This window comes from Diabrotica undecimpunctata, chromosome 3 (assembly GCF_040954645.1).
Source record: "Diabrotica undecimpunctata isolate CICGRU chromosome 3, icDiaUnde3, whole genome shotgun sequence".
Lineage (NCBI taxonomy): Eukaryota > Metazoa > Arthropoda > Insecta > Coleoptera > Chrysomelidae > Diabrotica > Diabrotica undecimpunctata.
In genome coordinates, this window is record NC_092805.1 from 19,700,275 (window position 1) to 19,934,221 (window position 233,947).

The 233,947-nt window shown below is 33.0% G+C and overlaps 7 protein-coding genes and 1 pseudogene across 9 annotated transcripts; 1 reads left to right on the plus strand and 7 right to left on the minus strand.

The window, feature by feature from the left end:
• Positions 1-839: 839 nt before the first annotated feature.
• Positions 840-76,625, minus strand: LOC140435695 (uncharacterized). Its single transcript, XM_072524416.1, has 20 exons — positions 76,178-76,625; positions 66,444-66,618; positions 62,588-62,821; positions 61,906-62,080; positions 60,830-61,084; positions 57,402-57,678; positions 54,020-54,140; positions 53,061-53,243; positions 50,582-50,829; positions 46,547-46,902; positions 31,629-31,666; positions 27,732-27,896; positions 27,223-27,473; positions 26,001-26,166; positions 18,625-18,858; positions 17,158-17,332; positions 8,208-8,471; positions 6,735-7,011; positions 1,525-1,645; positions 840-1,209 (listed from the first exon to the last, which is right to left on the minus strand). Exons 1-20 carry the CDS (start codon positions 76,240-76,242, stop codon positions 1,006-1,008), a joined length of 3,984 nt encoding a protein of 1,327 aa, XP_072380517.1. The 5' UTR covers positions 76,243-76,625; the 3' UTR covers positions 840-1,005.
• An 8,440-nt stretch (positions 76,626-85,065) lies between these two features.
• Positions 85,066-134,038, minus strand: LOC140435501 (sialin-like). Of its 2 annotated transcripts, none has more exons than XM_072524237.1 (9): positions 133,757-134,038; positions 126,096-126,261; positions 113,001-113,175; positions 110,008-110,241; positions 103,962-104,136; positions 100,597-100,851; positions 97,092-97,368; positions 96,918-97,038; positions 85,066-85,452 (listed from the first exon to the last, which is right to left on the minus strand). In XM_072524237.1, the coding sequence occupies exons 2-9, from the start codon at positions 126,158-126,160 to the stop codon at positions 85,258-85,260; spliced, it is 1,497 nt and encodes a 498-aa protein (XP_072380338.1). In that variant the 5' UTR covers positions 126,161-126,261; positions 133,757-134,038; the 3' UTR covers positions 85,066-85,257. The 2 variants fall into 2 exon arrangements, with proteins under 2 accessions (XP_072380338.1, XP_072380339.1); XM_072524238.1 differs by lacking the exon at positions 133,757-134,038 and adding an exon at positions 133,633-133,684.
• Positions 134,039-147,015: 12,977 nt separating this feature from the next.
• Positions 147,016-207,050, minus strand: LOC140436522 (sialin-like). Of its 2 annotated transcripts, none has more exons than XM_072525408.1 (8): positions 206,861-207,050; positions 188,418-188,595; positions 177,811-178,044; positions 166,614-166,788; positions 154,400-154,651; positions 153,651-153,927; positions 153,257-153,377; positions 147,016-147,357 (listed from the first exon to the last, which is right to left on the minus strand). In XM_072525408.1, exons 1-8 carry the CDS (start codon positions 206,923-206,925, stop codon positions 147,139-147,141), a joined length of 1,521 nt encoding a protein of 506 aa, XP_072381509.1. In that variant the 5' UTR covers positions 206,926-207,050; the 3' UTR covers positions 147,016-147,138. The 2 variants fall into 2 exon arrangements, with proteins under 2 accessions (XP_072381509.1, XP_072381510.1); XM_072525409.1 differs by lacking the exon at positions 206,861-207,050 and adding an exon at positions 197,176-197,333.
• Positions 207,051-214,315: 7,265 nt separating this feature from the next.
• On the plus strand, positions 214,316-216,411 carry LOC140436524 (protein arginine N-methyltransferase 5 pseudogene; annotated as a pseudogene).
• Positions 216,412-223,834: 7,423 nt separating this feature from the next.
• Positions 223,835-224,512, minus strand: LOC140435502 (uncharacterized). Its single transcript, XM_072524239.1, has 2 exons — positions 224,315-224,512; positions 223,835-224,206 (listed from the first exon to the last, which is right to left on the minus strand). Exons 1-2 carry the CDS (start codon positions 224,395-224,397, stop codon positions 223,864-223,866), a joined length of 426 nt encoding a protein of 141 aa, XP_072380340.1. The 5' UTR covers positions 224,398-224,512; the 3' UTR covers positions 223,835-223,863.
• A 1,281-nt stretch (positions 224,513-225,793) lies between these two features.
• On the minus strand, positions 225,794-226,710 carry LOC140435503 (uncharacterized). The gene is made up of 2 exons (XM_072524240.1): positions 226,513-226,710; positions 225,794-226,404 (listed from the first exon to the last, which is right to left on the minus strand). Exons 1-2 carry the CDS (start codon positions 226,593-226,595, stop codon positions 226,062-226,064), a joined length of 426 nt encoding a protein of 141 aa, XP_072380341.1. The 5' UTR covers positions 226,596-226,710; the 3' UTR covers positions 225,794-226,061.
• A 951-nt stretch (positions 226,711-227,661) lies between these two features.
• Positions 227,662-228,580, minus strand: LOC140435504 (uncharacterized). Its single transcript, XM_072524241.1, has 2 exons — positions 228,383-228,580; positions 227,662-228,273 (listed from the first exon to the last, which is right to left on the minus strand). Exons 1-2 carry the CDS (start codon positions 228,463-228,465, stop codon positions 227,931-227,933), a joined length of 426 nt encoding a protein of 141 aa, XP_072380342.1. The 5' UTR covers positions 228,466-228,580; the 3' UTR covers positions 227,662-227,930.
• Positions 228,581-232,056: 3,476 nt separating this feature from the next.
• Positions 232,057-233,504, minus strand: LOC140435506 (uncharacterized). Its single transcript, XM_072524242.1, has 2 exons — positions 232,712-233,504; positions 232,057-232,603 (listed from the first exon to the last, which is right to left on the minus strand). Exons 1-2 carry the CDS (start codon positions 232,792-232,794, stop codon positions 232,261-232,263), a joined length of 426 nt encoding a protein of 141 aa, XP_072380343.1. The 5' UTR covers positions 232,795-233,504; the 3' UTR covers positions 232,057-232,260.
• Between the last annotated feature and the right edge of the window lie 443 nt (positions 233,505-233,947).

Here is a 233,947-nt window from a genome sequence, read left to right on the forward strand (position 1 = left end):
AGGTTAATGGCAGTGCGATTTATTTTAATACCATCAAGTAAAAATTTTTTTGTTGGAATAATGTTGATTGTAGTTGATGTTGATTACAAATTAAAATATAGGAAACAAATACAATTTAAATTAAAAATAAAACAGACACAACGTTTAGTTCGGTAAATGTCATTAAGGTTAAGTACTAGAACTATCAAATATCGAATGTTATTAATTGACTTTTGTGAAGATGATTAGTTCCATTCAGCTGTTATTTTAGAGGATATATATATATATATACTACGTTTCATAATTTTAAATGATTCGCCATCTGTTTCTTATCCATCTTATTTCTATTTATAGTTCCCAGTGTTTCGTCAAACCTTTCTTTCAAAGATGTCCATGCAATTTATAGATCAATACATAGGTCAATATCCAAATTAAATTCGTAGTTCACTATCGGTTAGATTATGGTCTTACAGATTCCTATCTTAGTCGTTTAATGTACGTTTCGTGATTTAAATATCTGCTTCATAGCTAAGAATACCGTATTGATATGACCAAAGTATTCGTCCATGTGATTAGAAGACCTAAATACTGACTACTGCCACTTATTTTTTAGGAAAAATTCGAAGGAAAATGATAAATAATTTAAGAAATTTTTATGTTGGCAACGCAAAATAAAAGAATGGACTAGCTTTCAGATCGAAGATCTGTCTTGAGTGGTTGTTGACAGAGAAAATTTTCATGAAAATAGAAGTCAGAAAATAGGCACCACTAAGACTATAAAACTAATACTACCTTTAATAGCTAATTATTCTTTAAAAAAAATGCAATATTGTTAAGAATTTTATATTTTAATTTTAGAAAAATGATTTTTTTGTACTTTCACGAGATTTGTATCACAAACATAACAATAAAAATTGATTCATTCCGCACCTGCTAAACATTTACAATAGTGTATATGACACTCCACTCTTTTTACAAGGTAATTTAAGAAATTAGCAAACAAATATTAGTTTTATGATGATTATTTTATGTTTGAGAAATTTTATTATGAGATATTTGCTTTGTTGTGATTTTGTCGGGATATTTTTCGTCGTCAACTTGATTAACACTGAGATTTATCTGAACCCATGGCTGTAGCTGTCCAGATGCATATATACCATAGAATATCGCTCCAAAAAGATAAATTGTCGATGATATATAAAATATTGTTCGCCATTCGTTGATATCGTCCTGAAAGTATAAAATCATGCTATAATAAAATTGTCTACTTATTATAGGTTACAAAGACAAGAAAAAAAAAAGATAATAAATAACATCTTTGTTTCTAAAAATAACTTATTTTTGAGTTTCCTCTAGGTTTTTCATTTAAAAATTTAATTTTTTAAATTAAGTTTATTGTTGCTATTTTGTAAAATGTCCTAAATGTATTTTTGTTACGATGTGTTTCTATTTATTATTTTTTTTATGTTTTTAACTGTAATAGATGTAACGATAATGGATTTTTAAATTTTAAGAAATATTAATTAAAACATATTCATCTTTTACCTCATGTGTTACTAAATATCCAGTTAGTATAGGACTGATAATTCCTGGGACGGTTCCAAAAGAGTTACTAAATCCTACGAGAATACTGGCATATTTGGGAGCTATATCTAATCCATTAACTCTAAAAAGGATCAGAGATATTAATAAAATATAAAGCAATATATAAAACACATAATACAAAGTTTGGCAAATCAAGTTCCGAGGCTATTAATATAACATGTTTGTTTAGCATTTTTCATTTTTTTTTTCCTTTAATATACTCTCCTTTCGCATCCCTACATTGCTCCATATACGAAACAGTCCTACTATAGGTCATCTTGTGACTGTCTGTTGAGTGGCTGCACCGATTTTTGTTTTACGTCCTCCAATGACGCGTGACAGGTTCCTTTTAAGCAAGATTTGATTTTTAGAAACGGCCAGGCCCGACCAGAGGGGGGGGGGGCAAATCCCCGGGGCCCGGGGCCCAAAGGGTCCCGGGCTAGGGCCGTTAGCAAATTTAAAAAAATTCCTTTTATTAAAATATTTTACAACAGATTGAATTTGCTTGCGGTTTTAATTATGAAATTATTATAAGGAATATTATGCATTTGGAAAAGGCAATATGCAAGAAATTATTTCTTTGCATAAGTAACAATTTAATAAAAATATATTGGGAATACATTGCGCGTGGGAGCCCCTGATCGGAAGCTCGCTCTATCGGCCACTGCCACACGATTCGCAGAAGCGCTGACCTTGGCGCGACGTCTGTTTGTTTACGAGTTTACGTCCTGACTCACTACCATTCCCATATACCCCCTTCGTCACAGGTTTCAATTGCAATTTTCGGCTAAATTTATCCCCGGAAGAACGCTTCAAAACAGAAGTTTTTTACACAATAATTGATGTTTTGGTGGCCAACCTGAAAACGAGGTTCACAGCACTGAGAGAAATCGAAATGAAATTTTCATTTTTATGGAAGTATAACGAAATGGAGGAGAATACAATCTCAGAAAGTTGTGTAAGATTCGTCGAAGAGTACAATTCAGATGTAAACAGGGATCTAGTTGATGAAATGATTTATTTGAAAACTGTTAGTAAATCAAACATCTCAGATACGTCGCTGAAAGCAGCAAAACTTTTGAACAAGCTCGTGTCCCTTAATGTGACAAATATTTTCCCCAATGTGTGCATTGCTCTTCGCATATTCTGTTGCCTACCAGTATCCGTTGCTCAGGCCGAGAGATCATTTAGTGTTTTGAGCCGAATTAAGAATTGTTTAAGATCTACTATGGGTCAACAACGATTATCTGATTTGGGACTGTTAAGCATATAGTCGAAACTTGCAAAAACTCTTGATTTCCATCACGTGATCCAAAACTTTGCGGATATGAAAGCAAGAAAAGTTATGTTGTAACTAACAGTTCTATTGTAAATAATTAAAAACAAAGTTTAATTGTTAAAACTGTTTTAATTTTCTTCCGTCCTGTGTCAATAGCATGAGTGTTCACTATTACATATCCCAGTTTATGAGTTATCAGATTTTTGGGAATTGTTTCGTTTAACTGGGTTTCTATAATATTAATAACATCTTTATCAACGTCTGTTTTGCCTTGCAATCCTTAGAAGGCACAGAGTAAAGCGAAATTCTGAATTTGGTTTCAAAAATTAGTTTACGGATTTTATTATCAGATGTCGCTATTTGCGTCTATACGAAGCTATGTTAGAGTTGCTCCCTAAGATAAAAAAGATTTATTTTCACGTTCAGAGCGACTGCGAAAGCCGTTCTGATGAGGCCTATTGAGCCGAAATACGTATAAGCGGATGCGCAATCGCCCTGTACGTGAAATAAAATCCTAACTGTCTTTTCCTTTTTAAACTAATAATATTCTGAAGGAGTTAAAATTTATTTGGACTTGAACGTTTATACTAACATCGGTATTCATAATAAGAGGTAAGTAATCATCTTTGAATGTGCTTATAGTTTAAAGTAGACTTACGTACTATAATCTCAAAATAATGCCATAAACTTCCTTGGCTAATCGCATAAGAATTCATCACCTCTCCTTTGAAAACGGAATGGAGAGTTAACTCTGAAGGGGAAAGATAATGAACCCAGTTGATACTAATTATTACAATATAACACTGATGTTTTCTGTGCAGATTATAATGCCGACATTTTATAATAGAAAGCGAACATCTACGCGTGAGGAGTGCTGAAGAATCATTAAGAAATGCTGTAAGTTCAATTCAAAATAACATCATGAGTTAAAATACGGCATCAATATTCGTTGGAGTCGCTTGGAGTACACTAAAAAGAAGAATTGTTAATAATTGTATAGAAAAAAATCTCTTGGTCCATCGTCACTGCTTCTTCTTAAGGTGCCTTCTCCATTACTGAAGGTTGGCTAAAACTACAGCAAATTGCTCTCTATCTGGAGCTGTTCTTAGTATCGAATGTGTATCCATGCCTGTCCAGTCTCTTAAATTCTTAAACCAGGAGCATTTTCTTCTTCCTGGACCTCTTCTTCCTTCCACTTTCCCTTCCATTATAAGTCGTTTATAAATCGTAGGAAGTTATATTTTTCTCCTTTGTAAATATGTCCTAGACAACTCGTTTTTCTGTTTTTTACAATATTTAGAAGTTCTCTCTCAGTACTCATTCTTCTTAGCACCTCGTTGTTGGTCATTAACTTCGTGCTCTGTACAAGAGATCTTCAGCATCCTTCGAAAAACCCACATCTCAAAGGCTACTATACGCCTCATACTTGTAATTCCGAGAGTCAATATGCGTATAGCAATATGGAATAAATAAACGTTTTTACAAATTAGTATCGGATATCCAACGATAACGTAGAGTTTATTGAGAATTTTTTCATTCGTTGAAATGCGGACCTAGCATATTCTATACGAGCACGTATTTCAACCTCGTGGTCAAGATCGTTTGTTATCCAGCAACCAAGATACTGGAATCTTTGTACTGGTTCTATATGTTTGTTATAGATACAAATATTAATGTCATTCAAAAGTCGTTGTAAACCCTCAGCACTGTCCGCAATAATGACGGTGTCGTCTGCGTATCTTAAGTTGTTTACGTATTCTCCGTTGATTTTTATTCCTTCTTCAATATTTTCGAGGGCATTTTGAAAGATTTTTTCGGAATATATATTGAATAACAGTGAAGAAAGTACACAACACTGACGAACTCCTCTTTTTACTCAAAGCTAGGTATCGTACGTCACTGCTAGGTATCGCAAATAAAAAGAAAATTGTCCAACATATCAAAAAACTGCAAAAATACGGTTTTACGCTACAAGACGTATTGTGAGGTCAAAGGCTTATAAATTGGCTAAACGGGTAAAAATCAAACATAATTTCAATGAAACAAGATAACTAGCATTCATTGATTGGTTGCATTTACGTATTTTTAAATCTCAATTCATAAGTTTCAACGAGAAAATCCAAGGGTAGGTACTTCTCAAGCTCGTGCTCGAAATATGAAAAAGGAAAATTACAAAGTACTTTGATTTGCTTAAAGATATTTTAGTAAAAAGTAACTAGCTTAATGAGCCTAGTAATGTTTATAACATTGACGAGACTGAACTTCAGTTAAAAGTGTTTCTAATGAGCTTATGTGACGAGTGAAATTTTCTTTTTTTTTTGTCTAAGAAATCATTTTTTCTCACAAAACCACCAAGGACAGTATTACTTATATTAGATAGTCACAGTTCCCATTGTAATTCAGTTGAGATGTTGCTCACAAAACCACCAAGGACAGTATTACTCATATTAGATGGTCACAGTTCCCATTGTAATTCAGTTGAGATGTTAGAATTTGCAGAACAGAATATTATTTTACTATGCCTACCTAGTCACACAACACATTATTTGTAACCATTTTTTTAGACAGAGCTTTCTAAAGTCATTTAAAGCATCTTATTACACTTCATATAGCATATTTATGAAAACTAATCCTACAAAGAAAATAAATCTCTACCAAAAAGGTTGCAAATAATTCACAACAAGCCTTGTCTCATCAGGTACCTACTAAAAACGTTTCTCCTCAACCTGGACCATCAAATTTTCCTTCATTTGACTCAGTACAATCGGATAGACCCGAGACTTGCAGTGATCTGCTAGTATCAATTAACCCAAATGATGACATTCATCATCATTATTCTGGCTGTACAACCCTGCGTGGGTCCTAGGTTAGGTTTTTTGTACCCTTAAAACATACTTTAACCAAGCAATATCCTAGTGGTTGAAAGCACATCCTGGGCGCGTTCCTACACAATTACAGATATCCGGCTTGTTCAAGGAAGCATACGGCAAGGCAGCTACAGTGTAAAATAGTTGTAACGGATTCAAAAGTACTGGTATTAAGCCTTTAAATCCGGGCGTATTTCCCGATTATATGTATAAACCCGCGGAAACTACAAATAGACCACTGGAACATATCCCCAATGGGCAACTTGAGCAGCCAACGATTTCAGGTGATATTTCAAATGCTGGGCTATCTAAACAATCACACGATATTTCCACTGCTGGTCCACCTAAACAGCCACAAGATGATACATTTTTGCTTCCTGCAACAAATATTCTACAAGTTACTCCGTCTACACAATCTCACTGCAAGATGCATACATCCATGCAACAAGCCGATGATTCATATCAAATTCCAGTATCTAATATTTTACAAAACGCTATTACAAAACGTATTTTACAGGATAATTGTCTATTCGCCGACAAAAAAGAACGTGCCTCGACTTCCACTCTGTCTGTTTCTATATAGGAAGTTTCTCTGGCTCCAAAAGGTAAATTTATTAGTGGACAGGGAAAAAAGGAAACCAAAGACTGATCAAACATCATTAAATAACATCATAAGCCCAATGATTCTCCAGCAAAGAGAAAACGGCACGTCAGTAAAAGGTTAGTTAAAGACGACAGTTAAGAAGAAAATTTGTTTAACAACACTGAAGATGATAATCTAGAAGAATCTCCATGCATATATTATTATTAAAACGAGCTTTATTTCCACTTCAGAGCTGAAGAAGATTAAGTGCGGTGCAATAATTGTTCTCATTGGGCTCACACTGCTTGTGCTGACGTTCCGAAAAAGTCTTTGGTTTTATTTGGGAGCTATGTAAATTTTTTTTTATTAAAAATAATAAAATTTATGTGTAATTATTTCGTTGATGTTCCCCTAAATGTTTTTAACTCACTTGTATACTCACCCAAATCCAGCCAGAGCAAATCCTCCAAATCCAACACCCATAACCAAGCAAAACGTTATGCCTGCTTGAGACAACCAGAAGCCGGCTCCAAGAATAAACGCCATTTGTAAAAGAAAACCCGCACATGTGAATAATTTTCTCACTTGAGTGGTTGATAAAATTTGCTTCACCATCAGACGGTCTGCAATTTGACCACCGAGTTGCATCATAATCGCCATGGTTAGATAAGGCAATGCTGATATGAAACCAGCTGATTTTATGTCAAACTTCAGAACATCTAAACACAGAAAAAAAATTAATTTTTGGGGAAATCATGAGTAAAATCTTTTCTTCTTCATGTACCATGTCCTTTCAGAGGTTACCATCATAGCTATCTTAATTTTATTCACTACCACCCTAAATAGCATGCTTGTATCAACACCATACCTATCTCGTGAGTTCTTCAACCTTTATGAACTACCATTACACTCTAGTGAGTACTCATTAATTAGATTTTTGTCGAATATAGCATGTGTACATCAGCTTCCAGTACGAAAAGTCTATTGTTTGTCTGCTACCCTTATCCTCCGATTTATTACTTATCCTTAAATTTTAATTGTAAGTTTTAGGGTAGTATTTAACAAGGTGAAACATCTGCAATTTTCTGGGTCTTTTTTATCTCCTTTGTTGAATACTAGAATTAGTTCCCTAGTTCTCCATTCTTCTGATATTTTATTTTGTTTTATAAATTGGTCATACAGAATGCCCAATATCATCCAATTCAGACCACAACAAGTTGATAGAGCTTGCCGTTGATGACGATGGCCTGCTCAACGTCATTCTAAACACAGAAAAAACAGACAAACAGTGACTTTTGGGGATAAATTGGAGGCTCTTGGATCTTATTTGGATTGTTATCGTCCCAAATTCCCCAATTCTTTTTGGTGACATACCCATTCATTCAAAAAGATATCTCCTTGCTAAAGATGATTTTTCTGACGTTTGTACAGGATACAAACTTCGTTGTCTATAGTTGTCTACTTTCAGTTCTTTCGTTACAAAGTCTTGCAAAGTTACGACGCAAAATTTGCTAAGTTATGGTTTGTGAAAGACCGAGTTCTTGTGAGAACTGTGAAAGTGACTGTCTCAGATTCTTCTGCATACTTTTACGGACAGTGGCGATTATTTTAGTAGATCTTGCGTTTCCTCAACTTACGAGTCTTAATAAATTATTAACTCAACCAGTTGGCTCAAATAAATAGGCGAAGTTTTCAGAACATTGCCCAAGCAGAACAACTATTTTGTTTACTATTTGAAGTCCCTATTGGGCGACTTTATATAAAGTTAAATATACAGTCAGAATGTCTAAGGTTGGTGTAAGATATTTGGTAATATTTTACACCTATCTGGTTTTGATCGATGAGAGAGTGTACCGAATGAAATAAGAGGCCTCTGGCCATCACAAAAAATAGACCATCTAAATTATTGACTTACTTTTCATAATTTTAGGTAAGTAGGTGAGCATGGTATAAAACCCCCAAGTCTCGCAGAAAAACCCAACGGCAATAGCCCACACTGGTAAAGAAGTGAACATGGAAAGCCATGGTACCGGCGTATTTTCTTCGTTCTTTTGACTATTTTCACTTTCGATCGATTTTTGTATGTATTCTAGTTCCTTCGCACTAATTGACGAGTCTCCAGCTGGCGTATCAGATACAATAAATATCCAAAATACACACCAAAGTAGGCCAACTGCACCTAAAACAGTATATTGTTAATCAAACCGCAAGTGGTTGGTTGGGTTTATGTTTGTTGATTTGAGTGAGAATGTGATTTATACCTAGCCCGATAATTCCACTAAGTATGTTCCACTTAATTAAAACATTTTTTTCATGCAGTAATGTAGGAATTTTTAAAATTGTTTTATTTTTATAAATTCAAAATATTAAAACAATTATTTTAAATAAGAATTACTCCAATTTTTTTTATTATATTGAAATAATTTCATTGATTTTAATTATAGTAAAACTTTTGTGTTCAATTTATCTAATAACGTTATTAAAATTATCTTCAATATGCTTTTAACAAAATGTTTAAACAACTGTCAGTTCTGCTATGAATTCCTATTTTAAGATGGATGTAGATTTTCATGTGTTTTATTTACTTTGTCAACAGGTTTCATTTTTCAACATATTTTCATTTTCATAATTTAGGATATTTTCATGGTTTACAAATTAGGGGTTGGAGGAATGTGCCTCTCCTCATTTTAATTTACCGTAGAACGGAGTGACTTTGTTAATTTTTTCCGTATTTCTAGCGTAACTTTTGAATGGGTCATCCCAAAAATGTGGAAAAGTCACCATTGGGATGAATTTTATGTTTATTTAATTTAAATTGATAGCATATATGTTTTCAAATTGAGGATTTTTTCAAAAAAAATAAGAAACTGTATATCAAAGCTGTAGTAATATCAATGTCAACCCATTTTTCAAGCCAATTTTTAGATATTTCAATTTTAATTTGGGGGGTGACTTTGATAGCTGCTACAGACACAATAATTAGTATATAATAAATGATTCTAGAAGTAGCTAATACTTTATTGAGGTAAAAAACATTTTAGCAAATTGGTAAAACAATATAAAATATTAAAAAAAGTCAAAAGAATATATCATGAAAGCTAAACAAAATAAGTTATTTTTCTTTAACATCAACTGCCAGGATATATGCATTTCGTTGCTGTTTCATTTGTTTCAACCGATGGGGTCTTCAGAATTGCTAAGATATCAGCGAAAGAAGCATTAAAAACGTCAGTCTACACAACTTTATGTTTATGGGTTTCATCCAGTGATTCAAGTCCAATGAGTTCGTATTCGTCAAAAGGTAATTTCTCTTGTATCCTTCCGGCATATACGTAATTTACACATTTTCGTTTACCTAACATAATTTTTACAAGCACATAAGTTCCAACATTCAATTCAGCAAGGGATGGTTTTGTATTCATCTCATCTTCATATGATTGCTTCTCCACAGAATCTTCATTTTCAATTTCATTTTCGCTTTCACTGGTATAGCTGTTTACTTCCTTAAGCTGAGTAGTGTGCCATCAGCAGCACCGCACATCATTATTGATGTGGCGGCTTTACTATGATTACTGATTTGCTCTGGGTATTTGGTCTCTCTTCTATATAGCAATCGTCTTTTCCCCGGATCATCACTAACGTTGGTTTCATCGTAATTGAAAACGTGCGATGAAGGGGAATTTGAGAGAGTTGTTCTTAAATTATTGAAATATAATTCTATCGTTTCTTTTTGTGACAGAGATTTGCTGACTATGCCTCTCTAAAAAATGGGTTACCCAGTCGTTACCAGGACTTACCCCATTTTTAAATTTAGAAATAATTCTTCCAGTTCTTTCTATAACTCTTAGTGAAAAGTTGTAAATCTAACGTCGATAATGGAAATCTGAAATCGGCACATTTGACAATGCAGGACACGACTTCACTGATCACTAACCAATGCATTACTGCTATTCGGAACAGTGAATGGTTCATTTATACCGTGTGGTTTGGGTGGAGGTTGGCGTGGGCGTTGGCGTGGGAATAGGCTTCTGACGGCAAAATTTTGATTATAGGATGAAGCGGACGATATTTTCTTTATGAGACGTCTCCATGTCGAAGGTAACCGGATGTCGTCATCTCTTTTATTGAGACCTTTGGCCATTTTTTTTAATTTCTATGGCGTCTCGTATAATTCTTGGTTTATAGAAATGGAATATCGCAATTATATTGTTATCAAAACCCTTATCACAAAATCCGAAAAACTGACAGACGAGGACCATAAGAACGAGAAAGTTAAAAAAGCATTAAGGAACAACCCACGGCTTCTCCACGTCTACAATTGCAATGGGACAGAAATTCCGAAACAAATCACCAGACCCAGAAGAAGAAGAAAAACTAATTGACAAAACTATGGTTACGTCCCTCGACACATATTTTTCTTTTAATCAATTTCTTGCTAAATTACCTCAAAAACATTATGACTTTACTAACCAGAATAAATGTTGTATAAACTGCTTGTTTATGTTGATATAATGAAACTGATCTATTAATTAAAAAGAGAATAAAAGAAGCTAAGGAGAGAATGTGAAAAATATGACTTTTTTAACATGCATAAAAGAATTAAAGAATTAACAGGAATGAGAAAAACACTTCAAACTAGGCAACTAAGAGATGAAAGTGGTGCACTTATAACAGATATAAACCAAAAAATGCAGAGATGGGCACAACATATAGCACAACTTTTTGAAGACAAAGAGAGAACAGAAGCACCAAAACAATTTAAGGATGATACCGGGCCTGACATTATATGAGAAGAAATTGAATATGCAATGAAACAAGCTAAAGGTGGTAAATCTCCCGGGCCTGATGAAGTTTCTATCGAATTACTCAAAATTGTGAATGCTGAATCTATTGATCTTCTTTTGGATCTATTCAATACCATATATAGAACAGGTATAATACCTAAAGAATGGCTCCAATCAACATTCATACCGCTACCCAAAAAAGCCAATGCAAAGGAGTGCAATGAACATCGCACCATAGCCTTAATGAGTCATGTCTTGAAATTGTTTTTAAAAGTAATTCACAATAGAATACACAAGAAATTAGATGAAGGCATAAGTAATACACAAATGGGATTTAGGAAAGGACTGGGAACACGAGATGCACTGTTTGCAGTAAGTGTTCTTTAACAGAGATGCTTAGATATAAATCAGGAAGTATATGCCTGTTTCATTGATTTTGAGAAGGCATTTGACAGAGTGCAGCATAATCGGCTTAAAGAAACTTTATTAAATAAAAACATAGACAGTAGAGACATTAGAATCATATGTAACCTCTATTAGAACCAAACAGCAAAAGTGAAAGTTGAAAATGAACTGACCGAGGATATCCAGATTTGCCGTGGGGTCCGCCAAGGGTGTATTTTATCACCCTTGTTATTCAATTTATACAGTGAAGCCATCTCAGAATTAGCGCTTGCCGAGGTCAGTGAGGGCCTTATATTAAACGGTGAGCCACTTTGTAACATAAGATATGCTGACGACACCGTCCTTCTGGCAGGAACACTAGAAGAACTGCAACACCTTGCTGAACAACTATATATATATTGCAACGATTATGGACTAAAAATAAATTTAAAGAAAACCAAGTTCATGGTATTTACAAAAGCACAAAACATCAAAGTTAAGCTAGTACTAGATAATACAGAAATTGAACAAATATCTTTGTACAAATACCTTGGAGCATGGATCACAGAGGTTACTGATCAGACAAAAGAAATAAGATGCCGCATTGAAATTGCACGGTCAACTTTTAATAGAATGATTAAACTTTTTTGTAATCGCGATATCAATATATCGCTCCGAATAAGAAGCATTCGAAATGTGGTGTTACCGACGTATTTTGAAAATATCATGGATGAATCGCAAAACAAACGAACAAGTTCTCGAACAACTAGGAAAAGAATGCGAAGTTTTAAATTTCATAAAAATCAGGAAATTGGAATACGTTAGGCACATCATGAGAGGTGAAAGATACGAACTACTAAGGAATATAATTCAGGGAAAAATCAAAGGCAGAAGAAGCGTAGGAAGACGTAAAATCTCGTGGCCACGCAATCTCCGTGAATGGTTTGGATGCAGCTACGATAGGATTCCAATATTACCCACGGAGGAAACTAAAGCCAACTGAATAAATAAATGGATCACCCATAATTCCATAAATTTTTATCGGCTCTCCTCTTTTTCTACCTAACAGTTCGCTCTGGTATCAGGTTAACTTTTATTTGTTATATCTTTTATTTTTTTACATTTATACTAGTAAACAACTGAAGAGATTAAAAACTCCGAAAATATTTTTAAAATGAAGCATTTAACATAATCTAGTTTGTTTTTGGTGGAATAGTTTCAACGGACTCTCTTATACTCTATTAATATTTACTTCCGCTATAATTATATTCAAAGAATATTTATATAGAAAGTAAAAAATCTTAGATCCGTTAGAATTTTTTATTTTTTTAAATACGAGACGATTTTATTGGAGTGACCTACATATACACATCTCTAACCATTATCATATTAATTATTCAATTTTTTATATATTTTTTAGAGAGATGAACGTTCATTTTTTCATTTGTAAAAACGTTCTTTTAATCATAAATTATTTACACGCATACTAAGCAGATAAAACAGTCTTAAATTAAATTAAATTTAGATGTTGATATGGTTTTAAAAAGTCTCCACCGGCGGAAAAAAATCCTAAAATATTTTCTGATAGTTGATGGGGAAGTCGAGTAGATTCAAAATTATCAGTTCCAATCCTTCTTCTTCTTAGAGTGCCTGTTTGTTCCGAACGTTGGCGATCATTCTGGTTATAATGACTTTGTTGGTTGCTATACAAAATAGCTGTGTTGAGGTCTTTCTATACTGCTAACCTGAGAAGCCAGGATATTCTTCTTCGTCCTGGGGCCCTTTTTTCGTCAATTTTACCTTGCAAAATGCATTGGAATAGCTCATCTCTGCCTTGATTTCTCATTATATGTACCAAGTACTGCAGCTTACAGCCCTTCACGATGTTGACCAAATCCGCAATTGTGTTCATCTTCCGTAGTACTTCTTCATTGGTGACTTTGTCTGTCCATGGTATTTTTAGGATCCTTCTGTATAACCATAACTAAAAAGCCTTGGTAGAGTTTCCGCCTTCAATATCCACGTTTCTACTCCGTACAGAAGCACTGAGTACACGTAACATTTAAAGAGCCCTATTTTTGTTTCTAGGGTGAGGTCATGGCTCTTGAACACAGAGCTCATAGTCAAGAATGTATTTTTTGCCTTTCCGATATGACATTTAATCTCTTCGGTATTGTCCCACGACTCATTGATTATAGTTCCCAAGTAGTTGTACTGTGAGACACGTTCAATTCTCATTTGGTTCACATACAGATTTGCTACAGTTATGTTTTCCTTGCTGGTGATCATTAGCTTGGTTTTGCTGGTGTTTATATCCAGTCCATATGTTCTACTCGTTTCCTTTATTTTGTTCATTAAGTTTTGCAGACATTCTATGGTATTGGAGAACACTAGTTTATTAAGCTTTACTCCATTTATTTAAATGACTTAATTAATATCTTTTAGAACCTTTTCAAAAATGTGCTCTGAGTACAGACTGAATATCAGTGGTGAAATTATGCACCTCTGTCTTACTCCCCTTAAGATTTTGACCTGATCTGTATATTCTCCATGTATTCGGAGCACCGCTGATTAGCTCCAATACAGGTTAGCTATTAATTGAAGGTCTCTTCCGTTAATTCCTGTCTTTTCAGCACTTCCATCATTTGTCCATGCCTGACTCTATTTAAAGCCTTCTCATAGTCAATTAAGCATGCAAAAACATTACAGCTGTTATCTCTACATTTCTGAAACAATATCTGCACGCTAAATAAAGCTTCCCTCGTACCAACGGGGTTCATAAATCCAAACTGATTGGGAGCAATTTCTTCCTTGCATTTCCGGTAAATTCTTTTGTGGATGACTTTTAAAAACAGCTTCAGCAGATAGCTCATTAGGCTTATGGTCTTATAATCTTCACAAACTTTTGCTACTGGTTTTTTGGTCAATGGTATGAACTTCGATTTGAGCCAATCTACTGCTATTTCTACTGCCTTGTATAAATTTCATTAAATATTTCAGTTACATATTATTTTTGCCAATCTTAAGCCCAATAAAGAAGAAGTGTTATGAGGATTACATTTTCACATCATTTCATATTCAAGTAGATAGATCTAAGACGAAGTAAGGTGTTGGTTGTGGTGTATTTATCCAATATACAAACCAATCATTGATATATGAATTACCACCTGTTTGTAGCATTTATACTGCCGAGCTTTTTTCAATTATCAGAGTGTTACCACGTTAACATCCAATAACATTCATGAAGAAGTAATATTAACAGATATTAAATCTGCATTAGAGTTTACAAAAAACACAAAATTTGAAGGAATGAAGTGTCCTATGTTATGTTGTTTAAAAAACAACATTTATTTTGGGTGAGAGGCCATTTAAGTTACACCAGGAAATGAAAAAGCTGATACTCTAGCTATGAAACCAGTACAAAATGAAGTCTTCTGCAATATTTATACAGTAAGGATATATTTAACTCAATAAAAAATAAATTAAGGCTAAAATGGGAGATTATTGTTGAAAACTTGCAAAATACGAATTTCCAGATACATCCCACTTTACCACTCCCACTTTAGTTACAGCTTTAAAGATCAAAAGTTATCTAATTTATTATACATCTTGAGATGCATCCTACGTGCAAAACTATTCCAAGATGCTTTCGTTTCTTATCACCTCTGCGTAAAAGGCGTGGTTCATTCCCTACGAAGGGTAGGAAAATAGGAAGAACCAATCAAGCATTCGTACCTCGAACACCCAGCGTTGATTGTGTCGAAAATATATTTACTGCCCGGCAGACGTGGACTTTCCTTTTACTGCGTTTGAGACTTTGACCACTTTGACGTGGCTCTTCATCTTTCTGATATCTGCAGCGTTTAAAAGTTAAGTGAGTTTTTTTTCTAAATTGATAATGATTTGTAAGTTATGCTCATCGATTTTTTTGTTATCCACAATCATATATTTTATTTCATTGTTTACTACCTTAATTAATTGAACAACTATATCTGACATTTCCTACAAAATCATAATGTGTATATACATAAACACGGACTTACCGATAAAAAACAAGAAGTGGTAACTTAAATTATAGACGAAATCCAAGCAAAAAGATCAGAATCAATAGACTGGCCAATAAAAGGCAAAATCTACTATCACATAACTATGCCATAACAATGCTTCCCCATATAAAAAGGGTTATTATCGATATTGAAACTACAGACCGATAAGCTATTCTAACTACATAAAGCTACAAATAATTAGAAAAGAAACTACAAATCCCAATCTCTCGATATTGCGACTCTCGAAAGCTCACTGGAGAGCTAAAGGTCATATTAAAATAACTGCTGGCAATGCAGTCTACGTTTTAGGCCCAGATAATGCAAGAATGAAAGAAGCCGCAATAATTGTATCCAAACTAAACGACTGCGCCATTTGATATGATACTCTTGACAGAATTATTTCCATTAAAATGCGAATATCCATCAATAATCTACACCTTATACAGATATACGCTCCTATAACAGCTGAACAAGAAAAAGACATTGACAGGTTCTTTGGTCGTCTAGAAAAAACATATTTGTACTATTCCCAATTGTAAATTGGGAATTGTAAAATCCTAGGAGATTTTAACGCCAAAGTAGGACCATCTAACGAAAATATTGAAGGGTATTGGGTAGCATTGGACTGGGGCAGATAAATATGAGGAGTAGCCGTCTCATGGAGATCTATGTAGAGCATCAAAAGCAGAAAAAAATAGATTATCAGAAGCCATTCGATTATACAAACTCGATAAATATTTGATCCATTTTAATAGAGATGAGCGCTGATACACGTAAAAGACGTGGTTAAACGTAGAAATTTATACCAGTCCAATATGGCAACGGTAGAGTAAATCAGAAGTCATCATCATCATTATCATCATCATCATTCTGACTTTATAACCCTATTTTTTTCTATGAGACTCATATTCACTACTGCATGAGTCTGAAGATCCATCTTCCGATAGTCCTTTACGGAACACTATCTTCTTTTTTAGTTCCACTTTTTAACAAAAAACTGAAGAGAAAATACTCTTAGCTTCGTTAGAGGTTCGAACTGATACTGACTGAAGTATGTTAGAAATTATAACCTAACCTGATTGTGAACACGTGGTTTACCAACTTCTGATTTTGTTTACCACAGATCGTTTACACAAATTTATACATAAGAAAGCACGGCAAATGCGATCCTCGACGAGCCACAGCTTTAGGAACACGACACTTCGCTGTGGCCTGATAAGTACACACGGTCCCAGATAAAAATAGAGTGAGTGCCAATATGGTACACATGGGGCATAACGTGTTAAAATTATCTCAGCTACATTTTATATTTGAAATATTTTTTTCTACAGCGTACAGATTCTTGTTAAATCGATGTTTCATCCCTAGACGACGGGGTTTTAGGGGAAAGTCCGGGGTATGAGTGAAAAACTTTCTTGCATTCTTTTTTGGATCTCAAAATTGACATCCTTAGCAAAATTCAGCTTGTTTGTGTGATTGTTAGAAGGTCAGTACCATAATATTTTTATAACTGTAATATACTATTTCTCAGTACGAATTATATAATATTTAACCACTGTTATTAAGCAAATAATTAATTTTTTTAGCAATAATTTTTATAGGTAAAATAATATATAGTCTTTATATTTCAACCTATAGATTTATATCTTACCAAACGTATAAAATATACTTTCCCAGCCCATGGATGCCGCAAGGAGAGAACACACAGGCATCGCTACAACAGTTCCTACAAAGCTTCCGGAATACGATATCGTTATCAAACGACTTCTTTCCAATGGAGGAGACCATTGAGCCCAAACGGCGTTTATCGCGGGAACAGTAACACCCTATAAGAAAAATAGCTTTAAATCTATAGAAGATTTATGACTATACTGCCCTATTAAGAAAGAACCCCGTATCTCCAAAATTTGAAAAATTGGGATATTTGCACCATATGAATCATTATGATTTATATAACATATCCACATAGAGAATAACCCGTATTTTACATTTCTAAATATTTTATGAAAGAAAATAGTTTCCCCGTAAACGCCAAAAATGACTATTATGCTTAGTATAAACCTGGCATTTAACGCTTCGTAGTAAGAACCTGGTATATGCTCAGCAGATACGGGTTTTTAACGTAGGATAAAACGATATGCGAGGTTTTTTCTAAGGAATAGAGCACATCGCTAATAGTTTCCACCACCAAGTGGAACTATCGTTAAATAAAAAGAAGAAAGTTTATGATTATCATGATTTCGTCGAGGCCGTTAAAACGTGTAATTTGAATCGTGTGGTGGTGAAAAAAATGGGGGTTTCCGATTTTCTTATTTGGAAAAACTTATCATCATTGTCAAAATTAAAGAAAACAGAGTCATGTATTTACCTTATCATAAATTGTTAAAGTAATTGTGAAGAGAGAGAGCAAAATTTTACACGTTAAGATTGACGATAGAGAGGAGTTGATAGAGATAGACTTTTTGCAGGCCAGAGTGTTAAAATCTGGGATAAAGGACCTTACACCTGTGACGAAACCTTCTGGGATTGCTAAGAAGAGAAAATAACAAATAATAAAAAACTTAGGTCAAATTATACCGGCGAACCACCATCAATTTTAGGAAGAATTGCCAACTTCCGATTAATAATAATTTTCATTTTGTATTTTTAAATAAACGTTTTTCGTAATTATTTATGTTTTATTTAACAAATGTTTATAAAAAATATTATTAAAATATTTAAATGTTTTGCCTTTCGAGGCAGTTATATAAATTTTATAATAATTACTGGATAATACGTGGTTTTAGCTAAGTAAACTTGACATAATTCTTTGCTTTGTTAGCCCGTATGTCGCATAACTAATGTCCATATGGTAATTTTGTAATTTTTTTTTTGAAAAAGGTTATTTACGATGCTACACACTCTACCCCAAATGATTTTGTGTTATTATTGTACCAAAAACACTAGGGATTAAACAAAAATCTTTAATCGCGGTTTTCTCAAAACTCGCTATAGTGGAGATACGGGGTTCTTTTTTAATAGGGCAGTATAAGAAACAACGAGTTCTAACTCGACGTTTAAAATGTCCTAAAAAATTGAGAAAAAAATATTGTACCATTTAAATTTTCTTAACACTTACTTCAAATATTCCTTCAGCAATTCTTATAGCTATTAAAAAGTAGGCACTGCTTTTGGCCGCAATTGGCGTAAGCAACGTGAGTAAAGCTGTAACACCTACACCGATCAGAAATATATTTTTTCCTCCAAACTTAGTCGCTAAGTATCCTCCAATTACTTGGGTGGTAAGATATCCATAGAAAAAAGAACTTAAAATGTATCCTTGAAGCTGAGAGTTCCAGTCGAATTCACTTTTCTAAAAACGGGGAGGCACTTAAAAAATAGTTTGATATAAGGTTGAATGCTCGAATAAATGCACTTTGATAAAATAAAGGAAGATATCGAGCACAGTTTTATTAATTAAATCTTGCACAAGTACTTTCGCTCACTAGAGCATCCTCAGGGGCATTTCGTCAATTATGGTCGATCCAACAATCCCAGAATGTCATAAACATAAAATTAAACATAAAGTTAAACATAACACTACACTAAACAAGGACAAACAGTTTAAAATTATTTAAAAGGTCGAAGCTACATTCTGGCACAGTATATTGCTTATAAAGAATCAGTAGGTTCACTCTGCCGCCAGTCCTTTGTTCTTCATGTTCCATTTTTTTCACGCGCATTACTTCCACGCGCAGATAAATTCCAGTTTTTGATACACTGCTCAATATAATTTTTAATACACTGCTCGAAAATAAATAGGAAAAAAGTGACTTGTGGCGAAATAAAATTTAATTAGATTTTCGGAATAATGAATACTTTCCTAAATTTAGCGTTTTCGACAATTATCAATAGTTTCCCAAAAAAAATTATTACTGTTTGTCCTTCAAAATGTATTATGTTGAATCCATTAGTTTTGATTAATCGAATATTAATTTTTTGTATTCATTAGAAAATCACACTGTATTCACTGTTACTGGTGAGAAATCTCATAAAACGAAGAGCTAATGAGGAAACTAATTTCTGTAGATGAAAAAATAGTAATACATTCGAATTATAAATTATATTTTGAAAATTTGAATTTTACAATACCAGTTATAATAAAAATAGGATTATAAAAACACAAGTAGCGAACTATGAATACAAGTTAGAATAGAATATATATATTTTCACAATCACAACTTATTAATAACAAAATAATGAAATGAAAAAAGTCATATAGCCTAAAGATCCCTCTGTAGGATCACTACGTTCATAACGTAGTTAGTCAAACTCATATTTTTACGTACATTTAAAATTGAAAGAATCTATCTATATAAAAGGCTAGGATGAAAAGTCACACTGTTTATTCAGTAAGGTAACTACGCCACCTAGAAAAGAAATCTGAACTACCAACATCTACCAAAATTAAATGTAATTAATTAAAAGCTGTAAAAACGCTGTTGAGGCAGAAAAAATACACTTTCGACATTGGAGCGTGTGATACGTTAAATGAAAGGGCACTACACAGTATCTTCAATATTAATGAACGTATAGCGACATACGAGATATGATAGGGTACTATGAATAAAAATAGATTTACCATAAGACAAATTTTGATTTTTTGACTTAAAGAAGGCCTCAGGTTCAGTACAAAATAAACAACTGATTGAATCCTAACATGGGACATGGCAAATGAAAGGGGAGGATATAACGAATATATTCAGATAGAAAAAATAAACAAGGCGACTATTAAAAGGGCACTACGCAGTATCTTCAATATTAATGAACGTATAACGACATACGAGATATGATAGGGTACTATGAATAAAAATAGATTTACCATATGACAAATTTTTATTTTTTGACTTAAAGAAGGCCTCAGGTTAAGTACAAAATAAACAACTGATTGAATCCTAACATGCGACATGGCAAATGAAAGGGGAGGATATAACGAATATATATAATAATAGTCTCCCGTTTTTATACCGCTGTCGCGGCTTTGGGAGTATAGCAGGGTAGTCTGCTATATCTAGGGCCTACGGTATACAAGGAAGGTAACATGGCCAGTGCTACGCTTCAACCGTCTATTATTACCCCTGGTTTTACCCAAGGTACTCATTTTTATTGAGGCTGAGTCGACCTGGGGCCTATAGACATTTTTAAAATGTCTAGATGTTCTTGCCGGCGGTGAGATTCGAACCCCGGACCACCGGCGTGCGAGTCAAGCATCCTACCACTTGCGCTACGCAGGCATGTCCCGTGAAATTCTATTGAACTATAACCGTCTATAGCGAGGCAAATTTGGTTATAACGACAGAAAATAAGATCCAAAAACGTGTTTTTTACGTTTTTGGTCGGGTCGTGGCTATAAATAAATACCTTTTCAAACAGCCCCTCAATAAACTTAACTCCAGCCCGAAATAAACTTCTTTACAATGAATAAATACAACTGTTTCACATCTTTAAAAAATATGATAGAATGATACTGGACAATTTAAAGCAGTTAAAAATGACAGAGTTCTTAAAATTGCAGAAGCAATAGTTTATGTTATCCTTGAAAATACATTATGTAGTTGGAAAAAATATAAGTACATATTTTTTGTTTTAACGTATATCATTGATAATAAAAGTAAACAACTCTTTTATGTTTTAATATATTTCATTGACAATAAAACTAAATAACTTTTTTTCAAAAACGCCATTCAAACAATATTTATTAGCATCTTATATTGCTCCGAATGGCTTCACTGTAGGAAGTTAATGGTTTAGAAAATTACATATTCATATGTATGCGCAGTATTATTGTTGTCTGATATAACGAGATCGGCTTATAACGAGGTAATTAGTCTGTCATTTCAGTTCTCGTTATAGAGGGAGTCTACTGTATATTTTCCTCAAGGCATCGCGCACGGTGTTACAATTTTTTTTTTGTAAAATATGTATATGAATGTTTAAAGTTACTTTTACGAAATAATAATTTGTTTTATGAGAAGCTACAAATTTTGAATAAAAGTATAAACTTGCCATAGTAAGTAAAATGTGAACTTGTAAATCATAAATTGTAAATTTCCGAAGAAGTTTTTATTGTATATGCTTTTAATTATTATCTTTAATTTAATTAAAATATATGAATTTTTATATAATTTCAATGCATTTCTATAATTTTATGTGAGAGTATTAAAAAAAATGAAGATATGAAAACTGTGACACCATTTAAGCTTACATTAAATGCCAAATACAAGTTTGGTTATGATGGGTGCCCTAAACTAATCATTGCCCCAACTTTGTGTTTTGTGACTCGTTTTAATTTGGAGGTTCATTTCAGAATGTGTTTGTTCTTTCTTTTTTCTAACTAGCACTGTTGCGTACTTTTTGTCTCTCTCCTCTCTTTCTTATGGTTGAATATTTCTTCCTTTTCTATTGTCCACTCATTCTGAAATAATTTCATTTTTTCTTTGATTAGATTCATTTCTTCAGCGTTCATTTTTATGTTCAATTTCAGTTCTCTTGTACCTGCTTAATGTTTTGGTGTTCAAGAATGAGTTAAAATTTTCAGTTTTAAATTACTTTTATTGGTCTTAGTTGAAGATCTGATGTCTTGGTTTAAAAATTTAATAGTATAATAAATTCTTACTCTCACAAACAGTGCTATTAGATAATCTACCGGAAATTCCTGACAAGGTTTTGGAGGTTCTATATTGGAAAGCATATTTTTAAATTTTTTCCAATGTCTTGACTTGTAGCCATTTCTGGAAAATATTCACAAAACACATTCTCTAGGGCATGGATGTATGTTATAAAATTCATATTGGGCATTTGTAAATTACCAAATGTATCATTTTCTGCATTTGGGTATGCCTTAAAAAAACTATATATTGTTGATTCACTCAAATCAGTTTGTTCTTTACCATATTGTAAACATGAAGGACATTTGTGTTTCTCTAAAATTTTTTTCATGAAATAGCCTCCTACATATACAAAACCATTCTTTTCGCTTATGTTTAAATTGGTGTAGTCTCTAGATTCTATTTTCAAAGATTTGAAAATATTTGGCTCAGGTATGAGTATTTGACATCTTTCAATTACTTCTGGTGTTATATTGGCCAAAATTTTATCAAATTCATCAAGACAATTTGTATTGCAAATAATAAAACCACTTAGAAAACTGGAGAAATATCACAGTAATATGTATTAAAAACGAAATAAACTTATAAAACCAACTAAATAACAACAAATAAATGAAATTTATATATAAATATAAATTACTGAAATAACTGTAATTTCTAGTTTCACAGCATAAACACAAACGTGTTTGGGTAAAATCAATGTTGCCAAATGTAATCAATCAATGGATAGATACTTATGATTAATTATTTGAGAATAGATTAAGTCAATTAGACAATATGATTTTTCAAACTTTAGAAGTGTGTATAGTGGCTATGTAAAGAATTTTACCATTTATGAAATTTATTTTCCTCTTTTTGAAGAACTTCTATAATAATTATTTTATTATAAATTTGAAATATTCTTTGAAACTGATGGAATATTTTAAATCTTGCAACAGCGGCATTTTTCGCCAAATCTATTGCGCATATCTTCCAGGAGTGGATTCGAAATTGGAACCGTGAAAATGCGAGAGTGAACCTACTGATTCTTTATAAGCAATATACTGTGATTCTGGTCGGCAACAGGAGAGGGAAACTCTCTCATTCTCTCTCCTGTTGCCGACCAGAATGTAGCTTTGACCTTTTAAGGTCGCTTATATTCTTTTTGTATGCAGTCTAAAAAACAGAATAACAAATATTGGTGAAAAAGAAACCACCATATTTACTAAAACTGAAAAAATCTTAAAAATCCACAATTGCTTCACAAGATAAATCGTGCATAAGTATTTTTAAGAAACGGATAAAAGGATAAAAGCGCCGTGTTGCCGTTTTTATCGAAATATTAAAATAACAGTTAAATTTAAAGTTTAAAGGGAATTCCAACTTTTTGACCTAAACGTTCACTTTATAATATAAAAAAACAACCTGTGATGTTTTAAAATCCTTAGAACAGTAGTTTTGGGTATGTTTAATTCTATAGAGATTTGCCGACTACTTATATGTGGATTCTGTTGAATTAAAGCAAGAACATTGACTGAATTATCTTCGGTCATACCTCTACTACGTCGTTTAAAACAAGGACGATGAAAATTACTAGTTTCTCTTAATCTTCTTGCCTTTCTTTCAAATACTTCTTTGCCATAATGTCTCCTGTTAGGATATCTTACAGAATATATACGTGAGGCAATAGCGGCATTTTGGTGACATTCGAAATAAACTCCAATCATATCACACAATTCTGCATTAGATATACTCATCACGAATTATTAGTACTGAAAATTAATTGCTAATATTACCAATATTAATATCTATTAAAAGGAGTGCTAATATTTGTTGTTCTGTTTTTTGGACTACATCCTTATCGTGTAGTTCTCCACCAAGCTTTACATGGGAGAGATTTTGATGCAAGGCTGGATTACTGCAATTGAATGTTAGGTCTGCTAGAAGAACAACTGCGTATCATGTCAAAGGTTTTGTGGACAGACGAGGCTACGTTTAATAGTGCGGGTGGTGTTAATCTGCATAATATGCATTATTGGGCTGAAGAAAATCCGCACTGAATACATGAGGTGCAGGTTCAAGGTAGATGGAGTCTTAATGTTTGGTGTGGTATAGTTGATGGAAAGATCGTAGGTCCATATTTCTTTGATAGAACTTTAAATGGCGAAACATATTTGAATTTTCTGGAAAATCAGTTGCCTGCTTTATTGGAAGATATTTCCTTACAAACAAGAAGAGATATGATATTACAACATGACGGGTGTCCTCCGCACTTTTCCAGACCAGTTCGAGATTACTTGTATACAAGTTATCCAAATAAATGGATTAGAAGGGGAAGTATATTTTCACGCCCAGCTAGATCTCCAGACTTAACATGTCTGGACTTTTATCTGTGGGGAAGACTGATGGAATTACTGTACCAAACTCGACCAACCACGCGAGACGACATGAAACAGCGCATTATAAACGCAATTAATAGTATATCAACAGCTGAGATTGAAGCAGCTGTTATGTCTACGCGCGAAAGATTACATCTTTGTGTGGACAACGATGGAAAACAATTTGAACATTTAATTGGACATTACGTTTTATTGATCGAGATATTTGTATGATCTTTTACATATTTAATTTTAAGTTATAATAAAGGGTGAGTCAATACTATACTTACTTATGCTTATGCGTTTTTATTCATATCTCGAGTTCGACAAAAGCTATCAACATGCGGTTTGCGCCATTTTGTTACGTATTTAATCTAGTTCCATTATAATTTACAATCAATAGGTGTTTCTATTAAATATTTTAAAGAAAAACAAACTTTAATTTTTTCTATTCGAAAGTACCCTCTACCTATGACAATTAAAGCTAAATGCAATGTTTTATAGTAGATGTAAATTATATCATCCACACTCTTTCTAATGACACTAATTTCGATAAAATCGGTTGATCACAATCAAAGTTATGGGTATTTATCCACAAATACGGAATTTAGGCCTCTTTACAGTTTACTTATTTAACACTTAGTATATTTGGGCATATTTCACAAAAAACTGGTTTTCAAAGTTTTCTTCACAGGTTACGCCCCCTAGCGGTTACCCGAGAAACTTGAAAGTTATTTGCAGCGATTTTTCTTGGCCACGTTTACTAAGGAATTTTTTCTCCTAAACTTATAACATGAATAGTTTCTGATATATAGCTGACAGATCGGCTTATTGGACCACCCGGTATATCCTACATTGCCTTATATGCCCAGTTCTTTTCATTTTAGTGTTAAAAATGATTTATTACATAATATAGTCTTTCATCATCTTAAATGTATTAAATAGGGTTACGCCCTTATGATTAATATAATTGTGACTAAACATAATACTAATGTTGAGAAATACACGAATAAAAATTTAATTTTAATATGTATGTTAGAGCTTTTTCTTGTTTTTAAATAACAGTACTTTAGAAATAAAAGTACATTAACCCAATGCTAATTTCCGATCATCTCTATTATTGTGTAAATAAGCAACAATCAGTAAACAAACTGTACAACCAAATGCAAATATTTTGGTTAAATTTATCCCTAGTACTTAAAGCAATAAAGGTAATAATGATGTCGTTATCAATAAACATATCAAACCAGTTTTCACGAAAAATATCAGATATTTAACCCGTAACATCAAACGTTTGGTGAATAACACAAAAAGTATTATTAAAACCCAGCAGCAAAGTTGTTTTTAATAGAAAAATATCAAGTCAGGTAATAATGTTAATTGATTTCACTAATATGGCTTGCATAATTAAAAAAGTAAATAACATAACTATGTTGTGCTTAAATAATTTATCCACCAAGGTTGTCTTAATATAAGAAATAATGACTTGCCACAACTGTGTCACCGGTCTCCAGCGTTATATTTTTCTTCTGCGTCATGTCCACAATGGCCACACTTAAGTTCACTCTCAAGGTGTAAAGATTGAAGAATCCAAGAAAGGCTAATAAAGCTACCATGTACCTTCTGGTCTTCCAAAATTTCCAAGATACATCTGATCTAAAACATAAAATTAATAGAAAATATATGTAATTTAAAAATAAACAACCGCCAACAGTATAAAGCACCAACTTATATCCAATAAATAAAAAAAGGCTTTTACAATTAGTCATAAAAGCGCTGTGCCGTATGAGGATTGATTGATTACTTCAGGCGGACGAGCCCCAGAATGGTGCCATTAAGGCGCAGTTACACGGCGCGCGGTTCGGCGAACCACGAAAGTGGTGCGTGGTTCGCATTGGCTTGCAATTGTGCAAACCAGTTGTGTCAAAATGATATGTGGTCCGTACAGATATGTGACGCATTTAGTTCGTCTTTCCAATGCGGAACCAAAATCAGTGCTGCAACAACGGCCATGGAGGCTAGACAACAAGTTATTGCGTCTGCTAGCTTGTTCATTATTTATGCGGGAATTATATTACAAAATAAAATAAAAAAAAACGCAAAAAGAAGAGGTGGTGAGTGGCATCGTATATGAGAGGTCGGCAGAGGTAAGTAAAAAAATAAGACTTTCAAATTGTGTACCTAACCTAAATTACATCTATTGTGAATTTATTTTTTAGGCTATGCCAATAATATTTGTGTATTTTATAAAAAAATATTATACTTATTTGAGTTTTTATGATATTGCAGATACAGTGGGTCCCACATATCATCAGAGTTTTTAAAAGAGCCTTCCGGATATTTTGAAAATTTCTACAGAATGGCTGCATCCGACTTCGAATTTTTATTGACAAAAGTTGTACCTTACATTCAAAAACAGGATACGAATATGAGGATGAGTGTGCCAATCGATCAAAGACTGGCGATTACGTTACGATTTTTAGCTACCGGTGATAGTTATAGAAGTTTGGGATTCCTCTTCAAATGTTCCAGACAAACTGTTGCAAATTGTGTTTAAGAAGTATGTAAAGCTTTAAATCAAGAACTAAGGGATGAAATAAAGGTATGTATATAATTCTAGTTATAACATCTATTTTTTATTACAACGTAAGCGAAAATAAACATTTAGAGGTAAACTATAAAAGAAAAATATTAATATTTAGTTCTAGTAACCCAGTTTTAACAGGCATTGTATGAATCGTATGTTTGATTGTTTTAAGTTGATTGGGCTGATCCATCATAGCCTGAATAATGTGCTTGAAGTTGCCATTGTGTAGAACCACCAAAGTTTTGAGCATAGCTAGGTGGTTCAGACATTGGAGAGGGTAGAGAATGTTGAGAATATGGCGACATCTGCTGAGAGTATGAAGAAGGTTGAGATTGATGTGAATGTGATTGTGATGTATGAGCTGATGTTTGTTGTCCTATATTATTCTACAGAATTGACCTATGAAGGTTTGAATTTCTTAACCGAAACATCATGTTATCTATCTCATGCATGGCTTATTCTTGAGTGTTACCATCCATTGCCCTCAATTTGGTGAGAAGCAGTTCAAAGAATAATTATAAATTATCCTTTACCGGCTTGCAATCAACATTTGTCTTTAAAATTTTAAGGGCCTCATCCATTTGATGTTGTACTTGCTCTGTTGGAGTTACTTTTCTTTTTTTTTCCTCTATACTATAGCCGTTTTTATGACAACTGGTGTGGGCGGTGTTTTATCTCCACCTTCTATATCATCCTGATTTTGAATAGCACTAGAAGCAGAAGGTGAATGTGAGAGTGCATCTTCGTTCTCAATAGGTTCTAAAACAGTCTCGTCTTCAGAGCCTTGATTTGTAATCTCCTGAAAAGATACAATAAATAATATGTAACAATTTATCAGTAGTTTGTTTATTTTTACGATGGTTTATTATTTCTTTTTAGATTCCCGAAACTGAACGACAATGGATAGAAGAAGCTGCAGATTTTGAACAAAGGTGGAATTTCCCGCATTGCGTAGGTGCAATGGATGGGAAACATGTATTAATACAAGCACCAAAAAACAGTGAAACAGAGTATTATAATTACAAAGGAACATTCAGTATTGTCCTATTTGCACTTGCAAATGCCAATTATTTATTAACATTTGCGGACATAGGATGTCAGGGACGAATTAGTGATGGTGGAGTTTTTCGCAATACAGTCCTATTTAAGAAATTGAACACAAACCAACTGTATTTACCTCCTGCAAAACCCCTAATGCCTTTAGGCAAATATATGCAATATGTTATAGTGGCCGATAATGCATTCGCTCTTAGTCCTAATATTATGAAGCCATACCCAGGTGTTCAAGTAAGGGGCAGTGCTAAGAGAATATTCAACTACAGGTTATCAAGAGCCAGACCCATAGTGGAAAATGTCTTTGGCATTATATCGTCGGTATTTAAAGTTTTCCGGAAACCTATTCTGCTTGAACCAGAAAAGGTCTCATTAATTACTATGAACTACGTCCTACTTCATAATTATCTGAGAAAAAGTATCCAGGTCAACATATTCGCCACCAGGTTCTTTCGATTCTGAAGAAAATGGAGGCCTTATTCCAGGATTATGGCGTGAGGGCCAAGGTGAAATAAACTCCTTTTTACCCCTACAAAAGCAACCTCGAAAAGCGACTCTTAACGCAAAAACAATTAGGGATAAATTTCCAGTCCAACGATGGAAAAGTACCGTGTCAAAAAGATCAATAAAAAGCCTTGAATTTTATACATAATAAACTTACTATATTTTTCGAATTACGCTGAATTTATTGTCCCCACTGGAACATAAACTGAATGTAAAAATCTGTCAATCGGTTCATAGAAAGTCCAAGCCGGCGTGTGAATGTCATCTGATCCACTCTTACTTTTTTTTGCATTGTGCCACTTTTTTTGCATATTTTCTATATGTAGCGAATAATCCATCCTTTTTCTTTTTTAGTTCTTTCATTGGTGTTGCAAATGTATTTTGTAATCTTGTCCATGCCCCGTACACAATGTTTCTGTCCTTATAGCCCTCGTGTTTTGGATTCCATATTACTTCTTCCAATTGCAACGCTTCAATAAATTCTAGTGATTTTTCTGCGTCCCATGCCATTTTAGTGTAATTTTATTAAAAAAACTCTGTAACGTACCTACCGTTTCAAATACACAACTGATGAATAAATTCGCCCTGTTAGCAAGAGGTTCGTATTAGAACAAACCTACACGAACCTTGTACGAACTGGCGAACCAAATGTTTTTGATCTGTGCATATTTACCGACTGCTGACGGAACCTACGAACCACGCACCGCGAACCGCGAGCCAATAGCAAATTGCCTATGTCCTATGTCAGACGGCACGTGGATTGTGGTTTGTTAGGCCAGTCTCGCCGAACCACGCGCCGTGTAACTGCGCCTTTATAGGTGCACAAACTCTTAGAAACTTAGCCTAATAACATGCGATATATTTTTAAAATAAATTGTATTTTTGTAGTGATAACATGCTTTAACTAGAAATAAAAAAAAGTTAACAAAACGTTCGAAGTTTTCAGAAAAATATCTAAAAGATAGCACACTTAACAGGCTTCACAAAAAACACAATAAATGTTGTTCATGATACGGGTGCAAGCACCCAACCATCTGGATGAAGTTGAGGCGACAAACAAACGAAGTACAAAAAATAAATCAGATTGTATTTATGCAAGGCAAATCAACAACAGATGCAATTGTTCTTATAGAACAATGGTGGAACGCTATAGGAATAAGAAATAAAATCTTTATAGAATAGAATACGAAAGAAATCACGGTGAATATAAGAAGTTTATTGAAGCTATTTATAAGGTTTAAAATTTAGTAAGAAGAAATCGATTTGAAGATGGTAAAAAATAAGATGATAACTGTAAATAATGAATGATGGCGAAAAATATTGCATATTTGATAAAGAGGGCAGTAGTTTGTTGTGTGTAGAAAAGTTGCAAAAAACAAAAGGGCAAATTTTATAGGATATACCGAATGCATATTCTAAAAATGAGAATGATTGTTTGGAGTAGTGACGTGACAAAAAGGTATAAAATAACAACAAACTTATTTGGATGAATTACGTGTGAAACTTATCAACATGGCATTGTTACATCATCAGTATATCAAAAATGATTTAACTAGATATTCGTCGTAAATGTTAAAACTTGGTTCCTCCCAGAAAAGAGATATTAAATGTGGAATAAATTTAATAAAATATTAAAATTATCAATAACTGAGGTAACAATTAACAATTTTAAAATATTGTGACAAGCGGTCTATAAGTTCTAATATTATATTTTCAAGTTTCGTATTTCATAGCCAACATCTACATCAATTAATGTACATGTGGTTTATAATTTACTGTTGGCTATTGGTTCGGTGCATTTAAACGTCCAGTAATAGCACAATAATTATTAGATGTCATAAATTAAATTAGTTATAAACACATGTTGAAAATATTAAACTAAAATTACAAAACATTGTTCGTCAACCTGTATTTATTTTAAAGCTTTACTCTTAATGAACACAAGTGGTGTAACATCTTCTTCAGCTGCAGTCGAGAAATGATTACTGTTTAAAATTTAAGTATATTTATATTGGAGAAAAAATATTTTTCTCCTATCGATGTCTCTCTCCTTAACCCTTACTCTACAGTTCTGTCCCAAATTTTCGCATTGTGTGCGACATTATCTTTATCCCCATATAGCTCTTACAGTCCTGAATGTCCCCTTTATCTTTATATTACGATACCATACACTCTTTCTCCTTGCATTGGGCATCCTTTCTCATATATCCTATTTATCATTTGCTACAAAGTATCAACCACTTCTTCTCCTAGAGCCTCTCAAACCTCCACCGGTATTCCTTCGGGTTCTACTGCCTTAACATTCTTAATCCTATTTAACGCCTCGACAACTTCACCTCTTGCTATCCCCGGTATTCCATTCTTATTTGGGATCACGCATCTTCTATCTCTCCTCTAGTGTTCTTAATTTTTCTTAACTTTCTAAAATACTTATACCATCTTGGCTTTATTTCAATATCAGTTCTTAACACTCTTCCATCCGCAGTCTTAATTTGCCGCACGTAGATCAAGTCCTTTGATGACTTGTCCCTTGCTTCAGCAATACTGTATAAACATTTCATCCCCTCGGGTAGTTCCAACTCTTCAAACAGCTGTGCAGACAATATTTCCTTTGCAGTAGCTACATCGCGCTTTGCTTTTCTTTGCTACTTTGTACATATCCTTATTTTCCTCTCCTTTAGATCTTTCATATCTCTTTCTGGTCTTCTTCTCTCTAATCTTCTGTTGTACTTCATCGTTTCACCCTCAAGTTTCTTTGTCTCTATAACACCTTTACGAGATGTTTTTCCTAAGACTTCCTTTCCCACTCGTACCACAACTTTACTGTTGGCTTTCCATCTCCATCAGTCATTAAGCTTATCTTTTTCTTCAAGCTCTTCCAGCACTCTACTCTTAAGGACTCTTGTCAAATCCTTATCCTTTAATTTTCATCACTTTACTTTCTGGTGATCTACTTGCTTTTTTTATGCCTCACCTGTATATCCGTATCCACTATTACTGTTCGGTGTTTAGCTACACATATATATATATATATATATATATATATATATATATATATATATATATATATATATATATATGTATGTATATATATATATATATATATATATATATATATGTGTATATATATATATATATATATCCGGTATTTTTAGGCGCCTCGCCCTTCCGGTAGGGATCTATGGAGGAGTATCACTGAGACGCAAGCCCTTATCTCTTGCCGTACTGCTCTACCATAGGCTGATCAGACACCAGCATATTCTATCTTGCTATTAGCTTTTAGCTGTTTAGCTACATACTAACCCTTTATCATATTACAGTTAGTAACTTCTTTTAGCTGACTTCTTTTGCACTGCACAAAATGTCTGGCTTTCCCTTCCTCGCTCCTATAGGTAACCTACTGGTCTTCTAATGATAGCCAAATCCCATGCCACTGTAAACTCAATCACACTAATTCATTTATCATTTCTTATTCCCATCCCAAACCTCCATGAACTCTTTCTACACACTCAATGAATACTCAATGAACTGATCTGGTAGAAAAATAATAAAAGGAAGACCGGATAATAAGCTGGTAAACAATTACGACAAGAGAATACGAACGAATCTAATGAAGTTGTAAGAATCAAGAGAAGATCGAGAAATAAAAAGGACTAGAGGGGATTTTTAGGAAAAGTTTCAATGGAATGGTGGAATGACAATAAAAGGATGCACTGATATAACCAATCAACTACCTTCCATTATTGGCAAAGAGACCACAAGGAACGCCAGGGAGAGAGAGTTAGAGAGAAGGAGACAGAGGAAGAGAAAGGAATCTATGTAATTCCCAGTAACCCTAATTCTAACTAATATCATAAAAAGATACATACTGATGTAAAAAGAAGTACTATTGTAAGAATAATAAAAATGTAAACGGCCAGTTATATAATTATTTTAATAGCACACTTTTGACGTAATCACTTGGATAGCGTGCATAAATTCTTAACTGAGTATTAGCCATCATTTGTTGTATTAGAAACCTATTTCAAAACAGAAAACAACAATAAAAATATTTTATGTTCCATTGTACATGGAAATGTTTTATCTATTTTATAAACTAACGATATTATTAATGAATAATGTGTTTTTCTCTAGTTGAGTAAAGGTGAATAATAAAAATATGCGATTGTGTTTGATTAGTACTTTGTATTCACATTGATAAATATGTATGGTAAAAAAAATTTAAGTCACGTAAAGTCAAGATTTAAGATTTAAAGATAAACAATAAAGTCACGGCGAAATCAGATCTAGGATAGAGCAGGCTAGAACAGCTTTTAGAAGGATGTCCAAGGTGTTATGTAACAGAGACCTAAAATTGTCATTGAGGATCCGCCTACTTCGATGCTACGTGTTCTCGGTCTTACTTTATGGTGTCGAGTGTTGGACTATGAATAAAATCGATCTAAATCGCCTTGAGGCTTTCGAAATGTGGTGCTATAGAGGAATTTTAAAAGTTTCCTGGGTGGAGAAGATTGGGAAACTCCACAATACTGGAACGTCTCAGCAAGACTACTGAGATCATAAAAAGCATCAAGCAGAGAAAGCTGGAGTATTTCGGACATGTAACACTATAAGCAAAGAAGCGATAAATCAAATAAATAAGACGATCACAAAGGCAATAAGAAAAGACATAAGAAACTACAATGTAGAAAAAACAAAACAGGCAATAGAGAAAAATAAGAACATGAAAGTTTTGAAGAGGAGCGTACAAAAGGGGAAAATAGAAATTAACAAACTGAGAAACAGCACTGGAGAAGAAACAACGAACAGAGATGAAATATTAAGAATAGTCGAAGAGTTCTACACAGAGTTATATAGATCAAGAAAAAAAGATAACAATACGGAACCTCCAATTACACTAAAAACTGGGGTATTAAACCAAGGGTCAGATTTAATGCCCGATATAACAAAATCAGAAATCAAAGAAGCCCTGAAGAAAATGAAAAATAATCGAACCCCGGGTTAAGATGGAATAGTATCAGAAGCACTAAAAATTGGAGGGGATGTATTACTTGAAAAAATTAAACAACTTTTCAATATCTGCCTTCACAGCGCCAATATTCCAACAGACTGGAACAACGCTACTATGATTCTATTACACAAAGCAGGAGACAAAGCAAATTTAGAGAATTACAGACCGATTAGCCTCCTCAGCCATATATATAAGTTGTTTACGCGAATACTAGTTAAGAGAATGGAAAGAAAACTAGAGACTTATCAACCAAGGGAACAGGCAGGATTCCGAAAAAGTTACGGAACAAATGACCATCTACAAAGTATAAAAACCCTAATAGAGAAAGCAGTGGAATACAATAAACCTCTAGTTCTAATATTTATCGATTTTCACAAAGCCTTTGACACAGTTGAGCTAAGCAAAATATTACAGGCGCTTAAAGAATGCAGGCTAGATTATAGATATACTAAATTATTATACAAAATATACCTGCAGGCAACAACCACTGTCAGATTACATACTAACAGTAATCGCATAAAAATAGAACGGGGGCTTAGACAAGGAGACCCAATGTCACCTAAACTTTTTAATACGGTGCTAGAACATGCTTTTAAGAATTTGGATTGGATGACAAAGGGAATAAAAATAGATGGAGAATATCTAAACAACTTACGTTTCGCCGATGATATACTTATAATAGCTGAAGATCTAGGTATGGTAAGAGAGATGGTACAGGAACTCGTTGTGGCTACAGAAAGTGTAGGTTTAAATATAAATATCTCGAAAACAAAAATCATGACCAATTTGGTACCCAACCAGAACATCAGTATTGGTGGAAAAGAAATAGAACTCGTAGATAGATATAAATACCTGGGACATGAAATTATGATTGGCAGGGATAACCAGACTCATGAACTGAAGAGAAGAATCGGCCTTGGGTGGGCAGCATTTGGAAAACTGAGAGAAACTTTTAAAAGTGAGCTGCCCACATGCCTAAAGAGAAAGGTATTTGATCAGTGCGTCCTCCCAGTCTTGACGTACGGAGCAGAAACACTTACCTTAACAAAAGCAGCAGCTACCAAACTGAGAGTCACGCAGAGAAGAATGGAGCGGTCCATGTTAGGAATAACTCTGCGAGACAGAATAACCAACGAAGACATCAGGAGAAGAACCGGAGTGACTGACATCATCGAGAAGATAGCCAGACTAAAATGGAGATGGGCAGGACACATAGCCAGAATGACAGATGGGCGATGGACAAAGAGGTTATTGGAGTGGAGTCCAAGGGAAGACAAGAGAAGCGTCGGTCGACCACCTACAAGATGGACTGACGATTTAAGAAGACTCAATAAAAACTGGATGAGAGCGGCGCAAGATAGACGGGGTTGGAAACATGAGGAAGAGGCCTATGTTCAGCAGTGGACTCTTGAGGCTGGATGATGATGATGATTTTTATAATTTCAGTTTAAAAAACTTTTAATATTCGAAATAATGTTTATTCAAAAAAATAAAAACCATAATAACGCAACTAACATTATTGAAGACAAAAAACAGAGAGCATATATGCTAGATATATAACAAAAATTGCTCGAAATACCAACTAGAGGAAATTTGTCTCAAATATAAATAGTTCAACACCTTGATCTACAGTCTAGCGCAATATTCGGAAAATATTAAGAAAAAAACAAATTTTATCAAATCCCTTTTAATACTCATAATACTAATGTAAAAACAAAACCTAATGAAATAGCTAATGCTTTTGATACATATTTTTTACATATTGATTAACTCCAGCAATAGCAACTATTCCCAAGAGTTTATACTACAAAAATCAACACAGAAAAACAACAGCTTGATTGTGAAGATAAAGATAGTAGTTCCATTAATATCCCTTTAACTTGAGATGAACGTAACTTTACCCTTAACAGGTTAAGCGCCAAGGATTTTTCACCAAAATGTTCCCCTGGACCAACGCAATACTAAACAAAATTTTAACATTTAATCTGCATTTAAATCGATTCCCCACCATTTGAACCATTTTTTGTTAACAGTTTATAAAAAAATAGAGCGGTGATCGGTGTCCGCTTTGGCCTGGTGCGAACTACGTATGGACACCGGTGTCCGCCATGCGTTTCCGCGTTTACTGGGCTACATGGAAATATTGCGAATGAACTCCATTGGGGATTATTTGTCAACAAAGTGGATGTTCAAAAATACTGTTGCTGCTAATATTATGAGCCGCAACCGATTTGAGTTACTTCTGAAAATGTAGCACTTCTCAGATAACTCTAGCCTAGAACGAGACCGACTGTGTAAAGTGCAATCACTTATAGACCAAAGCATAAGCAACTATTAAAAAATATTTACACCGGGAAAAACATTTTTCATCGATGAAACCATGGTACCGTTTGAGGGACATTTACTTTTCAATCAGTATAATTCACGAAAGTGCCGTAAATATGGCATTAAAATATTTTAATTATTTACTTAGAATGGTTATACGTGGAACCTAATTGTATATGCAGACAAAGAGAAGCAAGGTGAATTAGCAGCATCTACCAGTGCAGTGCTAAAATTATCGAGAGCTCTTTTAGGGTCTGGTAGAATTTGTGTAACTGCTAACTCGTAAACAAGCCTTCAATTAGCCCACATACTTTTAGATAACAACACCCATTGTCTCGGAACTTTGCGAAATAATCGCAAGGGTAATCCTTCTTTTTCATGTGCCGAGCTCGATTATCGAGCGTTGGCTATCAAATTGGCTATAATAATTTTGTTGACGGCAGCTCGGAAAAGAGATGCAGAGGATCTGTTAAACCAATCTCTCAGGTTTCTAAGCCATGACGTTCTTCTTCAACATGGCCCTCTCCTTCCGTATCGACCTTGCCTTGTATTATTAAATGGAGTATATGGTGTATATATGAGTATATGAGTATATAGCCAAAATATTCAAATTTGCGATTTTTAACTGTTTTGACGACTTCCGTAACTTTTCCCATCCGACGCAAAACCACTTTGTTACGAACTCTGTCCACCCAACTTAATTCGTAGGATTCTCCGATACACCCAGATTTCAAAGGCTTAAAGGTTTCTTGAGAAGTGTATCCATCAAAGTCCAACCTTCGACACCATACAAAAGAGTAGAGAACACATAACAACAAGGGTAATCCAGCCGAAGTAATAAAAAAAGACTTAAATAAGGTGAAGTAATTGCCAGAAAAAATAAAAGAGTAATATGTGTCCTCAAGTGGCATGGCAAAAAAGATGTTTTGGTTTTATCCACCTGTCACAACACTGAAATTGTTCACCTTCAACGTCGGGGAAATGATATTCAAAAACCGAAAGCGGTAATTGATTACAATTCAGGTAAAAGCTCCATTGATTTATCCGATCAGATGCCGAGTTACAGTACAGCGCTGCGACGAACTGTCCAACAAAAAAATAGCTATAGAAATTTAATTGGGTACTTCAATAGTTAATGCCCATTTCATCTACAAGGGAACCGAACAGACCAACATATCCATAAATGATTTACGATGTGCAGTTATTGAAGAATTGTTAAAATTTGAAGGCGGCCAGTTTTATGAACGTACACGTCGTGCAAAAGTAAACCTCAATGCTCACGCATTAAAAAAATTACACTGTAAGGCACGGAAAAAAAGACGGTACTGCAAGGGATGTTACAAGATAAAACAGGATGGACTGATAGATAAAAATAAAGTGAAGAAAGTAATAACGTACTGTGCCCAGTGCGAAAATAGTCCTAGGTTTTGTCTGGAATGTTTCAATTTATTTCACAAAACTCATTATTTTTTTTTTAAATAAATGTACGAGGCGTGTTTTTTAAGTAACTACCGTTTTGGAATTAAAAAAAGACGTGCAAAGATATGGCAATAATTTTATTTTTACATGAAAGCCTGTACCTTAATCTACTTTCCTACATAATTTCCGTGAATACTGAGGCACTTGTCATAACGTGGCACCAGTTTTTGAATACCCTCCTGATAAAATTCTGCCGCCTGACTTGTTAACCACTGCATCTCAAATGTTTTGACTTCGTTATCGTCTTGAAGACGCTGACCGCCCAGGTGTTTCTTCAAGTGCTGGAACAAATGGTAGTCGCTGGGCGCCAGATCAGGGCTGTATGGAGGATGATCTAGAGTTTCCCATTTAAATGATTTGATGAGATCTTTGGTCTGATTAGCCACATGTGGACGGGCATTGTCATGCAGCAAAACGATACCCTTACTCAATTTACCACGTCTTTTATTCTGGATTGCACGACGCAGATTTTTCAATGTCTCACAATAAGACGCTGCATTGATTGTCTCATTACGAGGCAGAAACTCCACTAGCAATACTCCTTTTCTGTCCCAAAAAACTGTGCACATGATTTTCCGGGCAGAAATTGTTTGCTTAAACTTCACTCTTTTGGGTGATGATGAATGTCGCCATTCCATGGATTATTGTTTCGAATCTGGTGTGACGTAGGCCACCCACGTTTCGTCACCAGTAACAATTTGGTCTAAAAAATCTTCACCTTCACTGTGGTACCGCTTAAGGAAAGTCAATGCACTGCCTAAACGTTGGGTTTTGTGCAAATCTGTCAACATTTTTGGAACCCAACGTGAACACAATTTCCGGTAATTCAAGTTCTCGGTAACAATGCGATACAAAACACTAAGAGAATACTGAGGAAAGCAGTCGGACAATGATGAAATTGTAAAGCGTCTGTTTTCTCTCACATTTTCGTCCACTTTTTGCACCAAATTTTCATTAACGACCAAAGGACACTCATTCCGTTCTTCATCATGCACATTTGTGCGGCCATCTTTAAATGCTCTCACTCATTTCCTTATCATTCCATCACTCATAATGTTTTGTCCGTAAACTTCAACGATCTCACGATGAATATCGATCGGTTTTACGCCTTTAGCACTAAGAAATCGTATAACAGCCCGTACTTCACAATCAGCGTGACTTACGATTGTTGGAGGCATCTTAAACACTGGAATAAACAAGTATACAATGAAGAATCAGACGTCAGAATCAAAGTAATGGCGTCAGTGCGTAGACAAGAGATGTAGGTAACCAGCGCTCATGCGCGGAACGCCGACCGTAGCGCTGCGGCGGCGGAATCGCAAAACGGTACTTAGTTAAAAAACATGCCTCGTATGTATATACCTATTATAGATATGTATTTCTATAGCTTATTTGTTTAATACATTTTTTCATCAATTGTAGGTATTCCTATTTCTATACTTAATGAAAGACCTCAAGTTAGTTTTTACACCAGATTTTTCTAATCGGACTTGCTACACAGAACCTGGTTCAACATTCTATATTGCACGGCTATAGCGGACATATTCCTATCTTAAAGCCGCATAAAGTCGTGTCCTCGCGGCCGAGTAAGGATGATTTGAAAAATTTAAAGTCAAGAGGACACCGGTGTCCGCATGGCACAGGCGGCGAATTTTAAATCGGACACTCGTGTCCTCTGTGGCGCTTAACCTGTTAATACTACTAAATACTCTACTCCTGGACCTGATAATATACCTTTAATTTTCCTGGAAAAAATTCCAGACAACGCTAAATGTGTTCTTTTAAAATTTTTCAATAGAATATGGTTAAAAATATTGTTTTTCCAACTTCCTGGAACAAATCAATAATTATACCTATTCACAAACCTAACAATGCACAAACTAAAAATTTCCTCATACAAACCCATCTCCCTTACCAATGTAATGTTCAAAGTCATGAAAAAAATAGTTAACAAAAGTCAAGAACATTATATTGATAAAATACTTGAACGATTTGAAATGACTAATTGTAGCATTATAAATACTCCTTTAGAACCGAATGTTAAGCTGTCTAATGAAGGAACTTTGTATGAATGTCCTTATCAAGAATTGATTGGTTCGATGATGTATTTAGCGGTTTGTTCAAGGCCTGACATAGCTTTCTCTGTCACTTATCTTAGCCAGGTTAATAAGATGCATACGAAAGAATATTGGTTAGTAGCCAAACGTTATTTTGAGATACCTAAAAGGTACAAGAACTGTAGGAATTAATTACTATTTAACTGGGAATAAGCCACAATTAAAGGTTAAAATACGTTTATTGACGTTTCAATTTCCACTTCGGAAATTGTTCTCAAAATACAAACATTAGTAAATTAAATAAATTTTGTTTTTGTTACTTAGTGAAAAATTCTTCTAATAATTTAATTTTATCTGACTCATCTATATTGACAATTCAGACATACATTATACATTTTAAAGTAGACGACTTTAAAATGATATTGCCAATATTGTTGAGTTGCGTTCCTGGGACGACTTTACTTATAAGATAGTTCATTCGATTACATGAAATCAACTTTAACTTGAGAATATCCGTCAGAAAAGATCATAACATGTAATTCGTCTTTAAAAATACAAATACATGCCATGATGACAGTAAAACTCTCCTGTTAGTGATTCCATAGTAAATTATGAGGGAAAAACCAGGAAAAAAACCTCATAATACTATCCCGACATGGTAAGTATTTGATCTTGCATTTAGTTTACCTTCAATAAATACCAAATTCCGATTTTATATGTTTGTTATTTAAAAAATATAAATGATGTATTCTCTATATGTTACTGACTTACCAATACTGGTATTTTCTTTTTAATAACTTCCTCTTTCAATATGGGTAACCAGATCCTACTACATTCTGCCGAGGAATTCGCGACACAATTAGTCTCATTTAGCATAATTAGAGCCGCTTCTTTGATTTTTCTCTTTTTACCATCCGTTTCTTTTAGGACTATATTTGAATCATTCCATTGAACCCTATGTTCATTATCCCATGCATGTTTACATATTTGAGATCTATCAAATTCTCTATTTTTAATATAGGATTGATGTTCACTTATTCTAACATTTAATGGCCTTGATGTTTCACCTAAATAAAACTTGAAAGAGGAAGTTATTAAAAAGAAAATACCAGTATTGGTAAGTCAGTAACATATAGAGAATACATCATTTATATTTTTTAAATAACAAACATATAAAATCGGAATTTGGTATTTATTGAAGGTAAACTAAATGCAAGATCAAATACTTACCATGTCGGGATAGTATTATGAGGTTTTTTTCCTGGTTTTTCCCTCATAATTTACTATGGAATCACTAACAGGAGAATTTTACTGTCATCATGGCATGTATTTGTCTTTTTAAAGACGAATTACATGTTATGATCTTCTCTGACGGATATTCTCAAGTTAAAGTTGATTTCATGTAATCGAATGAACTATCTTATAAGTAAAGTCGTCCCAGGAACGCAACTCAACAATATTGGCAATATCATTTTAAAGTCGTCTACTTTAAAATGTATAATGTATGTCTGAATTGTCAATATAGATGAGTCAGATAAAATTAAATTATTAGAAGAATTTTTCACTAAGTAACAAAAACAAAATTTGTTTAATTTACTAATGTTTGTATTTTGAGAACGATTTCCGAAGTGGAAATTGAAACGTCAATAAACGTATTTTAACCTTTAATTGTGGCTTATTCCCAGTTAAATAGTAATTAATTTAAAATGCCACAAGAAAATAGCTTCAGAACAATACTGTAGGAATTAATTACAGAAAGTCAAATGTTAGTTTAAGTGGCTTTGTCGACTCAGATTGGGCCAATAACACTTCAGATAGAAAGTCATTTTATGGATTTATTTTTTCGTTGGCTGGTGGTCCTATCTCATGGGAATGTCAAAAGCAAAGAACTTTGGCTTTAAGTTTAACTAAATATTGGCATAACTGAGGCAGCAAAAGAATCGTTATACTTAACATATTTATGTAAAGAAATATTTGAAAACAATGTGAATTGTAAGTTTTTGTTTGAAGGTGGTCCGATGGTTATATTTAATGATAATCAAAGTGCCATAAAGTTATCGGAAAATCAAGTATACCATAAGAGAACGAAACATATTTATGTCATGTTCATTTTATTCGTGAAAAACTTGCTAACAATGATATTCAATTAAAATATATGTCGACGAATGAAATGGTGGCTGGTATGTTGACCACGTTGTTAAATTCAAAGAAATTGCAGTTAATCTGTCAGAATTTGAATTTAAAATAATGTTTATTTTGTTAAGGTCTATTATTTAGCCTATCTACTTTTCATGTTGAGGGAGAGTGTTGGAATATCCAACATAAAAAGTGGATGTTGTCCTATAGTTGTTCTATATGAAGTGACAGTCAATGAGTTATATCAAAAATAGGTCATAAAGCACTGTCAGTCAAGTTTTGTATTGTTCTGTATTTAAGAAGGAATAAAGTAAAATTGTTGATGGCCAGACGTTTATTGTTGCATATTTCCTAAAGTACATATTTCCTTGTCTCTTGATGTCTTCAAACTAGAAGGAGGACTTCACCTAACTTAAATTATAACATTAACTATTGCTATTTTTTAATGTTAGTATATGTGTTTGTAAAGTTTTATTTATATTTCAAATATTTACATGTATTAGAAATTTATCTCAAAGGATTTTTGTCACTGTGTCCAGTGTTAATTACGTGATAAGCTTATTGTTTATTGTTTTTTTTTAGTTGTAAAAACATATACAATAAATAAAGGTGTAAAAAAATTAAAATTAGAATTTATATTTAATTTTCTAATATATATTTCACAAAATGGTGAAGTGATGAGAGCAGATAATATTTTTACAACCTTAGAAATGCAAGGGAGGAAGAAGAAGATGAGATGAGATGAGAGCAATTACATAAAAATGAATATTTGTACAATTTTAACATTACAACTTACCCATCAGTTTTCTCCGATCCCGATCCGACATTATGATGACTTTGGCTTAGCTTAATCTCTTTAAACACCATCTTTATTACAAAAAATTTAGTTCTAATGGCTCTAATGTGACGACAACCGGACTACAGTAAATACTGTGAGGGTCTACTAATAAGCGCGTTTAACATTTTTTTATTTTCAACACACTTAAGGTTGTAACAATAGACGATCTTGTTATCAAATTATTAGGAATTATTTGCGGTAATTGTCAACACTAATATTTGCAACAATTTCCTTTTCCAGTAAACATAAAATACTGTTGTGCTTACAGCTACACAGATAAAAATGTGTCATTTGATTTGATCTCTATATTCTTTTATATCGATATTGCAAGTTGAAGGTTATTTTTCATTTGGTATTGTTATACGTGACTGTGAAGTTAATATACAGGATGGTCACTTAATTCTGAAAAGTTAACCCGAGTCATACATTTCATGACTGTGTAAGGCACAATACATAATAGAACTGAATCTACGACAAAAGGACGCGGAAAACAGGACGCGAGACCAAAGGACGCGGAAAAAAGGACGCGCGAAAAAAGGACGCGCGAAAAGGGACGCGTGGAAAAAAGGACGCATATTATTAATTAATTACTATAAATAGTTTATTTTAATTGACATTAGCCATTACCCCCTTTTTATCCCCATATGTTATTACAGAAAATGATTCTACCTAACCTAAAATCGGTTACGGTAAGAGTAAAAAGTGAAAAATAATTATATGAAAAAAACTTGCCCTTACATTTTATCGAGGCTTAGGACTAAAATATCTTAAGTAAAATAATAAATACTAATATAATGTTGATTCAAGATTTCTGGTATTGAAACAGGTTAGATTTCGGGCAATGTACCTCCACGCAAAAGAAAATATCAAGATACAGCAAACAGGATAAGGGCTATTGTTGCCGATTATGCTGACAGGCCAACTTTAGAATATTTGAGAGGCATTGCTCACAATTTTCAGTTGCAAACATAAAAAAAATACAAAAAAAATTAATATCAAAAATAAAACAAAAAAAAATAAAATGACAAAAAAATTCCAAAAAAAGCAAAAAATTAAAAAAAAATAAAAAAAAAACTTAAGCGTAAACACGCCAGCTTCTGCTGCCAGTCCTAAGCCTGGATAAAGTGTGAAGGCAAGTTTTTTTCATATAAATATTTTTCTCTTTTTACTTTTACCGTAACCGATTTTAGGTTAGGTAGAATCATTTTCTGTAATTATATATAGGGGATAAACGGGGGTAATTGCTATTGTCGATTAAAATAAACTGCGTCCTTTTTTCGCGCGTCCTTTTTTCCGCGTCCTTTTTTATGCGTCCTTTTTTCCGCGTCCTTTTGTCGGTATACCAATAGAACTAGTCTGGGCCAATAAATTCAATAAATAGGCATAGTTGTAGATATATAGAAATACTTTTACTTTAATTTTTATGCAATTTGAGATTATCAGGAGAAAATACTATCAGTTTACACATGTTAAAAAAGGCGGTTTTTAAAAAAGTTACTATTTTTAAATAGCTGTGTCTGCTAAATTGATTTTAATTTACCAATTCTCGTTTCCAAAATTCTTTAATTTAGTGGTTTCCACAATTTTTTTCTTTGTTTGGTTAAATTTTGACAACTATATAAATATCATAAAATTTTATAGGATTTTTTTAACACTTTCGCTGCTGACTTATATGATAGATGAGTTGCCGGGTGCGGCATTTTTTTTCTAAAAATTTTAATATTTTGGGCTTTATAATTGCTTTAGTACTAAACTGAAGCCCATATATGGAGAGTTTAGTTGTTTTTTATCAATGTCACGCATGAGTGTCGGGCGCACCTAGGTATGAATTTTTTGCCATGTGCTGACTGACACGCATGCGTGTCAATATATTTTTTACTACTTTAAAAGTTTATTGAAGACAATTTTAAGAAAACTAAGTAAAAACAATTAAAAACAAAACAAAAAGTAATAAAAACTTAAACACTAGATAAACAATAAAAAAAATTTCAAATTCATAACATACATAACTACGTAATTTGTTTATATGTATAACACAAAATGTTGCACTATTGATGGTAATCGTTAACACATTCGACGCATAATCCGGGCTCTTTTGTACATTGTTGGCAGTGGTAAAGCGTCATTTTACAGATTTTCTTGCCAGAGCATACTCTACATCGCTTTCTTACTGTTTCTCCTTGGCCAAAATTTTGGTAATAATTTGGACTGTTTTAATTGTCGGCCTCAGCTTGTTATTCATCCCATTATTTATTAGTTTTTCCAAAACTGACAGTCGGTAGTCATAAAGGCTCATCGGACGTAAAACAAATTGTTTATGTAGCAAGTACGAATTCATTAGCATCAAGTGTATGTAATGTATGCCCAACTTCTTGTACCACCTTAATGATTTTCTTTCACAGGGTAGTAAGAGTTTAGTTGGTATTTTTGATCGACACCCACCATGTTTTCCAGGATAATAAACAGCAGACATTTTATTATTGAAGAACTTTATTATAGGTCGTACTTTGTACAATCGATCTTGAACTTCCTCTCCACTGGATGGGTTTCTAGCAAAATGTAAGCACCTCATTATGATAAGGAAACGATTCCTACTCATATGCTCCGAAAAACATTTTAAATTAAATAATGGATGAGATTTCCAGTAATCATTAAGTCTATTTAATTTGATGGTTCCAGTGTGAATCAATAGTGCAACAAATTTTAACATTTCTTCTCGTGAAACTGGCTTTCACTTTGTAATTCTTGATTTTTCTCGTATATGTTTAGAAAGGAATATCTCTTCTTTCCTCCTCGTCCTCCTCATCCGTAGATTCGTATAACAAAGCTAACATCTCACTTTCACTTAGTTTATTAGGATTTTTCACCAGTACTTTACATTTTGAAGGTCCCGGTATAGGGTCCGCCATTTTAATAAGACAAAACGGTCTATACGCTAACGTAACAAAATAAATAAGCCGACAACCAACCTTCCATTGCAACAATACAATCACACTGCTCGAATTCTTTGAACGCGTGTCTGACTTGACCGCGCTAATTTGTATCCCCTACTCTAGCATGTCCAAATGCCGAATGCCACGAATGCCGTCTCATTGGGAAATTCTGAAAACGGCAAACATATTTTAAATACTTTGTTCCTTAGTAACACGCTAACAAGATGTGAACTATCTGCAGCATACGCTGTATTTATATTTATAATGCTCTGTTAAATTTAACTGGTCAGATGTCACGCAAGTATGTCGTCAGCACCTGGCAAAATAACTTAAAGTCACGCATGCGTGACATCGGCAGTCAAAGTGTTAAGTTCTTGACTTCTTCTTTTCTACTTAAAAAAAAATTACTTTTGTTTTTCTGTAGATTATTTCATCAAACAGTTGGCATAACAAAAGAGATGAGGCATTGTGAATTAAAATCACTAAATTAGGCTTAAAGATATAGCTCTTCAAATATAAGGTAAAAGGGTAAAAAGCTCAATTTTTAGACAGTCAAAAAAAAATAGTTAAAGGCCCGGACCAAAAAATTTGATAAGTAGACATTGTTGTATATACAGTAATGTCTTGTTTTATGCGGTGGATACGTTCCACAGAAGAGCGCGTATAAAAAAATCGCATAAAAAAAAGGCATAACTTGCCTTGAAAAAGTAGTGATATGTTCCGTAGCCTTCTAAAATTATATAAAACCAAGACAAAAACAAAAATTTTGCAGAAACTAAAACAAATAGGCTGCGTGATAAATTACTTCGAATATCCGAAAGAAATTCATACAAAAGCTTAAAAAAATTTGTATTCAATACTTAATTAGTTTTAATTTATGGGAAAGTAATAGGTACAAATAGTTTTACATGTAAATTTTTAACCATTATCGCTATCTAATAATGGTTTGCACCGTTTGCAAAGTGGCTCAAAATCATCTGTCTCTGCAATAGATATTTGCGGTAACAGCGATGGATTTTCACAAACGTCATTCTTGTTCTGTGTAGCTCTTCATTTTTTGACAATATAATCAGTAATTAAACTTTGCGATTATGATGCTATAATGTAGCTTACGATATTCTGACATGCAGTTCTGCAGCTCACGTTGTAATTTAAAGGCTAGTTTAAAATTGGGATCATTAATAAGAAAATGACTTTCTAATTCACTGCAAAGTTGAACACCATCTCGAATTAATTTGGCAGTGAGGGGGGTTGGTTTTTCTTCCTCATCATTATTGTCTTCTAGACTCACGATGGCATCTAAAGTTAGATCTAAAGTTTGATCAATTATAGCATGGTCACTTAATGCATCATTCACAAGTAATTCATCTATATCATTATGGCTGAAGGTATTAAAACCATCTCCGCCAATTTTATGTGCCAAATTAATTATTTCATCTGATAGTGTTGATGTTTGAATGGTTGCATAGCTTGTTACAAAAACCATTCTCCAACAGGCATTTAAAATTCTTGGTCTTATTTTAGCGGAAGCAGATGCAAACATGGATCAAACAATCGAAAATAATTGCTTTCACACGTCTTTTAATGTTAAGGGTTTATTTTCTAGTTTACTTACAATAGATATGTAAGTTGCCTTTATGTAATATTTTTTAAACGATGCAATTATGCCTTGATCTAATAGCTGAATAAGGCTTGTTGTATTGGGTGAAAGAAATCCTATTTGAACGTTTGGATGTTCTAAGTGTGGATGACCTGCTGCATTGTTAATAGTTATTAAAACTTAAAAATCCAGAGATTTTTCCTTCATATGGGCTTCTACTTCTGGCACGAAGCAATTATTGAACCATTCTGTAAAATTAGCTGTTGTTACCCAGGCTTTCTTGTTAGTCATCCAATGCCCTGGCAGTTGTTTTAAATCTTTGTTACTTATTTATTAAGAGCGCGGTTTCAACATCCGATCTCCTAAAGGTGAGTACACATATGCGAGCAGAACTGTTCACGAACCGTTTGTAAACGCTATATTCGTATATCTGTACGACGGTACGAACCGCTTGCGAGCTGTTCGTTCGTTGCTCGTCAGGAACCACGGCCTGTCGGTTTTTGGGACGAACACAAAGAATGTTCGCAGTTAAATTTGGACGGTGTTCGCAGCGATATTGTCTGTTCGTGCCGTCGTCGAATCAAGATTGTATGACTTGTTCCTAATTTGAATTTAGTGGATATTTTTTGGCATGAACCCAAATTTTCCATGATTGCACAGTGGTCCGAGAATTATATCAGAATAAGAATCCGCTTATTCTGGGATCTGAAAGACCGTGATCATTTTCGAAAAAACTTAAAAGATAATGCATGGCGCGAAATAGGTGAGAATGGACATCCCACCAGAAGATTGTATGCCGAAAATGATAACCCAATCAGCATCGCTTATAGTTTATTTTTATGAACGAGAGAGTAATTAGCATAATTTTAACTGGTAGCTCCGACCACTCCATGGGCGTGCTCAAGATTAATTGAAAAATTACTTTGAATAATTGTAAAAAATAAATGAATTATTTCAGTGTTATAAAGTGTTATGTGTATGTAAACAAAAGTGACCTCTTTTATCACACACTATATTAGAACTGACTGGCCTACATTAAAAAGGGTTAAAAAATTACAAAAGAGAAAAAGAGTTTTTAAAACCGTCTAAGGTATGTTAAATAGATGAATAAAAATATTAATATAAAACTTACAGCTACTTGTTACAAATCCAAATCAGATGCAGAAGATGAACTTTCAGAACCAAGATTTATAATAACTGGCTCGATCATTTTATCAGTAATATTGTCCAGCTTCCACATTTTTTCCTCTTCTTTAATAGTGTGATTTACTGCCTTTTCCCAGTTTTCAGGTTTTACATTATTTACGGCCTTCAAAAACAACTGTTTAACATCATGAATTTTAAAAGTGGTATTTTTTCTTGAAACTTCACTCTTTATCTGTGCCCATACCAGTTCAATGGGGTTTAATTCACAATGATATGGTGGGGATCTAAGTACTGTCATTCCACGATTTTTGGCAATTTCATCAATTTCGTATTTTTAAAATTTTTCTTTATGAAGGGCACACAACGAATAAAGTTCCTTTCTTATAGATCCGGGATGGTACGTAATATTTTTTGAACTCAGCCAATTCTGCAAGTCTTTTTTTAACCACTTGGTTGTGGGCAGTCCTTCTATAAGTCTGGAGTGATAACTTGCATTATCCATTACAATTACACAGTTCTTATGAAGAAGATCTATCATTTGTTCGAACCATTCTTAAAAGACATCAGCGTTCATGTCTTCATGGTAGTCACCGGTACGAGTTGATTCAAAAGTTAATAAACCACCTTCAACAAAACCGTCTGAACTGCCAATGTGTACTATTATCAGCCTGCGTCCCTTTCCTGATGGTGGGTTTAAACCAGTAGATAAGTTATTTACAAAAGCGTGCCTTTGACTTGTAACAGTTTCATCCTGCCAAAATTTATTTGGTGTATGACCCTCGTTGATCCATGTTTCATCAAGATAAAATATTTTTCTTTTTTGGTTTCTCATTTCCTTTATGGTTCTTAGAAAATGTCTTCTCCATATGACAATATCGCTTCTTTCTAATAAAATAGACTTTCTGGGATTCTTTTCCCAGCGGAAGCCTATTTCTTTTAAAAGTTTCCATAACGTACTTCGACTCATTTCTGGGTAATCCTTATCATCTCGAACTGAGACAAGAACTTTATCCAATGTTGGAAATTCTTGTCTAAAGAAGAATTCATGCACTTTCCGTCGAAGTCCTTCTTTAAAATGATATTCTATTTGAAATTTTGGTTTCCCTGGAGCATTACGTGGCATTTGAAAACTACCACATTTCTCTTCTTTAATAACTCTGTAAATCGTAGATTTCCCAACACCAAGTGTACTGCTAACTAACTCAACGGTCTCATCAACACTTTCACATAAACGTTTGTCTGTAAATGATTTAAAACAATTAAATATTAATGTTTTTTCATTAACTGTTAGAGGACCAATTTTTCGGCGTTTACACGGCACTTCCAAATTTTCCATAACACAAGTATACACAATAAACTGCACCTTGCAACTGAAGTACCTACTTTTAGTGAACTGTTAAGAATTTTGAATACGCCACTTGGACCTTCCTATATACAAAATGGAAAAACCCACTATCACATTTTCTGTGGAATAAGGTAGAAGGTAATTATCTAGTCAATTACTGTCGTAGATTCCTGGAATTAAAGAATTAAATGTTTGATTGTTGAAACCCTTACTTCGTGGAATGCACTCATTTCAGATAAAATAAAACGTTTTATTTTATCTAAAGAAATAAACTTTATTTTGCAAATAGGCAAAGAATTAAACTTTATTTTGCAAATAGATAAAATAAAACGTTTTATTTTATCTAAAGAATTAAACTTTATTTTGCAAATAGGTAGGTACTTATTAAACTTTTATTGGTTATATATAACCAATAAAATAAACATCTTACATTTCTTGCAAATTCATTAGTACCTGTTAACCTCCATCACTCCGACACTGGCAACCTTATTTAGGGATTAGTAACCCTTACAACTATTGTATTCTATTCTGCTCCAACCTTTATACCTGGTGGTCATACTCAATTTAAAATTGTTTTCCTATATACTTCTGTAAACTTGTTGACAAATATCTTTTTTTCATTGAGTCACCCGTATCAACAGTTTAGGGATTTGCATACATAATTTATTGTTTTATTACTCTCTCATACATAAAAATACACTATAGGCGCGAAAAGAAAAAGGTCTCCACAGGGACCGGTGAAATACGAAAGGGTGAGTTGACTAAAACAGAAATTCTAAAAGCATAAATTATATTTTACCAAATTGTGTTCAATAAAAATGAATAAAATAATTATATTCATTTCTACACAAACAAATCTGTTACTTCACACAAGTTGGTTCGTCGCTTTCCATGGATCGCGATGAGTTCGCTGTAAACATATTTTCAACGAACTGTTCGTGAACAGCTCGCGAGCATTTTAATGAATTGCTACAAAGTAATAATGTTACTCGATCTTAACTTGCTTTACGCCAAATTGAAGTTTTTTCATCCTTTGCGATGTAAGTACGTTTAGTACAGTCCCGTTTCATTAGCGTTAACTACTTGATCGGCACGATAGTCCCCATCTTCAATAACTTTCGCTAATTTTTCATTTAAATATTCTTGCAGCTGCTTCATCTGCTGTAGCACTCTCTCCTGTAATCTTGATATTATAAAGTGCACTTTTTTTATAAACCCGGTTAGCCATTTTTTGCTAGCTGAAAATTCTTTACCAGCTTGGGAAGTGGAATTTGGTGGCTCTGACTGTTTCAATAACTCATAAACCTGAACAACGTTTTCCTGGATTAAATAACCACTTACAGGAACTCTTCTTTGAATTAGTTAGTCAATCCAAATTGCGATGGCTCTTTCTGTCCTTTCTAGTAGTACATTTCTTTAGTTAGATGAAAATTTGGCGCTTAATTTTGTACCAGTAATTATACATTTTCTTATAGCAACTTCATTCTTCTTAATTGCTCTTACAGTTGGTTCGCATAATTTATAATATTTTCCAATTGTCGTAGGTAGATCCTTCTTCTTTTCCTAAGCGATCTAAAATTGCAATTTTCGTTTCCAACGAAATTGATTGTCTTTGCTGTTTTTTTTCTCCATTGTACCAAACAAAATCTTAAAAAAAGAAATAAAAAAAATTAGACTTAGAATTAGAAGATTTGTTAGGTGTTGAATAAGGATCTTGCTTCCTTAACTGACACCTATGCCAAAGATTCTGATGTATCGTACTCATCTTCATCGTTACTTTTTTCATTCATATCTGTCGCAGATAAAATTTCATTATCGGTTAGTGAACCTAAGACAGCAACATCTTCATCCACTTGAACAAAGTCAGAAAAACTCACACCGCTGATGTCAACTAATGGTTCTATTGCTGGTTCTTCATCATCCATAAGTATTGGATCTATTGATCTTTTAAGAATCCGGATTTTTTGAAGCAGTTAAGAATTGTTAGGGGTGTTACACCTCTTAATGCCTTGTCAATCAGGAAAATAGCTGCCAGAATCGGGATATTAGCAGTTAGCTGCGTGTCGGGAGATTCTAAAACGAGCTTAACAATTTCTTTGTGATAGAACGTCTTAAAATTATGGAATCCCTTGGTCCAATGGTTGCAATTTGGAAGTTGTATTTGGCGGATAGAAGTAGAGTTCCACGTTGGACAATGTAAGAGGACTGTTGTGGATAGTGCAAATGTCTAAAAATAAGAAAATTTTCCGCTTTTGCCGTTTCATGTCCCCGTTAACTATTAAAAGTAAATTGTTAAAAAGTCCTGCCGTCATCCAAGCTTTTTTGTTAGCACGATAATCCGTAGGAAACGATTTCACACCTTTGAAACATCGCAGTTTCATTGCTTTTCCTATCACTAAGTGTTTAGATTTTTCCGATCCGTCCATATTTACTGCAAGTAAAACTGTCAACCTCTATTTACTATGTTTTCCTTCATAACATTTTTCATCTTTAAAAGAAAGCGTCTTGTCCGGTAAACATTTGAAAAATAGGCCAGTTTCATCAGTATTAAAAATGTCTCGGGCATCACAGTTTTTAATTAAGGTCTTCAATTTACCGTGCCAATCTAAGCAAACTGCATCACTAACACATCCACTTTCCCCATAAACTTTTTAAACACAACTCCATTTCTCTTTTTGAAATTTGTAAGACACCCTTCACTTGTGGCAAAGTTTTTGATGCTTAGAGTAGACATGAAATCTTTTGATTTTTTCTTCAAAAAGTTTTCGTTAATAGACACTTTTCTTTCTATACACTGTCTTAGCCAAATGAGCAGACTTTCTTCCAGACGAGGAAATTCACCTTTAGTAGTTCTTTTCCGTACTTCAGCAGTTTGAGCAGCATTAATTTTCTCCTTGTGCTTTATTATGGTTGAGAGAGTACTCAGAGGAGTCTTAAATTCTTTTGCAACATCACATTTTTTCTCACCTTTCTCTACTTTTTGGATTTACTACAATTCGTGGGAAGTGTGTAGTTAAATTAATCATAACAACAACAAAGGCGCGTTGATACAAGCTTGAACTGTACTTACTACATACAATCTTTCCGCCTCTTTCTCTCTGCAACTTTGAATTGTCGAGTGTTGGACGCCGATGAGTTGGACGCGTCATTTTGTTATATAGCAATGATTTTTTTCGTTAGAATTACCAAGTGGATAAAAATGTATTGATTTAGTTAGAAATATAAAGAGATTTATATTGTAGGCAACTCGTAATAATCTATTTAATTATTTAGTTTTTTAGTGGCACCTTTTGCTCGAACCACTGAAAGTGGGAAGATTTTGGAGACATTAGTTGTACTTTTCGGTTTGAATCGGAAACAGCTCGAACGGCTGACGAAGTAGAGATACTGTTATATTGTTATTGATTCCGATTCAGTCGTAAAAAGTTTGTAATAAGCAGCCGTTTCCACATTGCGAATATATTGTAATAACGACAAAATTAACTTAATTAAAAATTTATTTAATAAATACACAAATAAAACAACTAAGACGCTACTTCGGACTCAAAGTCTTTGTTTTCGTAACTTTGTACTTCATTCGTCTCTTTATCAACAGGTAAAATGTTGGAATTGTTCCAAGATTGTTGCTCACCGGATCCAAAAACTCCAAAGGTTATAGCTCCAAGTAAATATATACAACTGGCTATGTAGAACACAAGGCGCCATTGTTCTACATTAGTCTGAAAAATAAGAAACCATGTTGTTATTATCAATTTATGATATTTTTATTATGATAATATTTAAAACGGTTCAAAAAAATCTCGTTAGTATTTTAAATTTTATAGTTAACTCATTTTAATCGAATGTTCCTCTTTCCTTTCTTGTGACAACTTGTTAGTTGAGGAGCAGCTAGGATAGTGTGAGGGATAAGGTTCTTTGCTGATTTTACCTTATCTCTGACTCAAAACTTAACTCAGAACTATGTTCAATTTAATATTTACCGTTTCTATAAACGTCTTTGCCTTATGATGTGATCGTCAACTTTAATACGCATGTGTAAGCAAGGCTACACTTGAATTGTTTGCAATTAGGCAAACGAAGGTATTTGTTTAAACATTTCCAGTTACACAATAACGCAATGTAAAATATGATTCAGATTATTTACTAATTTTAATATACTAGCAACAATATCACAAGGTCACTAGGTAGAATTTCCGCTTATTGCAAATATTTTTTAACCTCCTTTCCTATAGTGAATAAGATGATAATTTTGGAATTGAAAGGTTAATATAAAATGTCTTTGCACTTTGAGGATTCTTACATTCCAAGTAACGATAAAACGTCATTCTCCGGTTTCTCATATTGGTAACAATGTCTTAAAAATCTTAATATAACTTATGATTGTGTCTTCCACAAAATTCTTCATTTTTCTTTAATCGGCCCTAAGATTTTTTTAAAAATTTTGCCATCTTTTATATCTTTCCTATAATTTTTTTTTCTTGTTTGTTAGACTTACTTCTTCGGTAACGATATATCCTGTTAAAGTTGGAGCTAGAATACCAGAAATAGTTCCAAATGTATGTGCTATACCTCCTATAATACTTCCATATCTTTGACTAAGATCTAGAGGATTAACCCTAAAAAAATAATTAGTTTCTTAAAAAATACGATATTTAGTAAATTGCTTAGATTAAAAATACTTGAGGTGCAAAATATTAGCTATTTACAAGCTCAAGTAGCTATTTAAGAGTAATAAACTAGTAATGTAAAGAAATAGAACAATATTTAAAAGAAAAAATATAAAAACTAATTTTTACTAAAATTTGACAGTACTTATATACAAGAAATAGTACCTCTCGAACAATATTTTTAAAAGATATACCACACTGGACAACTTAAAAGAAACCTATCTCGACAGTAAAAGAAAAAACGTGAGTCTTAATATAAAACTTTTACCAATTCTTTCCCTCCTTCTATCTTAAGTCTTGACCACCTGAAGGGAGTGTAGTGGTATTTATATCGTATATGGTTCGCCTGCATAGTCTCTGGCAACTTCTATTATATCGTGCGTAGGTCTTTTACGACTTTAGTAATTTGTTTAATTTATTTTGTTGAAGATCTTTCTCGTGCTCTTCTGCTTTCTACATACTTGAATGATGATTTTCTCCATATTGTATATATGACCTAAAGACGTCCAAGTGATCTTTAGTTCTCTTAGAATATAATTATTTATTCTATTGTTGGTCCATGGAATTCACAACTTTATACAAATTATTTTACTAACTATTAGAAGAAGCCCATTTCAGTGACGTCATTCTCCTTTTTGATTGCCTTATTGTCCATGATTCGCATCCATATGTCTACTGAAAATATTAAGGAGTTAGCCAACCTTATTTTTAGAGTTTTTGAAATATTGGGGTCCACATAGCGATCTTGGCTACATCACATCTACGTTTGATCTACTGCTGGACTCTCAGAACTTAAAAAGTCTATAGGTTACTAAAAATACAGAATTCGATCCTTTGTTTAAGGTGTATGATATTATTTATTGATTCTATGTGCAGATAGGTCCAATTTATCATATATACTGTGACAAAAGCTAACGATTCTGACAGTCTCTTCTTTGTTCACAACTCTTTACTTTTGGAGACTTTAGTAAGAAAGAAGAAATCTTATATCAATACAAGTTTATCAGCCCAAATGTTATACAATAGACACAGCCATATTTTGTGCAGCTGAACTCTTCACAAAGATTAGTCTACACATACAATCTTAATTACCAGTAGGCAAGAAGAAAGCTTAACATAACTTGTATGTGGTAAAAGCCTTTGGAACATTGTTTTTAACCAACATACTTGAAAGTGAAATTAAATAGAACATTTTATTTTAAAAGACACTGTAACGACACATCGGTCCCGAAGGTGGATGAACCAATATCTTGGTTAATGGAATAAGGATGCAGAAGGCAGGGGGAAACCACTACATTAATAATTCCCATGGATATCCCTAGTACACTCATTATAGTTTTATAAACTAATAACGGCGTTACTGATCATGGCCCTCGGAAGCCAAGATCTGGCATTGGAAAAGAAAACAATGACTTTTAGGTCGTCAATCAGCGAATTCCTTGTCAAAAGAACGTACACAGAAATGCACAATGTTATTCAAGAAATGAACAGGTTGAATATCGATGTACTGTGTATCAGTGAAGCCAGGTGACCCAACTCAGGTTGTTTTTCAACAGACAAAGCCACAATATATTATTCCGGTAGCAAGAATAACCAACACCTACGGCGAAGGCCGACAAAGAAAAAGTGGAATTATTTTACCGGAATATCGAAGAGGCACTGGCAATAAAGAAAACAAGAGAAATCACGATAGTCCTAGGTGATCTCAATGCAAAGATTGGAGAGGGACAAAGCGGAAGGGGTATAGGAAACTATGGTCTGGGAAATCAAAAAGAAGAATAGACACAAGAAAACTTAAAGAACCTAACGAAAAGAATGCCTCCAACATAAACTGCATGTGAACTGCAGCAAAATTTAACAAAAACACCAATGATATTGAAGAGTACTGGGATCGACTAAAACATTGTCTACTGGAACCCTGTAAAGAAATACTTACATTCAGGAGATCAAAATAATCAGAATAGAAAAGGCTAGAGCAAATTTCAACAAAATGAGTTTTAAAACTGGAACTAAATTTAGGTTAGCGAGGTGCTATGTTTTTTCGACTTTGTTTTATAAAATGGAATCTTGGACCTTGAATGCGACATCAATGAAAAAACTGGAATCATTCGAGCTGTGGGTGTATAGAAGAATTCTGAAAATATCGTGGACAGAACACGTCACAAACAAAGAGGTTCTGAGAAGGATGAATAAAAGAATAGAAATTTTAAATACAATTAAATCAAGAAAATTGGAATATCTCGGACATATTACACGTGGAGAGAAATATACCCTGCTCCAACTGATTACGCAGGGAAAGATCCAAGTAAAGAGAAGCATAGAGAGCCGTAGAATGTCATTGCTGTGCAACACGAGAGAGTGGTACAAATGTACATCAAATGAACTTTTCAGAGCAGCCGTCTCAAAAGTCCGAATAGCTATGATGATTGCCGACCTCCGCCGCGGAGATGGCACTTGAAGAAGAAGTTTAAGTAACGACACAAAATCAAAAATACCTTTGAGAAATAATATAATTTGCAACCTAATTAGCGCAAATTGAAGAGATCAATGATTTCTCCTATAAACCTCAGTAATGACGCATTATTTATGTGTGGCAACATACTCAGCTTCAGTATGATTCCTATGTGCACATATATATCTGAAAAGTCTATAAATAACTCGGTTAGACTAATATTGGGATGACTAGAATCCATTTGTAAATAAAATTTACAGCTTCAGCATATTTGGAAAAAATCTTATCGAAGGTGTAAAGAAAGAAGCAGACAAGAGACTCAAAATACTTACTGTTCGGTCTGTTAAGACAACTCTTAAGTTAGATGTTTAAGATAATTAATTAAAACACTGACTAGAATAATCGCAAAATTTGAAAGGAGTGCTCACCAGTTGATGCCTAGAGAAAAGTTGTCAGCAAAATATGAATTACAGTATCCTACCTGGAGAACTCTAAACAGATTAAAAATAGGAACAACGTAATGTGAAGTTATACAGACAATAACAGATTGTTACCGGGGAGGTACAAGAACACCATCATCGCTTTAATTGCCTGAATCTGGAAAAAGTTTGCGCGTTATTAGGTCTCCCCCTGGCCAAGAAAAGAGCCATCCGTATGGCGAAGTGTTAAAAAAAGTAATTTGGTAGCTTCGGTTTGAAAATAAAATTATAAGTTGGTCATATTATGTAACTAGTAATAATTATATTTAATAAACTTACGTAAAAACAGCCATCGGCAAACCGCCCAAACCTACAGCCATAATAAGGCAGAAATTGCTGCCAAAGATGGATAACCAATGGACGACGAGCACCATAAAAATGCACTGGACCAGCAGTCCTCCAACGACTAGAATCTTTCTCACATTGGTAGTAGTAATAACTTGCTTTCCTTCGATATAATCCGAGAACCGTCCAGTGAGCTGAATTATCACAGACATAGCCAAATATGGCATAGCTGATACAAATCCTGCGTCTTTGAGATCATAATTTAGACAATCTAAAAAATAAATTATAAGAATATTTTAAAATACTATATTTTAGTGTAGTGTGTTTTAAAATGATTAAAATTAGCTTCGTACCAAGAAATTTAATATCAAATCTATGGAAAAAATCCATTAAACACTTGATTTTCACCTTCTGTAAGATAACGTTGCATCTGTTATATAAGTTGTAAGTTATTTTGATACTTTTGAAAATAGCAAAATCTCTTTAGTTGACTAGATTTATTATTTTTAAGCCCTTTTTTTTGCGGTGTTACTTTTTTTTATGTCATCGATTCGGGTATCCATTTGAGATAGATCGATGACAAACCCTGAAGGTGTAGGTGTATGAACCTAAAGGTGGCAATTATCAAGAAGAAAGAAGTTAAAAAAGAAAATTGTAATATTGTATCCAGTCGTCAAGAAAAACCATTTTTAAGGCTAATGCATCTATAATCTCAGAACGTAAATTGTGGCTTTGTAAGAAGTAACGAACTATTAAGTGCTTTAAAGATGTATAAAGTAACTTCATTACCGCCTGTACTAATTATTCGAGAATTTATGTTAAGATCTCCAAATGTCAATATTACTTGACAGAGAGGAAACCTAGAAGCTACTCCGTGCAACCAGCTATAACACTAACGAGGCTCTGACGACCGAGTATGGGAGTAAAAACTCTATTACAGTAAAATATCTGTCAAACGAGGAATTAGGAAAATGTAATTCTCAATACCCTATTGACCCGCACTGAACAGCATGGTAGGTGTATGGCTATAAAAAAAAACATAAAAAATACATTAATAGAAAGAATAAAAAATGGCCCTCAATCTCGGACAGCTCAGAAATTTCTGACTTTAATCGCGGCCAAACCAGACCACGACAGGAAGGTGCGATCAATCTCCTGAGAAGACTGCGCTAGAAATAAAGATGACCATTTCAAATAGGTTTTTCGTACGAACTTTGTTATCCAATCAGAAGCTCCTAAAACTTGATAAAGGAATAAAAAAATTAAATTGGACGACAAAGGTCTAAGACAAGTCAGAAGAAGAGGAAAAAACTAACAGATCCTAAAATCAGATTACATGTTACATTACAGAGAACATGAAACCATTTCAGAAGATGTTATAGGCTTTTTGGTTTACAAAAGATATTCAAAAAATATACAAGACATAAAAATTATAAGCCCAAAGAGCCTTATAGAGAAAAGTATGAAGTACATATAAACCTCTTGCCCTAATATTTGTATATTATGAGAAACCGTTTGATACACTCCACCAACATAAGATGCTTAAAAGTGTAGCAGCCTGTAGAATAGACCACCGATATACTACAATTATCAAACATATCAATGAAAAAGCTATAGCAAGTATTAGACTTCATGAAGATACTAAAAAATATTGAATTGAAAGAGGAGTACATCAAGAAGAGACTAACTTCTCCAAATTATTAATCGCAGAAAATGAAAATATATGCAAACAAATAAATTGGAAAGACAGAAATACCAATGGTGAAATGCTATTGAATTTGAGATTCGCCGATGAAATAGTCCTAATAGAACGCCCTATCGATGGGAGCGGAATCGGATTTGAATCTGGCCCGGCTCTTGGCTTTCATGCATAAGTCTTTCTTGCTACCATCTCTATCTGCTTTTACGGTCAAGCAGCGCTAAGGGCTTTAGAAGCCCTAGTCAGCTCTTAGCTGGTTTTTGAGCGCAAGAAAGCACTTCTGATATTGCCCTGACCAACAGGATTAATTTAGTATGAGTACTGGGACACACAGACGTGGAAGGGAACGAACGGGCTGACGCCCTGGCAAGATAGGACCTATCCACTCTGTCTGTAGGACCCGAACCTGTGATTGAAGTGCCCTTCAGTACTGGTCGGGGTAGTCCCGAAGAGCTTCTTCTGCGGAGGTTCCAGGACTTCTGCGCCGGTTGTGAAGGTATAAGACAGGCCAGGCTCCACATAGTGAGGCCATTCAAACGGCTTACAGCACCACTTCTCCTTCTAGACTGTGGAAGATGTCTAGTGGTCAGTATGCTTACCGGTTACTGTAGACTCAGGCGGTACCTTCATTGGCTTGGATTGGCGGATGGTCCACGGTGACGTCTTTGTGATGGGGAGGAGGAAACCTCTTCACATGTCCTCTGAAAGTGCATGCGTCTGGTCTATTAAAGGTGGCAGATCCTAGGTTGGGCCTTTATGCAACCAAGCCACATGCGAGAGTTACCCTTAAAGAGGTTTGGATTTGTAGATTTCTATGAGGCCACAAGGTTACTAAAGGATTAGATGCTCGGAACAACAGGAAGAGCTGAGATTTGGAGTCCCTGCTGATTATAGCAGATATGGGAGCCCAGAACAGCCTGGGCAGCAGAAATGCCGAAGAGCACGTCCTTGTGGGCCTAGTCCGTATGATAGGGTGATATAGTGGACCCGTTTGAGGAGGTATAAGTGTCCGAAGGGTTCACAAATGGGCCCTGCATCGATCTACCATAACGATAACCGTAACTCCATATCGATAATCTAATGAAAATACTGAAGAAATTACATGAAGTTTTGCGACAAGCATCATCATCAATGGCGTTACAACTCTTCGTGAATCTTTACGGCGTTTACTATTGCGTTTAATAATTTTCGGTCCTGTGCCACTATTTCTCATTGTTTCACTATAATTTTTTTTTAGATCATCTCTGACTGCACCTTTCCACCTTTTTTTATGCCGTAGTACAATAATTTTTTAGGTGTTCGCAATACGAAAGCTTAAAAATAATCGCTCAAAAACATAATTAATGACAAACTTGCTTCACAGCGAAAGTATTGACATTAATCTTAAACGAAAGATTTTCAATCAATGTAACCTCCCTGTGCTCATATAGGGTGCAGAAACTCTAACCCAGACAAAGACTTTCTTAGGTAAAGATTGTTAGATTGCCTTACATACATATAACATAGAAAAAATTTCTCTGGAAGAGATTTATTTTCAATATTTCCATTTCGAGTTTTTGTTCTCGAATTTTACCGCCATCGTAGATAACACGTGGGTAAGCTGCCACATAAGTGGAACAATATACATATTGGTCTTGACAGTCATTGTGTTTAATTAGATTGAATTAGATATTGACCAATATATTCAATGTAAAAAAAATTAAGGAAATTAAAATAAACTTACATTTAACGAACTGTGGCAAATGACTTAACAGAGCAAAGAAACCCCACGCCTTACACGCCACTGATATGGTCAATGCCCATACTGGTACGGACGTTAAGATGCACCACCAAGGAATTACAAATTTTTCTTTTGTCGAATTTTCTTCTCCATTTTGTGTGATATAAAGTAACTCCGACTGTGAGATACGCGAGTCTTGAGCTGGTGAGTTTGATGTAAGCGTAAGCCAAAGAATCGTCCATAAACATCCAAAAAGTCCTAAAAAATAGTAATAAAATTAAGTGTATAGAGTTTTAGTCTGTTTATTTCAAAATTATAGATCAAGAAATGAATTTATGTAGCTGTTTTGCGCAGTTACTACGCAACACTAAGAAATATTTGAATTTATATGAGTTTGTCATATGAAACAGAAATGGGTTCTCACAAAGTTTAAATTGCGGTGTTAGAAATATACTAATTTGCTTTCTGGATTACCGCATAAATAATTGAGAGAGATTTTTTGTATTGTACTGTGAACGGACAACACGATAAAATGCAATTTGGGCAAAATCGAAGTTATGGCACTGTGTGATCATAGAATTGTGTTTCTTAGCGATGTCAGAAAGCGAGAAGCGAACAAGAGTTGTTGTTACGTGACATTTAAGGCTTGGGGGGCTGCTGAATAGGTAATAAGTGCTATAGGATATTCAGACGGAGTTGATTTATAATTGAGAACATTTTAATAATTTCTCTAGTTAGGTGAATGACATACCTGTTGTTGGGACTTCTTACAATAGTATCAAAAAAGTGATTATTATCTGTCTCGCCGCGCAGCTTTGTGTCACTATTTTTATAGCACGTTTCTAGCAAGTTTATAATGTAGATTTTTTGGTAATTTTAGTTAAAACATAAGATAACTGAAATTTAGATAAGTAACAGACATATAAACATATATATTTCAGTCAAAAAACGTATTTAATTTGGAATTAAATAAGTCGGCGTTTTTATCCTTCGTTAGGTAACACTTCTGGTCTGATTGAACAATTAAAAAAATAGTTTTAACTTGATGTATTGTACGTATTTTTAAAAATGAAAATTACCAAATGCATAAAAAACACTTTCCCATCCTAAGTAAGCTGCCAACATTGATGATATTGGTAAACAAGCCAGGGTTCCAGCATAACATCCAGAAAACCCGATAGTTACCAATCGGCCCTTTTCTAAAGACGGAGCCCATTTTGCAAAAACCTCGTTGGCGCAAGGAAAAAGCATTCCCTAAAAGAAAAAATAACATGTCATCGAAAAAAAAAGGAGCAGATTTAATTCTTAAATGCTGATGGTTGGCATTTTAGCGATTTTGTAAATCATACATGTTATCGTGACCTAAATGACCAATGGGAAGAAAGCTCACGTGGTCGATAAGCCCGGCCCATTAGAAAGAGATGCAGGTACTAATTGGGAGAACGGCTCTGTATTGCAACAGTCAGTCTATGATTAAAACAATTCGAATAATAAGCTAGGTTATGTAAATGTCAGTTTATGCCATTCGCATATAATGCAAATAAATTAACCTCTGAAATACAGACCCGTTCCCCCAGAGAAAACTAACGAAAAGCAGTCCCTGTATATTTTTCTAATAGTCCGTGTTCCTTCCCATTCCACATGACCTTCCCATTGGCTATTTAGGTCATGTACCTCATATTTTATTTGAATTATTTAATATTTATTACTGTAGAAACAAGTAATAAAATGGAACATAAATATTTAGCAAAAGGTGTTTACCTCAAAAATGCCTTGTAGGACCCTGACTGCTAATAAGGCATACACATTCACCCTTGACAGCAAAGGAGTAAGCAGATTTAAGATTGAAACACCACCAATTCCTACTGCAAAAACAGGTTTGCCTCCAAATTGAGTGGATAAATAACCGCCTATCACCTGGGTAAGGAGGTATCCATAGTAAAATGAACTGAGAATGTGGCCTTGGATTGCTGTATCCCAATCAAAGTCTCTTTGCTACAAAAATAGGAAATAATAATATTTGTTAGGATCTAGGCGAAAATAATTCCGTTAATTGTGTTATTATTTATATAAAGAGTTATAGAAATCGTAAAATGGGAGCACATAAGTCATCCATCTGTTCCATCGCATATTACAGTAGATTCAACCAACTTATTCTCTAAACTCGACTCTAAACTCAACCTCTAAATGATTAATAGGATATGCAGACAACCTTTCGTTGTCGTAAAAGGCACAGTAAACTGCACTGGTGTTCTCCATAATCTTTTTAATTACTTACTATGTTTAGAATATTTTTGCCTGTATTATCAGTATAATAATACATAACAATATCATAATAATGAATGTATAAATAGCATGTTAACCTGCTGTACAATTATTTTGTAAATAACATTATAATAGTGTACTTACTGATTATTTAAATTTATAAATCATCATCATCGTCACTAAATTCACTACCGCTATCATTATGTAAATTTGTAATCACTACATTTTCCCGGATCCACCACTCTTCTATTAATTTCTCTCATTTATTTACAGTGTTTGCCCAGATTTCTGGAGTTGCAGTTTTAAGAGCTTCTTGCCACATTTCCCTAACTGCATCGTCACTGCATCCACTGCATCCAACGTGATTATCATAATACGTTTTACATATAGCCCAGATGTGTTCGATGGGATTACACTGGCAATAATACGGCGGAACCGTAGTACTTGATGTCCATAACTTGATACAATTTGATCAACTATAAACTGTTGGTTTTTCATTACGTTTCGAGATTTCCAGTAACTCAGATTTGAAGGCGTATTCCGGAAAGAATATTTTTAACTAAAAAACATTAGTGCGAAGTATTATGACATATGGGGCCGAAAATTGGATCATAAACAAGAAAAACAGCAGTAAGATAATAGCAACAGAGATGGAATGCCTGCGAAGATGCTGCAGAGTAACAAGAATGGATAGGAGAAGTAATGACGAAATAAAGCAAAGAACATCAATAGAAACAGACATACTAACATATATAGAACAAAAAAGACTAAAGTGGTATGGACATGTAAGAAGAGCTAGCGACAGCAGATGGATAAAAAGAATAACCGAATGGAGCCCCATAGGAAGGAGGAAAAGAGGACGACCCCGAAAATCCTGGAGGAACGAAGTAGACGACGCCATGAGCAAGAGAGGACTAAACGATGGAGAATGGAACAACAGAGAGAGATGGAAACGGTTGAGCGAGGGAAGGCAGTGAATACTGTAGAATCCCTAAATATATATATAATATTTTTAACTAACCAATTTTTTATGCTCGGAACGTTCCACGACTGTTTTGGTTGTTTCTCCAAAATCTTCGAATGGTAAGGTACACTATCTAACGCTATAACTGATGGTTCACTTAGACTACGTAACAGTTTCTCCTCAAGCCATTTAACAAACATATCTTCTCTCTAACATTCATATTTTTATGGTAATCAGCAGATTATGAAAAGAAAATCAAATCTGCGTTTTCTATAAAGCCTTCTTTACCTTATGCATGAAGAATTGTATGTCTTTTGCCTTTGCTATCTGTGTGTTTTATTGATTTCATGCTGTCGTCTTGCCAAATTCTTTTATTTCCACCCTTTGCAAATATTCATGTCTCCAGTGGCGCACCCGGGGGGTGTGTTTGGGTGGTTAAACCCCCCCCCCCCCAGGGCACTATTCCGACACTGTTACACAATTTTTTTAAGGACTCAAAATGGAGGTAGCATAAAAAAATTTCGGTGTCCAACCAAACCCTCCCCCCCACAGGAAAATTCTGGGTGCGCTACTGCATGTCTCATCTAAGTATACAAATGTTGCATTTTCAGATTCAAGTCTAGTATATTTTGTCAAAAGTTCTACTCCTTTCGCATTCTTCTTCTTTGAGTGCCTCTCCTATCGGAGGTTGTATATTATTAGGGCGATTCTAATTTTATTTACTGCTGTTTTGAATAATTCGTTAGTGGTACAGCCAAACCACTCTCTTAAATTTCTCATCCAGGACATTCTTCTACGGCCTGGATTTCTGCGTCCTATTATCCATTATTTTGTAGGAATGTGTACTTTTGTCCTCTCATCACGTTGCCTATATATTCAAGTCTTCTCTTTTTTATATCCAGTATAACTTCTGGAACGTTATTTATTCTACGTATTACCTCTTCAAATGTAATTTTATCTACCCAACTTATTTTTAGTATACGGCGGTAGCACCACATCTCAAAAACCTTAAAAGCATAAAAGTAATCTATTATTTCCTTTTTTGAATTTAAATTCTAAAGCTCTTAACACTTTCCAAAGGCTAGTCCTCTTAATTTCAGGAATTTGTCGTTCTCTTACTTTGGCCAGTACAGTATCTAAACTGTCATCTTGATTGTTTTTACGAATTCGATACAAAATATTGCGAATTTTAAATTTTTCTCCATCAGGTAAGTCAATGATTCTAGAGTTGTTTTCTTGTCTTCGTGATACTCAGTCACAGTAAGATCTTCTTGAGAATCTCTGATAGCCTTCATTACAGTTTGTAGCTTACTTTCACTTATCCCGAGTGCGTCACAAAAGTTTAGAAATGGCTGGAAACCGTACATAAACAAATTAAAATGTTGCCCACAATTATTTTATTTTTAGTACAAATACGACGAGAACCAGCTTTTTTTTAGAGTTCCCTGTTCATTTCTGAATGTCGGCAACAATTGTAACAAATTTTCCTTTATCCTATGTAGCTCTCAATAAGGATTGAGTATCGAGCCCCCTTCTCTCCACGATGTTTTTTAACCATGAACATTTTCTCCTACCTGGATCTCCGCTTTCTTTAATTATTCTCTACATCAACAACCTCAAGAGCTCATAATATCTTCCTCCGTACACATATCCTAGATAACTGGTTTTGAGATTCTTGATAATATTAAGATAGATATAAGAAGTTCTCTGTTTTGACCCATTTTATGCAATACTGCCTCGTTAGTGACATCAGTCCTTGGTATTTTCAGGAATCTTCTTAACACCAACATCTCGAAGGCATTCAACGTTCTCCTAGCATGTAGGTTCACTTTCCAAGCAACTGTCCCATATAAGGGAATAGAATATATATATATATATATATATATATATATATATATATATATATATATATATATATATATGTTTTTTTGAATTTATACTTAGTATTTAGTCAAAGGATTATATAATATACGCATTTCGACCTTATTAGGTCCCTCAGCTGGATGTAGTCAGTATTTTGGTCGTATTTAACAGTCCAAACCTCATGTACATGCCATTGTCAACTGTATACAAGATACCTGGTGAGGTATCACCAAAAACAAAGTACTCTAAAAAGAGTTGCAGTTGTCATTTGCATTCATTCAAATATTCCTTTATTCATTTGTTTACATTTACTCTTTTATACATTTATACTATCTGGTTGACATAAAAATGAGCAAAGATACAAAAGAACAGGGAAAGGGGGATTCGGTGACTGCCGTGCAGCCAATCTTTCAATGAAAAGGGACTTATTTAAAGCCCAACTTACTAGATACAAAACTTAGTAACTAGTTTTGAGCTACTGTTATATTTAGTCTAATTTAAGAATTTCAATTTTAGTTTCCTTACCAGAACGGTGGTTCCATTTTCTAGAGTAACATTTTCATATTGGGTCATAGCTACGACTGCTACACTCATATTTACTCTCAGAGCATAATCGCAAAAGAGTCCAAAAAATACCAATAGAGTAACAATATATCTTCTTGCTTTCCAAAACAGCCATACTGGAGGATGGTGAGATTCACTTAAACAAAAAATAGAATAATAAAATTTAACAATTTAGAATTTGATAACTAACTATTAGATAGATTATTTGAACATGAAATGGAGTCCTAATAAATTTTAGGGAAATATGGCTAGAAACGTTAAAAATGGATTAATAATGTCCAATAAAGAGTGTTAAAAAAATAGGTCTGATTCTTCTTCATTAAGGGCCGTCTCCCGATAGGAGGTTGGATATCATCATCACTATCTTTACTCTATCTACTGCTGCTCTGAAGAGTTCTATAAAACTGCATTTACACCAGCCCCATAAATTCTCCAACCATGACACATTCCTTCTTTCTATACTCCGTCCTCCTCTTATCTTTCCCTGTATTGTCAGCCTTAGTAGTTCATATCGCTGTCCCCTCATTACGTGTCCCAGTATTGTAACTTTCTTATTTTTATTGTGTTTATTATTTCGCATTCTTTGCCCATTTCTCGAAATACTTCCGTGTTAGTTTTCTTCTGTGTCTATGCTATTCTCCTGTAATACCACATTTTAAAGCAACTTATTTATGTGTTCTTGCTTTAATGGTCAGCTTTCAAGTCCATATTTCAGTTCGAATCTAAGGTCTTTGTTTGAGAGAATTGTTTTCATTTTTACAAACACATTTCTTGCTATTTCTATCCTGGCTCTTATTTCGGTTGTTTGATCATTGTTGTTTAGAATCCAGGTCCCTAGGTATTTGTGTTTATCAACCCTTTCTATCGGTACATTTACCAAATACATGTTTGTTGGTATATTTGTTTTCTTTGTTATTATCATGTATTTGATCGTTTTTATATTCATTTTTAATCCATATTTTTTACAGAAACTGTTTGTTTTGTTTAGCAGTAATTGGACTTGTTCAGCAGAGTTTGCCATAATCATGGTGTCATCTGCATATCTTATGTTGTTAATAGATCTTCCGTTAATTATTATTCCTTCAATTTGAGATAGTAATGCTTCTTCAAAAATGGCTTCACTACATACATTAAATAGTAATGGGGACATAATACATCCCTGCCTAACTCCTCTCCTGATTTCAATTTCTAGACTGGGTTCGTTATCTATTACGATTTGTGCTCTTTGATTCCAGTAGAGGTTTGTTATTATTTGTAAGTCCCTATGGTTTATGTTTTTTGTCTTTAGAATTTGGACTAATTTTTCATGTCTTACTTTGTCAAATGTCAAATACCATATTAAAAGCAAATAACGCTTCTCTGGTTCCTAGTCCGTTTCTGAACCCAAACTGACTATCATCTATTCCTTCTTCCAGTTTTTTATTTACACGACCATGTATTATTTTCAGGAATAATTTGAGAATGTGACTTATTAGTGATATTTTTCTGTATTCACTGCAATATTTAAATGTGTTTGTATTCTTAGAGATAGCACAAAAGGTGGAGAGTAACCATTGTTTCGGTATGTGTCCTGTTTTGTATACTGAGTTAAATAAGTCTACTATAATGTCTAAGGTTTCATCATTTATGCATTTTAAGGTTTCTATAGGGATTTGGTCTGGACTCTGGACCTACTGCTTTACCATTTTTGCTGTTTTTAAATGCCATTTTAATTTCTTCTTTAAATATCTTTAAAACCATATCCTCTTCCACTTTTATCTCGATCTGTTCTGTTCTATTGTCTTTGAACAGTTCATTGATGTATTCTGTTCATATCTTTAATTTGTCGTTAGTATTCAAGTCAAGTTTCCCATTTGCATCTTTCAGTATTCCCGGTTTTCTTGTTCTATTGTTGTGAGTTAATTTTTTAATTTTTTTATGTGTGTTAAAACTATCATGTCTTTTCTGGTATTCTTCTATTTCTGCGAATTGTTCTTTTGACCATTGTTCTTTCGCTTTCTTAATTCTGTATTTTACTTGTTTATCCACTTTCGTTAGGTCTGATACAGATCATTAAATTTGTCATATCGCTAATAAGAAAGGAAAAGTAGCTAAGCCAAAAGCTCAAACATAACCTTAAAAAACTTAATCTAATGGAAGTAAGCCACAAGTTTACTTTAAAATAAGTTTATTTGACGTTTCCATTTCCACTTGTTGTTTCCGAAAATCGTTTTTAAAGTACAAAATATTGTTACTTGATAAAAAATTGACTCATTCATATCGACAATTCGAAAGTTGAAATGGAAACAATTCATGAAATTGAAGATGATCACGTACTAATAGAATATCTACATAGAAAAAAATAGACAGTGAAATAGTGAGACCAGAAAACAATAAAAGCTCAGGAGTAAGAGAGAAACAGCTTCAAAAAGAGATACGTGAACTGATAAAAAGCATATTATACCTATTCACGTTCACTGCCTATTGGCGACATGAGTTTTTTTTGTGTTCGTTTGCCGTTTTGTGTTTTGTTTTGCATACTACGGTAGTATAAAAAAAATACTTAATTATGGACAGTGAAGCCGGCCCTTCGGGTGTAAAAAGGCCGAGATTTCAGCCTAAAAATCCTAAAAAATTAACTGAGGACGAAATGAAAATATTGGCGGACCTTAGCGAAGATGAAATTGATCCCTTTGAGGATAGTGGTAGCGACTGGACTGATGAATTTACTGACGGAGAGGACATTAACGAAGACAATAGTGCAGAAACAGGTAAAAATACGGAGTTAGTTATGGCAGCCTTACAAGCAAAAATAAATATCTTTTTTTAGATGATGAACTTAATAACACTCCTGCGCAAACGTCAACAGGAGATGAAAAGACAACGATGGCTCCGCCTACATCGGCAACCCCTACATGGCAAAGCGTTTTTGCGGGATTTAAAAATATATTATTTTCAAAACGTTGTGAATTGTTACACAGTGTCCCAGGAAATGAACCGATTGATTATTTTTTATTTTTATTAGACGAAAATATTTTAAATGATATAGTTAATTTTACAAATGAGTACGCACTAGAAGTATTTTTTGCAAAAGCTGAAACTGAATCGTCTCGAATTTCGCGATGGAAAGATTTAACGGTGCCAGAATTTCTTAAGTTTATTGGGTTAATTCTACATACTGGAACTATAAAACTTAATAGATACCAAGATTATTGGAAAAAAGACAGGCTTTTTAATCTATCCTGCTTTTCACGCCATATGAGTAGAGATCGGTTTCTACTTATTTTGCGTTGTTTACACTTAGTAAAAAATCCAGACTCTTCTGAATCAAAACCTGAAGATCGTTTGTACAAAATACGTGGTCTTATAGATTATTTTAACAAAAAAATGTGCGACGTATATTACCCCAGTAAAGAACTTTCGCTAGACGAAAATATGGTCCTTTGGCGAGGGCGGCTAGTTTTCCGCCAATATATTAAGAACAAAAGACACAAGTACGGCATAAAACTTTATAACATCTTTAAAAGCATTAAGGCAGGACATATATTACCCTATGAAAAATCCTCTTTCTAATTTTATTAATTTCTCTGGATTTTACAGCTCTCCGGAGTTCACCGGGTTCTTGAATAAGAATACGATAAAAACGAACCATTAGGCTTAGTTTTTTATTATATATTTTAGTATTCATATAATTTATTATTTTGTTAACATTCTTATAGTACGACCCGACCACCTAACAGGTAGAGTCTGGAGAAGCGTTTTTTTTTTTAAGTGGTATCCCCATTAGGCCTAATTCATTGCCAAATTTTCTGATGGTATAATACTGAGCATATTATATATTTAAAAAGTTGTTTTCTAGCTACTGTTTATTTATTTTATTTGATGGACCAGGCTGCGGTTCAGGATCTAATTCAGTATCGAAGGTAAATGTTTGAGAGAGAACGGAAGTTAGAATTTCCATGATATCACTGCAGGTTTCACCAGAACAATTAAGGCACACTGCAGAGCATTTGAGGCTTACTTGTCGGCAACAACACATACTTTCACAGTTTCCCTTGCAACTGTAGAAAATGAATTTCAGAAGTTCGGGAGTTGCTGGATTGAAAGTTTTGATTGGTATTTTTAAGTCCCAATCTTTAGGATCGCAGTATTTCCTGTTGATAAACTCTAACACTGTGAAAACGAGCTGCATTTTGGGTTGGCGGAAGCCAACAAAGTCTTTCATTAAACAAACAATAACATATACCTTACTCCTATATCATCTGTTAACATCTATCCCCTCAAGAAACTTCCTCGTTAATAGTCAGACAATTACAACATTGACCAAAGATCACCCATTATCAGCAATACGGGATAGTTTGAAATATGTATCACCAATCCTTATATAAAAATTCTTGTACTGGAATGTAAGTAGTATTTTGTTTATTTCTAATTTATTACAATTCAATAGATTATCTCTTACCAATTTGTGGGTTGTTACTTTGTCTGCTGAATCAATTTTATGCATATTAATAAACACAGACATTTAATATTGGCATAATTACTATAACTTTTTTGATGTATATTTTTATAAGACAGCACCCTAATATGGGATTTTTATAATTTCATCATTTAATTTACTTTGTATCGCTTGACCTGAAGATGTTTTGCAAATTTTAGAAAGCGAAACCGGTCGTTTTGGGTAGTAAAATTAAATTGATAACAAGGCTTTAGTTCGGGAAGATCATGCACCGACACTATATTTATAATGAGGCAAGTGCAAGAGAAATTAGAATACAACAAGCATATCTATGTTTCGGGGACCTTAAGAAGGCATTTGATCGGGTCAAATTAAAAGATGTTATTTCCTTACTATACGCAAGAGAGATATCTCTAGGAATAGTCAAAATGATCGAAAATATCTACCAAAATAACACAATAAAAGTAAAAGTAGAAAAAGAATTAACTGACCCAATTGAAGCAGACAACGGGATAAGACAGGGAGATTCCCTAAGTCGTCTAATATTTAACATAATTATGGATGAAATAATAAAAAAAAATAAGAACTAAAAAAGGATATCAAATGGGAGAAAAACGACTTAAAATAATCTGCTATGCAGACGACGCAATACTACTCTCTCAAATTGAAGATGATTTACAACGTATGCTGCACCAATTTAATATAACCGTCAGAAAATTTAACATGTTAATTTCCTCAAAAAAGGCAAAATGCATGGTTATAACAGCAAATTTACGAAGATGTCAGTTGTAGCTGGAAGGTCAGATAATAGAACAAGTGATAGAGTGATATACAGGCATCACATTATCTAGCTACGGAAAGCTCTAAGACTGAAATAAAGATCGAGTGAATAGAGTAAAGAGAGCCGCAGACTGCCTGAATGAAACAATATGGAGAAATAAAAATATCGGGAAAGAAATGAAAGGCAGAATTTACAAAACAGTCATCAGACCAATAATGGCATAAACAGCAAAAACAGGACCTAATACAGAGAGAACAAAAAGGATGTTAGAAACAGAAGAGATGAAAACACTTGAAAAATGGATGGTAAGACACTATGGGACAGAACTAGAAGTACAGATATACGACGTAGATGTAAGGTGGAGAACATCAAGAACTGGGTAAGAAATAATAGAGTAGAATGGAACGATCATATAAGCCGAATGACAACAAATAGAGTAGTAAAGACAGCAAGAGACGGTTCCCCAATTTAGACAAGACGATCAGTAGGAAGACTACGACAACGATTGAACGACAACTTACTGGAGGCACATTGAAAAACAGACAGAGTCATGTCTATATAAAAAGAAGAAAAAGTGGAAGATATCAGTACAAAAATATATCTTTATCTTCTTCTTGGATTATAAAAATTCCAACAGTCAATTGCCGTCTATTAAAATATATTCATATAGTCTGTTACAAATATCATACTCTATCTAATAACTCCCATTTCGATTACATAGTATACTATACAGACGCTTTTAAGTCTGAAAATGGAGCCGAAGTGGCAATAATTACCAGCACAGAGGTTCTCAAATATAGAATTTCAGATACTAAACCTATATTAACAGGAGAACTCTATGCAATTTACCAAGTGATACGCAGATGCAAATAAGATGAACAAAATATGAATCGCGACAGATTCTATGTTATCACTACAAGTAATCAGGAAAATATACACGCAGCATCTATTAGCTTTATCAATAAAGGAAGAACTAAATAAATTGCATACTAAAGATACAAGCATCAAGTTTCTCTGGGTCCCATCACATGTTAGAATAGCAGGCAACGAAGTAGCAGACAAAAATGCCAAAGAAGCTATAAACGACAACAGTATCCCAATGTCACAACAATCTGTCAGTTTGGATCTAAAAAGCTACTTCATAAAGCACCTGTTCGAGAACTGGAACAATAAACGGAAATCCACACCATCAAAGCTTCAGGAGATAAAAAATAAGATTTTACCATAGCAACCTCCCGAGGTATCCAGACGAAAGCAAATAATTATTATATACCCGTTTACGATTTGGACATACCCAGTTTTCTCATGAACATTTGTTTAAGAAAGAAGAAGGCCCAATTTGTTCATCGGTTCACCCTTTACGGTACTGTGCTAGTGGAAAAGTGCGAAAAGTTAAATCATCAAAGAATTGAATACCATTTACCAAACAATCTTAAAGACATTTTAAATTCAGAAAACACAATAGATAACCTACTTTTGTTTTTAAAAGGCTTTAATTTACTAGGAAAAGTGTAATTAATTGTTATCGTTTCGCTAATAACCTCATTAGGTTAAAGCGGGTTTTTTTTAACTAAAAAAATGTATAGCATTTTTAAATGATCTAACACTATTTACGACAAATAAGAATTAACCAAAAAATTTAATAAATAATACAATAAAAGAGGCCAAAAAGACAAAGGAGAAACATACAAAGGATAAGAAAACAATTTTACATAAGAAATGGATGGAGAAAATATATGCATACTCAGAAGAGTAATTTTTACTTACCTTACTATAAAAATAGATGAAAAGAGACAAGAAGAACACCAGATAAAGGCAAAAATAGCAAAAAGAAACAAAAATTATGGATTCAGGAGATTCAGGCCAACGGCTACATATCCACGCAAAATATGGGTGCTTAAGAAACTATAAATAGAGCTTTTAGAAAAATTGGAGAGAAAAATACAACAACCAATATGTGGAGGTATGAAAATAGATGGTCAATGAAGAAGAAGAAATAATAAAGAACTTAAAGAATGATATAAAGAGCCAAAAATAACAGTAATTTATTACACATTGAAAGAATTGAGAAAAGAAAAAAATTCCGAAAATGGTACTCTCACGAAAGCCAACACAAAAGAGAAGGAAAGGTACACCAAGACCCAGAAAGAGATGAAAGGACAGCGTATACAGGGTGAGTCATAACTATTTGGACATAGACTAAGGACAAGTTATTTGGACCAAAATATGGCTATTGGGCCAAATATGCCTTAATAAAATGTTGCTGAGAAAAAAGATACAGGGTGTTAAAGTTAATTTTTGTTTTTCGTTTTTTGCTAATAGTTTCCCTGTATATTTATAAATTGCTATCAAAATTGGCACAGAGGCATAATCTTAGACAAGAAATAGTATTTTATTTAAAATTCCACTATCAAATACCAAACTAATAAACAAAGTTGCAACTAACGTAAGGTTTCCGTTTTGACGATAAATCAAAACTAAACACACTTTAACTTAAAAGAACTCACAAAAACTCAAACTAAATGTTCTACATGGTCTCCTCCGATTTCTATGCCTTTTCTAATTCTTTTTATAAAGGATTTTCGGACGTTAAAAAAAAATATTATTCTGTCCCCTTATAAGATTAGCTGCATTTTGAATGTATCTCCAAAGTTCGTCTCGTGTATTAATTTCATTGGCATAAACTAAAGACTTCATATGTCCCCAAAAATAAAAATCTAGCGGGTTGTACTCAGGACTTCTTGGTGGCCATTGAAAATCACTGCCTCTGCCAATCCATCGTTGAGGAAATACGTCATTAAGATGATTTCTAACAGCTAATGAAAAATGAGGTGGCGCTCCATCCTGTATAAACCACATTTTTCTTCTTACATCCAGTGACAGATCATCTAAAATATCACTAAGAGTATTTTCCAAAAAGAATAAATAAGAATCTCCATTTAAATTCGGAGGAAGAACATAAGGCCCTAGTAGTTGATCGCCTATAATGCCACACCAAATATTCAATTTAAACTCATGCTAACAATGTCTAGCTTTAATAGCATGCGGGTTTTCTTCTTCCCAATAATGACTATTTCGCCAATTAAAAACCCCTCGTCTGGTAAAAGTTGCTTCGTCGGTGAACATAATATTCTTAATAAAGTGTCTGTCATTGCTTTGTTCATTCAGAATACATTGGCAAAACTGTAACCGTCGTGGAAGATCTGTTGGAAGTAAATTTTGAACAGGAGTGAAGTTATAAGGATGGAGGTTCTCTTTTTTTAGAATTCTAACAATAGACGACTGACTTACTCCTGTTGCTGCTGATAGATGTCGTGAACTTATTTCAGGATTTTCATCTACTCGAACCAAAAGTTCATCTTCTGGATTAGGTGTGATTTGTTTCGGTCGACCACCCCGATTTTTAGTGTGAAATGACCCAGTTTCACCTAAACTACGATATAATCTTGCAAAAGTTTTGTGATTTGGTTGCCTTCTGTTTGCGTATAACATTCCATACCTTCTGGTTGCCGAGCAACCGCAAAAATTTTCTTGTGCGTATACGCAAATCATATCTCGCATTTCTTCATTAGTAAAATGATTGTGACGAGGCATTTCAATCAAAAAAAGTAATGATTACTTTTAAAAAATGCAACATTACACTACACTGTCACATCAAAAATAATTTACTCTGAACAAATGACATTTACCAACAACAATTATCTGACAGTCCAAAGCATACTTTTCATAAATGAAATAATATTTGAAATTCTTTTTTAAGACTGTAAGCAGTTCGACTGCGTTTTTATCGAAAACGGTTGAAATTATCATGTTTAAACAAAAGTACCAATTTTACGTAAAAATGATGTTTACGTCATATTTTTTAATAAAAATTACTAAAAAGTTTCATCAGAAAAAGTTTAGACTCAATTTGATCATTAGGAATGACCAACATGGCGCCCTCTATGACAAAACGTAAAATTGTAAATAAAATACTATTTCTTGTCTAAGATTTTGCCTCTGTGCCAATTTTGATAGCAATTTATAAATATACAGGGAAACTATTAGCAAAAAACGAAAAACAAAAATTAACTTTAACAGCCTGTATCTTTTTTCTCAGCAACATTTTATTAAGGCATATTTGGCCCAATAGCCATATTTTGGTCCAAATAACCTGTCCTTAGTCTATGTCCCAATAGTTATGACTCACCCTGTATATACTTACAAAAAAGTAATGTTGAGGATTGGAAAGAAAAACTATTGGACAGAAGTAAATGTAAGGAAGTGGTTAGGAAATGTATAAAAAGACTATGAGAAATATTAAATGTATTTTATATAATTAAAACAAAATTTAAATAGTAATTGTAATGGCAAATGTAAACTTATCAGCTCTAGACCTTTACGGCCCATTAAAATTTAAATTTAAATATCTATCAGCCTCGGAGAGCCAATGCTAGTAATAAAATACACAAAATCAATAACGTAATTGTTTATTACCTTTCAATTTCTTCAGTTTTACAACTAACGACAGCTTCAGTATTTTTGTCAGTCACATAAACCATTTTTGCCACATGTTTTTCACTACTAACCGCTACGAGCAAGACCCGCTTACAAATAGTACATTATACGTGATATTTACTGATATGTTTCCGATAATTAAAGCCATTATACGTTCATTTTCTTCAAAATACTAAAATATCTACGAGTAAAATACTGGACAAAAACACGAGCCATACGTTTTAATTGCCAAAAAGTAGCAAGTGGTTCCAATGATCCGTCATTTTTTATAACCATTTAAGTGTATAATAATTAAATTATAAACATATAAACTGCCTAAATGGTTTATGGATTTTAACAATGACTTTATTTGGAACATTTATAATGTGATAAAGGATCATTAGGACTGGTTTCTTTCTTTAAAATAAGAGGTCACTCAAAGATAATTGTTTTTATAGTTACTAAATTACTTGATTATTTTGGTAGTTGGAATGCAAATTAACTTATTTTTAACTAGCTGCTTGTTAATCTATTACTAATTGTTTTAAATATTTTAAAGATAGTTATCCAAGGGCAATTATTTTTTTAATGTGTACTTGTTATTAGAAAATTTAAAAATAACAAAACAAACAACACTTTTTCTTTCGCCTCCTTCTTTGACCAGAGTAGTAACGGTTTTCCCAAGACACTATTTGATCTACAGAAAGCTTTATCTACAACATTATTACTAAAATGCTTTTGTTTTGTCACACCAAAAATATTCTATGCAGATTTATTTTGATAGAATAGAATAGAATATTCTTTATTAATCCCATCAGATCACATTGTGATATAGGACACGTCATATAGTACATAAAGCATAATCAACAAGTTATATAGGACAATTACATAAAACAAAATCAATAAAATATAAAAAAAAAGATATGCGATATAGAGCGTCTCTGAACCCGTCGGTCCTCATTCCCTGTAGTCTTTTATTAAGTCAAAATAATCATTTAAAAATCTAAATAAAGCAAGAAAAGAATTTAAACCAAGGATCGGACTATGTAAGGATAAGGAGGGGCATATACTCAATACAAAAGAAGAAGTATTGAAAAGGTGGGTGGAACACTATAAAGAACTGCTTACTATCGAAGTAGAAGATCCAAATTAACCACCCCCAGGAGCAAACAACAATACACCATTGGAGCATCCATCAATTCAGGAAGTACGGGATGCAATAAAACACTTAAAATATAATAAATCTCCAGGAAGTGATGGTATACCCGCGGAACTTATTAAATGTGGAGGTGCTACTCTGACTAATCATATATATAAAATCATACTGAGAGCCTGGAATGAGGAACAAATCCCAGAAGAGTGGTGTATTGGGATCGTTTGCCCGCTACCCAAAAAGGGCGATGAATTAGAATGTAGAAACTACAGGGGAATAACCCTCCTTAATACAGCATACAAAATATTTTCGAGTATTTTATATGGTCGCCTGAGTGAATATTCAGAGGAGCTTCTTGGAGAATATCAAAGTGGTTTTAGGCCTGGTCGATCAACAACAGACCAGATCTTTGTGCTAATGCAAATACTGGAAAAAACCAATGAATTTAATATCGACACATACCATCTTTTCGTATATTTTAAATCGGCCTATGATAGTGTCCTAAGAAATAAATTGGATGAAGCCATGGATGAATTCCACATCTCCGATAAACTGATAAGATTGGTTAAGGCTACAATGCGTAAAGTTGTTTGCAAAGTCCAAATACAGGGCGAACAATCACAGGCATTTGAAACGCATGTTGGGCTGCGACAGGGAGATGCGCTGGCGTGTCTCCTTTTCAACATAGCTTTGGAAAAGGCGGTCAGGGATGCCCAAATAGACAGCAGAAGAAACATTTTTAATAAATCATCCCAAATTTTGGCATATGCAGATGATGTTGATCTAGTTCCCGCACAACACGCAAGCTAGAAGAAAAATGTATACCACCTTGTCACACGCCTCAAAAAATATGGGCCTGCAAGTAAATGAAAATAAAACTAAGATAATGGCATCAACACCCAACAATAGAGCCAGAAACATCGGCCACCAATTCACGGTTGATAATTCTACCTTTGAAGTAGTGGACAAATTCACATACTTGGGCTCCCTGATCACCAAGGAGAACGTCATGACGGAAGAAATCAAGCGAAGAATAATCCTCGCAAACAAATGCTATTTTGGACTGAGTAGACATATGAGAAGCAGAAACTTAAGCCAAAAAACAAAAATAACCATATACAAAACCCTTATACAACCAGTGTTGACATATGGGTCGGAGGCATGGACCATTTCCAAGGCAGATGAAAATCTCCTGCTTATATTTGAACGAAGGATCCTGAGAAGAATATTTGGTGGCATCTGTGAAAATGGTGTTTGGAGAAGGAGGTACAACTACGAGATATATCACAGATATAAACATATATTTGGTAGTAAAGACCTAGTATCCTTTATAAAAATAGGAGGACTAAGATGGGCAGGACATCTGGCAAGATCACAGCAGAACAACCCTCCTAGAAGAATCCTTATGTCACAACCTGTGGGAAGTAGAAAAAGGGGTAGACCAAAACTCAGATGGAGGGATGGTGTAGATGAGGATGGTAGACAAATAGGCGCAGCAAACTGGCAACAGTTGGCAATGGATAGAACTGACTGGCGTAATAGACTTGGGAAGGTCGAGGCTCTTTTATAGGGCTGTAGCACCAATGATGATGAATAATCATTTAGGTTGTAAACGCATAATTGGATCAAGCATGCTTTTAATTTATTTTTGAATTTTTGAATATTATTTTCATTTCTTATATTAAGTGGCAAACAATTGTAAAATTTAGATCCTGCAAAATCAGGGCTAGTTTCAAAGAGAGTTGTGGAGTGTTTACACACGCTTATCAACCTCCCGTGTCTTGTCGGGTAATTATGAAAGTCAGAGTTGAGGGTAAAATTTTGAAATTTAATTTTGACGTGAATAATACACTTATAAATATATAAAGCATGAAAAGTCAACAGTCTGTGTTCAATAAAATATTTACGACATGATTGTCTATTATCAATATTGAATATCAATCTAAGAATTCTCTTTTGAGTTATAAAAACTCTAGAAGAGTTTCTAGAGTCTCCCCACAAGACAACATTATAGGCCATATATGAATAAATCAATGCATAATACACACTTATCAATTGATTGGTGTTAAATAGAGTTTTCAACTGAAGGATCGCATAGTAACCCGTATTCATTGTTTTGCAAACTTTAGTGACATTTTCATCCCATGTCATATTACTTTCTAGAATGCTACCAAGAAATAGTGTTGTATCACTAAAGGGTATTTCCTCAGAACTGACTGTGATTTTATAACCATGGGATGGCTTACAGCGCGAGTAGAACTGCATACAAATAGTTTTCTTTGCATTTACCATTAAAGAGTTCCTTTTACACCAGGTTGTAAATTCCTGTGCTACTAAGTTCATTTTTGAAATGAGTTCGACTTCAGTTGACTCGTCAACTACAATTACTGAATCATCTGCATAAAGAACTGTATGGTCTGCAGTTAAAAAATTTATCAAATCATTGACATATAAAAGAAATATTAAGGGTTCCAATACGGAGCCTTGCGGTACACCCGATCAAGATTAAAAATAGATGACTTCTTATTATCGACTTTTACTAGGAATTTACGATGTTGTAAGTATGACCTTAACCAGTTCAAGAAATGATCCCGAAAACCAAGGGCTTCTAATTTATGCAGTATAATTTCAATGTCAATAGAGTCAAAAGCCTTAGTTAAGTCAAAAAAGAGTGCACCCACATACCTTTTTCGATTCAAAGCAGCGTGGATATAATTAAAGAATGAAATAGAAGCACTCTCTGTAGATTTATTAGGAAGAAACCCATGCTGGCATTTATTTAAGATATCATATTTATTTAGAAAATTTAACATTTTACTGTAAATACACTTTTCGATAATGTTAGAGAGTACACTTGTTACGGTGATTGGCCTGTAATTATCAACCAAACATGGATCTCCCTTTTTGAAAATTGGACTAACTACTCCCGTTTTAAGGTCACTTGGAAACTTGCCATCCTTAACAGATAGGTTGATGATGTGAGACAGAACAGGAGATATATATGAAGAAATATATTTAATTATTTTAGTGGGGATTTGATCAATACCTACTGAGCTGGTATAGTTTAAGGAAGATATAGCATTTTCAATATCAAATGGTGAGACCTCAGAAAAAAAGAATGTGTTGTTAATTGTCATAGTTGTGAAATCATTAAAGGTATAGTTATTGAAATGTTTTAATAATGTGCGTTTGACTGATGTACAAAAATACTTACCAAATTTGTTTGCTATGTGTTCTGGATGTATCAATAATTTATTATTGTCAGTAATGCTCCACTCAAAATTGTTTTTATTTTTACCAGTTTGACGATTCACAGTTTTCCATATCTCCTTCCTTCTTTTATTATTATTTTGATTATATAGATAACTTTGATATGGTGCTTTTTTATATCCTTTAACTTTCGGATAAAGTTGGTCTTTTGTATTTTATAGTTATACATTAAATCTGGATTAATACTAACATTTGCTAGCCAAAATAAATCCTTCAGCTTTTTACTAAGCTGAAGAATTTTAGTATTGATCCATTTTCTGTTGGTATTAGTAGTTATGCGTTTTGATATTAAAGGACATGTTGTATCAATATGATAGGTGACAGTGTTCAATGTCATGTAGCAGTATTGTTACTCTCAGATATGTTTAAACTAAAATGAAGTCCTAGATGATCACCTAAATTGTAGTTCACGACAGCCTCATTGTATAATTGAGGAATGTTGGTAAGAAAATAATCTAGTTTCGATCGTGAAATTACACCGTTTTTGTTTGTAAATATTCTAGTTGGTTCAGTATTTTTACAGTTAAGTCCAAAACTAATCATGAAATCCATCAATATAGATTTTTCCCTTGACTCTTTAAGATACTCGATGTTAAGATCACCACAAAGAATAACAGAATCATATTTAACGTAACAAATATTAAATACATGATATAATTTATGTATAAAAATATCAATATCCCCATTAGGGGAGCGATACACATTGAGTAAACAAAATTTTTTTGAGTCACATCTAAAACTAATACAACACTCAAAGTTAAAATCTTGACAGATGTCCGTGAGAAAACTTGGAATATTAAATTTAGAATTAACCTTTACAAATATAAGTACACCACCATGTATATGATCACTTCGATTACAGTACGAACCTAAGAGATAATTAGGAAGATAAAGGGAATTTATATTGTTGTCACTACACCATGACTCAGACATACACAGCAAATCCGGACTTTCAGTTTCAAGCAATAATTCGATAAGACTTATTTTGTTTATAATAGATTGAGAATTTATACATACGATCTCTAGTTGATTGGTTCTGCCTCCAAACTTATTTGTAGCATCTAGATTGCCCAATTCCGGATTCGTAACAATCATATGATATTACGAATGAATACGAAAAATGCACAATAAAACGTTTTAAGACACACCAAACGGTACAATACGAATAAGCTACACAGTAAGTGTTAGTCACTTAGTAATAAATAGGCTTCCGTCTAATAGTTGTCATAGTTTCTCCACGGATGGTAACAACTAAAAACTGATTAATTTTTTCTTAATCTTAATCTTAATATATTCGTTATTTCCTCCCCTTTTATTTGCTATATCGCATGAATTCGATCAGTTGCTTATTTTGTACTCAGCCGGAGGCCTTCTTTAATGAAATAAATCAAAATTTGTCTTATAGTAAATCTATTTATAATCATAGTGATCCTATGATATCTCTTATGTCGCTATACGTTCATTAATAATAAAGATATTGTGTAGTGCCTTTTGGTATTCGCTTTGTTTGTTTTTATATATTCGTTATATCCCCTACTTTTGTTTGCTGTGTGTTAGGATTCGATCAGTTGTTTATTTTGTACTCAATCAGAGGACTTTTTAAGTCAATAAATCAGTCTTACAGTTAATCTATTCTCCCCCTTCGTTTGCTATGTCCCATGTTAGCATTTGATTAGTTGTTTATATTGTACTTAGTCAGAGGACTTATCTAGGTCAATAAAGCAAATTTAGCTTATAGTGTATCTATTTATCAAGAATAGAAACAAGAAGTGGGGGTGATAGACAAGTGGTAGGCTGGTAGGACACTGATATGCCAAGCGCATTCATTTATTTTATATTTCAAATTTCAATCTATGTTTGCATGTTGATAATGTCGCATCGAAGAACGCTAACGCGAAGATAAGCTTCGCGAGCTCGCGAACGTGTCAGAGAGTGATGAGTGCGTATCAAAAACAGAAAACAATACAATTAGTGAGAGTGAGGAAGAAAGTAGTGATGATTCTGCTGTTGAAACCAAATTATAAATATGACCAACATGGAAGGACAGCGTGTTTTTGGAACCAACTGGAAAGACTTGGATAAAATTGGTTTTCCAGCATACATTGGTCTTTTATTGTTAGCTGGAGTTTTTAAGTCCCATGACAAATCAACTAAAAGTTTGTGGAATGAAGAAACGGGTCGTAGTGTATTTTAAGCAACAATGTGCCTGGAAGTATTTACAAAAATTTCGCAAGTATAGGAGACGTACTGATAAACTTGCTGCAATACGTGAAATTTTGGAGAAATGGGTAGAAAATCTACCAAAATTTTTTAACCCTGATGAAAATGTTACTGTCAACGACCAATTAGTTGCTTTAGAGGCCACTGTTCCTTCAAACAGTACATTTCAAGTAAACCAGCGAAATATGGCATTAAAATTTGGGCTTTATGTGACAGTAAAAGTTCGTAACCTCTAAAATTGCAGATCTATAGAGGAAAGGAAGCAGGTGCCGCGCCGGAAGTGATAACTTTTTTACATCATACAATTTAGGACAACTTCTTCTAAAAAGAAAAAATACAATGCTGGGGACTATAAAAAAAATAAGCCACAGCTTCCAGCATAAATTGCGAATAAAAAAGTTCATAGTTCGTCTCTTTACTTCACTACTGTTGTTAACTATATTCCTAAAAAGAATAATTCCAGTAAGGGAACAGTGGATACTCTAGATCAGCTTGTTGGTACATATACATGTAAGAGGAAGACAAATCGCTGGCCTATAATTGTTTTTTATAATATGCTGGACATTTCTGCCTACAACGCGTTCGTTTTATGGACATCAATAAATCCCCAATGGAACACCAACAAACTAACAAAACGGCGAATTTTTCTTGAAGAATTGGGAAAAAAAACTTGTGAAACCACTTATCCTTTCCAAGAAAAATTTACCAAGAACTAAAGACTTACAAGAACTGTAAACGTAAAAAGAACACTAACACAAGCGAGTAGAGAAGATGAAAATTCTAGTGAACCGTCTATGGACAATCCAACTCCGCCTGCTAAACGAGCACGCTGTAAATTTTGCTCTAAAAACGATAACAAGAATAATATTTTATGTTGTAAATGTCACAAACATATTTGTAATACCCATTCTTTTTATTACTGTCCCAGTTGTAAACTAAATTAAATTTTGTAGGTATTTGTTCTTAGGCTTTTCTAAGAAAGACAAAAATGCCTTTTATTTTTGTTAATAAGGTTTGATTTACATTAGCCACATATTTTTGTTGCTACAAATTCACATACTTAGGCTCCCTGATCACCAAGGAGAACGTCATGACGGAAGAAATCAAGCGAAGAATAATCCTAGCAAACAAATGCTATTTTGGGCTGAGTAGACATATGAGAAGCAGAAACTTAAGCCAAAAAACATTAATAACCATATACAAAACCCTTATACAACCAGTGTTGACATATGGGTCAGAGGCATGGACCATTTCCAAGGCAGATGAAAATCTCCTGCTTATATTTGAACGAAGGATCCTGAGAAGAATATTTGGTGGCATCTGTGAAAATGGTGTTTGGAGAAGGAGGTACAACTACGAGATATATCACAGATATAAACATATATTTGGTGGTAAGGACGTAGTATCCTTTATAAAAATAGGAAGACTAAGATGGGCAGGACATCTGGCAAGATCACAGCAGAACAACCCTCCTAGAAGAATCCTTATGTCACAACCTGTGGGAAGTAGAAAAAGGGGTAGACCAAAACTCAGATGGAGGGATGGTGTAGATGAGGATGGTAGACAAATAGGCGCAGCAAACTGGCAACAGTTGGCAATGGATAGAACTTACTGCCGTAATAGACTTGGGAAGGTCGAGGCTTTTTTATAGGGCTGTAGCACCAATGATGATAATGATGACATATTTTTGTTTAATCAACTATAATTTTTTGTTAATAAAGTTTTGTTAGGACCATTAGCTTATTTTATTTTAATTAAGGACCGTAGACCATAGTTGGGTCATATTGACCCGAACAGTACATTTGCATAGTTGACTTGAACGGTACAGTAGGATTAAATATGACAAATACTCTATTATTAACGCCCAAGACAAAATTTGTCTTCAATTCTAAATTCTAATGTCTAAAACCTTATATTTTTAAAAAATCGAAATAAATCCTGTATTTAGATATAGCTTATATTTTACTTATATATCCTTTTAAAAGTATAGCTTGTTTTTTACGGACAATTCAAAAATGGAAAAAATAGAGTATTTTAGAAGAAAAATTATAACTTTGTTATTTCACTCTTTTTTGGAGCACCCTGCATAATTCAGATTATTTTTAAATTGTAGCGTTAACGGTTCTATATGGTTTTGTGAAGGAAAAAGCTATTTGCCATACAGAGACCGAGTCATATAAGACGGGCCACCCTGTATATATTCCCGATAATAATCAATTCCTTTTCACAAAAACACTGCTTTTATTTTAATCTTATTTATTTCTGTTAAAAATATAGTTACAGTTAAGCTAATCAACAAAATACGACAAAAATACATCCAAAAAATAAAATAGACATAGTTAAAACTTATATATTAATAAAACACAAAACACCAGTAAACGTACTATAATCACAGTTATTATTTATGTTTTTTTTTTGTTTGTTTTCTTTATAATAGTCAGCTTTTAGGGATATTCTCTTCAGACTGAAAGTTTGGATTGACGTAAGTTTCTTTTGCAGTTTCCTTTAAGTCACCTGGTATTTTATCCCAAGGCTGTAGATCACCCGATCCAAAAATGCAATAGAACAATCCTCCGATAAGATATATACCACCAGCAATGTAAAATATTATCCTCCATTGTTCAATGCTCGTCTAAAACCAAATAATGTTTGTCATTACTTTGTTATCAACCCCTCTAAAGATGAAGTTTAATAAAATTTTAAAAATTGCTACTTAAAAAAATATTTAGCCAAATTTATAATACAAGAATGACAATGATACCTTTATTATAGATACAGGGTGGTAAATCGTCAAACGGACCTTAGGAAACTTGATGGGAAATTCTAAATTGTTGAATTCCTGCTTCCCTAATTATTTTACACCAAAAGTCATAGCAAACTATTTGTACAGGACTGAAATCTGTATTTGAAAACAAATGTTAAAATTGCTCTACGAATTAAACGTATTCCAAAATTATGATACATTTTTCAGGCTCCCCTTAAAGTCAGGTCACACGCAGTGCAATAATGTGTATGATGTGTTGCGTTTGGTCATATTGATGTTTCTGATATTTGACAATATTTGAATTGCCAAAATTTTTAGTTTGTGATTTATTGTTTAAAAAACAATAAAGTTGATTAAGAAATGTACTCAGTTGAGGAGAAAGTAGCTAGAATAAATATTTTATTCAGGCAATAGTGCGCGAAGTGTCAAATCTTTATTTTGCGCAAGATTTACTCAAAAACAGCTTTAATAATTGTTTGATTGGACCTAACTGTAACATTAAGTAGCCTCCGAGATTGGGAAATCTAGCTCAAAACGATTATTTTATCTAGGGGTATCTATTATCAAAAATCTATTCTAACCAAAAATTTTACAGATATTGAAGCATTAAAAATGCGAACTATTGAAAAGTGTGCAAAAATAACGCCACGCGTTCTGGCTAATGTTAGACGAGAATTTTACAATTGATTGTAATACTGTTTAGTACAAAATGGCGGATTTATTGAATATTTGTTATAGTTTTATGTTAAATTATCATAAATTATTTTTGGGAATAAGGATCACAGTAAAACTATACTAAAATTATTTAAATTGTATAATCTGGAATTGGATTGGAGTGTATTAGAATTAGTTCAGGAAATGAAGCTCGAAAAAAATTAAAACCTCGCAATTTTTTTGTCCTGCATGGATTGAGTTGAAATTTTAACAGAAGGTAGGTGATAGCCCAAGGATCAAAATCTATATCGAACCGAAGTGCGCTGAAGGGTTTTAGGGGTAAAAACGACCCCTAATTATCAAAAATTATAAACTAACATATTAAACCTGAATATGGGTAAGATTTGGTTTTCTTTAGTTAAATAATGATTATTTTATACTTTTGAATAGAGTTTCATTATATTTCAACCCTTAAAAAGCAACCCTTGTTAGAGATTAATGTAAAAAAAATACTAATTCTAAAAAAATGATTTCGCCTTGGATCGATTTGGATAAAAATTTGGATTTAAGCTCAACTCACCCTGTGCTTTATAGTTTATGTCATGCCGATGAACCTTAATTGTTCTTAGGGGTGAAAACTACCCCTAATTTTCAAAAATTGTAAAATAACATTACAAATCTTAAGATGAGTGAAATTTGGTTTGGATTAGTTAAATAGTGTTTTTTTATACTTTAAAATACAATTTCATAAATTTTCAACACTTAAAAATCAATTGTTATGAGTGCTATAGGTAAAAACAATTTTTTGCCAAAATTTTGCAACTTTTCAACTTTTGAAAATCACCCTTTACAACATTTCAGTTTTTATAAACTAATTTAATAGATATAAATTGAAAAAAGTAGAATTAAATACAAAAAAATTTATCAACATAAAAAGGCACCATATATTCTTATACATTTACATAAATAGTTGAAAATATTTACATTTATAGGTAAAACAATTAAAATATTAATTTTATTCGTCATCAATTACATCTTCATCGTGATCTATGTCATCCTCATCTTCTTCAATTATTGGTGGACTATTATTGCACCCTTCACCTGAGCACCCAGAACAAGCAGAGTTACAGTATAAACCCACTTTTCTGCACCCACATGAAACGCCGCATCCTTTTTTGCATTGGCAAAAAATAATTTTCAAAAGTTCATCGGGTGCAGGTTATTTGTTCATGCGTACGGGTAATAACAAACCATCTTTGGAATACCATCCCCAATCTGTTGCTCTGATATTTTCATTGCCAAGACACTGTTGAATTTGGTAATAGCATCTTTTTGAATGCTCATCTAAGGCATCAACAGTGGGCAGAAGGGATGATAGATTAACCGCAGAGTTTTTCGTTGTAGCTTTGATGAACTGTTCGTACCGCATCTGCTCGAGAAAAGCTTCCAAATCTTTTATTTTTTTTTAACTTGGTAAGCTGCGTGTCTTTAACAGTTCCGTACAACATTATTGCACAGTAACTGCCAGCATCTAAAATATCTTCAAGCTTAGCGGTACTACTGTAAAAAATTTCGGTATGTTCCCTCATGTCCGGTCTTTTATTCTGTTGTATGGGATTTCAAAATAAGAACGCTTAAAATTTCGAATGTATAACGCCCCACTACCTAATATACCGGTTTTGTAGATTACTATGCTCCGAAATGTACTATACTAATGGAATTTTCCGGAAAAAAATTAATTGGTTTTTTTAACGTATTTCCTTCATTTTTAACGATAGAGTGTTTCTTCAAAAAAACTATTTTGTAGAGGTTTTTAAGAGCTAAGGATCTGTGAACTAAATCTTTTTGGAACCCTTGGTTTTTAAATGGGGTGAGTTTAAAGGGCTCGAAAAAGATAGTGCTTGATCGTAAATTGATGCTTTAAATGGCTATATCTCGCCAAATATTCATTGAACAACAAATCTAAATAAAGGAAAATTTTATTCATTAAAAAAGCTACAATTTAGTACATTTTAATTTTTTTCATATATTCAGTATTTTCGGGGATATTTAAAAAAAGAAGGGTAAAAAATATGAAATTGTAAATCGTTTCTCGCTTTAAGCTGTACTTTTTCTAAAACTAAGCATTTTAAATGGGTCAAACTTCTTGGACATGTTAACAATACATGTACAAAGAGAATTGCAAAAGGGTGAAGATCGATTTTAATTATGGGGGTGGTTAGGGGGTTGTTTTCACCTATTATATCGCAAAAACATTTTAAAAAATGAATTGTATTTGTCTTTTTAAAAGCTATTAATTTGTTCTCTACAATTTTTTTGATAAAATGCACCGTTTTCGAGTTATTCGGGAAAAATCGATTAAAAACGTCGATTTTTTCGTCTAAAAGTTGTTACTTTCAATCGCGAATAACTTGAAAAATATCAGTTTTACAAAAAAAAATGTATGGAACATTTTTTGTTTAGAATCACTTTTTTAATCGAAACCTGTGGTTAAAACGTAAAAAAAAATTTTCACCCCCGAGATGGGGTGGCAACCACCCCCAAGGCTTTGGCGCACTTTGGTTCGATATAGATTTTGATCCTTTGCTCCTTTTGATCCTCCTGACGAAAAAATTGCGAGGTGAAATGCTTCATTTCCTGGAAAAAATGTCTTACGCTAAATAAAGATCTGGCAGTGCTACTAGCACTATTGCCTGAATACAACATTATTGTGATTTTTCGTCAACTGAGTACATTTTATTAACTTTATTGCTTTGTAAACAATATAATTTATTGTTAACAAAGTAATATTTATTGTTCAGTAGTAGTAATATTTAGTAAAATTTCTATGTTTATTAGTTAATCATAAAATAAGAATATTAACAATTCAAATATTGTCAAACATCTTACATTAATATGGTAAAACACAACACGTCATACACAGTCTTGTGCTACGTGTCGCCTGACTTTTAGGGGTGGCCTAAAAAATGTATTGTATTTTTGCAAACTTTTGTAGTTCGATTAATTCGTAAAACAATTTTAACATTTGTTTTTAATACAAATTTCAGTCATCTACACATAGTTTCTTATGACTTTTGATGTAAAATTATTAGGGCAGCAGGAATTCAACAATTTAGAATTTCCCATTGAGTTTTTCATGGCCCGTTTGACGATTCATTGAAAACAGGAAACACATTGACACATTGAAAAAGGAACAAAATATAGTAAAAGTTAAAGGAAAAATAATGTACGGGTGATCTGACGCCCAGAAATTGAAGGGGGTGAATTTATAAGGTTAAAAGAAACGCTTTCTCGCCATTTCCGGTAACATCACAAGTCCTATAGAAAAAAGTGAAATAGCAAAGTTCTAGGTAATAAAAAGATATACATTTTCCCTATTCCCTAATAAATACCTAAGTACCCTATATATCTGCTTTTTTTTTAAAGACTACTAAAAGTACCTTTTTTTCCACTCTAGCATTCATATACCCCGTGATTACTATTTTCGCTGTGCAATCATTTATTACTTCTCGCAGTTTGAACCAGAACTATTTTTTTTTGTTTTTTGTTGCATTTTTATCAGGCCCATAGCATATAATTAAGTTTGTAATTGCTTTCTTTGCGCCTATTTCTATATCAACTCTAAGTATAAGCTCACTGAAATATATCCAATTCCTTATTTTATTGATGATATTTTTCTTGACCATACATGATATCCCTACCTGAGCTCTCTTTTTCTCTTCTACTCCACTGTATATTAAAAAATTTCCGTTTTCCAAAGTCGTAGTTTCACTTCCTTTTCTTTTTGTTTATGTTATAGCTACTTCTTCAATATTTTTGTCTTCTATTTCTTTTCCCAGTTCTACTTATTTCCCATTTATGCCTCTTAAATTCCATGTTGTCATTTTTAAAATAGCCTTCTCCTTGTTTGCCGTGTTCATTATGTTGCCCTATTTAAATGTGGTTTCTTTGTGTGTGTGTGTGTGTGTGTGTGTGTGTGTGTGTGTGTGTGTGTGTGTGTGTGTGTGTGTGTGTGTGTGTGTGTGTGTGTGTGTGTGTGTGTGTGTGTGTGTGTGTGTGTGTGTGTGTGTGTGTGTGTGTGTGTGTGTGTGTGTGTGTGTGTGTGTGTGTGTGTGTGTGTGTGTGTGTGTGTGTGTGTGTGTGTGTGTGTGTGTGTGTGTGTGTGTGTGTGTGTGTGTGTGTGTGTGTGTGTGTGTGTGTGTGTGTGTGTGTGTGTGTGTGTGTGTGTGTGTGTGTGTGTGTGTGTGTGTGTGTGTGTGTGTGTGTGTGTGTGTGTGTGTGTGTGTGTGTGTGTGTGTGTGTGTGTGTGTGTGTGTGTGTGTGTGTGTGTGTGTGTGTGTGTGTGTGTGTGTGTGTGTGTGTGTGTGTGTGTGTGTGTGTGTGTGTGTGTGTGTGTGTGTGTGTGTGTGTGTGTGTGTGTGTGTGTGTGTGTGTGTGTGTGTGTGTGTGTGTGTGTGTGTGTGTGTGTGTGTGTGTGTGTGTGTGTGTGTGTGTGTGTGTGTGTGTGTGTGTGTGTGTGTGTGTGTGTGTGTGTGTGTGTGTGTGTGTGTGTGTGTGTGTGTGTGTGTGTGTGTGTGTGTGTGTGTGTGTGTGTGTGTGTGTGTGTGTGTGTGTGTGTGTGTGTGTGTGTGTGTGTGTGTGTGTGTGTGTGTGTGTGTGTGTGTGTGTGTGTGTGTGTGTGTGTGTGTGTGTGTGTGTGTGTGTGTGTGTGTGTGTGTGTGTGTGTGTGTGTGTGTGTGTGTGTGTGTGTGTGTGTGTGTGTGTGTGTGTGTGTGTGTGTGTGTGTGTGTGTGTGTGTGTGTGTGTGTGTGTGTGTGTGTGTGTGTGTGTGTGTGTGTGTGTGTGTGTGTGTGTGTGTGTGTGTGTGTGTGTGTGTGTGTGTGTGTGTGTGTGTGTGTGTGTGTGTGTGTGTGTGTGTGTGTGTGTGTGTGTGTGTGTGTGTGTGTGTGTGTGTGTGTGTGTGTGTGTGTGTGTGTGTGTGTGTGTGTGTGTGTGTGTGTGTGTGTGTGTGTGTGTGTGTGTGTGTGTGTGTGTGTGTGTGTGTGTGTGTGTGTGTGTGTGTGTGTGTGTGTGTGTGTGTGTGTGTGTGTGTGTGTGTGTGTGTGTGTGTGTGTGTGTGTGTGTGTGTGTGTGTGTGTGTGTGTGTGTGTGTGTGTGTGTGTGTGTGTGTGTGTGTGTGTGTGTGTGTGTGTGTGTGTGTGTGTTTACACACCTTATCATCTTATCACCTTTATATTCAGGCATGCCCTTATTCTGTTTGTAGCTTTTTCTATTATGTTTGATATTTGGTTCCAATCCCATCTTGTGTCTTCTATAATTCTTCTTCTTCTACTTCTTGGAGATCTTTCGATCTGTTTAATTCTGAAGCTTTTAGGTGGTCTTCCGGGAAGTCTTGAACCGGGCGGGTTGTTTTCTAGGGCAATTTTTGGAAGTCTATTCTCATCCATTCGTCATAATCATGTGGTACATGATTGTACCACATCCTCTTACGCTGCCTTCCCCATCTTACAATATCTTGAATTTTGCACTGCTCTCTGACGTTTGTATTTCTCACCCTGTCTCTTCTTGTTTTGCCCACTATTGTTCTTAGGGTTTTCAGTTCGGCAACCCCCAGCATCTGTTTCGTTTTGTTGGTATCTTCGCGCACTTCTATACCATATGTCATGATCGGTCGTATGGTCTTGTAGATTCTAATTTTACTGTCTGTGCGCATATAAGAATTTGACCAGATTATCTCACGCAGACATCCCGATAATGCGGATGCTTTGTTGATCTGACTCCTTAGGTCCTTTACTGGGTCGTTTGTGCTTGATATATCTATGCCCAGATATCTGAATTGCATCACCTGTTCTATGGGGTTGTTCTCAACCACTACCTTACATCTGAGCGGATCTTTTGCTATTGTCATACATTTAGTTTTGTTGGTAGAAATGGTCATATTTAGTTGACGGCTTATTTGAAAGAACTGAAAGAGCTGTCCTTGAAGATCATCTTTTGATTCAACAATAATTGCTGCATCATCTAAGTAACACACCATACCAATTCTTTTGTTGCCCATTCTGTATCCGAGATTGAGAGATGTTACTTTGTTTATAATTTTGCCCATGAGTAGGTTAAACACGAAGGGGCTTAAACTGTAGCCTTGTCTAATTCCTCCCGGTGTTGGAATATTTTCAGTAAATTGGTCTCTTGCTCTAACTTTGGTTACATTGTTGTTATTTAGGTTATGGACTATCTTTGTCTATGGACTAGAAGAATTCAGATATGACACGTTAGATGAAATGCATGAACACATAAAAACCTGCCTGATTTCAGCGGCCTTAGAAGCTCTTGGAGAAGACGACCAAAGGAACACCCATCAGAATATCAAATTAAGGGAAGACACATTGAAATGCATAAAAGAAAAGAAAAAACTACACATAAAATACCTAAACACCAAAAAACAGGAAGACTTAGACCTATATAGAGCGAAAAACAGAGAGGTAAAGAAAAGAGTAACAAATGAAAAGAACGAACGATGGGAACAAGCATGCACAGAGATAGAACGACATATCGGAGGAACGAGAAATTCAGAATCATGGCGAATATTAAAAGCACTTCAACGAAATAAGACAGAGAAAACCCAGATCGGCAAAATTAGTAAAAACGAGTGGCAAGAATACTACGTAGAACTACTTACAGAAAACCGTCCCCAATTTCAGGAACAGAATATAGAACATGCAGGAAATGGGGCATACGACCAGATAGAAATAAGCCTGGCAGAAGTTAAGAGAGCAATCAAGATATTCAAGAACAAAAAAGCAAAAGGACCCGGAGGAATACCAAACGAACTAATTAAAAACGGAACGGAAAAGTTATTCCGCATGCTACTGAGAATGTTCGAAAGAGGACTAAATGGAGAAGAAATACCTGCGGAATGGACACAAGCATACATCACATCCATACATAAGAAAGGAAACAGGAAAAAATGTGAAAAGCTATAGAGGAATTAGTATAATATCGTCGGTAGGTAGACTTTACGGGAAAATTATTAAAGAAAAACTAGAAACTGAAATAATAGGAAAAATTGGAGAAGACCAAGCAGGGTTCACAGTAGGAAAATCATGCCTAGATCATACGTACACATTAGAACAACTGATAGAGAAGAAAATGGCAAAAGGTAGACCGGTCCATCTGGCCTTTGTTGATCTAAAGAAAGCATATGACTCAATACCTAGAGTCAAATTATGGGAAGCAATGAATGATCTCGGAATCCGACAAACACTAATAAAAGCAGTTAAAGCACTATACAAAGAAAACAAAGTAGCTATTAAATGTGGAAATAAATTAAAATATTCTTGGAAAAGATACTCAAACCATGGAGGAGAAAGTGCGAAGGAATGGGCATACCAGTAAGAGACGAATACCTATACACCTTAAGTTTTGCCGACGATCAAGTAGTCATCGCACAAGATGAAGAAGATCTCAGCTTTATGCTCAGAAAACTAGAAGAAGAATATAAAAACAACGGAATGGAAATAAACTTAGAGAAAACCGAATACCTAACAACAGAAAACAAGGATATGAGAAACCTAGAGATAGACGAGGGAAGACAAATAAATGGAACAGATAAATTCAAGTATTTAGGAACCATAATATCGAACCAGGGAACAACAGAAGAAGATATAAACAACATACTGGGACAAACAAGAAACTGTATAAGACAACTAAACTCAGTGTTGTGGGATAAGAACATTACGATAAAGACAAAAAAGAGAATATATAACACCCTGACAAGAAGTATCCTGACATATGGGTCCGAAAACTGGACAATAAACAAGAGAAATAGAGGTAGAATAAGAGCAGTAGAAATGGAGTTCCTGAGGAGAAGCTGTAGACTTACAAAAAGAGACAGAATTGAAAACGCAGAGATTAAGCGGAGAATGGGAGTGCAATCAGACATAATCGACTATATAGAGGAGAAGAAACTATCCTGGTACGGCCACGTCAGAAGAGCAGACAGAGGACGCTGGATAAACAAAATCACAGAATGGAGCCCGATTGGAAGAAAAAAGAGAGGAAGACCCCGAAGGTCATTCAGAGATAAAATCGACGAGGCTATGGAGAAAAGAACCCTGCGAGATGGAGACTGGAATGACAGGGAAAATTGGAGAAAACGGTTGAGTGAAGGAAGACAGTGAAAACTGTGGAAATCCTTAGTAGTAGTAGTACTATCTTTGTTATGTTGATCGGTGTTTTATTTTCTATTAATATATTTAGAATGTCTCCTAGACAAACACTGTCAAACACCTTCGTCAGATCAATGTAGCAAATATCCGCTGGCATGCCAAACTCTATAGCTTTTTCTTTTATTTGTTTTATTATGAATACTGCATCTGTAATAGACCGCCCTCTTGGTCAAGGTAAAACCTTGTTGTTCTTCAGCATTAGTGATTTGCCTTTCCAATTTGTCCTTAATAATACTCGTGAAATGATTCATCGTTGTATTTAAGAGGGTTATTACTCTGTAGTTTTGTGGGCAAGTTTTTGTCCTTTTTTAAATGTGGGTGATATGGGGATTGTGATATGCCATTCCTCTGGTGTTTCTGTGTCGTTTAAGATTTTGTTAAATAGTCGTGACAGTTTACTTGCAAGTTTGCTTCTACCTCTTCGTCATTGATTGTAGCACTTATATCTGCTTCATATTCGTTTATATTTAGTGTTTCTTTAGCATCATATAGCTCTTTAAAATTCTGTTTCCATGTCTCCATAGGTACTCCCTTGGTCTGCACGAACTCGTTAACTGGTTTTTTCCTGTTTTGAAACATTTTCCATACTTTCTTTTGGGCACCATGTAGGTCGTAGTTCATGTCGCTGGTAAATTTAGCCCAATGTTCTCTTTTGATTGATTTTATTTTTGTGTTTACTTTGTTTTTTCTTCTTCTTAAAGTGCCTATTCGTTCCGGATGTTGGCGATCATCACGGCTATCTTTACTTTATTTATTGCAGCGCGGAACAGTTCAGTGGTAGTCGTGTTATACCACTTTCGCAAATTTTGAAGCCAGGAAATGCGTCTTCTTCCCGGTCCTCTCTTACCATTCACTTTCCCTTGGAGAATCAGCTGGAGAAGGCCGTAACGTTCTGGATTTCTCATTACATGTCCTAGATATTCCAACTTTTTAGTTTTGACGGTCATGAGAATTTCACATTCTTTCCCCATTCTACGCAGGACCTCCACATTAGTAACTCTGTCAACCCAGGATATACGTAAGATGCGCCTATAACACCACATCTCGAAAGCTTCGAGCCGATTCATAGATGCAACAGTCAGTGTCCATGCTTCCATTCCGTAGAGCAGAACTGTGAATATGTAGCAGTTCAATAGACGGCATTTTGTTTTTAATGATATGTCTCGACTGTTGAAAATGGTTCTCATTCTAACGAATACTGCTTTTGCTTTTATTATTCGCTGTTTAATTTCTGTTGAGTGGTCCCATTGGCTATTTAAATTGGTGCCTAGATATGTATATTGCTCGACTCTTTCGATATTCTGTTGGTTGATTGTAAGTTGAACATATTCGTTTCTTACTTGAACATATTCTGCGAGAGCTTCTTCTGATTGTGTGCTTTTATATCTCAGGTAGCATAGGTAGGTTTAATTCAGAGAGTTCTTTTACTTCTTGACAAAACCACGGTTTGGTGTGGTTTATCGCCCTCGTGTTAATTTTCCAATTGCTTCTTCTGTTACATGGTTGATGCATTTCCTGATTTTTTGCCAAGTATCTTCTACTCCCCATTCTGGTTGTACCTAGATCTCTTTTAGTTTGCTGGTAATCCTGTTCTCATAAAGGAGTTTTGTACTCTCTGTTGCTAGCGACTCTAACATCAAGTACTTGTGACGGTGTTATCACTCTTCTATAATTATGTGTATAAATGTATAACCTATTTTTGTCCTTTTCCTATTGGTTCGTTCGTTTTCTACTATCTTCCAAGTTTTCTTTGTATTTCTATCTATTTTAGTGCCAGGTCACCTTCTATGTATACTCGGTGTTTCAATACTTTTAACTTCTCTTTAATTTTTTTAAATTCAATGACACATATCATATTTTTTTTGTTATTATCTTCAATTCTTTGTTTATAAAGTTTTGTATTTCAATTTTTGGGTGCTCTTTATCTGATATATCTATTGGTAAGACTTTTATTGTTAAGTTCTTTTTCTTCATTTCTTTCTGGCATACGTGTATAGTGCATTCTATTTTCTTCATTTTTTGTTTTATGATCGCCATTTCCTTTTTTAGATTTTCGTTTTCTTGTATTTCTTTCTTGAAACTCGTTCATTAGCAGTTTATATTCACTATTCTCCTTCCTGATCTCTTGGATTTCCTCCATTATAGTTCACATCATATTTTTAATATCCTTAAGGTTCCTTTTTTTTCTTTTTACTAGTTGTCTTAATAATTCCATTTCATTTTGGTTATTTGTTTCATTTATTTTTGTTTTATCTTATCAGGTGCTCGGTGTATTTTTTTACTTTTGTCGAATATTTCTTCTGATTCATGTTTTTTCTTGTTTTACTTCTTTCTTTTTGAATATTAATCTTCCTTTTAACTTTTTATCGTTTAACTTTTATTTGAAAAGAATAATAAAATACACAAAAAATAGCTTCAAAACAATAATTAGCTAAAAATATCGTCACTTACTTCGTCGGTAACAAGATATCCGGTTAAAATGGGACTAATAATCCCTGGCAAAGTTGCAAATGTATTCGCAATGCCAACAATGATACTGGCATAGTTCGGACTCAGATCCAAGTTATTGACCCTAAAAAATTATTGCTATCATAATTAATACATTATATCCGGAGAAATACTTACGCAAAGCCAGCCATTGCAAAGCCTCCAAAGGCAATCGCTAAGACGAGGCAAAAAGTCGTAGTAACTGTCGAAACCCAATGAACAGAGATGATCATGAATGTGCACTGAAATGAGAAACCAACTCCAAGAAAAATTTTTCTTAATTGGCCAACGGTGAATACGTTTTTAGACTGCACGTAGTCTCCAAGATGGCCTGCAATTTGTACTACAAACGTTACTGCTACATAGGGTAATGCTGATACGAATCCTGAATCACTGAGATTAAATTTAAGAGCATCTAAAACAATATACAATTTGTTTTTAATACATTGTGTACCACTCTTGGTAGATTTCATTTTTAAATTATTTCTGCTCTAAGCGATTACTACCCAATGTAAATTAACTCTTAACTTGGCAACGTATGTTATATTATACATAATATATCAATTTTTTTTATATGACGATCAATAGAATTTGAAACCCAGTTCTTGGCACCTTATAGTTGAGTATACACAACCGTATCAGCCCGAAAGTTCTTAATTCCACGCATTTAGTTCTGACGGAATGGATAAGTCTCGACAAAATGGGTGAGCAAGCGTGTTGTTACAACCAACAAGGGTTAAGGGTTTATATCAGTTTATTGTTTTTTATTATACAGTGCTAATTTTTGGGAAACTTATTTATTATACTGTTTATGTATAAACAAATTTTTGGTGTAGTGTAAATATTTTTTCAGCAAATCGAATCAAAACTTTTTGTATTGTATAGTATACACCGCCCGATATGGCTTATTTTACATTAATTTTTTTTTAGAATAAAATAAGGATAATGGCTCTTTTGCCTCCAGTTGGTGCTGAAAGCGACCCAGAGAGTAGTAGGGATGACGAACAAGAGGTATTAGTAATTTTTTGAAAGAATTCATGGAAGACACAGATGATGTTGAAGAAAATATAACTATCAGTGCAGAAACCTTTATCGACGGTTTATTTCGAAAATTATTTTACAAGGTTAGAACTTATTACATATCTTCGAAGTGAATTTGGCTTACTTTCTATGGATACTGTTAAGAAAGACAGACTACAGGTTTCCTCACTTGAATCTGATAAGGAAATAAAAAAAGATGGGAGAGATTATTTTAACCAAAGAGTAGACAATGATAGTCGCATTGTCATTGTAAAGTGGTACGATAACACATAGCCTCCATTCCAATAGCAACCATACAAAGATTCTCCAAAATGGAAAAACAGGAAAATCCACATTCCATGTCCACAGTTAATAAAACACTATAACAGTCATATGGGTGGTGTGGATTTGGCAGACATGTTGATTGCTCTATATAGAATGCGCTTCAAAACACATAGATAGTGTATGGGCATTTTTTCTCAAATTATAGATATATCCATTAATAATGCTTGGCTACTATATAAACGTGATGCAAGCATTCTACAAGAAGATATAAAACAGTCATTCCTTTAAAACAATAACAATTACAAACATAAGGTAAAAGAAATAATAAATTAGACTTACTCACAATCAATTTAATTTAACTATCAGACGACCGGTTTCGCTTTCTACAATATGCAAAGCATCTTCAGGTCAAGATACAAAGTTAAATAAATGCTGAAAATAATAAACCCATATTAGGGTGTTGTCTAATAAAGGTAAAACAAAGATAGGTGATATAAATTATATAAATTAGAGTAATTATGCCAATATTACATGTCTGTGGTTTTTCAAAATGAATAAAATGTTTAAGCAGACAAGGTAAGACCCACAAATTGGTAAAATAGTCTATTAAACTGTAATGAATTAATAAATAAACAAATAAATAAAACATTACTTACATGCCGGTACTCTATTAATTGATGGTTAAAAGAACATGGTTCAAACTATCTTGTATTGTTGATTGGAGAACTCAAGTCAACTATTGTAATTGTTTAACAGTAAACGGGGAAGTTCTTGAGGAGACAGATTTTATCCAATGAAGTAGAGATAGGTAAATGTAATTGTTTGTTTGATGAAAGTAATGTTCTATACCATTAAGTTCTTTAAAGTTATTTATATTTATTCTGGAGATATATTTATGAAATGTGTGTTATTTATTGAGATTTTTATTTTTGTTTTGGAAGGTGACAGTTGTGAGACAATGGATAAGAATAGATATACAAATTGTGTGGGTGTGCAATTATATCAGCTTGTAATTATCAAATTTCTTTGATAAAGTTATGTTGCAATATGTGGCAAATTGTTGTAAAGTCCAATATATAAAGTTGAAAATTAAAATTGAGACACTTTAAGACACACAGAAAAACACACAGAAAACACTTAAAAAACGGGAGGACGAAACAGACATTAAATTTAAAAAGGGGGGAAGGATTTTGAAAGAACTACATCTCTTACTTGGAGAAGTAAGAGATGTAGTTCTCTCTCTTTTAAAATCCTCCCCCCTTTTTAAATTTAATGTCTGTTTCGTCCCCCGTTTTTTAAGTGTTTTCTGTGTGTTTTTCTGTGTGTCTTAAAGTGTCTCAATTTTAATTTTTAACTTTATATATTGGACTTTACAACAATTTGCCACATATTGCAACATAACTTTACCAAAGAAATTTGATAATTACAAGCTGATATAATTGCACACCCACACAATTTGTACATCTGTTCTTATTCATTGTCTCACAACTGTCACCTTCCAAAACAAAAATAAAAATCTCAATAAATAACACACATTTCATAAATATATCTCCAGAATAAATATAAATAACTTTAAAGAACTTAATGGTATAGAACATTACTTTCATCAAACAAACAATTACATTTACCTATCTCTACTTCATTGGATAAAATCTGTCTCCTTAAAAACTTCCCCGTTTACTGTTAAACAATTACAATAGTTGACTTGAGTTCTCCAATCAACAATACAAGATAGTTTGAACCATGTTCTTTCAACCATCAATTTATAGAGTACCGGCATGTAAGTAATGTTTTATTTATTTGTTTATTTATTAATTCATTACAGTTTAATAGACTATTTTACCAATTTGTGGGTCTTATCTGCTTAAACATTTTATTCATTTTGAAAAACCACAGACATGTAATATTGGCATAATTACTGTAATTTATATAATTTATATCACCTATCTTTGTTTTACCTTTATTAGACAACACCCTAATATGGGTTTATTATTTTCAGCATTTATTTAACTTTGTATCTTGACCTGAAGATGCTTTGCATATTGTAGAAAGCGAAACCGGTCGTCTGATAGTTAAATTAAATTGATTGTGAGTAAGTCTCATTTATTATTTTTTTTACCTTTTGAAATGGACTCACACAAGCAACACATTCATAATTACAAACATCTTACTTGTCCTTCATAATTTAAGATAATATATAGATGTTATATTTTTTTTGTTTTGATATAATATTTGTATGATTCCCAAACAGCAAACATACTGATTTTCAGATTATTAGAGTAAAAATTAACCTTTTGCCAAGTTAAAGGTTAATATGTTTTTATTTACATATACTAACATTTCATAAATTTTGGCAGCTGTGTCAACAGTGTATAAAATCCCCAAATTTCACTAGAACTTGCAACGATCAAAGCCCAAACAGGAGGAGATGTTATAATTGACCATACAGGAATATTTCTACTAGTATCTCCTTTATATCCTTCCAGAGAATTGGTTATATATTTCAGTTCTTCGTTGGAAATTTTTGAGTCTTCCGTAGGGGAATCTTTTATTAACCATAACCAGAATACACACCATAAACAGCCAACGGCACCTAGAAGAAAGTATTATTTATAGGTTTTGTAGTATTTATTTTATTAAGTAAATTAATACTACAATCGTCAGAAAGGAAAATGTCACTGAAACTCTAAAAATTATACGAATAAGCTGAATTACATATACATATACCCCCGGGCATACTAAAGAGTGGAGTCATTACAGAAACAAATTAAACTAAACTAGTAGATAGAAAACTTGTATGTATAACATTCATCGAATCTTCTTTACCAATGGAAGTCATAATCAATAATTGTATTTTTCCGGTGGAACCGTACATGTATCCTGTTATACATTGTCAGAAATGCTTAAGGTAAGGACACTGCTCTACCAGGTATAACACTTTGCCAGGTACGTAAGTCGTCTACAGACAATTCCGAGTCCCAACATCGAAAAGATTATAATACCCATGTTCGTCCGTCTAAAGATCTGGTCTACTGGCAAGAATCAATCCCACCGCAAACCGATAATCTCGGAAATAAGGGCTCGTGCGACAATCGTAGCGAATTACGATTGCCTAATAAAGTCACATTGTTTTGAACCTTTTGACTCTCGGCACTCCAAGAGATATCGTTGCCACTTTTGATTAGAAAGAATACAGCCTTAGAGGCGTTCAGGCATAATCCCACGGATGGTAGCTTCGCACCATTACCCGCTCGAGTAAGTGCGTCAACTAAATGTCCGAACCTGCGATTCCTCTCGTACTAAGCAGGATTACTATCGCAACAACGAGTCATCAGTAGGGTAAAACTAACCTGGTTCACGACGGTCTAAACCCAGCTCACGTCTCATGGCTATGGGTGAACAATCCAACGCGTGGCGAATTCTGCTTCGCAATGATAGGAAGAGCCGACGTCGAAGGATCAAAAAGCGACGTCGTTATGAATGTTTGGCCGCCACAAGCCAGTTATCCCTGTGGTAACTGTCTTTCTGACACATCTTGCTGACAACTCTTTAAGCCAAAAGGATCTATAGGCCGTGCTTTCGCAGTCCCTAAGCATACTGAACATCAGAATCAAGCCAGCTTTTGCCCTTTTGCTTTACGCGAGGTTTCTGTTCTCGATGAGCTGGCTGAGCAGGACACCTGCGTTATTCTTTGACAGATGTACCGTCTCAGTCAAACTCTCCGCCTGGCAGTGTCCTCGAATGGAATCAGGCTAGAGGTAAGTTGACAGTCAAAACGAAGCACACGAACGCTAGGCGGGTATCCGAAAGGCAAGCCTTATTCGAACCACGAAACCGACGAACGGCACAACGCAACGAGACGTCACTCTGTGCCCTGGGCTCAAGAATACCGTGACAGTCGCCGCCTCGTGAGCGAACGACGCACGAGTTTCGCCTTACCGAGTAAGTAAAGAAGAGATGAAACATATTATGACAAAACAGTGTAAAGGAAAAGAGCGTTGTAAAAACTGTGGTGGAAATCAAATTAGTACTGATTGCTTTATAATAACGAAATGCATTGACGTATTGACAAATAATAAATTCTTGTTGTTGGCTAATGATTCTAGCAGTTTTCCTCCACCACCTTCTAGAAATGTTAAGTTACCTTTAGTATGCAGTATCTCTAAACCAAGAGTTGTGAGAATAAATTCCACATCAAATAATAGCACTAAATCTTAACAAAAGACAGAGTACGCCATGATAAGCTAAGAGACATTCTTGAAAGAAAGGACATAGATAATAAAGATCTGCGAATAATTCTCTCAATCTATATTGGAATCAGAAATCTGACACCAAAATAGAAAATAATATATCACAAACAATAGAAATACGTAGAAGAGTACGACAGGGATGCATTTTGTCATCGCTGCTATTTCATGTTTATAGTGAAAGCATCTGCCAAATAATATTCGATATGCAGACGACACTGTACTAGTTGCAGGAACAGTAGAAGAATTACAACGATTACTTACAAATATAAATATTACCTGCAACAATTATGGCATAAGTATCAATATTCAAAAAAAACAAGTATATGGTCTTCAGTAAGAACATGACACAACCAGCACATATTAGTATAAACGGCATTCAGATTGAAAAAGTATCAAGTTACAAATACTTGGGGACTTCAATAAACGAAACTGGAGACCAAAACAATGAAATAAAAAGACGTATCGAAATTGCCAGGGCCACCTTCACAAATATGAGGAAATTCTTCTGCAACAGAGATATAAGCATCCCTTTACGATTAAGAATGCTAAAGGGCTACGTATTTAGCACGCTATTTTACGGTGTAGAGGCCTGGACTCTCAAACAGAACAAAATAAAAAATATTGAAAATTTCGAGATGTGGTGCTACCGTCGAATGCTGACGATAAGTTGGGTTGAAAGAGTCACAAACTTTGAAGTAATGCGAAGGATAGGAAAAGACCCAGAAATTTTATCAACGATCAAACGAAGAAAACTCGAATATTTGGGCCACCTGATGAGAGGACATAAATACGCATTACTTCATAATATAATGCAAGGAAAAATAGAAGGAAAACGGAATCCAGGCCGTAGAAGAATGTCATGGTTGCGTAATTTGAGAGAGTGGTTTGGCTGTACCACTAATGAACTCTTTAGGTCAGCTGTAAACAAGGTCAGGATAGCCTTGATGATTTCAAATCTCTGATAGGAGTGACACAAGAAAAAGAAGATTAAAAAAAACTAGACGACAGCGATAATATTAATAATGAAGGAGTTTAGAAAAATACGGCCAGTTCGTCGATCTTACCAAATTCTTATAGGGATGAGTTGATGATGCTCAAAGAAAAAATAGTTGAAGGCATTTCTAATATAATATTCAGCTTTCTCCCAGATGTTTTAACTTGTAATGACAGTTGACACAATGATCATATTTTAATTTAAAAGCACATTTTTAATTTATTGGAAAATTTATCCACATCTAATGCCTCATAATAGTTCCAAGAATTTAAATTTAATTCAATGGAATAGTCGTTCTACTGTATCTAATGCGCAAACTTTTAAACAATTTCTCTATTCTTTTGCTAACAATATTGCTAATATCATTTTTCGGACCAAGATTTTGAGGCACCCCTTATATTTACAGCCCAAAAACGAATAAATGCTCATTTATTTTGATATTATAATTAAATTTTTTACCAAAAACGTAGAATATGCTCTCCCATCCAAGATGTGTAGCCAGCTGTGCTGACAAAGGTAAACAAATAACTGTCCCTATATAGGTTCCAGAAATAGCTATTGTTATTAATCGACTTCGTTCTAGCTTTGGAGCCCAGTTTGTCCAAATTGTCTGACTGCATGGTATAATAACTCCCTAAAATAAATCGAAATGTGATTATTACATGTAAGTTTTACAGAATATCTGTATTTATTTAATAATATATAATTGTTACAACATTTTACAACATTAGAATGTGAAAACCTTGAATTATTTATGTCTTTCTGTCTGTTCATGAACACAACTACCCTGATATTAGAACAGATAGAATAACAAATGAGAGCTTATAACCCAAAGTTGGTATAAAGGTGAGAAATTTGACCTCGAACTTCTATAGTTCCAAAGTTGCAACTGGAAGTACTGTTTTAATGTCGCCGAAATAGAACAAGCGATATATTATTCGATATTTCGAATTTCGATATATTTGGGAAACACAGTTTGCACACTGAAACCAGTCAAAATGGACTCAGGGTGGCACAGTTCGCAGCAGCAAATAATTACGTAGTTGTCAGTACTAACTTTCAGAGAAAAGATATCCATAAAGGAACATGGAAAATACCAGGAACAAACGAAGCCAATCAAATTGGCCATATACTCATCTCAAAAAGATGGGCAACAGACATAACTAATGTCAGAACGTATCGCGGGGCGAACTCTGACTCAGATCACTATCTTGTAGGGGCAAAATTACGGCAGAAAATAGCGACAGTAGCAAAAGGGAAAAATATTCAAATCAAAAAATGGAATGTCGAAGGATTCAAAAGCGCAAAAAAAAGACATTACAGAAATGCTCTCCAAATAAAACTCAACCGAACTAGAGAGGAAGATACTGCAGAGGAGGAATGGAGACAATTAAAAACAATTATAACGGAGTCAGCAGAGGAAACTGTCGGAAAAGCCAAAGGCAAGCTAGGCTTAACCAACTTCAAAGAAATACAAGAAATAGCAGTGAGATTTATAACGAAAAAAGAATACAAGCGACTAGAATATGCAGAAGAAAGAAAAGAGAGGCTATGAAAAAACAAGTACAAGAAATCGTAAAGCATAACAACAGACGCGAAAGCAGAAAATTCTATAAATGCATAAAAGAAAGCACACAGTCATTTAGATCAAAACTAACGATATGCAAAAACAAGGACGGAGAACTACTAACAGAGAAGCAAAAAATTATAATGAGGTGGAAACAATATTTCGAAGAAAATCTAAATGCAGACAACGAAAATGATCAGAACGAGACAATATATTATACGGTGGAGCTGCACATCGAAAATCCAAGTTATGAAGAAGTAGTTCAGATAATAAATAAACTAAAAAATAATAAAGCACCAGGAACGGACGGAATCTCGGCAGAATTAATTAAAGCATGCAGGATCCGAACTCTGGGAAAGAATCCATTACCTAATAACATTAATATGGTCGAAGGAGCAAATGCCAGAGGAATGGACAGTTGGCGTCATACAGCCAATATATAAAAAGGGAGATAAGAGGAAATGCCAGAATTATAGGCCAATTACATTGCTAAATGTAATATACAAAATTCTTTCTGGTATAATCTACAATAGATTATTAGAATACTCCGAAAATATAATTGGTGATTATCAAAATGGATTCAGAAAAAATAGAGCCACTACAGATAACATATTCATACTAAGAACGATACAAGAAAAAGCTTATGAATACGACATAGACCTATATAATATGTATATAGACTTTAAACAAGCTTTTGATAGTGTGAAAAGAGACAAAATGCTGGAAGACCTTTGTAATCTAGGTATACCTAAGAAATACATCAGCCTCATAAAAATGACATTGCAGGGTTCAAAAGCCGCGGTCAGAGTAGATGGAGAACTGACTCCCTTGTTTAACATCAACATGGGAGTAAGACAGGGAGATGCCCTATCAACCATGCTATTCAACCTAGTTCTTGAGGCAGTCATCAGAAAAACCAATACAACCGGCCATATAAACACCAAATCAGTACAAATTACTGCATATGCAGACGATGTAGCCATCATTAGTAGGAATAAGCCACGACTAATGGAAGTGTTCAAACAAATTGATCCTGAAGCAAGAAAAAGAGGTCTCAAAATAAACGAAGCAAAAACGAAGTATATGACAGTCAAAAGAATAACTGACAATGAAAATAATATCACAATAGACAACTATACTCTCGAACGAGTGGATGCCTTTACATATCTCGGCACAGAAATCAATCAGAATAACTCCGTAAGTAGCGAAATTAATGCACGTATTTCCAGCGGTAATCGCACATACTATGCTAATAAAAGATTGATTACATCGAAATTATTAGACAAAAGAACCAAAATGACTATCTACAGAACACTGATTAGACCCGTAGTAACCTATGGATGTGAAACTTGGGTAATGACGAAAAAAGATGAAGCCCAACTCAGGACATTCGAGAGAAAAATACTGAGGAAAGTATATGGCCCGGTACAAGAGGAAGATGGCACATGGAGAATCAGGAGAAACGACGAGGTTAATGAGTTAAATGAAGTTTATGACATTGTAAGATTTGTGAAAAGTCAAAGACTGTCATGGCTGGGACATGTGCAGAGACAAAACGATGCAAAAACAACAAAGAAAATGTTACAATGGAAGCCCATAGGAAGGCGAAAAAAAGGAAGGCCCAGAACGAGATGGTTGGATGACGTGGAAGACGACCTGAAAACAATGAACATAAGACAATGGAGAAGAAGGGCACAAGAGAGATCTGAATGGAAGAACATAGCCAGACAGGCAAAGACCCATCCAGGGTTATGATGCCAAAAGAAGAAGAAAAAGAAGAAGATATATTATTCGATGCATCTTAGCAAGGCAAGAACAAATATACGCTTCCGATTTTTATATCACTTCTGGTTAAAAAGTTTTAACCAGAAGTTTATTCTTTAAAAAAAACGCGTTAGGATTTATTTTTAGATTTTGGACAGACAATCTAATAAATATGTAAGCTTGTCATAAAGTTTTCTGTTGAAATATCTTATAAATAAGTTATATCATTACAAATTAGTGAAGACACGTGAGTTTTGGGAGCACTGTGTCAAAATTCTAAAAAGTCATAAAAGCTTCATTTTCTTTGAATTTACAGAACAATTAACTTCATATAATTTGCTGGCTATTTGTGCAGTGATGGAACGTTGTGATATAAATATGGAAAAAGTTTTAAATCATCAAACACAAGAAGTAATTTGTAACGTTTTATAATTGTTAACCAAAAATGAAGCAGAAAATGGACAATTGTTCATAGATTTAATGTTCATAGTATAATCCAGGTAAAAATTTGGATAACTGTTTTAAATATTTGACTCTGAAAAATAAAGATATCATTCATTTTGACCCGTTTAATTTTATTCGTGAATTGATTTTATTTATTTTTAACTATTTAAAATTAAACGTCACTTTCTTTTAATGCATCTTCCTCTCTTCAACATACTTTGTTATAGTTTATTTTTATGAACGAGAGAGTAATTAGCATAATTTTAACTGGTACCTCCAACCACTCCATGGGCGTGCTCAAGATTAATTGAAAAATTACTTTGAATAATTGTAAAAAATAAATGAATTATTTCAGTGTTATAAAGTGTTATGTGTATGTAAACAACAGTGACCTCTTTTATCACACACTATATTAGAACTGACTGGCCTACATTAAAAAGGGTTTTAAAAAATTCACATTTTTTTTAATTTTTAAAAATTACAAAAGAGAAAAAGAGTTTTAAAAACCGTCTAAGGTATGTTAAATAGATGAATAAAAATATTAATATAAAACTTACAGCTACTTGTTACAAATCCAAATCAGATTCAGAAGATGAACTTTCAGAATCAAGATTTATAATAACTGGCTCGATCATTTTATCAGTAATATTGTCCAGCTTCCACATTTTTTCCTCTTCTTTAATAGTGTGATTTACTGCCTTTTCCCAGTTTTCAGGTTTTACATTATTTACGGCCTCCAAAAACAACTGTTTAACATCATGAATTTTAAAAGTGGTATTTTTTCTTGAAACTTCACTCTTTATCTGTGCCCATACCAGTTCAATCGGGTTTAATTCACAATGATATGGTGGGGATCTAAGTACTGTCATTCCACGATTTTTGGCAATTTCATCAATTTCGTATTTTTTAATTTTTTCTTTATGAAGGGCACACAACGAATAAAGTTCCTTTCTTATAGATCCGGGATGGTACGTAATATTTTTTTAACTCAGCCAATTCTGCAAGTCTTTTTTTAACCACTTGGTTGTGGGCAGTCCTTCTATAAGTATGGAGTGATAACTTGCATTATCCATTACTATTACACAGTTCTTAGGAAGAAGATCTATCATTTGTTCGAACCATTCTTGAAAGACATCAGCGTTCATGTCTTCATGGTAGTCACCGGTACGAATTGATTCAAAAGTTAATAAACCACCTTCAACAAAACCGTCTGAACTGCCAATGTGTACTATTATCAGCCTGTGTTCCTTTCCTGATGGTGGGTTTAAACCAGTAGATAAGTTATTTACAAAAGCGTGCCTTTGACTTGTAACAGTTTCATCCTGCCAAAATTTATTTGGTGTATGACCCTCGTTGATCCATGTTTCATCAAGATAAAATATTTTTCTTTTTTGGTTTCTCATTTCCTTTATGGTTCTTAGAAAATGTCTTCTCCATATGACAATATCGCTTCTTTCTAATAAAATAGACTTTCTGGGATTCTTTTTCCAGCGGAAGCCTATTTCTTTTAAAAGTTTCCATAACGTACTTCGACTCATTTCTGGGTAATCCTTATCATCTCGAACTGAGACAAGAACTTTATCCAATGTTGGAAATTCTTGTCTAAAGAAGAATTCATGCACTTTCCGTTGAAGTCCTTCTTTAAAATGATATTCTATTTGAAATTTTGGTTTCCCTGGAGCATTACGTGGCATTTGAAAACTAGCACATTTCTCTTCTTTAATAACTCTGTAAATCGTAGATTTCCCAACACCAAGTGTACTGCTAACTAACTCAACGGTCTTATCAACACTTTCACATAAACGTTTGTCTGTAAATGATTTAAAACAATTAAATATTAATGTTTTTTCATTAACTGTTAGAGGACCAATTTTTCGGCGTTTACACGGCACTTCCAAATTTTCCATAACACTAGTATACACAATAAACTGCACCTTGCAACTGAAGTACCTACTTTTAGTGAACTGTTAAGAATTTTGAATACGCCACTTGGACCTTCCTATATACAAAATGGAAAAACCCACTATCACATTTTCTGTGGAATAAGTTTAGAAGGTAATTATCTAGTCAATTACTGTCGTAGATTCCTGGAATTAAAGAATTAAATGTTTGATTGTTGAAACCCTTACTTCGTGGAATGCACTCATTTCAGATAAAATAAAACGTTTTATTTTATCTAAAGAATTAAACTTTATTTTGCAAATAGGCAAAGAATTAAACTTTATTTTGCAAATAGATAAAATAAAACGTTTTATTTTATCTAAAGAATTAAACTTTATTTTGCAAATAGGTAGGTACTTATAAAACTTTTATTGGTTATATATAACCAATAAAATAAACATCTTACATTTCTTGCAAATTCATTAGTACCTGTTAACCTCCATCACTCCGACACTGGCAACCTTATTTAGGGATTAGTAATCCTCACAACTATTGTATTCTATTCTGCTCCAACCTTTATACCTGGTGGTCATACTCAATTTAAAATTGTTTTCCTATATACTTCTGTAAACTTGTTGACAAATATCTGTTTTTCATTGAGTCACCCGTATCAACAGTTTAGGGATTTGTATACATAATTTATTGTTTTATTACTCTCTCATACATAAAAATACACTATAATTGGAAGGTAAAAGTCTATAGCAAACAATAACAAGTAAACAGAAATTGTATCCTCATTTAAAACAATAGTTAATATAATAACAAGCTATTAACAAAGACTGTTCTTACCTCAAATAATCCTTCCAATATCCTCACAACCAACAGCAGATAAACATTTAAATATGCAGCTACTGGTGTAAGGATGGTCAAAATAGATGCCATGCCGATTCCTACAGCAAAAACAATTTTTCCTCCGAATCGGATACCCAAGTATGCTCCAATAAATTGAGTAAATATATAACCATAAAAAAATGAACTCAAGAGATAACCCTGGATTTTTGTATCCCAGTCAAAATCTCGTGTCTAAAAAAAATTAAATAAATTTTAAATGTACATAAATTGAGTTTAAAAAAGGACTATGTTAATGGTATATTATAAAAGAAAAATAAAGTTGTTCATCAGGATAACATTTAGTTCTGATCCACGTAAGATATAGGCACATCCAGAGCTTCAGTGGCATCATCTGTATTCTTCCTCACTTTCTTCATCTTCATTGGGGTTTACTTGAGGTTGAGCCAACGTCTTTATAAGTAAATTCTTGGTAACCATTGTCGTCAGCTTCAATCCATTCTGTAATTACATAATTGATGGATTCGACCGTTACTTGATGGAAATTCATTTTATGTAACAATAAAACACTGAAAACTTTGTTTTCAAACTTCCACAAAATTTATTTTAAATTCTTATCACTACAGCTGTTTCGGCTGATTGCCTTTCTCAAGTGATCTGTTTTTGGTATGGGTTTACACTTTATAGTCTCTAATGGAATAGGTTGAGGAGGGGAGAACTGTTTGTCTTAAGCTGGTCATTCAGAAATATATCTGTGTTTTTTAATTTGTTGATTTCCATAGATTCTAACAAAGATAGCTTAAGGCCTTTATTTTGAATGTGAAGTATTTTAAATTCGTCATTAAAAGAATGATTATGATCTAGAAGGTGAAGTGCGTATGTAGAATCTGTTTTTCTATTATTGAAAGCCCTTTTATGTTCTGCTATTCGTTTATTAAAATTTCTACCTGTTTGACCAATGTAAGTTTTTGGGCAGTCGCCACATTTAAGTTTGTACACACCACTGTGTAAGTGTTTTTTATGTTGGCTCTTGTTGTTTTTAATATATTTGCCTAGGTTGTTATTTGTTCTGAAAGCTGGTGTTATTCCTTTCTTTTTTATGTGTTTGGCTATTTTTGTTGATATTTTGCCTGTATATGTAATTTCCAGTAATTGTAATAGTATTTCCACCACCAGAGAAAAAACCCAGTACCTTCTGCTCGATTACATATACAGGCAAAATATCAACAAAAATAGCCAAACACATAAAAAAGAAAGGAATAACACCAGCTTTCAGAACAAATAACAACCTAGGCAAATATATTAAAAACAACAAGAGCCAACATAAAAAACACTTACACAGTGGTGTGTACAAACTTAAATGTGGCGACTGCCCAAAAACTTACATTGGTCAAACAGGTAGAAATTTTAATAAATGAATAGCAGAACATAAAAGGGCTTTCAATAATAGAAAAACAGATTCTACATACGCACTTCACCTTCTAGATCATAATCATTCTTTTAATGACGAATTTAAAATTCTCCACATTCAAAATAAAGGCCTTAAGCTATCTTTGTTAGAATCTATGGAAATCAACAAATTAAAAAACACAGATATAATTCTGAATGACCAGCTTAAGACAAACAGTTCTCCCCTCCTCAACCTATTCCATTAGAGACTATAAAGTGTAAACCCATACCAAAAACAGATCACTTGAGAAAGGCAATCAGCCGAAACAGCTGTAGTGATAAGAATTTAAAATAAATTTTGTGGAAGTTTGAAAACAAAGTTTTCAGTGTTTTATTGTTCTGTAATTACACTTTCTTCTTCGTTTTCACATCCTGGAAGTTGTTGTACGACTTTAAAAATGGAGCTTCTCATTCTAAATTGTAAATCTGGCCACAACTTCTGCCATAATTTTCTAATTAAAGTCTCAGGGCAGTTGTCCCAAGCCTCAGTTAGATAGATTGCAATAATGGGGTAACATTTGGTGGTTGGAAAACAGCTTTAGTTTCAACACATATAAGTTCCTTTACTTTAGGGTGTGATGTAGCATTGTCTAAGAACTAAGAAAAGTAGGGCTTTATTGGGAAGCCCCACTTTTTTATTAAATTTCGAAACGAATGGAACAAATTGTGTTTCAAAACATTCCTTGAAAAGTGCACTGTTCATCCATGCTTTTCTTTGAGCCCTATAATAAACAGGCAAAGCGTTATTGTTAACGTCTTTCAAAGCTCATGACGTTTTAGATTTGCCAATGACAATGACCATTAACGGTATTTTGTTGGTTGCTGCAGCATTACAACAGACCATAACAGTCAAACGTTGCTTATTCATTTTAAAGCCAGGTGCACAAGCTTCTTTTGAGGCAAGACCAGTTTCATCTGCATTATAAGTTTGTATACTTACAATTTTTACTCTGTAATTGTAAGTTGACGCACAGCATGCCCGTTTTTCCAGCGACTTAACCAACCATTACTTGCTGTAAAAGAAGGATCGCCATTCCTAAGCTCATTAAGTTCCAATGCTTTTTCTTGAATCAAAGGACCACTAATGGGGAATCCCTTTTGCCTTTTCTGAATAAACCACAGGAAAACTACTTCATCAAGGAAATCGTGAGCTGGCACAAAAGAATTATGTCGTTTTTCTAATATTTTTTTACTTTAGTGCTTGAAAACTTTTCAATTTTTGCTCTGATGTTAATTTTAAATTTTAATAATTTCTAATCATAAAACAAGACGGTTAATCTATAAATGGAACTTTTTAGAAAGGTAAATGTAGAGATATTTCTGTTGAGCAGATCTCTTTTTTTTAACTCTATTAGAAGCCCGATGTTTCAGATAGCTTTCAGCCACCGACCGAGGGCAACGAATTTTAAAGAATTTGGCTTTAAAATTCGTTGGCCTAATAAGGATTAAATTGAAAGAAGCAGGGTGTTCAGTATCGGTGGCCACTGTACACACTGTACAAGAAATGATTTAATCAAAAATTAATTTTCTTGTGAAGTACTCACCACAATAGTAGTACCATTTGCCAATGTTACATTGTAATACTGAGTCATAGCTACAATAGCAACGCTGAGGTTAACTCGTAGACAGTAAGTATTGATAAATCCGAGAAATAGCATAAACGTCACGACGTATCTTCTTGCCCTCCAAAACTCCCATATTGGAGGGGATTTGTATTCACTAAAAAAATTAAATTGATTAAAACATGTGATATGTAAAATATGATATGCAGATGACTAATAACTAATGGATCAGTATATTAAAAAAAGCTGAGGAAGCTTACACACTTAATTTTTACTTATACAGTAGCGTTTTATATTTAATATCTATATAATAGTATAATTTCTGTTACATTGTCAGGTACAAAATTATTCCGGTTAAAACTAGGAAACGAGGACGTTTAAAATAATCAATAGGTAAAAAATTTCCAGTTACCCAATTTAAAAGTAAATATTTCAAGATGTTTTTTTGTCGGTTCGTTGCTAAAAACGAGGTCAAGAGGGGTATTTTGTTTGTTTAGGTTCGTAGACCACAAACTGGCTGCGAGACGTGAAGGGAAATTATTTGGCGTTGAATTTGTAAAATGTAACGCAGATAAGAGTCAAGCAAGAGATTTCAGACTAGAAAGATGTTTGGGCGATTTTGAATCAGGTGTCGATTCATTTTTTTTCTGTGATATGTCTTAAGACCGATGAAAGGTTGGATAATATTTTTTTGCAATAATTCAGTTTAGAACAGAGTATCAACCATAAGATTTGTGCAGTACACCGGAACTGATGAAGTTTTGAAAATGATTATATATGATGTCCCACCAACTTTGTTGTCGTTTGCCTGATTGGTCCAACCCCATCTACGTCAGATCTTCGTTCCTGAGTATGGAAATGGTTTCCTTTTTGTTAAAGTTGAGAGTTTTGTCCTTGCAGCTCCAATCCCAGAGATAGTAGCAAGTTTTTCAAAGTAAAGTGGCAAAGTTTGTGAATTAAGGTAACAATTCACATATTAATTTTTCCAAATTAAATAGACATTATTTTTGATAATTGATAATTGCTTTCATTAAAATAAAAGAATTTGTAATATTTAAAGTTTTATATTGTGTTAGAGGCGTGGCCAACAAAATGTCATAATTTATTCTGTCTTACAATGTTATGTTGACATATGACATTTTGGCTTAAATCTGCTGTTGTTGTAAAACAATTTTAATTTGATTATTATATAGAAAAGATATTTCATATACAAGGTTAAATTTTAAGATATTTTCATAAACAAGGATATATTTAATTTTTAATAATCTAATTTGGCCATATTAATAAATAACCTAGGAACCATTTTGAAAATTTTTGTAGCAATCTCCTTTGTAAACAGATAAGCACGTAAGTTTTTGTTAATTTTGTTATTATGTTATTTGGTATGCTTCTTGTGCAATCTGTATTTTTGATAACTGTTTGTTTGAGACATAAATAAACGTTTGATTTGTTTCTCTGATCCATTTTTTGTTTTTATTTAGAAAAGTCTTCTAACCCTTGTATGTATTCTTGATTTTAGGGAAGAAGAAATTTTCTTTTTTTTTTTCTAGCAGGAAGTTTTCTTCGAAGCGGCGTCCGAATAAAAATAGCTGGAGGTAACCTTGTCTGCCATATCTTGTTTCGTTTTTGTTCCAGGAGATTTATGTAAGTATCCCTTTGTTTCATTGTGTAGTTACCCCAATCCGAGCCCTTTGCCATTTATTTCAACTTTTCCACGACCCAGCTCTCCAACTAACTCCTGAGTGCCCGTACGCACCAGTATCGATTATTTTTTCTACCCCAGTAGTTTCTGCCCCCAATCTTTTACCCCTATGTTCTTACCCTGAGGTGGGAAAAATATATCGTTACAATACTACTAATAAAAATATGAAAAGAATGTTAAAAAACGATGGGAAACGTACTTTAGCAGTTTATTAAATAAAGAATTTGTCAGAAAACCAGTTGAGCTGACAGAGATACTAACAACAATGATCAACAAAATAACAAAGAAGGAAGTTGTTTGGCATTAAGGAGACTTCCCATGCAATTGGAATAAGTAATTATACATATTATTTTAATAAAAGGATTACACTCTTCTTGTTCAGGGGTCGATCAACGACGACATGTTGACAACACAAGGTAAACCTCGGATAGTGTAGGTATAAACATTTAATAAAAACATGAGGAGTAAAATAAAGATGATCTTATAGTTGAATTTTAGCTATTTTGACAAACGATAACAAGCAATCGTAAATCTCTTTTCTATCTAAAGCCAGCAGATACATGGTATCATATGGCTTTCAAATTTTAACTGTAGAAGTTTCTTGAAAAGTTCAATAGATGGCGCCCTATAATTTATGCACCCAAAGAACATGTAGTCCAGATCTCCAACTATGTTACAAACCTCGCAAAGATCGCTCTGGAGTATTTTGATTTTATGCAGATGTGCTAGATAGCATACGTGACCAAACTTCATTCTACTGATAGTGGTTATACTTCTACGGTTTTAATCATATTTGCTGTACTAAGGATTTTTCGTAAATTTGGCTTCTATTTTTGTATATCTAGTTGTATTTGTTAAGCAGTACTCTTATCATAAGTATGTCCACTACTTCAACATTTTTTGTTTCAATAAATTTATAATGTTCTTCTATTTAAAGTTCCCAATTTATATCTTCTCTCATTTGTATACTTTCTTTGACAATGTTATCTGCGACTTCATTGTTTGTTATACCTGCGTGCGATGTGACTCAGTAGAATTTAATATTTTTATTCAGATCTTAAGTTAAGTATAACATGGATAGATGTATTGGAATTCAAACTTTTTAAAACTGAAAGCGAATCGTAAAAATAATTGCATTTTGGTAATCTTCCTATTGTACGTATTCTAACGCTTTTTGTATTGCTATAGCTTCTGCTGTAAAAATAGATGCATGTTTTGTATCTGATTAAGTATTACAAACGCGCAACTTGTGCCGTCAGTATTTTTTGACCCATCTGTATAAACTGCGTCGAAATTTTGATGATTTGCCAAAATTTGGCATGTAACTGTACCTATTATTATATGATGCTAATTCAGAGTAATAAGGAATATTTACATTACATCGAGCAAAGTGGCTGAAATAATCGAATTCTATTTGTGTTGTTTGTTGTGGATCCACATTTCTTAGTCCTTCTCAAATACAAGGAGAGTTTTTTGTTCTCCAAAAAGGTTTAGTTAAATCATATTCGTTTAGCTTGAATATATTGCTAATGATAGGTGATCTTTTCCTTTGTAATTTAAACCATCGTTATTTCAGCTAAAAATGATCGGCAAAACGTTTCTTATAAAATAAAAAAAGTTGAATTACGAGGAGGTGTTCCTGAGATACAATCGGTCAAAGTTGACCGGCATTTGCGACGAAGTTATAACCAATAAGATGATAATCTTTAAATCATTACCTTTTTTTTTCGGAGTTCTTTCTCGATAAAAATTTTCATATTTATAACATATATTATTATAATAAAAACCATCGGTGTTGCCGGTGAAAAATACCAAAAAACGTAAATTGAAGAAAATTCAATTTCAAATATCAAAATCGGTATACGTAAAAAAATGTATCTATTCTCTCGGCTTACAATAAAGCAATTTTCTTCATTTTGTTTTATCCAACGTAACTTGGATAGAGCCATCTAAAAAACGCATTGCCAGTGAATCGTTAGTTTTATTATAAATTAATTAACTTATTTTTACTCCAGTTGTCAGAGACGAAAATGAAACTCTCCATACCTCTAAAAATCATACGAATAAGCTGATTTTTCCTGAGAATATTAATTTTGAGACCCCAAAAAATATGCAAAAACAATACTATTCCTACCCCTAGCTTCCTCCTAAAACCACCTCCTTGTGGTAAAAAACGGATCTGTGCGTCGTAGAAGAAATATTTCAAATAAAAAATGTAGCTCAGACAATTTTGAACAAAAATAACACTTTTTGTGTAAAATAATCCGTTTTCTAAAACCAAAAGTGTCGCTTACAGCGACGTAGCTACGCGTGCAAAATCATTTTTAAATAAAATTTGACTCAACTTGATGGTAAAAATTCGATACCTTTTAATCACAGTGTCCTATCGACAAAAAGGAGGAGAAAGCAGCTTTATTGCGCAATTTTTGCATTTTGCCGCAATTAAAGTAAGTTTCTATAAAATTGTTAAGTTAATAAGCGTTGCGCAGTTTTTGCTATTTTTTACGATTCTCGTGACATCATTAAAATTTATCACTTTTCGGTTAACCTTCTTCTTATGCCCTGTCCAATTAGTGGATGTTGGCGACAATTCTGGCATACTCCTCTCGGTCTTGTGTGGCTCTAAAGAGCGCATGTTTTTCTTCTATCTTCCCTTCCATAATAAGCTTTAAGAACTGGTACTTGGAATTTCGAAATATATGACCCAGATAAACAGTTTTTGACGTGACAACGTCTTAAATTAGGTTGTGGCTCGGAGTCATTCATGAAAAAGTGTAACGCCCGCTCACGTCTGTTACGATGAGTCACCGAACGAGAGAGAGGCCCGCCGGACCGGCGAATGCCTTGCGTCTCTCTCCCACTCAAACATGATCGGTCCGCTGCGAGCGCAGCACCAGAGAATTAGGCGCGTTGAATCGGTGCGTGCTTGTGTCTCTGTCTTTCTCGAGCGTTCTTGGCGTTCAAGACACATTACAGCAGAAACACTTCCTTTCATTTCATATTTCTCCTATCATCGTCCTATCCTCAACAAAATCACTCAAATAGAAATTAGTTAAGTTTAAGTTTACATGTACAATGTTTTAGTAAACAAAATATATTTCTATAGTTAAAATTTGTGCAATTCTTATTTTCATTCAATTCCTTGTTCCTATTGTGCAATTTAATAATATTCATATCAATAAATATTCTACCGAGAAAAAGACGTTGTCACGTAAAATCTTCGCCCGTAAAACCGACTTTACAGGCAACCGATTTTTCTTCTTTTTATTATTGACAGCAATTCTCGTTCTCTGCCCATTCGATTTAATACTTCGACATTTGTTGTGTGATCTGTCCAGGGAATTTTAAGTAGTCTTTTAAATACCCACATTTCAAAGGCCTCCAATCGGTTCAACACATTGGCCTTTATGGTCCAGGTTTCTACATCATATAGCAGTATGGAGTAAATATAACATTTTACAAAGCGACATCGAAGCGTTAAGTTAAGGCTGCTGTTGCTTAGCAAGGTTCTCATATTAGTAAATGCTGTTCCGGCTTGCTCAATCCTGCTACATATCTCTATGTCTGGATGTAGATCTTCAGTTATCCAACTACCGAGATATCTGACCTTTTGGATGTTCTTTTTGTGTAGTCTTATATTTAATTGCATATTTCGTGTTGTGCTAACCAACATTACCTTCGTCTTATCTATATTAACCTTCAAGGCCAGTCGTTCTCCTTTAGTGTTTATTCTATCTATTAGTCGTTGTAGCTCTTCTTGGCTATCAGCTATTATGACTGTATCATCAGCATAGCGAAGATTGCTAATAGTCTGTCCGTTGATTTTGATTCTATCTTCAGTGTCACTTAAGACTCTATCGAAAATCGTTTCAGAGTAAAGATTAAAAAGGTTAATTCCGTTAAAAGTTAAAATGTGAGGCATTTCAATTATGTCTAAAAAACGCTGAATTTAAACTTTCACATTACAAACGATTGCACGTCACGGAAAATACTTTCACAAAGACGGCATTGAGAGAAGTTTGTAGCTGAAATAATTTAGTTTATAAAAACGTACTTATGTAATCGAAAACAAAGGTTTAATGTTTTAGATCGTTTTTAATGTCAAAGTTTAAATTCATCGTTTTTTAGTAATATTTCAAATGTCCCACATTTGTTGCTAAAAATCAAAACCTAAATTTTATGCTCGAAGGTTTTGACGATTGAGCTATACTAATGAAAATTTTATAGTGGCTGGTTAATGGAAAAGTGATGAATTCTAATGATCTTATGAGAATAGTAAAAAATGGCAAAAGTCACGCAACGTTTATTTATTTAACAATTTTATAGACACTGACTCTTACTGCGACAAAACGCAAAAATTGCATGGGAAATCGGGACTCTTTACCTAAAACGTTTTTTTTTTGGGGTTTGTTGATAGGGCACTTTGATCAAAAGATATCGAATTTTGATATCGAAATTGATACAAATTTTACTTAAAATTGATTTTGCGCGCGTGGCTGCGTAGCTTTAAGCGATATTTTTGAGAGAACTGTTTATTTTACACAAAAAGTGATAATAAACATTTTTGTTAAAAACAGTGTCGGCTTTACTTTTTATTTAAAATATTTTTTCTACGACTTACAGATTCTTGGAAATCGATTTTTTTCGTTTTTTTTTTCAACGAAGGGGCGTGGTTTTAGGAAAAGCCGATAGAAATAGTAAACTTTTGTGTATATTTTTGGCGTCTCAAAATAAACATTCTCAGAAAAATTCAGCTTTTTAAATGTTTAGTGACATTTTCGTCTCTGACGACTGGAGTATAAATACCTAAACTAATTTATTTATAACAAAATTAAAGCTTCCCCGGCATTTGGTAATGCGTTTTTGATGGCTCTTTTAAAGTTGCGTTAAATTAAAAAAAAATGAAGAAAATTGCTTCATTGGACGCTGAGAAAATGTTTTACGTATAATTTTTTGGTATTTTTCACGCGCAATACCTTGAAGATGAGAAAATATAAGAAACTTCGTGCCGAGTATTTTCCAATGTCGGTTTTTGAATTGAATTTAAGATAATAGTTACTAAGATTTTCTATTTGTTTATAAGCCAAAAAATTGTTTATAATTTTAAAACATTCTTGAGACCATCCAAATAATCCGATTTAAATTAAATAAAGTACATTATAATTGGTTTCAAATGAGTGTAGAGTAATAAATCATGAAGTGTCATAAAATTTGCCTGAATTTCGGTGTCGTCATGGGCGTAGGCAAATGGACGGATGTCAACTTCGTCGTCAAAAATTGATGTACCTCAAAATATCATATTTTGGATATTTTGTGATAACCAATTTTATTTAATTTTTCGATTAACTTATTCTTCAAACTCGTATTCCATTATATGGCCATTAAAGCTAATTACATTTTTATTTATAAAAACAAATTCACTTCCTTACTGAACGAATAAAAGCATTAGAAGAAACTGATAAGGGTATGACGCACCTCCTAATATTACTAAGAACTAAAATAAATCAACATGAAGACTAATAACGCGTAATGAGGTTTTACTTACACTTTCATTATAATCCCTCTTTTATTTTATTATTATCATTCGACATTCGACATTCGAGTTAGTAATTGTTACTACACCAATTAAACGTACAGTAATATTGTGATATAGAAATAGTGAAAAAGTTATAAAATGGCGACATTTACTCCAAAGAAAAGAGGTGTAAAAAATTCTCCGCTATCTGTTAGTGAAAAAGTTATAATTTTAAATGTATATGATTGCATAAAACACGATCACCCTAGTTTGTCTGTGCAAGAAAGTGTTGAGCGATGTGCCCGAATGACTGGAATTGGACAGTCCACGATTTTTAAATTATTGCGAGAAAGAAAGATATCAGGCCAGTTAAGTCCATGCAAGAGAAAATCAGGAAGACCAATAAAAATCTTAGGTGAAGACACCAAACGTGACATTCGAAGAAAAGTTCATTCGTTTTATTTTAAAAAGGAAATACCCACCCTTGACAAAATACTAATGGAGATAAGCCAAGATAACGATATTCCTTTGATATCCAGAAAACTTTTATGGAAAACTTTAAAAAGTATGAATTTTCCCTGGGAAAAGCACAATCGAAAGGCACTATTACTGGAAAGTGATGAAATCATTTGCTGGAGACGAAAATATTTGAGAACTATAAAACAGTACCGCAGAGAGCACAAGAAAATTTTTTATCTTGATGAGACGTGGATAAACGAAGGTTATATAGTCCAAAAAATGTGGCAAGATAAAAATGTAACAAGTGCTCGCCAAGCTTTCATAGAAGGCCTTTCGACGGGTATTAAAGTGCCTTCGGGAAAAGGGAAGAGGCTTATAATTGCTCACATTGGAAGCGAAGAAGGATTTTTAAAAGAAGGTTTGTTAAGCTTTGAGTCGTGTCGGACGGGAGATTATCATGAGGACATGAATTCGGATGTCTTCGAAGACTACTTCGGGGAAATGTTAAAATTTCTTCCAGCTGATTCGGTCGTGGTTATGGATAATGCAAGCTACCATTCAAGGCGCATAGAGAAGGTACCAACTTCAGCTTGGAGAAAGCAAGAAATTATTAACTGGCTGTCAAATAAAGGTATTCAGTTTGAGACGAATTCAATAAAGAAGGAACTACTAGCCGTAGTAAAACAACATAAATCTCGCTTCATAAAATATGCCGTAGAAGATGTAGCAGAAAAGTATAAAGTAACTGTGCTACGCCTACCGCCATATCATTGCGAATTAAATCCCATAGAACTTATATGGGCACAAGTTAAAGGATATGTTGCAAGGCACAATACCACATTTAAAATGAAAGATATCAAGGTATTGTTTGATCAAGCCATTATGGAAATCACATCAGAAAACTGGCAAAAAGCAATCCAGCATGTTTTAAAAGAGGAAGATAAAATGTGGGAACTGGACAACTTGCTCGATCAGGTGGTTGACCCTATAATTATAACACCAGGGGATGATGACAGTTCTTCGGATGAAGACTATAGTGATGTAGAATTGTAATAACGTATCCAGTAAAGTTTTTGTAGTTTTTGTGAATAAATTGATTTAAACTCCCCACAAGTGTTTCAATATGTAAAGTTCATTCGTGTGTGTTTGTGAGTATTTCCCGATTTCGGTTCGTATATATTTTATTGTTACATTTTATATTTTTTTAATAACACTGTTCTGCTGTATTACATTTTTATTTCCTTTAATATGATTTTTAAGAATGCATATTCTTTTGTCAATTAACCCACTAGCGCGCCTCTGGCTCAGTGTTTATCTGTCGATAACAATGGACTAATCCCTTAAAACAGGGTGATACCTACCTGCTCTTTATGAAACGACAGAATTTTGCAATGCGGACGGAATTTATTGACGGATTATTGACGGATTACCCTGTAGCGCTTTTGAATACTTCATGAGATTTTATTACTCTACACTCATTAGAAATAGATTATAGATAGATTAGGTACGTTTTTTATGAGCAAAAAAATTGGCAAACTTGTTATGGTCTAGATTTTAAAAAAATTTAGATTGCAAATTATTATAAAAAATATATTAAATCGATTTAAACGAAATTTGGGGAGATGTTTTATTATGATATAGAGATTTTCTAAACGAATTATGAAGGTCCTAAGTGCAATTTAAGTGGTTAAAAAACATTGAATAAGAAAAGGCTTGTTACCCCCTCTTTTTTTGTATATATTGCTATTTTGCAGCAAGGTTATTAAATTAAAATATTTTTTACCAGCCGTATCTTATAGAAAATTCAATAGTCGCTATTTTATTTTATTACAACTTTGCAGTAAAATAAACTGTTTTAAAATTATAAACAATGAAAGCAGAAAAAAATCGAAGTTTTTAACAATTTTTAAATAATTTGAGACGGAGGATAAGACAATTAATATTTTTGTAGTTATTACCTAACTATTTCTGCAAAAATCCGAATGCCACCTTTCACATCCAAATTTAGTCGTTTTTTCACAGATGCGTTATGGTCTATATGAGAACATGTGGATATAGTGGGCAATGACAATTCAAGCAATTTAGATGTAGAAAATGGAAAAATCAAGAGTGTCACACCTGCAATAATTAGGAGGTAATTTTCAATAAGAGGATGAAAACCTGACATAACCTAGCAATGTGCCTGGCTAATAAGGATGAAAAAAAGCAAATATTAACGAAAAGGAAGATCCTTAGAAAAATTATAGACAAAAACAATTCCAAGATGTAGAGTTAATTAAAACCCAGATAAATAGAGAAGATATAGTCCGACATATAAAGGGTCAAAAATTGAAATGGATCAAGCATGTACTAAGACGAGAAGAAAATAAATTAATAAACTATTAAAGTGGAAACCTATTAATGCAAGACCTAGAGGAAGACCAAAGTACAGATGGGAATATCAGGTCCCAGAAAATATCAATAGAATGAAGATATCTTACTTCTTCTTCTTCAGGTACTATCTCCGCTACGGAGGTTGGCAATCATCATAGCTATTTTAATTTTTGAGGCAGTAGCTCTAAAAAGTTGTTTTGAGCTGCATCCAAACCATTCTTTCAGGTTCTTGAGCCATGAAATTCGTCTTCTTCCGATGCTTCTTCTGTTATCTATCTTTCCTTGCATTATGAGTCGCAGGATGCCATACTTCTCGCCCCGCATCACATGTCCGAGATACTGTAGCTTTCTTTAATTGAAAGTTCAAGTTCCTTCTCTTTACCTATTCTTTTCAGTACTTCATTGTTCGTAACTCTGTCTACCTAGGAAACCCTCATAATTCTTCTATAGGTCCATATTTCAAAGGCGTTAAATCGTCTTATTGTGTCTAGATTTAACGTCCATGATTCCACTCCATAGTATAGTACACTGTATACATAACATTTTGTTAGAACTTTAAGAGCTAATGTTAAATCTTTGCCACATAGGACCTTTTTCATTTTCATAAAATTAGAACGTGCTTTTTCGATTCTGACTTTGATTTCTGCAGTGTAGTCATTATTTTCTGTTATAAGTGTTCCTAGGTAAGTGTACTTTTTTACTCTTTCGATCTGCTGGCCTTCTATTGTCAAGATTTCGTTAGTATTATGGTTGTTTTTACAAATTTTCATAAACTTCGTCTTTTTGTTATTGAGCGAGAGTCCGTACTCCCTACTACACATTACTATTTTACTTATGAGTCTTTTCAGGTCTTGTAAACTATCGGCTATTATTACTGTATCATCTGCATATCTGATGTTGTTAACTAAGACTCCATTTACTCTTATGCCGACTGTTTCATGTTCCAGAGTTTCTCGAATTACCTCTTCAGAGTAAGCGTTAAATAATAGAGGTGATAGTATGCAGCCTTGCCTGACTCCTCTCTTTATTTCCATTTCTTCAGATGTCTCTTTTTCAATTTGCACTATTGCTCGCTGATTGTAATAAAGGTTTGTTATTAGCCTTAAATCTCTTTCATCTAGGTTTTTATTTTTTAGAATTTCTATGAATTGGTCATGTTTTACATTATCAAACGCTTTATTGTAGTCTATAAAACAGACGTACAGAGGACGGTTAACATCCAAACATCTCTGCGTCAGCACGTTGAAGGAGAATAGTGCCTCTCTGGTACCCATACCATTGCGGCACCCATATTGTGTGTCACTAATGTCCAGCTCCAGTTAAGTGTGAATTCTGGCGTGGATAATTTTCAACAGAATTTTCAAGGTATGTGACATTAAGCTTATGGTTCGATAGTCACTGCACTCTTTGGCATTCACTTTCTTTGGCAAACACACAAATGCTGATGTCAACATTTCTCTAGGGATGATTCCCGATAGCGTTGAACAGTTCTACTATTATGTCTAGATTTTTCTCGTTCACCAACTTTAATAGCTCGCTTGGTAATTCATCTGGACCAGCAGATTTATTGGTTTTCATTGAGTTAATGATATCTTACTGGAAGACACAAAAATAGAAAATAGAAAGAAATGGAGCTTACACATCTTTCCTGTCTTGCTGTATGGAGTGGAAGCGTGGACTCTAACTGAGGCTATCCTTAGGCAGCCTTTAAGATGTGGGTATACAGACGACTACTGAAAATAAGCTGGGTCAACAGAATTAGAAATGAGGAGGTCCTTAGACGGCTGAACCAAACAACACAACTGGTCAATATAATAAAGAAACGTAAGCTGGAATACTTCGGTCACATTATGAGACACTTTGAAAAATATGATCTTTGACATCTGATCATTCAGAGAAAGATCCAAGGTAATCGTGGGTCTGGTAGAAGAAGAACATCATGGCTGAAAAATCTAAGGCAATGGTATGGAAAATCAACTACATCGTTATTTAGAGCTGCTGTCAATAAAGTCACGATAACGAATATGGTAGCCAACATGATATCCAACGATCGATAACGGTCATGGAACTAGAAGAAGAAGAAGGAGCTTACACGCTAGTCGAATGAAATCACATAACACACTGTGAAGGGAGACCGCAGAGAACAAGAAAACAAAGAAAAAACGGATTGATCCCTTGTGAGAAATGGACGGCTCATACTCCTGCCCAGGAGTGACAGGCTTGTATAATTCTACTTCTTCTTCAAGTGCCATCTCCGCGGCGGAGGTCGGCAATCATCATAGCTATTCGGACTTTTGAGACGGCTGCTCTGAAAAGTTCATTTGATGTACATCCGTACCACTCTCTCAGGTTGCGCAGCCATGACATTCTACGCCTCCCTATGCTTCTCTTTCCTTGGATATTTCCCTGCATAATCAGTTGGAGCAAGATGTATTTCTCTCCACGTGTAATATGTCCGAGATATTCTAATTTTCTTGTTTTTATTGAATTTAAAATTTCCATTTCTTTGTTCATCCTTCCCAGAACCTCTTTGTTTGTGACGTGTTCTGTCCATGATATTTTCAGAATTCTTCTGTATACCCACAGCTCAAATGATTCCAGTTTTTTAATATTCTACTAGATACGTATATTCGCTATTTTTTTTAATTTTTGAATTACAGAACCAATTTCATTTAATATACTTGTATATTTTACAACACTTACCATTTAATAGACTGAACTAACATGGCGCACTTGTTTTTAAATTAAGTAATATTTACTGTAAAGATTATGTGAAACTGTTTATTTTTGAAATAATTTCTTCCAAGGTTTAGCCGTTATATCCTTAACGCAAACGAGTAATCACAAAACTTCCCGATTTTGTTTCTATCCGTGCACTCATTTTTTCATTTTGTTGGATTTCGTTAATCCTTTAGTAAATATAATAACATTACATCTCTCACTTCCGTCTCTAATCAAAATTAGATATAATTCTAGCAAAAAAAAATCACAATAGTAAATAATTATATGGTGATTAGAAATAAACTACCTGTAATATTCGCTATTTGTGGGCATTTTAGATGTTTCGTCCTTGTCGTTAGAGTTAAAAACCATATTAAATTGTTTAGCCTACTATTTTTCTCGAGATTTTAGTCTCGTCAGTATCATTTTAATTAATATCGCTAGACTCGCATAGTAGATGTCCACTTGAATTTCTGAAAAATAAGATTACAAAATTTATAAGTATTGTATTGATTAAAAGCACATAAAAATAATATTTTTCAGGGATTCCTACAAATATGAAAAAATGCTTTAGCATAACATATTTTATTTTTAAAATCTCTATTTTTTTTTAATTTAAATCTATATCCATTCCTTTTTCCTTTTTAAATAATAAGTAAGAATGCACACGGTGTTTACAACATTATTTATAATTATTGACATATTTTGTTTATTTAAAATGTTTATTTACGTAGCACAAAAAATAGTCCACAATTATTGTTCTGAAGCTATTTTCTTGTGGCATTTTAAATTAATTACTATTTAAATGGGAATAAGCCACAATTAAAGGTTAAAATACGTTTATTGACGTTTCAATTTCCACTTCGGAAATCGTTCTCAAAATACAAACATTAGTAAATTCCCATTTAAATAGTAATTAAGAGTCCACATTTTTTGTAATAGTTTGATTTATTCTCTTTTTTACTAAACAAATTACAATTAATTTAAAATTTGAACATAACATATTATTATCAGTCTTCAAGAACTATCTTAAACAAAAATAAATCATTAGTTCACCAAGACTTATAAAAAAATATAAGAGATGGCAAAAAACATAATAAAATTAAAAAGAAAAAGAGGTTAGTCTTTGTATGTGGGTATATTTTATTTTATAAAAACCCTTAAAAGGGCAACATTAAAAGCACGAACGTTTTCGGAACAACTGTTCCATCATCAGGTTAAAATACCTAAAATAAGTATAAACCATTTAATTACAGCAAACGTGGTTTAAAATTTTGACTAAGGTTAAAAAAACAAAATGGTTATACTTACAGGTTACCATGCCTGAGCCACCAAAATATTTGGGTAAAAACCCTTTAAAATGCAATGTGTTACCAAAGATTGTACATGATGTTAATAATATTATATGATGTTTAATATTTTAATTAAATTTTACTTCAGGTAACATACACCCATGCTTAAGTGAGTTCCAGTGTCCGGAGAGTAAACCTCTTCAAACGGACTTCGGCTGGTAACTGATTGATAAGAAGATACCCATGAACGGTGTCAAAAACAAAATGTCAATGTACCATGAAACAATATTAGTCAAACATAGTATTACTACAGCCAAAAGATTAAAAAACTTTGATGATGTTAAAATGATAACAGCAATCCAGGTGTTGGGATTTAAAAAATTTTTCTATAATTATTTAATATTGGATATAAAAGATGTAAATTACTGGTGTTGTTGAAGGTAATGTTTAAGAGAATGACGTGTGCATTAGGCAGCTTATGTTACTCTTTATCGTATGGAGTGTGGTCTCGATACGATAAAGAGTTACATAAGCTGCCTAATGCACACGTCATTCTCTTAAACATGACCTTCAACAACACCAGTAATTTACATCTTTTATATCCAATATTAAATAATTATAGAAAATTTTTTTAAATCCCAACACCTGGATTGCTGTTATCATTTTAACATCATCAAAGTTTTTTAATCTTTTGGCTGTAGTAATACTATGTTTAACTAATATTGTTTCATGGTACATTGACATTTTGTTTTTGACACCGTTCATGGGTATCTTCTTATCAATCAGTTACCAGCCGAAGTCCGTTTGAAGAGGTTTACTCTCCGGACACTGGAACTCACTTAAGCATGGGTGTATGTTACCTGAAGTAAAATTTAATTAAAATATTAAACATCATATAATATTATTAACATCATGTACAATCTTTGGTAACACATTGCATTTTAAAGGGTTTTTACCCAAATATTTTGGTGGCTCAGGCATGGTAACCTGTAAGTATAACCATTTTGTTTTTTTAACCTTAGTCAAAATTTTAAACCACGTTTGCTGTAATTAAATGGTTTATACTTATTTTAGGTATTTTAACCTGATGATGGAACAGTTGTTCCGAAAACGTTCGTGCTTTTAATGTTGCCCTTTTAAGGGTTTTTATAAAATAAAATATACCCACATACAAAGACTAACCTCTTTTTGTTATACGTGGTATACAGCCAGCTGCAGGAATTATTTTCCTTGTGGATTTTATAATAAAATTAAGCCGGAATATTGTTACAGTCATTGCAGATTGGATTTACATGTTCCAAACAAAGATTCTTTCTACAAATCGAACAAAAATATTTTGTTTTTCGATTCTTTTTCCATCCACAGTCACCACAGCTCCCAATTTGCTCCCGAAGTTCTCTGAACTAGCACGACATCTTCATCCAAATGACAGATCTCCTTTAGTCGAATTCTTATTATCTTGGGTATATAGACATTTTGGCTTCGATTCTTCTGGTGGTTGTACATACGGCTAAATGTTAAATTTGTCAAAACTTCGCGTCGTGTCTTTCTTCTTCTTTAATGCCATCTCAGCGGCGGAGGTCGGCAATCATCACAGCTATTCGGACTTTTGAGACGGCTGTTCTGAAAAGTTCATTTGATGTACATCCGTACCACTCTCTCAGGTTGCGCAGCCATGACATTCGTGTGGTGTCGTGTCGTGTCTTTATGAAATTTGAAATGTTACAATTGTCATTAACAAAGTATTGCTGTAGCATTTAAAAGGCTGTACAAAACAACCATAGGCCATCTTCTACTGCCACATCACATTGTGCGCATAATTCATCGACGGTATCAACACCGCTTTTTGTGCTGTTATATGCTGATATGATTTCCGGTTTTCCAGTTACACGATTAACGTCGTCCCCATGGTGCATAGTGGAATATAACAAAACGTTTTTGTTTTTTTTTATATGACACAAGTGTTCCTCTTGAACCAAACCCAAATCTATTAGAGTCAATAGGTTGTCCTTGATTTTTAAAGAAACATGCAGGAATTTACCTTTATTGTTCTCAAGAGAGTTAAACGATTTTCCTTAAAGCTTATACCAAGATCAACGCTGGTGTACCAATTGTCGGTGGTAACATTTCTCTTAGATCCGTAGAGATGTTGACAGGCCCGTTCCGCCACTGCCTTGGTCCTCCTCATCTATCCTTTATCCTTCGTAAGGATGTGGTGACGTTATGGTATTTGACAAATGGTTGCTTTCCATTCTTCTCTCTCCTTGGAGCGGTGTGCTGCCTCAGAGAGAGAGAGTAACCGGTAGAGCACTTTATTTGAACTGACCATCAGAGTGGCGATCTTCCTTGGGTTCTTTTACCATCTACTTTGCCTTCAACCACCAACCTTTCCACGCCTTCCATTCACCTGGTAATACTGTCTTGGTACTAGTGTCTAGATAGTATGGACCACTTACTTGGTTTTCGCCAACGTATACTTCTATGTTACTGGAATAAAATAACTTCGCATCTGACAGTGCAAATATTTTTATACCGTATCTATTGGGTTTGCTTGGTATGTACTGGCAGAACGAGTACCGTCCTCTAAAAGCAACTTTTTGTCTACGGTTACGTATTGCGAATGAGAGAAACATTTTTTCTGATTTTCGTTTCACTTGGTAATAAGATCTCTTATTTGCGCTAGTGTATCCAAACTAACTCTATCATGCCTTGTATTGATATCATCAGTTCGCATGTACCTTAGTAAATTTCTGAATCTCGTGATGGTTATTGTCAGTCGGAAAACCTATATACCAGTGCCATCCGTTTTCCGCAAGTCTGTTGCCTTAAGGTGACTTGCCTTTCTTACAGCTGCAAGATATAAGAGAACTAAAAGGGCACCAATTTCATCAATTTTTGTTAGGTATATATCTCGATCGCGACCGAACTTCTGCTTTTATTTTTGTATTGGTCCCATCAACAATTTGCAACATATTAGTATCAAATAGATTGTTCCAGATATCTAAAATATCGGTTTTCTCTCTGGCACATTATTTTGAACAAGAAAACTGCAGAACAATATTTTCACTTCGAGTTCTCACGTTCTTATGGGCAATACGCTGTAGCATTTGTAAAATTCCTTGATATATATTGAAATTCCGTCGTATTTGCTAAATACCAAAAAATATTTTTAGTGTATTTCAGTGTTTCCTATTCGTATATATATCCGAATTCTTTCAATTTATCTTAGCGTCACCGAGGTCAAAAATAAATTATTTTAGAGTTTGTTTATTATTTCACAGATGTGTATTTTCTCAGCATTCTTTGATCGTTAAACCGCTCGATATTGCGCTTTAAAAAAATATTGCCGTTTAGTGTTTTGTTTATACCAAGATAAGCAAATGAATTTAAAAGATAATTGCTCACTCTCGCTGAGGCGTGGTCAAGAGCGATAGGCTTTAGGGTTTAGTCCGAATTTTCTTCTGATTCGTAAATGTTTTTTTATTGTTTCCTTGTTATGGAAATCTAGAGTTTTGTGGCAGAATAGTAGCAGCTTAATATGTAGATGCAGTCTAAGTGAAACTTTGAAGATAACCACATGTTGCCATTGTGTTCAGTTGTACCTGTTCCAGTTTTCTAAGGAGACGAGTTTTCCAAGGTTTGTGTTTCAGTGCCCCAACTTTCTTTTGTTCGTCTGTCAGAGATTCCTAGCCATTGTTGTTGAGTTTTTAAGAAGTCCAGTTTACAGCTCAAGTGCAATTTAGTGCAATCCAGGTAACTTTTTTTTGTTAAAATTTGAAGTAGAGATAGACATTTTTTTAATAATAATAATTTGCTTTCATAACAAAAGAAATTTATAATAATTAATATTGTACTTTTATTTTGCTTGTCCTATCTCTGCCCCAATAATTTCTGTCCCCAATTTTCAACCACCCATAACAATACCCTATGTGATAGGCCAAATATTTCGTTACAATGCTTAGCCCATTTTGTTTTATTATCTTTGTCCAAAAAATATGGATCAATAGCAAAATCTGTCTCATCATCTAATTCCTTATTTTAAAAATTAATTATTAATTATTAAAAATAATGTTTAAAAGAATTGAGTAAAATTAGAATACCACTATACAAGTGGGCTTTATTGAAACGTCCATGGACACGTTATGGAAGAAAGTTGCAACTATGTAGTTCATTCATTTCATTCATTCATTCATTAAACCATATTTATTTATGTAACATTATAACTGACCAATACCTAACAATCTTATTTATATATATTTTTAAAATCTTCAAAAAGAATTATTATAGCAATATAATTAAATATTTTAATCAAATAATAATAAAACTCGTTTAATAGGTTAATGGTGTTTTAATATAAATAAACAATTTACTTGAGACACATGAACCAAAACAATATCTATGAACCAAAACTTTATCGTGATGACCTTTAAATCAAGAACAAATACTTAAACAACTGTCTTGAACCATATAATTGCCATTTTAACGGAGTAATTTACGTATTTTTACCGAAACTATTGGCAAAAATATTATTGTTTGCTTATTATAATAACTATACATGCAAAAAGTCATTCGGATATGGTGTTTATATTATTACTTATGCTATCCCGATAAAAGACAACTAGAAAATCTTTGAATCCATCGAACACAGATAATATAAGGAGTTTATTTTACTTTTGATAACAAATAAGTTATATTTTTTTTATTGGCTCAATAAACTAAGATTAAAGTCAAAATAAACAATCATAACAATACATATATATATATATATATATATATATATATATATATATATATAGATATATATATATATATATATAAAATAAAGTTTTATTTTGGGGTTGCAGTCATTAATAGGGCAGGAAAGTGAAACTCTTTGTTTTCTAGCTCTTCGCAGAATTCGCAAAATTTATTTGCTTCTTCAGGATATGCGAAAATATGGTATCAGTAAATACAATGAAATTATAATTAAATAGCATTGTATAAAACTAGTATAAAAACTTACAACATGAGGTTAATCCATTAAATTTTCAAATTTACAAAACATTAAAACTTAACTTATTAAAATTATCTAGTTATGTAAGTACAATATTTTAATTTTATTTAATTTTGTACAAATTCATTATGACATTGATTATGTTGTGATGATGATGATGATGTTTGATTTATGTCAGAAAGACACTCGTTTCTGTTTATTATATTTTTTGTTGTTGATAACTAGCTCTTGATTGTTATTATGGTTACGTACAAAGTGGCGCCAAATATGAATATTTAAATTTTTTGAAATTATAGTATTTATAGTCAGAAAATCTAATATTAGAAAAGTATAGTATTAATTTTCGTAAGACAGAATGTAATTATAGATATTGCTTAGTTTATCAATATCAGTTTTTTTATTAACGCATTGATATTTATTTATGCATACCATTTCTAAGAATTCTCTTTTATTTAATTGGTTTTCACGTCTTAATATATTAGTTTCATTGAAATTAAATGAATAATTTTTATTAATTGCATGATCTATTAATGCACATGTATTTTTATTATTTCTAAGGTCACTTTTATGTATAAAGATAAACTAAATCTAAGATGTAGATATTATTTCTAACTATAATACATAATACATAAAGTAAAATTTTGGAAAATAAATATTTATTTTAAATTTCTTAAACAAATTATGCATTTTTATGATCTATGCCAAGAATTATTCCAAATTAAAAAAAAGCATCAATTTTCGTTGATTATAACCAGTGATATTGCGACTTTAGAAAATTTTAAGTTATGAATTCAGTTTTTTAAATAGTAAAATCGCTTTGCTTATAAACTTATCCTTGGCGCATGATGGACGGCTCATTTTCAGAAAAATCACTTTACATTATTTTTGGTCAAAACTTAAGCATTAATTCTTTTAAATTGTGGTTTTTTAATTTTTTAATATTTATAAACAAAGTCCCGGTGAATTAAAAAAAAAACAGGGTTTACTCGGATTCTAAGAGTGGACATTGTATTATTTTTTAAATTCGTGTAAAATGCCATGATTTCGAATAAAAATAAATTAACTTCCTTCATGTTGATACGTCTGATTTATTTTAAATATTTATAAGCTTAAAATATTAACAGTACTTTTGTAAAGCTACTTTACTATATTTAGCACAATTTTTTATTTGTTAAATTATTTAATTTGATAATATAAGCATTTCTCTTCAATTTGGTGCTTTCAGAATCCATGTAGACCAAATAGTTTACTCATAACAACGTTGTAGATTTTAAAGGATTTTTATGCTTTTTCAGTAAAATTGTGTCACTTTTCTATAATATAGTGTACCGGTCTTCACCTTTAGTATTTAAAATTAAATAGCGAAGTTACTTTGTTTATATAATTGTTTATAAGTAAAAAATGACGTTTATGATGTTAGATAACTGTATCAAAGAGTTTCTTGAGAAAATCGTTAATTCTCTGGTCTAATATCTAATATCTCTAACGAAAATCGTTATAAAAACTCGTATTTTAAAACATAATCTAAGGTCTATAATATTTTCAATATTGATGCTTACTTAGTTTATTTTATAACAAAATATTTAACGAACTTACACTAAAACTGTTCAAAACACGTCTACTAAAAATGTAAATAACATTTATAATTTATTAACATACCATAACAAGTAAAAAAAAACTTACCTTTAATGTTTATTTAAGCAAATGAATATCCACAACAACCAAAAACAAAGACAGTGCTGAAGTATATTGTCGTATAGAGATAATGTCAAAGTAGCAGGATATCGTCAGTTGGCTTTCTAAATGTTACCAGTAGCGTATCAATAATGTTATTGTTTGTTTATTTTCTATATTTAAACAAATATTATATTTAGTTACTTTTTGGGAGAATTGGATTACATTCTCTTTTGATAAAATTCATCTTGTGCGTTACTAGACTTGTAGACCACCAACTACAAGATACGAGACCGCTAATAACGGCTTACTTGATTTTTTAGAATACCACAAAACCAAGTCAAAGAAATTTAGGTTATTACTACATTCTGGCACATGCGTGAGTGAGTATTTACACAAAACAGATAAATATAGTTATACTTGATTTGGAAATGCATGACAGCATAGTTTTTGCGGCCGTTAAAGATGACCCTTCAAAGGAGGACAATTTTATTATAAATAAAAATAACTTTTAAATTTTCACAGTTTTGTAAGAAAATTTATAAAAAATACAATAACTATCCTAACAAACTGTAAATAAAGACCAACATAAACTGCAAATGAGCAAGCCGTAAGGCTTTTAGTCAGAATTGTACGCCTCAGTGACGAAGAGCATAAATTTAATATAAGTACCATAGAGAAATAGAAAATGTTAAAAAGCATTATATATCAGAACTTCTGATAGAATCTAAGGTTTGAAACTTCAGAAAATGTATATAAATAGGAAATTATACATACATACTTTTACATAAAAGTGGAAATTTAGTTTTTGAATAGTTCTGTCATTCAGTTAAAGTTATTATCAAGTATTGTAACATTTATTTCTGTTTTTAATAAAAGTGTACATAAAAAAGTTCAAAATTGGTAATAGCGGACCCCCGCGTGGTTTTTAAAAATGGAAGAAGAGACGGAGAAGTGTAGGCAAGAAGAGAGAGAAGAAGAAGAGAAACATAGGCAAGCCAAAAAAGAGGTGAAAGAATCGTAAAAAAGAAAAAAAAATCATAGACAAGAATAGAGAGAAAAGCGTTGACAAGATGAAGAGGAAAAAGAGAGGCGTAGAAAAGTAGAGGTAGAGATCATAAATAGTTTATTTTAAATTCACGAAAATTTTAAGTTATGAATTAGTCAAATTCTAGTAAAATACACAAATTAAAAGAACAACAAAACGATATAAAAACCGATTTAGAAAATAAAATAGGAGCACAATAAAACAATTTGAAAAAGACAAATAGCTGAGTTGTAAATAAGCGTTGGTACCCAAGCTTCTGTATGTAATATTGTTTCAGTAACTAATGTCGAATCTGAACAAACAGCTTCATCAACTTTCATAGTTATATTAGGCACAATTAGAATTACCAAAATTTTAAAACCACCCACATTCCATGGTAAAATGCATGGGAAACTTATCGTTTTTAATTCGAAGCTGCTGATAGAGCAAATGGCTAGACTAAGAATGAAATGGCAGCTTCCTTGATAGTGTCACTTCCAGGACATGCAGCAACCGTCTTGCAATTTCTTCCCCACAATGCACCCAATTATACCTCTCTCGTTCAAGATTTAGGCACAAGATATGGTCAGCAGCATCTAAAGCAGCTTATCCAAAGTCAGCTGACAGTTCGACGTTAAAAACATAATGAAAGTCTGCCAGCATTTGAAACCGATATTAAAAGATTATTGCATTTGGCGTACCACGATTTTCTGGGACAAATTGGTATACAGGCATTCATCAATGGACTACAATGGACAGTAGTATGAAGTAACGAAAAGTATTTCTAGATGTAGTCTAAAATTAAAAGAAATAAGATTTAAAGAAAATGAGAAAGTCACTACAGCAGGTAAACAACAACCTGTTTTATCCCAAATGTTAAGCAACTGCAAAATCGTCAACAAAAATCTTAAAATTAAAACAGAAATTGTTCTAATTGCCGAAGAATAGGACATTTGCAAAATAATTGCAGAAGCCGATCCCGGCAAGGAAAGAAGAACCAAGAAATAAGGTTGCTTACATGGACAATCAGAAGCCCGTCAAAAAGTCCCACTAGAAATTATGGTAGATACACGTCCTTAAGAAATGGATTTTCCCCAACTGACCAAAGAAAGGAGAAAGACACTGTTGCATATGAAGGAGCTCATTTGAAGGAGCAACTAACGATTACTAAAAATAAAATGGAAAAGTAAAGAGAACAGGTGTCAATTTTACAAGAAGAGTGTAAGGTAACTTAAAATAACGCAACAACTACACAGTTTGATCTGGAATACAACTTCGAGAACCTGGTTAAGAAGAAAAATGTGTTAAATGAACAATTATATGAATAGACCTTGTACCGGACTCATTCTAAAGATTGTACTTTGCCGGTGACCTGATGATGACCAGAAAACTGTAGTAGTCGAAACCGGTCGTTGCTTACTAAATAAATATTGTAAGTCTGTCATTTATTTCTACTACCTAGATTATAAGAATTTCCTTATGTTTTTAGTTAATTACAGGTTCAAATCCAGTGTCAATTTGAAGAAAAAGAGAATGAAGTAACTCTTCAGAGGACCACAGTTAAATAGGAAGAATGTAATGATCAGAATTCCGTCGAAAGCCTTAAAAAGCATCAAAAGAAAAATAATGAGAAAAATTATATGGGAAGATAAAAAAGCAAAAAATAGATATATACATTTGGCATTTGTGGACTTAAGAAAGGCGTATGACTCTGTACAAAGGTCAGAACTATAGGAAGCAATGTACAAATTAGAAATACAGATGGAACTCATAGAAGCTACAAGAGGTCTGTATAAAGAAAATAAAGTGTCCATTAAAATGGGAACAAGAATCATAGGAGACTTCATCACAACAAAAGGGCTCCTGTAGAGTTGTTCCACATCTCCAACTTTATTCAAAATATACTTAGAGAAAGCCTACATGGAACGCTACATGGAAAATAAAATGTGAAGTAATGGGAGTACCGGTACGGAACGAATACCTATATACGCTAAGCTTTGCAGACGATCAAGTAGTGATTGCACAAGACCAAGACGACCTCAGCTACATGATAAAGAAACTACAAGAAGAATATACCAAGGCTGGCCTAGATATTAACCTCGCGAAAACAGAGTACCTATCTACAAGTGAAGAAGACATAGAAGATCTACAGATTGATGACAACGTAACAATCAAAGAAAATAATAAATTCAAATACTTGAATTATACGGTTTATAATCACGAAAAAGGCAACAACAGAGGAAGAAATTACACAAAGATTAGGACAAACAAGAACAACAATCCGACAACTTAACTCAGTATGGTGGGATAGACACCTAAATATGAAGACAAAAACACAGATTTATAAAACATTAGTGCGAAGTATTATGACATATAGGGCTGAAAATTGGATCAAAAACAAGAAAAACAGCAGTAAGATAGTAGCAACAGAGATGAAATGCCTGCGAAGATGCTGCAGAGGAACAAGAATGGATAGGAGAAATAATGACGAAATAAAGCAAAGAAAATCAATAGAAACAGATATACTAACATAATAGAACAAAAAAGACTAAAGTAGTATGGACATGTAAGAAGAACTAGCGACAGCAGATGGATAAGGAGAATAACCGAATGGAGCCCCATAGGAAGGAGGAAGAGAAGACGACCCCGAAAATCCTGAAGGATCGAGGTAGACGACGCCATGAGTAAAAGAGGCCTAAACGATGGAGAATGGGACAATAGAGAGATATGGAAACGGTTGAGCGAGGGAAGGCAGTGAATACTGTAGAATTCCTGAATATATATATAGAAAAATAATGACTTAAAACTCATACTAGAATGGCTTAAAAATATAATATTTCGCGAAATAAACAAATATAATGAAACTCTAAAGGCGTACTGGGCTCAATGAGAATATCTTTCGATTGGTCTATTATATTAGTAGTGGGAGAGTCCCGATGAAGTACGTGCAATTTAACAATTGGTACTGTCAAAATTACACATTAAACTTGTGTTGCAAGTCTTCACAGCAGCCTTTTATTTCTTTTATTTTTGAAACAGAATTCGAGACCAATTTTACTGGATTAATTGTCGCCTAGAAGTAGTATTAGTGTAAGAAATGTTGTTTATGCAATGGTAGAAAAGATCCTAAAACAAGAACTCGTAGTAAAATTGCACAATATCTTTCCGAACAGTCTTTTGAACAACTTGCAGTGTATATTCTCTGTCCACTTCTTATGACAGAGAAGAAACGAGTACTTAATGGTTGCAAAGGATAATTTTTCAAACTGACCTGAAAATGCACTTGTTCCTTATCAAAACGACTACAGTAGCAGAAGCATCCATGACACACATCGTATTTTCGAAATTTTAAATCAGAATTATGGCAAAAATTAATGAAACTCTTAGGTATCAAGAAAACTCGCACTATGCCACTACTCTCCATCCGCAAGGTCGCAATGGTCGACATAATAGAATTGTTTATCAATACCTTTCAATGTTCGTCTCTGGTAATCAAAAAGATTAGGATACTTCAGTTCCTCTATTCCTGCTAGCCTATACAAATTCCGAACATGAAGCTACCGGTTATTGTTAATCGATGATGACCACTGGAAGAGAAATGAAGAATAATTAAGATCTTACTTTTGGAAGATTGCCTCCCTACGAAGAAGAACTTTAATCCCTGATGTACATCGAAGATTAAAAAAAAATGAAAAATGTCTACAAATTTGCCCGTAAAAGTTTTAAGCTTTAAAGTAATAAAGCCAAGGCCATTCTGGACATGCATGCTACCGGGGCAACTTTCGAAAGAGGTGGTTGAACTAACGAAACTTTGAGAGCCCGTACACCGTCTAGTAGAAAATAAACGATTTGAACAACCTCATCCAGTTTTCGGCTAAAAGTACACCCATGATATGGAGAGATTTCCTCCATACCATGGAATTGATCAATCCTCAATCCTCAATACTTTGGTTTGGTCTCCTATTTGGTTCCTGATGGACCAGTTATTCGAGCTGAATAACTATAAAGGAAGGATCAGTGTTACAACAGTTCCATAAGATTTATTGCATACAGAAAAATAGTCCCGAGTTAAACCAAATATAAGTTTCCTTCAGCTAAGTATGGAGCACTTCGTGTATTCCAGAGTTGACTACACATACGGTCAACCTCCAGTTGATCTGCTTTACAGCAAAATCTAAGTTATTCTTGAGTACATCTTCTTTCATTTATCAGATGAGTTAAGTGAAATTATTCAGAAGAAGAACATAAGAAAGTTCACAATAATACGAGGAAAATGATATAGACGTTACGCAAGCTGCTTTAATTTGATGTCTTTACTTGGGTTTATTTGCTATATAATGTAGCATCCCAGATGTTTAAATTTACTAACTCTCTCAATGTTTTGTTCATCTATCTGTAGCAGTGGCGCACCTAGAATTCTCCTAGTGGGGGGGGGGTTGGTTGGGCACCGAAATTTTTTTTGTTCTACCTTTATTTTGAGTCATTAAAATTTGGGTTCTAGTTTAATTTAAAGTACCTACCAAAGATAGCAGTGGCAAAGATTCAGGTACTTGTTATCCTGCCTACCAACTAAAACCACAATCTCCTACTTGTGCGCAGTTGACTGTTGCACGTACCGTACTCCGAAAGTGGGATGGCCACTGTAAGGCTGACGACATTTTTGTAACACTCCCTTCTTTTATCTGGATCTTATTTCTGTCCTTGATCCAGTTGGTGTTCCTCTTCTTCTTTTTTCTTTTTAATTACTGTTCGGGTGTAATTGTGAACATTATTCCATCCGTCCTTACTTCCCGTCATCTTCACGATCATCTCTCTCACAGTCACATTTTTCATACCTATTTCTTTAAAGATTCTCTTTCTCTCCACTGTACATCTATTACACTCCAGCATTATGTGAGTAACAGTGTCGAAATATTCGCAGAATAGTCATTTATCTGTATTTGTCTTTCTGAACCAATGAAGACACGCCCTAAAACAGACAATCTGCCCAGTTCCTAAGGCTCGGAATCAGCATGTTGGTCCACTGGGCAACATCTTCCGTGTTCTTCCACTCTTCTTGACATCTTTCCATTGATCTTTCCCTTTCTTCTTTTTTTATAAGATACTGAAAATTAATCATTTAAATCCTAAACTGTATTTAAATAATAATTTGCAAACAAATTTAATTTATAATAAAATGTCTAAACGGAGTTGCTTTTAAGCTATATGGTTTATTACCTATTCTTTATCTATTTAAATGTTCTGATGGATAAACATCAAAGCTAAACCATTTAGTCTTTCTTCGCTAATACAATTTCTTAAATAAGTCTTTAGTACTTTCAGCGATGAAAATAACCTTTCAGATGTTTATAATCGGTTCACAATTTGTCGATAGCTCACTACAAGTTTAACCCTAATTAGAGAACTGAAATACAGAGAGGATAGGTAATACGATATAATAGTAAAAACCAACCTGAAACTGACGGTTTAAGATGTTTTCGACTAACCCACCTTGTATCTGAAGGAATACAATACCTTATAATCCGATTACGAAGGTATTTTGAATGGTTACAGATGACCGACCAGTGTCGTAGAGTATATGATTGAAACATTTAGTTGAACTAAATAAATATATTTTTTAAATTGTACTTATGTAAATTGTATTTTTTAATAAAACTTCTTTATTTTATTCAAAAATAAAAAGTTTCTTGTCATTTGTAAAAGATACATTTATTTAATTAAGGGGAAAGGCGCTAAATGTCGCCTGGCAAAATTTCCAATGTGTTTTAAATGTATCCATTATTTTCGAATCCGGAGAAAACTAATAAATATTTTTGAAAAATTTAAACGCAGAATGAAAGATTACATTATTACTGAGGGCAGAAAGTCCCTGAAAACTTCTACAATGTTTATTTTAATATGTTATGTAACAGGGGTGAAAATAAAAGAGAAAATTTAGTATAATTTTTAATTGAAAATATTGCATGCAAAAGAAACTTTTTATTTATTCTAATAAATATTTCATTCTGCCTTTAAATTTTTCAAAAATGCTTTTTATTTTTCTCAGGATTTGAAAAAAAATGGATACATTTAAAACACATTGAACATTTTGACAGGCGACATTTTGCGCCTTTCCCCTTTAACACCTTACGATTACACATTAACTACTATTACTTACCTTATATAATTACGATTAGAAAACTATTCAAATTCAAAATAAATAGGATCATCAATTCGGAATCCGAGTCGTCTTGAGGGTTAATAATTAGCGGTTATGTTTCTACGGTCGCATCAATTATATTATCAAGATCCCACATTTTTTGTTCTTCTTCTATTACATGTCTTACTGCATCTTTCCAGTTTTGTTCTGTAATATGTTGTAAAGACTCGTATAACAATTCACGTACAGCTTGTATTTTATATGACGTATTTTTTCTAGCCACAAAACTTTTCATTTGTGTCCAAATGAGTTCAATTGGATTTATTTCGCAGTGGTAGGGTGGAAGTCTAAGGACTGTGATGTTTCGCCTTTCCGCCATTTTTTCAACTACGTATTTCTTGAACTATGATTTGTGTTGCCGGGCAATTTTTAAAAGTTCTACTTTTACCATTCCATCTTCTTAAGGAAGATACTTATTCCGCAGCCAGTCAAGAATATCCTGTTTCTTCCACGCAGTCGTTGGAAGTCTTTCTACTAGTCGTGAATGATAAGGTGCATGATCTAATACTATAATTCAATTTAGTGGTTTGTGTTCAATCATCTGCTCAAAATACTCTTCGAAAACATCAGCTGTTATCTCCTCGTGATAGTCTTTTGTGCTTTTGGACTGAAATTCCAACAAACCATTCTTAACAAATCCTTTTTCACTGCCAATGTGAGAAATTATTAATCTACTGCCTTTACCAGAAGGTGGGGAGTTACTAGTAGATCAACCTTCCATAAAGCCTTGCCTGGAGCTTAATATATTTTTATCTGACCAAATTTTTTTTAGAGTATGACCTGAGTTTACCCACGTTTCATCCTGGTAGAAGATTGGCCTTCCTTCAGCCCGGAATTTTCGTATGGATCTTAGATAATTTCTTTTCCAACATATTATCTCCTCCCGGTCAATCAAAAGTGATTTTCGGTCTGATTTTTCCCGGAAATTTAATTCTTTTAAAACTTGCCACAGTTTAGTTCGTCCGAGTCAAATCCGGGTCGTCTCTAACTTCTTGTAAAATTTTGTTTAGGTTTGGTATTTCTTTTTAAAAAAAAATCCATGAATTTTCCTTCGAATACCATTTTTGGCAAATTAGGCTTTTTCCCTCTCTTTAAGTGTTCGTTTGTGTTTGGGTTAGCTATACCCCATGTTTTTTTCTTTCTGATAGTAACCTATATATAGTTGACTCTCCTACGCCAGTCATGTTGGCACAACTTTCGACTAAGTTGCGAAGAGTAATTTGTGGGATTCTGAGAAACCAGAGCATCGTGAACATTCAGGACAATAGTGTTCTCTCTTGGTGAATAGACAGACTTATTGACTGTACGCAACAGTACCGGTGTAAAACTTGATGATGTTGATGATGAAGCCATCACAAACAATCCAACCAAACGAGCACGAGCGAAAGGTACGTATATGTTCGTAGGTATATGGAATAAAAAATCACTCACGCACTGCATATAATTCGCAAAAGAAATATTCGAGACGCTAATTACTGCCGTAGACGCGGAAACACCGACGAGCCGTTAATTACATGCGATCAAAAACGTACTAAACAAAAAAATTGTTTTCGTTCGTAATAACTTCACCCTTTCAAGTTAAGTTTCGAATATAAACTGAACAGACGAGACACGTGGCCAAAGCCGGCGTCTTTATACCCATTATATTATTAAAAATCTGGGGAATTCCATCCTAATTATCTTGCAAAGAATAGTACCTTCGGATATGAATTCCAGGTTTTCTAGTTAAGTGATTAAACGCAAAGATTAGTATTGAAATATCCAAAGAGATAAGGTATTCTTATTTACAAAATTGTTAATGGTTAAATTCCTATTTTTATTTATATAATGTAATAATCAACATTAGCCGTGAAAGTTTTAATTGTTATTTGCTAAATATATTAGTATTAAAATATTAATAATATTATATATAAACGTATTAAAACATTATATTATTATTTAATGAAAAAACACCTCAGGAACGCCTATGATTTACGACCGTTTTACGAGTTTGAGGCACATTTCGTGCTCTCAACAATTTGTGAACGGAGAATAGGTCGCTACACGTAATTTAATTATTAAATTAGCGTTTTGGATTTTTTGTATGGTGTGTGAAAGACAAGTTACATTTTCCTACTATTCTTTATATATTTTTTAATGTATATGCTCGGGAGGGGGATTAAACCCCCAAAACCCTCCCCTGGGAGCGCCACTGATCTGTAGGGAAAAAATTTTCCTGAAATTGTTGACTAAATATCATAAATTTTGTTTTATAAATATTCATTTTTAGACCCATTTCCCTTCCTGACATATTTACGGAATCTAGCCTTGGAGACTATCGTATTAGATAACAGTGTTCATTATATCGATATTCAGTCATTATGGCATTATAAATTTAGCCTGCCTTGTACATGATCATGACGTTCATGGTGCATATTTTAATAAACTTTTTAGATTTTCTGGACGGGTCCTTTCCTTTTACTAAGGTCCTATTATGTTCAAAATATTAAGAATGATAAAAAAAAGTATTCATTTAAGCACCAAAACAAATTTTTCAAACAATAGACCAGGGAAATAAGCAAAAAAAGTACCCTGTTTTTGACACTCGTCCGGCCAGGCAAACGACAGTTGTTTTGAGTAGTATGGACCTCTGTAACAAAAACCTATATGTTTCCTGCTGTCGATTTTTTGGACTTAATTAGTTATTAACAAATTAAGGTCAAAAAACGGAAAATTTTTGCTTTTTTCGTCTATCGACAAAAAGTGAAGCATTTTAAACAAATTTTATAAGAAAAGAAACTTTTGAGTCATATAAAATCCTTTAAAATGGCGTTTTCTAAATGTTTCTATCCTTATTTGTTGCTTAACAAATTGCAAAATAGGTCAAAAATTTCGGTTTTTTATAAATGTTAATAACTTTTTTGAAAATAAACTTATAACATTCATATTTCATGAAATGCTGTGTCTTAAAGTGCTTAAAATATAGTTAAAATTTGAAAGTGATAGGTCAAATAGTTTAAAAGTTATTTTATTTGTTTATTCCAAATTAATTTTTTTTGCAACAATAAAAGTCAGAAAATTATATAGTTTTAGTAATTATAATGACAGTTTCTGGAAGAAGAAGACTTGTTCTATTATTAACATTAAAAAAAAATTAAGAAAATTAATTTTAAATATTGCAAAATAATTTTGCAAAAACATGTCGATTTTTTGCTTATAAACAATTAGAATAACTTTTTAACCATTGCCTGTAAGAATATTGTTTTTTTATATTGAAAAAGCCTAAATTTTTTCACAAATTAAAAAGAAAAAAAATTTGTCCTAAAATAATTTGGGACAATGTTAGCCTCTTTTTTTATTTAATTCATAACAGCTTTGTTTATAACAATTAAGATATCTTAGTAGATCTGTTATTGTATAAATTACAAAAAAAAGTTATTGACAAAAATTGTAGGCAGCTTTAAACTCCACATTTTAAAATTAGTTACAATCGTACAGCGTGTTCCATAAGATGGTGGCAGACCAAACTTATGTTTTTTTAAATAGAACACCCTGTATTTTATTTTCAATTTGAAATCTGCTTCACTTCCACATCACAACAATGTAAAGTTTTATTATGTTATACCACGTATTTAAAAAGTTATAACCAATATTATCTGAAAATCGTATCAAGTTTAACTCCCTGTATAATTAAAAAGGAATATAGGAACATTGATCTATTGCAACAATAGTTTTTTAATAATTGTTAAAAATTATAAAACATATTCGTTTTTATAATATTCGTTAAATCAAATACAGGGTAAGTCAAAATGCAAGTACATTATTTTCTTGGTAATTTTAAATAGAACATCCTGTATTTTATATCATTATCGAAAAGTACTAATATCGTACTTCAAATTTTATAAAGTACTCCCTATACCTAAAGTTATTAGTTTTCTAGATATTTTTGTTTTTCTATCAAAGTATTAATTTGGTAGATATTTTAACGTTTAACGTTTAACGAATATTATAAAAAATATGTTTTAAAATTTTTAACAATTATTAAAAAACTACGGTTGCAATAGATCAATGTTACTATACTCCTTTTTAATTATACAGGGAGTTAAACTTAATACGATTTTCAGGTAATATTGGTTATAACTTTTTAAATCCCCGGTATAACATAATAAAACTTTGCATTGTTGTGATGTGGAAGTAAAGCAGATTTCAAATTTAAAATAAAATACAGGGTGTTCCGTTTAAAAAAACAAAAGTTTGGTCTGCCACCATCTTATGGAACACCCTGTAAGATTGTAACTAATTTTAAAATTTGGAGTTTAAAGCTGCCTACAATTTTTGTTAATACCTTTATTTTGTAATTTTTACTATAACAGATCTACTGAGCTTCCTTGCAATAATCAATCACCCTGTATATATATATATATATATATATATATATATATATATATATATATATAAATATATATATATATATATATATATATATATATATATATATAAATATATATATATATATATATATATATATATATACATTAACATATATTTGAAAGTAGATGACTTTAAAATGATATTCCCAATATTACTGAGTTGCATTCTTCGGACGACTTTATTGTAGGATAGTTCATTCGATAACATGAAATTAACTCTAACTTAAAAAGAATAATAATAAAATAATAAAGAATAGCCATTAGAAAAATTATTTTAATTAATATTTCCAAAGCAATACTATTTTTAGAAACAATTGATTACGACAATTTGTTGTTTTCATAAAATCTATTATAAATAAATTATTTACAATTTTATTAAAGAGGTATAAATTAATTATAAATATTTATGTTTTTAAATTAAAATTATCTCAAATATTACAATAAAAATTAAAAAAAAAATTTGAAGCAAATTAGATAGTTTATTTAACAATTTATTTATTGAAATAATGCATATTCGTAATGTACGCAAACAGTACATACAGTTTAAAAAAAGAAACGTCGAAATCCATAAATAAGAACCAGAGACACAGCTAACAGCTACTTTCCCCCTCCCTTCGGCTCCCGTGAGTTTCTAAGCCAGCCTATTTTAAGGACCACATTTTGAAGCTTTGTGGACGATTTTATTGAAGGGCAATCTTTTTAGAATTTGGTACGTTAAAACTATAAAGTATGGTCTTTTTAATAACGCTAATTAGATTTATTAATTGTTATAAACAAAGCTGCTATGAATAAAATAAAAAAAAGGCTAACTTTGTCGCAAATTATTTTAGCACAAATTTCTTTTCTTTTAAATTTGTGAAAAAATTCAGGCTTCTTAAATATAAAAAAATAATATTCTTGCAGGCAATGGTTAAAAAGTTATTCTAATTGTTTATAAGCAAAAAAGCGACATGTTCTTGCAAAATTATTTTGCAATATTTAAAATTAATTTTCTGAATTTTTTTTTAATGTTAATAATAGAACAGGTCTTCTTCTTCCAGAAACTATCATTACAATTACTAAAACTATATAATTTTCTGACTTATATTGTTGCAAAAAAAATTAATTTGAGATAAACAAATAGAATAACTTTTAAACTATTTAACTGATCACTTTGAAATTTTGGCCATATTTTAAGCACTAGAAGGCACAGCATTCCATGAAATATAAATGTTATAAGTTTATTTTCAAAAAAGTTATTAACATTTATAAAAAACCGAAATTTTTGACTTTTTTTGCAACTTTCCAAGCAACAAATAAGGATAGAAACATTTAGAAAACGTCATTTTAAAGGATTTTATATGACTAAAAAGTTTCTTCTCTTGTAAAATTTGTTTAAAATGCTTCACTTTTTGTCGATAGACGAAAAAAGCAAAAATTTTCCGTTTTTTGACCTTAATTTGTTAATAACTAATTAAGTCCTAAAAATCGACTGCAGGAAACATATAGGTTTTTGTTACAGAGGTCCATACTACTCAAAACAACTGTCGTTTGCCTGGCCGGACGAGTGTCATGAAAAAATGCTTATTTCCCTGGGCTACAATGGCTATTATATTTTCTAAGTTTGTTAAGAAGGAAACAATAAAACTGCACGTAATGAATAATATAATTTACTCAAATAATGTACACACATATTTACAATATTTACTGGGAACATAATGTGTTTATTTCAAAATAATCTAATTCAAATAAAGCTAGTAATGAGATTATTTCAATATCATATATTTTTATCTTGTTCAAAACTTTTATTCACGTATCCACCTTGTCCGTTCTCAATTGATGAAGCTCCATAATTTTCGTTGTCAGTGTTCAGCTGTTCAGTTTCCTTTGCCCAAGGCTGGAGCTCACCGGAGACAAAAAGACCGTAGAACAATGCTCCGAAGAGGTAAATCGCCGATGAGATGTAGAAGACGATTCTCCATTCGTCAACACTCGTCTGCGAAAAAACATTTACTTTTAAAAGATCCATAGTTTTTTAATAGTAGTAAAGAAAAGATTACTCAATAAATATACTATATGTCTTGTTGAATATTTTTTTTATGAATTTCAGATCGCAATAGTATGAGGATATTTAATACATGATTCATTTATTGTATATATATATATATATATATATATATATATATATATATATATATATATATATATATATATATACAATAAATGAATCATGTATTAAATATCCTCATACTATTGCGATCTGAAATTCATACCAAAATACTAAAGAACTAAACATATTAAACAACAATGAAAATAAGTTTAGAAAGTTTAGAACCTAAATAGCACAGTACGTTTTGAGTACGTACAATTTTGGTACTGTACGTACCTAATGTAAAACGTACGTTTTAAGTATGTACACTGCGGTACATACCAGTACGTACAGAAGAGTACGTACTATTGCGTCTTAAGTATTTACCATGAGAAAGAAGAGCTAAACATATTTATTATGTTAGGTTATGTTAACCTAACCTAATTTGTTTTCTTAGGAATTTTCCACCTCGAGTACAGTTTTGATGTGATGATTCATTGCAAGACAGTTTTATTTAGATTTTCTTTTTACTTATTTTTGGTGTTCGTGCTTATAGTGTGGTTTCCTGTTATCTTATTCAGTCGAGTGTTTTTTAACTTATATAGTCATACACAAAAATGTATTTTGTGGGTGAGGAAGTATATTTAAAACAAATCCATTTGGTAAACTTTAAGATTTATAAGATTTGCTTGTTTTTGTACTTCAAATATGAATAATAAAGATATATTCACCTATATTTACTTTTATTTACATAAATCATCATAAGTGTGTATAGTATGTACATAATATGTATATAGTATGTACTAGGTGCATACCTTCAATATGTACTAGGTACGTACCTTCAGTACGTACTAGGTATGTACCATAAATTGAAAAATGTACGTCTTATGTACGTATTAAGTGCGTACTTCGTACATCAAAGTACGTACATTGTACATACTTTATGTCCCATCAGTACGTACTTAGTTTGTCTTATGTACGTACTTGTGATTACTGAGAATTTAAGAGAATTATAAAAAAAGTCAAAAGACATCATGACCATTTTGATCTTAAGAATAGAATATATGAATTACATATTTCCGAAACCCCACAAGTACTCATCAAGTGAACATCATTTTTTGTAGAGAACAAAAAACTGATTTGCAATTAACCCCTTTTATTTATTACAATGTTAATTAGGTACTTGTTTACATATGAATGTTTTACAATGATTTTCTTTATTTTGAATGTTAATTTTTTTTTGCCAATTTTAGAAAAAGATTTTGTCAGTACCTATTACTTGCAAAAAAGTATGATCTTTTATTCAGTTACGTACATTAAATATGTCGCTAATACAAAGTTAGTCAAGAACGTCCTGTGCGATATCTTTGTCTACTACTAACCATCCAAAAATCTCCTCGTAGAAGCTGTGAACATTGATGTCATCTGGTGAGTACGATTTTAACTTCTATACGTTTTTTCTAGTCTTCGAGTAACACAAGAAAAAAAATGGAGAATATGGAGAGATGGAGAGATTGTGAACAAAACTATAAATATATTGTGAAGAAGCGGAAGAAAGGAGTGAAATAAGTAGAGTAGCAAAGAGAAACTTAAAAGGGTCAGAATGACATGCAACCAATCGCACTGCTTGGAGAACTGCGGAGTCTTGCCACTGCGCACAATCTATATAAACCCCTCAAATGTGGTACTAAATAAATGGTAAATATAGTATTGTCTAAATACACTAATTAGTCGAACAACGGCGGGATTTCTGCAGACACGGATGAAATGTGTATTTTACGATTCATACCCGACATAACCTAAATTTCCGTTAAAATGTTACTTACGAGGTTTCTGAAACATGTGATTCATATATTATAACATTAAATACATAATATTATGTAAAGCACAACAGCAGTGTGACACTTAACAATAATACATGTTCAATTAAGATAGAACGAGGAGTACTGCAAGGTGATAACATCTCACCAAAACTGTTTGTTTTGCTGTTAAAATATATTTAGGTTTAAGAAACTTATCAATATTGATCGTTAAAAAAATAAACCACTTATACTTCGCTGACAAAATCGTGTTGATTTCACATAGTCTCAAAGAAATTTAAAAATGTTAATGTTAATATAATAAACCCTACATTAACCAAGGTGTGATAATGATGATTTAATATGTACACGTTTTCATAGAAACTGTTTTCATTATAAAATTCTCTTTAAATGTGTTACTACACTGTTCTTTTTTTTATGAGTTCCGTTGCCATTTTTTTTTATATATATTCTTTCATCAGTTCTCTTTATCCTATTCTCGATATTATTTCTTGATAGTATTTAGCAGCATTGAACATTATAAAAAAGCTTCTCCTAAGCAATTTATTTGTCTTTTCCTCTAAATATACGTCTCAGTAAAAAGAAACTTGAATATCTAGGCCACATATTATTGAGACACGATAAGTACCATCTACTTCAATTGATTATCCAGGGAAAATGACCAGGAGGCGGGAGCCAGGCACGAGAAGACACTCATGGCTCCAAAATCTGCGGAAATGGTTCGGGCTGAACTATTCAGAAGTGCCATGTTAATAACCAACATTCACAGCGAACAGGGCACTTAATGAAGATAATTTAGTCCAATATGAATGATCATTATCCATCCATTATCACGATATCTTTTTTTGCAAGATATTCTCATATCATCGTATCCTATTTAATATTTTTATTTCACTATTTTTTCTGTAACACGGTCAAATTTTTCATCCCTTCATAAATCAGTGTCATTCAGCCATTGAACTACAGGCAGACGTGCCAAGATTTCATTAATGCGATGCTAATAATAAGAAGATTTTCTAACAAATGGAAAGGAGCACAAGTGATAATGCTTCGGAAATCAGGAAAAAATAATACATTTCCCTAAATTTACAGACCAATCAGACCTCTATCATCAATAAGCAAAGCTGTAAAGAGAGTAATCTAGCTTAAAAGAAGAGTCTGAAACAATAGGCACGAAACTACTTAATTCCTAGACAGTCTGTAAGAAATTTGTCAACAACAAGCCCTTGTGTGCCATAAAGGGCTTATTTAGAAATTGAGCCAACTTGGATACAGTAAGGCATTGACATGCACTCTCCCATTCTACCTCGCCAATAGAAAGTTCAGTGTTCAGACTGTCTGATGCCGAAATGTTTGAGGCTGGAGTGCCACAGGAAGAGTACTGTCACTCTTTCTGTATATCATATACACCGCGAACCATGATGACACAATCAAAGACACAGTCTATATGCAGCAATAGCAGCGAAAAGTGTGGATTCAAATCTAGCGAGAAGATGCCTACAGATGCTCATCAGTTAAAAGATTGTTGCATTTAATGGAAAATCATAGTAATCCCAAAGAAGTCGCAGCTGTTGATGTTCCAAAAAAGATTCGGAAGCTTGAAGCGCCAAGTGAGGATGTTCAACACACAGATAGAATGGTCCAACCAAGTAAAATATTTAAGAGTGCTAATGGAGAAAAGAATCACATACGCAGCATATATGTCAACAGTGCTATCACTTAGAGCAAGATATTAAGAAGCTCGCTAAAATCTCTTATTGAAAGAAGTAGACTGAACCCAAAGTTAAAAATTACAGAAAACATCATCATACCGTAACACATGAATCAGTAGTTTGGGACAAAACTTATAAAACCAACAGGAAAAAGATTCAAGTAGCACATAACCATATTATAAGTGAGGTTGTGAACATTCTCACGTACGTATCCAAAACGTTTCTAGACAGAGAAACCAAAGAGGTGCGGATTCGAATAAAAGTGTAAGGAACTTGACTAGCTGCAAGAAAAAGAGACCATATTTTTCTTCTTTAATAGAGAAGAGTGAAACATGAAAAGTAGTCGCGTACTAAGAAACAGGACTCTATTGGTTGGCATTGCACTGCACCTGGTAAATGAAGTAGTTAGAATAGGTTACTTAATAGAAAAGAATAATATAAGAAAAAACGTATAAATACAAAAACATATACGTGAGACATGTGAGGCACTATACACCTGGAACCCCCTAGGTTTAATACTACTATCCACAAGGATCTTATTCCAGAGATGCAGAGACGTCAACTGCGACGTATACGCATGTCTGGTTGATTACCAGAAAGCGTTTGATCGAGTACAGCACGCCAAGATGATGCAAATACTAAAAGAAACAAAAATTAACAACGAAGATCTGAAAATAATTGGAAATCTTTACTGAAATCAGACAGCAAATCTCAGAGTTGAAGGTGAACACACTATGTGAATATTATGCGTGGAGTGAGGCAAGGCTGTATGTTGTCTCCTCTAATCTTCAATCTGTGCTCTGAAAGAATATTTATCGAAGCTTTGAACGAAACTGAAAAAGGTATTCTACTTAATGGTTACCAGCTAAACAACATCAGATATGCAGATGACACCATAGTATTTGCGAAAAACTTAGAAGACCTACAAATTCTTATGAACAAAATCACGTATTACAGTCAACAATATGGACTCAATATAAACGTTAAGAAGACAAAGCTTATGATAATTAGCAAGAAAAGGATAACAGAAGGTCAACTCTACGTCAACCAATCCCATGTAGAAAGAGTGACGCACTACAACTACCTCGGCACCATAATAAATGAAGAATGGATCAACGACCAGGAGATTAGAGCACGCATCGGAAAAGGTAGATCCACCTTCAATCGGATGGGAGCCGTCTTCAAGAGTCACAACCTCTCTCTTGATACAAAAGTAAGAATGCTGCGATGCTACGTCTTCTCCTACCTAATTCTACCTAAAGTTGTTACCTAAGTCTACCTACCTATAGTCTTACCTAAAGTTACTACCTAAAGACCGCTTAGAGACTACGGATCTGGTCCATTAACCCTTGTTGAGAGTTTACGTTGCCATGAAATGAAACTAGTTAAAATTTTAACATCCTAAATAATTATCAGCAACCATAGCATGTAATCTAATATCAATTAAATAACATTTAAAAGGTTTTCGCCCATATATTTCCTGGCTTTAAACTTGTATACCTAGTAGTAGCACTAAAGAGGGGACAGTCAATCCAAAACCGTTCTGCGATTCAGCCTGTAAAGGTTCTTTTTAAATAAATATACCTTTTATAAACGAGTTTTAGGAAAAAAATACTACGACTTCATACAATTTAATCAATTTCTTTCTAAGTTTCAGGTCATCTAAAAGAGAACAGCCATTTTTCCGCAGGTATCTGATATGGAGCAACCGAGATTCCTGAGCATTGAGGCAGGGTACCGTTATTCACGGGCTTGGTGGTGAGACCCTCCGGATGGTCCGCTCGTGAGGTAAGAAAACACCGATGGACAAATCGGCAGTCGATCGTCCGGACAGACAAAACCCTAGTGCGAAGAGCCACTGATTAAGGTCAAAAGCCAAGGTCACTGACTCACTGGATTGGCACACCTTTGGAAAAGAGGCAATTCTAGAACATTTAAATACCATTTTCTAGGGCATCTGAGATTAAAAACACCTCAACTCTCCTGAACGTTATGTCTGCGATTGGGGAGAAGTTTTGGAGGTAGTTTGGGGGTCAGGGAGGTACCGTCTCCATAATGCGTGACCTCTTTAAACATTGGACATGAGACCCTACTTCGGGAATCCCTCAGAGATGGGGCTTACTGTGTAGAGTGTATGTGTGTGTGTGTATGTGAAGATATCATAAATTTTCGTTTTATTTAAAATATTCTCAAAACTTTTATCTACGGTCTTTTCTAGAAATACTACTTTTATTTTTACTGCTCAAACCACTGCTATAGTTTTGTATCACTTACTTCGTCGGTTACCAAATATCCAGTTAAAATGGGACTAACAATTCCAGGTATTGTCGCAAACGTATTACCAAAACCCATAAGTATACTGGCATATTGGGGAGCTATGTCTAGATGATTAATACTGAAACAAATAAATAAAATTTATAATTATATAATTTTCAATTTGCAGAAAACAAATAAAAAATCATTAAGTATCATTAGTCGTCTTTTTGAACAAACTTTTTTGAAAGAACCTGTAAGTGAGTTCACCCCAGCATATCGCTATTTTTGTAGGCAGTCGTTTTAGAATCAGGATCACAGTAACTCGAATACTCAACGTACTAGTACCTTAAGTAAGAATTGTATATTAGATAAAAAGTTATCTTAGAAATAATAAATTAGTCACCAAAATTACCTGAATCCGGCCCATGCGAATGCACCCAGTCCCACAGCCATACTAATACAAAAAGTAGTTCCAACAGGTGTTAGCCAGTATGTGGCAGCCATCATAAATATTGTCTGAGCCACGAATCCACTGCAGTTAAAAATTCTTCTAACTTGAGTCACCGATAAAATACGTTTTACGATGAACCAGTCTGCGAAATGACCAGAGAATTGAGTCATTATCGCCATGAGTAAGTAAGGCAAGGCTGACGTGAATCCAGCTCCTTGTAGATTGAAATTCAAAACACCTGAAAATAAATAAAATGACCTAATTTATAGCGTCAGTATTTCTAATAATTTAAAAAATACGTAGGGCAATCGAGAAAAAGTATTCTGTGAAAATGTAATGTCTTGCTGAAATTTTAATCACTTGGTTTATGATAAAGAGGCATTATCAGAGTAACATCTTACAGTTTTATTTGGAAAATTAACTTTAAAACTTCAATGAAGAGCACGAGATAATGAGATAATTTAACTTTCCTACAGATTTTAATGTGAATGGTCTGTATCAGTCCACCAGTAATCAATTCCAGAATGCATCAATAATTTTTAAATCTTATTACTACTAAAGATATATTAATTTTAATTTCTGAAATTTTCTCAACGTGAAGAAAAATGTTACTTTTTTCTTAAAAATTTCAAATCCTTGTCAATAATTATCTCCGATCTCACCTACAGTAAAGTATTTTATAGGTAATAACAATACTTTTTAATACATACGTTTCATAAACTTGGGCAGCTGAGTTAACATAGTGTAGAATCCCCAATTTTCGCTAAAATGCGAGACAGTAATAGCCCACACTGGCATCGAAGTAACAAAAGAACTCCATGGTATCTTCATTTTTTTGCTGCTCTTTGCTTCTAGGGAATTTATTATATACTTCAGTTCCTGTTCGGTTATGTGTCTATCGTCCTCTGGGGAATCAGTTACAATTACCATCCAAGCCAGGCACCATATCAAACCCACCGTTCCTAGAAGTGAAAAGCAAAAAATTAATTTAAATGTGTTTGTATGAGATTAAGCCACAATTGATTGTAATGAAAACATTTTTAACTAACTAATGTTTGTGGTTTCGATTTTCACTCAGGAAATTGTTTTTAAAAAAGATTATTTTAAAAATTCTGCGAAAACATATAACTAACAAGTTGTTAATTGTAGGTTATGTTATGTAGATTGTATGTAGGTTAGGTTATGTTTTTTACAATTGATGGTTATGGTCATAGACACATAATACAATATAAACTGATCGTTGCAATACCAGCCCGTTCCGCCAGTTCCAAGGAAAAAACGGACACAAAGCAGTCACTGCATTTCTTTCTAATTTGCCAGGTTTATTGACAACGTGACCTCAATGACCAAAGGGAAGGTCACGTGGTGGATAAATCCGGCCTATTAGACAGAGATGCAGGGACTGCTTTGAGTTAGTTTTCTCTATCGCACTGGGGGAAAGCGACTGTACTGTAGTAGTCAGTCTATCTGGTATTATACGTCTATGATTATGCTAATCTGGATGTGCCAATCATAAATATAGATACAGGATATATTAAGGTTTTAACCCTTAAACAATAAAAGCAATTAAAGGTTTATGGTTTAAGAATATTTCAATATACAAATTATTTATAACTGAAATGACAATGAACCTACAAAAACTGGTAACATTGAAAACTCACATTTGTTTGTAAAACTAAAACTATAAATACCAATATGGTATTTAAATAAAGATCAATCGTTATTGTGTTAATCATAAACTTGGTGAATTAGTAAATTCAAATACGTCTATTATGAGTTTAATTGGCTAAATACCTAAAGGGCACCTCGACCTATCACCAAACCTATTTAATACCAGAAGGATACGCAACCAAAATTTACAAAAAACCAACCCGCACCAACAAATATTTAAATTACCACTCTAACCACAATGTAAACATCAAAAAAGCATGCGTTATCAAATCATTGTATGATAGGGTCCGAAGCACCTGCTCTTATGAAAATGCATTTCCAGAGGAAAAACCTGCTAAGAAAAGTTTTGACACAAAATAACTACCCATTGGGTAGTCACAGTAAAAAATATATATAAATTGTTTTGGGGATTTTGCAACCAACATAAACAACTCTCATTAAAAACTCCAGAAGGATGTAGCTTGTCCAGGGCTACCTCTTTTAATAGACATACTGTGAGGATCTTTTTTGAAAACCTAAAGTAAATTTATTCAAGAGCTTCAGCATTTTCCGTCGGGAGAAGAGTATTTAATCTAGACGCAACGTCTACTATGACGGTCCATAAACCACAAAAAATTGTTGCTCTTAAGGGGGTTAAGCAGGTAAATAGGGTATCAAGTGGTGAGAGAGGAACCCTGATAACAACATGTTGCATAGTCAGTGCTACAGGTCGGTATTTACCTACAGCAATGGTGTTTCCCAGAACCAATTTTAAGGAACATATGATACATGGAGCCCCGCCTGGTACCTTTGGGCCTTTCAACACCCATGGATGAACGCAGATTTATTCTGTGAATTAATGACGCATTTCATTATAAATTCGAACAGCTCCAAAGAAAATCTGTCCCATTAACAATTTTAGCGATTCCACGATATTCTTCGAATTAATTCCAACCCCTTGATGTAGGAGTTTATAAGACATTTTCGACAGTATATAATGCTTCGGTGGATAGCTGGATGTTAAGGCAATTAACCGATATCCATATATGAAGTGGCAGAATGCGTTGGCTTGAGTCTCTTGAAAAGCCCCTTATACCAAGTAATATAATAAATGCATTTAAGAAGTGTGTAATCTATCCATGTGGTGTAAGTTTATTTAGTGATATAGATTTCTTGCTAAGTGTTGTTACTGATCGCCAATTTGACAATTCCCGGAAGAAAATAATATGAGTTAAATTCTTCTAGTTCGATACAACCAATAAGTGGTGAAGATATTAGCACAGCAAATCCAGCAAGTGACGAAAACCCCAACAAAACACAATAAGGAAACGAAAACTAAAAAGATATTGCTTAGTAAAAAATTCGCCTTTAAAAAAAGAAAGAGAAAGAGTATAATTGCTACAGACACCCCAGAGAAAAAGGTAATAGAAGAAAGGTACAGGGCAAATGCAAAAGGAAAGGAGAGATCTAAGATACAGGAGGTATCTAAAAAAAAATTAAGAAGAAAGTATTTACAGAAGATTTCGAAATTCCCGAAGAACAGCTAGTACTAGATTCATCATTAGGGAATGAATCTTTTATTAAAATAATTGACCCAAGCGATTTTTGAAATCTGCCTAGGAACCCGACTGAAGGAGATTTTGTCTCCGTAAAATTCACTGGTAAAAAAGAAAAAAAAAGGTTCAGTTGGTTGGAAAAGTCTTAGAAAACGAATTAAAAAAAATGTGAAGTTATATTTTTCGACTGAAGTTCGAGTGAAGTTTCGAGTGAAGTTCGACCCCCAAGGAGGGGTCGAAAAAATTTGTAATCCCCGAAATAGCTGACGAAACTGTTGTTTCCATAAAAGATTAAATTAGTGATGCCCCCTCCAATTATTTGACACACAAGTCGACAAAGGGCTTCGATTATGTTTGAAAGAGATTTTAGTTTATTAAATTTTCAGTAAAAGGTATTGCTTTCTTAATTCGTTAATATGAGACTTTTTCAAGTTAGAATAGTGTAAATACTACTAAATATAATAAAATGTTAATTACCGAATATATGCCTTTTTCGTATAAGTTAACAATAAATACATATTTTTGAAATGTTTCTTGTCTTACTGTTGGGCAACTGTGCCAAGCAGTGAGACAGGAGCAGCTGTTTTAATTAATTGCCATAAAATAGTCTATTTCATTAATATAGGTAGCGAGTAGGAACTCCTTTTCGGATAGTCATATATCGGAAAGTGAATCGATTCCTGCCTTCCGCAGATTCCAGATGTTTCCTGACCCGGGAAACTAGTACCTGCTAAGGGTTCCTTGACCGGGGTAACGCTTGGGGATCCAATGGCAGAGGTGGCAACCCAACCTTTAGGAGATGAAATAAAAGGAATAAAAGGAAGACAGGTCTCTCTGAGTCGTAGGGAAGGCAACCGGTCTAGGAGCGACACTCCGAAATCAAACTCAACGACGTAATTTCGGAAGCCAATAAATCAAAAATGGATATTTTAGTACTTACCGAGACTAAAAAGAAAGGGCAAGGCTCAGAAAACCTAGGAGAATACGACCACTTTTTCTCAGGATTACAGAGAGATAGAAGAGCCCAGCAAGGAGTGGCCATGCTTATAAGAAAAAGACTTAGAAGGTGCATAACATCCTGGGAAGCAGTGAATCAGCGCATTATCAAACTTAAACTGACCCTGCATGGTAGTAAAGTCACCATTCTTGACAGCTATGCAGTAAACGAGGACGCTTTATTAAAAGATAAAGAAGAGTTCTTTGAGCATTTATCTAACTATCAAAAATAGGAACATCAAGAGGAATACTCCTATTAGGAGACCTAAATGCGAGAACTGGCAAAAAAGTTAAAGATAAAATAGTTGGTCAATTGGAGAAGATACTAGAAATGACAATGGAGATATGCTTATCAACATATGTGAACAAAACAACTTGAGAATACTTAACGACTTTTTCCAGCACCGAGAAATACATAAATTTCACTTTTGTCCAACAATCAAGAAATTTGAAATCCATTAGAGACTTTGTGATCGCCCGACAAAATACGCAACTCAATATATAAGAGAGTTTTTGGGAAGCACATATGGAAGCGACCACTACCTAGTAAAGGCTAAAATAATGCCCATACGACTAGCCAACGAAAAAAGAACACAACGAGGAACAAGAGCAAAAAACAATAGAAACCAACTACAACTTGGATAGCCTCAACCATGAAAGCACAAAGGCATTGTACAAAAAGCGACTCGATGAAAAGCTCTTACAAGAAAACTTTGATAGTGTTGAGCACCATTGCAATTACATAAAACAATGTCTTAAACGTGCAGCAGAAGAAGCCCTCGGTAAATATGAAAAAACCGAACGAAGGAAGCCATATTGGTGGGATGAAGAAATCGAAGAAAAAATAAAGGTTAAACGAGAAAAATACCACAAACACTTAAATATAAATACCGATCAAAGTAAAAACGAAAATCGAATAGTCCAAAGAAACGTACGAGATGCAATAACTAAGAACAAAACCGAAAGCTGGGAAAGAAACTGCTCCAGAATAAACACTTACTGAAGGGGAAAAAGCAGAAGCACCGAAAGCTGGAAAATACTTTGATCTCTTCGACAAGATAAGACAAAAGACATCATCTCAAAAATCAGCCTAGATAAATGCAACGAATAAAGAAGGGAAGTAAATATGTATGTGATAATTATCGAGGAATCGAAGTCCTTAGCACCATCTCGAGAGTTTACGGGAAATTCATCAAAAAGAGAATGGAAAATGAATTATGTAATATGGAGGTTAAAGAACAGGTCGGCTTTGGAGCAGGTAGATCATTTATTGACTATCTGTTTACTGTTACCCACCTAATCGAAAAAAAAGTAGCACGAAATCAACCAATACATCTCCACGTGGACCTTAAAAAAGATTATGATAGTGTGCCACAACAAAAACTCTGGGAAGCTCTCGATAAAACAAATATTAGTGTAACCTTTATTAAGGCTGTTCAAGACCTCTACAAGAACAACACAAATAAAATAAAGAAAGGTTAGGAGATATCCAAGGCTTTCGCCATCAGCAAAGGAGTCAAACAAAGATGCTGCGTGTGTCCTACTTTGTTTAAGATCTACTCGAAGTAAGCGATGAAGACGTAGAAAAGAAAATGCAGAAACATGGGAATTCCTCTAAACGACGCAATATTGTACGCATTGATTTTTGCAGACGACCAGATAGTGATGGCCCAAGACTATGAAGACCTCGAATATATGACCAGTAAACTTATCGAAGAATGCGAATTATGGAGGTAAAAGTGAATATCAAGAAAACTGAATACATGTGTATTGGGGGAAAGATAAAACAAAATCTAATCTTGGAAGAAATACAGCAAGAAATAAATCACTGTCAAAAGTATAAATATTTAGGCATGCAAATAACCAACGATGGCAAATTAGACGAAGAAATTAAACATAGAAATAACCAGGGAAGACAAGCCATTAGGCAATTAAACAGTGTACTGTGAGACAAAACAATCTCTAAAAAAAAAAGACATCTATAATAGCATTATAAAAAGCATTGTTACATATGGAAGTGAGGTATGACCTGAAAGGAAAAATCTTAAAAGCATTAGAAGCAACAGAAATGGACTTCTGAAGAAGAACGGCTGGAAAATCACAATATAACAGAGGACATCAGAATAAATTAACTAAGACGTTATGGACACGTCCAAAGAATGGATGAACACAGAATACCAAAAGTATTGAACTGAACACTGCATGGAAGAAGAAAGCAAGGTAGACCGAGATTAAGTCGAAGAAAAGGAATCGATAAAGACTTACGGGACAGGGGAGTCGAAGAAAACTTTTGGAACGACCAAGATAAATGGAGACTGGAAATCAGAAGACAGAGTAGATAGAACGTTATAAACTAATTGATTGATTGATTAAAAACATAAAATTGGTAGCAAGAATATTGACACAGACATTATAGGTTCAATATGCCTAAAAAACTGCTCGCTTTTAGAAAATGGTAAAAAAGTTATGCCAGTTAAACATGATATTTAACTTAGATAATGCCACAAGAAAGCAGTTTTAAAACCTTTTTAAAAACTTAATATAATTAGACATAACAGACGTATGTATTTATCAATAAAATTTTAAAGTACACATTATTTGTTAGTTTGGATACTTAAAATGTTAGATAATGCACTATTAACGATGAATAATCATTAGTCACAAATTTTTTATGATATTTCCCGTACCTGTATTAAATGCTTAAGTAGAAACGTAATTGTTTTATTGTACATTATTTTATAAAATTTACTAGAGAAAATGTACTGGTTTTATAAAATAAAACAACACAACAAAAGACAGTAACTAATTTGCAAAAAATGACTATTTGCTTAGAAATCATTGGGTAAAATAGGATCATATCCCATTACAGCTTTGTACGTAATCTTCCCCCTTACCACATAAATTTAAGATAGATTGCTCTATAGAGTATCTTTAGGCAGGTTCTGAAACAGACTCAGTATCTCAAACCCAGCGATTTGACATTTGGAGATTTTAACGGTGGAAACAACACATTCCAAAAAGATGCCCACAAACGGTATGGCTTCAAATCATATCCCATTACAGCTTTGTACGTAATCTTCCCCCTTACCACATAAATTTAAGATAGATTGCTTTATAGAGTATCTTTAGGCAGTATCTGAAGCAGACTCAGTATCTCAAACCCAGCGATTTGACATTTGGAGATTTAAACGGTGGGAACAACACATTCCAAAAAGATGCCCACAGACGGTATGGCTGCAAGACAAGAATTCTAACTTTCACTAAATAACATCATAAATTACTATAAGTTATTTGTTTAGATAAAAAAAAATTATATAACGTTTTAGACTTTACGGAAGAGGTTTCAAAGAATTGAATAAACAAATAAAGAAGGGAGTAAAGGAAGATTTAAGGATCTATAATAAAAACAAGGTAGAAAAAATAATAGAAAAGAACCGAGACCTGAAATGCCTAAGATCAAACTTACGAAAGCCTATAAAAATCTCATCGAAGGATAAAGATGAAAAGAAATAAGAGAAAAGAACGAAATCCTATAAGTTACTCAAATATTTTACCGTGATTTATATTCCTCAAACAAGAACCCAAACAACACTGCAAAGGAAGATCTTAAGAGAAAGATAATCAATGTCAACTCAGAAATACCCCCTAACATAGAACCTTTGAAATAAAACAAGCTATGGCATAACTAAAGAACAATAAGGCTCCGGGCCCAGATGGAATACTTGTAGAAATGTTGAAGGAGGGGAGTGAAGTTATTCTCGAATAATTGAAAATTTTTTTCAACGAATGTCTTCACAGAGGAGAAGTCCCAGATGATTAAAATTAAAGTTTGACAATACTTCTCTTTAAAAAGGGAGATTTATTTTCACGTTCAGAGCGACTGTGAATAGCCGTTCTGAAGAGCCCTTTTAGGGCGAAATACGTATAAGCGGATATACAGACGCACTATACACGAAAATAAATCTTAACTGTCTTTTTCCTTTTATTCCGATATACTCTGTACGAGTACTAGAAACCAAATTCGCTAAGGATAAGATAAGAACGAGTATGCTTGGCCAAACAATTTTTAACAAAAATTATTAACCCGAGATATCCCGCGCTGAATGTTGAAAGAACAGAAAATGAAGAATATAAACCAAACGAGCATCCAAATCCTAAACTAAATAAAATTTGGTCTATTAATGAACACTTTTCAAAAAAGATTAGGAAGTGCTATTCTCTCGATCGTGACGTTACAATAGACGAAAGTTTGTTATACAAAGGACGACTTGGATGGAAACAGTACATTCCGCTCAAGAGAGCTCAATTTGGCATAAAAAGTTATATGTTGTGTGAGTGTAAAAGTTATCAACCAAAATTATGCAATGTACGGATTGACATCGCAAATTATAGATAGATAGATAGATGGTTTATTGGTAATAAATCAATACAAAAGTATTTTTTACAAGTCAAAGATAAAATATGTCAATATAGTTAATAAACACATAAATATAAACACAAAACATAGATACAGTGTTTTAAAATATACTTACAACAATTACAACAAATTAAAATCGGAGGTAAAATACTCCTCATATGTAAAAAAGGCATTCACTATAAGGTAGCTCTTAATTTTCGCCTTAAACTGATGAAAATTAAGAGCTTTTATTCTAGCTGGCACTAAGTTATAGCATAGAATTTTATGGCTAAATACCTTGAACCATTTCTGGATCTCGCAAGACGGCTAAATTCTGGTATAAGATTATTGTTAAATCTGGTGGGATACTTGTGAAAATCTACATGCGCATTGTATTGACTAAGATTTTGTTTAATGTGCAACAGACACTGCATAATGTATACACAAGGTAAAGTCAAAATGTGTAAAGCTCTAAAGGAGTTTCTACAGTCTGCTCTATAACAGAGCCCAGAGATAATACGAACACACTTTCTTTGTTGTGCAAACACTTTATCAATATGACAAGAGTGACCCCAGGAGAGAATAGCATATGTCAAATGAGAATGAAAATTACTATGATAGGCAACTATATGTATGATATGTATGATACTACAATTGAATAAGTTTTTTTCAGATGTTTGGTAATCAAGGATGTCGAATTCAGAAGGGTGATAGCTTGCATAGAAAGTAGTGTCATCAGCAAATAAAACAGTGTTAACTGTTTCATTTTGAGAGTACACTAGATCATTAATATAGATAAGAAATAATACTGGACCCAAAACCGAGCCTTGAGGGACACCAAACAACAGAGATTGTTTTTGAGAATCACAATGGTTGAAGTGAACATATTGATCACGATTTAATAGATATGAATCAATTAGTTGAATAGCATCACTATGAAAATTATAATAAGGAAGTTTTCTAAGCAGAATACTATGTGTGACACAATCAAAAAGTAAGATCTAAAAACGATGCAAGAGTATCAAGATATTTTTCAAACCCTTCCAAAACATTACTAGTGAAATGATCAATAGCTAAAGTTGTTGTTTTATTTTTTCGGAATCCATACTGGTTTATGGCAAACAGTTTATTAGATTCAAAATGTAGAATAATTTGATTTTTTAAATTCGTTCATAAACTTTTGATAAAGTGGACAACAAAGAAATGGGTCGATAATTGTTATAATCATCAATAGAGCCTTTATTCTTAAACAGAAGTACTACCTTTGCAGTTTTGAAAACTTGAGGATAAGTATTACAAGATATTGATTGATTTATTAAAGTTGTTAGAAGTTGAACAATTATATCTTTAATTGTTTGAATAATTTTTGTGTTAAACCCATCAGGATCGTTGCTGTTACTATTTTTTATTTCTGTAATAGCTAAGTCAACTTAACTAAAGTTCACTGGCTGAAAGTGCAAAAAGTGCGCAAAATTATGCAATGTACGGATTGACATCGCAAATTGTACTATCTCTTATGGAGCCGCTATTCGACTTAGGCTATTGCCTTATAACTGACAACTTTTATTCTTCTCCTCAACTGGGCGCAAAAACACGACACTTATGGAACCGCAAAAGCTAATAGAAAAGAAATGCTACCACTCATGCACACAAAAAAAGTCCCAAAAGGAAATATCGTTGGTTATCAATGTGGAAAATTATTAGCATTATGATGGCGAGATAAAAGAGATATAATTATACTTTCCACTGTCGATAATACTATAGTTTTAAAAAAACGAAATGAAGAAAGGGTAAAACCAATAGTAGTAAATGACTACAATTTTACAATGGGAGGAGTTCATAGAGTTGACCAGCATATCAGCGATTACCCTATAACCAGAAAATATGGAAAGGTATACTATAAGAAAGATAGAAGTAGGGGTCGACCAAAACTCAGATAGAGGGATGGTGTAGATGAGGATGGTAGACAAATAGGCGCAGCAAACTGGCAACAGTTGGCAATGGATAGAACTGACTGCCGTAATAGACTTGGGAGGGTCGAGGCTCTTTTATAGGGCTGTAGCACCAATGATGATGATGATGATGATGATACTATAAGAAAATATAATTTTGCATGAATGTGATTGAAATGATATTTGAAACCTATCACTCCAGTATAATCATTCTAATAGACATTTCCCAGAATATTAAAATCGAAAACTCGAAACTGTTTTTGATCCGTAAATGTTTTACACGTATATCTCTAACTTCTGTTAGTAAACTTTACTCAATATACGTTAGACCTATTCTTGAGTTTGCCGAACCAGTGTGGAATCCAGATCTCATTCGCGATAAGATCCTACTTGAAAATGTTCAGCGTAAAGCTACACGTCTGGCATACGGTCGTGTAAGACCTAACTATGAAGATAGATTATCCATGGCTCATCTTACGACATTCGAGCAGCGACGTCTTCGAGGTGATCTAATTATGTCCTTCCGTATCTTAAAACATAATTTTGGGAACCTAAGCACCATATTCACTTTGAATCAAGACGAAAGATTAAGAGGCCATCGATACAAATTAAAAAGGGAACAAACTACTGCAAGGTCCAGGGTGAACTTCTTGCCAAATAGAATCTTTAATATCTGGAACAATTTGGATCAAGACACCATATCGGCAACTAGTGTTAACATCTTTAAAAATAAACTTGATAGTGGTTTATTTTATTTATAGGATTTTTTTTTCTTGGACAGCATTATTTATTTATTTATTGTCTCACAATTCAACTTTTGTATGATATACTTAATTGTTTATGTTTACTTAACTTTATAATTGGTATTAGTTTTATAAGGATGTTTTTTATTTTTGGGCATAATAGGAGCTCGCTCCTCTGCCCTTATTTGTAATATAATAATAGGTTCCTTCAACACAGAAGAAAAATAATCCGACACGTTAGTGTGCAATGTGTAGCAGAAAAAGTGATAACACCGGAAAAAGAGTTCGAAAAGAAACGAGATATATGTGTCCTAACTGTCAAGTGCCATTATGTGTTGTGTCATGCTACAACGACTATCACACTAAATCAAATATATAAAATATACCTATGCTTTTATTGGCAAACAACTTTTTTAGCACTTAATTTTCCTGTAACGAGATAACTCGGGATAATAATTTTGGTTTTTTTAAAGGGTTCATTTTTTCTTTAATATGTCTTATTTTTTATTTTTTTGTTAATTTGCGTTTTTCATTACTTTTATATATTAAAATATCCCAATAAAAAAATTGTCTAATTTTTTACAATTTATTTTTAAATTAATTCGTAAGGCAAGCAGTTAAAGAATTTTTGTTTCAGTTATCTATCTATTCTATTTTATTTTTAAATTATTAATAGGTTAATAGGTTACTTACTAGCTCTTAAGCTAAACTTAGAAATTATTATATAATATGTTTTAGTATAGGATAGATAGAGTTACGAACAATGAAGTACTGAGAAAAATAGGTAAAGAGAAGGAAAGTGAACTTACAATTAAAGAAAGAAAGCTACAGTATCTCGGACATGAGATGTGGGGCGAGAAGTATGGCCTCCTGTGACTCATAATGCAAGGAAAGATAGATGGCAGAAGAAGCATCGGAATAAGACGAATTTTATGGCTTAAGAACTTAAGAGAATGGTTTGGATGCAGCTCAAAATAACTTTTTAGAGCTACTGCCTTAAAAATTAAAATAGCCATGATGATTGCCAAACTCCGTAGCGGAGATGGCATCTGAAGAAGAAGAAGAATAATGTCTGATTTTCGTAAAAAATTATTTGTCAAAATTTGTACGGTTATTTTCATGCTACTTTTTGTATAAGATAATAATTTTTTTGTGATTAAATCTTTATGCTTTTTAAGCGCTTTTTTGCATTTCCCTATGCTTTTAAATCCGAACTCGACCAATAACGTATCATATCTAGTGTACCTTACTATAGAAGATGTAATATAATATCTCATTAACAATCTTGAAATTGCAAAAACTTAACTTAATATAAACAAATACCAGAATAATTTAGTCTCATAAGATTTTACTTGAATAGCATTGTTAAAACATTTTAATTATTTACGTATTTACTCCAATTTGTTTTAAAACCGCAATTTACGCGTTTAACGTACATTGTTATTATGACTTTAAAACCTCAAAGTGTTAAAATATTTAGTTGATACTGTAAAAACAAACGCTTCGAAGGTATTTTAATGTTTTGTTTAAATATAAAATACCTTTATTGCTACCAATTATACAAGTTCATATTGTTATAAAGATAAAAATTTAATAGTGGCAGATAAATGATTAAATTGTTTAATACCTACCAAAAAAGTAGAAGATACTAGACCATCCTAGAGTTGATGCCAAAATTGAACAGAGTGGCATCGATACAACTGTTCCGATATAACTTCCAGAGAAAGCTATTGTAGCTAGACGACTTCGTTCTAGAGGTGGCGCCCATCTAGACCAAATGGCGTGTATACATGGATATGTAACACCCTATATAAGAAACTATTATTTTTCTTTGTTAAATATAGTATAATACATTAATTACTAGACTTCGGCAAATATGCATATTGCATATTTTGCATATTGTGCATATTTTATGCAAATATTTCATATTTTGGCATATTTGTATAAAAGTTTGCATAAAGTGCATAAAAGTTCAGATTTTTATACTGTATTTGAAAATTTTTAAACATACCAATTTATTTCAATTCTTGTATAAAATTTTGTAGTCATTTTAATCAAGAAATGATCTAAGTACGTAATCTCTACAGGTACAAAACATTTACAATTTCAAAGAAGATCAATTTAAGTAGCCCTCAACATTCTTAGAAAGTCTCGGTCACTGAGGCATTCAGTTATTGGATAATCGCTAAGGGTTCGCTCATTTGCATTTTATGATCTAATCCCCAAATCTATCTACAATTTATTGTATCTTAACAGCAGGTAAACGGCTAATAGTTTTGTTCCTAATTTAGGGATTTTCTAAAATCTCCCAGTTTATTGAATTAGGTACCTAAACATTTCTAATTTGATGCTCAGATTTGTAAATCATTTTTGTTTTGATATTCAAAGCGTAAACACTCGTTGTGCGTAACAAAAAGGAAGATTGTGATTTTATAATGCCTAAAACAACCAGTGCTTCAACTTGGATTAAACCTTATAAAGAGCTGTCTATGGATATGGGAAAAATCTACTGTTCAGTCTGTGGCAAAATTGTAAGTATCTAATATTTTCTATTAAATATCTAATATTTCATACATACAGGGTGTTTACAAATGACACTTACAACGTTTGACTGTAGATACTTCTCGAAAAATTGAACAAAACGATATAGTTAATGAGGGGTCAAACTTATTTACTTTTCGAGATACAGGGTGTTAAAATTTAAAAAAATTAAATTCTTTTAGTTAATAACAACAATAACTTTAAAACCAATAAACGTATTTACTTGAAATTTAGTACTCGTAGGTTGTTTTTAAACGAAAAATAGCTTCCTTTAGTGAGAAAAAATTGTCCATGGTACAATACAATGGTGTGTATTTAGAAAAATTTTTCACCTTTACTTTTTTTTATGAAGTCAGCTATTCTAAAACACAATTATTTTTATTGTAATTGAATTAACAAAAAAAAAACTTTTGTTGAATTTTAAAATAAGTTATATGATGTACTAATGGTTAGTAACAAAAACTAATTTGTGGATTAATACTGCATTTAAAACACTTAGCGAGTGTTTTTTTTCCAAACCAGTTATATGATTAACCAAAAACACCTTGTATATTTTTATATTTTAAAGGTTGGGTTAAAATAAAGGTTTTTATTTTTATTTATAGATAGCATGTGAGAAGAAATTTCAGATAGACCAACATGTGAGAACTGCTTCACACATTGCAAAAAAAGGAAAAATAGGAGGAAAACATCAAACTTCAATGGCTAAATGTTTCCAATCTACTTCAAAAAAATTAGATAAGCAAGAAACTTTTAATGAAGACTTGTGTCGCGCATTAGTGTCTGCAAACATACCGCTTTCAAAATTAGCAAATGTAAATTTTCGTTCGTTTCTAAAAAAATATTGCAAACTTAATGTTCCAAGTGATCGGTCTCTAATAAGAAATAATGTGAACGGGCTATACTCGTCGGTGTTAATTAATATTAAGGAAGAAATTGCAGATAATTATTTTTACATATCTGTAGACGAAACCACTGATTCCTCAGGAAAGTATATTGCTCATTTATTGATTGGTGTTCTTAAAGAAGATACCTTACCAAAATCTCATCTTATTTCATGCCAGCAACTTGAGAAAACAAATGCTTTAACAATTTCGCGTTTTATACAAGAAACATTAGCAACTTTTTTTCTTCCGACAACTATTCCTTCTAATAAATTACTGCTTATTTTATCGGATGCTGCTCCTTATATGGTGAAAGCAGGACAAAATTTAAAAATATTTTTCCAAGATTTAATACATGTTACTTGTGTAGCGCATGGATTAAACAGAGTTGCAGAGGAAATACGAAAAAAGTTTCCTCTTGTAAATACCATGATATCCAGTGTCAAAAAAGTATTTCTTAAATCTCCTATAAGAATTCAACTTTATAAAGAAATGCTACCTAACATTCCTCTTCCACCACAACCTATTTTAACGCGATGGGGAACATGGGTTGGAAGCAGCTAATTTTTATGCAGATCATTTTGTTAAAATAAAGAACATAATTGATACGTTAACAGATGAAAGTTTCCAATCTCTTTTGGATTCTAAACAAACTTTTCAGAGTAACTTGCTTCAACAAGAACTTTCATTTATAAAATCAAATTTTAGTTTTGTTCAAAAAACAATTACTCAGTTAGAATCAACAAAACTGTCATTGTTCGAAAGTACAGCATTAATAAAAGAATTTGCGTCATGTTGTCGGAACGTTAGAGGTAATATTGGAAAAGATATTTTAAAAAAATTTGAAGCTACTATGGAAAAAAATAAAGGTTACCATATTCTTTCTGAAGTAGTCAGTGTTCTAGCTGGAAATATTTCGGAAACAATTAATTTAGAACCAAATGTTTTGGTTAGTTTGAAAAATGCTCCCGTTACATCAGTTGATGTTGAACGAAGTTTTTCCATATATAAATATATGTACTCAGACAGAAGCCACAAGTTTTGTTAGAAAATTTTGAACACCACTTGGTCATTTATTGTTACCATAATTCTAAATAAGTTTATTCATACTTAAAAATGATGTAGTTACTTAAAATAAATGTAAATCTTAATGAATAGTAGGAAATATTTAGTTATGTACACTTTTTTTTTTAAATAAAATTGTTACTATTTTACGATTTTTTTATTTATTTGTATGCATATTTTGTAAAATATTTGCATATTTTCGGGTAAACACGTGCATATTTATGCGCATATTTTCTACATTTTTATTTGCATATTTGCCGAAGTCTATTAATTACTATTAAAATGGGAATAAGCCACAATTAAAGGTTAAAATACGTTTATTGACGTTTCAATTTCCACTTCGGAAATCGTTCTCAAAATTAAAAAAAAAAATTGTTTTATTTATTTTTTTTTTGTATTTTGAGAATGATTTTCGAAGTGGAAATTGAAACGTCAATAAACGTATTTTAACCTTTAATTGTGGCTTATTCCCATTTAAATAGTAATTAATTTAAAATGTCACAAGAAAATTGCTTCAGAACAATAGTATGATACATATAGTTTCAAATGTTATGCATCAGCCCTCATATTTACGATTGTTACACTTTTATAAATCAGTATCCTTATCACATGTTTAACACTTTAATCGCCACCTGATCCTGTGGTCGTACACGCCCCGACGCCCATAGGGCAACCGTCACTACTAGCGTTAACATAAAAGTCTGTAACCCAACTGCCGTGCTTCGAAACATATTTATCTATATGGAAGTTTTGACAGATGGGCCTGGCTGGTAATACTAGTGATTGAGCTCTGCACTTTTTATGTATTTACTATCATTAAAGATTTTTTTAAAAAATTATAAGGATTTATGAAAAAACATTTTTATTTTAATTGAATAATACAAACAGTTTTTATGAATTATACAGAATAATCGTGAACGTCAAAAACATATGACAAACAATAAAACTTATTACAAGCATCACATGAAAATTTTGATTTTGGTCCCTCTTCTGAGCAGTTTTTCGGCCTTCTTCAGCACTTATTTTCGCATAACATACTACACATTTTCGACGATCTTTTGAAGCAACTTCATGTAAAATATGCTTTATGTTGTCATTTTCCGGCACCTTCGGGACATCCACTTCATGCATTTGTAACATACTTAGTGCAATACTCTGTCTAAAATCCGTAATTGATATTTTGGCCTTTGTCATCATTTTATATATGATAAAAGAGCTTACTACTGCTGAGCCTAGTAATATTTGAAATGTAAGTTTTCTATACCACTTGATCCCTTTACGCAAAGCGGAAGAATATGATTTCAACTGATCGGATAGATCTATGATATAAATGTTAGTGGTTGTGTCAGTATGAATAGTACTGAGAGAAAGAATATCACGTTTATCCTGCCATTTTAAAACAACTACCCCTGTATTACTTTCTGTTGCGTAAATTTCTCCTTTATTTAATTTTTGGGTCTCTACATCCTTTGAATTGTTTTTTCTACTTTTCCTTAAAGTACCGAGAAGATACGTTTTACGCTTTTGTAGCTCATGCGCTAATGCGACACTAGTATAGTAATTATCTATATATAAAATGCGTCCGTGATCTAAAAGTGGCAACATAAGTGATAAAATAGTCGAAACTGTAGCAGGTTTATCTGAATTTTTATCTTGTCCACAGTATCTTTTGATATCGTATATATAGCCATCTTTACAACAGAGTTTATACAGTTTTATTCCGAATTTGAACCTCTTATTTTTGATATATTGTCTGACTGATAATCTCCCTCTGAAGGGTACCAGTGTTTCATCTATGCAGACAGATTTCTCCGGAATATAGACCTCTTTGAATTTATTGGTAAATTTTTCTAATAAAGAGCTTAGTTTTCCTAAACGGTTATTTTTATCAACCGTTTCATTATCGTTGAAATGTAGCATTCTGAGAATTAATTCGAATCGGTTTCTTGACATTTTACACGATACATGATTGCTGTATAATGGATTCTTAGACCAGTAATCCGTCATGTTTGGAAACCTTGCTAGACCCATATACATTACAATTTTAAAGAATGTGGTAATTTCGTCCCTGTTAGTATCTTTCCATCTGTGTAATCGCGAGAAAACTGCCATAGGTTTGTTTTTGGTTTGTTGGGCATATCTCTTGGTCTCTACTACAATCAAATCCAGCAGAAGTTCATCACTGAGATATATCTTGAAAAATTCATAGTTTCGCAGTTAGTGGTGGAAACTGAAGGTATTGAGGTGTTAGGCGGAAGCTCATCACTAGAAATCTTTGCTTTTATAGGGAACCTAAAAGTGATTATGTTTTAGTTAAAAAAATCCTGAAGGTTGAACTATAGTTGTAGAAACATTGAAACGTTTTATTTAGATTTAAAAATGGATAACTAGAACTGAACTATATACAAATATTTAATCCTTAAGCCGTAAACAACACAACAAAAAGGAAAATAAGTTAATAAGTTTTTTGGTGATATGTTTCACATAATAATTACCTTTTTAATTTTTTCTTCCTTGCTTCTAAATTCAATGCACTTTCATCAGACTCAATATCTGATGATGAATCACTGGGCAAGTAATCATCTGAAGTATTATCTATAAAGTCTAAAGTCTCTTGTTTTTCGTCTGATAATAACTCATTCCATAATTTCAAAAGTCTCTCTTGCTCCTTTTCGTAACTTTTTTCCATTTTATTACGACACAAAACACACTACAATTTTCTATAATTTACAACCAACCTTATTACGCGCCGTAATTTCGACAAATGGATTGTAGACTAAACAAAACAACTGCAATTTTAGCACACACAGACTTGTTAGAACTCGAAAAAAATGACAACCGATACTTGGGTTTCGCGGCCCTCGGTCGTCAGAGAATCTGAAACCCATAAGTAGGCTGTCATTTTCAAAATACATTTTTAAGACCCGTTTACACGGGTAGAGTAATGATGCAAGTACTTGGTAGAGTAGAGTAACTCTACCCGTAAAAACGCTCAGCGCAGTAAAGTAGCAAGTAGAGTGCATAGTACGTGGTAGAGTAGAGTGACTAGCAACATGTGGCAAAGTAACTCTACTCTACTACCACCACCACCGCCAAAATATCCACTCGCCTGCGCACTCTACCCATGGAACGCGGTTAATTCTGGTAGAGTAGAGTAGGTAGGAGAGTGCATAGGGACGCTGTCATTCCGGCTGGAGTTGTGTTTTGTGTAAATAGTGAAAATGAAGTTCACCGAAGATGAACTTCATTTCACTTTCACTTTAAAACTTGTAGAGATGTTTGGCGAATACCAGTGTTTATGGAATTTAGGTAGTGTACACTACAGAAATAAAATTAAGAATATAAGGTGCACTTATAATCTAGAGTGTTTAAAAATAGAAAAATCAAAAAAAATCGGGTTCAGGTTCAGCCGATGTATACGTTCCGAACGTGAAATGGTTCACTCCTATGGAAGCAATCATGAAAGGTGCAAAAAGAAACAAGAAAACTGAAGGCTCAATAAGAAATAAAAAATGTATTCTTATCAAGATAAAAGAGCTGAGGCCCGTGTATATTCCTTCTTTTAAGCCACTCTCTCATCCACGCCTTTCTTTGTTTATTTACCTCATCATCGATAGCTTCAGCGACCTCAGTTGCATTTGCAACAATAGCTAAACAGTTTTGAATAATTTTTTTTTCTTGAATTCGTTTTGTACTAAACAAACACCCACTCCACACTATACTAGCATCAGTACTATACTTGTAACTCTCCTCGTGTGAACGGTATCAAGCCATTATTGGCAGAGTAGCGAGTAGAGTCGACTCTACTCGCTACTCTACTCTCCTCACAACTCTACTCGTGTAAACAAGTCTTAAGAGAACTTTTTTAACCTAGCGCTTTATAACAGCCAGTACATCATATCCGAGGTAAAAACCTAATGATTTACTAGAAAAACTAAGTTGGGCCTGGGGGTGAGATATTTTTTGCTTCATTTGGGCGATTATCGTGTTTTAAAGGACTTTTTCATATAAAATACAGTATAACCTGCCACATCTGGGTAAATGTGGCGACCGACCGATCCGGATATGAAAAAATCCGGATATCACTATTTAAAAATGTGTATGTAGCTGTAAATGGCCTGAAATTTTTACAATACATAGTTTATAGCGTTTTATGCATTTAATATCAGGACTAAAATAAAATATGTACATACATTACATAGATAAGAAAGGTAAAATAAAAACCTAAACATTATAGAGTTTTCAAGCTGTATTTCTGTTCTTATAAACAAAAATTAAACGTTTATAAACTATAAGTACATACATACTATATGCTCCATACTAAAAACAAACGGTTACACAACTTACACATTAGTTTTTAAAAAAATTGGTTATTTTCCGCTGCTTTTCACACTGTACACGTTTTTTTGAAGCCATGTCTCTCATCCTTTTTAAGAGCATCACGTCACTTGCACAAGTATCTTCTTGATTTTCAACGTAGCATAGCAGAGTCTCGAACGACTTGAATGCTTCGAAGTGGCTCATTACGACCGGATTTTTGTCAGTGCTTTTCATACCCTTCGTTGTCTGAGTTTATATCATCATTCTGGCACACCATATTCAATATATCGCCGTCTGTTTAATTCGTTCTGTTCGTCTGCACTCAACTACTTGTTAACCTGGTCTTCCTTCATTTTTTCACATCCCAGCAGGTTCTTTACCAGTTCAGCGATCTCTTCTTCGTTGAAAGTTTCATTGGTACCTTCCTCTGGTTTTTCTCCCGTCCACTCATCAGATATTTTGTGGTATAACAGATTCCTTCATTACCTTACCATTGTTGTTGGTTTTATGTCATCCCATGCTTGTGTCACCCACATCACCACATCCAACATGTCCACTTTTTTTATAGTCTCTGTAACGTTTTCTCGTTCATCTATTCTAGCAATCAACGCCGTCAGTAACTTTTGTCGATAGACACTTTTAATAGATTCTATAACACCTTGGTCCATCGGCGGACAGAAGGATATCACATTTGGGGGCAAAAAAAGAAACATTATTTCGCCATCTTTTAGTTCTCCTGGGTCGGGATGAGAGGGTGCGTTGTCCAACAGCAGGACTGCCTTTCTCGGTAGATTATTTTTTGCTTAATGTTTTTCAACCTTTGATACAAATTAATTGTGAAACCACTATTTGAATAGAATACTGGTTATCCAAGCACTCTTTTGATGACGGTACCAAACTGGTTGTGAAGAAAAGTCTCTGAAGTTTTTGAAAGTCCTAGGTTTTTTTGACTCTTCGATAAATCCTAGGAGTGTGTAAGATCCTGTAGCGTTGCTGCAGACTAAAATTGTCCCTCTTTCCTTTTTCTTCTTGAATCCTGGTGCACTGTCTTCTTGTTTTGAGGTCGGCAGCATTTTATAATTGAGACCTGTTTCGTCACAATTGTAAAGCTGGTCTCCGGTAATTTCTTCTTCTAGTAAGCTGTGCAACATCTTTTTAAAGACTTCGACAACTTCTGGGTCAGCAGACAGTTTATCACCACATATCTGTAGCTTCCGCACACCGTACCGATTTTTCCAACTCTTCAACCATCCTTCACTTCCCTTGAAGAAATCATTATTACATCCAATTTCTTTTTCTTTTAATATAGGCCCTGAGATTGGTAATCCCTGCTCCCTCCTTTGAGTGAACCAAAGATACAAACACTCATTGATATGGTTGTTAGGAGCGTTTGTCATCATTTTCAGTTTCTTTATTTCAGTTGTTGAAGCCTGCGATGAGCACCATTTTTCAATTTTGTTTCTAGATTCTTTCCAGTTACTCAGAGCTAGTTCTTACACCTATATCAACAGCAATCTTCTTAGCCGTTTCACTAGCATCTAGCCTCTTCAACGCACGAAACTTTTCTTTCATTATTACAACATTTTTCTGCCTTTTTTTGGCCATATTACCACAAAAACGATGGACAAACAACGAACAAACAACGATTACAATGTCAAGTAGGCACGAAACTTAAAAATTTTACGCCAAACAACTTTCACTGCTCCAGAGGAAACAAAGACTTAGAGAAAACACAGACTCACAGTCGGACAAAGTCAAAACGGTAGAGAGTCATTCAAAGTCACATACCACGCTAGAAATACACCCATTCGTACAAGGCGCGGAGCCGTTCATACACCTTTTTTTGCTTTTTTATTTTATTTAAACACCCATTTAATTGATCTGGTTTTGCAAAGGTGTAAACATTTGAAAATTTTATTCTGGTAATATTTGTGAAAACCTGACTTATAATGAATCGTAATTTAATTTTTTAGTTGGACCTTGTAAGAATTATCGCTTTAGTTGAAGAAGGCCATTCACAGCGGTTCGTGACGGAAAGAGTGGGTGTTTCTCAGGGTGATGCCTCACTGATATGGGATAGTTTCTGAAGATAAATTCGATACAGAATAGAGCTCGCTCTAGTACACCCTGAATTATAATAAGCAACAGAATAGATATAACAGAATTTCCATTCGGAGAAATTCTTCTGTTTGTACCAGTCCTCCAAATAGACTTCAGACCTCCATGAATTACCAATACGCAACATAATAGATAGATCAGAATATCTATTCAGAGAAATTCTTCTATGTCTATACTAGTCCTTCAAAGAGACTTTTGGAATGCTACAGAAATAAGAGTATCGTTAGCTACAATAAGAAGTATTTTAGAGACAGGTTAGAGAATTCTTTGACTAATAAGAGTTCCTCAGCTACAACCTAGACATGTTTTCCAATGCCTCCAGTGGGCTCCAGAACACATACAGCTCCCTCGACAGTTTTGTAATTTTGTGTTTTTTACAGATCAGAATCTGTTAAATGTTGATAGTTTGCGAAATCGTGTTTAGCGAGAGGCAACAAGAGGTGCACAATTAGCACATGCAAATCGCATACTCCCTTTCGCTTATGGCAGTGTTATCTTTTGGGCAGGTATTATGGCAGGTAGACGTACGGAATTGGTGGATATTGACGCGACTCTAACAGGATAAAGGTACATCGCACGGATTTTAGAACATCTTGTGAGATTATGGCGAGGAGCGTGAGTGAAAAGTTTGTATTTATGGGTGATGACGCCCGCCCACATAGGGTTCAAGCGGTTAATGACTATCTTTTTGGAGTATTTGGAGTGGCTTGCAATGTCTCCAGACATGAACCCCATTTAACATGCATGTGATGTGCTCTCCAAAGCTCTTTATGACCGAAGGAATCCTCCTAGACCCTATCATGATCTTACAATTGCCTGTAGAGACAAATTGGAAAAATCTGTTATAGGACATGATTTATCGACTTAATAGAGCTATTAGAGCCCAAATTCATTTTTGCATCGATGCCCGTGGTAGAATTACAGGATTTAAAAATTGTTAAGTACATTTTAATCAAAAATAAAATTTTGAATTTTTTATTTATTAAAAAAAACAGTACCTCTTAAAACAAAAAGTATCTGTCAATGTTATGATATTTTTTTATAAATGATCTATATCAGTGTTTTCTGAAAATAGTTAATTTTGGATGATGCATAACTTTTGAAACTGTGGGTATTCTAATAATTTAGAATGTGTAGTTAAATTGCAGTTAAAACTTTACAGGGGAATGTTTCCACATATTCGATTATAGTGATTAAAAAGAAATTATAATCGCCAATTTTAGATCTCGTGGCTGAAAGACTGAGGAGATGGTTTGACTGCTCATACGCAGAAATCTTTCATGCATCAGTTTCCAAAGCTAAAATTACCATTTGAATTGTCAACCTTCGAAATGAGATGACGCAATAAAAAGAAGAATCGGCAATTTAAAGTAGCAAGAAGATACTCTTCTATGATCCTGATAGAGGACAGATCTACTTCAGAGACGAGACTCTGTCTACATGAGCCTCGTATCCCCATTTTGGTTTTTTCTTTGTTTTATATGTACTACTAGTACTTTTCATCGTTTTGTCCTATCGTTAATGCTTGACAGGCAGCCTTGTCTCCTTCTAGCTTTAGATACGTGTTAATATATTTTCGTTACTTGGATTCCTAAACCTGCAATTTTGACACTATTTTTGTGCATGAAGCTAAGATCCTGTACAACCAATAAATAAATAAATGAATAAATAGGTAAGGTAAAGGGTAAGGTAGTAAAACAAAAAAGCAGTAAAGATAACATGGTTGAGCTGCGTAACTGATCATTACTGAAAGGAGACCAATGCCTCTACATGGTTGAGCTTTCCTGTAATTGAGCTGTCTTGTAATTTGAACTGAACTGAACCCAAAAATAATATATTGTTTTGTTTTTATACTAATCATATTTTATTACTTGTTTATATAAATGCTAAAATTACAAACCTCAAATATACCTTCAATAATCCTCACAGCCAACAGAAGGTAGACGTTAGTCCTAGCTATCCAAGGAGTCACCAATGTTAACAAAGCAGTAACTGCTATGCCGATGCCGAATACTCTTTTACCTCCGTACCTTGCAGCCAAATAACCACCGAGAAGCTGCGTTGTTATATAACCATAGAAGAATGAACTTAGAATGTATCCTTGGAGTTTGGTATCCCAATCAAAGTCTCTTATCTGCAAAAGAAAAACAGGATTATATTTGTAAACCAGTTTTTAATTGTTTGACAAACAATATATATATATATATATATATATATATATATATATATATATATATATACAAGAAATACTGGATATTATTGACTGTCGATATAAACAAACAACACAGTTTATTAGGGCTGCAGTCAGTAGGTTTGGCCGGGATGATACAGAAACACTCTTTTGACTTTTGGTCGAGCTTTCGGAATTCTTTTATTCCTTCTTCAAGACACTGTAATTAGAAAAAAATGTAAATATTTACAACATATCTCAAATTGTCATTACACCTTACTAGTCGTTGAGATTATTTTTGCAAAGCTACGACACTCAACATTAAAAACACACATATAAAATATAACATTTAAAATAATGGACAATATGCATTTTAAAATTTAGTTGGAAAGTTAAAATTTTGTTAGTAACATCTTTTCATGGTGTGTTTGACTGATCCATAGAGAACAGAAAAAAAAAACATTAAAAAGTAATTAGGAGTTCTTGCTATTATATTAATGGAAGTAGTATATTAAACCTGTCTTGATAGTATGCAACATGTTTTGTATGCAGGTGTATTACGGTGTGTATATGTAAAAGTAAATCTTTATTTTATTTTTGATGTTTTGTCAGCAAGTAACAATAAATGTTGCTCAATTTATCTATGTCTGACTTTTTATTTATACAAGACGTATTAGATTTTATGAAACACATTTCCAAGAAAACACGTTTTGAATGGTTTTTTTCCTTAGCCAGAATACAGGAATCTTCGAAATTAAATTCATGTTTTAAAGTTAATGCAAGAAAAAATGCAGAAAATTGCAAAGGAAAAGAAGAACCAAAAATGAGTTTATTCAAAAGCCCTGTAGGATAGGAGTTCTCTTGTAGTATAGATCTCATTGTCCATATTGTCCATTATTTTAAATGTTATATTTTATATGTGTGTTTTTAATGTTGAGTGTCGTAGCTTTGCAAAAATAATCTCAACGACTAGTAAGTTGTAATGACAATTTGAGATATGTTGTAAATATTTACACTTTCTTCTAATTACAGTGTCTTGAAGAAGGAATAAAAGAATTCCGAAAGCTCGACCAAAAGTCAAAAGAGTGTGTCTATAACATCCCGGCCAAACCTACTGACTGCAGCCCTAATAAACTGTGTTGTTTCTATATATATATATATATATATATATATATATATATATATATATATATATATATATATATATATATATATATATATATAAGAAATACAGGATATTAGTGAATGTCGATATAAACTGGTGGTTTTATATATATATATATATATATATATATATATATATATATATATATATATATATATATATATAAATCATATTTGATTATCGGACTTTTAATTGTGTCAGTGGAAGCACAGTGAAAAGAATGTGTACGAAATGTGTAAAAGTATTGAAAGTGCATTTTGACCATGGAGACATTTTTCCTTTAAGATCAAGAAATATTTTGCGAATGAAAAAGCGGCTTATAATTCTGGTAAGTAAAATTAACTGGTAATTTTTTTGGAATAAAATAACTTAATCTGGTAATTTTTTTAGAATAAAATTTACAAAATTTGTTAAATTTACTAATGTTTGTATTTTAAGAACGATTTCCGAAGTGGAAATTGAAACGTTAATAAACGTACTTTAACCTTTAATTGTGGGTTATTCCCATTTAAATAGTAATTATTTAGTTCTGAAGATATTGTACGGGATGTGGTGACTTTTACAAATCAACGAGGCCGGTTCGAGTTAGAAATTCGCAACCAAGTTAGAAAGACGATAGTTTACAAAGACGTTGACGAAACTGAAATTTACGCATATATTGGACTGTTGGTCTGCGTTGATGAAAAGTAATCAAGAGCCTGTAAGAATTCTATGACAAAATGACCATTGTTTCAGGAGACCGCTATATTCTGCAACAATGCCACAGACCAGATTTACAAGTAAGCAGTGTTGGCGAAATAAATTCTTAACACAATAATATACTTTAACATATTTAATGTTTTGTGTAAAACAAGGTGTTTTATGTTTGACTTTAAGTTCCAACACATGCGCATTGTTAAAAAACAAAAGGTTCGTTATAAAAATGTCGGGCAGAAAGGATGGCTTCTTGTCAGTCCAATAAAAAATTGTACTTAAATCGTAAAAAAATATAAAGTTACATAAAAATATAAGTGGTTCTTCCCTTTGGGAATCCAATCAGTTTACTTTAGATTGTGTTTGTGAAACAAAGGTTTTATTATGAAAAGTAGCCTAAATTATTCCTAGCGTTCTCACCAGCGACGTTTCTTTAATGTAAAAATAAAACAACCAGCTGGATGCGTTTTGATGATAAAGATACTCAGAAACACTGTAGATAAACCGACAAACGAGCACCTATTCGAAACGTGATTGAAATGTTCGTAAGTAATTTGTCAAAAACTATAATCCCGGTTGTCATCTTACCATTGATGAACTGATAGTGCCATGTCGTAGTACCATGTGCTTTCATAGTCTACATAAAAAGCAAACAAGCAAAATATGGAACTAAGATCTGGTGTCTTGCAGATGTTGATACCGCTTATTATAAGAATTTACAAATGTATTTGGTGAAACAAGGGGGAGCAAGGAAGAAGGCTAGTTTTAGATTTGCTTTCCATTTCAGCCTTGATCACGGAATTACCACAAATAACTTTTTTTCTTCTTTAGAATTAGCAAAAGATCTCATCCACATGAAACTAATACTATACGGAACGCTACAAAGGAATAAAACGTGCATCCCTCCGGAGTTTATCCCTGCTCGAAATCATGATATTTATTTCTTTAGTTTCTGGATTTCAGTCGGAAATCACATTGGTGTCCTACATCCAAAAAGTAAGCCGAAGTATTATACTCTTATCTTTCAAACACAAACATATCGCAGATTCCAAAGACAAAAAACCAGATATAATAACACATTATAATGCCACAAACAAACAAACAAACCGAAAGGTGGCCCAGCTACGTTGTTTATGAACATTATTGATATTGCAGCAGTACCTAAATGCTTTCGTGATGTGGGTTCATCCCAATCCTAAATGGAAATGTCAGTATTTAAAAAAAAAACAGGACGATTTAGTTAGAGTTAGGCAACAGGCTTTTAGAGCCACGCCTAAAAAGAAGAATAAGCAATCCAACAATCCAATATCTTCTAACAAACAAAACAAAAATATTAATCAGATATTGAAAGAACTAGACGAACATTGTAACGTAGAAGAAACTGTGGAAGAACCGAATTCACCACAACAAAAAAGAAATAGAATATGCCATATTTTACCAAGGAAGAAACATTGCAAGTATCAAAGCAAATGTTATAAATGTAATAGTATTGTATGTCCATTATACAGCAAGACTCTTATGAAGCGCCATTATTTCCTTTTGCCATCATTCTTTCGAAAAGCGTTCCCAGTGATAATTTTTTATTTTTCTTACAAATGCATGTGTTTCTTTTTTAATTGTCTTGTAATTATTCTTTCTTTGTTGTCGGGATATAAGGTTAGAACTACGCCTGAGAATGCTTCGATGTTACGTGTTCTCTACTCTTCTTTATGGCTTGGAAGCGTGGACACTAAAACAAATCCATCTGAATAAGTTGGTCGCCTTTGAATTTTGGTGTTACAGAAGAATCCTACGAATATCATGGATTCAAAGAATGTCAAACGTGGAAGTAACTAGAAGGATAGGAAATGAGGCGGAAATAATATTAACTATCAAAAGACGAAAACTTGAGTACTTAGGACATGTGATGAGAGGGCAAAAATACGCATTATTACAACTTATTATTCAAGGCAAAATCCGAGGAAAGCGAAATGTGGTAAGACGAAGAATATCCTGGCTTAAGAACTTAAGGGAATGGTTTGAATGCAGTAGTGCAGAACTTTTTAAAGCGGCAGTCAACAAAGTCCTCATAGCCATGATGATTTCCAACCTTCGATAGAAGATGGAACTTAAAGAAGAAGAAGAATTATGGTATGCCTCTTGTGTTTTGGTTCACATGCATTTCAGGTAAGCTTTTTTCTTTTAAAATCCGTAAACTAATTTTCGAAACCAAATTCGGATTTTTGCTTTAATCTGTGCCTTCTAAGAATTGCAAGGCAAAACAGACGTTGATAAAGGTGTTATTAGAGACATGGGGAATTTAAAAATTGTATTCCACAACATATCTCCTCAACTAAGCAAAAATCCTTAGCGAATTGGTTTCTAGTACTCGTACAGAGAGTATATCGGAATAAAAAGAAAAGACAGTTAAGATTTGATTTCACGTATAGTGCGTCTGTCTATCCGCTTATAAGTATTTCGTATAATAACATCTTTATCAACGTCTGTTTTGCCTTGCAATTCTTAGAAGGCACAGATTAAAGCAAAAATCCGAATTTGGTTTCGAAAATTAGTTTACGGATTTTAATATCAGATGTCGCTATTTGCGTCCATACGAAGCCATGTTAGAGTTGCTTGCTAAGACAGAAAAGATTTATTTTCACGTTCAGAGCGACTGTGAATATCCGTTCTGAAGAGCCCTTTTAGAACGCACTATACGTGAAATCAAATCTTAACTGTCTTTTTTTTTTTCTTTTTTCTTTTCTTTGCATTTTTCCTTTACTTCTGTACAAAACCACGGAGTTTTACGTCTTGGGAACAATTTATTTTCACTTACATTTCTTTAACCAAGAACTTTCATGGTCGACTAAAGTATTAGACTTAATTTTGGCCCAGCTCTCTTCGACTCCATCACTTTCTGTGATATATGCGTTTCTGCGTTTGTCGGTTATTCTTTTTTGGAATAGGTATCTTGTGGAGTCATCTTGTAAGCTTTCGACTTTTATCTTTGTGGTGTATTCTGGTGTTTTGTTATCACATATATGTGTTTTCATTCGGATTTTGCACAATGCCAATTTATGATCGCTTCCTATTTCTGCTGATGTTAGTGCTCTTACATCTAAGATTTGAGAGGGCTGTAACTCTCTATTCGACAGAATATAGTCTACCATAGATCTTTGTTCTCCACTGTTTTTAAAAGTGTATTTGTATTGTTCTTTGTGAGGGAAAAATGTTTTATTTCTGGAACTATATCATTGTCAACATTCGCGTTAAAATTACCCATAATGCTATGCGAAGTATATTTCTTGTTTTCCATAAATTCGTTGTCCTATTTCTGGCGTTAGTCGTCGTAATGAAATCATTCCTGTTCCGAGTCATAATCCTGTTTCTATGTCACGTATAACTTGGAAATTATGAGCCCTGTTTACTGCGTTATCAACGCGACAGCATTAGCGCTCTTGTAACAGCTCCCTTTACCACCTAGCCATAAAAACAATAAGTATTCCACAAATTCATTATTTTCAGTACGTAAAAAGCTATTTATGGAAAATAACAATATATAGGCATGTTCATCAAAAAAGTAAACAACGATGATAGTGGATACCTCCTTAATATGAGTGGCGTCAATCAAAAAAATCAATATAGGCTTTACTCATATATTAGCACTGATTAGAATGAGATAATATTACACTCTATGTAGGTCGTTATACTACTTCAATATTAATTGTCACGTAAGTGAGAGTGAATATTTATTTTATGAAGCGTTCAAAAAATGTTCATTGAAATAATTTAGTCGCACATTTCAGTTTAATATTTTTGGTATAGATCAGATTTTTAATGGCATTTTTTTTTTGTTGTGTTCTTTTTCTTGAACACAGTGTAATTTTCACTATATATTCCTAGTAATACTGTTATCCCAACAGGTTCATAAAAATTTTTTCAATCGAAACCTGAATCGGGCAACTAAAACAGTGGTAAAAATAGATATCTAAAGCAAATACATACACTTAATCCTATATGATTATATTAATTTGTCCATTTGGGTGAAACTTTTTTAATTTTTGATTGGTTTTGGCCAATTTGGCCATTTTGGCAATTTTGGAAAAAGTGGTTTAAATGGAATAGGATAAGAAATACTAGTTTGATTGTTATTTTTTTTTTTTTTATTAAGAAAACGGCCCTCAGTCCCCGGTAGCTCGCTAGTTCCCAACCAAGGTAGCGGTAGGACTAACGGACAGCGGGCAGAGAGTGCGAAGAATCCCCGGGTTGTAGGAGGCTACCAATAACGACGAACGCTGCACATAATTACGTATAATGTAAGAACCTTATCTAAGGATGAAAAAATGACGGAACTGGAGGAAGAACTCAAACATGTGAAATGGGATAATATAGGAATTAGCGAAGTCAAAAGAAGAGATGAAGATCAGGTCAAACTAAATTCAGGCAATATATTCCACTATAAAGGGGTAACAGAATCGACAACTGGAGGAATAGGTTTATTAATACACAAAAAATTACAGAAAAATATACAGAGCATTGACTGCATTTCCCCAAGAGTTATGTATATAAATCTAAGACTAAATAATCTAAGACTGAAAATAATCCAGGTATACGCCCCCACCAGCAATTACGAAGATGAAACTGCTGAAGCCTTCTATGAGGAAATCGAAAGAGCAAAAAAGCAGGAACCGGCTCATTACAATCTGATAATGGGAGATTTTAACGGGAAACTCGGAAGGAAAAAGGACGAACAAGAAGTGGCAATCGGAGATTTTGGAATCGAAGTAAGAAACGAAAGAGGCGAAATGCTTACCAACTTTCTACTGCAACACAAACTGTATGCAATGAACACGTTTTTTAAGAAGAAACAGAATAAAAAATGGACGTGGGATAGTCCAGACGGAAGAACTAAGAGCTAATATGATTATATAATAACAGACAAAAAACAAATTATTCAAGATGTCACTGTACTCAATAAACTATCAGTAGGAAGCGACCACAAACCAGTAAGAGCTATAGTAATGATAAACCTACAAAAAGAAAGAGCAAAGATGATAAACAGTTGCAAACGCATAGTTTGGAATTCACCAAATCAGCCTGAAGCATACATAAAAAATCAAGCGAAAGGTTTATAACCAATGTGTTTTGCCTGTACAAACTTATAGAGCAGAGACTTTAACATTCACGCCAAAATCTACGAATAAACTCAAAGTTACACAACGAGCCGTGGAACGTGCAATGCTGAACGTGAGCCTTCAAGACCACATAACAAACCAACAGATCAGGCAAAGATCAGGAGTTCAAGACGTCATCGAAAGAACCACGACGCTTAAGTGGAACTGGGCAGGGCACTTAGCCAGAACACAATTGGAAGGTGAACAAGAAGTATTATGGAATGGAGGCCCAGAAAGTATAAAAGAAGCCGAGGATGACCACCGACTATATGGACCGATGATATAAAACGTGTAGCGGGAAACTGGCTACAAGATTCCCAGTGTAGAGAACACTGGAAAGAACTGAGGGAGGCCTATGTCCAGCCGTAGACGCAATTAGTTGATTGATGATGATGATGATGATGATGATGATGATGATAGATTATCAGAAAATATTCGAGAAAGTGCAATACAGGCAACAGAAAATTTATTGCAGTTACAATCCAGGGCATTGTTTGAGAATAACTTCAGAAACCCTTTTAGTTTAAGCCGGGGCATCGTTTGAGATCCTAAAAATGCATAGCAAATGAAGAAATGCATCTGTGGCAGAATGATATATAGAGGAGAACATTGTACATGCATAAAGGTATTATCACAAAAACCTAAAAAGATAGGAAATAAATTCAACAACATTCAAAACAACAAACACATTGAGATCTATTTTATTTAAAACTAACAATGAACAAGAAAGAAGAAATAATTGTATTTATAAAATACCTTGTGAATGCGATCAGTTTTATTGAGGTGAAACATCAAGGCCATTCTATGTTATAACAAGTGAACATCAATCTTATATTTAAAATAGAGAATTTGATAGATCTCAAATATGTAAACACGCATGGGATGATGAACATACCGTTCAATGGAACGATTCATGTATAGTAGGGTGGATCGAAAAATCGAATCTTTGAAAACTGTTTTGGAATAGTGCGCAAAAGTTGCCAATTGGTATTACAAACCTAATCTTTATTTGCGAAATTTCAAAAATTGTTCAAAAGTACATGTTATTACTATAAAAATGATATCCAATTAAAATATCTTTGAAATATGTTATTTTTACCCACTACCTACCCTTTCCTTTTAATTTTGATCATTTATTGTTTGTAGTCTTTCTTTTGGCTTAAATTTTGACATATCTTTGCGCGAATCAATTTTTGCCTCTGCCTTTTTTGTGACCCAACAACCGATGAAGATGCTTCAGTTACGAGCTTCACGAATCTCTTAACAGATTGGGTGTGACAGGGAAATGTAGCGATGTCGATGTTTTTTCAGGAGAACCGGAAATAACATCTTACCCAATCTCTACTGTCAAACTTTGAAGCAATGGAGGGCAAGTTATTTTATTGTTTTGCCAATCATAATCAATCAGATCAATATAGTAAATTGTTAAATAATAAAAGGTCTTAGTTTTTGCAATGAGAATGCGACGAAGTACAAACTCTTTTATACACCATATCAACATATATATAGCACAAGATTTTCTAGATGTACAAAATAGGCATTTCTTTGAGATACAGGGACTGCAACAGTTTTTAAATTTTGCTCTAGATAGGTACCAACTACGTTTTATTGTTTGTAAAACATGCTTTTCACCATTTACACATGATGTGTTGCATTTAATCTAAAACCATAAAGGAGCATAAACCGTGACAATAAAGGTCAGGTTCTTTAATTCAGATGTTGGATTTTCAGTACTAACATAAAGACGTAGAATGTTCGCCAATGTAGGCCATCGAGAATGATTTAACTATTCAGGGCTTCGGTTTAATAAATCGACGTAGGAACTTTGAAATAATTTTGTGTACACTGCATTTCTGTATTGATATTGGCATACAAAGTGGAAGGCAATTTATGATCTATTTCTATATCAGTTTCTAGTTTTTGCTTTCTTAATAACTTATTGCTGTTTTCATGTTAAACGAATTGTTGTAGTTCTTTTCTTTGCATTTTTTTTCATTCTTCTTGACTTCTTTGTTAGCTTTAAGGTTTCCTTTACATCGATATTTTTAATACCCATTTTTCTAGGTCCCTTTTGATCTAGTACAAACCCCCGTTTATTTGTAGGTACCTTTTTTTCCTTGTCGCAAGAAAATTGTTACTTTTTTATTGTCTTTACTAAAGGTAAATTTTTGGTGGGTATTCCAAATCAATTTGTCATTTTTTTTTTAATTTTGCGTTTATCGATCCACTCTAATGTATAGTCCTCAAAGAAACGGATGGTAAAAAGAGAAAAATCAAAGAAGCGGCTCTAATTATGCTAAATGAGACCAATTCGCAAATTCCAAATGCAGAATGCAGGGTGAAATGCGAGTGTCGCAAATTCCTCGGCAGAATGCAGTAGGATCTGATTACCCACGTTAAAAGAGGGAGGTCATAAAAAAATTACCACTATTAATAAGTCAGTAATATATAATAACATACATATAAAATTAGAGTTCGGTGTTTATTGAGAGTAAACTAAATGTAAGACCAAATACCATGTCGGGACAGTATTATGAGGTTTTTTTCCTGGTTTTTTCCTCATTATTTACTATGGAATCACTAACAGAAGAATTTTATTATCATCATGGCATGTAATTGTCTTTTTAAAGACAATTCACGTGCTATGATTTTTTTCTGACGGATATTCTCAAGTTAAAGTTGATTTCATGTAATCGAATGAACTATCTTATAATAAAGTCGTCTCAGAAACGCAACTCAGCAATATTGGCATCATTTTAAAGTCGTCAACTTTAAAATGTATATGTAAATATATGTCTGAATTGTCAATACAAATGAGTCAAATAAAATTAAATTATTAGAAGAATTTTTCACCAAGTAACAAAAAAAAACAAAATTTGTTTAATTTACTAATGTTTGTATTTTGAGAACGATTTCCGAAGTCAATGCGATGAAACGTCAATAAACTTATTTGAAACTTAAATAGTGGCTTATTCCCATTAAAATAGTAATTACTTTAAGATGACACAAGAAAATAGCTTCAGAACTATATTTCCAACTGTATTATTTACGCTATTGAAATCGCAGGTCGCTATTGGTCCGATGTGTTCGCTTTATACAGAAACCGATATCGCCATCGCCATCGTGGACGCGATTGCGATCATGGGCTTAGATGTGTTCTCCGCTTTCTCGTAACTGGATACAATGTGTAAGACAGAGACATATGTCCATCAGTGGACACTTACAAGTTGAGACGACGATGATTCGACATTTTATTGATTTGCTTTGTTTACTAGATCAGTAAATAACTAATGAGTTTTTAGTAAATACAAAATCTTAAAACTTACCCTAATAACCATTCCATTCTCTAAGGTGACATTCCTAAATTCGGTCATGGCTACTATGGCTATACTTAGATTTACCCTCAAAGCATATGAGGTGAAAAATCCTAAAAATGCCAATACAGCCACGACGTACCTTCTCATTCGCCAGAAAGTCCATAGCGAACCAATAGATTCAGAGGAGCTAAAAATCAAAATTTGAATTGAGTTTTATCAATTGAGTTAAATACTAAATATTAAAAGATACTAAACGATCATTCAATTTGGGCTGATGATCATTCAATGTTGAATATACATGGATTTAAAAGTTTTTAAAATGTTTAAAACTAAGTTATTTTCCGGAAACACGAACACGAATAGTACACAATGTTTTCAAAAATATTGTTATATAGCTGTATCTCTTTCTATTTAGAGAAATTCTTAGACCAGAGTAGTGAGTTGAGTAAGCTTATTATTCGTTCTTCGATTACTATTTCAGTGTGTCCATTTCTTTCCATCTTTGTCCCCAAATAGATAGATTCGGAACATGGTGAAATTAACTTTTAATCTTCCATATACCTTTCCAATTTTTACAATAAAATCATATGTCTTCATTACATTAAAAGAGCACATTTTGAATATGGTATTCAGAAGTATCCATGAAATTCAATATTTCGTGTGATGTCAGGCTTATTAAAATTTTAATTACAAATGTACTATACAGGTAGAATCATCATTTAAAAATAATTTTTTTCTTGATGTCAACAGTTACATTAAATAGAGGTAAAGCAATAAAATGTAAAGCGCAGATATAGATGTAATTAAGTGGTTTCACAGTTCCTAGCAAAAGATAAGACATTAAGTATCTGTCACATATTTACATAAAGTAACATCACCAAAACAATTTACCAAAACCCACGTATAATTAAATAAAAAGGAAAGTTGTATGAGATAACAAAAGTCAACAAATAAGTAGCAAAAACCTAATTATTGTTGACAAAACAAATGTATCACGCGAAAAGACGATTTAAACACTGATATAATACTGTAAGCTAAAAATATATCACAACAAATTAATAGTAATATAACTGTCAGGAAAAGGTATATTTCATTTTTGTTAAGTACAGTATTAATTGCTAATTTTAACGCATAAACCTTTAATCATTATTAAGGACATGACACGACCTTACTCTATACGAGCCCCGTGTCATATCAGTTGGCCCACCTATGGAATTTGCATTTTGTCGATTACCATAAACAAATTATACTCTGCATGTAAAAACATTAAATATTCAACTATTTAACAAATGCTTAAAAGGACAAAATATCCCTGATGATTGGAGTGTTGGATACATCAGCTCAATATTCAAGAAAGGGGATAAACACAAATGCTCTAATTATAGGGGAATAACTGTTATCAGCTCAGTGGGGAGGTTGTACGGTCGAATAATAAAAGAAAGAATAGAATCAGAAGAATGCAAGGAATCCATCTACCCACCTATTGTTTATAGATTTAGAGAAGGCATACGATACGGTACCTTTAAAAAAACTGTTTCAAACATTGACGAAAGTAGGTCTCAGTAGAGAGTATGTGGATGCTATCGCAAAATATATAAAAATGCAAGAAGTGTCGTTAAAGATGGAAACTTTATATCTGAATCATTTCCAATAACAAAGGGGCTTAAACAAGAAAGTTGTCTATCTCCGACCTTATTTAAAATATATATTCAATCATCGCTAGAGCAGTGGAGGAAACAAGCATCCGAAATGGGAATAGACATAGGCGGTGGTAAATGTCTAACAACTTTATTTTTCGCAGATGATCAGGTAGTAGTGAATGATGAGGAAGACATGGACTACACGTTTAGAAATCTAAAGAAAAAATATGAAAAATGGAGCCTCAATATGAATATGTCAACGACAGAGTATCTTAAAATAGATGATGAAGAAGATCCAGAGTTATAAATTAAAAACAATAAAACATGCAATGAATATAAATATCTTGAATCTATAATATCTAAAGAAGGCACTACCAAAAGAGACATCGAAAATGCAGCAGGGAAAAAAGCGGTTAACATTCTAAACTCTCTACTATGGTCTAAAAATATTTGACAAGAAACGAAATTGACAATCTATCGAACCTTGGTAGAGCCTATTATGACTTATGAGGCAGAAGTTTGGCAGATCACGAAAAAAGATAGAAAAAGAATAGAAGTAATAGAAATGGATTTTCTAAGGAGAGCGTGTGGTGTATCCAAAAAGGATCATATCAGGAATGAAGATATTATAAGGAGGACAAATACTGTATATTCCAGCGTAGACAGAATTGAAACAAGACAACTAGTGTGATATGGTCACGTAAAGTGAATGAATGAAGATAGATAGACAAAAAAAGCTTTAAATTACATACCACAACAAAGAAGAAGAAGGGGAAGGCCTTTAGTTGAAAGAGAAAATTTGTTCAATCATTATTAGATTTTTTAATTCTGGAAAATCCAATTCGGAAATCGCGAATATATTGCAATTGTCACGCTATAGTGTAAAAAATATAGTCAGAAGATACAAAACTACAGGTTCGGTCGTCACAAAACCTAAAAATGTACGAAAAAGTAAAATAACCCGAGCAGATCGAAGGGCATTAAGACGCATTATAGTAAAAAATTGACGAGCAAATTATATGAAGTTAAGCGTTTTATGAAGTGACGTTATTGGAAGACTTAAATATGCTTAAATATGCATTAAGTATATGAATATGCTTAAAAACGCTTGATTTAAATATTCACATAATAAAAGATCAAAAACGTTTAAAACTTTTTTTTTTCAATTACGCTAGTACGTTTTTTAAAAGAACCAAACTTCTGCTATAAATTACACCCAAAACCGTCTTCTTGGAAGCATTTCCCGTGATGTGCGATTGTTTGTAATGTAAAACATTAAATTCTTGCCTCATATTTGTTGCCACAACTTAAAATTGAAAATTCATGTCATAACTTTTAAAAATTGATCTCTAAAAATGGAAATTTTACTACGAACGGTCAATGAAAGTGATCAATTTTATAAACGATCAAGAGAATCGTAAAAAATGGCAACAGTCGTACTACGTTTATTTATTTAACACCTTTATAAAAACTGAGTTTATTTTCGGCAAAATAGGAAAACTGCATAGGAAAGCTATACTCTTTATCTTTAAAGCGCATTCTGATTTTTGTCGATAGGACACTTGGATCAAAAGATATCGAATTTTTACCCTCGATTATACAAATGTTATTGAACATTGATTTCGCGCGGACAACTGACATTTAAAATCGACGGTGGCTTTAAGCGTTGACAGTTCTTATAAACAGTGCTTATAAAAATTTTAGTTTAAAATTATCTCAACTGCATTTTTTATTTGAAACATTTTTTTCTGCGGCGTACAGATTTTTGGTAAATCGATTTTTTGCGTTTTCACCCCCCTACGAGGGGAGTTTTATTGGGAAGCCTAGGGGTAAAAGTAATAATCTTTTTTGCATCTTTTTTGGGGTCCCAAAATTAATATTCTCGGCAAAATTCAGCTTGTTTGTTTGTATGATTTGTAGGGGTCAACTCTCTGATGATGAACTAAATTTAATTTACTCCTGCCACCACAAATTGTATAATTAAAAGAGATATTAAAACATTAGTATGATTCCTTTGACAACTAATTAAATATTGGTATGTTCCGAAATAAATTTTACGTTTATCTTACAGATAAGTAACTGCAACATAATTTGACGTAAACTAGAATTACGCTGGTTTTTGTACGTAAGTGGATTTCATAAGACGACTTTACGCAGAAGTTCTGCGATTCTCCAAAAGTGACTTATTTGTTATTAGAGTTGTACAACAGAATAAAATATCATTTTGTTGTCGTCCTATAAATAGGAGGAAGTCAGAAACAATTCAGTATAGTGACTGTTAGTCCAGGAAATGAAGCATTTCACCTCGCAATTTTTTCGTCCTGCGTGGATTGACTTGAAATTTTAACAGAAGATAGGTAATAGTCTAAGGATCAAAATCTATATCGAACCAAAGTGCGCCAAAGCCTTGGGGGTGGTTGCCACCTTATCTCGGGGGTGAAACATTTTTTTACGTTTTAACCACAGGTTTCGATTAAGAAAGTGATTCTAAACAAAAAATGTTTTATACATTTTTTTTGTAAAACTGATATTTTTCAAGTTATTCGCGATTGAAAGTAACAACTTTTAGACGAAAAAATCGACGTTTTTAATCGATTTTTCGCGAATAACTCGAAAATGGTGCATTTTATCAAAAAAATTGTAGAGAATAAATTTGTAGCTTTTAAAAAGACAAATACAATTCATTTTTTAAAATGTTTTTGCGATATAATAGGAACCGAAATACGGCCTATCAATGTTCAGCGGTTTTCTTCAAATGCCAAATTTGAAAGATTCAAAGTCAAATATCGAGAAAATGATGCATTTTTGGAAGAAAACTCATAGAACCTTTTTTAAAGAGCATAAATAGACCTATCATAAAAAAAGACTCTAGCTCAAAAATTGAGTCAGTTATGATGAAAATAGGGTCAATACTTAATTTTTTTACGAAAAAATCGATGAAAACAACCCCCTAACCGCCCCCATAATTAAAATCGATCTTCACCCTTCTGCAATTCTCTTTGTACATGTATTGTTAATACGTCCAAGAAGTTTGACCCATTTAAAATGCTTAGTTTTAGAAAAAGTACAGCTTAAAGCAGGAAACGATTTAAAATTTTCCTTTATTTAGATTTGTTGTACAATAAATATTTGGCGAGATATAGCCGTTTAAAGCATCGATTTACGATCAAGCACCATCTTTTTCGAGCCCGTTAAACTCACCCCATTTAAAAACCAAGGGTTCCAAAAAGATTTAATTCACAGATCCTTGTAGCTCTTAAAAACCTCTACAAAATCGTTTTTGAAGAAACACTCTATCGTTAAAAATGAAGGAAATACGTTAAAAAAACCAATTAATTTTTTTTAATATTATAATTGTTTTACCTATAAATGTAAATATTTTCAACTATTTATGTAAATGTATAAGAATATATGGTGCCTTTTTATGTTGATAAATTTTTTTGTATTTAATTTTACTTTTTTTAATTTATATCTATTAAATTAGTTTATAAAAACTGCAATGTTGTAAAAGGTGATTTTCAAAAGTTGAAAAGTTGCAAAATTTTGGTAAAAAATTGTTTTCACCTATAGCACTCATAACAATTGATTTTTAAGGGTTGAAAATTTATGAAATTGTATTTTAAAGTATAAAAAAATCACTATTTAACTAATCCAAACCAAATTTCACTCATCTTAAGATTTGTAATGTTATTTTACAATTTTTGAAAATTAGGGGTAGTTTTCAACCCTAAGAACAATCAGGGTTCATCGGCATGACATAAACTATAAAGCAGAGGGTGAGTTGAGCTTAAATCCAAATTTTTATCCAAATCGATCCAAGGCGAAATCATTTTTTTAGAATTAGTAATTTTTTTACATTAATCTCTAACAAAGGTTGCTTTTTAAGGGTTGAAATATGATGGAACTCTATTCAAAAGTATAAAACAATCATTATTTAACTAATTCAAACCAAATCTTGCCCATATTCAGGTTTAATATGTTATTTTATAATTTTTGACAATTAGGGGTAGTTTTCACCCCTAAAACTCTTCAGCGCACTTCGGTTCGATATAGATTTTGATCCTTGGGATATCACCTACCTTCTGTTAAAATTTCAACTCAATCCATGCAGGACGAAAAAATTGCGAGGTTTTAACTTTTTTCGAGCTTCATTTCCTGAACTATGTAGATAGTAATTGATTGGATCCACCGTCGCATGGTGATGGACAAAATCAGTAATGTACATTATTAATAAGTATTTAAAATATCTGGTAAATCATCCTTATTACTTAGGTATACTTTTTACATTTAAATGACAACATAAAATGGTACATACTTATTGGGAATAACAATTTCAATTTTATCATCAATTAATGTGTCTGCTGTACTTAGGAGATTTATTAAAGGTACGTTTTCTGAAAAAAAATATTCGCTTACCTCTATAATACCTTTTGGTCATATTAGTGGTTTAAAAAGAAGGTTCTAAAGTTCTACAACAGTCGTAATTCTAATGGAGTTAGGACCATTTACCTTATTCGCCTTTAAAGTACAAAAGAACTTATGTAGGGACTGTGTTTGTCAGTAGTTTTCGAATTTTTCAGTACTATAAGATTGCTTATACTTTGTGACATAAATCCAAACATTGTCTTTGGATAATGCTTCTCACTCTCGCTGTTATTGTCGAAAACTTTTATACCTGACCAAGTTTCATTGATATTGCTTGAATGCAATTTTTTGTTGTATGTTATATGTATAATAAATAATATTTCCCGTTTAATTTAATTAAAGATTGTTTAATAGTTAACACGTCTATTAGGACTGATTAAAAAGTTAAATAAAGAGAAATAAAGCATACAATATTTTAACGAACATAATAGATACATGTATATCAAAAATTAAAATAACTATCATACATGTTTATGACAATTTTTGAAGTGAATCACTTGAATAGGTATTTAGAGTTATTTGAATTGCTTGCATGTAGTGGAACAATTGTTTATTTATAATTTGATGCACTAATACGACGATAACGCAACTACAAAATGATAAAACAAAATTACCTTTAAAAAAAATAACTATGATATATAATTATATATTAACAAAAAAAAACAATAAACTTGTCTAATTGAGAACAAAAAAATTTTATTTTTTATGTAGATGTGAATTAGTGAATAATTCAGTATATAATAATATTTATTAAAATCCACAGTTTATATATCTACAGTCTATAATTTATTAAACACAAAACTAAAATTAACAACCAAAGTGATAACAAATAAAATGAACGAAATTATGACACTAGCAGAAGAACAACAGGTTTTAGGTCGGGAAGATCATGCACCGACGCTATATTTATTATGAGGCAAGTGCAAGACAAATCATTAGAATACAACAAACCGGCATATCTATGTTTCCTGGACCTTAAGAAGGCATTTGACCGGTTCAATTTAAATACATTATCCACTTATTGTACGCAAGAGAGCTACCTCTAGGAATAATCAAAACAATTGAAAATATCTACCAAAACAACACAATAAAAGTAAAAGTAGACGAAGAACTAACCGACCCTATTAAAGCTGGCAATGGGATAAGACAGGGAGATTCCCTGAGTCCTCTATTGTTCAACCTGATTATGGATGAAATAATAAAAAAAAGTAAGAACTAAAAAAGGATACCAAATGGGAGAAAAACAACTTAATCTGCTATGCAGACGACGCAATGTGAAGATGATTTACAACCTATGCTGCACCAATTTAATATAACCGCCAGAAAATTTAACATGTTAATTTCCACAAAAAAGACAAAATGCATGGTTACAACAGCAAATTTACTAAGATGTAAATTGGAGTTAAAAGGTCAGATAATAGAACAAGTGATGGAGTTTAAATATCTAGGCATCACATTATCTAGCTACGGAAAGCTCGAAACTGAAGTGGAAGATCAAGTGAATAGAGCAGAGCCGCAGGCTGCCTAAATGAAACAATATGGAGAAATAAAAATATCGGGAAAGAAATGAAAGGCAGAATTTACAAAACAGTCATCAGACCAATAATGACATACGCGGCAGAAACAAGACCTGACACAGAGAAGACAAAAAGGATGTTAGAAACAGCAGAGATGAAAACACTTAGAAAAATTGATGGTAAGACACTATGGGACAACGCTAGAAGTACAGATATACGACGTAGATTGAAGGTGAAGAACATCAAGAACTGGGTAAGAAATAGAAGAGTAGAATGGAACGATTATATAAGCCAAATGACAACAAATAGAGTAGTAAAGACGGCAAGAGACGGTTCCCCAATAGGAAGACGATCAGTAGGAAGACCACGAAAACGATGAAACGACAACTTACTGGAGGCACATTGAAAAACATACGAGTTAACCCTAGAGTCCAGCACAGATCAGAGGTAAGTCGACAAAATCTCACCAGCTCCGGGGGGTGCCCCCGGAGCTGGTGATGTTAGATGCCCCCCCTTTTAGTTTTTATTAATTAGCGAAGTTAGCGGTCTATTGCATTTACCTTTGTAAATTCCATGAGGATTGTTTTTGTTACTGATGTCCTTCCAGTGTTTTCTGTGGCCAAACAATGTTTTTTAACAACTTTTTATTAAACTGATGATAGAATGATTCAATTCCGAAAAGATCTTCTTTAAAATAAAAGTTTTAAGCTTTTAATAAGCATTTTTTATACCTTGATACACACGAACACCACATGCTTTGATACTAAATATAATGATAATAAAAAAAAAATAATATTACAATGCCACGTTTAATTTTATAAAACTATTTATTGATTTATATAGCTACTTTTTCTCTTTTAAATGCATAGAATTTATCTAACGAAAAGCGACAATCAAATTACAAAACAAAATTTTCCCCAGACATAAAAACTTTATAATTTTCTTTATGGTAAATTTGACTTATTTCTAACCCTGATTCTGCTTCCTACAAAGCTGAACCAATAAAAAACAGGACATAATCTTGTCTTTTATTTTATCTCTCGGTCGAAAAAATACGGTTCTTAAAAAATGTTTTTGTTTTAAGAAAAAAAATGCTTACTGCTATTTACTCCAGATTAATACAATTTCTTCTGGCTGAATGACGAAAGTCTATGCCACAAAAAAAAATACAATTTCTTTACTTACAGCTGATGTCGTATCTGCATAACACTTTTTGTAAGCCAAATGTTTATCACTGCCTTCACTACACTTAAATTGTTCTTTACTAAAATTTTCTATCCACTACGTCACCACTGCTGGAACCTCTTTTCTGTTCAACAGCCAAGCAACCATTTAACTTTTTCTTATTTCTTAGTCTGTCGTATTTCCAATTCTCCCCCAAAATCCCACTTTCATTTTAAACCGTTTATATTAATTCAAAGAAATCTTCAAATATTTCTATTTCTAGTTTGTAAAATCCACCATACCATTAGTGAACAAAATTTTCCCAAAATTTCTAATCCTGTTCTACAAAACGAGCTCTTATCTTTCATTGTTCAAAAAACCTTTTGTTTTCTTCCAAACAAATCTTTCCTAAGAACTGGTTTATGCCTGCATACGACATTCGAACCTTTCTCTTAGTTAAATAAAGTATTAATATTCATGAGGACAATTTGCTGTGAAAATTTTACAAAATTTAATATTTTGTTTAAACTATTAATACTAAAATTATCCACATACTTCGCCACACCAAAGAACATCACATTATTGTCTATTTTTCAGAAAAAAACGCACATATCATATTCTAAAATGTAATTGTCACAGCATGAACCAACATATTGTATCTAGACCTCTTCTTCTCTCTGACAATATATTTTATGTTAATAAACAAAAAAGTTATTGAAAAATGAACAACATAATCGCTGTTTTTGAATATTGTTAATAACTTTTTTATTAAAATTTGCTGAACTTGAGGATTTTATCTTGTTTGAATTATGTGCAAAAGATGGGCCAGATCTGTTGAATAGTTGTTGCGAAATTTAATTTGTTTATAAGATTTTTTGAAAAATGAGCTAATTTCTAAGGCCGGTACAGATAATTTGACTGAATGTATCTCAATAATCCGAGGTTTATTTTCTTTGTTAAGACCATATAGAATTTATTAATAACCTATGGAAAAAAAAATTTAAAAATTATATTTATGTACAAACAATGATTTAATAATAAATATAACTTTATAAGCTTCTAAACTTTTACAATAACTAGAACGTAGAATTAAGTTCAAAGTAAAAATATTCGGAAATCTGGTAAAAAAACACAACTTTTGAAAAAAAAAAAGTTCCTACGACCTTTAGAAGCCAAGATAGTCCTTTTTTTAATCAGTGTTACGTTAATAAACAACATTAAGGGCTGAAATTAAATCTTTTATGAGAAAAGTAAAACTTTTAGCAAACAAAATTATTGAAATTTTTTTAACCAGGAGTGTTGTAAAGAAAGAGTACTTTTCTTTCCGACTGGGTTTCCACCAAGATCTTTCTTCTTTAATTTTTGTTTAAAATCAACTTAAATCTGTCAGTCCAATATACAATCTCAGTGTTCACTGTCCAATAATTTGGCCCACACTGTATTTTTGAAATGAAAAGTTGTTTGATCAAAAACCTTGACCCTGATTTAAAAAGTGTAATTCTTAACTTGTCCTCAATCTTTTTATGTAAAGTTAAAAAAAGGTGAATCCATTTTTTATCTATTTAAATAATTTATAGGAAAAAAACTAATTTTTTTATAAAAGAGATTTTAGGTTTTTTTATTTAATTAATGGCTTTAGATAACTTGATCCATTTAGCCACGATAATGTATTTGACTACTTGAATTTGCCAATGATGTATTAACCTATTGCAGTTGTTAACAACATAGTACTTGGCCTAGAGGTAAATTAAAAATATGATGTAAACATCAGTATCACAAGAATCAGTAGGTTGACAAGAAACCATATTTTCATTCGTTACATTTAATGCCCTAACCAACTTAAAGTGAATATTTAGAACCAACAAGGGATTACATAATATAGGGATACTTTTCATGCTAAGGTGTCTTTCATTGCGACTTTATTACAACACAAGCCAGGCAATTGCTAGGAGGTAAATATATAAATAAGGATAGGCAGAGGGAACAAAGCTAGATTTATATATTACATATTCCATCCTAAATTTTTCTTTTACTCCTTTTTAAATATCCCCAAAAAATTTGGTTAAGCCTAATATTAAGACGAGAGATATATAAAATAGAAGATTGACACTGAGGAGGAAGTATTTGTTCTTTTATCAGATTTTCCAATAGATACTTAATAGCAGCATCATTATATATGCACCCGACCATCCAATGATTGATATCGTCAGTGTTGCCATTACAATCACAAAGTTCTGTTTCACTGAAATTAAATCTATGAAGATAGGCTTTCACAGTAGCATGATTAACAAGGCATTTAGCAGTAGGTAAAACAGGGTGAATTTTTGTATAAAGATTGTTACTTCTGTTACAGAAAGCATTCCATTTAATTTCCCCGTTTTTTTTTTTAATTCTTGTTTACTCAGCGAGACTAAATCACTTTTATTGAGCCAACTAATTTCTAAACCTTTTAAAGCCGCTTCTCTAGCAAAATAATCTGCTTTGGTGTTACCCGAGATACCAGCATCTCCTTTTACATAAATGAAAGAGACTGCATTATTTCTTTTAAGTAGCCTTAGTATTTTATATTAAAACACGAATTACGAAATATAAATACTAATACCCAACGAAAGATATACAGGCAAACTCGGATCGAAACAAAAAGGATTTCAATGTAAAGACAGCAATCACGGAAAACTTTATTAGCCAAGTTAAAAACAAGTTACATGGATTATTAGTTTTTAGGAGTTTTTATTACTGGATAATGATAACACTTATGATTATCCGATAAGATGCTCTGTTAAATTTTGTCTTCTATCTCTATTGATATGGTTATGAAAAAATGTGAAAGAAACCTTATCCAACGTGTCTTTAATAATCTTATTCTAACATTGAATTTAGATCATGAAAGAATTGTTCTGAAGCTATTTTCTTGTAGCATTTTCTTCTTCTTCTTCTTTTGGTGCCTATCCTCTGTGGATGTTGGCAATCACGTTGGTCCATACAACTTTGTTGACAGCTGCTCTAAATAGATGTATGGTTGTCATTCCTGCCCACTGTCTGAAGTTCTTCAACCACGATGTCCTTCTGCGCCTTTGAGATCTTTTGCTTTTGTAGCATTTTACAATTATTTATTATCTTTAATAGGAATTGATCACAATTTCAGTTTAAAATAAGTTTATTTTGACGTTTCGACTCCCACTTCGGAAGCCGTTCTCACAATACAAATTAAACAAATGATTTTCGAACTGGAAATCGAAACGTCAAAATAAACGTATTTTAAATTGGAATTATGAATAATTTTTATTAAAGATAATAAATTAGATGTTCCGAAAGATTTCCGCGGTTAGTACAATTCAACTTAGAGCTCAGATTAAAACTATTACAGGAATTAATGTTAAATTCAACAGTCTTCGGGATTGAACTGCGTCGATTATCATTGCGCCGAGCTTTTGACATCCTCGTCGATGTCTTCTTCGGTGCTTCCAAGGTCTCAGTCTTCCAAGCCCCAGACAATACTACACTGATCACTAATCAATGCATTACTGGTGCTGGGAATAGAGGGCGGGTCATTTATACCCTCGATGATGATGGCTTGGGTGGAGGTTGGCGTGGAGCCCAGCGTGGAGATAGGCGCGGGGGTTGGCGCGACCATTTCTGACAGTAGATTGACGGATGGAGCGGACCATATTTTCTTTATGAGAAGTTGCCAAGTCTAAGGTAACCGTATGCCGTCATCTCTTTTAATGAGACAATTTGGCCATTTTTTCAATTTTTATGGCTTCTCGGATAATTCTTGGTTTATAGAAGCGGATGGGGGCTATGGTTCTCGAGTTTTCAAAATTAATTTTGTGACCTGTATGAAGATGGTGTTGACCTATAGCTGAAATTGCGTAGGAATTTCAAACAGAAATGTAATGTTCATAAATCCTATTTTGGATTCTACGATTTGTTTGTCCTATATAAGATCGTGGGCAGTCTGCACAAGGAATTTCATAAACTCCATGTTGCTCATTTGGAATGTTGTTTTTGATTGATCAGACAAGAGATGAAAGTTTTTGTTGGGGGTAAATATTGTCTTTATTTCTCTTGATTTTAGAATTTTGTCGATTTTGTCAGTGAGACCTTTGATATAAGGAAGAAAAGCTTCCGTACGATGAGGATCCGAGTCTTTGGGTTGAGATTAAGTGGCAGATTGATGTCTGTGGATGCTCCTATTGATGTGATTTTCGCGGTAACCGTTTTGGATAAAGGGTTTGTTTTAAACAAGAGAGCTCAGCGGGTCTACTTGCATCTTCGCAAAGACGTATTGATCTGACTACAAGCGTATTAATAACTGAATTAATTTGTGAAGGGGGATGATGAGAAAGTAACGATTGGTATGGGGGGGTTTCAATAAATAGAGTGCTCAAACCCATATGTTGGCTACGACATGTTGACGATACATTCGTCATTTGGCCCCATGGCAGGGATGCTTTTGTGTCTTTTTAAACCCATCTGAATGGTATATATCCTAGAATCCAGTTCACGATGGAGGTGAAAACTGATTTATTCCTACCGTGTCTCGACGTTGTCATAAAGAAAAACCAATCCCAAGGTTTATATCACTTAGGTACCTCAAGAAATAAAAAATGATATGCATGGACACTTGTTGTCAATACCTGCAGTAGAGAGTCATTACACAAGAGCGAATATTCAGAAAAAGTATATCGATGAAGGCAAGACAGTGATTGATCTGTACCGTGATTATGTTCAGTGGTATAACGATAGTGGTAAGGATCATGGAAAGTTGTCTATGTACAGGCATATCTTCAATTATAGATTTAACATGCCATTTATTTATAGATTATATATATATATATATATATATATATATATATATATATATATATATATATATATCCTTCAATTATGGATTTAACATGTAAAATGCCCTTCAAAATGATTATGAATCTCATATTCTAGAAAAGAACTTGAGCAGAGAAGAAAAAAATGCGGACAAAAGCAATATTAGCAACTCATTTCACGGGGCTTGTTTCGATTTACAAGCAGCTCTACCACTTCTTAAAGGTGACGTTTCAGCTTTTTATTATAAGTCTCATTTAAATTGCTACAATTTTACAGTTTGTAGCCTTTAACATAAAGGAATTAATCCTGTAGAGTGCTATATTTGGCATGAAAGGGAAGTGAATCGTGGATCCATTAAAATAGGTTCTTGCCAACTTAAATATTTAAGAAAAGCGGCTAATCGAGCTGACTCTAAAAACTTGGAAGTATTCTTCTTTTCGGATAACTGTGGAGGACAAGGCAAAGATAAATTTGTTGTATCCACTTTTTTGTATGTAGTTACTTATTTCAAAATAAAAAGTATTATCCATAAATTTTTTGAAGTGGACATGGTCATAAATAAAGTGACAGTAGTCACTCGATAATCGAAAAAACATTACAAAAGCTTTGAAATCGGGCCCCATTTTCCTACCTGCTCAATATGCAGCAATAATGAGTACTGCAAGTAAAAGAAGAAGTGCATTTAAAATCAATAAATTGGCTCATAATGACATCCGATTGTACTAGTCAGTCATTTAATGTAAATTTTAACGATATAGTTATGATCAAAGTCGACAAAAATTACCCAGACCGTTATTTTTATAAAACCTTTTATACTAGCACAGAATTTAAAGAAGTTATAATTAGAATTAATAAAACAAGGAGCAGAATAACTCAACTACAAAATTATGATCTATTCCCAGCATATTTGGATACTGTTAAAATTAGTAAGAAAAAGTATGATGACCTACAAACCCCCATGCAAAATAAATCTATACCACCTATACATGCTCCCTTCTTCAATGCATTGAATTATAAAGTCACAGAATAATGTTCCATTGGAAAAACTCTGTCTTGATCTGATTTATTTCGACTTTATGAGATATTTTTAATAATATTGAGTTTTGAATGTTTATATCTATATATTATAATAATGGATTGATTACGGCTGTCGCCGCTTCTCTGCCCCCAATTTCCATCTTTTTCTGTTATATGCAGTTGCCTCTTCTAAGTCCCTTGCCGCCATTGCTTCATCAATATCGTTGCGCCAACTTCTCCGTGGTCGTCTTCTCTTTCTTCTTTCAAGAGGAATCCATTCGAGTACTATTCTAGGCCATCTGTACTCTGGCATTCTTTTAACATGTTCGAACCAGATTAATTGTTCTCTTTCTATGTCATCATTGATATTTCGCTCCATTTTCATTTTTGTTCTTATTTGTTCGTTTCTAACTCTCTCTAGTTTCGATCTACCGCAGCTTTGTCTCAGATAATCCATTTCTGTCGTCATAAGTTTGTTTCTATTAGCTTTGGTGACGTCCCATACTTCCGAACCGTAAAGTGTAATACTTTAGACTATACTACCGTAAATGTGTTTTTTGGTTTCTCGTCGAATTGTTTTTTTTTTGCCAGAAAAGAGAGTTTAAGGTACGGGTCACTGCTCTGCCTTTCTTTATTCTTTCCCTGATTTCATCTACGCTATTTCCCTTCTTGTTGAAAATGACCCCCAAATATTTGCAGGATTGCACGCCTTTGATTTTGTCGTCTTCCAAGACTAGGTCACATATTTCATCTGTTCCCACTGAGAGATATTCACATTTTGTCATAATATTCATGTTTAGATCTGCCACCTCATATTCTTCTTGCAGTTTTCTTATCATATATCTAAGACCGTAGCTCTCTTCGGCAATTACTACCTGGTCATCCGCAAAGAAAAGTGTTGATATCTAACAATTTTTAAATAAAAATTAGATCAAATATTTTGGTTTTATTTATAACGTTCGACATAACTTGCATTACTTTTATGTAACCAAATTTATATTAGCATGTTTTTAATAAATATGACCAAGTTAATAAAATAATTCGTCCCTAGTACCTCACAAAAAAAAGTTCCACGTACTTTAGGGCATTAACGATGTAACGTAAAAAAAATTGTAAAAATACAACCGTCAGCAGCTAAACTACTGAATTATGTGAACTGAGTGCCTACAAAGATGAATAAAGTCCGAAAATATATCAATAGTCAGCTACAGAGCAATCAAAAACGATTGAATTCAGCTCAAAATTTTAAACGCAGTTTATTACAAACTACTATTTTTAAATTACGTCACTAATGTTTTCAGCAAGCGATATATATATATATATATATATATATATATATATATATATATATATATATATATATACAAATATAAAAGAAAACTCAGATCACTACCAAAAGACAACTGATGAAAAATTACATGACCAAATCGACAGAGTGCCAAAGAAATCGGAGGCCCCCAACAACAAAATGAACATAGTAAACTCTTTAATAAAACTAAAATGATCCCAAACAAAGAACGGAAATGAAAGTAAGTAGCAACATACAAAGAATACAATACACAGAACTTTGTAAGACAATAAGGAAGACATAAGAAAATACAATGAAAGACTGGTGGAAAATGCAATCGAAAACAGGAAAAACTATAAGAAACCAAGAAAAGCATTAATCATTGGGAAGAAACATATCGTTGCTCTAACAAACGAAAACACCAGAATTACAGACACAAATGAAATAATACAACTCGTGACTAAATTCTACAGCGAACTATACAAAGCCCCTGACACACTTGAAGAAATAATCAGTAACCAAGAAAATGTACCAGAAGTCCTTCAGGAAGAAGTAGAATCGACAATTACAAAAATGAAAAGCGGTAAAGCAGCTGAAATACATGGTATAACAGTGGAACTGCTTAAATACGCTGGCAATAAAACCTAGAAAATATTAGCAGGAATATTTACGAACTGCCTAAGATCGAGATGCATATGAGAGCACTGGAATACAGCAAACATAATTCTCATTCATAAGAAAGGTAGCAAAGAGGATATCAAAAACTACAGACCTATAAATATACTACCAATCATATACAGGATATTCAGAAAGATCATCAACCACAGATTAAAAAACGAATTAGATGCTGCACAGACGAGAGAGCAAGCTGGCTTCAGAATTATGTTCAGTACTAAGGATAATATTCATACATTTCGAGAACTAATTAGTAGAGCTAAAGAATATGAAATACCGCTAGCATAAACCGTCATAGATTTTGAAAAGCTTTCGATTTTATATATCCCAAGGCAGTAATAGAAGCTTCGACCAACCAAGGCATTGACAAATCATACATACAAACTTTAGCAAATATATACACACAAGCAAAAGCTAAGATAGAAATTTATGAAAACACTCCAGAATTTCCCACTACCAGAGGCGTCCGACAAGTAGACGCAATATCACCAAAGCATGAACTCGACAAAAACAAAAACCATGTACAACGAGCTAGTGGATGTCCAACATATAATTATTATTGCACTTGAGACAGTAGACGAGTATGTATACCTTGGACAATTAATACATAAATCTGGCTCCTTCTCCCAGAAATCAACAGAAGAATGAAACTGGCTTTGGCATCTTTTGGTAGAAATGCAGTTATATTCAAATCGAAGATGTCAATCCACCTGAAGAAAAAAGCATTCGATCAGTGTATACTACCAATCATGACATACGGCTGCGAAACTTGGACACTAAAGAAAGAGATAATATCGTAACTCAAAGTCACTCAAAGGTCAATGGAGCTAGGTATAACAAAGAAAGATCGAAAAAGAATAGAATGGATCAGACAAAAAACTAGAATTAGACTGTGGTATCCAAGAGGCGTCAAGAGATCAAGAAGACGTCCAAATTTAAGATTGGACTATGACATAAGGAAACAAGCCGGTACAACATGGCACAGAAAAGCGAATTTTAGACACATATTATTTAAATTCTTTATTGAGAAGAGTAAATTATTTAATTATTTTATTGAATCTTTTTTCGCTGATATACTTATTGTTACAAAAGTAAAATAACTAAAATCGAACATGTCGCGTATAGATTACATTTTTTCCCTGTTATTCAAAGGTCGTTGGCGAAATAACGCCAACTAATCATCTAACAATTTCTACTAAAAGGAACTAAATAAAGTAATTTTATTTACATAATAATTTATAAACCTTAATCTCAGTTCAGACAAGTTGAAATTACTTGTTAATTGAATAATTAACTTAGTTACGATAAAAATAATAAATTAGGCTACTATTAGAGAGATCATTAAACTTCCTTTAAAATTATGTGCCGCTTGGCCCCCCTTTCTATTTAAAATTATAATTATTGTAACATTTAGCCACGCTAGGGGATTCAACCTTGAAGACTAAAATAAATATCGAAAGTCTCCCCCCGAAAACAAAGTTTACTGACGCAGAAATATAACAACAAAACAAGTAAAACATTAGGTATATATAGATAAAGAAATTAATTTCTTTAATGTACTTTATAAGTGTAACAGAAATTTATATAATTAAGTATAAGCAATACAATACGATAATTAAAATTAAGAATATCTGCATTACCACCAAAATTTTTTTAATATCCCTAAACAATATTGTCAAATTAAGATTTTGGGATAAGGTAGTGATACATATCTACTATTTTATGTTTTTTTTCTCTAATTGGTATCACATTTTTCCAGAGATACAACTCAACTTTAAATATATACTTTACATTGCACAAAAGAATTCGCCAAATTCAGATACAAAAACTTTAACCTTTAAAAATACTTTCACTCCAACCGTTATACTTTTTCGAATGTTAATATATTCAATTAATTACCTGATATCTTCTCGTTTGCTTTCTTCAAACCGTCCAACAGTGCCCCCCTCCGGTTTGTGGGTCATCTTCAGATAAGAACTCTTGCAGCGCCACTTCACTATTCATTAACTTTGAATTTGGCACCAGTTCCAGTCTCACTCACGAGTACCATATGGTAAGTGGTAGCTGATAGGCCGAACACTTCACTGACTTCGCGAATCTAATTATTGGTGTTTGCGTTGAAAGTTGCGATTTCAGCCTCGCACCTGCGACAGGTATATTAGTCCTAGAGCTGGCGATTATAGTTGATGAACGTAGCAATAATTGTAAACGCAACTATTAGATAAATAGATTTCTTTCCAACAGGCAAAGACCAAATACAGGAAATGTGGTATACAAAATATATAACTGCACAATATGTTAAAATCGTTATCTGACTAAAGCACAATTAAAATACATAACAATATAGATAAAATAAGTACAAATTACAATACAATACAAAAGTATATGAAAAAAGTCGATAAGTTAATTATTAATATAATAAGAGTGCATAATATTAGTTATTTCTAATGGTGTCGGCCGATATGCGCTCGACCGTTTTGCGCTCTTATCTGAAATCGGCCGGTTTGCGCTCTAACACTTTCTTAATGGAGATGTATAGCTAATTATTTTCTTATATCGACCGTTTTGCGCTCTCTTGTAATCGACGTTTAATTTTATTCTACCATAACGATCAGGTAACGGTTAGGCTAGTAAAATTAGTTTTAAAAAATCATAAAACTATAAAAAAATAAAAATAAACCATCTTCCCTTCACACTTTCATTCAGGCTTAGGACTGTCATAGTTTATACATAATATAAACATTGGCGTGTTTAGAAGATGTTTTTTTTTTTATTTTTCATTTTTTTTTCGTTTTTTTTTTAATTTGTTAATTTTTTTTTTTTTTGCTTTTTTTAATTTTTTTTGCTTTTTTTTCATTTTTTTTTTTTTCAAACTTTGTATACAGTAAAATACAAAAAAATCTTGGGAATAAAAAATTGTCTATTGCAGCTTCTGGATATATGCCAATGTCCTTAAACACAACCTTAAGTCCCTTGTATGTTTATATTTCTGTAAAGTTTTGGATATTCTTTGATCAAGATTAATATATGTTTTCTTGCACCGCTTTCCTTCTAGATTGAAAGTAAATCGATCATAAAGGTGATCACAATATTCTGCTTCTTTAACCAGGCACTTCACTAATTGGAATACATTGGGATGTGGTCTTATTAATGTATTCAGACGATGATTCCAACCTTCTAAAACGTTATTACTGCGATATCTTTGATCATGGCAATTCCACATGTCCTTGGTAATGTGAGTATTTTCTAACCATTGTTTGACAAAGTAGTCATAAAACTGTTTAATTTTTTCAGAAATAGGTTAACAAGTCCAATATTTTGAACATTTTTCCATATACATTGATTGAAATGAAAATTACAACCAGAAATTTTCGGTTAAAAAACCTTCGGGAAAATAATTTTCTAAGGCACCAATCACTGCCTGTTCAAAATCCAGTTTTATAAGAGATGGTTTCCAATTTGGTAGTTTCTCTTTCATTGATGAAAATAACATATCGTATGTCTCTTTGGTTTTTTTAGGAAGTAACGCAAATATCAATGGTATTTGTCTCCTCTGACGTACTACCAATATCGATATGAACGGTATATATTTGACTAAATTGCTTAGTGCAGCTTTTGAATGTTCCATCCATAAATACAGTGTCCTTACTGTTATCCAAAATCTCCCTAGCTTTGTTGCTGGCAAACACCAAGACTCTGTATCCCGAGGGAGTAGTCTTGTCGATAAATAAAAATTTCGTTTTGTCGCTCATTGTAATAATTTCTTCTGGAAATACTATTTCAGATGCTGCCGCTGGATCTGTGAGCAGCCCACGCGCACGTTTTCTACAATCGTTTAAACCACTTTTCACTGAAGAGAATTTTGGGATGTCTGTCACGAAATCCAGTCCTTGACTATATAATCTTTGAAATTCATCTTGATATATTTTTGACATCGGCAAATAACTATTGTCTTCCCTAGCTCTTTTTCGAGCATTGAAGACACACTGCTTTACTTCTGTCGCTGACACAGATGTTCGGCTTCCTTAATTATTGTGTTATTATCCATAATTATGTGGCCTCGACATTTTTCAGTTTTCTCTTTCAAACAACTCCAAAAAACCGAACCATCTTTATTTGTTTTTTTTTTTTTCATATGAAAACTGTACCCTTTATACAATGCACATGGTTTTCCCTTCGAAGTTTCAATAATTTGCACATCCATTTTTAAAACACTAACTCACACTGATTCACAATAATTATTGATCCTACTTTCTCAAAGAATGCAATAGAAATGATTGACCATCAATATGGTCATTAGACATAGAATTTTCAGGTAATAATTTCTGTTACCATACCCTTTGTTAATGACTAAGTAGTTACCAGTTGGCATTATCAGGTAGAAAGGAAAGTTATTTCCAGCGATCTCTCATTTTAGGAATTCTAGTTACTAATTATATCTAAACAATTAACTTCCAGGTAGAAGGATTATAAACAGAGGTATTAAAGATTAAAGACCACTCTGTTGTTCGACAGTATTAGAAAAATTTAATAATTTTGTTAGTTTTGATTTGAATTTTTTTTTTTTTAATCTAAAGGAAAAAGATGTTTGTGTTTATTTGACATGTTAGTTTGTTTATTGCAGGTTCACCAGACTATTATTGTAGAATGAAATTAAAATTATATTGCAAAAGAGCGCAAATCGGCCGATTAAGGAGACTATAGTAGTTAGATATTTCAATTATGAAAATTGCAAAGCGCAAACCGGTCGATTTCAGGTAAGAGCCCAAAACGGTCGAGCGCAAACCGGCCGTATTCATGTCTAATACTGCTCTTAAAATATGATTGATAATTCAATTAAAAATAGAACACTGCTGTGTGTCCAGTTAAGGGACATAATTAAGAGCGGCTACTAAATTTGCTATAATATATTTTATTATGTATTAAATTGTATAAAAATCAAATGCCATGGACAATGAAAGAAAGATGAAATACTTACAGAGAAGTGTTAAAGAAAACGACAACTGAAGTGTGTGGAATTAAAGAATGCAAACAGTTAAAAAGGACAAGATATATGAAATGAAGGCATGGAAAAAATACATACAAATAAGATAATGAACGCAGAGATAATGAAATAAAGATACAATGTAAAAACTACAACTTACAAATTACGAATGCCTGGCAAGTATAATTACTAACGACGCAAAATAGACTGGGAAATAACAAACACAGCAAAGAAATGAAACAAGTTATACTATGCGTTAGCCCCAATATTGGGAAAAAAGAGAACTTACACGAGAGACAAGAATAAAAATATATAACGCAATAGTGATCCTGACGGTGCTCTATGCAAGTGAAAACTGGACAATTCTGGAAAAACATAAGAGCAGGATAAATACAATGGAGACGAAACATTAAGAAGAATAGTTGGAAAGGACGAAATGGGATAGATTAAGCAACGAGACTATTAGGAAAATGGCTAACCAAGAACCAATAATGAATAAAATAGCAAAGAGACAAATGAACTGGTATGGGCATCTGATGATGATGCAACCCAACAAAATTATAAGAAAAGACCATGAAGCAAAGAAGATCGTAAAAAGAATAAGAATCAGACTAAGAAAACAATGGATACAGCAAGTCGTAGAAAAGGGAAAAGTTAAACAAAAATTCCTCGAGTAATTGAAAATATTGGCACGAAATAGAAAAGAATGGAAGAGATGGGTGAATGGAAATTAAAATAGCTAGCCCAAATCCGACACTCTGATAAAAAGAAGGGGAAAAAGAAAGAAATAAAGAAACATCAAATGCTGATATTAATCAAATGCTTGTTGATAGACAAAAAGTGAAATTCATTTAATAGATGAATTACATTTTAATAAAATCCATTTTTATGGTGTATAGTATGTTCCTGATAAATAGACCCAAGGTTTCGGTCAGCCAATTACCTAGAGGGTAAAAAGAAATAAATTATATCCCTTCTTCATGCCCACTAGCTTTTGGATAAATCAGGTTGTACCTATGTATTTTATATTTTTTTATTGAGCAGTGAAGAATATTTATGAACTAAATAACAGTGAAATGATTTATTATTGATCTTTTAATTATAATAGGTATTTTACCTAATAAACAAATGTATTTTTATGTAAACGAATTTTGAAATTTGGGATAAAGTATAATTTTATTTTCATATATTTCTTATTCATAATATAATGTCATGATATTAAATGTTTGTTTTCTTATGATACGATTTTAATTTTAGTTTCGTATAAACACTTCTCATGGTAATTGAATACTGTAAACACAAATTGTTATTTGAATTTCTTTTCTGGGATGACGTAACTTTTTAACGTATAATCTTTTAATAATTTTTGTGCTCATTACAAAAATAATAAAAGGATAGTTTTGTTTTAAAATTTTCATTTCAATTTTTTGAACTCGTTCCTTACGAGAATAAATTTAAAGATAGTGGCCATTACATTTTAATTTTAAAGATAATACACAGCTACTATATGATTGAAAGAACCACGCCCAGTCTCCGACATGAGCGAACGGCCTTAATCGTTTGTATACCAAAGTAAATAGTTTTGCTCAGGTTACAACATGAGCAAAGAAATTAGAATATGTATAGAGAAAACATTTTTAAAATTAAGAAAATCTTATGTTGAAACGATATTACTTTGAGACTGAAAATTAGATTAGTAAGATGGTATATGTTCTCTATTCTTTTATATCGAAAGTTGTACTTAAACGGATCCACCTCTAAGAAAACTTAAAGCCTTTGGAATCTGGGTATATCTGGAGATTGTTTTGCATCGTATGGTAAAAGCATCGAGCAAAATTTTGCTCGATGGGTAAAAGTTACGGAAGTGGTCAGAACAGTTAAAAATCGCAAACTGGAATATTTAAGAAATCAGCTCCGAGTCATAATAGGCTTCGTTACTGGACAGGCGTCAGTCAAAAAAGACTTATATACTTTAGAAAACTTGGCTGCAGGTTTTGTAGCAGAGAACCTGAAATAGTCAATCATATCTTGTATGAATAGCAGGCATTAGATCGTAGGTGGCAAATACTTTTTGGAGACTACCAACTGACTCCAGAAACATATGGTACACATTCACTAGATCTGAACAAACGGGTACAGGGTTCCCGGATTCTGGAATGGCTATCATAAATGAATGGATGAGTGGAAATGAATTTATAACAGGCAGCTACCAAGAAAAAAAACCCTTATATTTGTGTACCTTTTTAATTAAAAAGTACTATTTATTTATCTTTAGTTATATCGTAACAAGATTAATTTACAAATGCATGCATTTCACCAAAATCTCAAGTTACATTATAGTTGGTAATTTGAACACGTAATTATTTCAAAAGAGCATTATTTCTAAATCTATATTTCTCTAAAAACTAGGTACTAATAATTGTTAAAAATTATTTCCAAATTGCTAAATTCCGAATTTATTGTTTAAGAATTTAGTAGCCGACTCTCATTCTATTTTTTGTAGTTCTGAAGGTAACTGGGTCAATTACCATAAGCATTTCTTGTGATTGCTTTGTGTCTTTCATTAACAACTAAAGGGGATTGTCAGGGATAGAAAAAGTATACTTCCGCCCAAAATAATGCAACTAAAAACGACGAAAAAACGCATCGAAATGCAACGAAAAACTTTTATGTACGAAACCAATATAAAAAGCAACCAACATTTGTCGTCAAAGAAGTTAAATATTATTTGTAAATATTTACTGCATTCATTTGAAACATCTTTAACGTATTAATACTTACATATTAACGAATATATATTTTGACATAAACTAATTTAAAAAAAAAAAAGACGTGTAGAATTGTGTGAATGGGTTTTAATAAATCATTAATAAATCATAATCAAGATTTTACAAAAAAAAAATATTTGGTGTGATGAATTGAACTTTACAAAAAATGGTATGTTTAACCGCCATAACAGTCACTTCTGGAATGACGAAAATCCTCAGCTCACATGGGATAGTAAATTTCAATAAATATAATAATAGTGTTATTATTAGTAACCTGCGTAAACATCCTATTAGATACAATTAACCCATGACTACATTACCGAAAAATAAAATACTTAAGTATTACAAATATACATAACATATACAAACCAAAATATTTCATATATTCTGTAGTTCAATAAAAATGCATACCGAAAAGATTTGTCAAATTTAATAATTAAAATAATATTTATATTGTAAAGAATCAGAGGAATTTAATTTTTTTTAAACCGCCTCCTGTGTAAAAATCATCGAGTTAGAGTCTAAACTCGGTTCGCTAATCCCAGTCCGAACTGTCTAGTGAATTTAGTAATTATTTTTTTGCGAAGTTAGTTACTTTTTGACAGACTAAAAGTGGCTGGAAATTACTATACAACCAAGCACCCGTACTCATAGCCAATATTAATAGTAAACAAACTAAATAGTAAATAAAATATAACTTTGCGAATTACCGACAATCAATATTTATTTATCTGCACCATATAATAAATAGTTATGTTAAATTATAACAACTAAATATATATTTTTTAAATATATACTACCCAAAATTTGATGGGTTTAGTATACACTTCGACTATTTAGAATAATTCTTCTTTTTTTAAAGAAAGAAGTCTGTAATAGCAGGATACTTGAGCTATTAATACTGAGAAGTAGGAATTGTTGTGTTGTAGGTTTCCGACAATGAATCTGTCAAAATTTGTCCGAGCTAAGCGAATGGAGTTTAGATCCTAACCCGATGGTTAAAATGCTTCAGTTTTGTTGACAGTTCCTAGTTAACTTTGGAAGTCTGCAATAGTGGGCGCAGAAGTCTAAAACAGCCACAATCGGAAACAATTTATTTTTGGAAAATTTTAAAATTAGTTAAAGAATATACATAGATGAGTATAAATTTTTTTAAACAATTTGGTTTTTATTGTCTTAAAAACAAAAGTTTAAAAGCTATACAAATTATCATTTGTTTCATTATTGTAGTATCATATGGTATCATTATTAAAAGAATAATTTCTGTGTTTCTGTACATTCTGTACATTGTTAATTTTTAGAGTTTCAGTAGGTCTAATAAACCGTTTATTCTTCTAATTTAAGAATTGTGCTCTCCAAGAGGAAAATTAAATCAATGAATAATTAATTTATCGCCTCTACAAATTCAAAGTTTACGCTACCGTAAACTATAATCTATTTTATCTATTGTTGTCTGAAGAAATTAATATTATTGATTTGATGTCTAAACTACCTAATTTTATAATCAAAGCTGAATATGACCTGGAAGAATTTAAAAGTGCAACTCTTAGATGTGTAGAATAAGTTGCCTTGATCTGGATGACGTCCTCTAAAACATCCGTGGTTTTCAATTTTAGTTATAACCTAACCTATAATTTGTACCGGTCTAAAACGAAAACGTTGATATTTTTTGTTTAGTTTTTGTTAAAGTACTGTAGTTCTAATATAATAACAGTTTTTCCTCATTCTTACTAGATTTTAATAAAGGTAATTCAGCAATTTATTTCAATCTATTAATGATATAACTAATGTCTTATATTTTAGAGAATGGCTGAAGAAGTATTAAATGGAGATGATAAAAAGAAAAGGATGTCTGTTGGCCTTTATACGAGCTGTCCTCCAAGTATAAAACAAGGTGTCGACTCTGCTTTTGAACAGGGATACCACTTTGTAGTTACTCAACTTACACATCCAAGTTATAGCAGAAACTTTAATAACAATGGTCCTTGTGTTATAGGAAGAACAGATCGAGTAATGAGGAGTTCTGATTGGGGAAGATTAGTGGTTGGGCAATTAACCCCTACTATTGACTTGGATAGTGAGATAGAACACATTCGAGAACATAGTAAAATGATATTTGAAGAAGAATTGGGGTTTGCATCTCATCTAGGTGTTCCAGCAATCTGGTTGACACTTTCCAAACCAGATAATGTACAATTAGCTCGTGTTTTGCATGCAAAATTAGTTTCAGGATTTAATTATAGTGTATGGGTTAACATTCCAATGACTCACCCTTCCAGATACAGTCCTGTTGCTGAAACAGAACATGATACTTGGGATTGGTGGAATAAATTTCGTACTTACTGTAATTATGATAAGAGACTAGGTTTAGTTCTTGATTTAAGTGATATTAAGCATTTACTGCCAGAAAATGAGCTTAAAAGATGGATTGGGGAGCCTATCAGAGCAATTGTGATACCTACTTCACACTTTTTAACAAATCAACATGGAAAACCTGTCCTCTCCAAAGTTCATCAAGAAATTATTAAAAAATTCATGAGTCTGGATGTTCAGTATGTAATTAAAAATGATACTGATAGTGACTTATCTCTTTATAATAGATATATAAGCTTTTTGGGTAAAAAGCTTTATGTATATGATACTGTAACTGATTTTGTTGATGGATTTGAAGATTTTCTCCAGAACCCCCTACAGCCACTTACTGAACACTTAGAAACAACTATTTATGAAATATTTGAAAAAGATAATATCAAATACACATCTTATGAAAATGCTGTCTATAAAGCAATTGAAGTTTTTCCAAAAGATGAGACACCAGTTGTAATGGTAGTTGGAGCAGGAAGAGGTCCTTTGGTACAGGCTGTTATTAATGTATCACTTGCTTTAGATAGAAAAATTAAGGTTTATGCAATTGAAAAAAATCCTTTTGCAGTCAATACATTAGTACATCGAAATAAGGATGAATGGGATGATGCTGTTACTATTGTCAATGGTGATATGAGGACATATAAACCCCCAGAACTAGCTGATATATTAGTATCTGAATTGTTGGGTTCTTTTGGAGACAACGAATTATCCCCTGAATGTCTAGATGGAGCTCAACGATTCCTAAAGAAGTCAGGCATATCTATACCTCAGTCTTATACTTCTTACATAGCACCACTACAGAGTACTAAAATTTATAATGAGATAAGAACAAATCGCCAAGTGGATAAAACTTTACAGTTCTGTTATGAAACACCGTATGTCACTCATTTGGCTAACTTTTATGAAATTGCTTCACCCCAAGCACTTTTTACTTTTAAGCATCCAAATTGGAGTGAACATATAAATAATCAGAGATACAAGAAACTGAAATTTCAAACAGAACTGTCATGTCTTTTGACTGGATTTGTAGGATATTTTGATACAGTTCTTTACAAAGATGTGACACTCAGTATACATCCAGAGACTCATACACCAAATATGGTCAGTTGGTTTCCAATTGTATTTCCTTTAGAGAATCCTGTTTATGTGGAAGAAGGACAGAATATTGAAGTGGCTTTTTGGAGGTCAGAGTCAAGTGATAAAGTGTGGTATGAGTGGTGTTTGATAAATCCAGTAAACAGTGGAATTATCAATCCAAATGGGAGATCTTTTTTTATGCGGAAGCATTGATACTGCAACTTTTTATAAAATAAAATCGGTAAACATTGAAATTTTGTGTATTTCTTTAATCTATTTTGAGAGTTAGATGCAGAAGCTAAATGTACTAGCCAAATACCTGTCTGTCTCATCTTTGTATTATCGGAAACTATTGTGCCCTTAACATTCATTGTAATAAGTTTATTAGTTAAAGCCTCATGTTTATTTCCTGGTATTGTTTACTGTTGTCTTCTATGATTGCTCCTAGGTATTAAATTGATCTACTTGTTCTAGCTGCATCCCATTCAATTTTACATCTTGTATCTTTTTCATCCTAGCTATTACCATTGTTTTTGTTTTATTTATGTTTACATTTGGTAGTTTCTAATTTAATATGTCTAGATTGTAGGTGATATCTGCCATCAAGGTCAAGTCATCTGCAAATATTAGTTCATATAGTTGTGTTTGTTTCATTTTCCTGTATCCTAGTGAGAGTTTTCTTATCTTTTCCTTGGCTTTTTCCACTGCTTCGTCTAGCACTACTGGTGGGCTAGTGGGCTCAGAATGCATCCATGTTTGAATAGAATAGAAATATGCTTTATTGTCACTGAAAATTGTACAATTTTATGGACAAAGCTTATATAAGTTAAAAAAAAGTAATAATAATTAAAATTTACTAAAATTACATAAAATTAAATTTGCAACCTTGGTGTATTTTGAATTTGTTGGCTTCATTGTTATTTGTTCTTACAATGTGTCTATTATTACTAATTATATCTTTTATAATTTCGTGCGTTACTATTCACTCCTCTTTCTCCGAGTGTTTCCATATGTCCTTTCTTAAAATTCTGTCAAATGTCTCCTCTAGGTCTGTGCAGCATATATGTATCTCTTTGTTCTTATTTATTATCTTCTCTCTCATTTGTCTTCTTGTGAATAAATATGAGGTCTTGCATGCCTTTGCTATGTCTGAATCCACATTGCATGTCTTCCAGTATTGGATCTATTTTCCATTATTTTTACATTTTCTATTACATATAATATTTCCGTCTTTATCTTTTATATTCGTCGTGCTATGTACCTTCTTTTGTTTTAGTTATTTTAAAGTAGATACCAAAGAAAAATTATTTATTTTCCCTGTTTTTTAACCTATTTGATGCGAATATTAGTCCCACCCCTTCTTTTGTCCTCTCCTTTGTGTCTACTCCTGACCAAAATAGCTGGTATACCTTGTGTATTGTCTTGAAGCTTTTTCCTACTATCTTTGTTTCAGTTATTCCCAATATTTCTATTTTTGGCTTATCATTTCTTCAACCCAGTTCTGTCTCCTTTCCTCTACTACTTCTCACGATTCATGTTCACAATTTAATCTCTCCCTGTTCTCTATCCTGTCATTTGTTTTCCTTAAAATTGCGAGAAATATGAACAGTTATGAAATCTGCACAAAACTAAATAGAGTGTAGCATTTTAATATACATACTGAAATATCAATAAAGCCTTTTTATTTCTCATTAAAAAAATACAATTCAATATTCTCTTTTAGCGAGATTTTGGCACATGCCATCAGGAGGGTTGGCAAACAAATATTATTCCCTAATATACAAAAAATTACACTAAGGCTGATCCTGTTTAACAAGGACATTAAAATTAATAAACAAATTAAATAAATATTCGTATAAATGTTGTAGTAATAAACTAAATGTGTCTTTCCTACTGAGTAAGACTTTGCACTAGACTAAACAATAATAACAATGTATAACAGTAAGGTATAGCTTGCATTTGAAATGAGTGAATTTGTCTCTTAAAGGGAGTGAAAGCTTTTGTGTAATAATAATAAGATAGTCGATAGATCTATTATCAATAGATAATAATAATAAGACAGATAAAAAGATAATAGCTATACGCAAACAAATTATTAATGCTAATTTAAATATATTCATCCTATTGAACTAACACCATGCTAATCGATTTAATAATTAAATAGGCTCATTAATAACTCATACTTATACGGCCATGTCTCCCTACAATACCCTGCTAATTCAGCCCGCTCCTGTCTCATCATAGTAACTACTTCTACTCTACTAAGTTCATTTTTACCCAACCACTTTAACTTAATTTGTCTCAACGCCGAACATTTTTCCAAAAAATGTATCACATCTTCCCTTTCCTTTGTGTTACACATTTAACAAAACCTTCTTTCATCATTTCTGCCAGGTCGATCTTTCAAATATAGAAGTTATCTTTACTTTATATAGATCTTAATTTGAACAGCTATCGATTGTCCCCAAAATTTTCCATTTCCAGTAGATAATGCATGTTTACTCCTTCTTCCTGCAGTTCTAGTGTCCACAAAAAATTGATTCGAGCGCCCTATTCTCAGCTTGACACTGTATCTCCTCCTTCTATTTTTCTATCATACTCTTAATCATACTAGGCTAGCTATCTCTCCATTCCCATTCACACCTTACTTCAATAATTTTTTCTCCCATGCTTATCCAATCTTTCCACGGGCTAGACCTTGATCTCATTCAAAAGAAATTTTGGCAACCTATCATTCGAATATCCCTTTTTTTTTCAATATATTTTTTATGTAAATTGATTTTAATATGTATATAGGCTGACTCTAGCAATATCTGTCTCCAAATCTAACATAAAGTTATGACAATAAGTTGGACAAGAAAACATGTTTTTTATATAAAATCTTTTGATTATTTCCACCTCATCGTATTCAAAAAGACCCAATACCTGAGAACCATAAGTCAAAATTGATCTTACGACCGACTCATACACTGTTACTTTAGCCAAAAAGGGTATATCAGCCTTAGACACTAAACTACTCCAAGCCGTGTAAATCGCCACTTTTGCCAAACTCTGGGACTTTTTTAGATGAACTTTAATCAAAAACTTGGGTGTTACTATCATTCCCAAATAATTATAGTTATTCACTACCTCTAATACTAGATCATTCAGTTTCCAAGATTCAGTGTGTGCTAAGACTAAAACGAACATTTTTCAATATTTTTCCTGATAATACAACCTTTTGTGGGTTTGGTCTGATTAATAATGATCTTCCATTCTGCCATGTAGGTTATTTTCCTTCTCTACTGCCTGATGTTCATGGTTTTAAGATCTTTCTCTACATCGTCCATCCATCTTTTACGGAGTCTTCCTTTTGTTATATTTCCTTGAAGCTTTTATTTCTGAATTACTTTTAATGCTCGATTTTGTGGCATTTTTTTAAATTACCAAGCCAGCTTAAATGTCTGCGCTCTACCTTCAATCGACCAGCTCGTGGTTCATTTTAGTTCTCCAAAAACCATCGTTACAATGAGTTGGTCCAAATATCTTTCAATATTTGCGCTCAAATATTTTCAATTATACTTCGCTGTCCACGTTTCATTACAGAAACATTCGACAAAATCTTACGGTATGACCTCACCGGTAGACCGGTATGTTGACATCTTCAGCAACTTTTCTAATAGCGATTCAAAGATTCCCCCTAGCAATTTTATTCACTCCTTCAACGGTTTCATTGATTGTTGACGTGCTGGGGCCTCCAGGGCAAGCCTCGTCAGTAGCATCTCGACTCTTTGTGAAGAACTTATTCACTCAAAATTTAATTCATATTCTTTCATAAATTTGTGTCAATAGCACAAGTTACCAGCTATTGAGTTTTATTCTTCAATGATTCCTATAAACTTTTTAATCAGTTATTTTTTAAACAATTTACTGGAAAACTGTAATATAAAGTTTATCGTAGTTATTTTTTGGGTTTATTCAGCTTTTATTCACAATATATGGAATATTTCAATCTGAATGAGGCATTAGTTAGATAATGCAATTTTTTGAGAGTGGCTGCGTGTATGAGCATAAAAACTAACAAAAAAATAATTGTTTTATTTTATCTGTAACAAAACACACATTGTTTTGGCACTTAAATAATACGTTTTGATTTTAAAATTCATATATACAATAATAATACTAAATATATATTTTTTCACATATGATATCACAATGCTTTTATTGTATATTAAAGTGATGGGGCCTCCAGAGCAAACATAGTTCTTAATAATATCTTCTCGACTCTATGTGAAGAACTTGTACCATTTTTCGTTCAAAGTGTAGCTTGAGTGGCTACTGTGTTTACAACTACCGGAACTTTGGAACGGTTTCTTGTCCGGATCTGTACCTTGTTGATAGATAAAGATTAGATGACCAACCTTTTCTTTACTTTAGAATTATTTTTATTTTGTTCGGATTTTTTCAATGTAACTTCGACAAAACCCACGGTTCGTAGACTTACTACGGTTGCCTCTTCCTACTGGGGTGGGGATGCTTGAGTTACGTCACCAGAGTACACAAGAATACAAAACCCATTTATTCGCGATTGAACCTGAATGTAGAGGGCAGGTCGATTGCAGTGTTGATTGGTTGAAGGGGAAGAATTACGTCACGACAGTACAGTTTCGGGCTTAATGTTCATCGGTTAGGCGGAAGAGGCAACCGTAGTAAGTCTACGAACCGTGGACAAAACCACCATTTTAATTTGAGTTTGTTCGTTTTGTACAAGAGTGTCAAAAATCACGTTAAATCTACTTTTGATTGTTTATTACAACCATTTATAATTTGATTATATTTTGCACCTATAAGTTATATTCATTTATCTCACCAGGACTGTCAACGAGAGCGATAGAGGATATTATAATTTATAATTATTAATAGCTATCGAAATTTGTTCTTCAATGATTCGTATAAACTTTTTAATCGATCATTTTTTAAGTAATCTGCTGGCAAACTGTAATATAAAGTTTCTTGTAGTGATTTTTCATGTTTATTCAGCTGCCACTCACAATCTATGAAATATTTCAATCTGAATGAGGCATGTTAGATATTAGCAGTATGCAATTAAAACTTTTGATGTGCCTCTTAATAAAGTTTTAAGCATTGCAACTGATGAAGCTCCTGCAATGCTAAGTAAACAGTAAGTGTTATTGGGCTTTGTCAAACTATTAGGCGAGTTTTATACAGCTCGTGTCGTTTCTCGCATCCTAATTTCCAACGTATTCTGTCGAAGCAATCTTTAACAGAGTTTTTAAATCTCTAACGGTCACGCTATCTTCGACTACTTTTCTTCAGCACCGTCTTAATCTACCTCGTTTTCTTCTCATTGGTGGAGTCCATTTGTTATCTTCATGTCAGGTGTCCATAACAGTTTAGTCTTTTGGCTTCAAAATGTGTCTAGATCAATTGCCATTTCTCTTCAAATACCTTCATTTCTCTCAATATCAAGTCTCGTCAGCCCACAATATCTCCATTATTCATTTCCATGGCATTAAGTTTTTATCTGTTTCCCAGAGTTCGGCGCCGTACAACCCAATTTTTTCCATTATTGTTTTATAAATTCTTCTTTTATTTCTTTGTTACTTCATTATTCCACAATAGTCCCTGTAACTGTCTAGTGGCTGATCTTGATTGGTCGATCGTGGAATGTATTTATCCGTTAATAGTAAAGCTAGAATAAATATTGATGGAATTCCAAAATAGATTTTAAAACTTAAAATATTTTAAATAGTCTCACGGTTTCTTTTTTGAATCCATTTGAAATTAACATAATTCAAGCTGAGCTTTCCATTTTCAATATAATTATAACCTAAAAAACATCTTGAGTATTAGAATTAATAGAGATGCAAGCTGATCATGCTCTACAATTAAAATATAAGTCTACACCGATTACTGAAATCAGGTACTTTGTGCCAGAATTGAAGTATCCTGAAAATAAGTAAAATACCTAAATGTGTTTAATTTAATACACATATTTTGTACTTTAAGTTTTAAATAAACATAATTTCTGTAAAAAAATCTCATTTGCATACTTTTTGTAATACCTATTTAAATGGGACTTGCTAAAAATGTAAAACATTTCTCGGACTATCAAGGAGCTTGGCCAACCCTTACCCCATGTGATAATAAACATTTTTATTTTAAAATATAAATAAAGACAATACAGTTAGTAATAGCACAGACTATAATTTTAAACATTTGTTCCAAAACTATTTTCTAGTATTCTTTTTATTTTTAAAACATGCGTCAACAAGATAAGACAAAAAAATTTTTGTACAAAAAACATTTATTATAAAATTTATTTTTATACATTATAAACTAAAATTAAATTCTACAATTAAAAACTTTCTTAATAGCAGATAGATATTGATTTTTCTTTTCCGTTTTCATCGGCTTTTTCTTGACTACCTCCAAACTGTGTTTTATTAAATTTATTACAGATTTCCTGGTGATCTTCTTGGAAACATTAGCTGCAAATACTCTTTTGCCATCCACCCTGGAAATAGTTATTTATTTTGCAGGATTCCGGATAATTTCTTCGGCCTGACACCACGTCAGCCATACAGCTGACAGCAACAAAACTGCGCGCAGTGTAACGCCAAATTAACTGCAATATGCGCCAATATAATACAGAGCAGATAATGAACAGCACGTCACAAATATAGCAATAAAATAAGAGCAGCACAATATATTACTTGAGTTGTATTTTTTGGAACTGCTCAAATTATTCGTTCCTCGGATAATTATTCGAGAACTGCGCATAGTGAGGCACGAAATCTCAAATCGAGGTATGGTCAATTTTTTAGGTGAGTAATTTAAGTGGATTTTTCGATTATCTTGGGATCCACTAATTGACTACTTACATTTGACATAAATCTTGACCTTGAGGGACGACTGTTTACTATAAGTTTAGTATACTATAAATTTATTAAATCTGTTTGACATAATTTCATTAATCTTCTTGCAAAGTTAAGTGAAACATTCAGCTACTTGGTTCATTGTGCATTATTTATTTAAACAAGTAGGTCTTTTTATCCTTTAATGACAGTGGTTGCCTGTTTTACTTATTGTTTCCTTAAAATATCTAGGCATATTTTCAACCAATGACATTGAACCAAGATTTTCTTATCAAGTTGCGAGACGTTCTTATCTCTTATGTTGCGAGATTTGTCGTCTGTCGTGTAATTAATTTGATACTGTCACCTTTCGTTCGTGTCTTTTCTTTATAGCTTTTCATAGGTCCAAACTCTATTTTCACTGGGCATAAATGATTTTTAGCAAAAAATTATTAGCAAGCATTGTCATTAACATCTCAATTCTTTGTGAAGAGCTTGTACAACTTTTTGTTCAAATTAGTAGCACAAGTCACCATTTTAAGTCCGTCATAATTATTGAACAATTCAAAAGTTCTAAGCGATGTTCATAAGACATTATTTTATCCAAAATTAAGCAATTTCGGAACAGACTTTTATTAGCAGACAAATATTAGAGTATTACAAAATAAAGTTATTAATTGAAAACGTCTTTGCAGTTTATCACTAAGGAGATCTTACTATAAAAACTGAAGAGATTAAAATTAGTACAAAAATTAAAAAATATATAGTTTAATAATATATAGTATAACTAGTTTATTCTTAAAAAGACTAAAATTTTATTATACAAAAACTATTTATTACAAACTAAACTTAAATTCTACAATTAAAAACTTTCTTAACAGCAGATAGACATTGGTTTTTCTTTTTATTTTCTATTTTCATCAGTTTTTTCTTGCGTACCTCCAAACTATGTTTTAAATTTACAGATTTCCTGGTGATCTTCTTGGAGACATTAGCTGCAAATACTCTTTTGCCATCTTCCCTGGAAATAAATATTGATTTTGCAGGATTCCGTATAATTTCTTCGGCCTGACGTCTTTCAATCTCCAAAGCATCCCGGAGATTATTTCTCAACACGCTGTCGCTAAGACAAATACTCTTGAATCTGGGATCTGATCTTGCAGTTGCCAATAATGACAATGGATCCAACAATCTGAAATATGAAAACATATATCAGTACACAGATTAAAAGTATAATTAAAAAAAATAAATATCATTATAATAAAAAAATAAACATTAAAAGAAATTATTTAACACTTACCTTAAAATATTAGACCACATTTCCACGGGAAGCGCCGCCAACTGGAAGCAGGATGCAGCGATCACTGGCAATAAACGAAACATTTCGAACACTCCGTAATAATAACACTTAATCACTTCAAAGCACAAACTGAACTGGCCACAGTGCGCAGATTCCGCTCTTATATACGCCAGTTTACGCGCCAAATCACTTACCAAAAGCGCGCGCAGATTGTAACACCACGTCAGCCATACAGCTGACAGCAACAAAATTGCGCGCGCACTGTAACGCCCAAATGCGCCAATATAATACAGAGCAGATAATGAACAGCACATCACAAATATAGCAATAAAATAAGAGCAGCACAATATATTACTTGAGTTGTATTTTTTGGAACTGCTCACATTATTCGTTCCTCGGATAATTATTCGAGAACTGCACATAGTGAGGCACGAAATCTCAAATCGAGGTATGGTCAATTTTTTAGGTGAGTAATTTAAGTGGATTTTTCGATTATCTTGGGATCCACTAATTGACTACTTACATTTGACATAAATCGACCTTAAGGGACGACTGTTTACTATAAGTTTAGTATACTATAAATTTATTAAATCTGTTTGACATAATTTCATTAATCTTCTTGCAAAGTTAAGTTAAACATTCAGCTACTTGGTTCATTGTGCATTATTTATTTAAACAAGTAGGTCTTTTTATCCTTTAATGACAGTGGTTGCCTGTTTTACTTATTGTTTCCTTAAAATCCATCCATCCATCCAATGGCGCTACAGCCCAAATCGGGCCTTGGCCTCCTTCAACAGGCTTCTCCAACCATCTCTATTTACCGCTGTTCTTTTCCATGAACGCGTTCCCAGGCAGTTCCTGGCATCCTCATCGACTTCATCTTCCCATCTCTTTTTAGGTCTTCCAACAGGTCTTTTTCCCTGCATTCTTGCATTTAATAATTTTCTGGGGATTCTATTCTCATGCATGCGGACCACGTGCCCTGCCCATCGTAATCTCTGCAGTTTAGTATGTTGTGCTAGAGGTGGTTCGCTATATTGCTCGTATATTTCTCTAGTTTCCTTAAAATATCTAGACATATTTTCAACCAATGACATTGAACCAAGATTTTCTTATCAAGTATTTATGTTGCGAGATTTGTCGTCTGTCGTGTAATTAATTTGATACTGTCACCTTTCGTTCGTGTATTTTCTTTATAGCTTTTCATAGGTCCAAACTCTATTTTCACTGGGCATAAATGATTTTTAGCAAAAAATTATTAGCAAGCATTGTCATTAACATCTTCTCAATTCTTTGTGAAGAGCTTGTACAACTTTTTGTTCAAATTAGTAGCACAACTCAACATTTTAAGTCCGTCATAATTATTGAACAATTCAAAAGTTCTAAGCGATGCTTATAAAACATTATTTTAACCAAAATTAAGCAATTTCGGAACAGACTTTTATTAGCAAACAAATATTAGAGTATTACAAAATAAAGTTATTAATTGAAAACGTCTTTGCAGTTTATCACTAAGGAGATCTTACTATAAAAACTGAAGAGATTAAAATTAGTACAAAAATTAAAAAATATATAGTTATTTATTTGGTCATTTAAGGTTTGATCTTGTGAATAAAATACACATTAAAAAGTAAACTTATATCCGAAAATCGCTTCCAACTAAACGTCAAATTAGTTTTTATAAACTAGTTTATTCTTAAACAGACTAAAATTTTATTATACAAAAACTATTTATTACAAACTAAACTTAAATTCTACAATTAAAAACTTTCTTAACAGCAGATAGACATTGGTTTTTCTTTTTATTTTCTATTTTCATCGGTTTTTTCTTGAGTACCTCCAAAATATGTTTTAAATTTATAGATTTCCTGGTGATCTTCTTGGAGACATTAGCTGCAAATACTCTTTTGCCATCTTCCCTGGAAATAAATATTGATTTTGCAGGATTCCGTATAATTTCTTCGGCCTGACGTCTTTCAATCTCCAAAGCATCCCGGAGATTATTTCTCAACACGCTGTCGCTAAGACAAATACTCTTGAATCTGGGATCTGATCTTGCAGTTGCCAATAATGACAATGGATCCAACAATCTGAAATATGAAAACATATATCAGTACACAGATTAAAAGTATAATTAAAAAAAATAAATATCATTATAATAAAAAAATAAACATTAAAAGAAATTATTTAACACTTACCTTAAAATATTAGACCACATTTCCACGGGAAGCGCCGCCAACTGGAAGCAGGATGCAGCGATCACTGGCAATAAACGAAACATTTCGAACACTCCGTAATAATAACACTTAATCACTTCAAAGCACAAACTGAACTGGCCACAGTGCGCAGATTCCGCTCTTATATACGCCAGTTTACGCGCCAAATCACTTACCAAAAGCGCGCGCAGATTGTAACACCACGTCAGCCATACAGCTGACAGCAACAAAATTGCGCGCGCACTGTAACGCCCAAATGCGCCAATATAATACAGAGCAGATAATGAACAGCACATCACAAATATAGCAATAAAATAAGAGCAGCACAATATATTACTTGAGTTGTATTTTTTGGAACTGCTCACATTATTCGTTCCTCGGATAATTATTCGAGAACTGCACATAGTGAGGCACGAAATCTCAAATCGAGGTATGGTCAATTTTTTAGGTGAGTAATGTAAGTGGATTTTTCGATTATCTTGGGATCCACTAATTGACTACTTACATTTGACATAAATCGACCTTAAGGGACGACTGTTTACTATAAGTTTAGTATACTATAAATTTATTAAATCTGTTTGACATAATTTCATTAATCTTCTTGCAAAGTTAAGTTAAACATTCAGCTACTTGGTTCATTGTGCATTATTTATTTAAACAAGTAGGTCTTTTTATCCTTTAATGACAGTGGTTGCCTGTTTTACTTATTGTTTCCTTAAAATATCTAGGCATATTTTCAACCAATGACATTGAACCAAGATTTTCTTATCAAGTATTTATGTTGCGAGATTTGTCGTCTGTCGTGTAATTAATTTGATACTGTCACCTTTCGTTCGTGTATTTTCTTTATAGCTTTTCATAGGTCCAAACTCTATTTTCACTGGGCATAAATGATTTTTAGCAAAAAATTATTAGCAAGCATTGTCATTAACATCTTCTCAATTCTTTGTGAAGAGCTTGTACAACTTTTTGTTCAAATTAGTAGCACAACTCAACATTTTAAGTCCGTCATAATTATTGAACAATTCAAAAGTTCTAAGCGATGCTTATAAAACATTATTTTAACCAAAATTAAGCAATTTCGGAACAGACTTTTATTAGCAAACAAATATTAGAGTATTACAAAATAAAGTTATTAATTGAAAACGTCTTTGCAGTTTATCACTAAGGAGATCTTACTATAAAAACTGAAGAGATTAAAATTAGTACAAAAATTAAAAAATATATAGTTATTTATTTGGTCATTTAAGGTTTGATCTTGTGAATAAAATACACATTAAAAAGTAAACTTATATCCGAAAATCGCTTCCAACTAAACGTCAAATTAGTTTTTATAAACTAGTTTATTCTTAAACAGACTAAAATTTTATTATACAAAAACTATTTATTACAAACTAAACTTAAATTCTACAATTAAAAACTTTCTTAACAGCAGATAGACATTGGTTTTTCTTTTTATTTTCTATTTTCATCGGTTTTTTCTTGAGTACCTCCAAAATATGTTTTAAATTTATAGATTTCCTGGTGATCTTCTTGGAGACATTAGCTGCAAATACTCTTTTGCCATCTTCCCTGGAAATAAATATTGATTTTGCAGGATTCCGTATAATTTCTTCGGCCTGACGTCTTTCAATCTCCAAAGCATCCCGGAGATTATTTCTCAACACGCTGTCGCTAAGACAAATACTCTTGAATCTGGGATCTGATCTTGCAGTTGCCAATAATGACAATGGATCCAACAATCTGAAATATGAAAACATATATCAGTACACAGATTAAAAGTATAATTAAAAAAAAATAAATATCATTATAATAAAAAAATAAACATTAAAAGAAATTATTTAACACTTACCTTAAAATATTAGACCACATTTCCACGGGAAGCGCCGCCAACTGGAAGCAGGATGCAGCGATCACTGGCAATAAACGAAACATTTCGAACACTCCGTAATAATAACACTTAATCACTTCAAAGCACAAACTGAACTGGCCACAGTGCGCAGATTCCGCTCTTATATACGCCAGTTTACGCGCCAAATCACTTACCAAAAGCGCGCGCAGATTGTAACACCACGTCAGCCATACAGCTGACAGCAACAAAATTGCGCGCGCACTGTAACGCCCAAATGCGCCAATATAATACAGAGCAGATAATGAACAGCACATCACAAATATAGCAATAAAATAAGAGCAGCACAATATATTACTTGAGTTGTATTTTTTGGAACTGCTCACATTATTCGTTCCTCGGATAATTATTCGAGAACTGCACATAGTGAGGCACGAAATCTCAAATCGAGGTATGGTCAATTTTTTAGGTGAGTAATGTAAGTGGATTTTTCGATTATCTTGGGATCCACTAATTGACTACTTACATTTGACATAAATCGACCTTAAGGGACGACTGTTTACTATAAGTTTAGTATACTATAAATTTATTAAATCTGTTTGACATAATTTCATTAATCTTCTTGCAAAGTTAAGTTAAACATTCAGCTACTTGGTTCATTGTGCATTATTTATTTAAACAAGTAGGTCTTTTTATCCTTTAATGACAGTGGTTGCCTGTTTTACTTATTGTTTCCTTAAAATATCTAGGCATATTTTCAACCAATGACATTGAACCAAGATTTTCTTATCAAGTATTTATGTTGCGAGATTTGTCGTCTGTCGTGTAATTAATTTGATACTGTCACCTTTCGTTCGTGTATTTTCTTTATAGCTTTTCATAGGTCCAAACTCTATTTTCACTGGGCATAAATGATTTTTAGCAAAAAATTATTAGCAAGCATTGTCATTAACATCTTCTCAATTCTTTGTGAAGAGCTTGTACAACTTTTTGTTCAAATTAGTAGCACAAGTCAACATTTTAAGTCCGTCATAATTATTGAACAATTCAAAAGTTCTAAGCGATGCTTATAAGACATTATTTTATCCAAAATTAAGCAATTTCGGAACAGACTTTTATTAGCAAACAAATATTAGAGTATTACAAAATAAAGTTATTAATTGAAAACGTCTTTGCAGTTTATCACTAAGGAGATCTTACTATAAAAACTGAAGAGATTAAAATTAGTACAAAAATTAAAAAATATATAGTTATTTATTTGGTCATTTAAGGTTTGATCTTGTGAATAAAATACACATTAAAAAGTAAACTTATATCCGAAAATCGCTTCCAACTAAACTTCAAATTAGTTTTTATAATCTAGTTTGTTCTTAAAAAGACTAAAATTTTATTATACAAAAACTATTTATTACAAACTAAACTTAAATTCTACAATTAAAAACTTTCTTAACAGCAGATAGACATTGGTTTTTCTTTTTATTTTCTATTTTCATCGGTTTTTTTCTTGAGTCTTTTTATCCTTTAATGACAGTGTTTGCCTGTTTTACTTATTGTTTCCTTAAAATATCTAGGCATATTTTCAACCAATGACATTGAACCAAGATTTTCTTATCAAGTATTTATGTTGCGAGATTTGTCGTCTGTCGTGTAATTAATTTGATACTGTCACCTTTCGTTCGTGTATTTTCTTTATAGCTTTTCATAGGTCCAAACTCTGTTTTCACTGGGCATAAATGATTTTTAGCAAAAAATTATTAGCAAGCATTGTCATTAACATCTCAATTCTTTGTGAAGAGCTTGTACAACTTTTTGTTCAAATTAGTAGCACAAGTCAACATTTTAAGTCCGTCATAATTATTGAACAATTCAAAAGTTCTAAGCGATGCTTATAAGACATTATTTTATGCAAAATTAAGCAATTTCGGAACAGACTTTTATTAGCAAACAAATATTAGAGTATTACAAAATAAAGTTATTAATTGAAAACGTCTTTGCAGTTTATCACTAAGGAGATCTTACTATAAAAACTGAATAGATTAAAATTAGTACACAAATTAAAAAATATATAGTTATTTATTTGGTCATTTAAGGTTTGATCTTGTGAATAAAATACACATTAAAAAGTAAACTTATATCCGAAAATCGCTTCCAACTAAACTTCAAATTAGTTTTTATAATCTAGTTTGTTCTTAAAAAGACTAAAATTTTATTATACAAAAACTATTTATTACAAACTAAACTTAAATTCAAAAATAAAAAACTTTCTTAACAGCAGATAGACATTGGTTTTTCTTTTTATTTTCTATTTTCATCGGTTTTTTTCTTGAGTCTTTTTATCCTTTAATGACAGTGTTTGCCTGTTTTACTTATTGTTTCCTTAAAATATCTAGGCATATTTTCAACCAATGACATTGAACCAAGATTTTCTTATCAAGTATTTATGTTGCGAGATTTGTCGTCTGTCGTGTAATTAATTTGATACTGTCACCTTTCGTTCGTGTATTTTCTTTATAGCTTTTCATAGGTCCAAACTCTGTTTTCACTGGGCATAAATGATTTTTAGCAAAAAATTATTAGCAAGCATTGTCATTAACATCTCAATTCTTTGTGAAGAGCTTGTACAACTTTTTGTTCAAATTAGTAGCACAAGTCAACATTTTAAGTCCGTCATAATTATTGAACAATTCAAAAGTTCTAAGCGATGCTTATAAGACATTATTTTATGCAAAATTAAGCAATTTCGGAACAGACTTTTATTAGCAAACAAATATTAGAGTATTACAAAATAAAGTTATTAATTGAAAACGTCTTTGCAGTTTATCACTAAGGAGATCTTACTATAAAAACTGAATAGATTAAAATTAGTACACAAATTAAAAAATATATAGTTATTTATTTGGTCATTTAAGGTTTGATCTTGTGAATAAAATACACATTAAAAAGTAAACTTATATCCGAAAATCGCTTCCAACTAAACGTCAAATTAGTTTTTATAAACTAGTTTATTCTTAAAAAGACTAAAATTTTATTATACAAAAACTATTTATTACAAACTAAACTTAAATTCTACAATTAAAAACTTTCTTAACAGCAGATAGACATTGGTTTTTCTTTTTATTTTCTATTTTCATCGGTTTTTTTCTTGAGTCTTTTTATCCTTTAATGACAGTGGTTGCCTGTTTTACTTATTGTTTCCTTAAAATATCTAGGCATATTTTCAACCAATGACATTGAACCAAGATTTTCTTATCAAGTATTTATGTTGCGAGATTTGTCGTCTGTCGTGTAATTAATTTGATACTGTCACCTTTCGTTCGTGTAGTTTCTTTATAGCTTTTCATAGGTCCAAACTCTATTTTCACTGGGCATAAATGATTTTAAGCAAAAAATTATTAGCAAGCATTGTCATTAACATCTTCTCAATTCTTTGTGAAGAGCTTGTACAACTTTTTGTTCAAATTAGTAGCACAAGTCAACATTTTAAGTCCGTCATAATTATTGAACAATTCAAAAGTTCTAAGCGATGCTTATAAGACATTATTTTATCCAAAATTAAGCAATTTCGGAACAGACTTTTATTAGCAAACAAATATTAGAGTATTACAAAATAAAGTTATTAATTGAAAACGTCTTTGCAGTTTATCACTAAGGAGATCTTACTATAAAAACTGAATAGATTAAAATTAGTACAAAAATTAAAAAATATATAGTTATTTATTTGGTCATTTAAGGTTTGATCTTGTGAATAAAATACACATTAAAAAGTAAACTTATATCCGAAAATCGCTTCCAACTAAACGTCAAATTAGTTTTTATAAACTAGTTTATTCTTAAAAAGACTAAAATTTTATTATACAAAAACTATTTATTACAAACTAAACTTAAATTCTACAATTAAAAACTTTCTTAACAGCAGATAGACATTGGTTTTTCTTTTTATTTTCTATTTTCATCGGTTTTTTCTTGAGTACCTCCAAACTATGTTTTAAATTTACAGATTTCCTGGTGATCTTCTTGGAGACATTAGCTGCAAATACTCTTTTGCCATCTTCCCTGGAAATAAATATTGATTTTGCAGGATTCCGTATAATTTCTTCGGCCTGACGTCTTTCAATCTCCAAAGCATCCCGGAGATTATTTCTCAACACGCTGTCGCTAAGACAAATACTCTTGAATCTGGGATCTGATCTTGCAGTTGCCAATAATGACAATGGATCCAACAATCTGAAATATGAAAACATATATCAGTACACAGATTAAAAGTATAATTAAAAAAAATAAATATCATTATAATAAAAAAATAAACATTAAAAGAAATTATTTAACACTTACCTTAAAATATTAGACCACATTTCCACGGGAAGCGCCGCCAACTGGAAGCAGGATGCAGCGATCACTGGCAATAAACGAAACATTTCGAACACTCCGTAATAATAACACTTAATCACTTCAAAGCACAAACTGAACTGGCCACAGTGCGCAGATTCCGCTCTTATATACGCCAGTTTACGCGCCAAATCACTTACCAAAAGCGCGCGCAGATTGTAACACCACGTCAGCCATACAGCTGACAGCAACCAAACTGCGCGCGCACTGTAACGCCAAATTAACTACATTATGAGCCAATATAATACAGAGCAGATAATAAAACAGCACGTCACAAATATAGCAATAAAATAAGAGCAGCACAATATATTACTTGAGTTGCATTTTTTTGGAACTGCTCACATTATTCGTTCCTCCTATAATTATTCGAGAAAGCGCACAGTGAGGCACGAAATCTCAAATCGAGGTATGGTCAATTTTTTAGGTGAGTAATTTAAGTGGATTTTTAGATTATCTTGGGATCCACTAATTGACTACTTACATTTGACATAAATCTTGACCTTGAGGGACGACTGTTTACTATAAGTTTAGTATACTATAAATTTATTAAATCTGTTTGACATAATTTCATTAATCTTCTTGCAAAGTTAAGTGAAACATTCAGCTACTTGGTTCATTGTGCATTATTTATTTAAACAAGTAGGTCTTTTTATCCTTTAATGACAGTGGTTGCCTGTTTTACTTATTGTTTCCTTAAAATATCTAGGCATATTTTCAACCAATGACATTGAACCAAGATTTTCTTATCAAGTATTTATGTTGCGAGATTTATCGTCTGTCGTGTAATTAATTTGATACTGTCACCTTTCGTTCGTGTCTTTTCTTTATAGCTTTTCATAGGTCCAAACTCTATTTTCACTGGGCATAAATGATTTTTAGCAAACAATTATTAGCAAGCATTGTCATTAACATCTTCTCAATTCTTTGTGAAGAGCTTGTACAACTTTTTGTTCAAATTAGTAGCACAAGTCAACATTTTAAGTCCGTCATAATTATTGAACAATTCAAAAGTTCTAAGCGATGCTTATAAGACATTATTTTATCCAAAATTAAGCAATTTCGGAACAGACTTTTATTAGCAGACAAATATTAGAGTATTACAAAATAAAGTTATTAATTGAAAACGTCTTTGCAGTTTATCACTAAGGAGATCTTACGATAAAAACTGAAGAGATTAAAATT

What these genes read in the sequence shown, in the direction of transcription:
- LOC140435695 (XM_072524416.1), bottom strand. Translation starts at nt 76,242, where the DNA reads ATGGTTTATGTGACTGACAAAAATACTGAAGCTGTCGTTAGTTGTAAA. An exon ending in TAGTGGATACGGATATACAG is followed by an intron (nt 27,897 to 31,628) that starts GTGAGGCATAAA and finishes GTATCTTTTCAG; the next exon opens with GAGATTACAAATCAAGGCTC. An exon ending in AGACCGGTGACACAGTTGTG is followed by an intron (nt 18,859 to 26,000) that starts GCAAGTCATTAT and finishes CCCCGTTTTTAG; the next exon opens with AAAAGTGAATTCGACTGGAA.
- LOC140435504 (XM_072524241.1), bottom strand. Translation starts at nt 228,465, where the DNA reads ATGTTTCGTTTATTGCCAGTGATCGCTGCATCCTGCTTCCAGTTGGCG. An exon ending in ATGTGGTCTAATATTTTAAG is followed by an intron (nt 228,274 to 228,382) that starts GTAAGTGTTAAA and finishes TTCATATTTCAG; the next exon opens with ATTGTTGGATCCATTGTCAT.
- LOC140435506 (XM_072524242.1), bottom strand. Translation starts at nt 232,794, where the DNA reads ATGTTTCGTTTATTGCCAGTGATCGCTGCATCCTGCTTCCAGTTGGCG. An exon ending in ATGTGGTCTAATATTTTAAG is followed by an intron (nt 232,604 to 232,711) that starts GTAAGTGTTAAA and finishes TTCATATTTCAG; the next exon opens with ATTGTTGGATCCATTGTCAT.
- LOC140435501 (XM_072524237.1), bottom strand. Translation starts at nt 126,160, where the DNA reads ATGGTTTTTAACTCTAACGACAAGGACGAAACATCTAAAATGCCCACA. An exon ending in GCTGCCAAAATTTATGAAAT is followed by an intron (nt 97,369 to 100,596) that starts GTTAGTATATGT and finishes ATATTGTTTTAG; the next exon opens with ATGCTCTTAAATTTAATCTC. An exon ending in GATATCTTGTTACCGACGAA is followed by an intron (nt 85,453 to 96,917) that starts GTAAGTGACGAT and finishes ATTTGGTTTTAG; the next exon opens with ACGAGCATTGAACAATGGAG.
- LOC140436522 (XM_072525408.1), bottom strand. Translation starts at nt 206,925, where the DNA reads ATGACCCACAAACCGGAGGGGGGCACTGTTGGACGGTTTGAAGAAAGC. An exon ending in AGAATGGAATGGTTATTAGG is followed by an intron (nt 178,045 to 188,417) that starts GTAAGTTTTAAG and finishes TTTCTTTTGCAG; the next exon opens with ATAAGAGACTTTGATTGGGA. An exon ending in GATATTTGGTAACCGACGAA is followed by an intron (nt 147,358 to 153,256) that starts GTAAGTGATACA and finishes GTTTTTTCGCAG; the next exon opens with ACGAGTGTTGACGAATGGAG.
- LOC140435502 (XM_072524239.1), bottom strand. Translation starts at nt 224,397, where the DNA reads ATGTTTCGTTTATTGCCAGTGATCGCTGCATCCTGCTTCCAGTTGGCG. An exon ending in ATGTGGTCTAATATTTTAAG is followed by an intron (nt 224,207 to 224,314) that starts GTAAGTGTTAAA and finishes TTCATATTTCAG; the next exon opens with ATTGTTGGATCCATTGTCAT.
- LOC140435503 (XM_072524240.1), bottom strand. Translation starts at nt 226,595, where the DNA reads ATGTTTCGTTTATTGCCAGTGATCGCTGCATCCTGCTTCCAGTTGGCG. An exon ending in ATGTGGTCTAATATTTTAAG is followed by an intron (nt 226,405 to 226,512) that starts GTAAGTGTTAAA and finishes TTCATATTTCAG; the next exon opens with ATTGTTGGATCCATTGTCAT.